Genomic DNA, 288,358 nt, shown 5'->3' with positions numbered 1-288,358 from the left:
TTTTTTGAGTGAGGCAAAAGGGATGAAGATTTTGCTGTGTTTTCAAGACATTTGGTGTCCCCTTATATTTGGTGGCTGTGACTTGCTGATGTTTCTAGGAGAGAATTTAGAAAATGAGATTTTTCTCAACATTTACATTCCAAACGTTCCTTGGAGTCTCTACGTCAGTCAGTGGTCTGTGAGTTCTTTTGCTGAGTCTTTTTGGTGGTTTTTTTTTTCAAGTAACATAGAGTCCCTCATTTTTCTAACTCTTTCCAACCAAGTGTTAAATGTACTAGATAACAGTCCAAATGCTGGGGCTGAGTTTTCCCCCACACCTTTTTTTCAATAAAAATAAAAAGAGCAAAACAATGCCGCTTCTCAAAAAAAAAAAAATCAACAAAAAAAAACAGAAAAGAGAAAAAAAAACCACAAAACCAAACCAAACACCAAACAAAACACCCTTATGGAACCAGCAAGCCAGAACAGAATAAAAACTGTTTTAATTTTGAGGCTTTTTAAAAATCACATAAAATGCAAGATCAGTCCATGTTTTCCTTCTTTTAAGCATCAGACTTTCTGACAGCAGATATTCAGTTGTGTCCCCACTGAAATCACTTGCAGGACCTTAGGGACTGCGGAGAGAGCCAAACCTGCCCCCACATTTGTAACTTGAGGTTCCTTCTAAAAGATAACAATTCTGTCCAGCACCTTCTCTCATCCTGCCAAGGACTCCCTTCACCTGTGTGCACATGCTGACAGGCAGAGATAGAGGGGAACATGCTTTACAAGCATCCAACACAAAAAGGAGTCAAGCATTCCATCTGCTATAAGTACTCCATCCCACCATGAATGCCATTTGTGCATCCACACAGCACCCGCTTTAGGACAAAAAAATATTTGAAGGAAGATGGGCAAAACCCGCTGTTGCTGGGGAGGCTTTTTTTAAAAAAAAAAACTGGCACATCTTTTCTAGCTACTTCAATCCAAGGATTGTTTTTGCCTTTGGAAAACAAATGCCATCATTGCTTGGTGCGGTAAGCTGAGTTTTGTGAAGCAGCACTAAATTCATCCAAAAAAAATCCCTGAAAACCCCCTGAAAACAACAGAACTTGAGGGCTATTTTTGTCTGAAGAAGTACTTTTAAAAGTTGGTCCATTATAGAAATGCATAACATAGTCTTGCATGAGAGATTCATGTATAAGTTGGCTGGCATTTGATGGGGACAAAGAACCCTTTTCCTTCCACAGGTATTCCTCAGAACTCACACAAGCTGAAATTTGGTACATCTCTCCTCTATCTTCAAGTGCAAGTTTCAACCAATTTCTTCTCTTTCCCTTCTCAGATCATTTTAAGAAGATTTGAAATCTTTACATTGTTTAAAATAACAAAGGCCTCTAAGCTCTGAATGTTGCAATGAAATCTTCAGCTTGAACTAATGACAGAAACATTCCAGCCTCTCTTGTGAATCATGAAAATCTGTGTCTGAACATCAGAAGAGAGCAGCAACCCATTCATTCTTGTTCTTTTTCCCTCTACCTTCATCCTACCTTATTTTATTTAAATAGGGTATATCCATAGTAACAAATCAGCATCGTTGTTATTATTATTTTTACTATTTAAACTTGTGCAAACAGGGAAATTCATCAGTTTCTAGGTTCAGTATCAGCCTCTGCAGTTTCATTATTCCTGTTGACAATTACGGATCGCAGAAATGTGGATGCCTGGCCGGGGAGCGCTTGTATATTGCACCCAAATTACACATTCCTGTTCATAAAGAGTGGAGCAAAATATGAATGTTAGCGTCATTGCTCGTGTCTCAGGCAACTACTCACATCTTAATTGAAAATGATCAAGTAGCAGTATTCCCTTTGACAAACAAATGACAATGTCTTGCCACGCTTGCTGAGGACAGAAGAGCAGGAAAGCCAGGGGCACAGCTGGCGTTGGCCAGAGTACACTGAGAGCACACACATGTGCACACACACGCATGCTCCAGCCGTGGATTGTGTTCCCTCCCAGCTCAGTTCCTCCAAGGATGCTGCTGCTGGCTCCAGGATCATGCTTCCCACTCTCCCAGCTGTGATTTCACCTTCTCCCCACGCACCTCGCTTCTGGCTTCTGAGTGTGAGCTGCAGGCCAGTGCCACAAGGACAGGTCAGCCCTTCCCCTCGCCTCCACTGCTGCTTTGAAAGGGAATTTTGGATGATCAGGCCACCTCAGTGCTGGGTGGACCAGAGGTTTGGCAGCACCCTAGCCAAAGGCCACCGAGAAGCAGAGCATGTACAGAGCAGCAAATGAAATCTTCTCTGAGCCAACTGTTCCACCTGGACCCCACTACAAATTACTGTTTTCAATTACCACCTGTGTACTCCTTCCCATGCAACTTATTGATGTAAAATTACAACAACACTGGTATAAATAAGTTATGCTGTGGTTGTAAAATGGAAGAAATTTTGTTGTAGCAATTATGTTCAGCAAGATGACAAAATAAATTTCCAGTGCTGTGCTTGCAGTAACCTGGGGAATTTAAACCTCATAATTTCCATTCATTTCAGATAATTTGGAGTAATTTCTATATGTAATAACTTTGTAATGAAAAACACAGCGGTACTGAAGTGATTTCAACTCTTTTTTTTTTCCTATGGTATACATGGCACAAAATAAATAATAAAAATAATATTTCCTTTTTGTATGTGTTCGGTAATTCTTTCAGCAAAATCATAAACTAATACCAGGACTAAATCTCTGTCCATGAAATGAAAAATAAATTGAGTTAAAGAAAGTGAAAAAGTATGAAAGGCCTTGGATGTTTTATTGTGACTTTATTAAATTGTATCATCTCTATGCTCTATGGTATCCCCAGGGGTTACTGTGCTGGGGAAGGGCAGAGAGCTAGATAGATACATGTCCCTAGATCAAAAGCAGAGATGGTTGGAGGAAATTCATAAAAAAGTGCTTAATTCAACCCCTTAATTTTTAAAATGGAAACTGGAAGTACCAATTTAAAAAAAAAGATGAGAGAGGTGTGGTATGGTACAGGACAAAAAGCACAAATTGCTTTGGGGCACTGATTTTCATTTGTGTATTTGATGGTAAGTTACTTAGAGACTGTAAACATGTGTAATCACAGAATGTGTTCCAATACAGGGGAATAGCATTTAATTAAAGATAAGAAAGAGTGCTGTACATTGCTGAAAAGTTGTATCTGTGTCCTACTTACCACCACAGCACAGGGCTATTATTACACAATAAACAAGAAATCATGTGCTCTGATTTGTAGAAAACAGTGAATTGTTTGGGGGAAATAATAATGCAATACCAATAATCTTACTTTTGCATTTATGTCTCCCATGCATCTCCAGGTAGTTTACAAAGGTGTGTAATGATTGAAATGCTTGTCCTAGTAATAAGAAAAAGGAGGCATAAAAGGTGTTCCTATAACCTTGAAAGGTCACCCAGCCAAGCTGCAGGACTGAACCAAAACTGCAAGATTACCAGGCTGAAAAATGGTTCTCTTAACAGCTAAAACCTACCTTCCAACTGCACCTCTACCTCTCTTTTTAAACCACAGCAATATGAAAATGCCATGTGATTACTCATGAGCTGTACAAGACAAGGGTGAGCTGGAGTAAATTCCCCCAGTGTCATACAGAGATGGTACTCAGGGTTTGCACCTGCACACCCTTGAATTCGCTGGGTGAGTGCTCCATGGTCTGTGCTGTAACCCTGCCTGAAGATAAAATGGAACACAAGAGGACTGAATATTTATGGCAGCCCACTGAAAATGTTGGCTGGAGACACAAGAGCAATTCTGGGTAAGCAAAACTACTGTCTGCTCAGAGGGGAAGAAGGGAGAAGGTTAGAAAAGTCTAGAAAATACTCTGATTTTGAAGGGACAGATAAGCCACAGAAAACAATGCACAAATTCTCAATTTGGACCTTGCCTGATACTGAAACCAATGGTCATTAGGTACCTAAATAATTCTTGAGACTCTATGGCCAATTTGATCGAGTCAGGATTTTTCATCCAGCACTTTATGTCCCTGGTCACCAGGAGATGTGGGTCCAGAGGCCATACTCCAGCAGATACTTTGGACAACTTAGATCTACAACACAAGAGGAGATGTAAAGGAAGCAAAAGTCAGGCACAGTACAACAGCACACAGCAGTTGGCACCAAGGTTTTAAAAATACAGATCCCATCCCCAACCTTCACACTAAAGAAATGGAAATGGAAACAAAGTTCTGAAAGCTAGAAGCAGGTAGAGGTCAACAGCAACATGTAGTGGCAGGGAGCTAAAAAACTCTGATCCCTTCATCAAAAGCAGCCTCAAAAGCAAGGACCAAAATAGAACCCACTTGTGGTCACAAAGTTGAGGGGCTGCATTTGAATAGTGGCTCCCGTGTCTCTGTATCTTTGTGTAATGATGTTGCAGCTACTGAGAAGAGGGAGCTCTGCTGCTGCTCAGAGCCTCCACACCAAAGCCCAGGATTTTTTTGAAATCTATTTTTCAAACATATATGTATATATATATATATATATATATGTGTGTGTGTGTTTCTGTGTATGTATATATATATACATATGCTCATTCTGACTTTTGTGAATTTTCTGATCCCCCTTCAGAATTACAAATAATTGCACTGCCCTCCACTAAATTGCTCAAGAATTCAATAGATACTTTCCCAAGGAATACTTTTTAAGAGAACATGTTAATGCTTATAAGCAAAGCAAATAGTCATGTACTGAAGTACATATCTAAATTCTTCTGAGTCAGGTTAAAACAAATCTTTCCAAATGTCAACACTCTTGCATCTCAACTGCCATTCAAAGCATGACCTCTCCTTAGCCCTTCCTGAAAGACAAGGTGTCATTTATTGAATCTTAGCTGGGACAGTGCACAAGAGGATTCTATTTATTTTACTGAATATATGTAGATGAGATCAGCCTCTAAATTGAGGTTATAAAAAAAAAATCACTCTTTTTTTGTATTAAAATTTTAGTCGAGACATTGAGCTCAAACTAGCTATCCAGAAACAGAAGTATACTGATAGGGGAAAGAGAAGATATGAAGATAAAAGCAGGTGTCATTTTAAGCATATTAGTAAGTCCTCTTGCTTTTCAGATTATTCATGTGTTTGCAGAACCAGGCCCTTAGACTAAAGTACACCCAAGGCCATGTTTGCCTGTATGCACAGTGATGAGCACACTACCAGCGCCTGCCATGCAAAGGAGCACATCGAATAAGAATAAAACTATGCCAACAAAATCCCCCTCACCCCATGCGCAAATTAAATTCATGATGAGCAGGCCTGAGGGAGGGAAGCAGCAGTGGAGGCCTGGCATGCCATGTTAAACTGAATCTCCCTTCTGCCTACTCCTCCACCTCTTTCTTTTCCTCCTCCTCGCCATGTGGCATCCTACTCTCCTGCTGCTTGCCTGCTACGCCTCTGCATCCCCTCCATGAAGCGCCGTACAGGAGCAGGAGCAGGAGCAGCAGCAGGAGCACGCTGCCAGTCCTTGCCTCATCCTCCCCCAGTGTGCCCTCCAGCAGGATCTGCTCACCCCCTCGGGCTCCTGCCCCACCCAGCACCACACACTGCCTGGGGAGCCAGGCACTGCACCCAGCCAGGGCACTGGGCACCTTCTGGGCCCACTGCCCTTGGGGACACAGGTGTCAGGCAGCTGGTAAAGGCTCTGTGCACCCAAAGCCCCCACCAAGGTGGCTGAAGCTGCCTCACCTGCAACACTTCAGGCAGTCCACAACCTTAAAAGAGCTCCATGGGGCCCTCAGACCTGCTGTCCCCTGTCCTTTGCAACAGCTCACTGGGATATTAAACTCCTCTGTAGCTTTTTCAGGATGAAAGCTCACAGACTGACTTTTCAGGATTGGTTTCACTGTGGTTAACACTGAGCTGGTCATTCATGGCCAAGGGTGTTGCTTTATCATTCTCTATCAGAGCCACATAGCTCAGGCAGTGCCTAATGTTGGTGGGTGTTGCTGAACTTTTCCACACTTCCCTTTGACTACAGGGAAAGTCAGAGGAAGAGCCATGGCAGAAGGGGAGATGGGGTGCTCTGGACCATAGGTGCAGGCCAGCAGCACCCGTGACAATACTTTTACCACTGACAAACCAAGCCTTATCTCTGAGCCAAAGTACAGCATGTCTGCTGCTGCAGGCTGGACATTGTTCTGAGGTGACCAACCCATGCAAATCAATTTACAGTTTCAGCATTACACATTCTGATGAAATTATAAGGGTATAAAATATGAATACAGCAAAACCATTGGACCTAGGAGCCTCTGTGTACATCAGCTTTCTACAGACAAAATCTGCAGATACCCTCATGCCTGTACACACAGCCTTCTGGTGTTTGCAGAAGGGCTTTCAAACCCACTGAGGAGGGCTGGGCACGTCTGTGGGTTCTGCAAAGGCAGCTTCTGCCTGTTGGCAGCCACGGCAGGCTAGCACTACTCTTCCCATCTCAAGGCTGGACAGTCTTGCTAGAGATGCAGGGTCTGCCAGCTCAGCCACACACCCTTCCTGACCCAAACTGCTGAGACCTGAGACCTTACAAACTCAGCATAGCAGAGCGTTTGAGATATCTTCATTGTGTGATGTGAACTTGCCCTAGAAGTTGTAGTCACAGCCTTGCTACTGTTTCATTGCTGCCACCTTCAGATATTATTAAGATTTGGAAATTTTTGTGAAAAAAGTTCACAGTAAAAAAAAAAAAAAAAAAAAAAAAAAAAGCTTTTCCCAACTGCAGTGGGGAAAAAAAAAAAAAAAAAAATTGAAGTGTGCCAAAACTCCAAACTGTGCCAATCAAAAGGCTTAGCATTCCAGAGGGGAAAAAAGGACACTTTGCTAAACACAACAAAAGGAACTAAACCAGCAAATGCTTCTTCAGTCACATGCAGAGTGCTCAGTCCTACCTCATGAATCCAGAATGCCTGTGGTTACTGTCTCACTCTTCTCTATCAGCCTGGGCTTCATCTGCTTTTAAAAGCATGAACACTGAAATCATTTCCAGCTGGCCAGCACCCACCAAGGCATCAATCTGCAGAGTTGGGGGTCTCTGGTTGACCAAAATCTTGTCTGCTGGGGCACAGCAATTCCAAGCACTGCAAAAGCCTTATGGGTTGTATGAGAGGTAAAGCCTCAGCCCTTCTTTTCTCACCTTTGAGAGGTCAGTGGATGGGGTTCAGTGCAGGAAACCAGGTGGGAGGCCCAAGGCTGGCCTGGCCCAGCCTGGCACTGACCTAGTTTTGGCTTCCCTGGCCACCTGCCCTGCCTGGTGCTGTGCAAAATGTCTGCTGCTCCCTGATACAGGGCACATGCACTTGTGTGCTGCTGACTACTTCTTGAATGGAGTCCCACATCACAGGCTTATTCCTGTGTGCTTGAGGTCTTAATTTTTATTATGAATATGTTGAAATGTTTGTATTCCCCAGGAGGCTCATTTTGTGGCCATTTGGGACATTTAGTATTCAAATTGCCTGTCTCTGGGACATGTGCAGTTCAAACCTTTCAGCTCTGACCATTGCTCTGCAGTGCCTGGATTAGTTGGTTTGAAGGCTAGAGGCCACTTGCATACTGCAGGCACCAGAACCTCACCCAGGCTTTCCAGCAACCAAACCCACAGCTCCCATCTGAAATGTAGAAAGCTGCCCCATCCTGACTGAAGGACAAGTCCAAAACCACCAGAAGTGAATTATTTCAATGCTGCCCTTGTTAAAAACGAATGCATCTTATTGCCAGCCTGAATTTGTCCACTTTCATCTTCTGATCCATGCTAGGACAGTGAACTGAATCCTTTTCCCAGTACTGGTCATTCCCAATTTCTGGTCATGAAATTCCTGAACTTTGTCATAGACAAATCAGTTGTGGGGCCTCAATAAAAGGTGAAAAATTCAGAATCCAAATAACCTCCTTACCTCTTCTCTAAGCCTTTCTCAGCTCTCACAAAATTACACAAGACTTCCTTTACAGTGCTAAAAAGAAACAAAGCTGGTGTTCTCACCTCACTTGCAGAGCCAAAGAAATCAGTCATCAGGAACCAAAATAGATTTATTGTGCATAAGAAACCTAGAGAGCTTGTTGTATTTATTTAAAAGGACCAGTGAAGGAAAGGCATTCAAAATCCATTGCAGAACCAGAGCTGTGCTGTAGCCAGTCTCCATCAAAGGCAGGTTTACTGAGAAGGATAAAAAGGCTCAACCTCGTCCTCCCTAATTAGCTCTAATCAGTGAGAGATATTCCTGCCACGGGCTAAAGGAATTGCCACATCTCTGCAGAGCCCTCATCTCCTCAGCACTGCTCCCTCCCGTCCTGTTGGTTTCACTGTATTTACCCTTGTCCTCCCTCTCCTTTGGTTATCATCTCCACTCTGTTTCAAACCAGAGATGCCCAGTATTATTCTGTTTTCATTGAAGCAGATATCAACCAAGAACTTGTGTGCTTTGAAGGCTCCTCTGAGGTATTAATTACATTTTTAAGAGATACATGTACCTTTCAAAATCCTGCTGGCCAGAGCATGAGGCTGGGACTCATGAGAGGCAGATGCACTTAGTAACAGCCACTATCAATGTCAGTATTCATTTTAACAAACTTATCTTTTTTCCCCCACTTAAATTCTAGCCTATTAATATTACTTAGAACAGAATGCAGTAATGTCCCTAGTACACAAGACAATTATTTGTGCTAAGCACTTTCTGCACAGGATTGTCTTCTTGGATATTGCTTGTACCTTAACAGCACAAAAAATCTGCAGTTCCCATTGCACAGTATTGTGAAGCAGAACACTTCAAAGAAAATTAAGGCAACTGTATTTTTATCTACAGTTGTTGCACAGATGTCTTATCTCAAGTTGTACTTCAAAAGTTGTATTTACAAAAGAAATACATGTTTAAATATATGTTTTATGCTTTACCTTCTATGTGTTGGAATAAAAATGCACATGTTCAATGAGATTATATTTTAAAGCTAGGTCATTGGTGCTGTCTTATATCTACTGGATACAATGTCTAGCTTAATATCTCTGCCTATTCCTCTCTTGTTATTCCCAAAAATTCTCACACGGTCTTTAGCACAGGTCAGCTGAGTTATTTTGATAGTGAGAGGCAAGCTTCACATAGGTAAGGTTTTGTTACTCATTTTCATTAAAAGAAGGACACAGCTGATTCCTCTGAAATTTCATCTGTCAGCAAGTGATGATTATTGTGTAAGTTATCTTTCTTTTATTGATAATTCCAGCATGTCAGTTACTTTGAAATATATAGATACCTGCATAGGAAGTGTTGGATATTTATACATCCTGATGCCAAACAAAGAGGCAGTCAGTCCCACTGTGACTGCACTTGAGCTCATGTGGATGGAAGTACTTCAGCTGTAGGATGGCACCAGTGGTTTTAGATTTCAAGCCCAATAGTCTGCAAGGAGATGTGTGAAAGCATGTGGCCACATGCCAGATTCTTGGCACAGTAGGCAAACCACAAATTTAGCTAGCTCTTAAAAATACAGGCTGAAGAAATAATTTTTGATGATTATATAAATTAGCAGTGTAAGATCTATTGTAAAGTATATAATGCACTTGGTGAAACAGGAACTTAGAAGCTTTGGACCTGATCCATGTCTATCTGGTACCTTGGGTCCAAAAATGAGTGCCCAAAGCCACCAGATCAGAGTGAAATATTTTATCCACCCTTTACCCTTTGCACACAATGTGCAGGAGCATGCAGTCAGGAGGTCTCTGAGCACAAGGCAGACTGTGTCTGGGCCAGATTCTCTGGGCGATGTTATCTCTTCTGACATGGCACAGGGAGCAGAGCTATGCCCTTTAGTCCTGTTTGAGTCCTGGACGTGGCCCACAGAGACTGTCTGTCTCCTTGAACAAGCAGAGGGTACAGAGGGTTTGTGCTGTGACAGGAGGAAAGCTGTGCACTGCCCCGTGCTCTGCCCTGGGTGGTGATCTTGAATGTCAACTGTTATAAACTCTGAGCAATAACATCTCTTGTTTCACAGATTTATTATCAACAGCCTGTGTTGCCCATTGACCTCTAGGTGGTTTTATTGTACATCACCATGCTGTGGTCACATATCTCTGGGTTACAATGAATTGCTGCTTATCTCTCCTTTCAACGGCATCGCAGCTCCGTGACCCAGCTGGCTCTGGCCTGCCTGTTGGTGCAGGGACAGATGTGGGGCCTGAAGTCTGCTGGCCATGCCCTGGCAGGTGTGTGGACCCCCAAAATCCCTCCTGCTGCTGCAGCCATGCTGTGGATATCTAAAAGGCATTCAGCTTTTTAATTCCTTAGGGGGCTGCAAAATTGAAGCAAATGTTTTGTTTCTTTACCTCTCTTGCATCTTTGCCCTTGCCAGGCATTTTCCTTCCAGCCTCTCTTGTTCACTGCGGAATTCCCACACTGGCCCCCGCTGTCTGTGTTATTGGTAGACTGTTCCCTCCTGCTTGCTGCCTTCCTTTGCTGTATTGGTTTGACCTTTCCCTGGGATAGCTAGCTGTTCCCTTGGTATCTGGAGGTGTTTCTCTAGGGCTAGATCTCCTCTTTTTGTACATTTCTGTGAGAGGGACTCATGTCCTACAGATGATCTTGGTTCCATTTTAGGGAGTGTTTAACAACTCCAGAGTTATAGATTTTGCAGCTCTGTAAGGCAGGTGTCTATCTCAGCTCCTGCTTCTTGAGGTGGGGTAAAAGATACAATATTTCTCCAGAGTTTCATTCTGTCTGCAGGGTCATGATTCTAATCAAACACCTTTATCAGCTATTCCAGTGTTTCAGACATTATTCCTGGCAACAGCATCTCACTTGCTTCTTGTCCTTTAATTCCCAGTGGGACAGTAAAAATCTTTACCTTCATTTTCTCTTCTTTATCTCTCATGGTCAGCTCTGCATACAGACTTGGTTCTGGCTTCCCTGCTATCGTGCAGGTTTGGGGTTCTTTGTCTACCTTCACACCTCGTGTTTGCTCTCTTTCTATCTGTGCTCTATAAACCTGCTTTTTCTTGCTTGCCCTGGGTCGACTGCTTGGGTGCATGTGCCACATGCTGTGTGATCCCAGGAGAGGACTGTAGTACTTCTAGGTGTGGCTTTCTATTAAGACAATTTCTTTGTTTATGCAGATATGCCACAGACATTGGCTTCCTGGTGCTGATAAATGCTCCTGTCCTGCAATTCTTGTCTGCCTGTCCTGTTCCCAGGGTTAGACCAGAATTGTCCAGCCAGCATCCATCACAGTACCCTGAACTGCTGCCGGGTGGGATGGGACATGCAGTAACAGCAACCCATTTGGTCTTTTTCTCTCTTCTTGAGCACAGTAAGGTGTCCAGACCTTTAGCAGCCAGCAGGATACAGCTGGACAGGCATGGTGGGGCTGTCTGTGTGCAATGGGCAGGACTTGTGCAGTCCCACACACATATGCAGGCCTTGAGCTCTATCACACATGGAACAAAACAGATGTGCCACAATTCAACCTAGCCTAAAATGCATGCTAAGAATTACTCCACAAACAAAAACAAAAACAAATAAACCAACCAAACAAAACAAAAGAGCTTAAAATGCTTGTTTCTCTCCTTTTTTTGTCATAAGAGCAGACTGCCTCCAAAATGGAGAAAACATGAAGTGTGCTTAAGAAAGAAGGAAGCTCAGAGAAACAACCCAGGGAAGAATATTGATTTTGCTTTGTTTTGCTGGAAGAAGGATAATAATTCCTTTTTCTTTTGTACTTAGAAAAGGAGAAAACTTTGGTGTTTGCAGTAAATGTTCAGGATCCAAATCTCTCCTTTGATGTAGTTGCTGCTTTCCTTTACTCAGTGCAGCTATCCCAGTATAAGACCAGCAACAGAATAGAGAACCAGAATATGTTGGTCTTTTTTTTTTAATAGGTGAAAAAATAGATGAATGAAAAGCCCTGTTCTCCTGGTGTTAATGGAAGGCTTCTTTGTATTTAGTACTGCGGAGAAAATTTGTCCAAGAGCAATTCAACCAAATGTAAATATTGCCCCCTACTAGTACTGCAAGGATCAATGAGAAGCTGGATTATCTGCCTCTTAAGTGCCATCCTTTATGCTAGATCAATGCTGGGACTGGTTACATGTATGCACCTGATTTTCCAATACCTTTTCTTTAAATTCTTTTTTATATTTCTTTTTTTTTTTTATTTCAATTCAGGGATTGCAATGCGGATGAAAGCTCTCAGGTTGAGGTCTTTGGAAATTGAAGTCACCTGGTTATCAGAAGAAGACACTCTGGTGTGACATTTTCCAATTCCTGAGGTGTTTTGAAGAGACATCCCCCAGGTAGGATCAGTCTGCTGCCCTCTGGTCAGCTGGTCTGACAAAGATACTTGCATGTGTGCAAACTACATGTCTGTACCCCAAGGTTTTCTCACTCAGCTTAATAGGCTGCAGAGCTCATTCCTCACTGCTCATGTAAGCTTAGATCCTCATTGCTGCCTAGGGTTTCTCTATAAGGAAATGGGAATTCATTTTCATTGCATACTCACACATTTTTATTCATTTTCCACAAACATTTATAGAGGAAATGTTTTTGTTTCTTCCATCCAAGAGTGTTCCCAGAAAGTCTTGCAGTATCTACCAAGAAAGTTGGACCCTGATCCAGCAAAGTAATTAAGCATGTGCTTAAAATCACAAACTATTCCTGTGACTGAAGCAGTCTGTCAGAACCAGGACATCTTTCTCCTGTTCTGACTTTTCATTTTGTGATTATAAATTATCAAAGTAAATGAAGACAAGGCAGTGACACAGGGTAGGCTGCAACAAAAGTGCACGAGCATCATCCCATGCAACCAGCCCCAGAGACAGGTAACTGGGGCCTGGAAAGCACATTTGTGCTTTATGTTACTTCCAGATTCAAACTTTTGTGCTCACTTGGGACTGTCCCCCCTTGGCTGGACCAAATCAGCTTTGCCCAAGCCCCCTGCATTTGCCAAGTCCCCTGGCACACCTCCTATGCATGTGCCCACAAGCTCCCTACAACCCCAGAACTTTGCTTGAGGTGTTTCCCACACACAGACCAGGGGGAGATCAGCACCTATTCTTTGGGGAAATTCCTGTGAGATGGAATCCCTGCAGCTCCAGCATGGCCACAGCAACATTTTTGAGCAGCTCAGGATGGAGGTGGTGGTGCCAAAGCTTTTACAGGAAATCTGCGCTACGTGGAGCAAAACTGTTTCAGGACACCCTGAGGAGCCTTAAAGCAATATGACATTTTGTCAAATTTAATCCAATTCCACATATTTTGCCAGTGCTTTCCAAACTTCGTTGTCCTACGAATCTGGCAACTCTTCCTTGTCTGCCCTTACAAAACAGGATCAGCTTTCAAAGAGAAATGTGCCCAAGCAAAATCTGCATCTTCCTTGCCAGCAATTACAGGAACATTTTCCATCTCCTTTGCCTTTCTCTAAGAACCTTCTCCCTCCCATTCAAAATTCACTTTATAGGACTTTCAGTCCTTCACCCTGATCTCCTCCAGGCAGACTTACTAGCTAAGGAATTTCCCAATCTTTCTCTTTGGGAAGCTGAATCTCCTTCTAGAAATTGAATGCACTTTGTAAAAGGAGTTTTTACTTATTGCTGAGAAAAAATATCCATCTTCTGTGATATGGATGAAGAGGTGGTTGCTCTGATTAGGGTAAAAGAAACCAAATAACCCTCATCCAGTCCAATAATAACTGAAAGAGCAGTGGGCTATATATGTACACTCTTACCAATGCATTCAAATCTTGCCATCTGCTGAACAGAACCTGAACTGGCAAGCCATCTTGCCTAAAAGTGCTAAAAATTAAAGAAAATTTTCCTTTGGCTCATGTTGTCCAACTATTTGTCCTGAGAATCTGACAACCAGGGCCAGTGTTCTCACAGTACAGCAGCAACTCAGAAGATTCAGTGAGCTAATACTCTTGTAATAGTTCGTATTTATAGTGCCTTTGCTTGAAGAGGTTTTTTTCCTTCAAAGCCCATTGGTGAAGGGATTAGGTGGGGTGAGGGGAGAGATAACTATCCAAGAAAGTAAGAATATACATCTGTGAGTCATCACTTATCTTAACAGACCAGTCCTGAGAGCAAAGAGTGCTATGGAAATGTCTATTTTAGTCCAATTAAAAAAAAAAAAAAAAAAGTTTGGAGAAGTGAACATTTCTGCACAGATTGTCACTACTTTGTGAATACTCACTGAAAAAGCCATGAATCTGGTACAGCTCTGCTGCAGACAACTTTGGAGGAAAGCTTATTCTCCGGCCGTGAATTATGCACAGATAATTATACTGTTCTTTTTTGGCAGCCCACTCTGTGGTTCCCATCTTGGCACATCATCTCCTGTTCCAAGTCGCACACCCATTAGCTCGAGCCTGAGAGCCCTTCCCCGGGTCACACGCACAACACCCTCTGAAGGAGTGGGACCACGATGACAATTTGTCAGATATGATAACTCACAAATTAGTGCCTCGCATCGCCGTCAACGTTTGGGGTTTCTGATACAGCGCATGTGGAGCTATTCATTAGGCATGTTTGACAGAGGGTGGGAGGGGAGAGGTTGTTTTGTCTTCCTTCACTTTTAATTCTGACAATTGCAAAGACGCTGCAGGCTTCTCAGCTCATAAGCACAGTGCACTATCCTGGCTAAATCCTACTGAGGAGAAGAAATGAGCTCTCTTGGGTGACCACTCCAGCGTGTAGGAGTGAAGCATCCTTTTCATATTCTGTCAGCACTACAGCAAAAGCAAAAATCTTTCAAAACATCCTTCATGTATATATTCAGATTCCTCATACTTTTGTTCCACTTTAGGAACATAAGATCATTGGAGACGTCCTAGTTCTAACAAGTATTGTGGAAATACATTGTCAGAGCCTTTTAAAATGTTCTCTTAGATACCTCATCTTAAGAGGCAGCCCAGCAGCTGTAAGATACTGTAGTCAGCCACAACTGCTACAATTTGCTGCAGCTCAGCCTCCTGGAATAATTCCTGTCAATGAATCATTATGGATTAGGCCATACTTAAAAGGTTAATTTATATACAACTGCTGGAGCTTGTATTGACCCTTCTTACACTGGTCTAAGGCGCTGAATGTTTTATTGCCTCTCTGTATAAACAGAAGTTCCAGATAACTGCATATCCTTGACAAGATGTTCTTAACTCTTTCAGCGATGGGCAGCCTCTGTGAGAAAGCCCTGCTCATGAGGACACCAGGAGTGGTGTGTTTGGGGACACACCAACACCTCCTGCTTGGGGTTACTGGTGTGTTTGCAAGGCACTCCCATTACACCGTGGCACTGCCAGGCTGGGTTTTGTAGTTTTGTGTCCCTGATAAATATATCAGAGGGGAAAGCTGTGCAGAGAGCGCTAAAACCTTTCATTAGAGGAAATGGTGGGATTTGGGGGTATGTTTATTGTTTGTTGCTCTCATTTCAGCCTGGAGGAAGGAGTTGTGTGCCTGGGAGGTTGTCCATTTCTATACAAGTCTACCATGTCTCTAGTGAAAAAATGATTCATGCATACAAACCTCATGTCGCCTGATGCATGCTTAGCCACCCCACAGGTAGGTGTTAGAGCCTTAAGTGTTATTTGTGAGTAACATTAACCAGATGTCCTGGACAGTTCTCCACTCTGTAGCCACAAGACAGTGGATACTGTTCAAGCACCCAAGGTATCCTTTAATTCCCAAACATACCTGGTGCTAGCATGGCTCAGGAAAACAGTAAAAAACTCACTCCCATAAAAGCTCAGCAGTGGCTTAAATGCCTCCAGCTGCTCTGTGCAGTAGAGATGGTGGTTGCAATCCATGATGGCCCAACCATATGTGATGGGAGCACAGGCTGACCTCAACCATCTCCTGTGTGTGCCAGCTGCTGCCCTGCTGCAACCTGACCCTCCGCACAGAAATGCCTGCCAGTGCTGCAGCCAGGACCTCCACCATCCTGAAACCATCACAGCAGAAAAATCAGAGAGACTCCCTAGGCTGCATTCAGCATGGACATTTGGGTTTCCAGATACTACTGGAACCTGCCACCACATCCCAGCTGCAGTTGTAATGACTGAACCACAGTGTGCTACACAGACTGGGCCTCCTCAGCCTACCTTATGTGCCTCTTACCTCTGATTCCATTGTGTTAGAGCTCTCATCCACCATGTGTGCTCTCAGCCATCCCTTACTCAGGCATCTGCTCCCTGCATGTGAAAGCATTCCTCTCTGCTGGCACTCTTGAGGGGCAAAGACACGAGATGCATGTCCTTGTCAAGATTTTCCTAGATGGAGAGACCTAGCCCTTCTGAAGCCATTTCAGCCCATGTTTGCCAGAGAAGTTTCCATCAACTCTTCCTTCTAACATGTGCCATGATTACGATCTACATTTTTTTTTCACAGCTTAGAAATTTTTTGGCAGGAAAAGGCCACCATCTTCTCCTCCCAAAGCAATCCCAGCAATCCCAGTGTGAATACTGTTGCTGCCATGGGTTGAGTGACTACAGCTGGGTGCTGAGGTCCTCAAACTCCTGTAAAACAGATGATTCAGGGCCAGTCCAAGGACTTTGTAAGCCAGCCTATCCATCTCTGCATATCTGGGCACAATGAGCCTGGTATCCTGATGGCCAGGAAATGTTCATGGCCATCTGCAGATACACAGCTCAGAGCTAAAACTGAATGAGTGTTAACATAAGGCACCTTGGGGATACTCAGGTTAAATTGGGCTACTTTATCAGCACTCATAAACCCTACCCTCACACATTTAGCAGTAATCCTCCCTTCTGCCAAGACATTAGATCATTATTCTCCTGGTATGACAAACAGAAGAAAAGCTTTTGTCTCCCCATGTACCCAGAAAGGACAAACACACAGGAGCCTGATGTAAAATACAAAAACCATCCCTCATACAGAGCCTGTTTTCTTATCCTCACAAACAACCTGAAGATATAGAAAAATATTTTTATCATTCCAAAAGAAACATTTTTTTCAAAGTTCCATGCTAGGAACTTTCCCTGCTTCATTTTTTATATTATCAGAGGGCTAAAGGCCCTTTTCTGCCAATGTTGTGTGTCAGTGTCATGTAGTGGAGGACTCTGTTAAACCCAGTACCACACCTCCCTGGCAGATTATCAGTACCTCTTTGCTGCTGTTTGCCCCTGTGTTTCTCCCCTGCAGAGATCCTGTATCTCCCCCAGGCTCAAGGGAAGCTGCAGCCCTGTGCTGTCCCTCCTGGGCTACCCACCCATGCACACAGAGAAATTAAGAAACCTCAGGGACCTTCCAAGGTCCTCAGTTGTAAGGAGGTGGCACACACTTTATAATGAAATGTACATTTAATATCAGAAGTTCCCTTAGATCAGATTAAACCTACCAGCTTGGTTTAGAAATAAATTCAATACCAATCTGGACAACAAAAACAACTCAGTGTGCCCAGGGTGTCCTGTTGTGGTACCTTGCTGTTGTTAGATCCCTAGCAAGACTGGATGGGCTGATGGATGAGATAAGCAAGCCTTGAGATATTTTGTCATGGTAGTGTGCACAAAAGTGCCTCTTGATCCTGTTCCTATTTCTGCATATCCCTCTCTGGGTAGCCGGGTACACAAGCTGACTGTTGGGGTCAGTTTTGCTGCAGGAGGGTTCCCCCACTGTTTGTTGCCACATCCACACCCAGCTCTCGGTTGCCAGAAGCGACTTAGGATGCGGTGAGTTATTTTTGCTGAAATCAGAGGTACTTCTGCTAGGAAGAGAAAATAGATCTAAGTCCTGCCTTACAAAAGCAGATAAGGATCTATCTCCGTTTGAAATTAGAGGCGTTTTAGAAGCCTAAAGCAGGTCATCATTCTCTCATAAAAACTATGTGGAGAGAAGAAAAAGTCTCCTCCCATGTCCCCTGGATAGAGATGCAGCGCAGAAGGGGAGGCTTGCTTTCCTCTTTACCATCCTGACTGAGCTCAAGGCCAGGTTTCCCCTGAGAAGAGGCACAATCCACCGTACTCGGTTTCCACCAGCACGACTCTCTTGCAGAAACCCTTCCACTTGTTGTAGATTATAAAATATTTATTTGCCCAGAGATTTGGGCCTCTCTTCCTTCTTTCACATTAGTGTGCTAATCGCTGGCAGCAGAGTAAGTCTCTCTCCCCCTCATCATGCGCGGGTGCTCTCCTCCTTCACTTCAATGGATATTTATTTTTCATATAAAGTAGACTAACTGGAAAACCAGAGTATCTGATTACCTGGGGGCAGTGCACTGTGCTGAAATGATGTGCAGCAAGCAGGCAAAGAGTTTGAAGGGTGGTCTCTGCTTTCCATTTTAAATGGTGTGGTTGCCATGGGGTAAAACAAGATACCTCTATGGCTCAGCAGCCTTCTTAACCCAAATATATTGGGCATCTAATAGTTTGAAATGTAACTCTGAAAGGACTTCCTTTACTGTAAAGTTTACTCCCTTGGTGGGACTGAAGCCAGTGTCTAATATCAATTTTTTTCCACAAAAATGGCATGGAACTTAAGGATGATAAAAACCCAAAGCCAAATCCAAAGCCTTATCTCTCCTGGCTTAGATAATGCCTCTTTTCTGACAAAAATCTCTTTGTGGGTTATTAAAGGGTATTATTTGAGAATTTCTCTCATTGAATTCTTGAGTCAAAGACCAAAAAAAAAATAATTTAAAAAGTATTCAAAGATCATTCTGAAATCGCTTAGTATTTGTGATCCTGAAAAGAAACAGAAATTTCACTGTATCATGAATTCTGTGTTCTCCTTCCTATCCAATAACCTTCAAAATTCTCACGTGACTACTTACATGAGTGGACAATTACAAATTTAAGCAAGAAGATCAGAATTTTTATCCTAAAAACCTTTTGAACTTTGACAGAGGGCAAGTCCTACCCCTTACCACCCTTTCCCAAAGAAATCAGCCTCTTCAACCACTTTGAAAGTTGGCTGTACCTACAATGTTATTGAGAGCATTTTTCCAACATTGGAAGAAAAATTGTCATGACAACATATTATTAATAACTAAACCTGCTGCTGTTCTTCCTCTGTGGCACTGAAATGCAAGAAAATACTTAAAGCAGGAAAGATAATAATCTGTTTAATAAACATGTTTGATGGTGGAAGACGGAGCTTCTAGATCTTTTCTAGTCAAAGAAGCACCTCATTTGTATTTTAAAAAATGGACAAAAATAAGTTTGGAAAATAAGTTCATTTATTTCTGTCAAGCTTTTTTGTTTCAATATTTGTGAATGGGAGAAGCATATAGTAGAATTTATGTTAATTTTTGCAGTGTGCCTCTGACCGGGACCAGAGTGTTGGTTCATGGGCAGAACAGTGAAGATTGTTTGGCTTGAGCAACAGGATGCTTTGGTGATGAGAATTTCTGGTGTTTTATCCTTCAGTGCCTGGTTCCAACACAGCCTGGTGTGTTACCACCCACCTGTGACAGCTGCTTTCCATAAACCAGTTTATACCTCGGACATGACCAGCTTGTGGGTGGTTCAGCCAAAGCTCCCCAAGCTGGAATGGCTGCAAGGTGCTTCTTTTCAGAGTACACCACCAAAGCCACAGGTGTTAATGGCTGACCACCCATGCAAATCTCCCCTAACCTTGGTCTCTGCACCAGGAAATGCGCTGATGGCCACCTGCAGCTGCACAGGGCACAAGGGCACTGCCTCCTGTGTGACTGTCCCTGCTGGCAGCTCCAGGCTCTGCCCTGCACAGGGCATGAGGGCACTGCCTCCTGTGTGACTGTCCCTGCTGGCTGCAGCAGCCATGTGGGGCTGGCACAGGGCTGCTCCCCACACCAGACACCCTCTCAGAGCAGGACTGAAGCAGGCTGGCAGGGTGTGAGACAGCAGTGTGCACAGATATCTTTCAACCTGCGCCCAGGTTGGTGACTGAATATATGCCCTCGGGTCTACAGAGAGCAATATACAGCCTTTCCTTTAAAAACTATGTTCTATTGGAAAGCGTTTAGTGTAGTACAAAGCCAGTAACTGGGTGTGTCTGTTGAAACTCTGAGTCATTTCTCAAGTCCACTCCAAAGCCAATTTGAGTCCTAACGGGCAAAGGAGCAGTTAAGCAATTACTGCACACTGCAGTCCACACTGCTGATAAAAGACAAGGGCTCAGGTTGTCACAGCTCAGTGTCCATCCCCATTTTTATGTTAATCACCGGGGCTAAGGTTTTAATTCACGTCCTTGTCAATTTTGTTGCAATAGGATGTAAAATAAAATTGGATACAGATTTGTTTCAGTCAATCCAAGTTATAATTATTGGTCAAAAGTCACAATGCCAGACACATTTATTGTTAGTTATCTCAGTAATCTTTAACCTTCCATGGCAAAAGATCTCCAAAGAGAAATAGAAAACAAACAAAGGTTGGGCATTAAAACATGATGACTCAACTGAACCTGCACTAGCCTAAGACTATTTTCTCATCTTTTGTTTTAAATGTCCTTGCAAGATTACAAAGCCAGCTTGGCATCTGTATCAGGACACAAGAGTTGTTAACTTCCTAGTGATCTTGTCCATGGAGCATCTGTGGAAGTGTTAGGTTCTCTGAAATTCATGGGTTTTGGCCAATCAAAACCCAAATCATCCCCTACCACTGTGTGATAACTTCACACATTGCTTAAAACTCTGTGTTGAACTGAAGATGTTCAGTCTGTGCATAAATTCCAGCCTGTTTGTTAGGTGCTGAAAGGGTAGATACTTCAGATACCATGCAAAAAAGCTCTGAAAAAGTGCATATCACTGCACTGAATTCATATGCCACTTGATATTATGTGCACCAGAGCACATAAGGTATGTCCAGAGAGAGATCACTCACCTATTCTTTAAATATGCAAGCAGAATCACGAAATGTCATTGGCACAAACTGCATTAGACAGCTCTCTGCCAGAAAGGCAGATGAGCTTGAGTTTAAGGCTCTGAGGAGACCTGGGTTCAAACCTCAGCACTGACTTTCTGTTTGACCACAGGTCAATTAATTGTGCAGATAATCTTTGTAAAGTGATGCGAGACCTTTTAGTGAGGGATCATGTAAGAGCCAGGTGATACACACTTCCATTAATCTCTGGTGTGTCTAAACAAAATACTGAAAAAAATAGAGCTGTGTGAAAACATGATTTCATTTCACAAAGATTCATTTCAGTTTGGGCTGCTAAGGAATTGCACAACCGTGTTTTGGTTTGCCTTTTGGGGTTTAAAAAATCCAGTGTTTGCTCCAATACTGGCAATCAGGATTACTGAGACACTTCTGAAGATGTTCAAACTCTGATGAACCAAGTCTGTGGCTCACAAATTTGCAGGGAGACAAAATGTGTCTCAGCTGTTGGGATTTTTTGTTGTTGTTTTTGTTATTGTTTTGTTGTTTTGGGGGCTTTGGGGTATTTTTGGGGGTGGCATGTTGTTTGGTTTGTGTTGTTGGGATTTGGTGTTTTTTCTCGGAAAGAATTGTCTACTTTCACCTCGTTTTAAATTGACACCATGAGAGAGAACTTTTGGCAGGTTTTTTAGTCCAAACCTGTGAGTCCTCCTAGCCCCTGAACAGTGTGGAAATAGTTTTAGAAATTCAGGCAGATTAGAGAGAGAAAGAGAGAAAAGGAGCTCACAAGGGAAAGAAAGAGAGAAATTTCTCAAAGGGCTAGCAAATCTCAGCAACCTTTTGACAAACGTGGTCTGAGTTCCAAGCTTGCAATGAAACCTGAAGCCAGGCAAGTTTCTTGTGATTTGGGGCTCTGCTATGAACATTTTGCACAGCTCTAGCTAAAAGGATCTGTCCTGCTGTGCTGCACTCTGTGCCCTGTGTGCAGTGCATTTGTCACTGTGCAGAACAGAGGAGGGGAGTACAGATCAAAGGCATCAGAGAAAGATGGGCTCAGCAGCATTCAAGGATCAAGGTGCCCCTTAAAGTTTTTCTGGTTTTCTATTTGTTGTTAAATATTTCTATTTGGGGGCATATGAGGGGGGAGATGCAGAGAGAACTCTGCAGCCCTCTAGTTCTGTGTGCTGCAGATCATTTCTGCTTGTAGCACACAGCCTTGTCACTTAATGCCTTAGCACCCACATAGAAGCACATTTATGATCTCCATATACATAAAATCAGTCTCATTCCTTTCCAGAAACCCTTGCTTGCTGGAGCAGACCAAGTCTAGAAGCCCACTTCTAAAACAGTGTTTGTGATGCTGCAAAGAAAGGATTTGGATTAATTTCTGTTGCCCTGCTTATGTGCAGAGATCTTCAGGCAATCAGAAACATCACCTGCAAATCTTCCTGACAGTACAATTTTGCCTGTAGCTATGAGGTTCAATCACACACAAGACATCTTCCTTCTAGTCTCACTGCTCTTGGAACAGTGGTGGGCACACTTTCTGTTTGCATTAAGCAAACACACAGACTCAGCATTTGGCATTGTTTGTAAGTCTATCATTACCTTTGTTCATATTGACATCCAAAGCTTCCTCCATGTGTGTGTCTGTGAGCTCAGAGAAGCCTCTCTATCAATCAATCAAACAACCAGGCAATCAATCAACCTACAACTATCTGAAGCTAAATACAACAAGAGAGCATGTCAGGCAGATACCTGGCTTCTAATTAGGGCTAGGTATTATTCTAATTTCTCTGACTTGTTCTGTACTTCATAGGACCTGGGGATGTGTTTTGTCATTAACATGTCAATAAAGCAATACAAATGAGGCTGGAGGGAAATAGCAGCTCCCTGCACCACGGTGTCAGCCCTGGTCTCTGATGCATTCTTCTGCTGGGGGGTGGGAGGGGGAAATGCACTTTCAGACGTAGTTGATCAAAGAAATATCATATACAATAGATTTCCTTCTCTTCACTCCAGTGGCTGGGTGGCCCATTGCGATTGATTGAATTTTATGAATTAAGTGAATGAGTGAACACACAATGACAAGGAGGTTGTGCTACAAAAGCTAGGATGCCAAATTCCACATCCCTTAAGCCAAGGCCGTTTGGGAATAATCCTACTGACAGCAATGGAGTTACACCAGATTCCTTCTGAGGCGGCTTGGATCTGGCCTGCCTTGGTTTTTTTGATTGCTGTAATTTAGTTTAATTATTTATGCTAACCCTTTGTGCCATTCTTTAAATGTGCTATGATATATTTTCTCAAGGTAGAGAAAATTTAGTAATATAGGTCATTACTGCAACATTAACGCTATTAAATCTTTGGAGAGAAGAGATCCCACTGCTGGCAGTGTGAAAGTGATGAGGTATGTAGATTAGCACGGAGTGAGATAAAAATATTCAACTGTAAAAGACGCAGGGGGAAAACAACAATTCTTCTTCACATCTCATGTTATTTGGAAATAGCAAAAGCATCTTATTTCTATTTTCTATAATGTGATATTTGCAAAATAGAAAAGGAAAAAAAGGAGGAAAGTGTAGGGATCCTGGAAATATATGCCTAGGATTAAGAGTATCCATCTCTTTCACAGCCTTAAGAGCATCCAACTCTTTCACAACAACATACTTTCCTTCACCCTTGTAAATTTCTTCACTGCACTCATGACAATGAAAAAAAAGAATATGATAAATAATAGCGTTGATGACTGCAGAGCCTGGATAAGCAGAATTATTGTACTTAGTAAATTATCAATCTCTATTCTTATGTGGTTGCATAATTCAGATAACTTAAAGGAAGAGCTGTTCTGTTCATGAGATTTAAGGATTGTTTAATGCATGAATGAGCTGCTGCCATCTTCTGACTTTTCTGAGTTCTGCAAATTAAAAAAAAAAATTCTACTGTAATCCAGTGCCCTGGGGAAAATACTTGTAGTGTTAGAACTTGGAGGCTCCTAGGGCTCCTTTAATAATTTTTAAATATGATTAAGTGCTTCAGGTAACTTTTACAAACATATGAGGAAAGATTAAAATTGGAGTTTGGATATATCAGTGGATTACCATGAAGAGAAGCAAATGAAAACACTTTGCCTGGAAAATGCTCTTTCTGACAAAGCTAAACTCTAATTTGCTTCTCTACAGCACTATGGACAACTCTATTAAACCACTGGGCACTGTCCATGTGTAAATGGGGTGAAAACATGATTTAACCAGCTGAAGGTGATACTGAGATTAGGATGCATTTGACAGTGCAAGCTCTAAGGGAAGGCTCATAGTTTACCCTATCTAAAAAAGAAGGAGAAAATGAAATGTCTGGCTGAAAAAAAGCCTTGAATTTATGCAATTCAGTTTCAGATTTTTCACATGACTCTTCAGTTTTACAAGAGGCCAAGATGGAATCTCAGTTGTGAGCATCCACAGCCTTGGGGACATTTGAAATGAAGACCTGTATTCTGCAGTTTGAGTCTTTTTGAATATCAGTGCTCTTTCTGCTGTTATTGTTTTGAGGTTTTCTTGATGCAATGTTTGCTCATAGAGGCTGGATATATAATCCTATTCGTTTATCAGCCTCAGGGAAATCCAGGGAGATTCTTTCAAGTTTATTGTGAGAAATAAAGACATTATGGGCTACTTTAAGTGAACTGTGACTACTGCCTGGCATATTAATTGTTTCTGGATTGTCTTCTCCTTCCTTATGGACCCGACTCAGGTAGCATTGCCTGAAGAGAGACTTTGTGCTGAGTCTGAAGACCGGCTATTCACATATTTCAGGAAGAAATATGTGGATATATCTGGGGAGAAAAAAAGGCTTTGAGAAAGAAACTTTAAGTCCACGATAGGTAATTTTTATCTCCTACCTCTCACTTGTGCTCAGCACCAGCCATTCTGAGTGTTTACAGTTTATTTTCAAGATATGTCTGCACTCAGCCTATAGGTCTGGGTATCTGTACACTGATTTTGGTACCTGACAAAGTGAAGCCCTATCAGAGGCTGACATATCAGACAGCCTCTACCATCACACCATCCCACCCTGGCAGTGGAGGCACTCAACCAGGGTGAGCACTTTCTGTGAGCACTCATCCTGCTCTGGGAAAGAGCCCTCTGAAGTTCCCCTGAGTTCAGCATGCATCCAAAAGGGAAATGCTGTAGGTAATTTAATAAACCCAGAAATTCACTGGGACTCTGCCCATAGTCCTGAGGATCAGACTACACAACAAGAATCATAGATTCAAACACTACCTAGTCAGAGAGATTTCCTTTAATTCCCTCTGTTGGATATACTCCTGCCCTCTTTAATTGCTCTGAGGGAAAAGAACAAGTTGACAAAGTATGTTCCGATCTGCAAATCAATAAGAGTCAGAGGGTATAACACATCTCTCTCCCATGTGGTCCTTTCTGCTCCAGCGGCAGCCCAAGTCATGCAGAGGTGACATGGCTTTAGGGGTACTCTCATACCCATCCTGGTGCATGTTCTCAGGTGAGGTGGGTGGAAATGGAAGATTCCCTTTGCCATGTGAAGAGATAGGTAGACCAGGATCCAGAGCAGGTACAGGACAACAAGTACTCAATGCTACCTCTGTCAGGGGAGGGGGAAACCCCAGGTCAGACAGTTCCTCTGAGTGTGGAGCTTCCCACAGTCCCAAGCAGAAGTAGCTCCTTGCTCCAGCAGCATATCAAAGCCCCAAAGCCTCCTGAGATGAATCTCCACACCCAGCAGCATCTGTCCCTGTCAGACCAGACCTGATCCAACACGTCTGTCACCCACTGCACCCTTCAGTCAAAGAAGAGCAAAGCACCCCTCACTGTGCCTTGGTGCAGGAGGCTGGGAGCCCCTGCAGGCTTGGTGACCTGCCCTCACCCTGGCAGCCTGCCCCTTCGTGCCCACACAGTATTTACAGCTCCCCTGTGCCAGCCCCACTGCCAGCTGTGAGAGTGCCAGCATTGCCTGTGGAGAGCCACGAGAGCCTTCTGCCTGTGTGCTGAACCAGGGCTGGCTTATGGAGTATATCTGACATCCAGAGGCCAGCTGTGCTCCATTCCATTCCTAAAATCTCGAGCTGGTGAATGAAATGAATGAAATGCAAGTGCTGCTTTATGAGCCTCTTTTATGTAGTCACCTCAGGCTGCACAGGTGTGCTAGGAGCTGCTGGGATGGGAGCTGTGTGTACGTGGTTAAGCCATGCAGAGACATTTCATCTTGGGAGCACGTGATGAGGAGAGGAGAGCCTGTTCAGAGACACCACCAACCTGGGCCTTGAGGAGGTATAAGGCTGGAATACTGACCACACCTGGCTGTCAAAAATGCTCTCTCCTTAGCCATGGCTAAATTGCAGAGTGGGTAAATATTCTTTAAAAACTCACATTCTTTCTATAGGTTCCAAAAGAAATTAGTGTCTGAGGCTTACTGTGTTAAAGCACTGGCAGCTCTGCCTGAAACACCTGTAGCCAGGAGGGATAGCAGGTAATCAGGACATATATTTATGTCTCAGGGATGCCTGCAGATTTTCTGTGCAGCTTTGCTGCTTGGAACAAAGTCTTCCAAATACTGTAACACATTTCCTAACTGCCTTTGGTTAGGAAAGGTGTTTCCATGATGTTGTAAATCCTAAACCCAAGCATCCTTGAGGAGACTTTTGTGTTATTAGATGATACTGCTAAGGGATGAAAGTGACACCCCCTTTTTTTTTTTCCATATGCTGGTCCCCCCATTCTTCCCCCCTTTTTTTTGCTTTTTTGCTTGATGCAAATTTTTCTCATCTCCCCAGTAGCATGCACAGCTGCTGTCATCTCCACAGCTTGAGAAAGTGTCTTCTTGCTTGATGAGCAAAGATCAAATTTCCCTAAGACCCCCATGAAAATTTGTCTCCACTTGCCTGAGAAATTTATTCTTTATGATACATCCTGCATTCACTGCCTGTGAAAGAAAAAAAAAAATTAGATGGAAAATATGCCAAAAGTTGGTGGGTTTTCCCACCCTCATGCCTATGATCTACAAAATGTTTTGAATCATTCCTTTTGCATTAATATATTGAGCCTTCCTAAAGAAAGCTGGTGAGACCTTCTGGTGATTTGCAGCCCTGGCTTGTGATCATGCAGACTCTGGCCTGTAAAGAGTAAGGAATAGGTGCACAACCTTGTGTGGGAAGAGCTTACTGGGCCTGTTCAGAAGCAGATGCTGCCAAGGAGAGTGCAGTTACAATTCCAACAATTACAAGTTCCAGCTTTGCTTTCCTTGTTCTCATCTCCAAGAGTAATTCTGACACAAGGACAAATTCTTTCCCCCACTGAAGAAAACAAAACTTAAATAGCTCTCAAGTTCATTTGTTGTGCCTTCTTATCAAACTCCCATTCCTGTTCACCCAGAGGAAAAAAAATTAAATTTCTACTTTCTCTTCTAAGAATGGAAAATGGCTGGTCTTTAACCCAAGAGGCAGCTGCTTTCCAAACACAGCAGAGTCACTGCCGCATCTATCTGCAGCTGCTTGTCCTCAGCTTCATGCTCAGGCCATTCTGGGTGCTCAGGGTCCTGTCCATGAGGAGTGGGAGTGAGAAGGGTGACAGGGCTGCTCCACTGCACAAACTCTCTGACCCAGCTCCACGCTGACAGAAGTTCCCTGGGGAGAAAGCTCCCTGCCCCATTGCGTTTGCACATAGAGGGAACACAGACAGAGCATTTTCTTTTAGTGCAGAATTCATTTGGTGACACTTTAGGGATTGCTATGAATAAATGCTAATTCAGAATTGCCAAAATAGTAAAACTGGAAAATGAGGAAACGTTGCACAGCAGGAAATTTTTAAAGTGTTCAATTGCTTATTCTGTTGCCTGAGAAAGTCCTTTACCAAAAGGGAGGTGAACTTACATGTGATTGAATAACCCTGGGTGATGTGTGTGTGTGTATATATATGTGTGTGTGTGTGTATGCTATAAATAAATACCTCAAAGATGAATATGTGTTTCTTTTTCCAGAAGATATTCCACAGTTGATGTCTCTTTTCACAGATCCCACCTACACCATAGTGTCACTCATTTATTTACCTCCATTTGGAATAAATGTACATTCGGAATAAATTCAAACATAACTTGTATTGAAGGTTGTCCAGCAGACACAGACTGAATGTTAGTTGTGATTGTTTTGGTTTAATGACTACAGCTCAATTAGTGTATTAAATGCTGTGCAAAGTAGAAATGAATTCCACACTCTCAAGCACAAAATACTTGACTAGATCTGGCTTGAACCTACGTGGTGCAGATTGGTGTTAGATGAGTGTTGAGTCAAATTTAATTCTTGCCTTTGAAATCCAGAGAAATTCAGGCTTTATACTCTTACTTTCCATGGAAGAATGCAGAAGTGTATTAAGGTTCTGATTAGTATCTCTCATGGACATTTTGTTCTAGAACAAATTGAACCCTCTTTTTACTCAAGGGTTTCTTCCTTGTGCTGCTGGTAAGACAGCAGAGTATTGCATGGTGCCCTGGCAGCAAAGGACCTTCTTGCTCTTGGTGGCCTTGGCCCTGTCTCCCATATTAGCCTCTTTTCAGCCTAGCTTCAGTCTTAAAACAGTAAAATCCAGGGAGCCCAAGGCTCAGAGCTGCCAGCCATTCTTTATCTAGGAGGTTGAAATAATAGTCTGGATTTTTGGGGAGCAGTTTCTTGAGAAAATAGCTGAGGCTTGACATTCCCCTTGAAGTTTGTCCCGCAGAAAACTAAAGATCATGGAAGTCAATATATTTTTGATAATTTCTGCACTGCTGTAGGGTTTCATACCAATTCTGTTGTCTTCTCTGAGCATTTAACTAGACTTAAGATGTATATTATACATTGATATTCAAAGGATGTGTGGGAGACTGTAAGAAACTAAAGTGGTAGCCTTGGACCAGCTACCACTTAGGTATCTGGTCCAAGGACTTGAGGTTCTCTGGCTTTTCCTGGAGTTTCATAGTCCTCTGGGTGGGCAAAGTGACCTATTTACTAATGACTCCAATCGGATTGTGAAAAGACACAATAGGACTAAAATGCTTGGTGTACATGCAAAAAAATGAAGACATTAGAAATTGTTCTCTATGTGCTGTTGAATGACTCCTCCCCCTCACCTTTCAGTGTACAGGGTAGACAGTATCTGTAAGAGAAAGCCAGTGGATAAGGGGTTTTTTTGTTTGTGTTTGCTTTCAAATTACAGTCGGAAATGTTTGTTTAATTAAATCCAAAGAAAAGAAGTTGCATTACTGATTTTCTGTGAGAGGTTTCTGGCCGATGCGAAGGCAGTACAAATCTGTGACCTCTTCAGAGGCTAACTTCAGGCTAACTTCTGTGTTGTCTTCTTATATGGCTGGACAGACACAAGATATGAAATAAATATCAAAAAGGTGTGCAGCTCCAGGTGTTCAGGCAAATAGCAACACAAACCACAGGCTAAAATCAGACTTAAATTCAAGCAAATGTAGCCATGCATTACTGAAACATTCTGCTCTTTCCTGTCTGCCCCATCTTCTGCCACCTACTTTGGCTCTCCCTAAGGGCATCCCCACTCCTTTCCTCACATTGTCTAACTGTCTTTTAACTATTGCTTTCAGAATCTCTCTCCTGATCTTGACCAGTACTGGAGGGACAGAATTATAAGCTGAGTCTCAGTGCTGGAAAATCACCTGAGAAACAACAGGGCTTCTGACAGCATAAAAAGTAGGGAAAAAATTGATATTTTCAGATTAATTTTGCAGTCCCTGTTGTTACAGGCCAAAGCTACTTGGACAGCCCACATAGCCATCTGTGTTTCACACTGCTTACCTGAACTGAACTGTCATTATTTTATTTCAGGCTTATCATTAGCTTTGAACAGAACTTTGTCAGGTCTAGGAAGGGAAGGCAGGGACATAGCTGTTGGCCCAGCCTGTCTTCCAACCACCTTCAACAGAAGGGATGAACCTGTCAGGGGCTGATTTGCCTCAAGGTATCCTGTGGCACTTATTTGTTAGTCCTGTTACCACTGACCCGCTGACAGGGACTCTGGCTCCTGGTTATGGCCATACAGAAACTGTAAATTAGGGGTTGGAGACTCAGAGACAATGATTATTTTGCAAAGAGACAGCTCTCCAAGAATGTGTTTGCACACAAACTTGTGATTTTGCTGTGAAGGCTTTCCTTGCCTGTCATTCCTATAGATGATGAACGCCAGTTGTCAATGAATCTCTCAAAGATCTGAAATTAATCTTTCAGAGACCTGCTCTGAGTTCTGTACTAGAACAGAATTTACAAAGGAATGCATTAGAAGAACTTTCAGCCAGCAGTGGCTTGCAAGGGATCAAGTTTTAAAAGCAAAACTATTGTTTAATGGTGCCAAAATTCATTCATTCCTGCAAAGTCTCAGATCTTCTTCCTGCAGCACATTCATTCTTAAATATCATACTCCATGAATGCAGCCAAATTTGGTATTTACATGACGAGCACTGCAAACCAATACTCCTTAATATAGTTGCAGCCTTGTGATGGGATTATTTCCCTTGTGAAAAAGCAGAATATCAAGTCCATTAAAAGACATGTGAAGTATGGCAGCTACACAGTAGTTTTATAAGACTAAGGGAGAAAATGATGTATTGCTATACTGAGTTGAGGCCTTTTCTAATTTTTGACAGTTTCCAACCTATCTGGTAAAAATCCTCTTTGGTTAGCACCACTGGAGCAAATTCAACTTTCAGCAATGTGGGTGTAGATTTGGAGTAATTCCATTCTGAATGACAGAGGTACTTCAGATGTGCTCTAGTCCCTCTGTTGCATAGATGACATGATGGAGAAAGGCTGAGAGGAATTCAGCTCATGGAATTATAATTAGCAATGACTTGACCATCATATGTGTTTATCCCCAAGGGAATTACAACTGGTGAAGTGAGGGACATATCCTATGAGAAGAAAGACTATTTCAGACTTGTTTTGTAAGAAGCAATCCGAAACAGAGAACAGAAACCTTGGTCAGAAAAGAACAACTCTGTGTCTAGCAGAGGATTATCCACAGGTCCCACTCTGGCTGCTGGGGAACTGGGTCACAGAGACAGAAATTGCTGCAGGGCACTGGGAGGCCACAAGCAGAGGGAGAACCAGACTCTGGCTGGGAGTAGGAGACAGGTGCATGGGCTGTACTGGGAGGAAGCACCAGAAGGTAAAGGAAAGTGTGTACAAAACAACAAGTTGGGCTTTTACACAGCATTGGGCAAACCCTTTGCAGGACAGGAAGGGTGTATGTGTGTGCGGATCAAGAAGTCGCTGTTTCATGCCAAGTTTCAAGCTGCATTAAGTCAAGTTCCTAATCTTCTTCCACCCCACTCCCAAAACAGATTAACAAGAGGGTGATGCAACTTCACACTGGCCATGGCTGGATTCTGCAAGCCCATCCATCACAGCAGCCACTGGCTGCCACTGGAGGCCTCAGAGGCAGCATGACTGTGTTTTAGGGAGGCGAGGAGAGATGCTTATCTGGAAGGGAGCCAAGGGAGCCAAGCCAGCTGCCCCATAGCAGGTGTCCCCATCCTCCCCATTCCTCTCCATGCCTTGTTGTGTATCTGCTTATCAGTCAAGCTGTGATTTTGCCTCTGCAGGCAGAGCTGGAGTGGGATGTTGCTGTATGCCCTCCCCGGCTCCTGGTAGCTGCCTCTCATTACTGCCATGTTGCTAAGGCTTTCGTGACTTTTGTCCAAGCCCAGCAGCTGGATTTTGGCAGCCTTACAGGCACTTCCACTAATGTAACTCAAAGTTACTGTAGGTTTTCTCAGGAGTTTCAGGTTGCTGCCAGACTCTTAGGGATGCTGGCTTTTCCTGGCTCCCCTTCTCCAAGGCTTTAGCTTTAATTCTGGATAGTTTACATCTCTGGAGTCGTTAGCTGTGAGACCTGTGTGCTTCTCCCTGACTATGTATCACTGCAGCACTTCATCAGAGCGAGGCGCAGCGCTGGTGATGTATGACACGGGAGCATCATCAGTCAGCCGGCGCAATAATGATGCATTAGCGTAATATGCCTTCAGGATGGAGTTGTACTGATGATGTATTTTCAAAAAGATGGAGTCCCAGAGAAAAGAAACAGTCTGAAGCTAATTCAGTATGAACATGGCCACCGAGAGCACACAGTGTGCAGATGATTGGGATAAGAAAGATGACTTTACATTACCCTGTCTGACCCTGATCCTTTCTTTTTCTCCTTTAATCTTTCTTCTTTGTCCCCTCCTCACTTCTCTCCTCCACCAGCACTTTTCCCCTCTTACTCTTTGTTCCTTTCTCTTCTTTCCTTTTTTTTTTTTCTGTTTGGGTTTTTTTCACACTGGTGACTCTCATGGCCACTGGCTTTATTCATATATTCCTGTCTCTCACAGTCTGACCTTGTGTCATGCTGTATAACTTAATATTATCCCACTAGAAACTTTTTCCCCTCTCTGAGTGAGATAATATTAAGGTGACCTGAAAGTGCAATAGATAAAAATCTCCAGGCCATCTAGGCAGTGACATTAAAAATCATCACAACCCTTAAGTGATGGAGGGGGTGAAATCTTATGGGATCTTTTCTTGGCAAAGGCAGCAAATGTGGGCTGAGGAGTGGCTACCCCTGGGATTTCTCATAGCCTTCAGCTTCTGGAAGATGAGAAGTGTGTTAACCCATTCACGCAGCTAACAATATTAAAACAACAAACAGCGCTCAATCAAACCCAGATTGTCATCTTTCATTGGATAAAAAGCAACCTTTCTAATAAACATTTCAACTAATAAAGACTACAAAAGTAATTAGACTATTAGCTTGCTAGCCCCTGACACCCAGACAATCATTTGAAAGTAACTTTCCTGCAGTGTTTAGAGCAAGACAATTGAATGACAGGAAGATATTATACCAAGATGAAACATAAATAAAATTGGCTGCAGTCTCGTCTGGAATTCAGGCTATACATGGAACTCAGATAATGCCCTCAGTCTAGTCCTAACATGTTGTTAGCATCCACCTCAAGAATAGATGAATTCTAGGAATTTGATCTTTCAACACTCTCAAATGTATGTTCTGTGAAATAAAGAATTTCGCAATACCTCACAATACCAAAGAATTTTGTAATAAATATTCACCATGGAAAATATAAAAGACTTTTTGTGCTGTTTGCAGTTATTTTCAATTTTTGTTTGTACTGTAACTCTTTATTTATTATCATTGGTTTTTATTTAAAATTACATTATACTCAGAGAGCTCAATCAAGACACAGCAACCCATTGTAAAAGGACCAAGGCACATACACTTAAAAAAGCAGTCCTTGCTGGCCACTTAATCACTACATCCTACACAGTGCAGAATTTATGTTTAGAGTGAGTTAAAAATCCTCTGAAAAATGCAGGGGCTTGTAGCCCTGGTGGTTGAAATCATCTGTTTATTCATGTATAACTCAGGCACATCAGTGTGCCTCAGCACTGAGTTGAACTGACACAACAAGTGTTGATTTTCCATGTCTAGTTTGTGGCCTCACTGTTATAAAAGCTACTAAGCAGGTCAGCTGTGGAGACAGGGAGAAAATGGACTGTATCCCACTCTGCTCATTTCCCATAGCCTGCCATGCTCAGTGCAGTCAGGACCAGGAAGCAGTGACCTGCAAGCTTGATGTAGTTCTGCTCTTGCTGCTCCAAATTCATTTTCTGTTAAATTGTTCAGGAGGGAAACTGTAGTATCTCTGGAACAGATATCTTGCTTTTCATTTACTTCCAGCATGAGCTAATTCATCCTCAGCTCACCCAGATGGAAAACCAGGTCGTTTTATTCCCTTTTTACAGGTAGCGAAATTGAAGCAAATTTAATTGACATATTCTGAGTCATAAAAAGAAGGAAGAGCATGGGTAGCTTAGAAGTAGGAGTCTGCTATTCTAAAGCACCAATTCTGCTTCAGTCCAGGAAAGCCAACTCTGCATTAACTTTTACCTCTTCTGAAATACAACTTCTAAATATCTACTTATCAAGTATCAACATGAATTACATTGCAATTATTTTATGTTCTTTTCCCATAAATTGCCATGAGTCTCTTTACCAGTATTAGGTCAGAAAGGTTTGGTTTGCACAATGAATGCTGCCAGAGAGATGATCTCTGTTGCTCTCTAGCACCAAAGCTTTAATTGGCTGGTGAGATTGATTAACATGTGAAGCAAAGCTAAGGTCTTTAATCAATCTTAGAAGTCATTTATTGAGAGTATATGACAAAACCATAAAGGTTGTTGCAAATGACATATTTTAATATTAAAACCAGAATCTTCTGCCTTTGTAGGGGTTTGAATATGTTTTTCCCCTGTTTATAATAAATTAAGATTAAAATTAAACAGATACAAAATAAAAGGATGATTTGTGAATGTAACTCTCTTTATCACTAGTCAGTAATATCCACAGCACTGGAATTCCTTGCCCCAGAATGCCTCAGAGCCCAGCCCAAGGTTGATTCACCCCAGGTAACACCTGCTATCACACCAAAGTGGTTACTTATCATCATGTCTGATCTTGATGAGAAATTGGAAAACACTATGCACACTATTCACATTTCTCTCTTTGTAGAAGCAAGGTTGAATAAAGCATAGGTGGTTACATGAAATGTCGGTTTCAGTGTATAAAGAAGTCATATGCTGAGGGCTGATCCCCTGCTCTGCAAGGCAGAAGGGAGCATTTATCCTGCATAGATATCAGATTCAGAATGGATCCTCAGGGAAGGTTGGGGGTTGTAAAGATAAACCTGTTCCTAAATCTGAAAGCTCAGCCTGAGACTACACTTCTATGTAAGGAAGGGATATGCCAAGACATTGCATAAGAATCTGACAGCTTGCTAGCTGGATGAAACAGAGAGAGACACCTCTTGGGTGATCTAACATATAGATAGTTATAATTATGTTTTTCTATTTCTATCCACCTGTCTTGAAATTGAGTAACTATGCTGTTAAATTTGGATTGCAATAAAACCAATATCCTTTGCACTTACCTTAACATTTCCCTTATGTTCAAAGTGACTTCAGAGTAACTGAAAGTCACCCCATTGAAGGGACTTGACAAGCCTCAAAGGAGAATCCTGAACCAACATCTAGAACTACCTCATTGGCAGAGCTGTACAAGACTGCTTAGTGATTTGTAGTTTACATCCTCAAGGATGCCCAAAAAGGCATCCATTGCCCCTCTGGGCCAAGGAGTTTCTCCAAAGGATCAGTGCAGAAAGCACTAGCCAGAACAGGAATTTACTGTTAGTTATTATTTTTCCAAATATCACTTTTTCAGGCTTGCTCTGACTTCAGATTTCTTACCACAGAGTTTTTTGTTTGTTCAGCTGCTCTCCAGCTTCTTTTCAGTCACCTCAGGTGAAATGAAAGGCCAGTCACATTCAAGATCAAGCAAAACTGTCATAACAAGGATTTCCAGGGTGGTTCAGAGTAAGCCCGAATTCATCCCCTAATGCAGATAATATGAAACAGGGAGCAGCCAAGTGTGATTTTCACATATCTCACAAAGATAAAGGAATTTAATTCCATGAAATTTTCCATCTACACTGTCAGATGAGGAAAATGAGGCAGAGGGAAATCTTCAATTTTTTCCGCTACCACACCAAACAGCAAAGGAAAATCAATTGTCTGAAATACAATTCAAAAAAATTCACTATAGGACCAACTTCATTTTTTTTTACTGTTGTAATCATTGGCATGTAGAAGCAGCAACACTAAATGCCTGTTCTCAGCACTGAAGCCATGTGCATAAGTGAGGATTTCCATGGGCAATTGAATGATCTGGTACAACAGCAGTTAAGAGAAAAGCTCTGCTGTTGATGGCCAGAAAGACAGTGCTTAGGCCAAGCACTAAGAAAAGTAAAACCCATACATTTTGTTTCTCTGACCAATGTGAAAGCTGAAAAAAAAAAAAAAAAAAGGATGAGAAAGGAGATGTGCAGTTTTGTTTCTAATGATGGAGTCTGTACGACCCTTAATGACCTCCTCCCATCTTCGGGCTCTCAGTGCCCTGAAGAGCAACAGATGCGCAGCTGGTAAGGCTAAATCAGGCCTGACAGCACAGCAAGACGGCTGGGGAAAAGGAGAACACTTTTTTCAGATATTAAGTCTGCTATTCTGCCTTTTATTGTGCAGGAGTGTCCTAATGAGGGAAGCGTGCATATAAAAATTAGAGATGGGAAAGGCTATCAGGTCATCTTGTCCATCGTCCTCCAATGAGAGAGGTTCTGAAAGAAATATAGCATTAATGTGGGGCCAAAGAACAGAAGAAAAATCAGGAATGAGGTGAAATAAGTTCCAAAAGCATTAGTAGCTGTTATAGGTAAAACAAGTTAATAAATAAAATTAAGGCGGATGTGAACATTAATTGGCCATTTAGATGGGTGTGGGTGAAGTTATAAATGACAGACAAGTTCTAATATATCCTGTCCATCTCCACAGTAAAAGCCAAAAGGGTCCTCATTCAATAGGATAATGAGGCAGTCAATGGATGATCCAGCTATTTGACCTGTATTTTTAGTGCATTTAAATAGAATAACTAAAATATGTTAACTACAGCTGATATCCAGAAAGAGTGAGAGAGAGAAAAGGCAAAATGACATGTCTTTGCAGGGAAAAGGGCTGGAAGCATTACTTCAAAGTTCACACTATGTTTAAGGGTGGCAGGAGAGATGGTCGTACCACACAACATACTGCACTCTGAGAACCTCTATCACCACAAAACCCTGGTTGCAAATCTCACCATGGAAGAATTATATCCTAATCTAGTTCATTTTGCCAGTGTTCAATGTAAGCTGTTGCAACCACCTGTCATGAAACAGGGGGTTGATGGTTGTTTTAGTTTAGATGAGTTGTGGGGTCTGTGCTGGAAACATCCTCAACCTCTATGGCAGTGGCTCTGTCATAAGCAGAGAAGAATTTGTGACACCTAGACAGCATTCTACAGATCTGTTCAGCTCTTCTCAAAACCTCTTCTGTACAAAGAACCAAACATAAACCCTAAACTTGGTCATAGCATTGCCTCTACACACATTTTGTGACTGTGGGTGACCCAGCTTTTGTAGACAACTCCCCATCCTCATGGTCTTGGAAATTGTGTGGGGCTCATTTGCAGAGGTGATGCTGCCACAAGCAGATTGAGGGTAACTCCATGATCCCAAAGTGTTCTGCCCCAGCAGCCATCCCTGAATACATTCTCTAAACAGGTGCCGAGACTTCCTTGGCATGCACCATGGAGTCTGAGGAGAGCAGGGCAGGATCCACTCCACTGGCACAACTGGGCTTGAGACAGGAAGGCAAATCTCGTGGTGTGTGAAAACATCATGTTCATTGGAAGCAAACAGCATGGAAACAGTGCTTCTTGTGTGACTGAGGCCAGAAAAAATATGCACATGAAAGAAAGGTGGAGATTGTTGGCCACTAGGAGAGACATATAACAGTTTTGTAATGAAAAAAATTGGTCCTACAGCTTAAGTAGACTGTCTATTCCTTTCTGCATTCAGTCTTCTGGATGATGATTTCTTCTCATTCCAATGTTTAAAAAGGGTTTAGGGGAAAGGAGGGGATTTAATCTCATGACTGACCTTTACAAAGTATTTACATACACAAATATTTAAAACATGCATGGCACCTCTCCTGTTTGCCAATTTGTCTCACTAGGTAAGCCTGTCCTGAAGAGCCATTTGCACACACAGCAGTCCTGATCCCTTCCTCCCTTCCTGTTTCCAGTGGCCTGCCAGCAGGATGTGGGGTCTTCCTGGGACACTGACTTGCCAGGCTGATGGGGTATTGCCACTGTTGGGGCGTCTGAAGGGTGAGGTCAGTGCAGCCCGAGCACTGGGCCTTATTCTCAGGCACTGACCACTTGCGAGCAAGGAGATGGGAATCTCTCCAAAGAAGGAGTTAAGGAAGGTAAATCCCAGGTAATTCCCAAGATGCCAATCTCTATGCATCAGAAGACAAAGATATTAAAAATGCATTGTTTAAGAAAGCAATGAATGCCACGTGCCTACTTCGTGGGGTGTTCCACTCTCCCAGAGGTGGCAGGCGAGGGACCAAAAAGCAATATTCCCAACCTCTTTTTTTCCCAGGGATCCAAGCTACCATATTTCCCACCCTCCTGCAAGGGTTAACAAGAAACCTTTTCCGTGCCCCTGACTTTGCGTCCCCCCCCCTCTCTGTTTTCGTGCTTCCCTTGCCGGATCCATTTGCAAATGATATCACTTGTCTGCATATTGTCACTTGCTGCCTGCCCACCCATTTATCAAGTGTCTGCAGCTCGGCACAGGCTTGCCCTGTCCTGCTTGCTCCATTGTTCGCGCTGACCCAGGGGAAGGCGCGTGTGAGCGGGAGGGGAGCGGGAGCGCTCCCGCAGCCCCGAGCCGGCCGGGCAGAGCGCGGCGGGGCAGCTGGGCAGGGACAATGACACGGCGAGACTGACAGCTCCCCCTCCCCGGCTGGCATTGACAGATGACCTTGCAGGGACAGCAGCCCTGGGCCTCCCCACAGACATTAGCTGATATAATGGGCTAGACTGGACATGCCATCCTGGGAACGTAGGAAGTAGGGAAATCATCCCGGCTTGGTGGAAATAAACTCCGCCGTTTACTTTCACAATAGATTTTCCCTCAAACTCATAAACTTGTTTCTCAGTAACCCTAAAGCAAAATGATCATGGAATTTGAACACAACATTTACCAAGTCCTAATGAATAACATAATTATCACTTTATGCAAATCAAAGCTCATTTGCATATGTGAATATTTAACTATTAAAAACAACGCTTTGATCTTGAATAAAAATATGTATATCACATAATCATAGCCTTATGGAACATGAAAACTATCTTTTTTTCCCTTCTTTTTTTTTTAACTGTACAGTTTTGCTGCGCTTGGGTTTGCTGTTTGAACGTTCTCGGCAGGGACTCCATCTATGGAGCTTCTTCCCCGAGGATGTCCACTGGGGTCTCTCGGTGGCTGTCATCCCAGCTGGGCACATCAGGCCTTTCTCTTCAGGTCACTGAAGCACGGCAGCCTTCCTTCAGTTTGCTTTTTCCTTGCCCGGTAGTGTCCGCTTTGGTGGCAGGAGCAAAGCCCAGCTCTGCAGCCCAGGTGGGCTGAGTGCTCCTGTGTTACACACCACCCAGAGATGCTGCCAAGAGATGGGTACTTTATACATTAATTACAGAGTAAGGGAAAAAGTCAAGCTCTGCTTGCATATTTAAATCAGACCACAGTAATGCAGATTTTTCTCTTAGGGAAAGATTACCAGGGATCACAGAGGAAGCAAGAGTCTTTCACGGGAGATTTCCCCACTGAAAGCTTTGAACCTGGTTCACAGAATAGCCTTGTGAAGGAACACTTGGAGCCAAGGAACTAGAAGCATCCAAGCGCCCAACACCCACAGGTATCCTCTTATAATTGCTAAGAAGCAGCTCTGAAGGTTCAAGCCATGCACTGTGATATGATAAATCTCCTGTTTTTATATACTGGAGCTATTATCAGCTAGCTATTCTCACTAATTGTTGTCCTTTGTCATGTTTCACTAGAAATAAAAATTAGATTTTAAAATAACCCCTTCCACTTTACCAAGGAACTCCTTGTCTGCAAAGTTATTCATAGTTATTAAACTAAATGAACCTATAATGAATAACTGGTCACGTAACATTCCCCTACAGGCTGTCATTGATTATGGCCCCTGAACAACAGTGTTTTCTAGAAATGTGGGTACCTAACTGGGGTGGGTAAGGAATATCAGGCCATTGATTGCCCTGTATTTCTATCCTATGGCTTGATGTGTTTCCCTAGGGATGTGAAAGAGTGGCCCCTCCTGGGTTGATGGAGATATCCCTTCCCTGCTCCCCCATCCCATCATCCCCTCCCAAATCCGGGTTTTTAGTTATAGCCCTGCCCTGCCTGCAGTAATCCTGTGTGCAAAGGGAGCCAGACAGGGACACAAAGCACGTCCTTGACACTAACTTAGTGAGGATGAAGGTGTCCACTTAGGAAAAAAAAAAAAAAATTGGTTCCAGCTCTTAGCTCCAACACCTGCTTGAGTATTCTGCCCTAACAAAGTTTTTGCTGGAGCAAGGCTTGCTACCCTCGTCTCTCTCTTCCAGGTAATATTGCCTGGGATAAAAAGCATTCATGCTCAAATCCTTTTTTTTTTTTTAAATCGAGTATTTGATGAAAACAGTGTCCTTTTGCAGGACTGTCTGAAGGAGACCCTCTTGAGCACATCCTGAGAGTCCCTGGGTTCAAATGCTTTATCATCTCTCCGAAAACCCAACGTGGGTCATTCCCATTCTGGCGGAGCACAGTAACCACTGAGCTGTTGCAAAAACAGGGAGTGGTGACGAAGGAAACAGGTGGTAGCACTTGCACCTCTTCTGATATTTTGTAAGCAAAGGCTGCTGTAAAAATTTAACTCCAGGACTGCTTATAGTGCCATGATTCCCAGTTGGACTTCAGTGACTTTAAAGTCTGCGCTGTTTAGAATTTGAGTGTTGGTTTGAACTTTGCAGTTTGGGCTTCAGTCTAGCAAGTGCATATTTTAAACAAAGAAAACATTTGGCAAATAGTTGATTCTGCATGCAGGCAATGTCCCTCTGCTCCACACAATTTATTTTTACAAGGGTCTAAGGGAGACACATTTCTCTAAAAATAAAAGGCATCCACATGAAGCTGAATTATTCCTTCGCAAACACAAACTGATCTTTGCTTGTTTCCAAGCATTCTATCAAATCATAACAACAAAGCAGCACTGTACTCCTTTAGTTAATGAGCCTGTGGCTGTACCAAAATCTTACCCTTTCCAGCCCTAAACACATGCATTGCTCCTAGAATGCTTTTGTCCATCAGAATGGACATCGTGACCCCCGACCTTTGAAAGGCTACAGCTTATTGATGGCATTTCCTACATGCTGTGTAACATGACAAAGTGCAGCTGATGCAAAAGTAAATTATTAGTGAAGAGTACAATACTAAGGGTCATAATTGGTTTTTTTAAACTATTCAACTTCTCTTTGCAACAAGTACAGGAGGATGATTTTCTTCAAATCACTGAATTCCTCTTAATGTGTATAGCTCAAAGTTTACTGATGTGCAAGAGAGAAACTCCTGTAGAGCTGCTGAAGGGACAAAAGACAACATAATTCACATAGTAGCACTAATTTGGTATTTCTAATAGGTTGCTAAAAATCTTCCAGCATGTGGTGGGATGACCCTGACTGGATGTCAGGTGTCCACCAAAGCCCCTTTGTTACTTCCCTTCTCAGCTTGACAGGGGAGAGAAAATAACAAGGAAAGGCTCATGGGTCAAGATAAGGAGAGGAAGAGCTAATGGGCAGAACAGATTCAACTTGAAAAAATTAATTTCATTTGTCACCAATCAAATAAGATAATGAGAAATAAAATCAAATCTTAAAAAAACACCTCCTCCCCACACCTCCTCCCCACACCTCCCTTCTTCCCAGGTTTAACTTCACTCCCAGATCCTCTCCTTCCTCCCCACCAATGGTGCCAGGGAATGGGGGCAATGGTCAGTTCATCACACATTGGCTTTGCTGTTTCTTTCTTCTCAGAGAGGGACTCCTCACACTCTTCCCTTGTTCCACATGGGGTCTCTGCCAGAGGGGACACAATTCTCCAATCTGAGTACTGCCCAAGGCCTCTCTTCACCAAGTGCCCCAGTGTGGATCACCACCTCGGGGTGCAGTCCTTCAGGAACAGAGCTCTCCACCATGAGTCACCAACAGCATCACAGTTTCTGACAGCAAACTTGCTCCAGCATGGTCTCCTCTCTCCACAAGTCCGCAAGTCCTGTCAGGACCCTGTTCCAGTGCAAGTTTTCCATGGGGTCACAGCCTCCTTTGGGCATCCTCCTGCTCTGTCACTGGGTCCTCCAGGGGCTGCAGGTGATTCTCTGGTCCGCTGTGGAAATCCACATGCTGCAGGGACACAGCTGCTTCACCGTGGACTGCGCCATGGACTGCAGAGGATCTCACCTCTCATACCTTGAATACCACCTCCTCCTCCTCCTGCACAGACCTGGTAGTCTGAAGAGGTTTTCTTCTCACACATTCTTAGTCCTTTCTTCGGCTACAATTGTGCCAGTGCTGCAAATTTTTCCCTTTCTCTTAAAATGTTAACCTCGAGGCATTCACTGCTGCTGATGGGTTCAGCCTTGGCCAGCACTGGGTCCATCCTGCAGCCCACTGGCATTGCCTCCACTTGACACAGAGGGAGCTTCCAGTACCTTCTCACAGAAGCCACCCCTATAGACATCCTTGCTACAGAAAGCTTGCCACACAAACCCAATACAGAGAACATTTTGAACCAGTGACTCTTCTGTTTACTTGCCCAACACAAAGAAGCACCCTGTGCTGTGTGCACAGGATCACTCTGCTGGTTGCTCCTCAGGAGGGCAGCCAGAAATGACCAGCAAAAATTTGTGCTTGAGCATCTTGATTCAAGATTTGTAGAAAATCAGATGAAAGAGGATGTGAATTGAAAGTGTGTTTGTCACTGCCCCCCTTTTTCCCAAGGTATAGAACAATGAGGCCCAGATGTTATGATTGCAGGAATGCTAAAAATTTCATGAGTTATTCTGCAGGCAAGAAAAGCCACAGAAGGTCAGGCCAAACAGGCTTAGGGTTTGTGTGGGGCAGGAGCTGTTCAGAATGAATCTTTTTAATGTGCAGTATCCATTACCAATTGATGTCAGAGATCCTCTTATAGATGGATCATCTAATGTTTTTTCTTAAAAGGCAGAAAAATATCCATGGCAAACCTTCAACACATGTAGTGGGAGGAAAATTCAGAGTTATGGCACAATATCTGTTTTGACCAGCTAGGAATGGCAAGTTCAGGTTTTATTCTGCTGCCCTTTCCTATGAAAGGATTATTACCAGTAAAAAAAAAAAAAAAAAAAAAAAAGAAGAGAGAAAGCTGAAAAAGCTGGAAACCATGCAATGTAAGAAAATTCATCTGAAACTCTCTATTTCTGGATTTTAAGTGAACTAAGCCTGCTTTCATCAGGTAACCTGTTGTCAAGTCTTGAACAGGCTCAGATCTAACAGGGCATAAGTGTAGCATGTGTTGGTCTGTGTTTCCAGGACAGAACCCCAGTTTAAGCAAAGTTCAAGGTCATACACAAGGCAGAACCATGTGGAGAGTTTGCAAACCACCAGCCTCCAGCAGCTCCCAAACACTGCTGGGTTTGCTCAAAATGACACCCAAACTGTGGGCATGCTGCTCTGTCCTGGCTCGAGCAGGAGCAGTGGTTTCTTTGCCAGGAAATTTCCAATATCACAGGGGTTTCCCACATGAGTGAACCTACATGCCAGTGTCTGCAATGGCAGCTGCAGGAGCCTCTGCTGCTCCAGGCCATGTCTGAAACAGAACCCTACCTACAACCTCTACTTCCACCTTTCTTGTGTCCTCCTCAGAAAAGTTTTCTCTCTCTTTCCCCTGATATCCAGAGCAGTTTTGGGGAAATACCAGGCATGCCTGATGGTCTGAGATAAAAATACAAGGGTCAGCAGGACTCTGGCCTCCTCTGGGAGTGGAAACCTGGATGCAGTCCAGGACTTTGAGGGCTCTCCTGCATATCCACCACCCACCTCTGCCTCGGCAATCCCACTCACAATGTGACCACTGACAGCACATCAGCCCCCTGTTCCTGAGGGCAGAAGGTCCATATACCCCAGGAATTTCCTGTGTCCTCCGCTTTAGTGTCAACACAACTGCAAATGTCCCTCCCTTGGAGCAATGCTTCCCCATCCAGAGCTCCCCTTCCCAGGCCATCCTGCCCTGCTTGTTTATCCAGAGTCACTCTCACACTCATATCTCACATTTTACACCACCACCTAGTCAGGAGAAACTACTGACAGAGAAAGATTGACCAAAGAGAAGGAGGAAACTGATGTCTTGCTCCCATTCGAAACAAAAGAGTGCAGGAGCAGAGGGCTTTTGTCTTGGCTGTCTGGGCTTGTACACACATCTGCGTGTATTGGCTTTGCATGGCCAAGCTTTGGTAGTGGGGATGCTACACGGGTGGCTTCTGTGAGAAGCTGCCAGAAGCTTCCTCCATGTCCAGCAGATCCAGTCTCTGGCAGCTCTAAAGATGGACACACTGCTGTTCGAGGCTGGGCCTATTAGAAATGGTGGTAACACTTCTGTGATAACATATTTAGGAAGAAGAAAAAAATTTAAAGATATTGTCGTATTGTAACTGTGACCAGAGGAGAGTGAAACAGGGGAAGGACTCCTCTCCCTGAGCAGCTGCAGAAATAACATGTGATGAACTGACCACAACCCCCATTCCCTGTCTCCCTGGACTGCCAGAGGGGAGGAGGTAGAGTGAGGAAAGAGGTAGGAGTGGGGAGAAGTTGTTTTTAAGGTTTTGTTTTACTTCTCATTATCTTGCTCTGATATTGTTCATAATAAATTCAGTTAATATCTCTAACTTGAGTCTGTTTGGCCCATGGTTGTATTTGGTGAGTGATCTCTGTCCCTATCTCAGCTCATGAACCCATTGTTTTATTTTGTATCCCCTGTCCAGCTGTAGAGAGGCTTTGGTGGGTGTCAGGCATCCAGTCATCATCAACCCACTACACTGACCCATTTGAAACCAGCCTTGACTCCTTTCCTGTGCCACTACTGCAACAAGGCTTGGAAACATTGTTCTGTACACCAGCAAAGCCAGACTCTGAATGAAGAAAGGTGAAGATTCCCCACAACAAACACCCGTCTCTACTTTCAGTACAATCATGTAGCTCCTGCTAATGATGAACATTTCCTGGCCACAGCCTTTGGCAGGACCAAAATCAGGGTTTCATTTACTCACATTTCCTGTGATTTCCCTTTAGTTTGTCCATAATTTCATACAGACATTAAGCTTTTCTTGCTATATATATCTCAAGTAGAAATCCATTCAACCAGAATTCCCTTAATAAAGGTTAAAAGATTTGCAGTGAAGAAATGTCAAAATACAGTAGCTTATAATTGCCCTCAAATATGCAGTTTTATATATTTACTTCATGGAGAGGAACCTTGGCATATATTTAATTAAAGAAATGGAGCCTGCAGGAGGTCTTGGAATGGAGCTCATTGTATTTTGGTTTGGGATGAATTTCACAATCTACTCTATAGTTTTATTAATCTCCCCAAGCATGAAAAAACTCCAGCTATTTATGTAGAAAATGGCAAGGAAATAAAACATAGAAGCCTTTGGAAGTGGTTTTAAGCATAGCAGGAGAAATTACAGTATTTAATGTCACAATCTAGACAATTATTACAGAATAAATGGTTCCTCGCAAGAGAAATAAATTTTGAACCAAGACAGTTAATTGATACTTCAACAAAGAAGATATTTTTATGAAACAGAAATTCTGAAGCAGACTTTTAGCACTTTTATCAATTAACCAACAATAAAGGTTACCATCAGCACCAGGAAAGCCCACAGTTTGATTCCTGTTGACATCATCTTTTTGATTAAAGCTAGAAACGTTAACCTGAAGACCTGCAGAGCAGGAACTGGAGAGGTAAAGCTCTGGTGAGGTTCCTAACACCAGCTACTCCATCCAGGAGAGAGTGTAGAAGAGTTTCACTTAAAATGTTACTTGGTGGTTGTTATAGAGCCACAGCTCAGTGTGGCAGAAAACGGTGCATTGCCAACCAGAACATGACAAGACTTGGAGATAACTTTTTTCCACTTTCTGCAAGAGGTGGAAAACCTGACCTCATGATGGAAGCAAACAAGGGAAATGCACATATGTAATGCCATGTGTGCCAGGTCCAGGGACATCAGTGGTGGGGAGAACTCTGAATCTGAAGACTTGTTCAGGCATGGATGAAATTTAGCATCCTTCTGAAGGGAGTTAACACTTCATCCCGACAAGGATGGGCCTGGGGTCTCTATAGGGTAATCTCTGACAGGAACATGCTGCTTTGAGGCTGATTCTATCCTGAAACAAAGACTAACACTTTCCTTCTCCTCTTTCTTCTTCCTGAAATGTCAAGGCTGGAGGAAAAGTGACCAGAGCAGTGAAAGTAGTGAAATAAAATATTGGAAAATATGACTAATTTATTTGTCAGATAGGCTTTGGTGTCAGAATCACAGATCTAGAAAAGAAACTAACTGTTATTTTTCACTGTTTTATTCCTCCACAATTATACTTTTCTCATAGGAAAGTTAGTGGAGGTTATAGTGTGTGGTAATGGGGATATTTTCCACTGAAGTAAATGTAATTTAAGTGTAACAAGGCAGAATATAAGTTTCCATGGCAAAACAAAGAATTTGAGAAACATCCCATACAAACCCAAATAATTAATTTAGAAGAAAAAAAAACCTTCAAGAAATATATTTATTCAAAAATGTATTTATTTTTTCCTGGCTGATATCTGAAAAACTTTTTGATCTATAAAGCCAGAGTCACTAGTGGGAGTACAATTATCTCTTACCAGTTCCCTGTAAGTCCCACATACACAGCAGAAAGTACAAAGCAGGCTGACTTTAAGAGCACAAGGACCTTAAACATGTCATTTTAGCCAGAGGAAATTCATTACCAAAGATCTGAGACAAAGAGGATCACAAGGCTTGATTAATTGTGTACATGCTCTAGACTACTGCTTTCCTCACTGTCCTACGTGTCCATGGTTCAGGCAAAAGGAGATTTCACACCAAAAGAGGAAAACCACACTGGTTTAATACTTAACTTCCACTTACCCCAGTGTGTTCTGGAATCCTCAGCCCTGGGTTAGAGACACAGGCATCCCAGGATGCCAGGTCTGGTGTAGGGGAGAAAGTAAATCTGATGCCTCAGGATGGGATTAGAGAAGCTGGAGAATAGAAAAAGAAGCTGCCCAGGCTGACAGATAAGAAATGTCCACAAGAGGCCATGTGGTGTGCAGTATTTAGTGGTGAAGCAATTAAGCAGATGCAGTTATAGCTACCACTGGGAGAGAAGGTGGCACCTATCTCCTCTGGGAATCCCGGCTGTAAATCCTTTCTCAGAGATAAGAAAAAATACTGAAAAACAACTAACAGTTATCTTGCCCATATTTTTCCCTTAGCCACATAAGAGGTAGGAAATTGCTTTCAAGCCTTCCTCCTCTCTCCTCGCCCACACATCTGATTAGAAAGCAGATTCAAACCTTGGTCTCCCATTGAGGAGAGTGTCCTCATCACCATGTTCTTAGGTATTTGGGAACTGGACTTCCTTAATAATACTCTGCTGAATCTGATCTAAATAAACACCTGCATTCAATTATAAAACAAACCCGACTCTCTCACCTCCCTCTGTAAGGCTAAAGGATGAGGATACATGCCCAGAATGTAAGACTCAAGTCTAAATCTCTGCTCCCAAGGAGGTGGGCTCAGATGGCTATGAGGTTTGAAAGGCCTGTTTCCCAGAAAACCTTATGGCATTTCCCACTCCACTGTGCATGTTCAGAGTGTGCCAGGAGGTGACATCATGTGTTTTACTGCACCACTGTAATATCAGCTGTACATGAAGTATCTAGCATAGGTGCTCACGTCACTGCTCTATTGGTGCTGTCACTGGATGTCTGATGGATCACATACCTGCCCAGAAAATCTAGCTGGAGCACAGCTCCTCCTCCTGCTTCACTGCAACAGTGAGAGTGTTTGTGCTCCTTGCTCCACAATATGCAGCAGTGCCAGGAAAACATTTTGCCAAGGATAGGAAAAACTGACTGTTCCTCCACCTACTTTCAGTAGCAAGGGGAAGTATAGAGTTCTCTTAAAGAGGAGAAAATGCATGGACACGAAAATAAGGTGGGAGGATAAAACCTGTCTGCATCAGGCATCCTCCTCCCTCCGGTACTACAGATGCCCTATCAAGAGGAAAAGGTTATGTAATGAAAGAAGTCTGCCTACAAAGCCTGCTGCTACAAGAGTTTGCCAAGAAAAGAGACTCTCAAGAGAGTGCCTTACAACAGCCTTAAAGCAAGATACTGCAAGACAGAACCTCAAAGCATGATCTCTGAATACTAACCTAGAATGGGTTAAAAGGGTAGAAAGACCACTGAATCAACCAGAAAAACACATAATGGGCCATCTCATGAGATTCTCACTCACTCATATTACTGCAATTGCAAATAACAATAATAACGTTTATTTTTGGTTGCAGGAGAGTGTGGAGGGCTGAATGACTGGGGTTGGTTGTATTTGTAATTCAGCCAGCAAGAACAGAATTTGAATCCAACAGAAGGATGGACAAATTATCATACCAAACATTTCTGGTAGGCCCATCTAACAATTAATGTTATGTGACCATGTAATAAATGCAATTAATATGACTAATGAACAAAGAGAAATAGTGTTGCTGCCCACTACTTCCATGTTGCCCAGGAAGCTTTGTCTTGCTCTGCATTTGTTTCAATTCTGTTGTTCTTGCAGACAGGACCTGAATATGCATTGTCATGAAGGAAGGTAAATGGAGGCATTTAAATACTTAAGTGCCCAGCAAACCATGAAATAAAATGCTCAGTCCTTGTTTGATTCAAATTTTCATTAACAGCTTGAGATTGCCAGAGACAGATGCCAGGAAGATGATTACTGTTCCCAGAAGTGGCCAGCTTTTGATACTTCACTGATACTTCTGGAACCGTTCATCCTTTGTACATACATGTGTTAAGTATGGGTTTCTCTCTTCCCTGGAGCACTGTGATTCACACAGTAATGGTATTAAGAGATCACAGTGAGATGAGAGCCCACGTGGGTTAGGGACACTTACCCATGTGCTTGTCCTAACTTTCTGAAGAAAAAGTAAGGAGTCCTGTGCCCCTTTACACCCAGAGAGCTGAGGTACAAACAAACATACTTACTCAAGATGCAACAGGCAAATCTGTGGTGGGGCTGGGAACAAAATCCAGATTTCCTGAATCCTCTCCAGTATCTTAACCTCAAAAGCACCCTTTCTCACTAATCAGGTATATCAGACGAGTCATCAGACACCTATATGTACATCTGCTTACCCTGAGATTTGTATACCTCTGTGGTCCTGAAAACGAGTTTGTTCTCTCCTGCCTCACCCACAGAAGTTTGATAGGGTGGTAAAACCAGCTTAAAGACTTCCTTTGTTCTGATGAGCAAACAGCAGCTCTGCTCAAGCCTCTGACCTTGGTCATGAGGACCTGAGAGATGAAATAGCTGCAGGTGGGCTAAATCCACATGGAAACTTCCTCCTGGTTTGGGCCCTGTTAGGTGTCTCCTGGAGTATCGGTGGCTGGATGTGTTGTCTTGATGAAAGCAGTATAGGCAAACCAATGAAAGAGGCTCATCAGCAGCTCTCCAAAACCACCTTACCTTCAAACACAAGGCAGGCAAGCAAGGCATGGTCTGCTAAACAGAGAGTGAACAGATCTCAAAGAGAAGCCAAACAGTGTGGAAGTTGCCAAAAACCACTGCCAGTGTCTGCAGGTGAGGATACTGTTACCTTACCATCAGTACATCCTTCCAGATTAGAAAAGCAGAGTCAAGAGCTACAGAAAATCTCCAGGTGAATTTGTTAACCTTGGCTCCATTACTAAGTCAATCTTCATAAGCAGAATATCTGCCTTTCCATTTCATTTGAAAACAGGTGCTGCAGACCTTGTCTCTAAGTGCAATCAAAGTCTGCTGTGTTGAAAAGAATGTTGACAGAGGTAGCAATAGGTATGACAGGAGCATATGAGACTCCTTAAGCTAATCATTAAAGCCAGGATCAAGAAAGCAAGTGCTTACAGGTGCCTCTGTCAGCCTTGTCAATCCAAGAGAAAATGAGAAGATGGAGGGTGAACTCCTGAAAAAGTAACAGCTGAAAAGTGAGGCTAGTATGATGAGATGGCAAGTCACAAAAAAAAAGGTGATTCAGGCAGTAATATATGCTGGTATTAACTAAAAACACAAAAAGTGCATAAGGAAAATATTGTGAAACTGGCAAAACTGAATAGAATTTAAGAAGAAATCAACAGTTTTGAGAGACTAGTGTATTATCATTGGAAAAACATTTTTACTCTGACTAGAAAAATAAACAGAGGATAAAGTTTTAGAACAGCTGTAGGTGATGTCAAAACTTCTACGGATCTCAGTGGCACCAAGACCTCATAGAAAAAGAAAACACCTCTGCATCAACCAACTAGAAGCCTTGGGTGAGGAGACCCCAAACTGTTCCATTTCACCCCTGTTCCCACCACCCATGGATTTTCTGAGCTCCACATAACAGTGTCATTCCCAAAGACTTGGATAGTGTGTGGATACATCTGCACTGCACATTGTAGTGCTAAATGAGGTAGGTCTAAAAGAACTAGCTTGAGGATGAGAAGCAATCCAAACTGATTAGCGTGGTGTTCTACCCATGCCAATTTATTGCTGTGCTAATGTAGATATATCACTTCTAAGTACCCCTGAACAACACAGCCTTGTGAGATCCGGATCTTCCAAGAGCTCAGATGCGTCAGTAGGTTGAATGACGAAGGCCTGAGACTAACAGGTTGGTTGGAAATGTGAGGTTCACCAAAGGAGGCTATTACTTTGTGCTGCTTTAATGCCTTCTAATTTTTTTAATTAAAGCTCGGTTACAATATCCCGTAGGGAAATATCCCTTACTGGCAAAAAGAGTAGGCCAAGAAACCTCACAAGCTCTCTTCTGGCATTAATGTCTATTACTCTAAGTATCAGTCCAGCCCAAACTTGTAGGAGAATAAAGCTACCACACTCCTACCACAAAAACTATTGTTCTTAGACAGTAATTGATGTTTTTCCGTATACAAGGACCAGATAATCTACTTTCATCCAAAATTACTTCTTTTAGGTTAAGGAGAAACAGCAACAAGAAGAAGAAGGGGGCAGGGGGTGGTGATGATGAGATTAAAATAAAATGCAAGGTCTCCAAGAGAGACCAGTGTGTGTTCACTTCCATGACAGGCTGGAGCAAGCAAGAGGAGCATGGCTGCTCCCTCTGCACACATACAGGATTTCTGTGAAATTCCATGTGTTGCTGACAGGCTTAAATGTTTTCTTTATTACATTGGCCTTTCAGGGCTCTCAGTCATTTGGCTGTGCTTTTATCAAGCCTTGCAAATGGCTGAAGTCCAGTGAGGGAGCAATCAGATGCATCTTTGTACTTGGGATCAAGACAGGAACCCGGCTACAGAAAGGCTGGTTTGGCTTCAGCAGACCGGTGATACTGAGGGTGCTGCCTCCATGGGCACCCTCTGATATGGCTGGGTCTGAGCTTCCCAACGTGACCACGTCCTTGTGCTGCATCATGTTGCACACTGAGAGAGTAAATCATGTGGGGAAGAAAAGAAGCATCTTGTTCATTCTCTCCTCATACCGTCTCAGCAGTGGTCTGTGGCCAGACCCTGTCAGTGTCATTGTAACACAGCACTAGGGACAGCAAACCAGAGAACTAATTTGAGCATGGTAAAACTTTTGCCAGAGTTGGTCTGGGGGTGACCTGGCCCTGGAAAAGGCAGCAGGACAGGGCTGCCTGCAGCTGCTGGATCTCCACTGGAGGGAACAGCAGTGGTGCAAGAAAGAGATTGATCTGTGGGGCTCAGGGCAAGAGCAACATCCTGATTTATAGTTATGTGCTGCATCAGCTAAAGGAGCTGTGGCATTTTCAGTCTGGCTGTGGTCATCAGTTAATTGTCCATGAGAAGGTGGAAAGCATTAAACCTCAGGAAACCTTTGTGTCTGTGAGTGTGAGAGTAAAAGTGTTTTAGGCAGCTAAACTCACCTGCTAAGAATCAATTTTACTTTCTCAGGGGCCCAGCTCTGGTTTCCTCCCCACATGCACATACAGACAAATACATGCACGTAAATACTAAACAAATACATTCACCTTGATAGCATTATTGACTATTCGATATGGTCGGATTGCTGAAGTTAAAAACTCTCCAAAGAAAAGAGTTTGCAGATTTCTGTCAGCCAGAGATCTATTACTCATGCTCAACCATCTGGTATTTAATGAGAATATGACAAGCTGATTGTTATTTTTTTTTCACATGGCAAATTGAAAAATGTGACTTTTTGATCTGTATTTTAATTACACCCCCTCTGATCTCTCTCCCTTGCACTTTCTTAGTAATATGATTTTGGAGAGTAAACACATTCTGACTTTCTCTATTAGCCCTGCCTCTCAAACGGATAAAGAAAATCTCATTTCTTTATGTTTCTCTGATTCACCTGTGTTCGGTGGAGGTTTAAAGAAAATGCTTTTTGTCACATCTAAAGAATCACCAATGGAAGGTGAGACTGCATGACTGCAATCACCCTTGGTACTTCACAGCTTCCTGACCCCCTGCTTTTTCCATGCCATTGCAGCTCTCCCTGGAGGGGAGTTGTTTCATGTTGTATTTCATGTTGCAGGCATTGCTATTATCTAATAAGCTCATAGTTTTGCTCCAATGCCGATAATTAACAACATAATGAAAAAAGAACTAAAACAATTCTGCCATGAGAAGAAGGGGAGATGATACAAGTCCTAGAAATGAGGGTTTCTATCAGATTGACCCCTCTCAGTTCATGACATGTCACTGCCTGCTTAGTTGGGCCTCATGCCTATAGCTGCAACTTCATCTGATTACATATGAAAGCCTGACTTTAAAGGGACTGGACCCAATCACATGACATGTTTTTGTCCAAGTTCCACTATCATGTGACAATCTACAGTAGATTTATGAAATTAAGCACAGATGGCTACTTTGTTTTTGTTCTTTGAACTGACAGCTGCTGGTGTAAAAATAAATTAAATTAAATTTCATATAAGTCAGACTCTGAGGGGGTTTTTTTTGGTTAAATAATCTTTAAGGTCCCCCCCACCCTGCACACACATACATTCATTTTAAGGTTTCACTGGTTCTGTCCTTCACCCCATGATCCTGGCACACCCCCAGGAGCTTTTCCCATCCACCCTGGCAGTGACCTCCCTCCTCATCTGAGCACAAAACCCCTATCCCCAAACAGACACCAAGTGACAGTGGGGACAAAATGTGCCAAGCCTGGCCAGTGGGCATAGCTGAAGTGGAGCCATTTAAAGCCACTTTCCATCAGGAATCTCAGCTAAAAGAAGGGAAAACCCCATGAATCCTCTACCATGCAAGCCTGCGGGAGAGTATTCCTAAGCCCTTAGGAGCTGTCAGCTCTGAAAGGCTGCATCTGCCAACAAAAGTGGGAGGATTGTTAATAACCGAGCTGCTAATAATCCAATATATAGGGAAAACCAAAGGAAGTCACTTCTAGGTAGGGAAAGTAATGGCAGGTGCATAAAAGAAAATCAGATGACTTTTTAAGAAAACAATGTTTCAGGATTAGCCAAAGGGTTCTCCTGTATTCACAAATCTCCATGGAGCACTTTAAAGTCTTCTGTGTTTGTATCATTTAAAGTGCTGCTATTTTAGGTCAGTGTAAATAAGTCATGTGTGCCGTCAGCCTTGTACAAGTGCTTTCTGCTGCTTAATAATACATGTGCTTGTCCATTATAGGGGCTACACGGGTATGTGCTGGGATCTGGAGGCAGTCATGCAAAGATCCTGTCTTTGGCATGGCTGCTTAATGCTCTGAGTTAGGGCATGGGGTGTATGCTTGTGATGACCTAGAGCAGGACAGAGGCTAAACACAGCTCTGATCACAGCGCCCAATAAATAATTCATAAGGAGCTATCTAATGGTATTGCTGCTTTCTTCCCCAGCTATGCCATCAATCCAACACTATTGCCTTTTATTTTATTTATACAGAGATATCAGGGTTCTGCACAGCAGGGGGTTAATTGACCACATCAGAATTCTGCTATTTCAAATGCATTTCAGCAGTTTTCTGGGGTCTGGTGGGTATTTTGGAATTATTATGTCTCAGGTTCCATCATGGAAATGCCTGCCACAAAAGATCTATTCAGATGCAGCATCCTACAGGACACAGCAAGCAGAGCATCTCCAGCCTGACAATCCCTTCAGATACACATCGATGCTGAGCTGCACTCTCACCTATGGCTTGTGCCTCCAACAGGCCTCCACCTCTGTGAAAGGTATTCCAGTCATTGGTCTCAAGTGGGAGCAGGACATTCTGTAGCTGATATGTCCACTGATGAGAGCTGGCAATCTGTGCTCCTGTATTGCTCACTCCTGTGTCCCTGCTCTCTCTGGGTCTCTTTGCCATGTTTGTAATAAATTCATCACTATCACACCGTGTGCTTATCCAGAAGTGAGCACCACAGGTCCTGCTCCCTGTGGCCCTCTAGGCAGGACAGCAGCAAAGACAACTGGCTTCCCTAAGTGCCCCAATGGCACAGCAGCATTGTGCAATAGCCTGAATACAGGACAGAGAGCATGAACTTTCCAGATCTCACTCATCTGGTCATTTTGCAAAGCTGCAGTGAAATGTAGTAGTGATGGTGAAAAAGTAGGCCTGTCCATGATGCATAATTACTGAGTTGGTGCTTAAAAAGCACTCAGGGGTTGGAAGCTGTGAAGTCCTGCTAGGAAGCTGCTGTGGCACATTTTCTTCAGTGCATCTGCATGTTGCTGCATCCAGCCAGGTAGCCATCACCCTGAATTAGAAGTGGGTTCTCTTATTCTGAGCCAGTTGCTTTGTGGGGAGAAAATTAGTTAAAGTGCCTGTTTTTCCTGATGGATATCTGAGAGGATTAATCAGGTGATATTTTTAAAGGATTTTGCCTTGTTCTTATGTGATTTTGCCCCCAGAGAAGTCAAATCAGATTTGCCATTCCTCCAACAGGAGGAAAATCCAACAAATAAAAGAGCAAACTATCATACTGGAAAAGCCAAATCTCCAAGTCTGACTTGCTGGGAGGGAGATGCCAAAATACCTTTACAAATCTGTGCCTCAGTACGAGTGTCAGGTTTGCAAGGTGCAAACACTGTGCTTATGAGAAAGAAATGAAGAGGGTTTTGTTAGCAAAAGCTTCCCCAATCACACCTCCACAGACCTCTGCAGGCTACTGAAACTGAGCACAATGTCTGTGAAATTAAGAGCTGAAGAGTAATTTGGTGAAAGAAAATGGTGAAAAGAAAAAAAAAAAGTAGTTTAAAATGGTCGTTTACTTTCCCCTTCAAATGTTACAGTACTGATTTCTTTGACAGAAAAATTAGTGTGTGTGGTGAGTTATAAGGAGAGGTTTAGAAACAAGATTTTTGATAGAAAACAAAAGCACGTCAGTTAATAAGTATGCAGTAATGCTGAAAAAGCCCCACAATAGCGTTTCTCGTGCATATGTGGGAGTGAGGGATTGTAAGAACAAGTGGTGGCTGCTTGCCTGGGTTTATCAAAGCCCAGTAGGGCACTATCACCTCTTTGTCTTTCCTGGGCTCAGAGTCATCAATCCCTCCTGTTCCTTCCCGAGCTGTGAAAATGTCGAGGGACAAACTCCTCCTCCTTAACAAAGCCCAGCTCCAGGCGAGCACCGTGCAGCTCTCGGGGCCCGGCCGGGTTCCGCCGGCTCCGAGGGACAGAGGGGATGGGCAGAGCTCCGGCTGCGGGACTGCACAGCTCCGGGGCCGGGCTCCCTCCGGGCCGGGCTCCCTCCGGCCTGGGCTCCGAGGGGCCGGGCTCCCTCCGGGCTGAGCTGCCCCAGGATTGGGCTCCCTCGGGCTTGGGCTCCCTCGGGCCTGGGTTCTCTCGGGGCTGGGCTCTCTCGGGGCCGGGCTCCCTCGGGGCTGCGCTCGCTCCGGGCTAGGCTCCCTCAGGCCTGGGCTCCCCCGGGGCTCGCATCCTCCGCAAAGCAAGTAAGGGCAGGCCTGGCCAGGACATCATGGGAAGGAAAGGGACTTGGTGCTGTCTTGGAGCAGGGGCTGGCCCCGTTCCCTTGCTCTGACAGGGCAGTGCTGGAGGCAGCTTTGTTTAATGGCTCAGCTCTTACCTGAAACCACAGCTTCCAAAAAGCCTGGAGCCTTGTGTGCATCTTGTTCCAAAGGGCTCCTGTCCCTTGCTCCCCTTCCCACTACCTCATGCACAGCCACAAACCCCAAAGACCCTTTTTAATAAGGCAACCCTTGGACTGTTTATGCTGTGTGCCTAGCCCCCACACAAAAGCTCTCTGGAGGGATGTGCTGCTGAACTCCAGCTCCCTAGGACAGCTCTGGTGTTCATGGAACCCCCAGGAGCTGCAGATCACCTCAAAGAGAGGAGGATGAAAAGGGCCCTTGATGTCTACTGGAAGCCAGCAGCCCATGGAGAGCCGTGGGTGACTGGGCAAGTCCATCTGCAGAAAGGCACAGCCTGCGGGATGCTCTGGTGGGAGGCAAACAGAGCAGACAGAAGGAATGCAGACAGGGATGGCTGGAGGGGCAGGGAGGAAGCTGGAGGGTGGCTGAGGGCAGGAGGGGAGAGGAAAGGCTGGAGGATGAGGCAGAGAGTGGAGAGGGTGATGAGGTGTGGGATGATGTGGGAGATGCAATGGAAGGCAGAGCTGGCCAAAGCCTCCAGGCTGGAAACCAGGTGAGTGCAGAGGTTCTGCAGGAAGCGGGTGCGGTCACTGCAGCTGCAGCACAGCCGCCTCCCAGGGGTAACAGCACCTACCAGCCAAGGCACTCAGGATCAGTGCAGCCCACGTGTGGAGAGCTGGGCACCACAGGAAGGAGATCACACAAGCATTGCTTCATACAGGAGTGCTGACAAGCTGGAAAAAGAGATTTTATCTTCTTCTGTACCTGATGTGCTGCTGGGACAGCATGAGGAGGTTTTGCTGCTGGAATCACCAGCACAGCAGAGGTCTGAGCTGGGGGCTGAGGGACTCTGGTCCCTGACCACAGTAGGAATGAGCAATGGTTTACAAAGGCACCTGTGCAGGTCTGTGGCCTTCTCCCTGTGGTCAGGTAGGGGCTGTGGGCAGAGCAGTGTTTTCCCAAGTGTGCTCAGCATGAGACAAATATTCCTCTGTCATTTTATTGCAAAAGTGATTCTACCAAAAACATCCAGTTCAGGAAGTGATTTCATGAGGAAACAGAGACAAGTATCCAAACCAGGCAAAACTCCAGAGCAGTAGTACAGGATCAAGCACAGGATTTTCCCCAGCTTGATATTATTACTGTGCTTGTAATTAAAAGCCTTTTTTCTTCTGATTGCAAAGATAACCTCCTAAGTGTTGCCAACCATAATCCAAATCAGTTTCATATATTTGAGCCTGCATATACCATGAAATGACAAATACCTCTGAGAAATAGACACCATTCTATTGGTGTCAACAAAGCATCATTGCTAGTGGCGCCCATTCATTGTTTGAGTGTTCAGCTTATGTTTTCTCTTTGCTGCTGCTGGACATACCTTCAGACACCAGTGGTAACCTTTTCAGGGTGGTGCTGGCATTGCCAGGAGACCTAACAAGCCTTAGATATGTTATATCATTTGAGATTATTTTTAAGGGAGAGAGAAAAGGAGATTCATCTTCCTCTGTAAATTTTTCTTATTAAAATTTCAAAATCCAACTTTTCTTCCTGCATCACCTTCATTGTTCAGATGAACAATGTCCTCTCCTCCAAAGCAGACTATAGCCTACAGAATCTCCCTCTTTCAACAAGTACTGATATATATTCCTACAGCTTAAGAAGAAGCAGAAAATATTTACAAAGTGAGTCTTTCTATAATGACATGTAAGGAACAAGGTGGGTTAAATAACTCTTGAAGTGCCTTAAAAGGATGAGGCCATGCCATACTTTCTTCCAAAGGCACAAAGTACGACACTGTACCTGCCATGTTGAACATGACCCATCACCCGTTTTTGGGAAAAGAGCCACATCCCTGTTTATTGCCTTCAGTATTTCTAAGGAGAGCAGGCAGAAACCCACTCTGAGGGGCCCATCAGTAACCACACAAGCAGAGCTGGAGGAGAGAAACATGGTGGGAGGCTCAACAACAGCCAGGACTGGCCCACATCTTTACTCCTGCCCCTGTGCATGGTCTTGCTCTCTGTCAGCTCTTGTTTCCTCCTCTTGTGCCAACCAGCTCCAGGGGAATAGGTCAACCCAATTTCCTAGGACAGAGACATAGATTTCTCCTTCTGCTGCCTATGGGAGTTGTCATCCTTCCTGCACAGGAAAAATACAGTGAATGGAAGAGGCTCAAATCCCATGCAGATTTAGAAAAGAGCTAGTTTCTCATCCAGGAGAGCAGAATGCCAGCCCCATTGTCTCTGATAGCAACCCCAGCTGAAGAAAGCAGAACCTGCAATGCTGTCACAGATTTCACTGCCTTCAACACCTACTGATAAGCCATTAAAAGCTACTTGGAATATATCAAACTAAGAAATAGCCCTAGATTGGCTCATGGTTTCAATACACATTAAGAATTTATGCCTGTCAGCCCAAAGTTTGTAGTAAGAGATGTTTCTTAGTGACCTGGGAGTAGGTATGTAAATAGTGAATTAGCAAAATGTCCGGATGACACAGAATTTTTTAGGTTATTCAAGACTATGGGGAGCTACGACATGTTCCAGAAAGACTTGACCAGACAGCATGATGGAAGATGAAATTCAGTGTAGACATGTGCAAGCTAATGCACACTGCAGGAAATAATTTAAGCTTTCATACATGCCAAGGGACTGTGAATTAGTGATGAGAGGCATTATGGTGGACACACAATGCCTTCAGTGAAGCTAGTTGCACAAAGTACAGCCCAGGTCAGCAAAGGAATGAGGGGAAATTCAGATATCTAAAGGTGAGTGGGGTGAGACTTACATGGCAGAAACCTTCTGGGTCAGGCTGGAATATAATTTAAAGGTACCTGTGAATGAGGCAGCTCTGGAATCAATTCTCTCATTTTGCCTCAGCCAGGTCTTTTGGGGCTCTCATGTCTTACACTCTGAGAAGGTCAGAATAGTTGTCAAGCCTTGTAAAAGACCTGGACCTCACTGAATTCTTTTTCCATCCATGAAGTCCTTGAAAAATGATAGATATCCTGACAAAGGTTCAAACCTGGCAATTAAATTCCCATGAGCTGGAATTAGAAAAGGTGTCCCACTTACATGAATAGATTGCATAAATTGTATTTGGAGGTAGTTTCAACAAGGCAGGTTCCCTGTGAATGAGCCAAATGCACATTTAACATAAGGCACTATTGCACTATTACCAAAACTGAACCCCTCCTGGAGTGGGAAAGGGAAGACCCTTTTTTGTTTGTTGTTTTTCTTTTCCTTTGAAACAAAGGGCATAAAACAATATCTGGGAATGAAAGCCCTATAAATTAATTTATATTATAATTTCTGCAATGCCTTTGTATATAAATGAAAGTTAAGTACATAATTTATGGAGGGTGGTATATGTGAATTGGAGAAATTCAAACCCCCTCAAACACACTCACTCAGGCATGATGTGTAGCACACTAACACTCTTAGGCAGTGTGCAGATTGCAATGGTAAAAAAAAAATCACTCTAATACTGTGTGTTACAATAATAAATGCAGGAATTAGAGGGTTTTACCTCTCTGTAAATAAATTATGCATATGTAGTTTTAAATTAGCCAAATTAAATGATTAAAGACACTCCATTCCTTCATAAACTTGTCTCAGGAGTAAGGAATGCAACATACAAGCAGAGGTCTCTGGTTCCTCTGAGCCTCACTGTTTCATTTGAAGCAATCGTAGATGCACTTTCCTTCCCTCACAGCTTTGCAAGGACAGAAGGGGTTTTATTTTTCTTCAGCTAATTATTTTCAGATAAAAGCCAGTGCTGTGATTAGAAGCACTAGTTGTGTTTGCATTGGGATGCTTCTGGGGTGGAGAACCACCCTGGCCTCTCAGAAATCATCCTGCCCACAATGACTGGTTCCAACATTTCTGCCCCTGGTTTTAACCAAGGTTTTTAAATACCCACCTCTCTTCATGACTGGGCTGGCAGTGGAAGTGAACACCACTCCTGAAACGCAGGTCCACAGTGCCTTCTCTGCACAGAGTGCTGTTGTGCCAGCCTGTCAGGGGGCTATGATTTGCTGTGGCTCTGGGACTCACAGGTGGCTACAAACATCACTGCCCATTTTCCTTGGGAGAGAGTTTAGGCCATATCTCAGCAGATGCATTTCTCACTCATTCCATGAACTGGCACTGCAGCCTTAAGCCAAAACTCACAAGAAACTTGTGAGAGATTTCAGGACTGTTTCTTTCCCAGTGTTACCAGTACTGTCTTACCCCATATTACCAAACAAGGCTTGACTCTACTACATCCTAGATACCAAATTAGTTCAGTTTTTCTGGGGAAAGTTTGGACAGTATCTGTCACTCTCAAAGCATTTAGCTCAAAATATCATTTTATAGGTGGAGAAGCCAGCACAGGAAAAGAGAGCACCTTTCTTGAGGTCACAGAGTAGAGGAGTGGAAGAGCTGAGATACTTGATTATCACTGTGGGTCCTGCCCTTGGCCAGTACCACCTCCACTCACCATGGCAATTTCATCAGCTGAACCACTACAAGATATTGTTTCAGCATCACTCAGCACCTCTCGAGCAGCCTGGACCCTGGATACCTCAGGTATTTACAGATGTTAAAACTTTCCAGGGCTGTATAACCAAAAAGGTTTACTGAAATCTGCATGTTAAAACAAAAAAACAAACAAAAAAAAAATCAAACAGGGATATCCACCTAATATAGATTTCAACTGGATGTTACATGTATCTGCTAGGGAGGAACACTCAAGCTTGTCACTCTCTGTAAAAATGTGTATTTTAGTGGAATTCTCTCCCCATAAATCAGCTGAAATGCTGATGCTCAATGCAGTGTGAAAGCAGAAGGAGTTTAAGAGTTTAAGTGAAGGCAGTGTGGGCATGGCACAGTTCACAGAGCATTTCTCCTTTAATTCCACCTGTAAGTACAGTGTGCTGATACATGCATTCATTCACTGCATTTTGACCGTATTTTCTCTTCTTGCTATGAAACCAACCTCAGGCTTAACATGTAGCATGTAAGACAAGAGATGTCTCAAAACATTCTTGGTGTTTTGGAGAAGACCCCCATTTCCAACAGCAGAAGAAGTTGACTGTTCACATCCACTGCAATAGGGTTTTGGGAAGCAAATCCTAGGTACAGGCAGTGGGATCAGGAACACAACAGACTTTAAACTGCAACTTTATGAGTTTATGAATGGGATTATAAATAAATATGAAAAGCAGAATCTTCAGAATCAGATTTACTAATCCGGAGGTTCCTGGGCATTCTTGGTAAAGTAAGCATGCCATCCATCTTGGAAATTAGGGTAGCTGTTCCAAGGTAACCACATACTAAGGTTTCTATGATTCAGACACAAGGTAGTTACAATGGGCTCCAGAATTTGGTTTGTGCTTTGGAGGAAAGTAGGGAGAAATTTTAATCTCACAGTGCCAATATTGATTCTGTATGAACCTAGCCAAATAAGGATCAAACTGCTTCCAAGTTTTTTTTTAATGCTATATAGATGTTATTGAGAGAAACACTACAAGTTTCTGATACAAATACATACTCATGGTGAAATGGAGATTATTAGCTCATAATGTTTATAGCATGAGCCCGAGATTTTAGATATAAATGGGGCAAATACACTGAAAAGACTTGTGGTCTTTTGTTTAGAAATCTTTTATTTTCAGAGTTTTACACCTCTCACTGGCCAGCTTGCCATTGGGATTTGGAAGAGTGACAGTGACCAACAATGACAGACCATGAGGCTATGAGCTCTTTGGAATTTGGTTCTAGTGTGACAGGTTGCCAGCTTGCCATGGCCTCCAGCAACAGTTCAATACAAATAACCAGTGCTACATTTTCTTTCCCCACCTGTTTGCAAAACTTTACCACTACGTGTTTTCAACCTCACAAGAAGCTGCTACAAGCTGGCATCTATGTGTGCACACCAAAATGTGTATCACATGTCTATGAAAACTGGGAAATGCTTCACACTTTTAAATCACTAAGGTTCTTGGGTTTGTGTTTGGATTCTGTGTGGGATATGTGTGAAGGACGTATGTGAAGGACAGAGACTATGGCATCTGTGAGGGCAGGTACACAGTGGGGTTGCTGGATGAAAATGCAGGAGGAATTGAGAAAAAATTGTCTGAACTACAGAGGACATGAAAATCTTGGCTCAGGATGGAGAGAGGTGGCAGGGTGCACCTCTGCTGCTCATGTGTGTCATTTGGCAGTATCACTCAGATCAGATCCTGCTCTTTCTTACATAACTTCAGGTCACTCATGACCATTGCCTTTTCTGCAAGTGAACTTCAATGCACAGCCCACAGAGACACCATCTCTGGGGCTGCACCAGAGCCAGCATGACCAGCAGGGAGTGAGGTGACTCTCCTGGACTCTGCTCTCAGGAGACCCCTCCTGGAGTGCTGCTTCCAGCCCTGGGGCCACAATACTGCAAGGATGTGGACCTGTTGGAGTGAATTCAGAGGAGGCCCACAGAGATGATTAAAGGGATGGAGTCCCTCCTTGATGAGGAAAGAATGAGTGAACTGGGGCTGTTTAGCCTGGAGAAGAGAAAGCTCCAGGGAAATCTTACTGATTTCCCCTCTACAGGTGCTTGTACCCCTTCAGATACTGAGAGACCTCTCAGTATCTGAAGGGGTACAAGCACCTGTAGAGGGACTATTTACAAGGACAAGGGAAAATGGTGTGATGAAAAAGTATAGGTTTAGATTAGATATTAGGAATAAATTCTTTACTGTGAGGGTGTTGAGGCACTGGCACAGGTTGCCCAGAGAAGCTGTGGGTGCCCATCCCTGGAAGTGTTCAAGGCCAAGTTGGATGCATCTTTCAGCAGCATGGTCTAGTAGAAGGTGTCCCTGTCCACGGCAGCTGGTTGGAACAAGAGGATCTTTAAGGTCCCTTACAACCCAAACCATTCTATGATTTATGATTGTGAAGGCTTGCACAGATCCTGGTAAGAAATTCTACAGCTCTGACACAGTTTGTGAATGTCTCTGGCCTGACACTGCCTGAGCATTTCTTTTGGATCATTCCTGGAGATGCCTACCTCAAGAATTGCCTGGTGCAGATGATCCCTGGTTTTCCTTATAATTGGTTGTACAAACTATCTTCTGAGCATGAAGATATTTAACAAGAGCCAAAACCACTCATTCTGTGCAGTCCTTGTCCTGTACAGTAAGAGAAAGTACCTGGAGAGACAAGTTTTTGATGCAACCCACTATTGGGAAAACTGAATTTGGAGCTGAACTTCACAAAGTAATGTTCAGTTGTTTTTCTGAAATTATGACTAAATGTGAAAAGTGTGGAGTTTAGCAATCTCTGTTCCAAGAAAATGTACTGGAGAACATGTCCCTATTTTTATCTATGCAAGTAAAAATATTCTAGGAGACATTAAACTTGACTATAGAATTTCTGGTACGATCATGGCATGCAGCACACGAACTTCAGGAGATTTAAAAAACCACTAACACTGGACTTAAAAAAATAAGAAAATTAATCTTAAAAAAATAAAAATTTAGGAAGATATAACACTTCAGACATTATAAGTTAAGATAATCACAAAGCTCTTACATTTGTGTCCAAAATACTTGTTAAATGTAACAAGGATCATGTAACCTGAGAACTTTTTAATGCACTTGAATTCAAAGCCAGATATCAGGAAACCAGAATACAGGCTGCACCTGTGAACTGTGGAAATTGTATCATCAATAGCAGTGATTGAAATTATGAGCGTGGAACTCAATGAAAGTGCCAAGGAGCATTAAGACAAAGTGGACTACTGAAGGACTTTGACCATGCAAAATGGCAATCCAAAGGAGAAATACCACCATAAACAGCTTTGGTGTTAATGAGCAACCATATATAATCCAGTGGAAGAATCTTTGAGGAGTATGGAAAAATTAGAGGAACAAAGAGGGGAGATCCTAAAATCACTTTCAGGCTGGAGGAAATGTACAACAAGAGGCCTTCTGTGCCTCTCTCATCAAAAGAAGAAGCCTGGGAGGTAAACTTGACTATTTCATACAAGTATATGCACAGAGGGAAATTTCCAGGGACTAGAGAGAGAGTTTTTGCATCCAGCAAAACAAAGCAGTACAAAATCTACCATTAGGACCTGAAGCAATAGGAAAATTTTGTTTTTGAAAGTGTGAGTCATCAAATATTGAAACAAGCTGCCAAGAATAGCAACAGAATCTCCATTTCCCCCTATCTTTGTATCAACACTGGATGCCTTTGTCTTGGACAAGTGCACATTATGGACATATACCAGGTAACTGGAGTCAGGGCCAGTGTTCTAGTGAACCCTTCCTGCCTCAAGGTATAAATCTAGAGTTGGTGTGGTTATTCCTAGTGCATTCTGGAAAGGATATAATAGTGTCTGTTAATGCTTCAGGGCTTTCATCAATCTTTTTGTAAAGGATCAGGATAAGGATCTTCAAGGAAACAGTTTCCCAAATCTACAGATTCCTGAGCTACTTGTTCTACATTTTCACTAGGAATCAGTAGTGTACACTCTGTGTCCTTGTGCTTCATTTGTCATTTTCATGGTCTTTTTGGCTACATGAAGCATTTAGACCGTTTAACCCTAGACATGTCCCTAGCTGACAGCAGCTTACTGGGTTATATCTAGAAGACTTCTCACTCCGACAATATTATCCAAGATTCACAGCTTATTTCTGTAGGTGTTCCTTTGCAGTCCAGGGTTAGCTAATGAATACCTTGATTACAGCATTCATAAGAGATGATTTACATTTTTTCATTAAAAATGTCACTGGAAGTCCAGTCTTCCCATGCTAAAATATTTGAAGCCACTGCCAACATCATACATGTTGATATTAATTAGAGTGGAGGATGACAGCACTTAAAAAATGACCTTTAACAAGTGCTTGTTCTTTAGTTAGACTAGGTCATTACTAGAGATTACCAAGCATTTTCAATAAAACTGGAATCTCTGACTCCTCTTCAGCTTTAAATTTGAACAATGAAAATTAGTGGAGACTCTTCATCTACCACTGCCCCCAGCCTGTCCCACCACAACAGACAGCTGGTGATTCCTGTGTATCACCTGCTCTGAGCAGCAGGAAAAGGAAAGTGGTGAGCTTCATTCTCTCCCTTACAAGCAGATCCTTTCCTTTGCTGCACAGAATCAGGCTCAAGAAGATGGAGGACAGCCATCCCCAGCACAGTTCCTTTTATCATCCACACAGAACTTGTGGAAAAGGGAAGTAAAGTGGGTTTGCAGTCTGTGGTGACACAGGTAGCAGCCATGTCCAAAATACGGGCAGAGCAGACTTTAAGGAGCTGCAGGTTCATCCTAGTTTCTTCTTCTAGGTGCTTTCCACCTTACAACACTGGAGTTTCAGAGCATGTCACTGGAAAAAATCCATTTAGAGACGCTCTTTGTGCTCATACTTCAGTCACACCAGGTCCCATGGAGCTGAGGACAAAGCTGCAACACACCATGCAGAAAAAGGGCAATGAGGGCAGTCACTCTGTTCCAGCAGTTCTGGACAAGATGGGGTGAGCAGAACAAAAATCTCCCACCCAGCCTCTCTGTTCAGAGAGCAGGGCTTCCCACCATGCTCCACAGCTAGCAGGCCCCATCAAATCCTGCAACTTGCTCCTTTCTGTGTGAGCCATTAAATGAAGGTTCTGGGCATAAACCATGCTGAGAAATTATGCTGCAGTTTAAGAGAGTCAGAACAGAAGGCCTGCTTAGGAAGCAGTTTGAAATTATTGAAAGTAGCACTTCACATTTCCACAGCAGAAGCCTTTATAGGCTGGAAGTCTCAAACCTTGATCACTTCCAATTGAAGCACTTATAAAAAATGTGCACTGCTGGAATATTTTAAATGACTGTGTGCAGTGTGTACTGACTGAACATTAGGGGCTTCAATTAAATAACAGTTCAGAACATAATGAACTGAAAAATTTCACACTCTCTAAAGTGAGATAAGTATGAAGTGAAGAAGAGAGAATTAAGAAATAGTGCTCTGAAAGTGGCACCAGCTAGTGCCTGATGAGACTCAGGCAGAAACACAACAGAACAGTTTGTGAATTAGGGTGTTGTTTTTTGGGGGTTGTTGTTTGGTTTTTTTTTTTCCAAATCCCTCAGAGAGTACGGGAAATGGCCAGGTCCTTTTTTTTAACAATGGGTAACTTTAACTTTGTAATTGTGCTGAAATTGGGGATGCACATACCCTGTGAGCTTGGCTCAGTCATGTCTGAAGTTAGGCACTTCTGGAGGCACAGTTTGTCAGCTGCTTCCTGCTGTGGGATCAGTGGATAATCTGGAGCACAGGTCCAAGGTTCTGGCCTGATATTTTGCTAACACCAAGTCTTTCTTGCAGTTCTTGCATTTACTAATGAAGTAATGTTCTCCTATGACTCCTCTGACCAGACACACAGAGTACATTTGAAAATGCTCATATGCAGCTATGGAGAATGGTGCAGCAAAGACTTGTCCATGCTGTCCATTCCCTCTGAATGTCAATTAGAGGAGAAAAGGGATGAGCAAAGGTAGAGATCTGCACCACAGCATGAGGCACTTGCTCCAGAACACTGCAGAATGCTTTACAAAAGGGAAAACTGACACTCAGAGTGCCAACACACTGCATTTTGGTAACTGCTGACTTCAAACTAGGGCTATTCTCCCTTTGTTCCATGGCTGCCTTGTTAGCTTTGGAGGCAAATCCCTTTACAGACTTCCATGATCTCTAAAGCACACTTATTTGGTTTGAAATGGAACAAAATGAGAGCTCATTGCAGTAAGTACCGTATTTATCCTGTTACCAGGAAGGGCACGGGTGTCTTTAGAGATCTTGCAAATACGAAAGATGTTTAAAAAAACCAACAAATGTAAAAACCAGGAAAATTGACACACTTCAGATGTTTAGGCTTATTAGGTTTAACATTTCTATGTTTGAGGTTTTAACTGACTCATTACTATTTTTCTGTGTGTATTATTTCATAGCAACCTTTCAAACAACTTGGTGGCACCTGCTCTAGGCACATCCTCCTTCATTTTTTTAAACTGGTGAGCTCCTACAGTCAAATCCCAGCTGACCAAAGCAGCTGTACGCTCTAGGAGCCCAAGAAGACTGAAGATGATGGACAGCCATATCAACCTCTACCAAAGCTGATGTATCACTTACACACTGCATTTGACTTGAAACTCTTGAAACTAGACCAGAAAGGACCAAAAGCTGAAAAGTAAGTCAATCTTATTTAGTGGCTACTTTAAGTCATGGAGAGTTAAACTCAGTTTGCCAGCAAGTGTTCATGGGGATATTAATAATCAGGTGGGAGTCAGGAGCCTGCATGTATTCCAGTTTACCTGACATAAACCCAGCATATGAAAAAATTGAACAGACTACAAAACCCATTTATAAGCATATGTTGTAAGCCTAATGATTTAGGAGTTCTATAAAAATTGTAAGTGTGCTCTGATCTTCAAAAAAAGGTTGTCAAATAAAATAAAATAGGAGGGAAACTTATGCACATTTCCTCAAGCTCCATATTGTCAAACTGATGAGTCTGTTATCAAAGACTTGTGTTTTGAGGAATGTAGGAAATCCAGCCCAGACCACTGAACTTTCATTCTGTTATGCATAGAAAAAGCATCAAAAGCAATGCAAAAACCTTGCTCCTTAGACAACCACATAATTATTTGCCCATGGAATAAGTTTCTACCTTTCCCCCTCAATTCAAATCTGCTTGTAATCTTAGAACTGAGGGCCAATTGTCATCCTAATTTTGCCTATTTCCTTTTACAGAAATCTGAAGCATTGAGACCAGTGCCTAGCTTTTTCAGACTCCTCCTGAGTGGTAGGTTTCTTGTTTTGTTTGCCATAGCATGAAGTGTCAGTGGTTAACTATATTTTGTCGGGTCAGTCTGATGCTCTCTGCCTTTCAGACTCCCTTTGGTTCTCCTCAGTAAAGGAGGATGAATGGGACTGCAGCTGGACCAAACAGCAACTTTACAATTCAGCTTCAAGGTTGTTCTTCAATTTGCAGCAAAGTGCGTTCTTGACCACTTGCACCAGAGGACAAAAAGCTGTTAAGATATTGAGCTCTTCAAATCTTTGACTTCAAGATTTCAAAGAAAAGGGTTGAAGTCATAGAATCATACAAGCTTATACTCTTCAAAGGTCATTTCAAACCCAAAGCAGGGTTTAAATTTTAAGTTGCTTTTATGAACAAGGCATGGATTTCTTTTGACTCTCATGACTGACCATGAACTCTGTTTTGGCCTGTCTCCACATGCATTTTCTGCTAGCAACATATCTAATACATAGCTAATGAAGCAGGTTTGTCCCTAAAGCAGGGCACTACCTGACTAGTGATATTAATGGGATTCAGCAATCTCTGACCTTTCCAAAATTTTGCTAGATTTGAAGATGACCACTTAACACTTGACACATAAGTAACATATGAAATGCTTGAACAACATGTAGGGAAATGCAGACATCATGTCACTGCCCAGTTGGTTTTTTTTCTTTAACAAATCAGCCTTGAAATATCAAAATAGGATGTTTTGACAGATCAAATGTTTTCAGTTTTTTACATGAGGAATTTCACCCTTTCCTGCAGATTTGTGCAGTTTAGACTAACACACCCCTAAGAGAACATTTTTGTCAGTAAACCAACCAGCTATGCCTTTCCCTAAATATCTTTTCTTACTTCATTTATCTGTATCACAACTAGCCATTACCTTAAAGAGTCTTTAGAGGTTCTCTCATTTAGAGGCTTCACCTTGAGTTCACTGTCTGTATTTGACTCTTTGTATCTTCTTGGAAATGGGATGTTTCTGAGTGTTTTCCAAGTTAGTACTTTGTTTGCATTTGCCACCACTGACCAAGCTCAGGAAGATGCCAGACCAGAACAGGTAAAATTACACCTGTGGATCCCAGTCAGTCCTTGGGGGAGGCTTAGAACTGCTGTCACAGCAATACTTTCTTCCCTCAATCCATAGCTAGGGAGAAAAAATCCCAACAATTAATGATCTTCTGTTCATAAAGAGGAACTGCTTATTTTAGTAAACATTTGTTCTAAACAAGAACCAGGCACATCTCTTTTCCTCTTTCTAGAAACAATCTTTTAGTTTGTTCACAAAACTATTTCAGATGAACTTAGAAACGTAACCTGCTCTTGTGACCAAAACTAGAGATTCAGGCTCTGCCACCCTATTGCAGCCCCTTCTTCATGTCAGAAAACATAATAATGCTTCTTCATCTCAGAAAAATACTGCAAAAATTCAGCTTTGTGAGTGCTGCAAGGCATTTAGAAACCATTGGGAGAAAACGTGCCATGAAAGTGAATGTCTTCACTGCAGGATGCAAATATATGTTAAGCAATAAAATTCTACTTCCTAAATAGGCTTGTCTTGCTTTGATATTCAAGGATATGAAAAAAAGACATACATACTTCTCATTTAATCCTGCCAAGATACAAAACTTGCCTATTTTTATACAGTTGCCCAATATGGATAACAAAAATAGCTTTCTTAATAAAGAGAAAGAAAATACTAGCTAATTTCTCTTGCCGCAAAGCAGGAGAGGTCCACCTCAAGACTGCACATCATTTTAGGCTGAAATTCTACCTGTTGAACTTAATTTTGGTGAGGAAAAATGCTGCTGCTTCTGAAAACTCAGCTGAAGAGTCCTGTCAGAGGATATCACTACTCCCAAAAGTAAAATCTGAAGAAAAGATTAATATGCTTTGCTCAGAGTAAGCTCGATAACTACCATTGTGCTGTGTATTTGCTTCTCGCAGCAGACGATATTTGATCACTTGAAATGATTACTTAGCTTTAGCTGAGAATGTTTTGAATCAAGTGGCTCTAAATCATCTGTCCCACAAGTATTGCTACCAGCTAGTGAGCGTTTAGACAGCATTAGCACAGGTTAATAACACCTCTCAAAGGGAGAAAGGGCAGGGAGCACCTCAAGAGTGTGTGTGCGTGTGTAAAAAACCTCTGGGGACAAGGCAAGAGTTTTTGAGGCAGCAGCTAGACCTCTCCTGTGAAAAATAAGCCACATCATGCCAAACTGTGTTGCATTTTAAAATCAAAAGGCACACTCTGTTTCCAGGGGGAAATAATTTCATCTAATCCTGAGCGATGACATCCGAATATGAATGTTGTGCAATTACATTGGTGCACATGTTAATGGTGCTGGACAGTTTGTATCCCTGTACTTGAAGTGAGCCTGTTCAGCAGCACAGGACTGAGAATTTGTGAAAATTATATCACCATTACTTAGGTTTGGGTAGTAGTACTTGCACTACTTAATGAAAAAAATTATACAGGAAACACTATTATTTTCACTACACAGCAGCTTATCATTTGAAAGATTTGTGTGTCATTCCTGCATTGAAGTGTTTACCATTGACCTATAAACTGCTGCTGTGATATTCCAGGAGGACTCACTGTCTTAGTCAATACATAAAAACTTCAAAAATGAATGTGAAAAACAGGTTTTCAAACATCACTCAGTGCTGACAAACTACTAAAGGTACAGTGATTTTATTAACACAGCAAATGACTACTTCTGATTTGTCTGCATACATTTCTTCAATGGATGATACAGTTTAAAATTAATAAATATGCTTTTTGATAGATACTTTTCAGAATTTTTAAGTGATAGCTTAAGAGACACAACATGCCAATGTACCCTTTAAGAATTGATGCCACTAGGCAGAACCAAGGGCTTCTTTTTACCTAATCTTGTGTTTCCTTAAAACCAGGATTATTAAGGAATGCAGTATAACTAGGTTTTGGTCACCTGAAAACACCACCACCACTTCCTTACTCACTTTGCTTGTTTATACCTTTTAGCTGTGGTTTGATGCTGCTTTACAGCTGTGGGAAAAATCACATGTGTACGTGGAAAAAATTAAAGGGACAAATTATGGATTTGCATATTAGAAGCTTAGGTAGAGTAAGTCAACAGGGATGTATGCAGAAATTACTTTAAACACTCACTGTGATGTACACTTTTCTATTTCATTTACCTGTAGTTTGATCTGTGCTACTCCTTTTATTTCAAATCCATAGCAGCTCTGGTCCTTTTGTTACTAACCATTCAATAGTATCTTGACAGCAGAACTACATCTTCGTTCTCATTTAATAACTATTTATCATTCTGTATCTGCCCATTTTCAAGAAGGAATAAAGTTAAGTGTTCCAGAAATTGGAAAAAATTGAAACTTGACCTTTATTAAGTGGGTTAATTGTCACAATCTCAGCATGTACAAAATTAATGACCAAAAAGTGGAACTTCAGAGTTTCAGAAGACTAGGTTAATGTCCAAAAAAGCCTAAACTCTGACCTTCTTGACATATGCCAAAAGAAACAGCCACCCTAATAAATTACTACCTGTGTGCAATTATAATAAACCATTTCTAGCATCCAATCACTTGAATTAATTGCTGCAAGGCAGTGGGACTTATAGATATTCGAGGCAATCTAAAAATTCCTTTGCAGTTCATAGGAGGCTGTTTGTGCATGCCTGTTTCAGCATGGAAATTCAGTTTTAAAGCACATTATTCATACCTTTGGAGCACAAATCTGTGTACAAGCCCACTTAGTAGTGCTGAAATTAGGAGCCGTGGCTGAGGTATTAACATTACTGAAAGCGGTGAACCAGTGTGGAATACAGCAAAGGGAATGGAATTTCCCTTAAACCCATATCATAAAGCAGTTGCTGGATGCAGGACACCTACACAGTTTCCAAAATTCAGCCTTACACAGGAGGAACAGGCAACTTCTGTGAATACAACAAACCGCAGCACATTTACATCAAAGAGCATTTGCAAAAAGCAAGCTCAAAGAGAGAAATTAATGCTCCATTTGCATGGGTCCAAGGTAGCAGTACATGAAATCTACTGACTTCCACAGCACCATGTCAAACACTGCTGAACTGGCCAAGAGGACAGCCCACACTTCTCCAGAGATAGAAAAGCATCTAGGGCACAGGCAGGTTGCCCCAGCTGAACACAAAGCAAGAGGGAACCTGGTCAGAACCAGGTGTAAGTGAAACAAGGCTGCAAGCTGGAATGAAGCTGCTCTTGGTGTTTGCCATGCATGGGATGTTACAGAGAAATTTGCTTTTTGCCCCTGTTAATCCTATTCAAAGGACAACTGACTTGTGCATTCAGGGCTAGCAAGTTAGTAAATTTTTTAAAAACAGCAAACTTACATAAAATGCCACTGTTTAAGTTCAGTTATCTACTTCTGATGGTGTTTGAATCTGTGCTTAAGTAATGGCGACTCAGTTCTGAAACCAACATTACTGACATGTAAGATTCTATCCCCTATACTCCTACAGATTTTAAGCACCTTTCTGAAGAAGCAAAGTCAAGTCTCAGCATCTGCAGCCATTCACATCTGCTCTTCACTGCCAGTTCAACACAACTCTTTGTGATCCATGTGTGTTTGTGATCCATAGTGAAGCCCTTGCCTAATTGTGAAATTTCACAGTAATTACAGAACTAATTGGAGATGATTTTGAACACGCACTGAAATAATTCCTGAACTTCCTGTTCTTCAGAACAGCAACCTCTGCCTCCCTGGCAGGGGACAAACTGGTAGCTAAACAAACCAGCTGTTTTTCACTTGTCCAGCTCCTCTTTTCCACTTAGGAAAGGACACCTCCTCAGTTTCTTCCCCTACCTAGCTTAATCTTCCATGATTACAAATTACACCAGATCCAAAAACCAGGACCATTTGCGGTTTGCTTTTTTCTTAATTATGGACTGAGAGGGTTTTTTTTTTAATTTAACTGAAAAATCCTCCACATGGTTTCCAAACTTGTGGCATTTTTTAGGAAATAGATGTAGAACCCAGGAAATGCTAAGAAAGCTCTCCTAACCGTGAGTCACCAATTTATGTGCTGTACTTTGCACAGCATGCAGTGCATGCAAAGAAGGAAACTCGATATAAACTATTAAATATAGATGGTAATTACGTGAAAATCATGTGGTCATATCTGACTTCAACGAGGATCAGTTAAAAGTCTTCTAGAGGAAAAGGGACGGGTATTGCTTCATCAGATAAATTTGGGAGGGCAATGTTTTTACTGAAAACTCCTGTTTAGAACAGAGTATAAGAAATACCTAGACTGAATTTCAGAAAAGATTTTGGGAGCACCTTTCTTTTGTCTGATTGAAATACTTCAAATGATGTTTCATAATTACTTCATGTGCCTTTCTATACAACTAGGGAGGGAGAGAGAAGGGGCAGCAGTAGATACTGCATACTGGTTTCAAACGTGTGAACTAGAGGAGATTTTGTAAACTAAATCTTCCAGAATACCATTGAATCATGCGAGTTTCATGACTCCATGATGATCATTTCTCCCTAAAGGCAAATCAGCCTCAAGAAGGCATCTACTGTTGGGTTGCACAGATTTTCTGTACATACCACCTTATAATGATGTCTGAGGCAAAGAATAAATATTCTAGCCAAGAACAAAAACCATCCCACCTCCCCAGCCAGAAGGCTCTCATTTCTCCTTCACTCATGACAGCACTTAAGCTACAGTTGCATTTACACTTTAAAAACATTTTTCAGGCTGGCAGTTGTTGCTCAATTTTGTATATTTGACTTTATCAAGAGGGAAATATGGACATCACCTCGTGGCACGGACCCAAACTAGTTACAGGTTGTTAGGGAAATGATTCATCAGTAGGTAGGTTCATGTAAAATTCAAAAGGCTTTTTTTCCCCTGTTTTGCTTTTGGAGAACAGTCCGAGAAATGCAAGTGATGTCTTTCTTACAGGAATACTTTAGATAGCTAAACAGAAGCAAGATTTGGCATTTAGCCTGGGATTAGTGTGAACAGCCTCTTAACCAAACATTATGAAGAAAGTTAACTTTAAAATGCTTTGAAAGGTCTGTTTTCATGACAGATGGTAATAAGGGCTCATCAGTGCCAATTTTTTTTGTTTTCACCTCAGTTTTCAAAAGCTTAAGTTTTAGGTTAGTGCTTCTGAAGAAACCATTACATGCATAGAGGAAAAATGCAAATTACAAAATTAGATTACTCACTATTTTTATTGTGTGTAACATATTTTTCTAAATAACACTAACAGATGAAGAGTAAGAATTTGACCATGCACTCAGTAGAACACTTTCCCTTTCTTTTACTTGAATCCTTTTTTGGTTGTTTTTCCCCAGCTATTTGTCCTTTCATCTTCATCTGTACACCTGGACAGATATTCCTCTCCCCACAGACCCCAAAAGATACAGCAGTCAGTATCAGGTAGAGGTTTTGTTTGTATATTACACTCACTAGTGAAGACATGGTAGAACTATATTTTATTCAAGAAAACCCACACATTCTGTCCTGTGGTGACCACAGGCTTTGCTAAGCCATAGATATTAGCAAATACTGGAACAAAACACAGTGTATTAGATTGAATCAAAGCATTTAAATTCTGAATTACAGTTATAATTTTCAGGGAAGGCTAGTTTCAGAATTGCATCATAGTATCTAGTACAATGTTGTGCAATGTAAGTGGCAGAAACAGAAGTGGAGTATTGGTCCTAATAAAAACCAAAACGTAATGACTCTTGTATGACATTTAAATTGTCAAGACAACAATTCCATGACATTCTACCAAAGGCAGCATATAGTTACAAAAATACTGGTCCAGCATCTTGTTAGTGATGAAGCAATATCCAAGGTGCAATGGCAACATGCCATTCTTTGTGAAATACTTTTTAAAAAACTATTTTTTTCTATTTTCCCCACACTGATGCTAGCTGAACACCAGAACTTCTATGACAACCTGAAAGAAGGTCACTATTTAAATGTGTATTGCACCAAAGATTGATGCAAAACCACATGTTCCAGGTTGCAGTATGAAAGAAGCAAAGGTTAAAAAAACTACAAATGTGCCAGAAGACGATTTACTGCAACTGATCTTCGATGAGCAGTTTGCAACCTCTATTGAGTTTTAAACAACTGTCCAAGTTTTCCATTCTATCCATCATCATGAACTTAAGGATACAAAAGTAAAAGACAAAGTCCTTAATATTGAGAATGGATTGAAACCACTTTATACTCCTCTGAATTGATCCACAAAATAAAAATATTCTGCCCTCCTCTCCTCCTAATAGGCTGGTAATTTCAAAGTCAAGCCATGGAATTAGCCTTGTTCTGATATTGCACAGTGCTAGGACTGTATGGTTTCCATCCAGAAGTTCAAACATGGACTATGACAGTGACCAAAACTGCTGGTGACAGTAGACCTGCTTAAGTTGTGGCGGTATCGCAAGAAATGTGCATCAGATGAAGACAATCTAAATGGCAAAAACCACTGCAGACTTGGCTGTGGTTTGGACTTGGGCCAAAAATACATAAACCTGATTGCCATTTCCTTTGAGAAAGCAGGATCAATTAATATCTTAACCAAAAGACAAAGCTGAGTGAGATCAGGTAACCATGTGAATTCAATGCTACATTCAACAAGACAGAAATGAAGGAGTAGTAGACAAGAACATTATTAATATTTTCCTTTTAATAATGGTTTAGTCAAAAGTGTAGCTTTGAAAATCTCTAGCTCATTGTGAAAACCTGAAGAAGCTGGGAAGTGACCTCACTTTGATCAGTTTAAAGCTGTGGCTTGGCCTATCTGCTTGCAAAATCTCCAGTAGCTCTGCCAACATTGTAAATAAAAACTGCCTGGAAATAAAAAGTAGTCAGCCTTTAAAAGTTCACGAATGTTGTATTGTAGCAGCCTAACTCTGACTGAAGAAGAAAGATATTTTATGCAGTAAACAAAAGACAAAGTAAACTGAAATCTTCAGAGATCACTTTAAGTGTATACAATTTGGATTCTCATTGACATTTAAAACTACCAATCATAAGGTTGCCACCTTACCTTTTTCTGGACTGGCACACCTGATTTTAAACAGGTTTTCCTCCAGTCTCCCAAGTTTCTGATCCTCTCATTCAGTTTTCTGCTGTATTGCTCCCCTACCTTCATGCTGAATACCGAGTCAGTCCTGCCTTCTGCTTTTCTTGGCAGGAGGCAGAGCAAGCTTTTAATTTCGGTAGTCAGAGTGACAGAACAACAAACGCACAGCAGATAGAAAAGCTCAATTCTTCCCCAGGAAGAAAATACATTTGGTTCAACAAAGGGCTGCAAAATCTTCCAAAGGCACCTCTTTCCCCAGTTTTTGCCTGAAAGCAAGATGGCAATCTTAATTGAAAAGGGATGCTAAATCTTTTAAATAACTTAAAATTTCATTTTTATATAAAGCAGCAAAACCATTTTTCTCTGCAGAAAGAGAAATGTTAACAAAGGAACACACCAACATAAATGCACTGTTGATAAACTTCAGCTAGTTTAATTTCACAAGAAAGTAAAATTTTAGGACTATTCTTTAACCTCATCAGTACTTTCTGAAGAAGATTCTTTGGCATCTTCAGTCCCTCTGTTGCTTTTCTCTTTACTAAGATTTTCACTTTCTGATTTGGTCCCATTAAATAAAGAGTTTTCACCATTTACAAACCCATTCTCTGTGACTTCAGCATCAATGGCTTCATCAATCTTTAAGTCCCCTTGCTCTTCCACATCTTCTAGGTTTCTCAAGACAATAGGGAGTCTAGAGTCTGCCACAGTGTTCTCCAACAAGGCAATATGGCCCTTGTCATACTTGGGCAGCGGAGCTCCGTCTGCCATTTGTTTGCTGTAATACTCCCTGCTGGCAGCTGCGCTCTTCACCGCCTTCTCCAGGATCTCCTTCTCACCCAAGCGCAGTTTGATGGCCATTGTCGCATGTGGGGTGAGGTCATGGCTCTCCAGGAAGGACTTATCCACCTGGTGGGAAAGAAAAATCAGGTCTGCTACTGACACCTCACACAACCAAACAGCCCCTCCCTCACCTCATCTCTTTCTCTGAGCATGTAGAGCCAAAGGGACATGAGGGGGTCTGCAAGGAGTCCCAGTGAAATTTGTCATGAAATCATAAAAAGCCCAAAATTTCTGCACATAAATCAGTCTGCATGGCAAGCAAAGTCAGGTTACTTCACAAATACATGCAACATGTAGGTTCACTTATACATTTGTAATAGGAGCACATTGCTTTGCAGTCTGGAGAATGCAACTAACAGACAACAAGTTGAAACTGATTCTCCATCTTATTTGCAGAGAAAAAAGCAAGTAGTCTCTACTTGGAAAATCAAAGGAAAAATACATTAACAAAATTACATTAACAAAATTTCCTTTTTTGCAATCTTATTTGATTTTCCTTAGATAATGCAAAACTGTTTCTGCACTTAAAAAGTACAGAATGAATTATGTACTAACATTCAGATTGAAGTTTGCAAAGACAAGATGGAGGACAAAATATCTTTTCCTACAATCACAATGCACAGAAGAACTCAGACTTTTAAATTACACATAATGATGATTTTACCTCCACAGTTGTTTTATAGGTTTTCAAAAGAAGGGATGCTCTGGCTTCCAGGAATGTCCAAAGTTTAACTTCATTGTCCCAGCTAACAGGAAAGTCAGAGTTCCCCAGAGTGAAGATTTTGCCAATCGCGTGCTCACCTATCAAGTGCTCCTTCAGCTCTTCTGCAATAAGTATAAAACCAATCTGTTAAAAAACAACCTCATCATTCACTTTGTCAGTTGACAAACTGTAGAAAGATTTATTTTCAATCGTATATCTTTGAGCAGCTAGCAAAAAATAACCCTCTCCTCAAATAAGAATTATCAGATATGCTGCTTTTTTCCTAGGATTTGCCTCAAAGAGACAACTGCAAATCTTCAGGTCAGCAGCAAATGGGCCTTCTCTCCACCTGGAAATGAAGATACTTTAGATATCACAGCCTCTCATCATACACAGCGCAAATCTCTGTCAGTGAAACAGAATGTTTTGTAAAGTAATTCATAAATGAAAGGGAGTAAATTTGTAAAGAGTGCAATGAACTTTTTGAGAATAAAAGGAACACACCAAAGAGTGTGGAATAACAATGGAATTCTTTTTCCTATTGTTTTGATAATCTTTTTCAGTAGCAGAAACTTCCTACAGGTGTTCAGAAAAGACATCCATCAAAACTCAAGAGCAGAAAATATTTAATGAGTTCCTTGATATTACACAAATTTCATATAAGTTTTAATTAATAAATTTGACTACTGCAAAACTGTTATGACAAACTTCACCAAGAGCTTGCATGTTTAAGAAAACTGTTTCTCAATAAACAGTTTTCTTAAACACTATTTAAGACATATAAATAAAGTGAGCACAATCATATCCCAAGAAATGCAATTAAAGCATTCACTAGCTATATTTTCCTCTCCAAGTCAAAATTCACTCCCTCATCAGCATCCTAAAATTATCTTCCATTGAATTTACTTCCCAGAAGTATGAGGCAATTGCAAGAGATGGATGTAGGTCCCTTCCAACTGAACTGTTCCAGTATATTCTAATTTCTTAGTAAGTTCTAAGAGATGGATGACAAGAGGAAGTGAAGGCATGACACTAAGTTACATTGTTTTTATTAAAGAAAGCAAAGAGACCACATGCAGAAACTCAACTACTTCAGTATTCCTGCTGGCACAAAAAATCCACATCATCTACACAGCATTCCTTACTGCAAGGGAGTTCTCTCACTGTCATGACAAACTGTCACATCCATAACCTTCAAAACTGCATCTAACCAACAAGGAGCTATTATGAGCATTTAATGAGAAGTTTCACATGCACAAATAAGGTGAATATTTATTAAATGTACACATATTTTGCCCCACAAATAAAAGTAACAGAAGAGAAACTCTAGAAAAACAGTCTGCAAATACAGAAATTTTAGGTTACCAATTACAAAAATATTGAATATTTAGTTCAAAAATTAATAAAATATTGAAAATACTGAACTTTGAAATGTCTCTTCCATATTTTCTCTATAGTATAGAATATTCCAGTTTCATACATAAATTATTCCAGTGGTGATGACTAAAATGCTGTGATTTTAAGCATGTAAACCCCTAGGTCTTGCAGGATCTTGTTCTGCAAACTATTTTGAAACCTAAGAACTAGAGATCCAACTCCAAAGCTCACTCATTCACAAGAGTCTGGGAGATTAAAAGAAATAAAAAAATTGTATCATCTCATACTTTCCGAGTTACTGAAATATTCCCTCAGATGACATGGACAAAATTGGGGTTCTCAGTAGCTTATAGATCCCTTTTTAACTTCTCAACTTTTCTGATCATCTATCTTAATGTTTTATATAAATGTCTATCCCATTCCTACATTAACAAAAAAAAAAAAAAATCAAAAATCCCCCCAACAAGACAAACATAAATTAGGTTATCTTCATAAAATATCCTACCTTCACTCATACAAAACACTCGAAGGAAAGCCAAAAGCTGGGCAGAGATTGCAGGCTCAGTGGAGTGCAAGGCAAAAACACTTGAACTAATAAAAGAAACAATCAAATAACAACAGTAAATACAAGTCCAATTGTCATACCTTCTAACTTATTTTAACATAAAAGACCATAAAGTATACAACAAATGTACTGCTACAAAAGTAACTTAAAAATCATTAGGCAATATTAGCTCAAATGGAAAAGCTTCCCTAACTTGTATCTGAAAAGAATGATTATCTCTACAATTTTACACTTAAAATTATTTTATACAGCTTTCATAATAAATTCATGAAGATGCAATGTTTCATGTCTGCTGCTCCTAATAGTACCCTCTGGACTGAAACGACTAAAGGAAAATGCTGTGATTCACATATTGAGCACTGTACTATGTCTACAAGGGATAGGAAAGAAAGTAAAGCCACAGATTGCTTCAAATTAATCCTTGCTCTGTTTTTGTTCAAATGGTTATTAAAGCAAAGGCTTTTCTCCTTATATATGGTTCAAATTAGATGATAATATAGTTCAGAGAACTTCTGTAAATATTATTACAATAACTTTAATTTGCTATACAAACAGGAGAAATATAACACCTAAGAAAATTATCACAAAAGAGCTCCATATATGCTTTACTGGACACTCTAGACCTTGGAAATGTTTTGAAAAAGCCATGGCATTGTGTTTTACTTACGTTGGGATACCAGCACGAGCTAAGACCTCTGCCTTCATAGCATACAGCCTGTCACTTTTACTCACGCCAAGCTTTATTTTCACTCTGTCATGTGAATTATTATCAAAGAAAAAACCACTGTGGATCACAAATTCAGCGTTTGACCGAGTGCCATAAAAAATGTAAATCTAGAAGGATGAAAAGAGAAGTGAAGGGACAGGAAAAAAGCTTAAGATCAGCTCACAAAATTGACATAATTTGAAAGTTATTTTCTAGAAGAGTTTCACTATTCTGAGTACAATGTATATTTGGTTATATGAAGAAACATGCTTTGTTTTCTGGTATTGACTCAAATGCTGTATACAATATGGCAATTACACTTTAGAGGTAGATGTAAACATATACATGTATAACAGAGACTTTGAAAGGCAAGAAGAAATTCTTATTCTGTACTTTAAAAAAAAATGTTCCGGTTTTTCACACTGAAATGAAGTACCAGCATACAGAAATAAGCTTTCAAAGGTTTATTAAAGGCTAAAAAAATCAGAGACAAGGAGGGCCCATTAAAAGAAATGGTGTTTCTGGAATCATTTTCCCCAACCAAATGTCCACTCAAAACTATACTGCTGATAGATCAACTTTGCTTTCATTTAAATGTTACCTTAAGATATGGATATACCACAGTACATCATACAGAGAGATCTGAGCTGTGTTCAGCCAGTATTTATTTTTGTTTTACTCTGAACTCTTTTCTATAAAACATATAGTTACTTTAATTCACATATAAAAAGAAGTTCCTAAATATAACCTGCAGAATAGATTTAACTCAGGGCTAGGCAGTATGAAATTCATGGGACTAGAGGTCAGAGTAGCAATTGTATTCTCCCACATCAAGAGGATATTTTCCCATTTGTGTTTGATAACAAAATTGTCAGTCAGAAAAAGAAGTCCCAGCAGTTACAGAATTCCCTTCAGAACCTCAGGGTACAGCAGTGCTCTGGATGCCTGCAAGCTTCCATTCCTCTCTGGCTGACAGAGAAAGACACAGTGCTCTCTAAAGGGCTCAGTAACAGCAATGATGCCATTTACTTTCTCTGTTTTCAATTTTGTGTAAGAGCTGTTTATCCTAAGCACTAAATGCTAAAGTATGATATTGAATTATACTGAACATTATACTGTAACACACTCATCTGATGAACATGTGACCTGACCAGGTGTATTCAGGCAGTGGGTGAGGAGAGAGTTGCTCACCCTCTCAAGTTTTAAAACTACTGTGATACATCTCATATTAAACTAAAAGTCACATACCTGTATAGATTACACAGTATGCTCTTACACCCCAAGACTGTTTTACAAAAAATCCAATTAAACAGAGTGAGAATTGCTTTATTTCAGGCCAGTGTTTGACAGACTCTGTGGACCTCTGCTGCCTAACATTTTTTAGTAGTAAAAGCATGGATCATACACTCCTTCTGCTAAAACTGTAAGAAATGACATCTGCATGGTATATTAAAGGACTGAAGCATTATATAATTACAGTGCTTTAAAGATGTCACTAACAGTTAAAGTTTGCACAGAAATTCTGATAAATAGCAGACAAAGTGAAACTACTAAAATAAAATTGAAATATAGGAACCCTCTATAATTGAAATGGAGAGAGCAGCCAGAACAGCTATATGACACATCCATTGCCAGCTGTGGAAAATTATAAATTGGATCACTTCTGGAAAAACTGTGGGCCCCTTTTAACTCATCACACCACAATTGGAAAAAACAGAAAATATTTGACTACCATAACAAATTCTGAGAGCAAAAATATACAATCACTAAACCTCAGCATAGCAATAAGGATAAATACACTTTTGGAAAGATGTATTCAATAAAGAAAAAATGCCAGACACTTCTTTGTTACAAAAAGGTAAGATACAAAAGAAAAATTAAAATCACAATATTATAAATAGTAAGACTGGCAAAATAACAGAGTAAAAGTAAAAACTCAGAGGCTGAGTTACAAAACATTTCAGGATGTTTCATGGACAAAGGCTTTGTCTGGCCATGCTGACTGCACAGGCAGCAGTCAGAGAAGGAGTGCTGCTCCACTTGAGGGTTTAGGCTGGCAGCTGACCCAGCACAGGGGCTTCCTGCACTCCTGGAACCACTGTCTGCAGTGCATCCCTAGTTTGGACACATTCAGTTTTGGTTTCGAGCAGTTCTGATCAAAATACTGCATTCTGAACTGTTCCATGCATCTTTGCAAGACTCTCCTGCTGTCTCAGCATGAAGAGGTAAATGCATGCATGCCTGTGAGAAAGGGACACAGGATGTTTTTAGGTCCTTTCTCATTTCCACTAAGCATTGCAATGACAACAGCGTGGGTTAAAATGACTGGCAACTGTACTGCATTTCACTTCTTTTAAGTGAATTAAGACTAACAAGAAACATAAGCCAACAAACACCATTGTTAAAAAAGACTCTAAAATCCCTTACTACAGACAAATCTAAAAATTATTTATCTTTGGTCTTTTGGATAGGGCCTTTTACTAAGCTCCTCCAGAATTCCTAACTTGGTGGCTGTGTATGTTCACTCACCATGATTAAAAATTTCAACTAGTTCTTTAAAACACAAGGAATAAAACTCTCCTACAGTCGGGGTCTACCAAGTCATAGAAAATATTTAGTTTAGTATTTAGTTTGGTACCATTTTCACTCAAAATTAGCTCAGCATAATAAATTTCAAATGCAGCAGGGTTTAATCCACACCACTACATCATTAAAATTTTCTAGGGAGTCACCAAGTGTTCACAGAACTTAATGGACCAACAATAATGTAGACATCTCTTCACACTACCTGTTCTCCAGCCTTGAAATCTTGAAGTGCTACACATTCACACCGGTCATCTTCCAAATTGTAGCCTGTAGTGATCTATCCAGGAAAAGAGTGACAAAAGCACCTTTAGCATTTTATATTTCTCTCTCCCACCACTGACAAATTTCCCTATTGGAAATAAATATTAACAATAGGAATTGCACACATTTCTTTCTCAGCACAACAGAATATAGCTGATAGTGATTGCTTTACGATTCCTGAGCAATCTCTTTTTTTTAAAAAAAGTCTCTGCATTACAGTAATCTAATGGAGGAAATAACCTACCTGAAGTGAACAGAAGGCTCTGAGGAAGGTACCCTCCACAGAGCACAGACAAAGTACCATGCTAAAGCTGGCAGCTTGTTATAAAGTTCTGGAGATTTCAGTCACTCCCATGAGGCCCAAGGGAGCAAGGCACTGACAGCTCTATATGCTGTGCTTTATCCTTCAACTGCCAACACATTTTTGATCTCTCAATGAAAAAGGATTAGATAACTGTGGATCTTTAGGGGATACAATCTTCAGAGAATTATAATTTACTTGAAAATAATCCCTTTATCTAAAAGTTAAGTAATACTCTTAAAATGCTAAAAGGATTTTTGAGATGGTAGCTGGCAATGGAAGAGGATAAACTCTCTTGACAAACCTGCACTTCCCCCAAAATAATTACTAAACTGTAAAGGGGTCACACTAACAAGTAAAGCTATCCTAAAAATGTAATATTTTTTATTAAGCGATGAACAGCATGTTCTTGAATAGTATGACCAGAGATGCAGCCACAGGATGGAACATAAGCTGCTGAAAAATTAGAAAGCAACTTTTATGGTAGGTAGTCTGAGTTCAGTACTGACAGAGGTAACTTATGGAAAAATATGCTCTGAGCCTGGGGAAAAACCTAGAAGAAGCCAGCAATTCTCTCTCAGCCTTCAAAAATGAAAACATACTTTTTTGTAAGCTGACTGACATGAGTTGCAGTATAGCCCGATTCCCATCTTGGATGCAGCTTGTCCGAAGACAGAACTCCTCAGATTATTTCAAAAGCTTGGTTGATGGCTCACACATTAATAGTTTTGCACTGCTTGCATCATTAAATGTGCATTTGTCAGATGAAACAGTGCTTTCAAATGGAGCAAATCCAAAATGTCAGCCCCAAGCACGGGCAGCCCAGCCCTGCAGACGCTTGCAGAAAGCTCCCTGTGCAGATGCCTCGCTGCAGGTCTGTTAAATGGGTTTGTGGAGATCAGTAAAGAACACAAGAGTCATGCAATACAGCCCACTGAGAAACACAGGCTGCACCACTTGAACACAGAAATTCCTGTGCAGTCTCTAATTTGGACTGCACAATTTTAATTAAGATTTTCGGTTTAGAAAGTTATCCTACCCTGAATTGCAGGTTACAAATTCAAGAGGATAGCAAATCTACCTTCTACAAATCAGTCATCTTCTGAAAAACTGTACTTTTCATCCAAACAAGAAAGTTTTGACCTGTCCTGAAATTTTCTTAAGTGTGTAAACTCAGTGAAATAGCTCTGAATGTGAAAAGTCCACCCCAATCCTTTGAAATGCTGGTGGAACAGAAGGCTTTCACAGACTAGGGAAATTCCATTATTTTAAGAGGAGGATTCTGTCAGTTTAAGCATGCCTCACTGGAGTACTGATCTTTCTTTTAAATTTTTAGTTTTGCTTTAAAAAAAAAAAACCCAAAACAGCACACAAAACCCAGCAGCACTTCTGAAAGACTTTTCTATAAAGCATAATGGAGTGCTAGACTCCTATTTCCTCTTTCTTTTAATAGCAGTCACGTAAGAGAATTAACAGGGTGTTTACTTCTCTTCCCACATGATAGCTGACAAATTGCATCCCTTCAGTTTTATTTCTGAAGCAGACTGATACATGAATTTCAAGTTGTGTATAAAGCATGCAATAGTCTGCCTGGTCAGTGATTAAGGATGGACCCAGCCCAACAGGCAGAATGTAGCTTATTCAAAGCTCTGTCAGAACTGGTAATCAACCTCTGACTGTCAAAATACAATCCCACTAAAGAATAACAATGAGAAATGCATGAAGACAACCATTTTGAAATAGTTCTTAGAGGCAGGTTGATCTAATTAATAGTGTCAGAGGCAAGAAAAAGCTGGATGGACCTAGCTCCAGTTCAAATCCAAAGAGCATTTTATTATCTAGCTCATGGAAAGGGGCCCTGTGGAATAAAGCAAGAACAAGGACATGTATGGTAGCTGATTGATTTGGGAGGTATTTCAGCACTACATTTGGAATAAACTACACAGGGTGCATTCAATGTCACCTTTTGTTTCTTACTTTCCTGCAATGAATAACAGCTCCCTTCATGTATTTTACAGGGATTGTGCTGTGATGAGAGCAGAGCCCATCCTCACCTCACTCTACAATAATATAAACTATGATATAGGCAGCCTACAGTTATCTTAGCAGTCACTCCCCATTTCTAATGGTAAAAGGCAACTAGCACACAACAGAAATAGCTTCAGTAGCTTTTCTTAGCCCATTACCAATACTACAGTTTTCTATCCTTCCTGAATTTATATCCATTTAAATTATTTTCCCTAGAAATATTAAATAAATGACTGAAATCTTTACATATATACAAAGCATTTAAGTTCAGCACAACCTCCTTTGCCCTTTAGGATATATTTCAGCATAAAAAAATGTTTCAAATCCTGATATACTACTGCATTAGGAGGTTTGGCTCCAGAGGCTGGCTCCGAATCAAACCCACTCTTAAAGAGCATAATAAAAATAAAAATTACTTTATCAATTTAAATAGAAGTTTGAATGAGTAAAACAACATAAATAGCTGCTCTTTTAATATATGCTTAAATTTTCCCTCACAGAACCTTGATTCTCTTCCTCTTTACTCTAATCCCAACTTTGAAGGCATTCATTAAGAGTTGTCTAATGAATACAGACAAGTCTCTGCAAAAGCATCTGAAAGAGATGCCCAGCAGGAAAAGGGTACAGGAAGTACTGACGCTTGCAGCTATGACTTATATTACAAAATTACACATTTCTGAATTTTAAGCAATTTTCTTTATACTGAAGACTCTCATATGAACTTTATTGCTGTATCAAAGCTGTGAGATTGCATAACAAATCAGCAAAGGCAAGAATCACTGTTAAAGAACAACATGTAATCACCTTGCAATAAGGAAGAATAAATAAATAAATAATAAACCCCAAACACTTGCACCTTTGTAGCCTAGCATACCATGCTGTAATTGATACAGTCATAGTAACACTAAATTAGCTAAATGTCAAGTGAAAAACAACTTGCTTTACAGTTTGTTCATTTAAAACAGACTTTTTTTTGCACCAACGGCACTAACACATACTGCTGTCCTAACACTCAGGTCAAGCCTCCCACAAGAGAAACAGATCACTTCAATAGGATGGTTATATCCAGTGCTTACAATAAATAATATCTACTGGAAACACAAGTAGGGGGTATGACTTTTAAAGTGTGCACGAGCATGACTAAACAACATTGATAAACCAGCCTCTCTGGGTTTCCATTTCCTCATCTCAGCATTAACTAGTCTGTTAATGAAATCAGGAATCATCCCCTGAACTAGCGCACGTAAGCCAAAATGTCAGCAGGTCTGACTTTCTATATACATATGTCACCTTTTAAATGTTTAATATGCCCTAAAGTAGTATTTTTGCATTTTGTTTCTTTGATGTAGTAACAGATGTACTGTTTTTGTTGAACTAGGCTTTGTTCTTGTTGTTGCTGTCTCTGTATCAAGGCTCTTTGGGCACGGTTAGGAGAGCAGGCAGTATTTCTTAGTTGCAAATCTCTTACCCACTTTCCCTAGTGGTAGCTACAAGAGGCAACATCCATCAGTGCCTGCTTTCTGTTCTCAGAACAATTCTGTCCTGTGCTGTGCATCTTCTTCAGCCCACCAGAAACAAAGCTCCATGTCAGGAGACAATGCAGACTTGCCTGGACATGTCATGTAAATGAAAACTTTTTAAAGTACATTATATGCACATAAGACATAAATTTACACAAGCATCAAATCTATTGTAAAGTTTTCTCTAGATGAAGAAAGCTCTGCCTGAAAAGCTATTATAAGATATTTGAGAAACTGACAAACCTTTCTTTCAGATATTAGTTTTTTTAGCATTTCTTGGGAAGATAACATACCTGTGTTAAGAAGCATAACAGAAAGTGCTACTGAACTGTTGTATAGCAGTTGAACTGTTGTATAGCAGTTGAAAGACTTAATACTTAAGCTTTAAAGTCTTTCAGCAACACTGAAGAAATCCTTACCAGTCCATTAGTATGATTACACATGTCCCATAAAGGTATTAGAGCCAGTGTAACTCTGGAACCATCTTCTGTTGGAATCTGGTTCTGCCGTGTCATAACAGAGGAAACTGCCCATCTGCAAAAGGCAAAACCATGAGCTGGTCAATGTTCAAAGCATTAAAAAACAATTGCCCATATCCCACCTGAAGCAATCATTCAGACTGGGAGTTTCCAAACTTAGTTTCCTTCAAGATCACACTGACTGTAGGAATAGTAGAAGGCAATATCACTTGCAGGAAAAGCAGCAGCTCCCAGGTTTCCAAGACAGGCACACAGAACAAAAACCAAACCAGGATTGAGATCCTTCTTCTCTTTGCAGAGAATCTTCACACCTTCCACTGGCTGCATCCTCAGCCAGGATCCACTCCCTATGTCAGCTTCTGCTTCCCAGCCCTTCACCACATGTTCCTCACACCACACATCCCAAACCCAGGGTCACCTGCTCCTGCAGCTTCTCCTGCTGGGCAGCAGGAGCTCTCATCTGTGCACAAACTCCTGTAAGAGCCAGGGTGTGTTTTCCCCCTCACTCTCTAAAAAGCTTATGGACTGCATGGACTGGAAACCAGTGCAACCACCTGACATATGCACAATCTTTTGGCAAGTTTTCCTCTTCAATCTGCAAGATTTTGGCTTAGGTCAGTATTGCTAAATTTTTTGCTCAATAGTATTGAGAGGGAAAAAAGCCACAACATTCCAAACAGATATCCAGGTAAAAACCATAAAGGGAGTATTATGCTATTCTTTAGCACATGGACATCCTTCAAAACCTTCCTAAGTCAGGTTAAGTACACAAAATGCAAGCTACCTTTTCAAACATAAAAATCTCTAGAAAAGCTTAGGATTTCAGTACTTTCTAGAATTTCAATTTTTATTTTATACCTGAAAAAAATTAATATTAACCACCAGTGGAAAAAAGTATCTTAGTCTCACCATGTTCCGGCCTTACTACATATATGTGTTGTGAGGTTTTTTGAGGGAAAAAAAGATGCCACCAGGAGAAGGTCAAAAATAATTTTAATTCCCACGGACTCCACCACTAACATGTACTTAATATACAGAATAAGACTTGTGAAGGATTTCTTCAGAAGAACTAGATTGGTAAGAAAGACAGTGGCAAACTGAAATCAACCTAATGTCTAAAAAGAAAGTTAAAGTTAAATTGTAGATAATTCTCATATACAAACACTGCTTGAAACACAGTAACAATATGCTTCATGTTAATTGTTGCAATTTGCCTGTAAAATTTTAGAACACCTCACTTGTAAATTGGTGTGTTCCTCCCTTTAAGTGAAGGAGGCATGCTTCAGAAATCCCACTTTCATAGCCTTACCCACAAGTACAACTAGGCTAGAAAATCCCTTATGAATGCCTTTTATTCATGCTATTTTAATCATTTAACAGAATTAAAGCTCTCATTATCTTAATTATTATTCTTTTAATCTTAGTTCTGTCACCCCTTATAGCACCTCTAAGTGACACTCATGCTTCATGTGTACAACTTCCATTCTCCAGCTCCCCTGTTCAACAGCAGCAGCTCGAGATATTAACTTTTGCTAATGTGTGCTGGTAGAGCCTTTTATGAAAAAAAAAGAAATTAAAAAAATTTCCCCAAACCCTAAAACTCCTGCCACATCAACTGAATTATTTTCTTAAGAAACAAGGAATTAACCTTAGTAATCTGACTATGTGTGCCAGTGGGATAAAGTAACTGCTTATAATGAATGACTATTCCTTTGTAACAATTAAAATCTGCATATTTATTTCACTTTCTTTTTCATTAATAAAGTGTATTAGTATCAAATTCTACAATTAACGTTTCAGTAACAATAGGGCTTTCCCACCAATTAAGACTTCCAGGGCCCCATATTTTACCCTAGTAAAAACAGAAAAGAAACAAAGAAAAAAAATTAAAAGACAGACCAACCTGTAGTCGTCATAAGTGAAAGAATCCTTTAAGGGCAGTTTGCTGGCATTAGGATGGGTCTGCAAAATGTAAGTTGCATAAAAAGGTGAAAAGAGGAAGAAAAGAGAAATCAGAAATCAGTCAGCAGAATTTCATTATTTAGCTGCCTAACAGATCCTAACAAGAGCCAAATGAAGCAGGAGGCGTCCAGCCGCGCTACAGAGGGATCATCATGCTATTATGCTCTCATACATCACTGTCAACTTAATTTGTTGTGCCCAGCAGCCGCCATAAATCTGTTTCTTCATATTTCAAGGCTGGAACCCACAGACATTGTACAAAAATAAAAAAATTTTAAGGTGGACTGAGTATGTGAAGGTAAAACACAATCCAGCCCTCGATGCACAGTGGGAGAAAGAAATCAGACAATAAGTGTGCATTAGCTTTCACCAACTTCCACATTTTCCTCTCCTCTGTGTTATCAGTGAGGTATTTCACAAATGCAAGAAATATTATACAAGATTTTCAATTCTTCCTTGATACCTGTAACAGTATTATTCAGTAAAAGTTGCACTACACCTCTGAAACAAAAGCAGATTAAAATATTTAAATAGCTTTGGTGACAAACACTGATTAGGCACTATCTACATTAACCCATCTACACACGCTGCTAAAAGTGGAGCTGTGTCATTTGAGAACGTGTAACGCAGTTCTCATTAACAAGCAAACATTTAATTTCTAAAAGCTTTAAGAAGCTCTGATATCCGTTATTTTTCTGACTAATTAACTTATTTAAAGTCTCGAAAATACAGGTAGCTTTAAGCCCACATTCACACATTTTCTTTAGAACTTTGTTCCAATTCACAAATGGAAAGCCACAGCAGCATAAATTTTAATCTTCAGGTTCAATTAGGTCTCTGAGACGAATTGAAGCAAATGATCAAACGGTTATTTCAGAAGATACAAATGATTTTTTGCATAGCTCTATCTTTGCGACGCTTTTAATGCATGAAGCTCCATGTAGTACGCAGTTTTTTACTCTTGATGCATTAGCATCACAAGTGCGTGGTAATTTATCATTTCTCACTGTAATGTACTTGCTGGCACTGTGTGCAGGACAGTAGGGGATGAGGTAAAAGTGGCTCAAACCGTAAATCAATTAGAAAACAAAAGCTTGTGCTCAGCGCGCAATTTTAGGCAAATTATATATTACAAAAGACTGCCAATTGGGTGTGAGGTCCCAGGTGGCAGCTCTCCCTCAGCCCCTCGGTTAACCCTTCCGATGGGCTTTCTCCGGAACACGACCGAAGTTAACAATTCCAGCGCCTCCTGTCCCTCCCCTCACTTTTAATTTTTTTTTCTTTGTACAGCACTCTACGTTTCCATATGACTTTCACTCACATCGATAGCACGGTCATTGTGTAATAAATCCCTTCGAATTTAATTGTAGCAACACATGGTACAGTTGTTTCTTCTCACAAAAACATTCAGCACTAATCCAGGACCGAGACAAAGCCAAGAGATCTCAGGAGGCACCTTCGCTGCCGGACAGTCCAGACCCGAGTCCAGAAACGAACACAGAAACTCAGCCTTCAGCTGGAATTAATTACTACTAACAAAACCCTCCCTATAGTTTTCATTCATGACAATCTAATTCAACTCTTATTGTTAGTGTCAGTGATGTATTTTGCAGCAGCTTGATGAATTAAGCGGGGAAAGACAGCACCAACACTGCGAGTATGAGCCCCTCAGTTTCCCTTTCCAGCACGGCCGCGTTTCCCTCCGGCCCGTGGCGATCGGTGTGAGGAGCGGGGTTTCATTGTGCGCCTCAAGTTTACATCCGGCACTCCGCCTGCAGTGCCCGGAGCCCCGCGGGTGCCGCTGCCCCGGCCCCGGCCGTACCCGGCCGCTCGGCCCCGCCGCCCCCGGGCCGGGCCCTCACACCGCGGGCCGCGCGGGCCGGCACTGCCCCCTGCCGGCGCCGCCGCGCACTGCTCCGCTCCGCCCGGCGGGGCCAGGACACCCACAGGCCGAGCGGCACCGCGCACTGCTCCGAGGGGCCAGGGCACCCCACAGGCCGAGCAGCACCGCGCACTGCTCCGAGGGGCCAGGGCACCCCACAGGCCGAGCGGCATCGCGCACTGCTCCGCTCCGAGGGGCCAGGGCAGCCCACAGGCCGAGCGCCGCCGGCACCCCCAGAGCCCGCGCCGCACCGCGCACCTGCAGTGTGGACAAGCGCCCCGCCGAGCAGGGTCGAACCTGTCCATCCCAGGAGAAAGGTCCCGGGAACGCAAACACCCCTGCATGTCCTCTCTGTTCTCTCCTGCCCCCAAAACAGCAGGATTTAGCAGAACATGCTGTTTTTCCAAGGGTAAGAATGACTATGGCCATAATGCACTGGAAGTGAAAAGGCATCACAGACACTGCAGGGGCTCAACAGCCAAAAAGCGACGGCTACAGCCCCTGGGTGCCGTTCCAGCACACACCCCGTTCCAGGAGCACCAGCCCACAGCCTCAACCCCAACTTGGAGCAAACAACTGTAGGATGCAAGATCTATACACGTTGCCATTGTCCTCTCTGTAGGAAACATGTATTAGACCAGTGGATTGCAGGAAGATCAATTGTTCACTTCACACAAGCAGCCCCCTTGTAAGAGCCAACCTGAACACCCAACCCATGGGCAAAGACCCTGGATGCTGCCAAATGCTCTGTCATCCTTCTGGTTTGTAAATCTGTGAAACTTTGGGATGGCCCCTATGTGGACACCATCCAGATGTAACTCACATAAACACACTAGTAAATTACAATAAAGGACAAAATATATGGTCTAAAAGACACAGAGCAGAATAAAAATCCCAGCATATGTAATTACCATATTTATAACATCCTGTGGTACAATATTCTAGTAGCTCTTTTAAAGTTAAGATACGTCAGCATATTTGATCATGTTAGATTTCTGATTTGGTCTATTTTACTATGTAACTTAAAAACCCTATAGATTACAAGAATCTGAAGACACACAAAAAAGAACAATATTCTGATTAAGAATTTGATTTAGTATGCAGCTTCTCTTTATAGTCCCTTGGTAAAAATGAAATCTCCCTAACAAACACTTAATAAAACCTGTCAATATATCTAGAAAGAAAAATGACACAAATGCATTAAGTATTAAATACCCTTGAAAAAAGTCACATATTCCATGAATTTTTGATGTACTATCTTGACATTAATGTAAAACCTTGATATTTATAATTGACAGATATTTAATAAAGTATAGAAGATGACTGCTGCATAGCATGCAAATTGCTCAGACTGCTCAAAAAAGATACAGACATATTTAAACTAAACAAACACTTAATATGTAAAAAAAAAAAAAAATCAGATCTAGCTTTTACAGGTTCATGCAGCTAGGTCTCTACAGATTAGCTTTCAAATGTGACATTATCCACTACATGAACCCTAATTTTAACTTACCAAGTCTGTATGAAGTAGTTTCAGAAAGTTGGGAGGGAAAGCTTTAAATAAAAAATGGGAACATGAAAATGTGAATATATTCATTTAGATGCAGGTCCTGACATTCTACTGAAAGAGTTATTATAAAGAACAAATACCATTTATTTCGTTACCCTTTCTGTGAAAATATTGTCAGAGCTGGCAATCAGGGTGATGACCACTGCAAAAACAAATAGTGGCATGCTGAATTTCATTTTCCTCCTGATGCTGCTATTCCTAAAAAAAAAAAATGAATAAAAAATGCTTTTTCCCCTTCAGTGTTCCAAGCCTTCTTTGAGACATTTGGAGGATATCTCAAAATAACCAGAAATATTAAAAAGTAACAGTGATTGCTGCCAGATTGTCTGCAGCCACTGTGGAAAGAGACAGACTGTTATTCTAGTCACCTAAAACACTATCAGACTAGAAGCCAGTTACTCAGTATGGCAATCAGAGAAAGGGGGGTGGGGGGGAGAGAAAAAAAAAAAAAAAAGAAAAAAAAGGACACTTCCAAACATATTTTCTCTTTCTGTGAAGCAGCAATATCCAGCGGTTCACATCTCATGTTTAATGCTTCACAAACCAGCAACACTCCTGATGTGCCACAGGGGCCTCTGTGTTATTAATTTCTCCATCAAACTTTTGGATGGACATCACAAGGTAATGATTCTCAAGTTGCAGAAAGTAGATGCTAAAGCACTCCCACTTTGAGGGCTTGTTTCATTTCAATGGCATGAAGGCTGCAGTGTAGAATAGTGGGTGCCCTTCCAGCTAAGAAGCCATCACAGCCTTCACTCTGCTTTCCAGCCTAGGGGCATTCACCTCCTGTCAGAGTGGCCAGACTTCTGCAGACAGTAACCCTTTTCCCTATTCAATCACAAAATGCTACAGCTCATTTATCAGAGTTCCTAATCTTGATGGAGAATTTCCATTAAAATTGGCTTAACATTTGCTTGTTTACCAAGTGATGCAAAGAACAAGTCCAATTACTATAACACACAATACAATGTCTGAGTAGAAGGAAAAATTAAAGTTTACTTAGTGTTAAATTTGTGTTCACATCTACGCTACTAGATGCCTCAAAAAGAGCTGATGTATTTTTATGTGAAGTCATATTGCCCAGTGTATTCCTCTGTGCTATTAACCCTTGTATAATCCAAGTAAGAAAAAATTATTTTAATCATTAGATGTGATCAAAGTTAATTGTCTTTTAAAAGACACCATCTCTAAGCTGAGATAAACTGATCATTGGACTCATCTACTACTCCACTGTAATATATAGCCAGAAAAAGGTTTTTAAAAAATCCTCATTTTTGTTGGTTCCCTGAGTTTGTAGACAAAGAGATTGTTGGACTTTGGTGACAACTATTTCAAGTATTCACCAGTCCAAGGCAAAGTTGTGGGCAATCACTGCATTGATATCACTAAATCAGATTTCAATAATCTCAGAAATCTCTTGTATCCCCATTGAAGTGGAGATAACTCCACTTTACCCTAGGAAATGATCATAGTTGTGTTAAAAGTATACTGAGGCTACCACTGCACTCCCTTCACAGCCCCCAAAACACTAAGGGTGCTTGAAACAGTTAAAGCCAAAACCACTTTAAGTTTCCACCTTGTTAACTTTCATTCCTTTGAACATAAACCCAAAGGGTTAGTTGCTTTTGACCAAACAATTTTTTCTTCCTCTTCTTTGCAGATTCTTCCCTCTTTCCACTGTACTCATTAACATGGGGAGATTTCGTTATGAGCCTTGGTGGATGCTACTTGATGGTTTCAGGCCAATGTGTAGGTGTACAAAAACACAAACACACACACATTCAGGGCCAGAAGCAGGAAGATCTGTCAGCATTTGCTGGTTACTGTCCCTTTCCCAGCTCTGGAAATCCTTTGAAGCAGCAGCCTTGAAGAGAAACTCCTCTCTGTGGAGCTGCTGAGGCTTTAACTGCCCTAAAGCTAAGTAAAATAAAGAATTCAGAATGGAGGATCCTAGTGATCTAGGGAAACAAGAATTCGCTTTTTCCATTGGACATATGCTGCCTAACCTAATGAGGGAAGCCAGTTTACTGTATAGGACAGGAGACAAAGCCAAAGATTATTTTACTTTGTAACAACAATTTATAACTACAGAAGCATGCTATAGAATTTTCAAACAGGCCAATTCATAAAGTGCTAGGAATAATGTTCCCATACTCATGCCATTATATGATTTTCCTAACAGAAAAAAAGATAGTTCTACTTTGCAAAACCTAATAGAATGAATCTTAATATAAAAAAGGTACTACAGGATTGAAACTTCTTAAATCTAAATAATATTCTTGCTTAATTCTCTATGTCAGCAATTTTTATTTACTTTCAGCCAATATACACAAGAAAGCACTGTTCCAGACTATAAGGGGATTCACACAGCGGAAGCAAAGTGGAATGACTCCTTCTGGTGCAATGGAATTTAACTGTGCAGTCCCTTTTTCTGTACCTTCTACCTGCAAAATTGTTCTTTGTTAATGAGACAGCAGTGGCACAACAGACAACTCAAATCATTAACTATTAACTCAAGGGTCTGAAGGACTGACAACCCACTTCACATACAATGTGGATATTACTGTTTGGTAGACAGATACACAGAAACAACTCTGAACTGACTGAAATGAGTACCCCACCTCCAATCCTGTGCCATCTCCTTTTTTAAATAGAGGCAAGACAGCCATGGACTCCTTAACATCCACTTCTTGATTACTCCATTTCAGAATACTACTTATTCTGTATGTGTGTACATATACATACACAATTCTGAAATATTAATCTTTCCCAAAACAGAAGACACTCAGACACAGCATTTAAATAAGTGACCAAGTTCTCTATACCACTTTTTGTCCTTTCACAAAATCACTTAGAGCTGAGTGCAGTCCCATTAAGGGCTGAAATGGGAGAAGCTGGGCTGAAGTAAGAGAAACTATGTTTTGTAATGAGACAGCCTCCTGAGTCCTTCCCAAAGCAGTTCACGTGACAGAAGGACACATGAGCTCCACTATTTCCTGTAGTAAATCTCCTTGCAAAGTTTGAGTTGACTATTCATGTTGAGCCTTAGATTTATTTACAGGTTCATTCTGCAGTGTTTCATTCACACAGATACAGTAAGATAGCTACAAAACCCTGCTTCCTTGCAGGGGTCTGTGTTTGTATATCATGACACATCTTTTCCTCTATAGGCTCCTCCTGAGGTACAAATTTTACCTTGAGCATTTTTCATTTCAGGAAACATTTTACCTTGTTAATTTCAGGAGCTGGACTTTGATGATCCTTGTGGGTTCCCTCCAACTCTGGACACTTTATGATTCTGTTTAGTGCAACGCCCAGGAACTACGTTCATGCACAAATCCATCCCACAACTCTACTATTAGTGAACTCCACTATTTTGTGAATCACAAGCCACAAATAAAATGCTGTGATGGAAGCCCTGAAGTGAACTGCTTTGAAAGGACAGAAATGGTGTTTCCAATTCACAACCACTTCTCAACAAAAGAGTTTGCTAACAAGCATCAATATTATGCACTATAGTCAAGTTTTGTTACCTGTGATTCTATTACTCAAGTTTTCCAACAAATCCTATCAGGAGCCACTTAGGTGGAAGTCTGGATCACGATCACCTCATAACCAAGCTCCCACAGGCCGTGGTAAGTCCTGGAATGACAGGTACTGGGGCTACAGCGACACACACATCCAAAACTAAAAACCTACCATTTCCTCTTCAACCCGCATTCAAACAACAGTACAAGAAAATAAACTTTGGTTTACTTAGCAACATATCAATGTCCTACTGTGTGGAGTATTAGCATTGGGTCTGACTGAAGAGGATAATCTACTTTGTAATTTAGTTAAATTACTAATTTTAACAAAGATAAGTACCCTGTATAATTTTGCAGTGCTTAAAGAATATATCCTTTGAGTATTCCGCTCTAAGAAGCATCAGCTTGTTATAATATTTTAAATTTATGGAACATTTGTAACTGCTGTTATATCAGGAAAAATATTAAATCTGCACAATAAGTACAAACTTTATATGAGAAAGTATACTTGTAAGTGCATGATGATCTCCTGATGTCTGCTGAGGCACTCACTTCCACAAAAGACACAGACAATATCCGTGGGGATAGACTCAAATGTCCCACAAAGTGCAACTCAGTTTAAAAAAAGGCTACTAACAGAAAAGCAAACAAAAAACTGTCTCCACTCTATTGGCTGTAAAAAGAGATGCTTATCTGCATTCTCAACTAGGAGATTGGTTGAGAACACCATCTTCAAAAAAATGCCTTAAAAGCCCATACTACTAACTAAGAGAATGTATTATTCCTCCCAAATGTGGTTTAAACTAAGCAGAAACAAATTTTGTTTTGCATGGCACATACGCTTTGAAGTACATCTCTGCTTCTCCAGAGGAAAGCAGGCGTTTAGGCCACTGCAGCAGAATCCATTCAGAATATAAAATAAATTAAAACCTGCTGATTAGGAGATCTTAACAATGTCTGTACAATGAAAGATAACATCCATATCCAAAATGAAAGATATGTTTTATCCTGTCTGTCCTCCAACTTTGAATCATTTTGACTCTAAGAAATAGCAGACACCAAGCAGGATGTGCCTGTATTCCGATCTAGGCCAGCATGGTCCAACTGGTGCCCATCGTCTGAATCTGGACCACAGGATGCCTCCATATGGCCTGCCACCTTTCCCTTGGAGGAGATAGGGAACAGCTGCTTGAGGAGCAAACGCTGCCTGAACAGCCCAACACCTCCTCCTGTGTCCGGCTGGCTCCAAGCCCAGAGCTGTCGCCGTGTTCCCGGGGAAGGCAAGGAAGGAACGGGGGAAGAAGGCAGCAGAACCTCCCACCCACGCAAGGACTCGAGCTCTTCATCTGCCTGCCTCGGACAGACTCAGCCCAGCAAAGCCTGGAGCTGCTTCTGCCATGGAGAGGGGCAGCCACAGGAATGGCCCCACAAAGCCCCAGGATCTGCTGTTCCTGTCATCATGGCCGGGGGTGGGATATACCAGAAGTGACACAAAAATCAGGAATTTGGCACACATTTGCAAAGTCTAAACCACCTTACAGTAGCTACACTAAGTGGTACAGTACAAGCATACTGTCAATCTTCAATCTGCTGCCAGCAAAACAGATTAATACAATATTTTGGCCTTCACAGAGAGGAAAAACACAGAAAAGCATAAATATATTTCATTATTAACTGCCTATTTATTTATTATTGATCAAGAAGAACAACTTGGGCATTGAAACACAGACAAAGCAAATTATATAGCAACACTATTTTTACCTTTGCAACTGCCCACTCAATGTAATTTTAAATCTCTCCTTAAGGTGACATGCATAGTAGACAAGTAACAAAAAGGGAAAGATTTTACAGGGTTTACAACTGTGCCATCTTTCTTCCACTCATTTTTCACAGTGTCGCTGACATAATTTCTGAAAAAAAGCTATTTGACTGGTATGCCAATGAGTATAAATCAAGCAGGGAGGAAAACTGAAAATTCTGAAGACCTACCTGGTACAGAAACAAAACTGAATTTCTGTTTCAAATACATCTGCTTTTGACTGCATTTTGGTTGATCTCTTTGGAAGCATTAAAATATTCTCTATTACTCTATTAGTATCCGCTTAAAAATTATTACTCTATTATTATCAACTTAAAAATAATAAAATTTTCTGATTACTTCAATAGGGTGTTTTAAAAGACAGTATACTTGTCTGCATTCAACTCAAGTAACATTTAGCACACAAAAGTTAAATGGTGGTATCTTCAAGCTGAGTACAGAGAGACACCAGATGTTCTACTTCACGCTGACCTGGAAAATCATATGCTTATTGGAATAGGATAGATTAAAAACAACACAGAAAAATAATGTAAGAGCAGCATAAGTCACATTGAAAGTATCATCACAACTTCAAAAATTGGTGTAAAAATTATGCTAGAGATGTGAAATCTCATCTAATATACCCAATATTGAAGTCACACACAGTACCAGATTTTAAAGATGCTATGATGAAATCTAGAACTCGATGTGGTAGACATCCAAACTAAAATGACATTCCAGTCCCCAACAGCTAATGACTGAATTTTAGAATTTCATTCACGCTAAATCAATTAGTCAAATTTTATATGAATATATGAAATTTAGTATCTGATCAAAAGGGATTACAGCCTCCAGGAAATTAAGTTCTCCGTCCAGTACTGCACACAAACAGATAAAAACATCTTTGGATAGATTACTGCAAAGCTTGTATTCACAACAGGACTACAACAACACTTTCACAGTGTCCAGATGTCAATACACCCTAGTCAGAAAACTGTTTGACAGTGTTCCTGTGAAATGCTGGAAGCAAATCAGACTACAGATAATACCTAAAAATTGTAACAACTTCTACCAAATTCTATTTTAAAAAAATATTTAAAAGAGTGTGACTCATGGGGCAGCTTCTGTCTCGAGTAAGAGGAGCTTGACAGAAGGAAAAGAAAGCAAGTATTTGCTCATTAACTTTGCAAAGAAACATAAAAGTGAGTCAAAGTATGTAAGTTTACTTGCTAAAATGTTACTTAAATGGATGACTTTGCCTTCTTCATTCAGTAAGAATTTTAGAATTAAACTGATCTCTCTTGTACTGGGGAGCCCGGTGCTGGACACAGTACTCTGGGTGTGGCATCACCAGTGCTGAGCAGAGGAGAAGGATCACCTCTCTCAACATGCTGCCAGCAATCAAATGCAGCAAGGATGCCATTAGCCCTTTGGCTGCAAGGACACATTGCTGGCTCATACTCAGCTTGTCCCTCAACATAATAATGGGATCATTTCACTCCAAGCGCAGAACTTTGCACTTCTTGCTAAATATCCATTAGCAGCCCATTTCTCCAGCCTGTCAAAGTCCCACTGGATGGCGCCTTACCAGAAACTGAAGTGAGGATAACAGGCTTGTAGTTCCCTGGAATGATCTTTCTATCCTGAGGATAGGAGTGAGTTTGCTTTCTTCCAATCCTCAGGAAAGTCTCCCAGTCATCATGGGAAGATGATTGGGAAATCATCGCTCAAAGATCACTGAGAGTCATCAAATTTGCTTTGAAAGGACCTCTAAGGGTCACCTAGTCCAACTCCTTGCTGTGATGAACAGGAACATCTTCAACTGGATCATGGTTGCTCAGAGCCCCATCCAACCTGACCTGGAATGTTTCCAGGAATAGGGCATCAACAACCTCTCTGAGCAACCTGTGACAGTGTTCCACCTCTATTTTTGTAAAAAATACCTTCCTTAGACCTAGTCTAAATCAACCCTCATTTTAAAACCATTACCCTTGGTCCTTGCAACAAGCCCTGCTAAAACGTTGGTCACCGTCTTTTTCACCCCTTTTAACTATGGAAAGGCTGCTTTAAGACCTCCCTTTTTTTTTCTCCAGGATGAACAAGGCCAGCTCTTTCAGCATTTCCTCACATGAGAGATGCTTCAGCCCTCTGATTATTTCTGTGGCTATCCTCTGGAATCTCTCCATGTCCTTCCTGTGCTGGGGACCCCAGAGCTGGGTGCAGTACTCCAGGTGGGATCTCACCAGAGCAGAGGGATTGAATTCCCTCTCTCAACCTGCTGGCCACCCTGCTTTTGATGCAGCCCAGGGTACAACTGGCTTTCTGAGCTGCAAGCACACATGGCTGGCTCCTTCACCAGCACTCCCAAAGTCCATCTTTGCAGGGCTGCTCTTAATCCCTTCAGCCCACAGCTGTATTGATAGCATGAGTTGCCCCAACACAGGTGCAGCACCTTGCACTTTCCCCTGGTGAACTTCACGAGGTTCCCAATAGCCCATTTCTCAAGCTTGTCCAGGCACATCTAGATGGCATTCTGGTACTTGCAACTCTTGAAGGCCAGTCTTACCAGTAAAGGAAGGCATTTGGTACTCCCATTTTACATGTTCTATGTCACAGTCCCCTGCTCCATCCAGCAGCAGGCCCACATTTCCTCTGGTCACCTATGTACATACAGAAACCCTCTTGATCACCTATGAAATCTCTTGTAACATGCAATTCCTACTGGGCTTTAGGTTTCTTAACCACATCCCTGGATGATTGGCCAATATCTCCATATTCCTTACAAGTTACCTGTCCCTGCTTTCACCTTCCTATGCCTGCTTTTCATGTCTGAGTTTTTGCCAGGAGTTCCTTGCTGATTCATGAAGGTCTCCTAGCACTTTTGCCTGACTTCTTGCTTTTGGGATGAACTGCTCCTGAACTTAGAGGAGGTGCTCTATCTATACTAACCATGTTTTCTTTCTTGGATCCTTCTGCTCTCCAAAGCCTTATCCCATGGGACTCTTCCAAGCAGGTCCATGAAGTAGCCAATACTGCTCTCCTGAAGTCCAGCATCGTGACCTTTCTGTTTGCTCCTCTCAGGATCCTGAAATCCACCACCTCATGGTCACTACAGCCAAGGCTGTCTTCAACCTCTGCATCTCTAACAAACCCTTCTTTGTTTGTAAGTATGAGGTCCCTGAATGCAAGCAGCACCTCTCCTCATTGACCCCTCCACTGCTTGGCTGAGGAAGCTCTCCACAAACCTCCTGGACTGCTCATGCCCTGCTGTGCTGTTCCTTTAACAGATACTGGAGTGAGGTCCCCACTGAGGACCAGGCTCTGCAAATGTGAGGCTGTTTTTAGCTATCTGTAGAAGTCCTCATTCACTTCTTTCTTCCTCCTGATTAGGCCTTATAGCAGAGGCCCACTGAACTGTCAACAATATTGGCTGAGGTTCAGGTCTTTTGTTTTTTTTATTCCAGACTGATAACTTGCTCTTCAGGAAAAAAAATGTGGTCCCTCAGTGGTCCAAAGACTACAGGCTGAAAACACTGTGTACATCAATGCCAAACTGTCATTCTGGACAGTCCCACAAAACTGGTGTTTTTTGCAGCACATGAGAAACAGCTTCGTAGAGATACTACTTACTTACAGAGTGTCACTGAATGCATACAGCCATGGCAAAAGCTATGGTTAGCTAATGGTCTGCTGGTTTTGGACTTACCACTTCAAATATTTTTAAAGGCAACTAAAGTTATTATAAAATTGTCTTTTATTTAGGCAGGTAGTAGCAGCCTTTACTGCAGCTGGGGGAAAGATACAACACTGCTTTCCAACTCATCATGTTCAAAATGTAAATAGTTTGGACCCTTCCACCTTCTCTAAGTGCATTCCTTGTCTTCATATCTTGTTTTGATTCACAAAAACTTCTCTGTAACTGACTACAAACAGGCATAGAGATGCACCTGAAAATTAAACACAAAGACCACTGCATATTCTTTTAAAAAAGCTTCAAACTTGGCTGTATTTTCTTTAGGAATATGATCTAACTGTGATTGTCTGTAAACTATATGGCTCCCTCTTGTGTCTATCTTACCACATTTCAGTGGACAAAAAATTTTTAACGTTAAGCCATAAATATGTGGGCTTTGTTCACCCTTCTGCAGGCATGCGGTGCTCATAAATGTTAAGGAAGTCACAGGCATACCTTCCTTTCTCTTCTCCTGAGAAGGCAAAACCCCGCAGCTTACAGAATTTCTCTTTGGAACAAACTATAAAAAAATCTTGCAAACTACAAGTCTGCAGCAATGAAAATAATCTTTTGAGCATTCCCTGTATTTTGATACCAATGCAGAGGCCAAATGCACCACTGAAGTACATCTGCAACAACTTTTAACTATTTTTTAGTTATCAAATTACATATGTTTAGAGAGGTGTCAGTGTGGTTTATAGAGCCTGGCTAACATGCTCAAGAGTTTATTTTTGTCTGCTCAACATCCCACCTGTTTCTGCTTATCAAACCAGACTAGAGTTTAGCTTGCAACAGCTGTGAAATTCATAAATCTGCCCATTCTTCATGTGTAGCCAGACTAAGCACTTGGAGAACGAGTCAGAACTGCAGCACTCACCCTTCATGGAGAAGCTAAGGAAATAAAACAGAGCAGCACTTCTCAAACCATGTTTGAAACTGCTCACCATCAGAAGCCAAATTATTTTATAAGCAGTCTAGCAATCCTATTTGGAAAGAAAAAGAAGCATTTGAAGACAGGACCTGTTAACCCTTTTATTCCTCCCACCATTAGAAATATTTTGTAGACTAAAAATATTGCAGTTAGAATATTTTGTCTGCACAAAGTAGTTCCTTTTTTTAGTATCTTCAATTAGCAAAAAACCCCAGCTTCTATTTCAGGATGCTGCTAGCATTACTTCCCACAGTAGAACAACTATCAATAAAGTAAACATAGTTTTAAGATTTTTGTATTATAAAAAATGTATCTGTGCTTAAAAATATATACTTTAAAAGGTATTTCTATTTAAAAAAAATTAGTCTGCATATTGAAAGCAATATGAAAATCCTGGTCACACAGGACAGCTTTCATTTAAACACTTCTACTAAAGCAGTAGTAATACTGAATGAAATGATTTTATATGAAAATCGAAAATACCCTCATTTAATCAAGCTTGCAGAGTACACTGCCTTTCATAGACAAGTGGGTTTGCTTTGCTTTTTTCATTTATATGAAAAATTTCTCTTTCGCTGTTTCTTCCCTTTTCCATCTGCTCATGAATTACCCTTAGCATTAGTATTTTGTGGGTCAATTTTGTTCAAAACATGATATGAGTACATGCAAGCTGATACTAAAATTAATTTCAGCTTTTATGAATAAGGAAAAATGGTACTGTTTTAGGGAAGAAAGAGACTTCTATTTTTTCCTCTATGAACTCCTTTCCTCCACCATTTAATAAATTACAGGCTCTTATTTTTGAGAGCAGAAGCAGAAATCAAAAATTTAAACTTTTCCATAAGTTTTCATCAAAAACATTAATAATAGCTGCCCAATACATACAGTTGGCATTCCTGGAGCCAACTGAGTTCATTTGATTTTCTAATGTGAACAGCACTATTTGCTGAATAGTAGTGAAGAAACATTCAGCTGAAATTGTGGTTACATGGCAGTGCAGTAGTAAGGCACCAAATAACCAGGGCCCACTTAAAATTTAACTAAATACTTATTACCTCTCATTCTGCACAGTAAAGTAAATAAAGCAAATGAATCCTACCTGATCTACCTTCATCTCATGTTCAACAATGTGAAACAATAGCTATAGAACAAGATATGTAACAAGAACACAAGGCAAGCAATAAAAGCATTTGTCAGGAGAACAAAAAAAAAATTGATCTCATTTTCTGACCATTCTGCATTTCAGAGTTTTTTTAAAACTAATGTTGCAGCCACACAACCTCTCCCATAATAGTACTGGTGCAGGATTAGTGAAAATGAAGGAACTGGTCAGTGATAGTTCAGCTGACTCAGTTCTGAAAAGAGCTGCAAGAGCAAGAATAGCAGCTAGAAGAATTGGATAATGTTACACAGTATTCCACTAATAACTTGTTAAAACCAGAAGACCCTTTTAGGGTGAAAAAAATGTTCTAAGGCCCAACATTTAGAAGCTCTGTTTGATCAGGCAGCATATTTTGAGAAACTAAGTGAAGGCTGGAAGACCAAGTGTGGACTGGCAGTCCAGGAGAGGCCACAGCAAGAAAAAAAGTTGCCTGAACTATTGTTTCCTCTACTGACACCTGGAAGGAAGAATTCAGTTCCCTTCCAATATCCCTTCCACTATTTCTAGCTTATTCCTTGTGCATCTGATGTGGTTTTCACCAGTCCTTTTCAATTACCTCAATTTTCAAAACGCATCCCTCTGCTCCTTATACTCCATAAACTGAATTTGTGTTCGAAACATATTCAGTTCTTGAAACACCAAACAGCTACACAAAATAATGTAACTTTTGTTAAATTAAAACAGTTGACAGAACAGCTTTGGAACTCTGATAACACTAAAGGAGAACAGAATTGCCTTGTGTCTTCTGACCTCTCTCACGGCCAAACAAAATGTCTCTAGGTCACACATTTGTGGAGATTCAGTACACAGAGCCATACATTGTTTATACAGATTGTGCCACAAAAAGCTTTGAATATCTGGACATTGAGCACTACCTTGAGAACAACACATCAACATTCACTACAACATTATATCCAGATATCAGTCAGACTAACAGAGTTCTGTCAGAAACTTGGTTTAAATCATCACTTCAGAACACAATGAAAAGTTCACCCATCTCAAGCCTCTCCATACCCTAACTGTTACCAGATGGGTTTATCTTTGTATTTGAAAGCAATTAAAAATAATTACACTAAACAGAACTGAAAACAACAGTTAATCCAGTTCATTGGAAATACAACATATGCAATGGTTTTATTCTGTCAATTAACAATTATAATTTTACTTTAAGTGTAAATTACACAGTTTTCAAAGAATCATACAAGCATGCACAGGTTGCAGATCTCTGCAGGTCATATAGAAAAGTTTGCAACCCACAAACTTCTAGAGACTGGCTAACAATAGCAAGATGAAAGCAGTGACTGGATCATTCCTAATCTCCTTTTCCCCAAAACAAACAAATCCAGATCCCTTGGTCTCCCATACAGATAAAGGGCTCAAGCAAATTACATCTTAATAGTCCTCCCCTGGTCTCAGTCCAGTTTATCAACAAGTTTCCAGTTTGTCAATGTGTCTATTGCACTGGTAGGCCCAAAATTGTACAGTATTCCAGATGAAGCCTCAGTCATTTTTAAACAAAGGGCAATAATCACTTCTCTCAACCACCTAAATACTTTTTTATACATCTATAACCCTACAGAACTGCAAAATTTCAACAGCAGTTTAAAAAAAAACAGCAGGAAATTGCTTTAATGATTCAGACTTTCAAGGGCAATATACTTGTACTATTATTCAGCATCACTGCTTTCACAGCTTCCACAATAAGGATCATGAGAACTACATGTATATACTATATTTAAGATTCTTACCTGAATAACTTTGTAGAAATAGGCATATTGTCGAGCTGTATTTTTATATTGGCTAAAAACATCATGTATGGCCTGAGTTGATTGAAGATGCTGTACTTCATCTTCTTCAAAATAGAGAGGAGTATCATATTCACTGGGGAGAGTCTGGATGTAGGGCAGCCAGAAAGAGTTGGGATTGGCTCGCTCACAAAGGAGATGGAATGCCAATGTTATATTGCCCATGGCTTGAAGAATTCGATCTTGAGAATACAGAGATCCTGAATCAACCAAGAAAGGCAAGGAACTAAATTGGTTCTCCATGGAAAATATCATTCTAGATTTACTTTAAATTAACATGATTAAATAACAGATAAGCACTCAACAAAAAGAAAAAGCTTTTCAGGTTTCTAAAATATTTAGCCTACATTTATTATACTGCAAGATTTTTGACACAGCAAATGCCTCGTGTACAACTGCATTACAAAACTAGAACAATATTCTCAATACCTCAGAACATTTTATCTCCAAGTACTATACAAGCTACATAATACATGTTCAAAATAACACAAACACTTGTGGAAGATATCCAGTGCACTCAGCCAGAAACTAACCGGGAAATTAAATTCTTTCCACTGACACTTCAAGTTTCTAAGTATTCCCAACCTGATGGTTGGCATGATAAGCAAGCCCTGTAATAAAGAAGATCAGCTAAAAAAAGAAAGTCTCCTACTGAAACATCCCATAAATATTAATTTCTTTCTTAAGAACTTCCTTGAGCTCTTACCTAAAACTGAATTTTTAGCTGACTCAACCGTCATCAACAGTTTTCTAGGAACCCACAGAAACAATTCTTCAGCCTACAGAAAGGAAAGAAATGCAATAGAGGGTCAGCCAGCATTTATATTGTATGCCAAGTGTCTCAAATATACACCAACTTTAAATTACAAGTTGTTCACATTATTTTTTTAAATCAAAATTATTCTGAATCAAAATTCTTCCTTCTCTTCCACTGCAAATTCAACAAACAACCTGTGTTTCACATTGTGGTAAGCAGTGTTTCAATCTGCATTACACAAAACTTTAAAACAGGCACTCAGATACAAAATAAAGCCCTCCCATTTTGGAACTGCTAAATGTACAGCACAAACTTAAAGCTATCAGACACATTATCTTCCTAATAATTACATATCCCATATTTTCTCACAGTAGAGTTTTTTCATATTGGCTGTTTTTATTCTAGCAGAACTGATCAGGATTTTTATCAATGTATTAACTGTGTGCTAATGAAGCTCTCAAATGATTATATAGGGCTCATTTTCTAACAGTCATTCTACAACGGCTGATTGGTCTTCAAACCTGTTTCCCAGCTAAAAATGGGAATGGAAAGACACAATTTTAAATGCTTAGCTTTTAACAGTTACCTAACTCTGTGTGTGTCTATACTCCTTATCTGATGATAAAAAAAAATCCTTTAAAATTATCATAATATCATCATTTGGGGATTGTTTCATTTTCACTGGAAAATAGGTATTTCAAACACTTCTTTCTGAGACAAAAAGACCAATTCTTTAAAAGAAGGAACATGAATGAAGAAGAGAAGAGGCTAAATAGGTATTGCAAATATTCTTTTTCAGACAAAAAAAACTTGTTCAGTTCTTTAAAAGGGACATGAAAGAAGAGACTAAATAGTTAGAAAACATGGAATAAAGGGATACATCAGTGTAAAAGACTGATTAAAAATTCACAGTACTATCAGTAGTCATCAAAACCAATATTTTATCAATAATGTTATTCTCAAGTGCAGTGTTTCAGAACAGCATAAGCAGGTAAAAGGGGGAAAAGGGTGAGCATTTCAGAGCTCTGCAGATACCAAACACAATTTTCTAATCTAAGTCAAATGTTCACATGCTCACCTTTATCTCTCTTGTTGCTTTCAAGCCAAATCCCTCCTCTTCAAAGTTAGCTATTTCAAAACCCTCTGTGGATGCTCCATTTTCAGTTGCCCACTTTATCAATTCAGGGAAATAGTCATCTCTTTTTCCATCAAAGACAACAGACAAACCTATATACACAATTTATTGAAAAACAAATGCAGAAATAAGAGGATCCAGAAAGATAAAAGAGCTCAGTATAGAAGCCCATGTTAAAAGCTATCTGCTATCTCACAGCAGTGCTACTTTGAAGAAACTGAGTCAGAACTGGTCTCTGTTAAGTATTACTCAATATTATATAAATGTCATACCCAATTTTCATCAAATTCATTATTGTGCCAAAATGGCTTACCAGTCATGTTAAAAATGCAACTGCCCAAACTGAGCAGTAATGAAATATGAAACTCTCCTCTTCTTTCCCTTTTAATAAAAGCCAAAATATTTCCAATCTTAATATCAATGATAAATGCAATCACCACAACATGTTGATACAGACAAGGAAGAATTTGAGAGGCAAGCTGCAATTTCATTAATTCAGCACTGCAACTGATGATAAACAGATCTTGAGTTCCTTCTTTCACATATAAGACAGTTAGCCTTTTCCTGTAGCATATGGATCTACTAAAATATCTAAGGATAGATCTAAGGATAGATCTAAACTATCTAAGGATCACCCTCCTGACATCACAGAGCTCATCCAAACTTTTACACTTTAATTCTCCAACAGCATGTGGTCCACCAGTGGAATCACAAGCCTCATTCATTTCCTCAGCTTTCTTCTACTGTGAATGCATTTGAATCTCTCTGTAATAGTTCCTGGCTATTCTCAGCCAGCTCCTTTTGTACCTCTTTGCCTCTGTGTGTTCTCTTCAACCCAAACTTAGATAACATTAAATGAGTACAAAGAACCCCAAAATGCTCAGGCCATTTTATGAGTGACAAAATGTTATCAGCAAGATGCTTTACATCCAAAGATATTTTGGCTAAGCACAGAGAACAAAACACATTTTGAGATCAAAATTATTTTAGGCAAGTAGCATTAGTGTATTTAAAATATCCCCCTCCTGCCTCCAAATTTTGCATTTCAAGGCCCAGAACCAAACAAATCTGTAGTTAACTTAAAAATGCAAGCATCATTTAAAACATTTATCTTTGATGATGCAGTATAAAAATTTATTAAGCATTTGCAAAGTATTTTTTTAATATAATGCCCTCACAAACATAGTAAAGCTACTTGCATAGTTTCTACAGAACTTGGTAGGTATTTACACTGTCCAAGATTTTGCTCTTGTGATTTCCAACTTTTGCTACTGCCTAAGACTACTGGAAGCTTTGAACATCCAGTTTGTACTTGGGACCATTCTTTAAGCATCTCTAAAATTCTACTTCTGTTTCTCATATACAATGTGGACCAATACTTCCCAATTTTTTCCAAATTAAAGAGAAGATCACCTCCTTTAAGTCATAAGCACCACTGGGAAATAAAAAGTTTCTACATGAAACAAAATAAAGCTGTTCTGATGAAAATCTATATTGAAAATTAGCTTTATTTAAGATTTTGCTAATTAGTCAAACAAGGAAAATTTTAAAAATTTAAAAAATTAGTTTTCAAATTAAGAGTTTTCTATACTGAAGATCATTCTAGTTCATCCTGCAACCCCATGTTCTAGTAAAGAAAAGCACAAAGTATAACATTTTTGGCAATATATATTAATTATATATTATTAGATCTAAACCCTTTACTGAGTTAGAAGACTCTGTAGATGAACTACTATGTTCTATTAAAAATAGTCTTGAAAGACATCATACCTTTGCTGCTCACTATGTATGTAAAAATGTTACATGCAAAGACACTTGTATGTCAATAGCAGTGTGGTTAGTAGGTTTTGTATCTTCCAAGGAAAAAACTATGCCCTATTAACATGATACTGTTACACTAATTCTACCATCTCTGCCAGCAGCATCTTCCCTGTGGATAGTTTAATCTTTCTGGTGCAGAAGAAAGATTCAGAGAGGCCAACCCCAGTGCTAACTCTGCTCTTATTAACCTGAATTATGACTTACTTTAACAATTATATTACATCATAAAAACCTGCACATGTACAGTAAGTTTATACCAAGTCATGGCACAGTTAAAAATGAATCAAGTTCACATCTACATCACTACAGAATGCAGTCACTGAAAGAGCATCATTTATTCTTCCATACAGCCTCTACCAAAAACTGATGTTGAGAGGTGTGTTAAGTCCTTTCATGGAGTCAGATCTCCTTGCATCAGTCAAAATATATTAAAAACAGGTGTAAAAGGGAAATTAAGTATTTGCTTTATCAAGTAACACCATGAACTAGTCAAGCTCCATCTATATGTAGTCTGGCTTTCTTGCTATAACTGTATAAATATCAGAGAAGGAAGAATTGTTTAGGACTTTTTCAGGTACATCCAGCTCAAATCTATTAATTGCAAGTTATTTCTCAGTCATTAAAATATATCTGTCATAAAAGAAGTTACTTTTACTAAAATTATATGAAAAAGATTTTTTAGAGTATGCCTCCAAACATAAAAAATTAATATAAAAAAGTATTATCAACAGCAAGAGGTTACATACCATAATAGAAGAAAACTGGTCTAGTATGAAAAAAAAGCATACCTTAAACTTTGGAAAACTGGTAATAAAATTCCTCATGAACTGTGATATTACAATAATTTCTTTATTTTGATTATGTGCGTCATTTAGAGCAGAGAGACTTATTAGCTGCTGCATTTATTTTGTGACTTTTGTCATCACTTGATGTCCTGATGTCGTCTTGCTGAAACTGTTTCAACATTCAGTAAAGCCTTAATGTAAAACAGTTACAAATTTAACTTTAGAATCTTCAGATTTATAGAGGCAGAGCAGCAGACCATGCCACAAGGAACCAAGGCAGCCAATTATTCTCTAAGGATTGTTACTTCTAGTCCTTCAGATGGTGATGAGAAAACAATTTCAAGCTCCTTTTTCTACTTTTCAGACAAAATTCTCACAGGATCATTTGTTTGTCATAATCATTCAGAATTCTGAGTATTAAAATGGTTAATGCCAGTGTTGAAGCCCACCTGAACATTTCAGAAACACTGCAAGTGTTTCACATTTACCTTTCTGCTTTTTGCGGATTTTCTCCACAAGCGAACGGATCTGGACATATTCCTCCCATTCCTTACCAGGACCTGGGGGAGGACTGCTGCATTCTGGAAATGAAAATATTTTATTTAATTAAGTACATTTTGAAAATATATATATATATATGTATGTATATATATATATATATGTAAATTAATTACATATATATATGTGTGTGTAATTAATTTAGACTTTTGAAATCTTAACACTATAACTTATCTTATTTTTAATATTCCTTCAGATATAAGAAATAGCAAATGTCTAAAGAGCTGGCAAGAAAAAAAAGTAAACAACCAGGCCATTAAGTAAATAATATCTCAGATAAGACAAACAACAAAAAAAGTGTCTGTTTTCAATAATTCAAGCAAAGCACTCTGTTTACATTACCCTGCTTGCCATCACTCTTGCTGTAATGAAAGCAGATAATAATAGCACAGAGAATACCTTAAATAATTGAGAAATTTGTTGGTACATACATTTGACCTGCCTAGTCATTACTGTTTTCATAGATGCACAAGTACTGCAGGGACAAGTAAAGGAACACAAAGCCATGCTTCAGCTTTAGATTACATCCACAGTGTCTCTGCCAATATTCTAAATGTCAGTGTGTGGATTTCTTGATCTAAGCCATGTAAATCCAAGTGGACAGCTGAAGATTACCTTGCTCAAGTGATTTGAAAAATCTTAGCATAGAATAAAATATGGAAGCTTGACAAAAAGAACAGCTGATACTTGTCTTTGCTTAGCAAATTAGATCCACATTTTATTTTTGGTAGCAAAGCAGAGGCCAATTGTAGCATAAGCATCAAATTGCTTTGCCAACTCCTTGTCTCCTCCTCATGAGCAATGCTAGGAAAAATTTTAATTTTTCTAAGGCAACACTTAGATGTGTCCAGAATATGAAAGTCTGGAGTTGTGTTTCAAAAAGAACTGTTACCACAGCACAGTTACTAATGACAGTAGAAAGAGTCAATAGTATTTTAGCATCATTGTATGAAATTATGCTCTGCTTTTCATATTTACTAGAAATAATGGATGAGTTCCAAGTTCCTCAACAAGTGAAACAATCTTTGGTATATACACAAGATCTAAGCACTACGAAAAGTTTCCAAACAACAACAACAACAAATTTATCTAAGCAACAAAAATATCTGTGCAGTTGAACTGAATTGTATTACTGATTCCCACAGTTAATTTCCCTACTCTAGTATCAGTTCAAAGTACTGTTCAAGTGATGAATGGAAACAGGGTAATTTTTCAAGGTTACAAGAAAAACATTTTTGACAAAGCTTCAATGCCAAGTTATCTGGTTGTTTAAAAATCTAATCTCACCCAGTATTTATGCTTGTATTCAGATGAAAAGCCAAACGTTGCCACAAATATGGTCTGTCCAATAAATACCCATTTAAATAAGCCAATGGTGGCATATATTAACAGAAGTAGTTTAGTATGTATCTCAAAGCACCTTAAGCACTCTGAAATAGCAAGCTTGGTCATTTACAACAGAAAAAATACAACTCACTAGCTTCTGCAAGAAAATGTTTTGGTGTGGTTTGAAAAGCATCCCTTTTCCCAGAGAGGCATAAAAACAAAACTTACTTTGCAATAATTCACTAATTAGATTCAACATTTCCTTTGGAGATACTGTCGCTGTGGCTCCTGTACCTGACTTCTGAGTTTTTACTCGGCTTTTCTTCCCCATCTTCCAACTAAAACAGATTAAGAAGCACACTGTCACCAATTACAATGAAACAAAATATGATAAGTATGAATGAACAAGATCTTCTTTCACTAGTCACATGAAAAAGAAAAGAATGAAAATTATTTCTCACACATATATATGTGCAAGTATATGTGCATGGCCTGAACATAAGAGCTATACAGTGCAATCTGAAGTAGTATTTCATGTAGTTGCATATTAATTACTTCAGGGTAATTAGAAACTAGAAATCTTAGAGACAAAAAGAAAAATTATTCTAATCACATGCAAATTCATTAGTTGTGAACAAATATTATGGATTCCAAAGTATTCAGGCTATAGAAAACCAGGTTATTTTATCTCATCAGCTGCATGGCCAATAGCAGCTGAATTAGTATTTTGACTGTATGTTACATAGTAATTCAAAATGAATTGAAAATTAAGTATTCAATTTCAAATAAAATCAAAATACCATCTGTATGTCTTTGCTGCAGCTTCTTCTAATTCAAGGCAACTAGTTAAAGAAAACTTATTTTCAGTTCCCAAAGTAAATGAAACATCATCTTAGGCTGGTATTCCAATATTCAGTGCCCCTTGTCCTCCTGCAGGACTTAAATCACACAACACCTCCTGGAACAGCATTGTAGTAAGGTGTGAAATATCCAGGGAATTTCTCACATGCACTGGGAGCAATGTCTGATGCTGGCACTGAAGAGGCTTCTAGAGGAAGGGCTGAGCAGGATCTGGTACTCATGAATAAGGAAGAACTGCTTACACATGAGACAGCCAACTGCCTCGGATGCAGTAATTGTGAAATCGTAGCGAAGTCTTGAGAAAAGAAAGGAAGGAAAAAAGCAGGCTAAAGGCTCTGGACTCACTGCAGCTGGGGCTTGCTCAGGGAATGGTAAGCAGAATGACTTGGGAGGCTACAAATGAGTCCATGACAGCCAGTCATCTTCCTGGACTCTCTTCTCTGAGCACCAAAGAGCAGGAGGCCAGCTGACTGTGCACAGGACTCCTCACTGACAGAGCTCAAATGAAACAGAGGTAAACTGGAACTGGGGACAGCCAGATGGAGGAGAATACAGATGCACTATCTGGGCAAGCAGAGCATGAAAGAGGGAGGCCAAAGCTTGTTTGGAGCCAATATTGAGGATAAATGTGAAAGGCAAGAAGAAAAGCTTTCACCATGAGCAAAAAACACTCTGGGGAAAGTGTAATTCAGCTGCTAAATCAGGAAGCTACCTAGTGATAAAAGGTACAGAAAAAGTTGAGACACCCGACACTTTGGGCATGGTCTTTACCACTAAGTGCTGCTATCAGGTTTACCATATTTCTGCATTTAGCAAAACTTGAGGGAGAGGAGCAACCAAATCAAAAAGCTATCTAGGTAAGCTGGACCTATGCAAGTACCTAGGATCTGATGGGAAACATCCAAAGTACTAAAAAAGTTAGCTGATGTCTCTGGAAGGCTGCTGGCTACCATCTTAGAAAAGTCATGGTAATTGCTCATGACAGGAAACTGGTAACTTAAAATCAAACAAACAAAATCCAACTGAAAGGCAAGGTGAAGGCAGCAGAGAGTAAAGGATCCAGAGAACTAGAAATCAGTGAGTTTCACCTCACATGCTGTACCAAATGTAGAATGAGTTCTAAAAGGAAGTTATTTCCAGGCATGATGGACATAAATGTGACTGGAATAAGAAAACAGACTTCTAAAGGCAAACCCTGCACTGCCTTAAGCAGAAGAGCAAGTGGCTTCATGGACTAGGGAGAATTGGTGGTTGCCAGTGCTTTGACATATGCAAGGTTTTTAACATTATCTTCCATAGCACCTCAATTGTCAAACTGAGGAGACATGGACTGAATAGGCAGGCAAATAATTCCTTGAATTATGAAGTTCAAGGAGTTTTGGTCCATAATCCTTTATGCCCACAGATTAGGTGCAGTATTTCTCAGTAGACAATACCAGCCAATAATCACCAGATTTGGATGCTAGAACAGAAAGGATCCTCACACATTTACAGACAATATAAAATGGGGAAAGCAGTCAACATGCTGAAGGGCAGGAGCAGCATTCAGAAGGATCCCAACTAACTGGAGGCAGAAGCCAGAAGTGACTTTAAGTTATACAAAGATAAAGTATCCTGCATTTGGGAAGGAAAATACCATCATAGCTGCAGACTGGACCAGCAGCAGCTCTGTAGAAAAGGATTTGGAGACTCTAGGAGACAGCAAGTTCAACAAAGGCAGCACCCACAAACCAGTGAAAACTAACTGCAGTTTGAGCTGCATAAGCAAGAACACAAACAGCAGGTCAGGAGAAGCAATTATTCCCCTCAGCTTGCAGTGGTGAGGCCACATGCCCAGTGCTGCAGCTCTGGGCCCCACACAGCAGGAGGTGCTGGCAAACTGAAGCACATCCAGAGGAAGGCCACTAAAAGGGCTAACACGTAAGATGAAAGAAACATTTGTGCAGTCTAGAGATGAAAGAGAGTCCACTACTGCCTTCATCTATGTGATAGGGAATTATGCAAAGGTGAAGGCAGATTCTTATTGGAAAACACAGCAAAAACTCAAGAGACAACAGACACACCATGTCTCAAAGGAAATTCCACATAGCCATAAGGAAACTCCTCACCCTGAGGATGGATGGTTGAGCACTGAACAGGATGGAGATTTAACAGCATCTCCAAGCAACCTTGGAGAATTTAAAAATTTGACTTGGCAAGGCCCTAAGCAACCTGATTTAACTTTGAAGCTAAAGCAAAAAATGGAGCCTCTCAATCTCCAGATCTAGTTTTCTTCCTTACAATTCCACATGTTATTGCAACTGAAGTCTTCACATCTACTAGTAGTCTGTACAGTAAATAATATCTTCCTGTACAGCACAGAAGATTCTATGTCCAGTTACTTTGCAGTGAGATGGGAGAGAGACAGTCATGTTCACAACTTCAGACATCTCAAATATTTCAAACATCAGCCTAAATCATCAAGATCACCACAGCCACAGCAGCCTAAAGTTACAACACATTGCACAGTAACATCCATAAAATGCAAGTCACTGTACAGAAACAGTACTTTAGGCTCCAGGTGTTCTGAACATTCTGTATATATAAAAGAAATAACTTTATCCTTGGTCACTGTAGTTAGCTGACCCAAAATTACATGTTTCCTCTCATATGCTACCAAAAAGTTTTGCTCTTTGGCAACTGGTATTAACACTGCAATGTACTGACCAGCTGCTGAAAATTCTAGTAAGAAAGGTATATAATCTGGCTGCTTTCCTTTTCCATTAAGATTAGAGAGAACAAGAAGCTACCAAACCCAAGGTTTATTTTAAATAGTAACTTTGAATGATCAGGGAGCAAGCTAAGTTAACACTGGTAACTTATTAACTCAAAATTAAAGGAGCTCAAAACGGACTGAAAAGCAACACCTCATAAAAGGGAAGTAAGGCAAAACTATAAGGTGTTTTCCAAAGGGAAGGCAAAGAATCTGAGTCTTTCATTTTCTGACATTAAACATAGAGCAAGAACAAAACTAGCTCTGAGTACACACAAACTGGGAAGTCCTGGAGCATATCCACATCCCCTGATTTTAGCACTCTCTGACAGATAGATGTCAGAGGCTCAAACAACCCACCTGTGCTGCTTCATTTTATCAGTCCCCCCCGAGCTACATTACTTACTTTCCCAATAGAGTTTCTACCATGAAAAGCCCACACATGCAGCTGGTAAGGAGAGATGCCACAGATTCAATGTGAGAACCGCTGTCTGATCATGTCTCTTGATGTTTGTGAGTGAACACTGGACATCCCCTTGAAAGGTGCTGCTCTACCACAAACAGTTACATTTGATATGAGACTTCTTAATATTTTTCAGCACAGATGAAGGGGGCAGTAATGCTCATTATGCAATCCATGTTGAATTTATAATAGTGCTCACTGGAAATAAGATCCATATGAAAGGTCAACCTGCCATAATGCAGTGTGAGACAAAAATAAAGAATACCAAGAAAAAATTAACTTAGAGTTTATTTTCATGGTATTCCCATTATACAGTCCTTCCTTCTGGTTTGTTTTTTTCTTTACCCCCCTGGAGTTTTTTCATGGTACATCTTTCACAAAGACTTTATTTGCACATCACCTGTTGCATGTTCCACTCTCCTATATGTCATCCTGCTACATTTCTTTTAGACTCTTCAGCTCTTGAGAAAAATCAAGTCACATGGGTCTGTAATGGATCCAATAGCAGGACTGTAGATGGAGTCCAAAATTTTAAGAGCAAGAACAGTACAGTTCTGTCTTGATTCATACAAATGTTTTCTACATTCCCTCTAAGCACAAGTCCCTGCATCTTTAGAATCATCAGAAAATTACTCATACACTGTATATTTCATTATAAAAGTTTGAAATGATAACCTATAGTTTATATCAAGATATTCATAAGTATTAAGATATGCATGTTGAAAAAAAATGAAATTATTTTGAAGGATTTTGTTTTCTCATTTCCAAGAATAAAGCAAGCTAACTGATCAATAAACTGGGGAAAAACAATCTTAGCAAATGTTCTGTATAAACAACTGCCAATATACTGCATGCTTTTTTCTTTCCATTATTATTTTAAAGTTGTATTGAGAGGAATAATCTGCTTGAAATATAAACATCCATCAGTAAATTTATGAGAAGAAAAAAACCAAAGAAAACTGTGCACATTTTACAAATGGAGACATGAAAAGTGCCACTGTGGATTCAGAAAAACAACACAGCAATACATAAAGCTGTTCAAATATGGTACACAGTCAGCATCAATTTTTGAATTTTTCCTTGTATGAAACACGTTAGTAGCAATAATCCATTATTCCAATGAAAGTATTGGCAAGAATTATGTCTAAAGATAAAGCTGATTTCAGAGGATGTGACCTTCAGCTTCCCAAATAAAATGAAAAGGAAAATTTGAACAATGCTTTGTATTTATAGTGCTACCCTAGATGAATATTGTTTCAGAGACCAACACCAGAAATCTAGCTGAAATCTGTTCTACACAAGTAAGAAATTCAAGGCTAACAGAAGATATGTCTCAGCTACTACTGATGTTCAAATAACACTCAGCAAACATACCATAGGAAAAAACAAGCTCATTGAACACAACTCATAAGATTGATGGCACCATAATCAGAAATGCATTTTTTCAGTATACTGCTACCAGTATATGAATATGAAATAAGATCTGTATCTCTGCTCTCTCCTTTGATACATGCATCCTGTCTAACTATTGCTTCTTAGCCATCAGAATTTCTACAGAGAAAATATTCTGCATGCATGATTAAATCAGCAAGTCTCTCTCTTACACACACAAAAAAAAAGCAAAACCATCAGACTGACATCTTGGGATATCTGGTTAAGGAAGTATTTCCTTTTAAGGAATCATCTACCTTGATCAAAACTGTACTTTTGTATCCAATTCCCAATCAGAAAAACAGGTTTCTACTTCCTACATACTCATCTTCATTCACTGCTCAGTTACATGAAACAGATATAACTATTTAAACCTAATGCATTTGACAGCTGTATTGTTTAGCAAGAGCCATAATTTGAAAGGATTTGCTGCTATACACAGCTGTCTACAAAATGAATTCCAAATACCAGCACTGTGAAGTCTATGTATCATTAAAAAGTCACACATTATATCGTATGAAATAAAGAATTTAAAAATAGATTATGAATGTTTTTTCAAAACTTCTGAAATCTAACAGAACACTTCATCCAATTTCTTGGTTGGGAAAAAGTTTAGTTAAGGAGTGCTCTGCTGTATTTAACCAGCAAATGATGATTATAATGATAGCAGAAGACCCAATATGGAGAAAGTAAGTGTGCTTCCTTTGTGAAACTACCTTTGTAATTCAGGTCATGAAACAGATTATAGAGTTAAATTTCAATTCAATTTTTAAAAAAGTCCTAGAATTCCATGACATATTTGTAACTTCAGGGGGGAGAAAAACCCAGTATATTTTTTATTTTAAATAAAATTTCAGACAAGAAGTTGGGTTTTTTTTCTGCAAGTGACTAAAAATATTGTTTAGAAAGAAATAATGAACCCTCTTTTTGACACAGCAATGAAAGGAAGGGGTGTTTGGCAGTACCTGAATGACAGCAGAAAAAGCAATAAACACATATAAAAGATATATATATATATATATATATATATTAAAAAATATAGCAGTACTACATGTGGTGAAGCAAAACAAAAAATCCTTCAGATGAATCACAAACTTTATGGATGTCTGAAGAAGTAGCACACATTTCAGTGGAAAAGCAATTTGGAGGGTTTTTTTCTTTTTGAGTTTGGCTTTCTGGCTGTATTCTGGTGAATAGCTTTTAAGTACTATGCCATGTTTTCTTTCAAATGAACGTTGCTGAAAATTCCTGAAAGCATTTTCCAAAGAGCGAGTACACTGACAGCAATGATGAATAAGCTTAGTAATACAGAACACAGCCACATTTCCAAATATAGTGTATCAGCTGGCTTGACAAAGAGAATCATGCCAAAACTGGCAGCGAGGGATGTAAATGATCCATCTCCCTAATACTGCTATCAAAGAGCAGTATTGGGTCAGACTTTGAACTGGTTTCCACATCACACACAAAAACAATATTTTAATGAGCTGTAAAATACACTTCCTTTTGACTTACAGCTTTAAAAAGTGATCATGTTTACCTAACAGCTTTAGAAGGTAACCATGAGAAGCCCACACAAAACCCCAGAAGTATTAAAGAACTGCACAAAGTGAATGCTTTTTTGTTGTTTTATTTAAAAAATAACCAGGACTGCTTTAGTATTCTATTTAAGAAACCTAATACTTCTGGTATAAGAGAGTTTGACTTCATCACAGGACCACATTTTGTTATGGAAGCAATGCCAAGCTTGCATGATAAAACACAGATCTTTCCAAATAATAGGTCAGAAAAAAACTTCAATTTAATCATTAACAAACCCCTCAGTTCACTGTAGTGCTACATAGAGCTGCAGTCAGATTTGATAGGAAAAAAAATTAAAAGCTCTGTCACTGACCACTGTAAAGACACCTACCTCTCCCTCTCTCTAACTGGGTAAAAATGCAAATTGCAACCTTTGTTACAAAACTGTGAATATGATCACTGAGCTAAGTAAACACTATGTTAATTTTTAACTGTGCTGGACTTAAAAAATTTATCCTACATGATGCAGACCACATGAAATCTGATTTCTTCTGGATGTGTATCTCACTTTCTTTTCCAGTAGCCTCAGAATCCCTGCTATGCTCTGTCACCCTCCTCATCTCCTCTGGGATTCAGAATAGCTTCAGCTACTACTTTTACTTTACAGAGCAGTAAACCAGGTACCCAAAAATTTGCCAGACTTTACATATCAACCAAGTTAAGAATTCCCACAGCAATAGTTATCGCTCCAAGTTCAACTTTGCTTCAAGGACTCAGTACATTTTACTTCAGTATCTTAACATTGCATCTTCTCTAATTCAGATCCTTGCAGATATTAATTACATTATGTTCTCATTATTACATAATAGTTACCCCTCCATGCATCTACTTGGCATACACAGGCACAGATGGCAGAGGGGTGCAGATCTAGAATCTGTATTAGAAGGATACATATGGGTAAACAAGGGCAGACAAGGAGAAGACAAGGGAATTCTCAAGCCATGCAAAGGGCAAGGAGAGGTGAGTATTGTAGGTGGCTGTGGGATACATTCCTTGGCTGCATCAAAAGGGAGGACAGATGAGTGGGATGCACACAAATGAGGCTTGCAACTTCTGTTCCTAGCTTGACTGCCTAGCCTAAGTCCTTTACCCCTCTGCTTCAGAGAGGGAAGTGTATCATCTCTTACATCAACATATGTTAAGAAGCCAGGGTCTTAAAGGACAAACTTAATGCTCATAGGCAACTGACAGGAGCTCTCCAATCTGTATGTAGGAGAACACAATTTTACACTTGATATGACCAGTTCTACGCAGAATGTGATCTTTTGCTTCCACTGATCAAGTTTGGTTTTTTTCTCCTAAACCTGAATCTTATGACTGTGGCTAAAAAGATGAATACATTTCATAGCAAATAGATGAAATCAAGAAGTGTAAGAACAGTGTGGGTGGAGGAAGAGATCTGTGATCTTTAAGAAAAATTCAGCTTATACATTTACAATGAACGCTATGTTTTCTTCTGAAAACCACCTACATCATGTCACTTGGAAACCACATTAACATTCTCATCACTCCTAAGGTATTAATCTAAATGCTCCCACTAAATAAATGACTAATTAGTTACTGATTCAATCCCTTTCCCCCCAGCTCTTTCATCTTTGATGTACTCCACCCCTTCTCCTCTTGCTATTAATTCTCCTCTCCTATGACCGGCTTTTCCTTTTTCTTCCACTTCCTCTACAAACCTGTCCCAAAATCTGTTCTAAATACAAATATCATTGCAATTCACTGTCTGTGTATTTTCTTTCTCCAGCATGTCTCAGTTCTTCTGTTTAAGTTGCAAGCTCTTTTGGAAGTTGGACCTTCTGTGATGGTATAGAGGAATAATAACAAATTAATTTTTTTTTTAAACAGGATCTAAAGTATTTCTGTAACACTGATGACAACGCTGATAAAAATGATCTAAAGAAAGCACTAATAAGATTAATAATAGAAAACCCCATATTTTTTCCACTTATGACTGCATTTCACTTAAAATACAATGTGAATTTCTGTTTCCCTTAGCCATAATCCACACAATTTCCTTGAAGAGCTACCTTTGATGCATGTGCTCCTCGTGACAAGATACTGTATTTATAATCAGTCCAATGCACAACACAACTAACAGAGAGTGCCCTAGGATCTTCTGCTCTCCCAAAACAACTTGCACCCCTCAAATGCAGCTCCTTCTTGCTAGTTAATCTGAACACTCTATTCTATATAAAATATAGGCCAGCTGATTAGGCTTTCCATTTGAATATCAAGTCAAGAAAGCCATCTCCAGCAGCAAGCCACAGCCCCAGATACTCACGTTCTGCAGGAAGAGAGACATCCTGGAACACACTTATATTGGTTACATGCTACAGGTTTTTTTAAATTCCATTTTATGAGGTTCTGCTTACCATTGCCCCCTCCCTTTCTAGTGTCTGCTTCCTGGACTCAAGACCACCCAAAGCCACAGACCTTCCTCCAAAATCTTCTAAGTGATTAAAAAGCACTTACTACACTCCCTCATACCTTCCCATCTACAAAGGACTGCACTGAACAGCTTCCACCATCTCCTGGAGGAATAGTGAGAAGTTGCCCTGCTCTGTTTCTTTGTGAAGGCTACTGTTTTCATCCTTACCACAGTCTCCTTTATTTTTCTTCTCCCCTCACCTCTTTTACCAGAGGAAAAGCAACAGTGACAGCAGTCAAGAGCAGGCTACTTAGAGACCTACAGGAAAAGCAGGACAGAGGGATTTTCCTGGATATGTTCACGCTGCTTCTTGCAGCCCAAGCTGCAATGTAGTAAGCTTCCCTTCCCTGTGAAATTATCCAGGGCAGCTTCTCCTACCTCATAGACAAACTCACATTTATTTTCTTTTCAAAGACCTGATTTAACTGCATGATCTATTTGCAATAGGACTCTGAAGATTTCATTGCTCAGGTAAAGCAAATTAAATAGGTTGTCACCATCATTTCTTAAAAAGAACAGTATTCCTGAGAAAAAGTCTTTGAAAGCCTCAAGTCTTTTGATTCAGTTATTTCCTTCTCATAGCTTTTCTCATCTCTCTCACTTAGCAGATGGGTTTTATTCCCTTCAGGAGACAGGTAGCATTTCCCTCTGTCTGCCCTCTCTGGGATACTTGCTTCTCACAAGCATTTTTTTTCTTTGAGAAATCTACCACACCAGTGGTTGCAAGCTTTGCTGTTCTCTAAAGAAGACACAGTACCATATGAAAAGTACGATCATCTAAATAAATTTAACTGATTAAGAATAAATTTTAACCCCAATGGGGACAAAATAAAGACTGATACAGAAAATGTCTCTCTAGCCTTCACTAATGAAAAGAACTTACTGGCAAAAAAATTACTAGAAATGTATGTCCATGTTTTTATGTTTCCAAATGAAGGCATTCTCTTCCTACAGGATGGGTTTGAGTACAATTACATTATATGTATGCCATTGCTTTAAAAACAGTTAACATCAACTAAGTAAACAAAAAAAAAGTTAGATAGCATTTTTGCTTTCATACTTATTCAGAAAAGTCCAGTTCTTGCGAAGCATCTGTTTTCCAGCTAGACCATCTTTTTACTGAACTCTTTGTAAGGGCTGTTTACTAAGGCATAAGACAGTCACATGACTAACATATGCTCCAATAAACCCAGATGCAAAATTCTGATTGTTTGTGAGAAGACTACTTACATGCTTTGTCCAGGAAGAGCTGTTTGCTATGACAGTGTTATCCCAGAAGAAACACCCTCAACACATAAATGAAACTTTAAAAAAGTTTAGTCTACAAAACAAGTAAGATAAGTTGTTGTATAGATCGAGCCTCCCAGTGCTTACATAAGAAAATTTCCCAAATGGCAAAACCATAAATACAGAAATGTTAATATGGACCAAAATATTTATTAGCCAGTATGTAATAGAAAGTTACTTTGATTTTACCTGTTATCCTGTGCACATACATGCTACACAATGCTTAAGTAAAAGTGTTCATATGCTAAGACATGAACTAGTAATTATGTGCTACCTTTGCTGTACTTAAATGGCTTTGTAAAGATCTGAATATTCCACAATTTTCAAAACTAGATCCTGTGATGGCTTAACACAATCTGTTCTACTTGCCATTGCAATGTGCCAACAAGGCTCAAAATCACTTCAGTATGTCACTTCAGACAGCAACTCCTTGGCCATGCTGGCACATTTACCAAGCAACTCCATGGAAATCTCAATATTAATGATGACTAATGAGACCAAAAATCTGCCATCACCATTTCCTGTATTTTGCTTAGTCAGACTACTTTGCAAAAGTAGAAAAAATTAGTTACATTGATAACTATGAAGGGACAAGTTCAAATTAGGCAATACTATGTTAATAGAGGTGCAACAAAACACTGTAACACTCAATACATTGCTCCAGAGTGAGCAGCTAAGAGCAGAAGTTCTGTCCCAGTCCAAGACAGCTGATGTGCTTTGAAATTCTGGCAAGGTCTTGCATGCAATTAGGACTGTAGAATGATGCTATCTAAGCATTATATTTCCACAGCAATTGTCTTTTAACCCAAAATGTGGATGTCATATAGCTCTGTCTTGGTTACTAAGAATCATAGTAATTTCAATCACCAAAAAAGAGGCAGCACCTATATAAATGGGGGAAAGAACTACTAATAAAAATTTAACCTATTCCTCCATTTGTGTTAGTGAAAAAAAAGTGTGGGTGGACACAATCCACTTTTTTTTCCAAATTCTCTAGAATGCACAGAAAAGACTGATGCATATTGATACATATAACTACATATTTACTGTGACTTTCTTCATGTAACTGCTAGAGTAGAAGGAAAGGAGCCTAGCTGAATAGCAAAAAAAAATCTTGGGTATCACTGTGTAAATTTTTTTAAGTCCTTTTTAAATTGCATTATAGTCAACAGCATCAATAACACATAACTAGGCAATAACATATATTCCAATTAACTGAATTGTCTCAAAGGAAGAGATTTAAAGCTAAAGACACTTAATGCCAAGGACTACTGTTTAATTGCAACAATAATTCCACATAAGTGGAATGCCCTCAAGCAACCTAGTAGCAATTGGGCCCACAATTATTGCTGCACACTGAAAAATTCTCCTCTCAGTTCAGCTTGGTTTTTGCTTTAACACCTTTGCCTACCCTCTGCTTTCTACACCTACTGCAACTCCAGTATGATTTACTATTGCCTCCCACACTGCTCCCTTCCAATTAGATAATTATGTAGGGCCATGGTAATGACAAACCACAGCTCCAGTCCCAGCATGGGCAGCACATCCTAGAAAGGGATGGCCACAGCCATGACCCTTCCCATGTAACTTCATGTTGAAGTTACTCGTCCAAGCAGCCAGCTGATGCAGATGTAACCATACACAGATACATCACCTGCATTTCACTGAAAAGAGCTTACTGCCCACAGAATCCTTCCAATATGTTCAAAAAGTTACAAAAAACCTCTTGCAAACCACTCTAATGAAAGGCAGGAAGGAAAGATGATATCCAGAGCAGAAAACAAGTTTCACAAGCTTCAAGACTTGTTCTAGGCTATGTGGCAACACACACAATTCTTGCCCTCAAAAAGAGTTTCATTATACATTCATGTCTTGTACCGACTGAAATTGGCTGAATGTTTCAATACTGCTGCTGGAAACAAAAAACTACTTAAGTATCTATATTTGGACACTGAATTGACACTACCCAGCATGCACAATTAAACTGTGCTTGAAATTATAAATATCTGAATTCAGCTACAGTTTCAAGTTGCTTCCTGGAATACCCTGTCCTTAAAGAAGGGATTCTAAGCAGTTTTAAAGTAACTGCTGTATTTTTTCCAGCTAAGAGTATGAAGCACAGCTGCTCTATCAAGCTTCTGAAGCAGATTAATTCCTTAAAGATGTAGTCAGAGGTGGTACTGGTGGCACTTCATCCTGACCAGGAGAGATTGGGATCACTATCAGACCACAAGAAACAAAACAAGGTCCAGAAATGTTTATTGAATTCTCAGAGCTTCCAAGCAGCCAGGAACCACAGCAGAAACTAGAGTGAACAACAAAAAGACAAGTTTGGAAAAATCCATTGGGTATTTGTGTACCTCTTCTCAGGCTTTCCAAGATGTGGGAATAGTTATGCCAGTTAATAGGCTTGCTGTTAAATTATGCTGTGTGCCTTGTGCACTTCTGAAAGACACCTGACACATCATGCTGGTATAGGATCAGGGTTGCATGGAGGCAAAAAGTCCAGAGTGGCACTGCACCTCCATGAGAATGTGCTGCTCTTTCAGCCACACAGAGGGTACACCTGGCCTGCCCTCCTGCTCTGGGCTCAGGGCAACATCAGCTCATGGAACACCTGTATATAAAAATCTATCACTGCTCATTTGTGGAAATAATGAATGAGCATTACTGTCATTCATTCCATGTGAAGTTGGAGGAGAGTCATACAATGGCTGCCAATGTATAAACTGGAGCAGTGCACAGATTTACTGCAATGCAATTGATAAGAAATAATCTGGGGATTCTCCTTAATGGCTTGAAAGAAACATTTTACCATTTTACATTTATTACAGAGCTGCTTCTTTTTCTGGCAAACCCTTACAGAAGAGATCACAGCCCTCAAGCCCAGTTATGATTACACTTCAATTCACTGCAATTTTAGTGTCCTCAAACCACCCGGGGCAGACCAAGCACTCTGCATTTGTAAATCCCAAAAGACAGTTGGGTGAGGAACTTCTGACAACATTTAAGAGCTATGCACATTGAAAAAAAAAGTTAAGAAGTTTCTGCTATGAATGCCTGAAAAGTGATGTAACTGAGGGCTGAACAACTGTCAGAAAGTCTTCCAAACCCATTTGCCTTAAGCCCACTCCCTAGCTAGGGGTTAAAATGGAGATTATTCCAGTAGGTGTCTAGAAGTTTTAGGAAAAAAACTGGAAGTTTTCAGATTTTTTTATTCTAGACCTTGAAAATGAAGCAGCATATTCTCTCAAGCCCCTTCACACCTCCTGGCATTCACAGTTGGCAACTTGAGACCTTACAGTCTCTTCCATGTTTACTCAAACCCTGCAGTGGTTTGAAATAAAGCAGCTTTTAACATACACATTTACTGGGCTCTAAGGAACAAGAAAGGCACAGCAGTATTAAGTGTTACCTAGCTTCATCCCTGAGCTTTCAGATGTTTGATAAAATAATAAACAAAATGCATACAGACTATAAGGTCCAGTAAAGGTGCCATAATCTTCTCAGAATATTAATCCTCACCATTTAGAAGAATGATAGGAGAACTGCTAGGCAGCAGTTGTTTTTCTGGTATGCTCACAGGTGACAACACAAGGCAAAACCGAAATATTTTAAACATTTATTTTAGCACACATTACAGAGTAAGCACATTGCTCACTCCAGTTCTAAAATATCTAGGAAGGCCATATAACTTTCTGAACAAAGGTCTCCTCTCTGTATTAAGGCAGAAGGATTGACCAGCATGTTTTCACAAGGTAACTGCCTCTAGTATCCTAATAAACTGTTAACATGTCTGCTGAGAATCTGTTTTCCTGCCCTGGCTTAATCAGCCTATCCCTCTGACCCCCAGCCTGCATTGAATCACAGAGTAGGGCTGACCAGACCCTACAAGCAGTGTTTCAAAATGTTCAGATGAAGAGCTGAAAAGATTTCTGTAGTCTTTCTACAAATCTCTAGAAAGCCTGAGCCTGTCTTGCCTCTGATCCCTCCAAACTGAGATTTCAATGTTTTTATTTCTAAGTACCTTCCTTGCTAGTTTCCTGGGCCTATCTCACTTCTGCACAGGCAGCAAAGATTATCCACTTGTGCCAGATTCCAGCAGCCTGGACTTTCAATGGTCCCAGGTCCCTGCAGACCCCTCATCTTCCATCTCATCTGAGACCTGCATGGTTCCTGTGTTGCAGCAAGAATCCAGCTCCAGCAGCAGCCTCAGGGCCTGCTGTCATTGTCACAGCCCCAGCCCCATCTCCCCCACCAGCAACACCACCAGCTCTCCTTTGGCCATAAAGGACCACAAAGGGACTTTGTGTTAACAAGTCACACCTGCAACACTTGCAAGAGGATACTTATATCCATCAGCCCAAAAAGAAAATTTGTTCCTACTGAATATAATCTCAAACAAGGGAAAAACCAGCAGCATGACTCCAGAAAAGACTGGCTGTCAGCGTTAGGATTCCCAGTTCTTGTAGCTGGGTTTCCTGCTACCACAAATAGAACTGTTATCTACAAGTCAGGCAAATTTGTTAATAGACAGAGATGACTTTTACTCAGACCAGGCAATCCTTCCTGAGAGACACAAAGGACAGAACTGAATACAAACACCATGGCTATTGTAGCAAAGCTGCACCTGATATCTTGCTGCAGGTGACACTGGTGAATCTCCATCCACCAGAGAAAAATCCATTTTGGGAGCAGCAGCACTTTCCAAACCTAGAGCAGCCATGCCCTAGGCCTTAGGACAATGCTTCATGTAGGGTCAGGACAGAAGTCTGCAGAAATGTGCTCAAACCAGCTTTGTGTTATTAACCTGATCTGGCATCTGAGAGCTTTCTAGAAAAGCCACAACTTTAACTTTACAAAAGGTAAAATATTCCCCAAAGTTGCACAGAATTTTGCTGTCCTGGACAGTAAAACCCCAGTATGACAAATAAAACCAGCATCATTGCACTAACTTCCCATTTTCAAAGTAGGCATACACCATGCCTTTAAGACTGTAATCACTGTTTACTAGAGTTTGCAAAGTTTTTGGCTGTTCATATCATTATATGAAACTCTACACTATACCTCCAAACCACTTAGAGATCAACTCTTAGACATCACAGAATATAGCAAGTAATTTTTAATCAGTCTATTCATTTTTTTCTTCAAACTCAAAGTGCAACAGGTCAGGGTTTTTTTATATTCAGGCATGGATTCAAAGACTCAGAAAGCCAGAGAAACAGGTTGTAGAAGCCAGGCATCCTACAGTGACAGAAGGAAATCATAATGTTATCTGTCATTGTCTTGAAAACAGGAATTCTTTTTTCAAATAGGGAATTGACAAATGCAAAAATTGTAATTTCATGAGCCCTTACAGAGCTCACTGTTCCCAAGCATCAGCTGGGAACAAATAACTGCTTGAATGCTGACTTTTGGAAATAGGGGCAGAGAACAGATACAATCTGAATCTGACAACCACATGAAAACCCAACAGTCATTTTCTGCAACTCCAAGTTTTACAGTTCTATTAGTGTACTCACTGTATCAGCACACAGAGCTTCTCAAATTGGTCTGACAACATCCATTTTCCTTGCTCCTGACTGACAGAATCAGGTGCAGCATACCCCAGAGGGAATGGATGCTTCTCTATTTTAAGTAAAGTTAATATATTAATATGCTCTCAGTGCAACTCTGCTTAGCAAAGGGGAAGATTACACGTTGTAGGTGGTCATCCAAAGTAACCAGCCAACCCTCATTACTTTCTGCAAGCCCAAAAATACTATCCCAGCACACAAAGTTCCTTAAGCAAAGAAATTCATCCATACACAGCTCAGCTTCCTGCTGAGATCCACTTCATTTGAAAATGGCAGTTTCCAAAGAAAGGATTATCAAGGCCTATCCAGTTGCAAGACCATCAATACATATATATATATATATATAAAAGACATACTAGGAATATCCAAAGACAGGCAGTTACCCTCCAAAGCGAGCAGCAGAAGTTATAGAATGGCTGCTGGTTTCTGGTTTACAGAGGTTGGAGCTGGAGTTCCACAACAAGACTGCTGCAATGTGTCAGTCACCAGTTTCCTGAATCCCAGCAGCTCTAGCCTTGCCACCTGGAAGCTCACAGACCACCCAGACGCCACAGCCTGTGTAAGGCAGTGGAGACTAACCCAGAAGGCTGTGAGCCTATTTTGAAAAGTCAGTTTTGTTTATGTGAAAAACTAAACCCTGGACAAATGGTCACAGACTTTTAGATACAGGCCAGTAGCTATTTCTGAGTAACATATTCAACAAGAAACTATGCAGATGCATTAAAGAAATGCTTTTGTATCTAGGGATCAATTGACAAAACTGAATAAATAAACCTGTAAATAGATGCAGGGAAAACCAGGTAAGTCTGGAAGATCAGAACATTTTTTACCACCTGTTTTGAAGAAGCAAGAAAACCAACTTTATGAACACTGATATCAACCTCTGTCCCACTCTATCAAAAGAATAGAAGAGCACAGTGGTGACAATTCATCATATCTCAGTGAAAGTCTGGGAAAACAAATGCTGAAACCAGAATAAGGAATAGTGACTACCACTGCAGTAAAACAGAACCATTTTAACAATCCCTGGAATGCTGTCTGTACAGCAGGTATCAAAAATGTAACAAAAGTATCTATATGCTTAACATCTTCTACTTTTGAAAATGATAAATTATATTCTGTTGTATTTAGGGGAAAATACAAGTAACCTTGCATGCTAAAACAAATCTTATACAGCTGCCTGGAACTAGAGATTTGATGCACAAGGTGTTTGTTAACTCAGGCATCTGCTCATGGTTTCACAAAATACACTCTAGAGGCCTACTACTTCCACTTCTAAGAGTACACAATTGAAAACTGCAGGATGGAAATAAAGCTATTCTGCTACTACTCCATCATTATAAAGATCTTTATAAAGAGGTGAACTTTCAACCATCACTTCTTCCAAGCTCAGGAATGCTCCACCTCCATGTGCAGGATGTTAAGTGAAAATGACAGGTCTGCATCAATTGACAAGACTCTCCTGACAAAACTCAAACAAAGAAACAGAAGAGGTGAAATCATGGCCAGCCTACTCAGCAAAAATCAAGGTATTGTTTGAGCATGCCAGGAAAGTTGAAACCCATTTGAGTTGAATCTGGCAAGGGACAAAGTACAAGAAAGACAAGAAGGTCCTGAGATTTGATGGATCTCTGGTGAAATAGGATCAGGAATACAAACATTTAAACAAATTTTAAAAAAAGTCACAGTGAAAGTGACCATTGGAGACTGACTGTTCAACCTCCCTGCTCACCCAGTGCCACCTGGAGCCAGCTGCCCAGGACCACATCCAGACAGCTTTTAAATACCTCAAAGAATGAAGACTCAGTCTCTAAACTGTGCTCAGTCACCTTCACTCTGAGAAAGTATTTCCTGATGCTCAGAGAGAACATCCTCTGTTGCCTCTTACTTCTTGTCACTGGGCACCCCTGAAAAAACCTGGCCCTCATTCTTTGCACCCTCCCTTCAGGTATTTGTACACACTGAGGAGATCCTGCCTTCTTTTCTCCAGGCCAAGCAGTCCCAACTCTCCCAGCCTTTCTTCATGTGAGCAAAGTCCCTTAATCATCTCAGTGGCCCCTCCTCAGTAACTCCACCTCTCACACTGGGGGCTCAGAGCTGAACATTGCACTCCAGATGTGGCCTCAGGGCTGAGGGGAGGGAAGCTGTTGAAGCAAATAACCTTGCTGGGAGAGCAGTGGATGCTGCACATCTCTGCATTGAGAAGGCTTTCAACATCATCTACCACCACATACTCACACAAGCTGATGAACTACCAACTAAAGTAGTGGACAGTGAGGTGGAGTGAAAACTGGCTGCACTGCTGGATTGAAGAGGCTGTGGTGAATGGCAGGAGGTTCACCTGGAGACCAGTCACACCAGCATAGCCCAGGGATTAGTACTGGAACTAACACTGATTATCATCCTCACTGATGACTTGAGCAGTGGGACAAAGCAGACATACGGTTCCACAAATTATATAATTGCAGATATCAGTTCATTTGAATCACCTAGAGGCAAACCTGTAAAAAGAGATCTTTCAGAAGTCCTTGTCAGAAATATTTAAATGCAGAAGTTGTTAAATGCAAAATCTCCTTCTCTCAGTTCTTGAAGTTATTATGTGGCTACATCTATAAACTGTCATCAAATAAAGATAACCAAGCACCTCCAACAGTGGCCACAAAGACAACTCCCACAGGACCTGTAAGGGCTGTAAGGGCAGGAAACACCTGCAACTCATGCTTGGCTGGCACCAACCCCTTCCCACAAAGTAACTCATCCTCCATTAGCTTGGCATGGGAATGGGCACACCAGGCAAGACCCAGCATACAGGAAGTTCTGAACCAGCAATTCAGGTCCTGTGGAAGCAGAAATCCACACACCACATCCTCTTCCTACTCTGCTGAAACATTACTTGAAAACTTTGGGCACCAGTGCTATAAAGCATTAAATACAAAGCAAAATTAACTAAGAAATACAGGCAGCATTTGTAATGTAAGAGGCTTAGTTTTATTAAGATGATCCCATAATTATTTATTATATTCTAAAATACATACAAACATATAAAAAAGACAATCTACAGACTGATCTGCATGCAAAAGGCTGGAATTAGATAGCTAACACAGGAGCCCCAAAGATTGACTCCCCTCCTTTCAGTGCAGGTTTTCACACTCTGAACAGAAACAATAACAAAGGAACTGAATAGAACTGACAGACTTTACACTCTATCTTCAATTACAAAAACAATTTTGGCTTACATTAAAACACTAGTTTAAAACCATATGTTCAAACACTGCTGTAGGCACTTATAGGACAGGTTAGCCAATTCCTTCAGAGATATTGGGAATATACCCAAGAATAAAATAAACCAACTAATCTGTCATCCCCCAGTCCACAACACATTTTAACATCAGGCTCAGAAAATCCTTCTGAAAAGTAAAATGATATCTCTTAAGTTACAAGTTACATTGTATTTTGATTCCTAATAGGATATTAGCAGCTACATTCTCACAACCATGTATTTTCCTTTATTTCTGCTTTATGTATTATAGGTACATCTGGCCAATTTCAGAGCCTGTAAACACCAGTGCTGGAGATAAAACTGATCTCAAGCCCAGTCATTCACACCTCTGCATGATGCAGCCCAGGTCAGATACACAGGTGGAAGCCTCCTGCAGTGACAGGTCTGCTGCTCTGGCCTGGTCACAGAACCCAGAACTGAAATGAAAGAATACAGCTCTAATTCTTCCTTATTTCAAAGAAAGAAAAAGGAGTAACAGACTACCTGAACAGGACGGGAAGTGGTAAAGGAAGGGCAGGGATACATGGAGCAACTGGAATAGTCATTTGTTAGAAGAGATGCAATCAAGAGGCAATGTAGGGCAGAGCAGCTAAAAACAGAAAAAGGGAGCAAGGAAGGTTAAAGCAGAGTAAGGGCAAGACCAAAAATGCAAAGCAATGTTAAAATACACTTGGGCATGAAGTCACCTCTTAACTGCTACAAACACAAGCCTAGCTCCAAATGCACAAGACTAAGGCCAGACAACACTGATGGGCCCTTTTTAGGGAGAATGAAGAACTCCAGCTGTACTTTTAGTTTTGAGAGGCTCTTTCTTATATTTTACATAACAGTCTAAGTTAAAAACATTATTAGTCATCTAAAGCCACACCTAGGAAGCTGAAGTGTCTCTAACAAGTTCTCTGGCAAAGGATGGTCAGAATCAAATAATTCCCTTTACTATAAAAAGCTTTACCACCACAGGTGTGTCAACCATGAGCACAAGCATAAAGTATTTGGAAAAAAGACTGAACCACTGCTGTATGCACTGCATCCATCTACTCTGCAAAGAACAAACTGCTAATCCCACTCCAGTGTAAGGTTAAGGAAAGGATGATGGTGATTAGTGGCGACTGTGATATTGGGAAGAAGCCAATCTATCACGAATAATATCAAAAGAAGCTCCTAAAATTAGCTAAACATTTGGCTGATACACTTACAAAAAACACCAACTACCACAAATGTAGCTAATTGTCAGGAATCAAATTCCAAATGACATTTATTCTTACAATTAGAATCCAAGAAAACATGTCTTGACAGTATTCTGATTACAGATGCTTGAGGTAGTACTAATCTACTGAAAAAAGGAAGTCCTGTCATTTTGACATTATCTCCCTCCCCACCCAGCTGAACCTAGCTAGATACTAAGCACAAGACTGCCTCATGCATTAAATATAAACTTCTGGTAAGAAATTATTAATTTGAAGGTAGCACAAAATGCTGAAAGGCAAAAAAAAAAAAGTCCAGATCCAACAGAACAGCTCAAAAAAAGTATGTACTTCTTAATTCACTTTTATCAGGTTGCTAACTTGCAACTATTACATTATTTACTACAGGTTGGTCCCCATACCTCTTGGCCTCCCATTAAAGCTTTCTTAAGCAGACAGAGTGCTTCTTACTATCAACACCTGACTGATCTTTCTAGGGAAGATAGTTTACTATCTATCCACAGAAAACAAGCTCTTAACTCCCCTACCTCTTTCTTAAATCAGATCCTCAGACAGATATTTGACCAGAAAAGAAAAAATACTTACTCTTTAAAGAAAAGAAACTGATAAACTCTACCAATTTACCAGCCCACTTTGTAATTTTATTTCTTAGCTTTAATTTTGTTCCTCCTGAAGACACCCACAAACTTTTTTCCCTAATTCCTTTAGAGCAGAATTAATTAAAACCCCTTATGTACTGTCTTTATCTGCATGTTCCTAAATAATGTTCTTGATTTAGAAAATATTAACCTCACTTTACATAATATAACTCCTAATTGAGAATAAAGCAAGCCACCCTGACTTCAACCATCACTAGGGCAGACTTAACAGAACCACCCAGGCTTCCAAAAGGTTAAGCCACAGGCATCATGAGGTCTTATGCACTGAGCACTATGCCACCCCACTAGAAAAGATACAGATCCCTTAAAACCTCCAGTATCCTTAAAGTGCCTTTGTTTTTTCCAAAGAGCAACCACTGAAATACTCACTTGCTGAGAACTACACAATTTATCCCATTAACTACATAACCAGCACCACTATGACGAAGTATTACACAGATAGACATGTCCAAGTAGGTTTATTACAATGAAAACATCATCAAGATGTACACTTTTCCATACAGAGAGGCATAATGCAGTCTATTTTTAATTTCTGTACCATACTGAAATCAGAATTCTATTTCAAGGCACATCTGATTTCAGCAGCAGATCAGGCCATCTCTGGAAATAGTGATATACAGATTACAAATGATTTTGGGGCTTGCGGCATTTCTTCCCCCAACAGCCTAAATCTATTTCTCAGCACACAATGTCAAGAATGTGTTTTCAACTCTACTGCAATATATACTTCAATCCCTACTAAACATAACTGAAAACTTTACTCAGGCACAAGCCAGCAGGCTTGAATCTCTACCATATTAAGTTACTTAATTGAGCAAAAATATCAGGAAGCCACCCCCGCCTTTGAGCCCATCGTGCCTTTCCTTCCCACAACTTGTACACTGGCTTACTATTTTGTACCAGGAACCTGATAGTGGACATACAGAATGCCACAGCTGTTTTTTACTCACCGACAAAATACTTATGTTTCACTTGACAGTCATGGGATTACAGCAACTGAAGGCAGAAAACACTTGCGAGACATTAAGCTAACATTGTAGCAATTTCCAAAGAACAAAGCTGTCACTTGAATAGACAGGTGCCTACATTACATGCTCTTAGAAGGGACAAAAACAATCTACTTTCAGCTTCATCTCAGGAGCAAGCTTATGTTCCAAGGAGAAGTCCATCCAGAAGAGCAGATACCAAGCTTGGGGCAAGAGCAGCTTAGAACCATGAGGGACAACTTCCAAAAGGAAGAACTGAGCCTATTCTGATAGCTGAATGTAGGCTAAAAAACTGCATGCCAAATTCAAAATTTAAGAACTGAAGGCAAAGCACAACCTCAGCTCAAGCAACTCTAATCAAGTGTTGCTGGGTGAGGAAGAGGAAGGGTTCATGGGACAGGCAGCTGCTGTAGCGATAGGGGAAGGCTGAAATAGCGAGGCTGCTTCAGGAGCAACACCCCTGTCAATAAACAGTTTACGATTTATTCTAATTTTAACTCCCCCTCCCTTTTTTTTCCTCCAAAGATTTAACTGCTCTGCTGAAGCAGAGGGGCTGAGATAGGAAAGAAAACAGAGCACTCTTCTCCAGCCAGAGGAGGGCTCTGAGGAGCCGCACACCCGCAGAGCCGCCCCCGAGCTCTGGGCACGGGAGGCTCCACGGCAAACTGAACTAGGAGCAGGGAGCATTCACACCGTATCAAACATACTTAAAAAAAAAATCAAAACAAAAAATAATCACATGATGAGGAAAGCAGTTTTAAGCCATTTGCTTTACTCTCGTTTCGATCAGCCTCTCGAGGGGGGATGGGGCAAGGGAGAACGCCAGTGCCGCCGCCTCGCTCCGCACAAACCCGCGCAGGCCGGGCTGGAGCGAACCCGCCCACGGCGGACCCGGGGGACGCGCCGGCCCCTCCGGCCGGGCAGCGGGACAGGGACAGGCCGGGCCGAGCCGCGACCGAGGCTGCGGCTCCCGGGGGAAGGAGGCCCGGCCCAGCCCGCACCGGCCACGCGGGGGAAGGCAGGGGCGGCGAGGCCCGCGGAGCGCGCCCCGGGGCGGCGGGAGCGGGTGTCCGGAAAGAGCGGCGCCTCCCGCGGGGAAGGCGGCGGCGGAGCGGGGCGAGCCCACGCCGCGCGGAGGGGTGCGAGGAAGGGCCCGCGGCACGCCGGGGCGAGCGGCGGCGGCAGGGGAGGGGGCGCGGGCAGGCCCCGCCTTACCTCCGGCAGCGGCCGCTCCTGCCTGGCCCGAGGGAGCGGCGCACCCGAGCCCGCGCCGGACGCCGCTGCCCGCCGAGGGGAGGCGGCCGCTCCGCCCGGCCCCGCCCCCTCCTGCGCCCCCTGCCGCCATTGGCCGAGCTGCCGCCCGCCGGAAGGCCCCGCCCCTCCCGCGCCCTTGGCGGCCAATCCTTCGCGGCCGGGCTCAGAAAGGGCACGGCAGCGCGCCCATTGGCTGTCATTCAGTCCCCATTGGCCCGCCTCCAGATTTCTATTGGTCTCTGAGACTCGCAATCTTCCTCCTTAGCGTTCCGATTGGTTCTCTCACAGGGTACGGCGGCCCGTCGGTCTCCTGCCGCGGCTCGGCAGCCGCTGACGAAGCTGGGATTGGGCGGGAGGCAGAGGGGGCGCTGCCGCTTCCCATTGGCGGCGCCTCCGTCCTCGCGCGCTACGCCCTGGCGACGTGATGACGCAGCGCGCGGCCTGGCCTGGCTCCCAAGATGGCGGCGCGCAGGGCGCGGAGGCCGCGCTGTCGCTGAGAGGCCCCGCGCTCTGGTGCCGCTCCCGCTCCCCGCGAGCCCTGTGAGTGCGCGGGGCCCGCCCGGGCTGCCCGCCGGCGACCGCCGCCGCCTGGGGACGGGGGGAACGGAGCGGGGAGGCCGGGGTGGGGAGCGAGCGCCTCCCCGGGCACCGGCAGCCCCGTGCAGGGCGGGCGGGGGGGTTTGAGGGGCGGTGTGAGCATCCCCGGCCCGGCTCGGGCTGCAGGGGCGGAGCCGCGGTCCGTGCGTTCGGCTCAGGTAAGGTATGGAAAAGCCGCGATCTAACTCTGGAACTCTCTTCCACTTCACTGGGGTGCGTAAAAAGGCAGGGAAAACTTAATATTGTCGGGCGTTGCGGTGTGGATTGGGACGTTTGAGATGGTTCTTTGAAGATGTTTGCGGGTGATGATTTTAATTCCTGGTTCCGTATTCGGAAACGCGTTCGCTCCTTTATAGAAACAGATCGTGTCGCTTCAGGCGCTTTTAGTGTTACTTGAGTTTCAAGCGCTTTAGAAATTAGAAAGCAAAATATCTCGTAAGGAAGAAGAATCGTTACAGTTATAAAAAATCGCATCTTTCTAGTAAATGTGATGGAAATGTGCAGTCGTGGCCTGGCGCGCTTTTGTTAATTCTGGAAATAGTTTTTAGTTGCCATTTACTTTTTCTTGTGGCAGAATTTAGATCTGTCTGTGACCGATACCACGAGTTGTGAAGGTGATTCCAAAACCTCCGTGAGGCAAAGACAGTTTCCTTTATTCTGAAAAAGAGAAACTTTTTGAAGGTGAGCGAGGTGCTAATGGTAGGCATCGTTCTGTGGCTGTTCGCGTGATCTTCCTTCCGTTTTCGGAAGGGAAACGTCTCGAAAAGTAATAGCTGATTTTAAGAGTTTTAAATTTTGGGTCTTCCTGTGAGTGTCTTGCTTAGAGCGGATATATTGCATCATATGTTAATGACTGTTATGCAAACCTTTGCAGGTGACTGTAGTAATCTGTGAGTAGTATCTGTAGCTGGTTGAATTGGAGTAAGAGCAGGTTTGTCCCTGAAAGAAAGAAAGGCAGCGAGTGCTCACTGTTTAAGCTGAGGCATGGCTGAATGTCTGTCATAATTCAAACACCAGAAAGGTGCCTGCAGATCTTGGTGATCTGCATCTGTGTGCACAGAGTGCTGGTAAACACAGGCATGTAGGAGACCCTTGGGGTGTGTTTGGTTGCCTTCTTTGGGGGATGGTTTAGATGCTGCCTTACTCTGTAAACTCACATTGGTTGTCTCAATTTTGGTATGTGAAAGAACACTGATACATTTTTTCTTTAAGTAATGCAAGTGCAGATCACTTTACAAAGCTTCTGCCAAGTGGTTGCTGCTTGGGGTATCCCTGGGAGCAGGCAGGTATTTAAGGCTCACCTCACCAGGGCCTTTCCTGGTTACCAAAGGTCAGCTAATCCCCCTAACTTGCCAAATCTCCCTACAGCCATCACTGAACTGCTTTTTCCTAGTTTTATTGAAAAGTAGATGGAAGTTGTTCTACTAAGAAATAGCAAATATTGTTGGAGACGTATTCTTGAAGTTTCCTTATTAAAAAACCTATGGCTTTTTCTTTGATTGTATTTGCAATATATGGCAAGGATAAAGGCAAAGTTCTTTATTCCTTGTCTTTGAGCATAGGAAAAAGTTCTTTCCAACAGGCAAGGCTAAGCACTATTCTTCTTTACTCCTCTTTGAGCAGGAACTGGAGAAGACAGTTCTCTCTATTTTTAAAGAATTCCTTTTTCTTTTCTTCAAGGTCCTGAAGTGACTCTCTGAAGACTTCATTTTTGAAAATTTAAACAACAAAGACAATTCTGTTTTAATAAATGAAGGAGAATAAAGAAAATTCCAGCCCTTCTGTAAACTTGGCAAACCTGGACCATACAAAGCCATGCTGGTACTGGGATAAGAAAGATTTGGCACACACACCATCCCAGCTTGAAGGGCTTGATCCAGCTACGGAGGCACGATACCGCAGGGAAGGGGCCAGATTCATTTTCGACGTGGGAACACGTTTAGGGCTGTATCCTTTACACCCCTGTTGGTGTGACATGTCTTTATGAATAGTGAGATTTCAGAATGAAATATACAACAAATGTGATATACTCAGCTGTTCAGATGTTTAATTGCTAATCAAAAATATATTTGTGTTGAAGTGCCTTTTGATGTAGTGTGTTCCTATCCTTTCTATCCAAGGTTCCAATTTGGAAGTAAGATGATACAAACTTTCCAATTAAGAGTAACTTCTGTGAGTTATGAAACTCTGTTTCAGTATGTGAATCTACATGACTTCTCAAATTTTGAATTTTTCCCCCAGCTTGCTAGATTGTGCCTTTGAGGCTTCTAACCTCTGCCTCCGCAGTTTTGGTCCTTGGTGGCTGTTTTTTTGTTTCATTGGTTTGGGATTTACAACTGTGTGTAAGTTCTCCAGACTGTCCCACTCCCTCTTAGACAGCCACTTAAATTTTCTGCTTCCTATATTCCTGTGCTCCTTTAATCTCCTTAGTTGTTTCTTTAATAAGGCATGGTGAAGACAAAATTTTTACCTGTCTTGAAGAGTACAGAGCATGTTCAGATTTTATTTGCATTTGTAGGTGTGAGTAGTAACTTTCCTCCATGCCAGCACTTGAATGTGAAGTGATAATTGTTCTGTTCCTTGGTGTGCTCACTGCTGGATGTGACCTTCTCTGAGGCAGGTATGGTGAAACCCAGGGGTGACCTTATGTGCATCCTCTTGGAAATACAGTCAGGACTTTGCACACCTTCAGCAAATACTTTAGATATCAGCTGCATCTGGGCCTGATCACAGTGTTTACACAGCTTTAAAGGCTTTTGTGGCCTTTTTTTTTCCTAAAGCTCCTGTTTTACTTGCAGTGTTTTCTGACTGGTCACTGAACAACCAATTACTTGAAGTGCTTGATAAAGCATAATCCATTGTGCATGTTTGGTTTTAAATTTGTTTTGTGTTCTGTTTGAAAGTCCTTAATCTGCACCACAGACATTATGACACTCTAGCAACCGGAATAATTTATTTCCATCGGTTTTATATGTTTCATTCCTTCAAACAGTTCCCAAGATATGTAAGTATTTAGAATATTGATGACTTAATTTAATGATTGCACTAGGCAAGGACTATTTGAAATGGTGATTAGTCACTTGGGTACTACTCCTGCTATTCACTACAGAAAGATGGAAAATTGGCATTTTTTCTTTTAATTATTACAGCTTAAAGTTTGTTGTTCTTTCCTGTTTGCACATTTCTGTTTATGTTCAGAAATGTATTGACATTGCAGTTATGACTTGCTGATATTGTCCTTTAGGAGTAGCAGCTGTAGTGCTGGCACTTCTGTATTAGCTGAAAGAAAAAAAGAAGTGTATAATACAGTTTTAAAACTGCTTGACAGACAGCATTGAATTGGGACGAATTGCGCTTTGGGTTTCTGACCTTGAAATGAAGTTGTATAAAATAGACAGTCCTCCAAATTCTGTGTATTTCCTCTGAAAAAATAAAAGTTTAACACTATATTAAAATAGAAATTAGTATGCTCATTAAGTCTTTCCTGGGAGACCTCTACAGTACTGTTAATGGAAACTGACAGTGCTTTTATAATGCTACACTGTATTGCATATCTACATGCAGACCACTTTGTGAAAGTGCTTGCCTTTTTTTAGGTGACAGGAGCCTGCTGTCTCTTCCTAGCAGGAAAGGTTGAAGAAACACCCAAGAAATGTAAAGACATAATTAAAACAGCTCGTAGCTTGCTAAATGATGTACAGTTTGGGCAGTTTGGAGATGACCCAAAGGTAAAAATACTCATGTTGAAATTGATTTCATCCTGTTGTACTGTAGTAAAGTGACACACACTCAATAGAGCATTGACTGATTTTCAGTTGTTCTAAATTACATTAGATGTTCAGCATGCATTTATTGCTCTTCTGGGTAATGTGGTTGGTAGCTATGAAAGAAATTCTCCCTAATAAAAGTAGCTTTGGGAGCTTACTAATAATTGTTTTCATTAAAAGTTTGCATTTTATTTCATGTAAATTCTGATATTATTTTGCAAATGAAAGTAAATTTGAGTAATTTCAGCCAGAGCAAGAAATGTTACCAGGACATAAATCATCTGAATGGGATTTTAGGAAGTAGTTAATAGTGAATCTTAAATAGGAGAACTAGATCTGGAAAGCATTGAGAAGTTTCTTGTTTACAGCATTGACTTAGCAAAACTATGCTTCTCTTAAAATTTGTTTATTTTAAATAGCAGAAGGACTTGAAACTTCTGAGTAAAATGTAGCAGAGCTTATATTTTTGTTGTGATTGTGCATCTGGCAATTTCATGCTGTGTCTAGTTCAGTTCATTCTTCTGCAGAGGATTTTAAACATCACATCCCCTGTCCTCACTCAAATAAATGTGAAGAAAAGGTACCTGAGTTTAAAATAATATTGTAATTTGGAGAGCTTTCTGTTCTCCTTGGAGACAAACATGGCTGCCTGGAGGTGCTGGAAGTCATGGCCTGTACTAGCATAAAGTATTTTTGAATGAAAGAAGAAATAATACTGTGGTTACCTTGTAACTCTCTATAGGAAGAAGTGATGGTACTTGAAAGAATCTTACTACAAACGATAAAGTTTGATTTGCAAGTGGAACATCCATACCAATTTCTTCTCAAGTATGCCAAACAACTCAAAGGTAAAATATTGGCAGGGTGAGCAATGCCTGTTATTGATTTCCAAAAACTAATGTATTAACAGTGCAAGAATATTCTACTTCCAGCTATTTATCCCTCCTAATTTTATGTCCCAATTTTTTCTGGTTGTTTTTTAGGAGACAAAAATAAAATTCAGAAACTGGTTCAAATGGCATGGACATTTGTCAATGACAGGTAAGATACACCTAGGAAACATTCTGAAAGTGAAATGGTTACTGTTGCTTCCATTGTTCTGGTATTGGATATTTTTTTGACAAATATTCCATTTTTTTTTCTGCTTGTTACATGTTTTCTTGGTCATGTTCCTCAGTTTTTCTTTCCATCATTATCGTGATAGTTCCATTGAGCACAGAATCTGGAATGAGTATGAAGTAGACCAGTAAGATCTCTGCAATGTTGTGACACTAATTTAGTGCTGCATTAAAAAGAAACTTACTGTTTGAAATGGCCAGATCAAATTCTTAATTTCCAGAATACAAACCAGCTTCTTGCCAAATCTGTGATATATTGTACATTCTGAAAAAAATAAGTCACTTCTGAATTCCTTCAATATATTTTTAATGTGAGATTTTGGTAATAATGAAATAACCATTGAATTCACTGAGGAATACAGTTTTTAGCTCTGGATTTACAATTTCTTGAATAATGAACTTGTAAAAATGACATCAGTTAATGGGAGTGCATGTAAAAGCATTTCTCATGTGATATTGGAGAAAAACCAAAACAACTTGACCCACTTTAGTCTTGTTCAGGGGGATTCTACAGAGCTGGGCAAGTTAATTTATTAAGGACTTGAGTATTACTTTTTGTTTCCATAGTAAACCTTTCAGAAAATGTGTAAGTGGTCTGACTGTCCAGAAACTGTGAATACATGGCTTTCAGTCATGCCTACAGCAGTAGAACATAATAAAAAAGAGGTGTATTTTTAATCATATGCCTGATTTGCATTAGCCCTGTGTGGGTTCAGATTTTGTAAACTCTCCAAATTATTTTGACCAAAATTAATGGGGATCTCAAGAGGTGTTTACTTCAGCTGCTGTCAGTCTTACAGGTAGAATAAAATTATGGCATAACTGTCACTGTTAAGCCTGACAAAGTACTGTAACTTATCAATCAAAATTTGGACACCATTGTACTTGGAATTAGATGGTGTTTAATATTTAAAAACCTAACAATTAAAATGCACTTCAGGAAAACACTTGCATGAAGTTGGAGGGGTTGTTTCAAGTCATGCATAATAATTACCTCTGTTCTGAGGAGCCTATGTTGTGCTTAGTTAATAAGCACCATGTTAGAAGTTTACTTTGGTTTTGGATCCTGGGAAAATAATTCTGTGCTTTGCACTGCAGGCCCATAGAATAAAGGGTTGTGTTCTTACACAGCCACAGTGAATTCATGGAAATTCAGCTGGCTGGCTGGATTTAAAATTCTGTAAACAGATTATGTGCTACAGAATCTATGGAGAAAATAGAGAAAAAATATTTCATAATTTAAAATTAATATCAAGAAATAGGAATTGATTATGACAGAAACTTAGTTAATACCAACAATAACATCAGTTGTTTTAGCATTAGCTTTAACAAAGGCTGTTCAAGAGATAACCTTTTATATGTTGATCTAAAACTTGTGTTGTGCTTGACAAGCTGCTTTACAAATTCTTGTTGGCTGTTCTGTGGGTTTTGGGTTTTTTTTAGTATTTGTGTACATTTTATTGACAGGCATTTTAGAAGCTCTAAAATCTGATGTGGGACCTGATTTCATAACAATGGTAGTCCAGAAATTGATTTTGTAAACTCTTTTGTTTAACAAGGCTCTTAATTAAAATTGCCTGAGAAGTTAGAATTGTGGTGGGACTTTATACCCTGTTAATTATATCTGCTGTACATTAAAGTGCATTTGGACAATCAGGTAATCTGCAGGGTTGTGTTTTGCCTGGTTTATTTTCTGCTGCAGCCTCTGCACTACGCTGTCCCTGCAGTGGGAGCCTGAGATCATTGCTGTTGCAGTCATGTACTTAGCAGGCCGATTGTGTAAGTTTGAAATACAGGAATGGACATCCAAACCAATGTACAGGCGGTGGTGGGAGCAGTTTGTCCAAGATGTTCCTGTTGATGTCTTGGAAGGTATGAAAACCATTTCCCACAATATTTCTTGTAACTGTGTGGCCTAGGTCATAAGTAAATGCAAGTAGCCTTTTAGGTTGCAATCAAAATAACCTTGTGTCGAGTATATAACTCAGGTTGTATGTGTTGTGCCTTAATCAGGTTTTAAATAGAAATAGCTTAGAAGTATATTTAATCATCATGATTAATCTTTTGTTCAATGCTTGCTTTACAGTTTGCTTAGTTTATAACACATCTAATTAGCCAGAATTGTCATGATGTGTTTTCTATTTTTTAAATTATTATCTACTCCCCATTTTAAATAAGTATTTCTACAAACACTGGAACTAATGGAGCCTGATTTCCAGCAGTTTTCCCATTGATAATTGTTCTCTTTGACCAAATTATGCTAGGATAGAAGGTTTTTTGTCATGTACCATGAATTAAGATTAAGGGGGACCTTCAGCTCCTAACATGTTGGAAGAAGAATTTAATGCTAGTCCTTTGCTTAGTTTCCTAAAACTTTTTTGACTGGCCTAACAAGAGATGTATGTTTTAACATATAATCTTCCATGTGCTTTCTTGCTGTATTACTGTCCTGGGAGAGTGGTTACCTGGCTCTCCAGGCACACAGTAATGACATACAGTATGTTGTTACCAAGACACTGTATTCTTCTTCTGAAAGGTGTGCATATACATGTACACATTGCTCAGGATAGGCAGAAGAAACTCAGAAATGCAAGTATAAGTTGAAAATTAATCTGCTTTTAAAAAGTTATTTCATTCATTATTATGATGAGTAATATTTGCAATTAATTTTTTCCAAAGTTGATGTCCAGTAAAAATCAGAGTACATAATTGTGTTAAATATACACTTGTACATTATAAGGTTGTAATACTTTGGAATTTTCTTTCTTTATTATTAAGATATCTGCCATCAGATCCTGGATCTATACTCACAAGGAAAACAGCAAATGCCTCATCATACTCCTCATCAGCTGCAGCAGCCACCATCTCTTCAGTCTACACCCCAGGCACCTACAGTACAGCAGTCCCAGCAGTCCCAGAGTTCAGAGCAATCCCAGACCCAGCAGCAAAAAGAGTCTCAGCAGTCAGCACAGCAACAGCAGCAGCAGCAGCAAACACAAGCACAGCAATCTAAAAAGCCCTCTCCCCAGTCAAGCCCTCCCAGGCAGATTAAAAGACCAGCAGTAAGTTGAACTTTAACTTGCAATTTATTTTCAGGCTGATCTGGTGCCCATTTGATTTAAAGGCAACAGTGTGCAGAAGACTTGTGTTTGCTTTAAGAATGAGCCTTGTAATTAATTTTATGTAGTTGATTTTCCTTGTTTATGTGGCAGCTTTGTTAATGCCAAACAGCCTTTACAATTCTGACATGTGACATTCTTACTCCACTTGAGCCAAAAGCCATGGAGAGGCTTTGCAGTCAATGTGAGCTGTTCAGGTTCTCAGTGCTTGTGGTTCTGGGCTATCAAACTTCACTGTGTTCTTTATTAAGCAGGTTTAATTTAGGGAGGGTTTCTTGTGCTGCACCTGAATGTAGAGATCTGCACAATTCTGATGAAGACATTATTTGACTCTGATTACTAATATTAAGAGCATAGTGACTTCTAAAGTTATGTCAAAATTCTTGAAAGAAAAGTATTTTAAAATAATCCTTTAACAGTCACAGCCTATATATCATCAGATTTTATAGCCTCACTTTGTCCATAATATCAGATCATAATTGAAAATAAGAAGCTACATTAGCAGTTGGATAGTGTCACAAGTAGTCTGAGCACTTTTTAACAGCCATCAAGTTCAAATGAAGCTTTCAGATTTTAATGTATATTTCTGTTTTGTTTTTTGGTTTTTTTTTTCCACTTGTAAGTTTAAAAAAGTCTTACCCAAGTCTTCTTTTGTGTGTACTTAGCAACAGGAGTGTTTTCAGAAGTACAGTCTTTGGAACAAGTCCATTTAGGTTGTAAATTTTGTTCTGACCTTTTGCTCTAGCTTGCAATGAATGTGTGCCCGAACTAGAGAACAGATATCAGAGAAAAAAACCCAAAACAACAACAACAAAAAAATCTAGGAGTAAGTAGCAAATATTGGAATGAAATGGAATTGGAAAAGTGCAGCATCTTCCTGATGGCAGACTCCCAAAAAAGACAAAAATACAATTCTGTAAAACCTTGGTCTTGTAAGTGCAGCATAGAGCTTACTAGAGGAAAAGACCTGCTCTGAATTTTTTTGGTTGTTGCACTGAACTTTAGCATTGTTCAGGATAGAAAGGTGATAGTATTATTAATTAGCTTATAAAGTGTGAGAGTTCTTTATAGGTATTATGTATTTCTTCTACTTTTTGCTTCATACTTTTTATGCTATCAGCACAAATTCTGTTTGAATTGTCAGACCTGTGGGATCTCTTACTATTTTTCTTCAACAAAAATGCCTGGGACAGTTTGGCACATCAGAAACTTGTTAATAACAATTTTGGTTTTTTTATGTGTTGTTACAAATGCTTGCTCACTCCTGTAATTCAGGATCATTCAGGATCTACCATTACAGTACTATTATATTAATGAAGTACCTCATAGAAAAAAGTGATGCTTTTGCATGGATAGTATCTGTTGTTCTTAAACACTCACCTCTGGTCAAGCCATCAGTGAAACTTATCTTTTCCTGAAATTAGTTTGAGGTCCATCACCTAATAATCAAGGAAAAAATAGTAGATACACTGTAAACAGCCACAACAAATAAAAAGCAAAGGGTGTTTCAAAACTCCAAGGAGTTTTGTAGGAATACACCACAAGCAGCATCAATTTGAGAAAATTAAATTTGATGATTCAGAATTGTTCTTTATCCAGAAAGCAGTTTGGGAGAATAAGATGTATGGTGTTTGAAAGATTTACTTGGTGCTTCTGGAATGTTCTTGAGTTAGATATACTATAAACCTTACTTAAAATCTTTGCCTGCTTCTATAAATAGGGCTTTGCATGACTTCTCCTTTGGTCTGTGCAGAACAGAAATACACTTTGTTCCTGGGGCCAGATTTTCAATTTACATGAACTCTTCTAACTCCCATTACCTTCTGCTGAGCCAAGATGCTTTCAGGCAGCTGAGGCATTGGCCCATGACTTACAGACCCATATCAGATGTCTAAAGCATCTGCACATCCTCTACATCTCTAGTGGTGAAGAATGCTTGAATTTTCAGTTAATTTCACTAAAAACATACTGGTGAATCATTAGATGTAAATAGTATTTTCATTCGGATTAAACTAGAAATTGTTTGGGGACAATTTTATTGCTCATAGAAACAGCAGTAAAGGAGCAGTTCCTTTGTGTAGATTCAGCTGAAGGTATTAAATATCCACCAGCCTGACAGTAGATAATGTTGATAATTTGTTATTGTTTATTGTGACCCTCAGGTGTTCTGGCTGGGGCAGTATAATCTACAGTGCAGTGGAATGACCAAATAAATGCTCATCTCTATTTTAGCAGCTGTTGTTGTTGGAGAATTGTGGCTGCTTGATTCTTTTTTTTTCTTTAGCATAAATGCAGTTTAAATTGATGTTTGTTTTTTCTCTCATGAGTTATTTTGCTCGTTTCTTGTTCTACTCTAATGGTGTACCTTGATGTTGTTTTTTTTAATATTGCTCTATATTAACAAATGCACAGTAATTGAATTGCTTCTCACCCGAAGTGATCAACTGACTTCACAAAATAAGTGATTTTTGGAAAAGATCCAACAAATAGTGATTTGCTTCTATTTGAAAGTGCAGGGAGAGCTGATGCAGTTTTACAGGCATGGAATTTAGTGCTAGAAAGTCAAGAAAAGACCATCCAAGTAAAATGAAGGCAGCAGATGAGTCCATGAGAGTCACTAAGAGAAAACTGTGTGTGTTTGAAGTGGTAAGATAAAAGATTGTCCTTAAAAAGCAGGAAAGCAGCTGGATGGTGTCTGGAAAATTGAAATGACTATCAAAGGAATACAAGAATGAGGTTGCCTCAAGCAGGCAAAAATTAGACACCAAAAATTTTGAGAATACCCATAAGAATTAAGGAAAAGTACTGTTCAAGTTGGATTGAAGAGTGCTGTGGAAAGTGAAATGAAGGAAACAGAACAATTTGTGCAGGTAAAGCTACTAGAGGTAAACAGTCCCTTAAAAACCATTTTCATTGAAAAGACAGAGAAGCTATGTACTGTACCCTGCTGACCTTCCTCATTCAATCTAAATATAGTTGTACTTAAAATTTCAGTGAAGTTCTCTGCTTTTCTCAGAAACTAACAAGTAGTCATCTCAGTGGGACTATGTAATCTGGGGAAGATTTTTTTATTTTGTGGTTGTTTCATAAAACTGCAGTGAAAGAACAACCAACCAAACCAATAAAAAACCCAACCAAAAACTTGTGATTGGAAGGATGATGTGAGGGTTTGTGGGTTTTGTTCAGTGTGCATACATTTTTTTCCTGGCATAACATTTGGATTTTATACAATGCTTTCCATCTGAAGGCTTCTGAAATGTTTTATGCTGTGCAACACTTTCACTGCCCTCCTGTACTGGTAAATAAAGCATAAGAGCCTGAAGTGATTTTGGCAAAGGCTGAGTGACAGGTCAAGGCAGAATTGGGAACAGAGGCCAAGCCTCTTGTTTTCAGCTCAGTGAGCAGTGAACCGGACCATGACGTGTGTGCAGTGGATGATAAATACATGAAATGAGATGTAATACTCAGCAGTGGGAACAGCAGGAGATGCTGCATATAAAATACCTGCTATTTTTCCAGTCTTTTCATTCTGCTGGTTAAACTGGGCTTTCCCAGTGTGATTTGAACTTTGTTCGTCGTGCATTTGTCGTAAGAAACTATAGAAGCATTAGGTTGGGAAAGATCTTAAAGATCATCAACTCCAGTCATTAATGCAGCACTGTCAAGTCTACCCCTAAACCATGTCCCCAAGGGCCACATCTACACATCTTTTGAATGCCTGCAGGGATGGTGATTGAACCACTTCTGTGGGCAGCCTGTTCCAATGCCTGACCACCCTTTCCATGAAGAAATTTTACCTCATATCCAATCTAAACCTCCCTTGACACAACTTGAGGCTAATTCTTCTGGTCCTGTCACTTGTTACCTGGGAGAAAAGATTGACTGCAATGATGTTATTCTTATCCTTTTTTTCTTTTTTTTTTCAAACAGGCTGTATCTCCAAAAGAAGAAACAAAGGCAGCAGGTAAATATTAATATTCTATTCATGTTGCTTCCATTTTACTGCTTAAACCAGAATAAGTAATTTGCTGACATGCACTTAGTTTGTCTGCTTACAGGCTTGGCAATTCTAAACTATTTTTGATCCTGATAATGTACCTTAAATATATACAATAACTGTTTTTAAAATGTTCCTAACTACAAAACTTAAAATAAATTGAGTATAACTGTGCCCAAAGAGTTCCTTAATAAAGTCAATTCAGTAGAAATCTTGCTAAACTAGTCAACTCTCAATGTATAACTCCATGGATCATTTGGGAATAGCTCCTCAGCAAGCTGTGAGGCCCTGAGGTGACTGAAGGTACCATGTCATTAAATAGCTGCACTAAGAGTTAGTGGTTGGTAATCAGTGATGTTCGTAGTTGGTTGTTGGCATGGCTGCCACTGAAAGGCACTTTGTGTCAATAGATAGTGTAGTGAAAGAAATGTATACCACTGCAGTGATCATACCTGGTTATTTTGTTTATTTGGGGGTTTTTCTTCACTTTACTGATTTGGAACAAAGTAGTTCAGGAACCTAGGATGTACTTCTTTAGGAAACCTGGCATTTATTCCCCTGTAGCTCTGCAGATAGATTCCAGACAGCTGGAATCTCTTCTCCCTCCTCTCCCTGTCCAATCACTCTTTTGTTTGTTTCATGACACACATTTCCCTAGCTGAGCAAAGGTCAGCTTCTTCTGAGAGCTGTTCCAACTATTTACAAGTTAAAGTTTTGGGCTAGAAAGCATACACTTGCTCATCTTCACTTTGACATGCTGTTCTTGGGAGTTTGTCTCTAGTTACAAAGTCACTTGAACTTGTAGGCATATGTTCTTTTGGAAGACTTGTGTGTGGTACTTGATGCCACTTTATTTATGCAAAAGTGTTGATTTTAGTTTTCTTTATTAAGCATACCTATTAAATAGGATTTCCACTGTACTTTTGCATAGTGTAATGTGATATGATAATCATTATCATGAGAGCAGAGTTGGAATTTGGAAAATATTGCAAAGCAATAACCAATCACAAATTAATGTTTTTTAGAACCACCGCCACCATCTAAAATTCCTAAAATTGAAACTTCACATCCACCAATACCTCCTGCACATCCACCTCCAGGTAAGCTTTTATTTTCTTAAAAACATTTATTCTTATTAACCTCCTTGTTTTTCATTCAGGTGGGGGCAGGAGTTTGTTGGTTTGATTAATCTGCTTGACAAGTAAAAATACAAGGTTGATAAGCTCTAGAGGGAATTTCATCATAGTGGCACAGGCTTTTCCAGACAGAAGTAAAAAACTTTCAATGGAAACAAGACTATACTAGGTGGATAAAGGCAAAACAAAGCTGCAACAGTTAAAGGCCTAGAAGATGAAAACTAATTGTTACTAGCAGGCTAAAAGGGACTTCTTGATTTCAAAAGGATGATAGATGCCACACTGGATTACTAGAGCAGCCTTCAGCTGTCCTGTAGAAGTTTTCCATGTTATATCTGTCATACAGGAATTCTGCAGGTGTGCAACTTCCAAACAATAATACAAAAAATACCAAAAAAAAAAACCCCACCACAGAGGGATGCTTTCTTTGCTGTACCTCAAAAGAGGATCTTTTCCTGCCAGGGAACACTAATACTGCACATATGCTGTATGTTTGCAAAATAAACTGTACTGTTGTAAAAAAGTGCTTCCAGCACCCTGATGCATTAGCTGTCTTCCAGTGACCCTTAAATATGACATAAATATTTCACTGCCCATAGTCCATAATGTAACTGTAAGATGGCAGTTTCTAAAGAGAACTAGGAGAGAGAAAAGCAGTGCTCTGAAATATAGTAGGACAATTTGTCTCATTTGTTTAAATTCTAATTAAGAATGAAGGTTTTCTGAATACCATGGTCATTATTCCTTCAGTTGTTAAATCTTGAATGCACATCTTGCATCCAGAATGGTTCTGAAAATGAGCAAATGAGGAAATTATTGTCTGCTACAATTTAGGAGCTGAAGTCACTGAAATCAGGAGTACCACAGGCAGCATGCCCGCCTTGTGTGATTTAATTATGTGGCTTTCCTAGGGAGCATTTTTGCTGTTAAAATCCTACTTAGGCAGGTAATGGATTTATTTCCCTTGTTACCTGAAATTTTCCTCTTTGTTTATACAAAGATGTAATTGTACAAGCACTGAAACATAATCAAAATAAAAAGCAGCTCTGTGGAAAAGTCAGGTGAAAACAAAGAATGCATCTTGACCAAGTGAACTAGGAGGAGGATTTATCTCCAATTCTGTTTAACAGTGACAGTGTAGTATGCCACTAGAAATGACAGTCCTGCATGTGTTTCTAAATAGCTTTTCTTACTGAACAATGTTGTAGATGCTCATATATACAAGCAAGATGTCCCAAACTCTTTTTTGTTGCTTGTTCTAATAATCTCTCTGACCATGCAGAGAGGTTGCTATTAGGTTAACCATCCTAGTGGTATTACTTACTTTACAATGTCTGCATCAAGAGGGGCAAACAAACAATTCTTATTTAAAGAGAAGACTGCTTAAAGCATGTTCGTTCCAGAAGAGGCTAATTATAATTCTTTAAACGCTGACATTTTCATGAACTTCACCAGAGTGTCAGATACTAAGTTCACTGAAATTAATCAGTGGGCAAAGCTGATCAGATTTCATGTCCTTCTTACTTACCCTTTGGTTTTCTTTTTCTCTTTCTTTGGTAAACAGGTTTAGAACTGAGCGTTAAAGACTTGAGACTTTGGCCTGTGTTCTCAAATAAAGTTTCCCAATATGGGAGGCAGGTGAAGTGCAGAGGGTAATCCCAGGCCACCTCCTGCACTACCAAAGAGGTAGAAAGGAGGCCTGAACTAAAGGTGTAAGCCCTGAACTAAAGATTTTGGTATCACAAATCCTATGACTTTTTAATCCACTAGTTGTGATTCCATCCATCCAGTCTGTTAATTCTGCTGATTGTACAACAATTGTAAAAAATAGTAATAAGAAAGATGAATATAACTTTTAGAATGGGAAAAGCTGACCTTGAAGCTTTGATAGGCAGCTTAGTTGGTTTTTAGTGACCTGAGATGGTCTGACTGGATACCATATGGCATTCAGAGACTCAGAACATTGAGTTCTCTTTTGCTAATTTACTGGAGGAAAAATACAAAGTATTCAGAAGCTGTTCTTGCCAGTATCCTTCAAAAAAACAAATTAAATTTTCTTTTCCAGAGCGCAAGCCTCCTTTGACAACAGCGGTTTCAATGGGAGAACCAGAGCAATCTACTACTGTGGACTCAGTAGATGTGCCAAAGGTCCAGATTCCTCCTCCCGCCCATCCTGCCCCAGTACATCAACCTCCCCCTCTGCCACATCGCCCCCCACCCCCACCCCCCACCAGTTACATTACAGGGATGTCTACTACAAATTCCTACATGTCAGGAGAGGGTTACCAGAGTCTGCAGTCAATGATGAAGACAGAAGGACCAACATACGGAGCTTTACCACCGGCCTATGGACCACCAGCTCATCTACCATATCATCCTCATGTCTACCCCCCCAACCCTCCACCACCAGTTCCACCTCCACCCCCTGCTTCTTTCCCCCCACCCAATATTCCACCTCCTACTCCTGGATATCCTCCTCCGCCTACATACAACCCTAATTTCCCACCTCCAAGACTGCCTCCAACTCATGCAGTGCCACCTCATCCACCTCCAGGGCTGGGCATGCCACCAGCTAGTTACCCCCCTCCTACTGTTCCCCCAGGGGGACAGCCACCTGTACCACCTCCAATTCCACCACCTGGTATGCCACCTGTAGCAGGACTTGGACGTGCTACCTGGATGAGATAGCATGAGGTCATTTGCACGAATATACCTTTATGTTGATTAGGCAGGAGTAGATAGCCAAAACCTACATTGTAAAGATGAAGAGGAGGGTAATCTGTATAATTTAGATGAAGAAATGAGATTAAATGAAAATTTAGCTGATCTGTTTGCAGTATGGTTTATGGTGAGTTATATAGGCTTCTAGATTTTAATCAGCTTTGCAGTATCTATTCTAACTTTATACATTTGACTTAAGTTTAAATTGTCTTGACTTATTCCAGCACTGGATTACTTTGTACTAGCAAAACCAGCCATATTGGCTCAATTATATCAGTAAGAAGAAAATTTCCTTCTAGAAATCAGTGCCTATTTTTAAGTATCAAAATAGCCAGATACTATGATATTTGATCTATAATAAGAAACTTCATTTTTAATAGTAAGTAAACCAACACGATGTCAAGCATAAAAGCTGCTTTATTTAAGAGAGATTCTGAATGCTAGCTGACTGGAATAATTTTGAGGTGTTTGCCTTGCTGATAGTTTTGGTTTGGAATGTACTGGTATCTTAAAATATTGTATGTTTACACCTATTTGCAAATTCCTGTACATAATATATATATTTTCTAAGTGTGAAAGTCTGAATGTAACAGCCTACTGTGATGTACATCATAGTTATAAATGGGACTACTTTGTTCACTCTACCCAAATAAAATTGGTTCTGAATTTAGTGGATTTCCAGGTTTTTCATATTAGTTCAGAGGTCATAACTATGTTTACTCCAAGATGCTTACTCCAAGGTATTTCAACAGTGGTCTCCCAAATCTTACTCATCAGTTTATTTAAAAAGAATGTATTTTATTTTATTCAGCTAGAAGTATACACTATCACAATCAATCTCTTACTTCATTTTTACTAAAATATTTCAAAAGAATGTTTTACACACATTATCAAAAAAAACTGTACTATTACTTTCCTTCCCCAAAAAAGCCAGAGTGGTTCAATAATAGGTAAAAACGCGTGCTAAGGTCTAAAGAATTTTGCTATATACACAACAGCAGGTGCTAACTTTTCCAGTTCTTTGTAAATCATATACAGAAAATATAGCAGGGCTGTAAGATCACAGGTTTAACAGAAATCAAACTTTAAACTGATTTCTAAAGCAGCACAAATAGACTTTCCCCACATTATGAAAAATATACAATTTTATCACTTTACAGTCATGCACTTTGAAAAAGATCAGTAGTACTCTTCCCCCCCAGCTTCTAGAAAGATAAAAGGTCACTTTAACACTGATTTCATTTAATATCTAATATTTGGATAAAAATGTGCCATTCTCAAACAAGGTTGTGCTCAGCAGTCTTATCAAGGTGCGAAGAGCCAACTGAAGCTGGTTACACTGCAGCATTTCAGGAACTGGTAGGGAAACACTGCTTACTCCAGTCACTCCAACAAAAGTCAAGGATGTGATTTTACTTTCCTTAAGCAAGCAAAGTCCATTTGTAAACAGTGAATGCTTTCTTTGCCAGAGGATTGCAGAACCCAGGGCTTCAATCTTGAAGAAATTATGTTGGGCTATTGCCCCAAATATATGAATTTAATGGCCACTATTGCAAGGGATGCTCCCCTCCAACTTCATGTACAAAACTCCTCAGGTAGTTTTCACTGAATACTGAGCGCATAGGTAAGTGAATTTAAATATGCATATAAAATTTCTATTTAGACAGCTGAAAATTCAGCACCCAAGTCATCCTGTAAAGTCATTGAGCATCATTTCACCCCAGGAAGACATTTTATAGCTCAAATGGAATAAGTGTGAAGATTGGCAAGCCTAAAAATCTCTAAACAGTAACACTGCAAGGTACAGCACTGCCATGTTCTTCTGCAAAATCAGTGATGTGCATCTTACATTGAAGATGATAAATAAAATCTTTAAAAGGGCAGTACCCTATGGGTATAAAGTTTGTTCAGCTGAACTGCTGGCTACCCTACAAAGTGGCTTTTCAGGATTTGCAGGGCTAATTGAACTCAACTGCAGCACTGTTTCCCTTGTAGGTGAGATCTGCAGGTGGAACAAAACAAGCTTTGCTTGAAGTCAATGAATAGATTTTGAGAGGGATTTGAGAGCAGGGAATATTTGAAGGTGAATTACATAGTGGTGAGACTAGCAACCTGATGAGTATAGCTCTTGTCTAGTGAGAGGACCTGCTAAAAGCCTCATATACCCCTTAAATAGCAAGCACGTCATGAACGCAGTTAACTCTCTCCAAGTGCTGGCAACGCTTGTGTTGCTTTAGTTTAAATTCACTGACACAAATCAACCTTGTTTCAAATATACTTCAACTCTGCTTAATCCAGCAATCAGATGCCACCAAAGTTAAAATGGGCTTTCAAGCAGATAGACTAAAGTAACCCTCATTTTGGCTTCAGATGTTAAGGAATAATGATGCTCTGCTTTACATCACCTTTTCTGTCACAGAAATCTCAATGTATAAATTGTACAGGAGGAAGACAAATAATCACCAAGCAATGGTGACTAGAAACTGGAGGTCAAAATAAAAAGCAAGGAGGAGGAAATCCAGAATCCTCTAAAGATGCTTAAAGGAGACAGTCAGACTCTAGAATGGATTTTTCCAGACTCCATGGGATGTAAATACTATTAGACTGAGAGCAATCTAGCTGAGTGTTCACTGACTGAGCAGTAGTAGGAAATAATCTACTGGTGGGTGTGTGAGTGAGAGTATGCACTTGTGTTTTGGGGGTGGTTCTTGGTTATTTTTAAATAACCTACTCAACTGTTACATTTATATTTCTGCAATGAATAATGAAGTGGTGCTTACTCTTACCGGTTATTTTGTATTCTGGTTGTATTCCTTCTCTATTTTTTTATTGGTTACAGGTTTCAGCTCTGACACTGCAAATTCTTCAGTGAGGCAGCTGTAGTTTATTGTACACCGCGGGACCAATTACCTTTCATAATTCATAATAAACCACATAGGTTCCTTGGTATTGTATCAGTGCTCCATGTAATACAATACCACAAGTCAAGAACTCAACTGGTAGAGCAAATTAATTTAGAGGAAGAACCTGTCCTAATACAGCTGTCTGTAGCTCTGACTGATTCTTGTAGGGAATAAAAAGAAATTAATGGTGTTTGAGGTCATTACATCCTATAACTAATCACTAAAATCAATGCAACTTTTGAAGAGGAGGCTTTGATCTTTTCACATGCCTGTCTTTAAAATTATTTTACACCAATGAGTTGTAATAATGAAGCCCCGCTTCCTTGGACTATTGGGAAAGAACATCTAATGAAATACAGGGACAGCTGCTGTGACAACTTGGAAAAGGAGGGAGTCAAATTCTTACAACTACACAGGCAGCTACTCCACAATAGCAAAATGTAAGTCCCATTGTTTTATATACAACCATTTGAAGAAGCAAAACCCACTTGTTTTGGTTCATTAATAAAAATAAAGCTTGAATGGCAGGAAGTAGTCTCACCTGACAGCCTGCATTTATGGAGTTTTTATTCAGCTCTGCAAGGTTGTTGTTTGGTTACTTTACACAGGAACCATTATAGGTGAGGGATCCAGCAAGGACATTAAAAAAACCCACCCCAAATCTTCCTATGTGAAAGATGAGCTGCTTTTGAAGATCCTGTAAAAGCCATAAGCACTGTCAGGATAGCAGTTTCTGCTGAATTATTTCATAGTGAAAGCTTTACAAGAAAAGTGTTGCCATTTGGTAGGGAATACTGTTGTGTGGCTAAGTGACTTCATTCACATTACATCTGTAGAAATCTTGTGTCATTTGATCATGAAAAATTGTTCATTACCACCTGACATGGAGTCTTAGCCTTTATGAACACTTGTGTGACGAGTACCACCATACAATGTCGGGCAGTACAAGTGTTTTTAGCTTGCCACTCAGTATTTTACACAGAGCCTTGTGGAAACAGTTGCATGTCATTCTTCAAAACAAGGACCTCCAAAAAAAGTGTTAGCAGCTCATGAATTTGGCAGGCAGTAAGCCAAGGAATTTGAATTGCATTTTCCTTGGCTGCCTGGAGCCACTACCTGGCTACAAACCACAGACAAGCAGGTGGACAGGAGCAATACAAACGGTGACTTCTCCGCTGGTTAAGGGTTCTTCTTGTTCCTCTTAGAAATTCTCTTGAGTTAGTTAATTCTACAAACAGACCATTACAACAAAGCAGGTTTGAACTACAATAAAAATGATGCAAGTCTGGCATTATTGGATGGTTACCCGGTGAACAGTAGCTCCAGAGCACCACAGCCTGGAAATCAGGCCTTTAGCTGCCATATTTACACTATTGTTACAAAAAAAAAAAAAAAAATTGGGAAAAAAAAAAAGAAACAAAGAAACCCTGAAAAACTTCAACCCCAACTCCCAAAGAACAGGCAGCCAGAAACACTGAGCTCTGCCTCTTTAGTCTTCACAGAATCCATCCCTTCCAGTTGCCAGGATGGTGTTCCTACAAGGGACCCTTGAACTGGTTTCCTGACAGATGTTGCCTGATGGAGGGTTTGGAGCTCGCAGCATCACCCAGCTTTCGCCAGACAACCTGCAAGAAAAAATAAAGGGTTTGGGAAGAGAAAGACAGGAATTAAAATTAAAAAAAAGTCCAACAGCAAAACCACTGAGGAATAGCAATATTGTTTTAATTGCAGTCTGAAAGCCAAAACCAGCCCTTTCCTAGAGCTGGGCTGCAGTTCTCAGCAGGGACACTGGATGGCATCTTTGCACCAGTTTCCAAGGAAAGAAACCATTGATGCATTTTTCTAATTAGTCCCTCTTGAAATTAGAACCGTTTTTGCCTGGGGTAATAGTATAAAACAAATACACTAGATTCAGAACATAAGTTCAACGGTAGGTCAACCCTGCCATGCTTACAGAAAAGATGCTACCATGAACAGAAAAGATAATGAAAAAGATAATGATTAAAATTATATATACATGACTTTCTAAAAACATACATTTTATCACTCTAGGGCCACAATTTAAACAAAAAATAAACTGCACAAAACTTTATAGCTGCCTTGAATCTACATGGAATGAATATTTAAAGAGAAAACAGCTGATGATAGACAAATAGAGATGAGTCAGTTTGGGAGGATGAAGTTACAGTATTTTACCTTTCCCCCAGCATAGCTACAAGGGAAATTAAGCAGACAAAATATCCTAAAAAGGAGGCTTTAATTTACTCTTTGCTTTACTTATAGGAGATGCTCACATTGATTCAGCTCGACAAGGGGCACTTGTGTTCACACCTCCTTTTTAGGGTTAAGGTGGGTTTCAGGATTTAAACAGAGCATCAGGCCTCTCTCAACTGCTGGAAGGCACTAAATGATGCCACCTGGGCCCACCTCTTATGTGGACCTCAAAAAAAGGAGGCTCATAGGCATTCTCCTCCCTACTCTGGGCAATTGAACAGCACATCCCCAACTGCAGGGGACAGGGGGCTCAGGCTGTGTTCCAGCAGAAATCTCAAACTTTGTGTTCAAAGCCAGAGCATGACCAAGGTGCTCTGAGGCTGGAGGCAATGCCATGGCAGCAGCCACAGCAGGGCACAGCACTCACCATACGGGACGTGGCCAGCTCAGTTAACAGTGTGGTTGCCCACATCAGCAGAGTTAAAGCATCCCACACATCATGATGCTGTTCAATAGCTCCAGACAAGATTCTCCCTCTGACATTACCACATGGTTTGGAATCAAACCTGTTCAAGCTGTACAGCTTCAAACAAGGCAAGCACTTGTTGCTTAACCCAAAGTGAGTCCTTAAGGGCACAGTTGGAGACAATTGCCAACAGGGCTCTCCTAGGCAGGGAGGCAGCAAAGTGGGAACTATCTATTGAGCAAAGGCTGCTCTGTGCAGTGAACAAGGCACTCAGATTACCCAAAACTGGTCAGCAGAGCATACACTCTTCCCTTGTGCCTATGGGCCTCACAAGGCTTACATGCAACAGACCCCTATTCCTCCATACTTTTAAGACCACAAAAGGAAGCCCAAGAGCTGCTGGGAGGAGTTCTTACATTGCACATTTCACGAACAATTGCCTTCTCCTTTTCACTTAGGTCTTCTTCATAGTTGTCTTGCATTTGCCTGTCCAAATTTTCATGGACCTCAAGGACCTAGAAAAAAACAGCATTACAAAACCATTATGATCCTCAAACAGTTATTTGTGTCCCTAAGAACATAATTAACAAGTATTTAAATTGGCAGGATTCACAAAGCCTCAAGACAAGCAAAGACAAATGTGACGTCAAGCTGGGCATCTCTGTCCTCCCTGTCCCCCAGCCATGTCCTGCCTCTGTCCCACCACCTTCATGGAGTGGCTGCTGCCAGTCCTGGGGACCCTTGGCAGCAGGTGGCTTGTGCCCACAAGTGCCTCTCTCCCAGGAAGGCTGCTGGCAGTCCCCACTTCCAGGCAGCACCCCAACAAGCATGATGCTGTCCCTCACCATGTGCTGCCCACACCCCAAACCTCCAGAGCAGCTCAAGTGGGAGCCAGCCCTGCCCTGCCACACCCCACTGTCCTGGCCATCCCCACAGAGCTCCTTCAGGGAGAATGTGGCCAGCTGGTCCCTGGATCACAAAAGGAGACTTTAGCCTGGGGCTAAAGGCAGTCTTCATTTCCAGCTGGAAACACTGACCCCGGGGATGCCCTCTGTCACACTCACATGCATTCCTACAGCTCCTCCAGACAGGCACATCCCACAAGGTGGGCACAGCACAGGAGCCCCCAGGTTTTATTCTTCCCTCCGTGCTGATTTACACACTCATGACACACTCCTCACCCAGGGCTTCACCACTGCTGAGCCAGGTGGTCAGCTCAGTGTGCAGGGCAGAGATCCTGCAATCACTCATCATCAAACAGCACATGGTCTCGTTCACCACGGTGTATCCGCACAAAGAGAAAGGTGTACAAGGTGTAGTTGTGTGAATAAATATTCCTACACACCCCAGGGAGGTACAGAGCCATGCTAGGATAGGTTTTCAGCCTTTGCTGAAGGATGAACAGCACTGGCTGCTCCACAAAATGGGATACCAGGGAAGATTATCCCCAGGTCTGCCTCAGCACAGCAATCCTGCTGCACTCCAAATGAGTTACAAACAAAAATAGGTCATTCTCCTAGGGCCTGCAGCCTACTTGGGACCAGTCTCTGCATAGACAGGAATTATCCACATCCATTCTAAGAGAGGAAGGGCAAGAGGGATGCAAAAAGCATGTACGTGCTGACAAAGAGAGCATCTATTTTCTGCTAAAGAGGAGGGAATTAATTATTGATCCAGCTGGACTCACACATTGAACTTGCCTGTCTGGAGCCTGTGTGCTTGCAGAGCTGGCTGCACAGCCTGCAGGAGCACAGCCTGGCAGGGAGCACTGGGCTGCCTGCCTGGCAGCCAAACACTGCCTGTGGCCACAGGGCAAGAGTCAAGGAAACCACGGGGTGGGTTGGTTAAAGATCTCATCAGCCCCAGCCTCTGCTCCCCACAGCCATCCATCCTGCAGGCACAGGAGTCTCAGAGGACTAAAATAAACTGTTTTTCTACAACTTGTGCTCAAACTAAACCCACATTCCCTAGCCCAGGAGGTGTGAAAAGGTGGCACAGCATACTATTTCCTTCAGTGGAAATGTCTTTTAATAGTGCTACCCAGCCAGAGCTGGAGCCGAAAGATGATCAGATGGAAGTTATGTTTGTATTTCATTTCTGAATCTCATTTACCCTGGAAATCATCCTGCTTCCCAGGCTCAACCCATGTCTGGCTAGGCACTTTGTAAAGATGTGTTAGCATCTTGGGTATGGGAAAATGGGATTCATAGTGATAAAATGCAACAGCCCATCCAGGAAAGGCATGTTGGCAGAAAATACTCTCTGAAGAGTGGAATAACCTCCTGAAGAAAGACAGGAAGGCCTTTCCTTAGTGCTGACCCAGCCCCAGCTATTCTCAGACCCTGCCAGATGCCTCCTCAGCTGTTTAGAAGGAGCAGGTTAATGTTCTTCCAGTTACAGCACTGGGGAATACAAACATGCCTCCACATCAGCTATCTCTGATCAGTAAAGTTCAAGGACTGTGCACTCAGTGTGGGTCTAGGAAACTGGGGTGTGTCCTCCTGTGCTTTCTGCCACCCCTCAGCCCAGGAGCCTGAAGGAAACACACAAAGTACCCCAGGCTCTAAGGGGCTCATGCCATCCCCTGCTTTTTGCTTTTCATCACGCTGCACTGACAGCACTGGGTCCTTTGCTGATACAGCAGCCCTTGGTGATCTCCCTTTGTGATCTCCCTGGGTAAAATGCCAGCAGTGAGAGCAGCCTGCATGGGGCTGGACTGGGAAATGCTGCTCTCCTGCACAGGGAAGTTACTCCCCAAAAACAACTCTCACCTTGCTCTCAGTGGGCATGCTGGCTTTTCTGGCATTTTCCCTGCTGATACATAAACTGAGGAACACCTCAAGTGTTCTTTGAGACCACACTGATGTCTGTGAGCCAGGCAGTGTCACCTCAAAGTCACCTGATGCCACATCCCTTCTGACTTGCTGTACTGACCCCATATGGCCAAATATATTTCAAAAACAAATATTCACTCTAAAAATCACCACTAAAGAGTCTGAATGGCAGTAGTAAAACTTTGGAAGGGAACCTGAAAATTGAGGTATTCGTTTCTGCAACACAAAACACGCTGAGATTGAGGGATACTTCCCAAATTGTGCAAACCTCACTAATTTTGTTGCTTTGTAAGTCAACTGGACACAGCACTGGGAAACATCCTGCTTCAGCAAGGGAACAGTCCCTATGCCCTGCTAGGATTTTTCCCTAGTTTTGGAAGGCCAAATCCTGTCTTGTCCACAATTAGTGGGAGTGATGATCACCTGCTGGATAGCTCAGTGTGCATGGAAGAGGTCCAGGCTGCTGCTGTGGGGGCAGCTGGGCTATGGGCTAAATGTCATTTTTCTACATTTGTCTCCTCATCACCTCCCCACGTCTTTAGCAGGTTTGCTCAGCTCCTAAGAAAAGTGCTTTGATGTTCAGTGAGATACTGAGCTGTAGCATATGTACCTTTTATTCTTGTTAGCAAAAACAGCTGTTAGGAGTGCCAACCTGTCATCTTGCTCCTTATTTAGTAGGTGCAAACAAACAAAACTATTTCAGAAGGAAAAATAAAGAAAGTCCTAAACATGCTCAAGGAAGAACCTGTGCTAAATTGCAGGCAGTACTTCAGCCACACAGGTAGAATTTAGCTGGTAGAAAATCCCAAGGAAAAAGCCCAGGGGATATTATGTATGTGGGGGCAGACAGAGGCCCTGCAGATCCATGTGGAGTGGACAATCCCTCAGTGGCTTTTCCTTGGGCACAGAGTCACATCTTTGCAGCCTCACAACTGGTGTTCCACAAGACAAGTGGAGCAGAACTGAATAGAATCATGGAATAATAGAATGGTTTGGCATGGATGCCATCCATTAGGGCAGGCTGCTCAGAGCCCCAGCCAGCCTGGCCTTGGACACTTCCAGGGATGGAGCCTCCACAGCTTCTCTGGGCAACCTGTGCCAGAGCCTCACCACTCTCACAGTAAAGAATTCCTTCCCTACAGATAATCTAAACCTGCCTTCTTTCAGTTTAAAACCATTGCCTTTCTGTTTAAAGCCATTGCCTCTTGTCCTGTCACTATGTGACATAAACATTCCTCTCCCTCTTTCTTATGAGCCCCTTTTACAGGACTGGAAGGTGCTACAAGGTGCCTCTGGAGCCTTCTCTTTTCCAGGATGAACAACCCCAACACTCCCAGCCTTTCTTCACAGGAGAGGTGCTCCATCCCCTTGATAATTTTCACAGCCTTTCAACCTCTCCTTGCCTTTTCTTGCAGCAAGGAGCTGGCTTGCTGAGCCATAAGCACTCCCTTTCTCAACCAAGCAGCGCCTCTTCCAATATCTGCTGTGGTACAGCCAAAGCACAAAGTCTCATTTGTAAGCTGCTCTCTTCTCCAGAGAGAGCCATGATCTGTGCCACAGGAGGTGAGGTAAGGCAGCAGCTGCATCCAGCTTCCCACATGCAGGGGCTGCCACTGGAAAAGCTGCCCAGTTCTGCAGGGGGCAAATAACACCTATCCATCTGCTACAGCATGGCATGGCCAAAAACAGGTCTGCAGCTGGAGACCAGCACCTACCAACTATTTCACTGTGCCACAAGGGAGAGGAGAGATTGAGACCATGACCAGATTCCTCAGGCTTTCATTTTCCAGATGATCCTTGGAAATGGGCCACAGGATGGAAAAACAGGCACCTCCTCATCCCTCCATGCCACGCTGACCTACAGGAGAATTTCCTCCTCACCTCAGATGTGAGAACATTTTTAACCTCAAGTGAGTGAGCAGAAAACATCAGGGGGGACCATTTATGCCCCATGAGATGTGACTGCTGTGTCACCTGCTCCCTGACTCGAGCCATGGCAGCTTCCAGGGTTTTGGAGACAGACAAATGCACCTCACCAGCCAAACTAAGAAGTCACAGAGGAGAATTTCTTGTTAATTTCTTCTAGCCCTTCCTAGGAATCCACAAAGCTCTGAAGCAGAGGGATTACTAATATGTGCAAACAACCATCCAAGTTCCTTTCAATTCCTTTAAATGAATAATTGCACCAGACTTTCCAAACTTAATTTCCAGTTTCCGTGAATCTTCCTTATTAATTTTCAATCCTTTTCATATGGTTATCAAATCATATCTTAAAACCATTTATGTTTCTTGCCCTTAGTGAGAAATTCAGTCCTGCAATTCCTAAAGCAAATAGGAAACTAATTGCTCCCCAGAATATGATCATAATCAATTTAGAAGTATTTGATCTTATAATTTAAAAACACTACCAGCTCTGCTTAATACTGTCCCTCACCAGCACCTTGCCAAAAGCAATGAAGAGAGGAGCAGAAAGGTATGAACTCCACAGACTGGGAAGAAAAAGCCAACAGCTGTAGTCTGGACTGCAACAGAGCTTTGATGATCAAATGCAATCAAAGACAAATCAATACAAAGTGAGAGAAAAACAAAGGTTCACATAGGTTTGCAACATTCTGCAAGGCAACAGTTCAGCAGATCCATCTGTATGTATATATATATAAATATATGTATATATCTATATGCACAGAGGAGAAATGTCACCCACAAGCACATTGCAGCATAGTACAGGATGGAGCTTTCTCATAGCACAGAGCCACTCACAACAAGCAAAGAAGAAACTTGTTGGAAAACACAGGACAAATATATGGCAGCAAGTGAACTGCCACTTGTGTGGTCAGCTCCTTTGGGAAGAAGCAAAAACTGTGCTAAAGGTATTTCTTAATCCTTGGCCATGCTGGATATCCTCCTCTTAAGGAGTTATACAATCAATCAATAGGAGTTATACAATTTGGATGTATAAAGTCTCAAGAAAGCTGAAAAATCAAGATTTTCAATTTGAAGGATCATTTATAATTTAAATTCTAATTAGATCCAAATGAAATCAAACTTGTCTTGACTTTAGTAACTACTTGAGAAATAGTGGCATTAATTCAAATCCTCCTGGGATCTGGCAACTGCCCAGAGGAACCAATATCCTTGCCAGCCTCACTACTACTGCTTCTCCTGACATTTGTTGGTTTTACCATCACAATATCTGTCCTGGAGCCAAGAGACCCTAGACAGGCATGATATACTAAGATAGAAACACTAAAAATTATAAAATTTAGGAATTTGTGGATCACAACCACAAGCAAATCTGTGCCATTTATGTGTCAGATGTGGAAAGGTACAAAGCAAAGAGCTTTGTAAGCATCTGTCTCCAGGTCTAAGATCATCCAAGCTGGTGATGCCACTGCTGGACCTTTTTTCCAGCTAGGACCATAGGGATCTGAGCTCCAGAGCAGCCATCCAGGAATTCTCCTTTGAGTTGATGTAATCTCTTTAACCCTGTACAAAATGCTTCAGCAAATCCAAATCTATAAATCACTACATTTCAACCAAAGACTAATTGAGTTAAGGGACTTCCCAGCCATCCCTATTGCACCTTGTAAAGAATTTTTGCTTTAGAAAGAAGCACAGAAGTATCTTGCTTAACTAGTTAAACATGTAGCACTGGGGATTTACACTTTTTCTGCTAATGGATGGTCACTAGAACCTGAAAGCTGCTGTAAAATCACAAGTTTCCTCCTTTAACTCAGCTACCAGTCTCCCATGGTCCCATTGTCAATGGTCCTGACTTAATCCCTACTTATGATGCACATCCTACACTGTTTGTTGTATATTTTCATAAAATAAAATCTTTCTCCTTTGAAGACTGCTGAAGGATTTTCAATAACAAAACACATGAGGAAATGCAGTTTTTGTGCCCCTTTTTAAACCAGCATTTCAGTCACCCAGCAGCCCAGTTTACACAAGACTGATGAACACAAAGGGCAACCAACACCTTCAGCATCAGCAGCTTTTATTGGAGGTTTCCAACCCCCAAAAAATAGCTGTGCATAATCTTGCTTCGCTCTGCAACTATTTTAAGAATCAATGCTTATTCATCACGATAGAGGTGCTGGTTACCAACATCCTGGCTGTGCATTAACTTTCTGTGCTCAGCTGTTCCCACAAGCAGGGGCAATGCCCAGCTCTGACACCCCAGTGCCCCACACAGCCTTACCTTCATAGCATGCACCACAGCCTCTGGCTTCTGCCCCACAGGGACATACCCTGCTGCAGGGGAAGGTGCAAGGTCAGATGCCATGCGAGCTGGTCCCTGTGGAAATCACATAAGATATGCGTTAACTCCCCTTTGGGGGACTTAAGTAAGGATAAATAAAAGATTCAGAAAATTTGACCACTAGCTTGTCTCAAATTTAATCCCCTCAGCCACCTTCAGAGACAAAAGACATCACTAATCCTTCCTCACAAGTCACTTGATTTGACACCATTTCAGTACCAGCACTCAGCCTAGATGTGTTCAGGCAGGAGATCACCCTGGTTTAAATCTAAATTGATTCAAGAAACATTTTTTTGATCATTTAGGATAGCTTTCCACAAGGACAAGATCAAACAGTACTCATCCTTCTAAACATGGGAGCAATGCAAACAAGATGATTTTCCAGCATCAAACAGTCATTTCTAAGAAGCTGTGCTCATGAAAGAAACAGTTGGCATAACTTCATTGCTTCTCTGGCAGTGCTTTCACATTGACATCAAGTACCCATCTTCAGCTACAGAGAAAATTGTGAAAGCAACCTTAAAACAAGCAGATGTCCAAACCTAATGTTGGCTGGGTTTGTTTCCAACATGCTGGCCAGTCCTCCTGCATGAAGGATTCCAGTGGGAAAGATGCCGAAATTACATTTTACAAAAGATTTCTACTGTCCAAGCAGCCTTGTAAGCATTTTTCATAGGGCTTGCCTTTTTCTACAGGCATCCAGCTTGAATTATGAGAGACACAATATCTTTATTCAGTGAGATGCACCCTGCCTGTCCTAATATTTTCACATTGCTTTGTAACTCCAGGAGAAATCAACAATGAAATCATTGACCAAACTTGTATTTAGCCTTCACATCCTTTAGGAAACACAAAGAATTATTATACTTGGGGGCCTCTGAAAGCAAATTGGGATGGCAGAGCAGCATGTACACCCTCACAGGAATGCTTTCACACACAACACACGAGGCACTCCATTCACCTCTTCCCTGGCTTAAAAACACAGCATTTTTATGCTTTCTCTCATCACTCTGCCTTCCATGCCAAGGCCAGCAAGTTAGTTGTGCCAGAAGAATCACAGAATAATAGAAATACAGAATGGTTTGGGTTGGAAGATCCTCTAGTTCCAAGCCCCTGACATGGGCAGGGAACCTTCCACTAAATTGGGTTGCTTGAAGTACTACCCAGCCTGGCCTTGAGCACTTCCAGGGATGGAGCATCCACAGCTTCTCTGGGCAACCTGTGCCAGGGCCTCACCACTTTTACAGCAAAGGAGAACCAATGGAGGGGCACTCTCTCAGCTCTCATTCTTCCAAATGTTTTAAGTTGTAGGAGCCTTTTTACTCCTAAAAGCATTTGTGGCATGTTAAAAAGGAAAAGTTGGGCTAATCCATTAGGCTACAGACAAAAAGCACAGAGCTTTTCAAGCCCTGGCCACTGATCTGCGCCTCACCCATGCCATGACCAACAGCCATTCACTCATAACAGCAACCTTCATGAACTGAGTTACAGGTGATACACAAAGGTCCTTTGCAGAGGGGTGGCATCACAGAAAAGGAAAGTTAGACTTACTAACCCCACAGAAATTCTCCAAGGTTATTTAACAGCCTGAAAAAGCAGAGGCACTCACAGGATGGGCATGGTTCTGGACCTGGGGGCAGAGTGTTACAGCTTGGCCACCTGGGGACACATCCTCAGCCACCCCATCCATAACATCAGAGAGAAAAGCCAGAGGCTGAGGGGAGCACTAGGGACTGGATCCAGCCAGTCTACAGCTGCAAAATGGGGCACAAATTTCTCACAGGGTCGGTAAATGCAACAGAGTCCTTCCAGAATCAGCTTCCCACAGAGGCCAGAGACACCAATGCACTCATAATTACTCTGGCTTCATCATGAAAGATGCCTTCTTTCCATAAATGAGCAGCTCCATGACAAAAGAAAGAAGAATATTCAGGAGTTTGTGGTCATACTTGATATGGATCTTCTCCCATGGCCCTCTTCAGAACTAGCACAGGAAATGCCAAACAAAGGTCTAACATATAACATCTCTTTGGAGCTGGGAGTAATATAACAAAGTTAAAAGGAATTCTGCTGGATATTGCTGCTGACATTTTAAATGCAGTTTCCTGGCCAAACTAGAGTAGATCACGAGGTCTCCCATATGAAAGACAGCAGCAGCTTCTCCTCACATAACTGAAGGCACTAATGAGCTACAAAGCACTTCCATGATCACAATCACTCTCAAAATTATTACAGAATACAAATGAAACAAAAATGATTACAGAGAAATGTTTTTTCTAAAGAGCTTGATCATACTTAACCAATCACCATACTGACAAGACAAAAGCATTCTTGCAAACACAGTGATACACTGGATATATTATATCACACAAAAAGCATTCACAGGGTCACCTTCCTTCTCAGACAAAGGCACTCAACTGAGTGGCCCCTGAACATAGGTAAAGAAGAAGGGAAAAATAACTTTAAAGAATGAGAAATGCAGCAAAAGAGGCAGACCCAAAATTTGCAGCCAAAGTCAAAGCGGCAGACTGCTTCACTTCTAAAATAGGCATGATCCTTGATCCTCAGTTTGGAAGTCAAAAGCCCTAGCCAGCAGAAAGAGATCTCCACATTGCTGAGTGCCATCATCAGCAATGGTGAGTGAACCATGGCCATGCCACTGAGCCATTGCCCCAGGCCACAGAGACCTCCCCACCATGCCAGGCTGGTGCTACAAATGGTCAAACACACCTGTGAAGAAGGTGGAGGAGCAAGCAAGGATCTCACCAGCATCCCCAGTCTTTGGGGGTGCAATATTTGGCAGCAATGCAGTCTCTGCAGCTTTGGGATGCACCCAGTGAAATACACACATGGCTAAGGGTGGCTTCATGTTCATCACTGCAGGCAGAGCTTCTTGTGCAGCTGCACCCCCAGGGAAGGCTCTTCCCAGACACACAGACAGTCAGCATTCTTAAAGGGGTTGGTGCTTCATTCCCACTGATTTCATGTGGTTCACAAAAAAGAAAAAAAGCTTCAGCCAAACTCCTATCAGCTTCCTGCACAGAGGCACACATAAAGGAGGCCAGAACTGCAGTCAGCAAGGAAAGAAGTGACAACATATCCAGCAGGATGCATGGCCAGCCTTTGGAGGATGGAGGAGAGGAAAATGGGCAGAGTTCACCAACAGTGTTAGCTGAAGAGGAGGAAATGGAAGGAATTGGAGAAAAGGTCAAGGTTGCTATATTGGAAAACTGCCAACAGTGGGAGGAGGGAGGGAATGGGAAGGAAGAGGAGGATGTGTATTTTACCCAGCAGGAAATCCATTGAGGTGAAATGCAGAGGAGAGGGAACCAGAGATTTGAGACAGGAGGTTGGAAGTAGGGCAGGCAAAATCTCAAGAAGTCAGTGTTAAAGCAGTAAGTAAAACTGCACAGATGGAGGAGATTCCTCATGCCTAGAACAGATGCATTTGGAAACTGTAGGCAAGAATTCCCACAGCTGCACCCCAGCACTCCAACTCAGCTAATCTGAGGACCCCCACCACTGCAGAAACCCATGCCCTTCCTGTTCCCTACAGCTGACATTTCCACAGGCACAGGAACACCACTGACTCAGCACCCTGGCAGACAATAATAGCAAGGTTAATCTGGTTACATCCTAAGAAGCAGAAATTGTCCATATAGGCAAAAAGCAACATGGTGTGTTCTGAGGCAAGTGTCACTCTCAGTTTCCTCTCCCCGTCTGCTTTTGTCGAGCATGCAGTCTCTGTATTAGATGCACATATGGCTTTTCCACTTGCCAGGTTTTTATAGTGCTTGGTAGTTCAGAGGTGGTTTACTCTCCACCCTCAGACACGTGGCTGAGGCATTATGTAATTATATAAATGAATGGTGCTACAAGACTGCTCAGAAGTCACCAAAAATGCCATTAAAATTTATAATAGAGATGTTGAGAAACAGCATACCACTTCCAGCTGCATCCACAGCCAGTCACCCCAGCAGAGGAAGAGCTGCCCAGCAGTGAGATTACCTAATTAAGGCAATGCCCAATTAAGGAGAGGGCTATAGGTTATGTCTCTGAGTGTCCAGATGCTTGCAGGAAGCACCCTTCTTCCCTATGCACGGGGTTTATCAACCACTGCACCTCTGAGACCCAAAGGCAGCTCTCCTTAAGAAGCAAAAGTCCCAGGGAACCAGAGGCTGTGGAGTTGTGTGTGACCCATCCTAAGCTTCCTCAGCCAGTTGGTGCTTTTGCTTCACCTTAAACCACTGTGGCTGCTCAGAACTCTGAGATTGCTGTGGCATGGATCTCTGATGAGCTCAGCCCTGGACAGAACAGCTCTGTCTCAGCTGCCAGGATGGCTCTGGGACTGCAGTGTCCTGAAAGGGTCCTGATGAGAGTCTCAGCACCCCTCAAGGGAGGGCAGTGCCAAGTACCCCCATATCCAGGCCCTTTTCCACAGGGAAAACCACAGCAAGAGCTATTCCTCTGCTGCCTCTGTGCAGACAGCAGTACTGAAGCACCACTGAACACATTTCCCTAACAGCCCTCACTTGCTCCTCCATTTCAAGCAGATGAGTGTTGAATATTTGTTGGTATCAGTGATGGGACCAATGCACTTCCGAGAGCTTAGTGCTCCCAACAGTCTCCTCCCCATCCCACCCAACCCACACCATGCACACCAAAACCACAAATCCACCAGAGAAGCTCAATTCCATCTGAGACCCTCCCAGAAACCTCTCCCTGGAGCTGGCAGGGCTTGTCTCCAAGGCTGTATGGAGAGTCACAATCCAGCTGTACAATTGACTAAGAGAAGAGAGAGAAACTCTGCAGTCTCTCATGCCAGAGCACCCTTGAAGCAACATGTTACACACAGAGGATAAGTTCCCCAATTCTCTGTTGCTAGAATGACACTGACACCCTCCAAACCAAAGCAAAAAACAAAGCAAATCAAAGTAGCCCCATTCAATGCCCCAGACAAAAACCATCAGCAAAGCAATAGTGCCAATGTGAGAGAGAAAATCCCCAGAGCACAAACAGTGCCAATGATCCTTTTCAATCTGACACCAGAAAAATGAAGAGCAGAGGCCTCAACTTGCAGCTGCTGGCCAACATCTGCTGCTGTGTGTCACACCACAATGTCATTATCAGGCTCTAAGACCAAGTCTCCTAATGAGTCCTTGTGGCTCTGTGTGGCTGCATGGGATGTGCTCCAGCACAGATGCTGACATGCCCTGCCATACTCCAATTCCTGTGTACCAATACTCCATTCCTGTGCACTTGGAGGACCAAAATTAACAAGACTCTCTGCAATAGGGCACACTGAGAAATCCCAAAAATGACACACCTCCACAGAGGTAAAGTAAGGCTTAAAACATGAACATCTCCTTATAACAGGGTAAATGCTTTGGAACCCAGGAAGAAAAAAGCCTAACTGGGCATGACAGGTGTCTGCTCTTTTAGAGGTTCTGGATCAGAAATTAAAAAAAAAAAAGAAAAAAGAAATTGTGATAAACAATTTCTCCTTGATTCCTCCAGGGATCTGAAAAGACATGAGACCTTGGGCCTGCCATCAGTTTTCAATCTCTTTTTGCTCAATTACATTCTGTCTTTTAATGACACCCTTTCCTACATCACTGCCAAGAGAGCTATTCCTGATCTGCAGAAAGACTGCAAAAGACTAAGTTTCAAAACCCAAAAGAGAGCATCATGCTGGTTTTACTTCAGCCAGTAGGCACAACCTAGGCACTGGGGATGCCTCAGACCAATATGGAACATATGAGCAAATATTGATGCTTCTGAACCTCACATCTTCCCCTTGTCTTCTATTAATTTTTGTCTCCCATTTCAAAAAACAAGCATTTAGAATTCAAACCCGATTATATAAGCCACATTTTTCTAATGGCATACCTCAGACAGCATTAAAGCTAAATGGAGTCATATCAGACACCGTGAAGTTTTTATTGCCAAGACAGAACACAGAAAATTACATTACACCAGGCACTGTCAGACAGCTCACCATAAAATTCCCAAGCATGTCTATTTATCTCACAGTGGTTTTGTCTGCAACCTGCTTACCCAGATTTGAATTGTACTTGGACCCTTCCTTAGCACCTGTCACCATCCAGGTGTTTTAAATAAACAAAAAAATAAATGAAGGTGTCAATGCTACTCTGCAAATTAGGAAGTGTTAAGAGACAAGCAGGAGGCAGTAACATGCAGTAACAGTTCTAGGGAAGTGGGTGGCAGGGCCAGGACCATGGAAAGGTGCCATGGCTGGCACCCCAGCCCTGCTGTGCTGACAGAACAGGGGCCCTGCACATTTTTGTTGTGAATGGCACATGTGGCTACAGGTTAAAGGGAGTGCCTGGAGCAGCTCCAGCCAGGCAGTGCTGGGGCAGATGAGGGAAAATCAGCATCCAAACCGAGGACTGAGAGCACAAGGGCACCCTGGCACGGGAGAAGGGAAGGCAGGGAATGCACCAAAGCCCTGCAGCACAGTGTCCCCATCACGAGAGCGCACAGGCAGCGCCAAGCGCAGCACTGGGTTCACATGGACTGATGGTCCATTCAGAGTGAGAAATCTCCCTTCACACAAAGATGAGGGGCATTCCTGGGTGATCACACACAAAAAAATCTCCTGTTACCACCAGCCTGAGAAATCCCCTCATCGTTCTGCATCCCGGGCCACATTTCCCTTCCTGTGCTCCCTGCCCTGCAGCTGCACAGGGGTTAATGGCTGAAACAAAGCACCGGGCATGGCGAGACTCCCGGCTGACATTCCACCCTCCCTTCCTGCAAAGTCCCTTCCCTCCCTGCCCAAGGCAGCTCTGCCATTGCCACCACGTGTGGTGCTCCTGAGGGAGCCCAGCTCCTCCCAGGGCCCTGCAGGGACAGGGTTACCTGGTGGAACTCTGGCAGCATCCCCAGGTCTCCTGGCTGGCTACAACCTTTCCTGGAGGTACAAAGAAGTGACAGTGCCAGCTCCTCTGCAGACCACACCTTTTTGCCACCCTACTGCAGATGATGCCAGACCTCTGATATCTGAGCATGGGACATCCTGACAGGAGCCAGGGAGCATCCCTGTGGGTCCTGTCTGCCCGGCAGATGATCCAGAGCACTGATGGTGTTTGGCTGTGGTTACTCCATGCCTATTGTACAGAAATCCTGCCAGCACTCAGCTCAAACCCAACCTCCAGCTCCTTCTGGGACACTTAAATGGCTGCACAGTCCCAAAGACAGGGTGGGCTGCCCTCAGCTGCAAGCACCTGACAGCCTGGCACCACGAGGATTCCTAGACAGACCCAGCTCTCCAGCACAACACAGGTCCCTGACAGGCAGTGAGTTCAGAGCCATCAGTACCCTGTATTAGCATCTTCCTTATCAAATCAAGGGACTTTATTGCAGATGATAATCTCTTCTGGCATTACTTAATTTGCTGCCTTTAATCACAGAGAGCAGCTGGTCATGTAAACATTCAAATCCATGAATTAACTGCTGGATCCACACGGGAGCCAGACAGAGCCCGTCTGTGTGTCCTCCTGCACCTTCATGGTGCCCCCAGCAGGCATGGATGTCTACTTAAGTAATAACAAGGACTTACATGGCACTTTCTGATTATTAAAGAAGCAATTTAACTCTTTCATTGCTTTCTCAGCAAACATCACAAAGAATGGCTCCTCTCCCTGGCAGGCTGGCTGCACAGGCTGTGCTGGGGCACCCAAGGGAAGGGAAGATTTCAGAGACTGCCCCGAACAGAAAAACAAAGTCAGGACATTGTTTGCAATGGATGTCATTACAAACAGGAAGGGTGTCTTTTCTCAGCCCTGAGCTGATGGAAGCTCCAGACTCGGGAGGCTCCTCGGAGCACGCAGAGCCGGTGAGTCACACACAGCTCCTCCGGCTGGGGTGAGGGCAGCGCTCGCTCTGTGGGCAGCAGCGGGGATGGAGCACGCTGGTAAAATCACAGAATCACCCCCAACAGCTCCAGCTGCCCCTTCGGACTGTGAAACCCCCACCAGCACATGTGCAGAGCAGCTCCAGCCCGTGGTTACCTGACAGGAGCGAACAGAACCCAGACAGAGCCAGCCCAGCCGAGTGCACTAACCCCGACTGACTCACAGGGGCACTGTCAGCGTGAGCAACCCCAGAGGCACTTCTGATAAAGGGACACCAAGCACATTTGTTTGCAGAAGGAAACGGTGGCATTCTTAAGACTTTCATGATTTTGAAGCAAACCTGATTTGGGGATGATGCAGGTGAAAGCCTCTGAGTGGTGGAGGATGCATGCAGACACAGGAGGGTGCACATCTGTGCACATCTGCATGGCCCATTTGAGCCTGGCACCCTTCCAGACCTCTGGCAGAGCAAGGGTCCCTTGTGCTCCTGCCTCTCCCCTGAGCCACTGCCAGCCCCACACAAGGGTACATCAAAAATGATCATGAGAACCCACAGCAGATCAGATTTTTCTTGCTTCCTGTGGTTACCTGTAAGGGTGGATTATGGGCATGGCCTCTCAATGCCTTTTTTGCTCATCAAAACCCCCAACTCTGTCACTGCCCAACTTTATGCTGGTCACCTACCATGGGAAAAAAAACCACCCACTGCTCAGAGCCTCTACAATAGCAGCACATGAAGGGCACCTGCTTTCAAAAATGGATTGGTTTCTTCTCAGCTCCTGAAGCTTCACCATAGCACTCCATAAATCCTGACAAACCTTTCATTTTCCTTTTTCATCCACAGCTACTGTTTGCAGCAGCAAATCAGGCACCTTGAATTCCTCTTTTTGCCTGCTCAGTAACATCCTGGTGGTAGCAGTGAAGCCAGTGGGAAGGAGCTGCCTTCTTGTCATGCTTCTCTCAATCATTGCTTCCCCCTGCCTAAAAAGGTACCATGGCCACCACTGACGTGGGAAGGTGAGAAATCAGCCTGAAGTCATCCTCTGACACACACTAGCTGAGCTCAGCTCACCTGACAGTGACAGGGGATGGGTGCAGGGATGGGAGAAGGCAGGGGACCATCAGGAACTGCACAGGAGGGACTTCTGAAGTAACAGAAGGGGCTGGAGGCACTTTGAGAGGCCACAACGAGATGCTGAAGATGTAAATGCAGTTCTGGGGATGCCAGAGGCACTGGGCAGCCAGAGATCCCCCTGCCCAGGGGTTCATGTAGCACTGTGAGGGCTGGGGGTTCCTTGCTGGCAGTGGGGGGGTTGCCATGCTCTGCTGAGACACCCTGGGGCCCTGTGCAGGGGCAATCAATGCTCCAAGGGTTCCCCTGACTCTCCTGGGTGCATCTTCAGGACATCACAATGAGAACAGTGTGGTGATCTTTAGCGATTTCAAGCTTGATTTGAAAAGTCAAGTTGACTTTAAGAAGCTGATCCAGCTCTTCTCCCTGAGAGGAATAGATTTATTCCCGTGCAGGCTGAGGAGGGACTACAAGATTTGCCCTGTGAGACCCCAGACAAGAAGCTTTGTCCTTCCTCTGCAGGGAGCGGAGGGAGAGATACTTTTCTTCTGCCTTTGCCCATGTACTGAGCAGGATGGAGACCACTGTTTTTCCAGCCAAAAGGGAGAGCCAGGACTGCCGTTGGGGTTTAGCTGCTATGTTTCCCTCACATCACCCCTCCCACCACTGCTCTCACAGGCTCAGCAGACAGCCAGAGCTTCAGCCAAGGACTCATCATCCCTTCCCACTCCATCTAATGGCTTCTCTTTACACCTACAGACCACAAACATTTGGGCTTGTTGTTGTAATAGCAAGTGTGCCATCTGGCAAAACAAAATCCACTTCCCCTGAGCATCTCTGCAAGGCAGAGGTACAGAATGTGGCTCCTTGTGGCAATCAAGGCAAGGGGCTGGTGCTGCCAGAGGTGTCTCCAGGCTTTGCATCCTTCAAGAAGTGGGCACTGGAGAAAAATACAGTCAGAAACAGCGTCAGGAAGCCAGACCTCTAAGCTGAGTGCCCTCCACTACATAACCACACTACTATGAATTTTCCTATGGACCTGATTGGGTTTGGAACAGATTTAGAAGGGAAAAAGAAATTGTGTCGCTCCAGAATGATCTGTAGTCTACACAGACTCCTGAGAGAAGCAGCTTTGAATACTCTAACGGAAATCTCACTTTTATCTGGAGATGCTTATTGTTGTCCTCAGGGACCTGTATAAAAGCTGGGTATTTGTTGTCATTATAGTGCAAGAGTGCTATTGTCACTATATTGCAAAGGTTCCATATTGCTGGAGTTTCATACCTCCTTGATGTTTCTTGTGGGCAGCTGCTCCAGGCACTGACTCTTCCTTGTCCTCACAGCAGCCAACTGATTCCAGCTCCCTCAACCAACCAATCCACTCTTTTATAACACGCTTCTGATTGGCTACAGCTGCAGCCTGTTAACATCAGGCCTGCTCCTAATCCTTAATAATTAACCCAGCTGCAACTCTTTAGGGGGTAAGATTACATTCTATACTACCTTATATTCTATCCCCCTACAGGTATTGGCATCATCAGCATTGTCTTCTCAAAAAGACAGAGCTTGTCTGAGCTCTCACAGAGTGTATGTGCAGGTACTTTCCGCAGGATTCCCAGTTCCAGACCCAGGATGGGCTCCAGCCACAGCACCAGCAGACACATCCTGCACCCAGATGGGGAACCACAAGGAGCTCCAGCTCCTCAGCAAGGGAACACTACAAATTTGGTACAAAAACTGAAGGAAAGGGAAGGTGAGGATTGTTCTAACCTAACCTGTCACGCACACCCACACACCTACAAACACACACTCACATGTTCACCAAAAGGTGGCCAGGGTCCCTGTGTGTGCCACAGAAAATAAGGGACACCCACTAGCAAGCCCTAATGACAGCCTTAGCATCCCTCCTCACTGACAGCAAAGAAATGGGTTCTGGGACACATTTTTCACATGCCTTAGGAGTCAGTGGTGATTACAGGCTGACCTTTATCTCAGCATCTTGCTTACCCTCCAAAAACCCTAGGAAAGCTGCTGCCTGTTGCCTCCTTTCCATCACTTTGGTCATCTTATCTATTCCTTCCTCTTGGAACCACAGCAAGAAAAATTGTGGTGTGACACTGCTCCTGTTATCAGGGAACCAGCCCTCTGCTGGTGAGCCATCTGTGCTGTGGCCTTATCACAGCCCAGACCTCCCAGTCCTGACACAAACCACACATCCTGGCGTGTTTACCCAATTCTTTGCTGCCAGTCACGTCTGTGGCCATCAGCAGGGCCAAAGCATCCCCTCCTCTAGAATTCCTGCTGCTGCTTTCACACACACTTTCCCACACACACTCCATGCACACCACCCTCAGTATTTCCATTGAGTTACTCCCACCAAAGGCAGGATTCCCATTATAAATCACACGAACACTGCTAGCAGATTTTAAGCCCAAGCCAGCCAGGCTAGCTCTGACAGCTAGCAACAAGCTGGTTCATGTTTAATGGTGTTCTTTGCCAGTGTGGATAAATGGCTCCTCCAGGCAGCTGGTTTCTGAGCTTCTCAAGGTGATGATACCACCACAGGAGCATCAGCAGCCCTCAGGTCACCTTCTCATGCCTGGGCACTGAGATGGGCCTGTGGGCAGCAGGCAGGTACAGGGAAAGGAAAGTCTGCAGGGAACATGTGTCCACATGGCACCCATGAAGAGCCAAAGAGAGAGGTGCAAGCTCTGGGCTATACCTCAGCCCTCCAGCTGTGCTGCAGGGGGGTCTGGGATGTCCCCCTGGGTGTGAGAGAAGTGAGCAGGCAGCCCTGTGGGGTTTGGCTGCCAGCTGCAGTGAAACCATGACACCCAGATGCCAGGTGGGCCACAGAGTCCCTCACAGGTACCTCAAAGACAGCTCTCAAAGACAGCTCTGATGCCTGGGGCAGCAGCTCACAGGAGACTGAGCAGCTCTGGAGGCTCTGGCAATGGGAAAAATGGAGCCAGCCTATCCAGCCTCATCCCAGAGAAATGGCAGATCCCATTAGGAGCTTGTTGCTGCCTCCTCTCATGAGTCCAAGCCAGAGGAAATCACTCTCACCTCCCAAAGGACACAGTACTCTGGTACTCCATGAAATGGCACTGGGTAGCAGTTCCTAGAGCTGGAAAGATTGACTCTTTGCTATCAGTTCACCCTAACAATATATCACACCTTCCCCTGCAACGGAAGGGTCTTGTAGGCCAGACAAACCCCAAGGATTGCTGCTCCTGGATATTTGGTAACGCTGCAGACTACAGAGCAAATCTGTAATTATCTGTGTGTGTGAAGCCCAATGCACAGAGCACAACTGTGAGAGACTTCTGCTTCTGCATCCTGAGGGTGCACTGGTGTCCCTGATCCAGGACACACCAGGAATACCCACCTGTGTCCTAAACTGGGCTATGTCAGAGTCTGGAGATCTGGGGTGATGCCTGCTCCTTACCTGTGTGACAGTGACAGGGATGAGCTGGGAACTTCCCAAAGAGTTACATGGGCAGTGCTGATGATGGAACCCTGAATGGATGGGGCAGCTTTGAAGCTGACACCAACTGCCCATCACTCACCCACAGGAAGCTTGTGCAGGCACAAAGAAGAATGATTTCTCACAAACTCATGCCTGCTTTCTGTTAAAAAAAGCCACAGAGAAACCCAGGTACACCTAAATATCTACTTGTTTAAAAAACCCACAGAGAAACTCAGCTATATTTAAATATCCACTTCTGGTCATGCTCAAGGCATTCAAAGACATTTTCATGAATCTGTGGTCATTATCCTCGTCACAAAAACAGTGTATCACATCAAGCCACAAACCAAAGGGATTTTGTTAGAAATAAATAAATAAATGGCTACATAAGTATCTCAGACAAGCTAGATTTGGATCCAAAGCAGGTTTTGTTTTTTCTCTATTGACTTCCCACAAAGAAGGCAGAACACAGCTAGGGTGACAGATGAAAGTGAATGCCACACAGCACCCAGGACTCTCCATAAATGCCAGGTGCCATCTCTTCCTTGAGGAAGGAGAGAAAACAGGGACAAGTGGCCAGGAAGGGCTCCAGCAGGCAGAACCATCTGCCACCAGCCCTCACACAGCCCCAGTGAGCTGCAGGGGCCAATGCTCAAGCAGAAAACTCTCCTGCCAGCTCCCATCCCAGCACAGCCCCTCTGCAGAGAGCTGCTGGATGTATACCAGGCTGGCTGACAAGATACATGTAAAATCATGAGTAGTAAATGTAAAATCCTTGGGGCAACCAGCACAGGCTGACTGAGCATCACCAACCTGGAACAAAGCTGGGGATCAAGAGCCTGAGCACCAGGGAAGCAAAGCAAAATCTCCAAAATTGTAAGGCTGGCACAGCCAGACAAGCATCTCCAGGTTCAAGTCTCTCTGCACTCCCTATAAAGTGTCCTATCTTTACACATGGGGCATAAAGTCACAAAAGTGAATATTCACCTGGACAGCTTTATCCCTCTTTTTTTAGCTTGAAGCATCTCTATCCATCTTGCCAGTTAGCAGGGATAGGAAGGGGATATGCTTCCATACTTGAGTTTCATTTATGCAAACCTTATTAAATTATCACTGTGCCCTTCTTTACAACTGTAAGAGATAGACTAAATCTACAGAATGACTTTTTCCCAGTCAAGCAGCCAACACATGACTGGTCCTACAGGAGCTGCAGCCCTGCTGTCCAGGGTTCCAGACATGGAGCAGGGAGGCTCTCCAGCTCTGCTGCCATCAGGATTTTTTCTCACACTCATAACACTCACAGCCCACTCCCACCAGGAACTCTGAGTGTTTCTACACTCTTCCTCTAATCTGGAAAACAGCATCACCACCCAAACCTAGAGGCCCAAGCAGTGAGGGAAACATCTGGAAGGCAAACAGCTGGCAGGGCTCCTCAGCCATGCCTGCACAGCAGCACAGATTCCACCTTATCCAAGAGGCTTTAGTCAAAGCTCTTCTGTGGTTTGGGAAGCAATGCAGGCAAATCTTAGGAAACCCAGACCTCATTTGTGATACAGAAAAACCTAAGAACTTACTCATAAACAACCCTGTCCATGCACTGCCAGACACCTGGCAAGCTTCACCCACAACCAACTTTTTTACTGCAGGCACAGGGCATTTACCAAGGTGTAACAAGCATCACCCCAGCTTTAAAAGACTCACAACAGTGACTGTCAGTTGACTGAAAACCCACTCTGGGAAGCTGATGAACTAAATTCAGGCAAAGATTAATGTTCCAGGGGCTCCAAATCCTCCCAAGGTTTTTGTTGCATGTTTGCAACTCCAGGTTCAGGGTGAGCAATCCCTTGTGAGAGCTCCCCTGTAATTGGATGTATCCCAGCCTGGCTGACAAGATTAACAAAAAATCATGAGTAACAGCACTCCTTGGGGCAACCAGCAGCTGCAGGGGGGGAAACCCAAAATGTCTCTTACATTCTGCAGGGCGTCCTGGTACTGTGGCAGTGAGGAGAGCTGGGACTCAGAGTGGTACGGGGACAATCCTTTCCTCAGGGTCCGCAGGTCCCCCGTGCTGGACTGCTGCAAAAACAACAGAAAACAGGAAATGTTAATGGGAGGAAAGAAAGCTGGGCCCCTCCTGATGTCCTGGCTTTTGCCATGACCACATCTGTCCCCTCTTTCCTTCTCCCTGCACCAACAGTGACAGTGAACACTGGAATAAAGTGCTTTTTCCATTCCAGTCCCAGAGAAAACACCTGCAAGCAGTTGGAGGTGAACTGGTCAAGGTCTGCCACATTAAGTGATACAGCAGGAAGGCATTTTTGTTTTACCTAAGTTCCTACATGCTCAATAAAAAAACATTTGCTAAGAAGCACATAAAAATAAATTTTTTTTAGTCTTGTGCAGATTAATCAAAATCTGCAAAAAATCCAGATTTTTTGCAGATTTTTCAAAAAATTAAAAAAAAATTGTTAATTGTGAAGATTAAATCAAAATCTGCAAAAAATCCACAAACCCCAAACAAACAAACCAACCAACCAAAAAAACCCACACCAGGAGACACTTTCTAGATTAAGGCTTTGTAAACAGTGCTACTGTCATTCACCTAAGCTTGCAAAATGTGTGTTGACAAGAACAGTTTCTTATTTGGTTACAAATTTGCTTGCACCCACAGGTCTTAAACACCGTCAGATAAATGAAGGTGGTTAATATGACCCTAAAAACCAGATAAATGCAACCAATAGTCTGCACTCACAGGGGAAGGAGCACTGGGTGTTAGGAGTACTGAATAATCACCTTGGGACAAAATTTCTGCCTTGTGTGTTTAACTCTCTGTGATCTTGAAATATAAAGAATGAGAAGTGTTTCTCATTTATAGAAGTGCACCCAGAAAAAGCCAATACACAAGCAGCCAAAATCAAAGGTCTGGGAGAAGATTCTATCTTTATCACCAATAAACATCTCATTAATTTTTCCTATTTTTAGGAGTATCAAGCAGTGCACTGTCCTCTATATTAAAGTATAAAAATCATGACCTTTCAGATTTTTATGCTCTATTAAGACTTTCAACTGCCATTTGCTACAGAAATTATGTTTTCTACTTCAAAAGAACCAAAGAAAAATCATTGGAGCAATAAAATTTAACAAGAAATCTCATAAATCATATCAATTGTATGTAAAAACCCCACAGTAACCCAAAGGCCTGAACATAACAGGGACTTCGGAGACTGTTGTCATGCACAGATCTCTGGAAACATCAGAAGTTCATTTCCATTTCCTGCTCAAAGAGAAGAATTAATGCCCTCTGAGTGGATACATTATTTTCTGTCAGTGTCATATATATTTTCTTGTAGCTACACGGCCTGTTTTAGCTGATATTCAACTTTGGTTTTATTTCAAAATGCTGTTTTCTTAGCTTAAAACTTCTACAGTTACCCAGTGCTTTCACAACCATTCTGGAGGCCTCACCCTATCAACTTTCCTTTTATAAGCTGTGAAGAGAAGGGCAGTTCTCAAGAAAGCCATAATGAGAAATGGATGCCAGTCCCGTGTGACCCAATCTGCTGGGAGCTGCTGTGTCTCACATGGAGTCAAGTGGTACAGAATGAGTTCAGCATATCAGATATCTGGGATTCCCCTGAATTTATGAAGAGAGAAGATGTGGCCTGTATTTCTTTCACATTTCACAACAGAGAGTCAGAGAGAGAGAGATCTGAAGGAGATAACTCCTTCTGAAGCTGAAAAGTGACTGCAGCAAAACTGAGTTTCCACTATTCCTGGGAGGTATATATTTCAAAGAAAGGTTAGCAGGTCACAATTGAGGATGATAAGAAGACTCTTGGTTTACTGCAGTGTCCCAGGCATGTGATGTCTCTTGGTGGTTATCCTGACAGGATTTCACCTTGGCTGGTCGTGCTCCCACATCCCTGCTGTGTGCAACCCCTTCTCCCCTCCGGTGTGTGGGGACACAGCAACCTCCTGGAGAGCTCCTGGCACTGCCCTGGGCTGCCAGTTGGGAGCTCAGGCACTCTGCCCTGACACCTGGGATGAAGGGGCACATGTGTGGCCAAGGGAAAAGCAGAACAAAACAGCAGAACCAAAATGTGAGGTTGTATCTTTGTGCTGGAGAACCCAGGGGTTGCAGATCCCCTCAAATCTCTGCTCCAGAAGAGTGTGTGGCCTCAGCAGTTTACAGGCCATGGGTTACTCAGACTTTTGCAAACCACACTGAGACCTGCAGGATGCCACACAATTGTGGGGTACCATAAATATGTAAACAGGCCTGAGAAAGAGAGGTTTGCTGGACATTTCCATCCCTGAAACTTGCTGTCTTGCCCCCAAATCTGAATGGGTTGGTCTACATTGGATTCCCCACATGATGGTGTTTCATCACATTACAGCTTGTCCTCACAGAAAGTCAAAATGCTTTGCCCAACTAAGGAAGGGAGACAACCAAACCAAGTCCAGACAGCACCCAGTATCACACTGCTGTCACTTAAACCACACTAGTTTAAATTGATTTAATTAACTGCCCTATGCTCCTGCCTGGAGAAAAAGTCTGCCTTAATTTCAATTTGGCTTAAATTGGTTGAAATTGTGTTGGTAAATACACAGATACAGTCAAAACTCTGCTCTAACAAGTGTTTATAATGGATTAGTTCTATTGCTTTTTTTAAAGCAAATCCCATTTAAGATTTCACTAGTGTGTGACAAAACTATTGTTAGGTTGTTTCAGTGGCAGCTGATTATGAATCTGACCTAATGCATTCAATTTGATGGAAAGATTCCCACTGAGTTCAATGAACATCAAAACAAGCTCTTAATTAAAGAACAGAAAGGAAAAAGAGAAAAAAAATAGGACAAGAAAAAGAAAAGACATCTAAGAAATAAAAACACTGAGCAGAGACCTCTCCAGAAGAGGAACAAGGTGTTTGGAGCAGAGTGGGTTTGCTAGTGCAAAAAGAGTCTTCACCTGACATTGCTTATAAGACATCCCTGTCAGAGATGGGCAGAGTAAACTTTTTCCTCCCACTGTCTGTCATAAAGCCTCTTCCATGAGCCCTCCACTCAATGCAATTTTCCTCCTATATTTTCTAGAAGTTATTTGGGAATGTATCTCACTTTATTGCTTGTGGTTTTTCACAACAGGCTACCAATCACAGCTCTGCACTATTTATCTTCCCTGTACTAAAGGGAAATGTATGGTTTTTCACCATAGAAGGAAAACTGCTTTTTTTCTCTTTTTAAAATTAAAATGATGCAGTGACACATATTCAACAGACCTCCCTAAACATTTGCACATTCCTTGGGCTTTGCTATCAGTGTTAGAGCTAACCAGGGAAAGAAAGTGAATCCCTCATTAAAAAGCAATATGACTAATGATGCATCAGAATGAGTAGCCATTACTCCACTTAAACCTAAATTAAAAATCCTGGTATTTGCATTGTCAATTCACTCACAAAATGAAATCTCTTATTACCTTACCCAATTTTCATTACTGAGATGTAAGTAGATCCCAAATTGCTTTTCTAGTCAGAAAGACATTTTAAAAGTAGAATCCCTGATCATCTCTGTTCCATCATCATTGCTGGAGATTATCTCAACTAAAGGGCAACATATCTATAATAAATTATCCTTCAGGTAAAATCACTTCACATTTCTGGAGTTTCAAGAAATTTATCAGCAAAATCATTTTCACCTGAACTAAAACTCTGTGGGAGCATGCAGTCCCAGCTGAACTTTTATTGGAAATGTTTTCTGAGCTGAGGAGCAGAGAGAAGGAGGGACACAGCAAAAGAGACCAAAGGAGAGCTCAGGAGACTCAAACCCCCAGCAAACACCAACAACTGGCCACTGACTGCTCCAAGAGTGGCTCTTGCTGTCAATATTTTTCAAACCCTAGTTTCATCCACAGTTCAAAGAAGAAAAAAAAAAATAAGAAAAAGAAAAAGCAAGCATGTCCTGACTTTCACAGGGGTACAAAAGTGCAAGACCTGCCCTTGGTCCAGCTCAGCACTTCCTGATGAGCACAGGGACAAGCCTGCAGAGCCAGCACCTTCACGTGGCAGCACAAACCTGTGCCCCACACTGCCAGCACTGACACCCCACTGCCAGCATTCCAACACAATCACTCCTCAGCACTCACAAAATATGACAAAACATTTATGGATAAATTTTTCAACTGGGCAGGACTTCACAGCGACCCAGAAGATGCCACTGGACCAAAGCCCAAGACTTTGCCAGCCTGTTATGAAACAAATGGACACAGGCCTGTCCCTCCCACCAGGGAAGGGAGTTTGGTCAATTCCTACCAGTGAGAAAAGAGTAAGTCCAACAAACCAAGTTTTTTTGTAAAAATAGACTGCAAAACCAACTTTTTTTCTCTGTAGAAAACAAGCAATTTGATGGGTGGAAAGGGATATTTTCCCATAACAAATAATGTATAATTTAAAATGCTTGAGATAGAAATTAAAGTCTTGGTGCTTACCAAAGACTAAAATTACATTAAAAAAGAAAAAAAAAAAGGCAAAACAAAACAATGAAAAAACAGCAAACACTTGTTCCTATCAAAGCTTTCTACCCTGCTAGCAAAGAGAAGAAATGGTGGCCTCTGACTTTTTGACCTGCTGTGCTGAGTGATTCAATTGAAAAATAACACAAATAACACAAGAAGATGGATGGTGTTTGTGGTATTTTAAGGTCAAAGTGCTACAAAGAAACATTTATTTTCCTCTTCGTTTCTGTCCAGTAAAGTCAGATCAGTGCTGTGGCCGTGTTGGACCAACTGTGAAGATAAAGTGTTGAAAACTTAGAGACAAGTCAGACAAATTATCTTTTCTGCTACCCTTCAGTGTTACTTCTGCTAGAAGGGAGAATAAAGAAGACAAATATTTGATTCTGAAATACTTTGATGCAACAAAATGGACTGTTCTTAACATAAATTAAATACAGAAAGACAGAAATTTACTTGACAGAAAGTTCTCAGTATTTATGAGAGATTAGCAAAAAATGATTTTAATTAGAATTATGTTCTGAAATGACCGTGGAAAATTAAAAAGCAGCACTGTCAGCTCCCAGTAATTCATGAATTAGCATTCAAAACAGGGTTGTTACATAAGTAGCCTTTAATTGAAAACACTTTTTTCTCCTTTCAGATAAATTCTTACAGATGAAGGCTGAAAACAGATTTTAAGAAGTATTTAATCATAAATGATCAGTTTGACCCTGTGCCCTGGGGAAATATTAAAGCCTTCACAAAGGGTCACAGCTTCCCCTCTCCCCACGGGCTGTGGGGTCATTGGGGAGCAATCTGGGTGTCTAAACAGGGGCATCCAGTGCCTGAGCATCCCTGGAGCCTTGGCAGAAGTGCTAAAGAGCTGCTGGAAGCAAAGAGCATCCTCCTGCAGGCAGGGGCAAGGAGGGACAGCCTGCAGGCACCTGAGGACCACAGCTCTCCCCACCCCTTTGTAACTCATTTCTAACCCCCTGCACTGTGAAAACTTTCTCTCCTGGTTCACAAGTGATTTTTAAAAACACACAACAAAGCTCCAAACTGAAGGCCCTGAGCCCCTTTTTATTTACCTCTGGGGAGCATAAAGGGATGGCAAAATGTGTCCAGAACACAGAGAATCAAGCATACATGAGTCACTGGCAGCAGACTTCCCAAAGGACTGTCATTTCCAAGGGTTTATAATAATCAGCCTCATTTTCCCACAATGCAGACCCACTTGCACTAAGCTCAGGAGACAGCGGATTATACACCGCACCACTTAAATGTATTAATATTATATCTGCTTTCAACACAACTTTAGAAGAAATTATGTAACAGCATGAAATGCAAATAGATGGAAAGGAATACTGCAAGGAACTCAATATTGACAAGAGAACATGCCCTTATTGACACTAGCTCAGAAGATTTTCTTTGGACAAATTGTTATGCCACACCATCACCCAGCCCTGTGACACACAAGCAATTTCCATTTTTCAGTGGCTACCTCCCCTTTTACAAAGCACAGAATTTCCTTCAGCCATGATTTAAAAACATCAGAGTGAACTTGGTCCTCAGCAACAGGGCAAGGGCATCACACCCTGACCATGTAAGCCCATAACGATCTTGGCTTATGATTTGGATAATTCTCTACATGGGAAAAAAAGCCAATATTAAAAAAAAATTGCTCTTACTTCAGATTTTTGTTTCATCCATAAATCTTGGATGTTAGATGGAAAACTCTGTTGAGACTTTGGCTTTTGATTATATACATTTGTGAAGAGCTAAAAAAATGCAGAAGGTTTTATTTCAGTGTCAGGCTGCCTTCATCTTTATGGACTCTTGCACTGCCCATTACCTGGATTACTTGTCTGTCACTGTAATATAAATTCTTAACCTACTAGCAACAACACTCTAAACCATAATTGTTCCAGTAATTGAAACTGCCTCAATTTTGACACTCAAACACCCATTGTTTGCAACTGAGTAATTAAATGGAAGATTTAGCTCAAGACCTTTTTCTGTTATTTCCTGTAGCAATTTAGCTGAAAGTGCACACTTCACATAGGCAAATGGCATTGATTTGAACTTGGCCAAAACACAGATATCACTAACCAATGTCTCTTGCACAGGTACAGGGCAGAAATAAAAATAAATTAGTGGCATATTTAATACATTCAGATGATTAAAAAATGGAAATCACCAACATTAGCAAGTGAAAGAATGAGCAATCAGAGCCCTAAACAATCAGCAGCAGCACTAAAGGCAGCCCCCCAGTTCCAAAAAGCTGCTTGTGGATGCATTAGCTCTCTCTGCCTTACTGAAATTCCTTGGGAAGCTGTTGCACTCAGCCAGCTAGATGGGAACAGAACATTATACAAGTGGAAACCTAACAGAAATAAACTTTAAAATAAAGTTATTTTATTATCTTTAAAAAAACCATAAGTGTACCACAGGTGACCAAAGGTCTTATATGCAGGTGTCAATATTGAGTTACTTGGCAAGATAACATCATTAGCTGAACTTCAACCCCTTTCCCTATATTCATGAATGAAGCCTTGCAGAACCCATCTGCACAAACACTAATACCTGACTATCCAGATTCAGAGCATGGTGATCCCCCCAAACAGTTGGTAAAGCTTGACCACCTTACTCTTCTTCTCAGCTACCACACTTGAGCACACCTGCAGAGGGCAAAGGCACTATCAGAGCACACAGCCCTGTTGTTGTGGTGTTGTGAGGGTCCCCAGGATGGGGTGAGAGATGAGAATCTGACTCCAAGTTCTTAGAAGGCTGATTTATTATTTTATGATATTATATTATATTATATTAATTATATACTAAAACTATACTAAACTATACAGAAAAGAGCCGTCAGAAGGCTGGACAAGAATGATGATAAAAACCCGTGACTGACCAGAGAGTCCAACACAGCTGGACTGGGATTGGTCCTTAATTAAAAACAATTCACATGGAACCAATCAAAGATGCACTGTTGGTGACCAACCTGCAGGCCACATTCCAAGCAATCAGATAATTATTGTTTACATTTCTTTTCTGAGGCTTCTCAGCTTCTCAGGAGAAAAATCCTGGCAAAGGGATTTTTCGGAAAATATCATGGTGACTCCCTGTAACAAGGAGCTGGCCCAAGGCAGAGCAGTGACATTTTACTGAGCTAAAGCAAAGCAGAAACACATCTCAAACAACACACAGGTGGTGCAAAGCACCTGCCTTGCCCAGCTCTCTCAGGGGTATCAGGGCAATGGGCCCTGCTCCTCAGCACCAGGAGGGATTGGCCCTGTCAGGCAGCCTTGTGCCCCAGAGAGCATCCCCTGCCACACACCCCTGCACAAACATTTCCCCCTTATCTCATTAGTCCATGTTTTAGTGTCTCACGCACCAGGAATCTGAGGGATGGGCAATTTCACTGTGAGAAGCTAGCAAATAATTGAATTAAGCTTCAGTAATTGCAGTTATCACTACAAGACATATTCAGGCAAAAGTAAGCTCAGCATAGCACATATCTGACTTTAAGTACATGTGAGAAGTCCCATTAGCTTCAGCAGCATTTATCAGGCAAGTTGGAAATCATACACATGAAAGTGCAATAAAAAACCAACAGTTTTGATTTTGAAAGAACTCTGCAAATATGGAAAAAAATTAAGGTATGAGATTAAAACTATTTAACATCTTCCATGTCATGCAATAATATGAGCTTTCTGTAACAGGAGAGATTAAATTCCTTCACACTGGTTCATATCTCTGTTGTACATGTAACACATCTGGGGATCACTTGAACTGGTGACAAAGGCATTAGGGGATAAGGGTCTGTCAAACACCCACTCTCTTGATTCCCTTTTCAGTATTCAGCCAGGAGGTCACAAGCACAGCCTCAGCCAGCTTCATCAGTAAATCCATTTTTAGCAGTCCATGTAGAATTAGAAATGCATTTGGGCATTGTGCCATGGCTGGATCTTGGCCATTCCCAAATGTAACACAGGGGTGAGGATCCCCACTTGTGCCTAGGCTCTGACTTCCCCCTCACATCATGATGTGGGTTCACAAAACCAGAGGGGCAACCAGATTTCACCTGGCTGCATTGGTGACAGCTGGAATTCTCTGTTGTTGGGGCAGCTAACAACTTTGGGAAAGGCAGGAGACAGTCAGTAAGAGGCTTAGCAGATTCTACCATGTAAAATTACTCTTGGAAAAAGAGTTTTATTAGCATCTCAGTGGGGTACAGGATATAAAAGCAGTGCAGATTTCAAACCTCTCCATTCTCTGTAGCAACTGAGGTAGGGAACTTAAGTACACTGCTAATATTCAAGAATGTCTGCATTTTTGTCCTCTTGTTTGAGATCTGCAGAGAAAGATCAAGCCCATAACTCACAGGAGACTCAAATAATCAGTTCAAACCAAATTGCAGTATATAATTATAATCACACAACTGGCAAGCTTTGCTCAGGAGGATATATGAGCTGGCAGGGCTGAGAGATCCAAGTACCACAGCCTATAACCCAAACAGAAATGCAGCTCAATAGTTAACAAAGACAAATGCAGCTACAGCCACTGGCATTTGGTGCAGCCCAAGTCTGGTCTGTGGCTTGCAGGGCTGGAGTTTCAGAGTCACAGATTAATAGAGCCCATCATGGCTCATTAGAACCAAAATCAGCATCTTTACTGGGGTGCCAGCAGAGAAACTACAGAATGCTGCCCCAGCCCCTCCAGGGAAGCAGATGTTGATATGGATGTAGGATCAAGCACAGCTCTGGACCATCCCCCAGAGTCTCCTTTCATTTTCTCCTGTCAGCAGCACTCCAGGCAAGGAGGCTACAGGGAACCACTGTCGCCCCTCCAAAATCACACCACAGCAACGCTGCTGGGCTGCCCTCAGGGCAACCCCCACATCCCATGAAACAACAGAGCTGGGAATGAGATAAATAAAGACCTGAACCTCTGCTGATAAAGCAGCAAAGGTCCCTTGGCAGGATTCAGCTCATGCTGGGCACCCAAGTCCCTCCCCGCTGGAGGAACTCCCATGTTCCAAGCTCTTTGCTGAACCAGAACTCAAGCAGCCAGAGAGAATCAATTATTGCCAGTCTCAATTTTTTTGAGATAATCTGAAAATTCTTTAAAAGTCTCTTATAAAGATTTCAATTTGCATTGTTGACTTCAAGAAAAAAACAAAACTGAAAGTCTTGTCATAAACTCACAGTTTTGAGTAAAGAGGCTTTTTTTGTTAAAGCAATGAACGATTAACATCCTTCCCATTGTTGCCCAAGTAGTTTTCATATGTCAGACTCTCAATCTTTCTTGATCTGGGCTTGAATTTGGCATTTTACTCATTGTAAAAATCTGTTTTAAAGCCTCTGCAGTTATTGCATAGTTTCCCCTCAAGACATTTTTCAGTACTTCTCAGATGGACGGATCACTGAGACTCTGTGTACTTTGAACTTCTCCACATGTATCAAAGACACAAAAAGCTGCTTCTTCATAGCCTGATCTAACTGCAATTAGGAGCTTTTTCCCTGGCCCTGTCCTCATACAGAGATAAAAAGTGGAATTTAGTGAAATTATTACAAAGCTGGTTAAGCACAGGATATGACTAATCCTGTATTTCACAGCTGGAGGTTAAACTGAGCCTCATTAAACCCAATGTTCTTGCTTACCCACAACAGAAACAAATGGGGCATGACAGAGCTTTGCATGTGTGCATCTCTCTCACACACACTCTAACACTGAAATTCAGCTCCAGTCCTTCCAAAATTTGAAGTTGCAAGAAATTATATGATGGTCTCAAATTTGTAAGAGTGAATCAACCCAGCATGTCTCTTTCTATCTGTTAGTTGATTTCTGGATCCAGATCTTTTGACTTATATTTCCTAGGTTTTTAGGGAACTCTATTTACATTCTCATAAAATCCCTGGATGCCACAGGTGACAACCCCCAGAAGACAGAGTACCCAGATTTCATTGCAAGTTGCAAAAGTGCATTTCTGTCACTGATCATGCACTTTAGAAGTATATAAATGCACTTCTAAATATTTATTTAGAGAATAATTATTTTGGTAGGGAGCAGCTCAAGTCTCTCATGTCCAAAGTAAACTGAAGGAACTCCACTATCTTAGAGGGCTTAAAGGTATTTTGAACTGCTCCTATAAAAGTGTACATTTCTTATCTGGGGAAGAAAAACATTTCAACAAGTACATATTGTTACTTACATCTCAAGTCAGCTTATTGGATAGCAAATTGATCAGATCAGTCTTCTTATTGCAATTCATAGAAGAAGTGAAATGGAACACACTTGGACATTTGTAGGGGGATAGAATATAAGAAAATAAAGGTAGTATAGAATGTAATCTTACCCCTAAGAAGTTGCAGCTGGGCTAATTATTAGAGATTAAGAGCAGGCCTGACTTTAACAGGCCACAGCTGCCGCCAATAAGAAGAGTGTTATAAAAGAGTGGGTTGGTTGGTTGAGGGGAATTGGAGTCAGTTGGCTGCTGTGAGAAGAAGGAGGAGCCAGTGCTCTGAGGAGCTGCCTACAAGAAACAGCAAGGGGGTATGAAACACTTGCAATAAGGGAACAACAACACAGAACATTTGCAATATAATGACAACAGACATTGATTGGCTTTGCATCCTATGTTGGATTTTTTTTTAAGATTCTGCTTCCACAACTAAGGAAGCAACATTTGAGGGATTCTGTTATCATATTTTGCATTTGCACATGTAAGCAATGCAGTGTTCTCTCAAAACTATATCAAAGTTTTGGTCTCAAGAGAGAAGGTCTCTGAAAATCTTTCTTCAAGAGTTGTACTCCAAAATGCATGGAGTCCTGTAGGAATTCTCACTGTTGACTTGAAAGGAATATTTGGATGTGACCCCAAATATGAATCTCCTTTGTCATTACTTAAAATTAATATGCAGCTAAACATTGAAACACTGTCTAAAAATGGTAATAGAGTAACTGAGGGCAAATCCCCTTCAGTATTCTGAATTTAAATGGAGAGCAACTGCCTGGAAAAGTTTCATGTCTGAGTTGCTCTGTATTACCAAAAAAAAAAATTCTATTTCCCTTGTGAGGCCTTAAATTAAAGCAATTATACTTATCCTCCTCACACACAAACAATAGGCAGGCTTTGGGGAAATCAGACAGGTTTGTAATTTTGTTCCTGTCGTGGTGAGCGTGTGCAGTGCTCCTGGCACAAGCCGTGGCCTCAGACAAACCTCCAGAGCCAATTCACAGAGAGGCCCCAATGCTGAGACCTTACAGCACCTCTGAGAGCCAGAGGCAACTCTGCAAGCAGGAACTCTTAATGGCAGACTTGGCACAGAAGCGGCTGATAATAAAATAAGAGGGGAAATTGCACTCTGACTCTGCTGAAGCCAGCCAGCACATTGTGGGCAATTTCTTTTTCTCCTCGGGAAGAGATCAGGCTCTCCACTGAATGGCATTTACATCTTTGTTCTTTGCAGCGCAAACGATTGTCAGGCTCCTTTTGGCCCTGGGGTCCAGATTTTCCCCCTTGTTTTCAGAAGGATATGCTGGAAACTGCCTGCTGAGTGCATGGTTGTGCCAAGATCCCATTGGCCCAAGAACTGTGGCAGCTGCAGATGCTGGGACCATGGAAGTTTCTTGCTCAAACACCTCAGCCCTGTTTCAACAGCAGTGTTCAGGCATTGCCTGCTATCCAATGAGTTATTAATAGCTACTATTCCTACTATTAAATTAGTTAATATTTTATTGACTCATTTAGCTGCAGCCTTTTAATTCAGGGAAAGCATGCAGTTTCTTAAAAGTGAGACTAAGAACAGTTTTCGAGAACTTGTAGAGATGCTCTAAAGATCTTCAAGGAAACTCTAAATCCCAGCCACTTCACTGCTGTGAAGTGCTGCTACTAAAGTCTATTTGGCAATTTTAATTATATACTCATAAATCTCAAGGGCTGTCACTCCCTAGAGAAGAATTTTTTGTTTCTGCTCTGCACCAGGGATTTGTGAAAGGGGCACCAGGACTTCACTGCCAAATGTCCAGTTACTTAGAGCATCACCTGCCCAATTCACCTGCTTTCTCTAAAGCTGGGCTTTTTGAAACAAAGGTGTGTAATGTGCCCTGAGCATCCCTGAATAGAAAAATGCCTCTGGCATTCCTGCTCTCAAGGGACAAGGCAGACACAGCTCAGCAGAGACTACAAACCAAAAGGAGCCCTGACAGCCAGCCCATGGTGCACAGTACTTGGTTACAAAAGGAGAGAAAAGTGATGAGTCCACACAGCCTATAAACTCCAGTTTTAGCTAGAAGTGCTCCATCTTTGTGTGTGTACAGAATGAGCTGAAAATGCAAAATAATGTGAAAGAATGGCCAGAAGTTTGTTACCCTTATTACCCCTATAATGTGGGCACTAGTTATGAAACTACCCAGAACTGACCTTTGGAGCTCCCAAATGTCGTAAGTACAGATCTCTCTAACCTTAAGGGGAAAGTGTGCAATTAAAAATTCATTTTTGTTCAAGGGGCAGCATGAAGTAGCTTAAGGGGTTTATTTTGTGCTTGGACACTTCCAGCTTAGAGAAATGGAAAGCAAATATGGTCTCCCACCTCAGGGATTGTAGCTTAGCAATATGGAAGGTACCCTTGCCTGGTCAACCAAACACCACTAAAGAAAGGTTAACATCAGCTCTGCTGGGCATTTCCCTCAGAGACACAGAGGAATATCAGGACTTCACCCACGTGATGGTGCACAGACCAAATGCATGCACTTAGCAGAGATCAGTGCAAGTCTTCCCTGGAGAATGTGAGGCTACAGAAGTGATGCCCGTGAAGTTCTCTGAAACCAACACCCAACATTTCTCAGAGATTTCATTGCTCTTCTTCACACTGCAAAACTAAAACCTCCAGAAACCAGCTGCACCTGTGAGAAAGGTTCACACCATCCCCACCAGGCTTTGTGGGGTCTTTGCCACTGTGGCCACACCACAGACACCTACCAGCACTGGAGAGCAGGACTGAGTGGCCTTTTCTGGTAGTGGCATTTGCTACAACCTCTTCCCCAGACAATATAAACCAGGGCACCAAAAGTTGTGGGAGACTTTGCCAGCACAGTGATGCCAGCCAAGAGCATGACCTTCTAGCTGACATGGTCACACCAACAAAGCATCACAGCATAAACTGTGTCAAAAAAACTAAAAACTGGAGTTTTCTCCTCAGAGAAAGGAAAATGGAGAGAGTGATGAATACTGATGGGTTAGCAATGTCAGAAACATATCATTTTCCAACTGGAAATACAGATCATACATTTCCCTAGAAAACAAAAGTCAAAACAACAACAATAAAACCCCACATATATGGCTATCATAGCAACACCCATATCTCCCTTTGCTTTCCTCCCACTGCAGTGTGGCTTGTGAGATGGTATTTCTTGACCTCTAAGAGTAAGAAAAGCTCTCTCCATTAACCTGTTCAAATAAGTCACTGGAAAAACAGAAGTGTGAATCCCAGCACACCTGTACTGCAGGTGACATGTACAATGCAGAGCAGCTGCCAGGCATGGGCTGGGGAGCTTTTGCCTGTCCCACTGGGGCTTTCTTCTAAAGTGCTTATAGAGAAAGGAGATGTGGGAAGCAGGAGAAAAGGTGCAAGCTTGAGATCCCCTGCAACATCTGGATTCCAGAAGGGGCTACAAAGGCACCACTTCTCAGCATACCTTCACTCCAGAGATGCTGGAGAAGATAAAGCAACAAATCTCACTCAGGATGCAGCAGCCAGCAAAAAGGTATTGTGTCACTAGCCACTGGAATATAAATCCATCCATAAAGCTTGCAAATATCCTTTGCAACCCAGCCTTCTCAGGTTTCTCTGGATGAAGCACTATTTCAGCTCTATGTTTAGCAGTTGGAAGGAAGCCAGGAAGACTTCCATAACCACCCTGATTTGTTAATCCCTTAATGCACAGGCACTGTTTGTTACTTAGGACGTCAGGTTTCATCACCCCTCAGCACACTGGTGATAGAACTTCTTGACACCAGGCTGCAAATATTATTGCAAAGTCAATACTCCCAGGGAGAAAGCCAAGCCGAGCTGAAATGTGACTTTGGTGTTGACAAGCCAGTTTGGCACTGCAGAGTTCAAACAGCCAGGATCACCTGGCAACTTTGAAAACAGGAGAAAGTTTGCCAGGATCCTTTTTGAGTAGAGTCTTATCCCAAAATCCACATGGTAACAAGCCAAACACTTCCCAGTCAGACAAAGCAAGTAAAAACACAGTAAGTGGATTATGCTTTCTGGGAAAGTGCTGGGAACTATATGTACTATATGCATGTGAGCCTGTGTCTGTACAGATTTTCCTAATCTTTCTCATTAAAAGAGAAAAAATCCAGATGTGGGTGTGTAGCATGACAGACTGGAGGTGATGCAGCTCGGTATTCCCAGGGAGTTCAGCCAGCCCATGGCAGCTTCAACAGTCCTGCTGCCCTAAGGACAGCTGAGTTCCTGCTTATAATAAAAAAAGTTATTTCCTGAATGGGATCTAAATGAAGTTGTGTCCTGGTGTTTTTGGAGAGCCATTGAGACATCACACAGGGGCTGCACAGCACATCAGAGCCAGGCCAGGCGGGCATCAGTGCCTGCTGCCACTGGGGATGTGACTGGCCTTGATGTGACTGGCCTTCTCCAGAACACAGTGCTATTTAAAGGTAATTTCCCTCCCTCCTGGACTCCAATATTTGTAATAACACAGCCCAAAAGGTGATGACACCTGAGGACAGTGGAGGAAAAGGCACAGCCCTCACAACCAGGGCAGCATGAAGGTGAAGGGCTGATGGGCCTGAAGCAGCCCTGCACAACCCAAAATTAACTGGGTTTCATCCTCCCAAAGCAATAAGCCCATGCAGCTATGCAGACCCTGTTCATTTTCACCATTAATTACCAACTTCTTCCTGACCTCCCAAGGCAGATGTGACAGAGTAAAGTGCTTGGCTGTGGCAGGACAAAGCCAGGCCAAGGGCACACTGAGCCCATCCCTGGATCCATGCACATCCCATCTGCCTGTCAATAGCTCCAATTAAAGCCACCAGACACCAGCTCAGTCACTGTTTGGGAGAAAGACAGGGGGACTTAAAATCAAATTAGCAATCAATTAATACATGAAGCAACTACAAAGCTGGTGAGTTGAGCACCCTTTGGGGTTTAACCCTTTGGTGCCCTCTGAGTTTTTTTCACGGCTAGTAATGCCAATGAGTATGCTGGGAGAAAGGAGTAATCTTTAAAAAAGCTCAGAGTCAGGTAAAAATATGTATTAAAAAAAAAAAACATTTGACAAAATTGTTATTAAAATTTCAGTACACATAGAGCTCTCTCTTATTTTTGTGTGTTTATTTTAAATAAGCACATTTTAAAAATGTGACCCTGGAACAGCCTATTCTCTGAATGGTGAAATTCAAAGAACAGCACAACATAAACTGGCAAAAAAGCACTTAAAAAAATATTATCAGGGCTTTTCCATTTCCAGCCCTTATAATTGGGAAGAATCTGGAACAAAATTACTGTGAAACCTAGTGCTTAAAATAAGAAGCAAAGTGTAGGAAAAAAATCTTTACAAATCACAGGAAGGTAGAACATAAAAGCAGTGAAAGGATGCAAAGAACAGGTAAAAAAAGGATCATTTTTCCAATGGTTTAAATAGACAGTGCCTTATTAAATGCAGCAGAGCTGCCCCTGTTTACACCAACTGCTGTTTCACAGGGGATCCAGAGGACATATCAGGCAGAATGGCTGTTTTCTTCTCACTGCTTGACATTGCTATATAAAGACAGGTAAGCAGCATGAGTGATCAAAAGCACAGTGGCACGTGGAGTAGACTTTGAAAGGGAGATGCAAGCAAAAAGTGCCCCTTTAGAGAGTCTGTTCAGATTTAAGTAAGATCTCAAATAAAAGCTGGGAGCCTGCACCACACACAACTATTCCCAAGGCTGTCCTTTGACAACAGTCTCCTCTTTCAACAAGATAAAAGTCAATGTAAATGGGCAAGGAAGGCAAAATCAAGGTCAGCAAGGACAGGCAGAGCTGGACTCTCATGGCATCCCCAGGAGCAGAGGTGGGTCAAGGAGCTCTGCAGGGGGGCATCAATGCATCTCTGAAACACAGACATTCACAGAGGATTCACTTTTTTCCCCTATATTTTTTTAATTTTAACAAAAGGAGATCAAATTCTATCTATTTTTTAATTTTAACAAAAGGAGAACACAATTCTATCTATGAATTGTGTTCTTCCTGCACAGGATGTTTACCAAAAGCCAGTGTGCATTAACATGGGCAGACACAACCATATGGAAACAGGAGAACTGGGCCACACTAGTATCTATAAGGCAATAAAACCTACCTGGGAAAGGAGCTTGTTGTCATCCTCCAGCAGCTTCACTTTTGTTTCAAGTTGCCTGATATAGTTGGAAGATGAATCTTTAGGAAAAGAGAAAAAAAAAACCACATTTAAGTTTCTTGTGGTACAGGCAAGTTTTGTGTCACAAGCAACAGATTTTCCCACTCTGTAGAAAAAAGTTTGGGAATGACTTGATGAATAAAATCCTATGTGCGTAGGGAGATGAGGGACTCCATCAAAGCTTTTTTTCATTAAAAAGCTGAGATTTAGCAACAGCAATATCTTCTGTGGATCTGCATCAATACCAGTTTGAGAGGTGGGTGATACAGAAGGAAAGTGAAGTTGAAACCCTGTGTTTTGTATTTTCATAAAAGTAATTTCCTAGTTTTGAAAGCTATTCCCATTCATCTAGACTGCACCAAACTACTCCACAGCAGAACAAGATGCTTCCTTTTAGGTTTGAATAAACAACCCCTCCAGACACGTGCCTTTTTCTTTCAAAAAACAACTGAGAAACTCACAAAACCAAGCTGTTGGCACAGCTCTAAGAGGAGGTCAGTGCCACAGCTCCCAGTGCTGTAAAAGGGAGAGAAGTGTATTCAGCAGGGCCACAGAGCTGCAGCATGCACACAGCCTGACACACACAGCAAGTGCCTGCCCAGGACATCTGTTTTTTCCAGTGGAAGCACGTGACACTAACCAGAAAAACAGCAGGACAATAAAACAGGGAATACCCTCACATAAAATGGTAATATTCAACCTGAAGGAATGCAATGGCCAGTTTAGCACTGCAGCAGCACCAGACAGGGTGGCCTGGCACAGCAAAGTCACTGGAGAGCTCTGTGGGTGGCTGAGTGCTCTCCAAAGCATCTGGCTTTTGTTTTGAACCATGCCTAGAAGAAACACATCTGAAAATTTCACGCGGAAGAAAATAAAGGACACTGGGACAAGCTTTTCTCCATTCTCATTACAGCTTGATGAGTTCCTCCCATACAATTGTATCTTTGCAAAATTTCTCCTCCACTTGTAATTTGAGTAGCAGAGGCCATTAGCTGTCACAGCAGGAGGAAAAGTTTTGAAACATAAATATATTAAAAACTCCAAACATTTTCCACACTGCTAAAGGGGCTCTGATAAGTGCAAAATTATAACTTCCCTCATCTCATTTATTATGGTGTGAGTGCAGAAGCCACTGCTCCATCCCAGGTCTTCCTGCTGAGCATGAATGGGCAAGGACCCAGCGCTGACACAAGGCCCCAGTGCCAGTGGGGTGTGCTGCTGTGGCACCAGCACCTTTTGGGATCAGCCTCCCATGGAAAGCAGGAACCTCTGGGTATAGCTCTGGCACAGGAACACTCAGTAGGCACAGGGGTGAGGTTTGTGATGCTGTGGCACCAGCAGCTTTTGGGATCAGCCCCTCATAGAGAGCAGGAACCTCTGGCTGCAGCTCTGGCACAGGAACACTCAGTAGGCACAGGGGTGAGGTTTAGGCTGGCTCTGTGCTGAACAGCTCCTCTGTGGCTGCCAAAGGCTCTCAGCTCTAAGGCTGAATGCTCCTCTGGCCCCTCAGCAGAAGGGCCAGCAGGGGAGCCACAGCTAATCACTGACACTGCCTTGGCCACTCAAGGGAAAAACTGGAACATGCTCAAAGAAGTGCCAACAGACCAGTGCCAAAGCACACAAAGGAACAGCAGGATGGATCTGAGTCAAGTGCCCATCTAAAGTACACTCTCAGAGGAAAAATGCTCAGTTTTTGGACTGGATTATGCTTTGTTCAAACCCAGGAAATCCAAACAAGTCCTCATGAGAAAGGTTAAGAAGACACTGTAGGGAGCTATGTAAGTTCAGTGAACAGCTTAAGTGGTGACAAGGTTCACAGCAACACCAGCTTGAGCTGCAGGGAGCACAAACTCAGCCCAACAACCACCCCAACATGGGGGAGTCTCCAGGTCAGAGGAGAGAGCAAACCAAGCACTTACAGAATCAATCTAAAGCTCTTTTCCTGTGAAGACCTCTGCACCACAGCATTATCCATGCACATCTAAGGGTGGTGAGCAGAATGCTGCTGCAGATTGGTGCTGAATGCAACAAGATTTCAGGATCAGCTTGAAGAACCTGCTGCATTAGTAATGAACCTGTCCTCCAGCAGGGTGCAAGGAGAGTTTGAGATTGTCAAAGCCAGGAGGACCATGGATTCTTTGGTCTGACCTCCTCTGTGCCCCAGGCCATCACACTTTGTTAACTTACCCCTAATATCAGTACAACAATACCCATTTGGCTAAACAGCTCCAAAACCAGTTTCCATCTCTGTCTGAAGACAACCAGAAACTACTGGCTGTGTGCTGAATAAAACAGCTTTCACTGGCAGATCTGGTCAGATAAGGTGTCCCTCCCACCTGCATTCCAGCTCCACCAGTACCCTCATTGTGCCAGCAGCTACAAGGAATTTAAGTTAGTTGGATGAAGGGTAACACAAGCTGCCATGTTCACGCCCTGAATGCTACCAGGACTGACTGCCTAGCTGATGAAAAAAATAGACCATGACTGCCAAAGAAAAGGAAATAGAGAGTTATTTCCTCTCTGTGGTTTCATATCCCTTATCAAAAAAAAGGATATTCCTTGGGAAGGCAAACCCTGCATACTCAAGAGCCAATGCACACCACTGGCTCTGAAAGCCTGACCTGAGAACTGCTAGAATTCTTCAGACACCACTGATCAAACCCAAATCATGTTTGATGTCTGACCTCAGCCAGAAAGCATCCTATGAAAACATAAAATATACGCAGTAAAAAATAGGGAAAAACCCAAATGAGTGCTCAGAGCACATCCCAGTCTTTGCTATGCCCTCAGAGAGGAATCACCTCCATCTCCTGGACCTGCCTGTGTTGAGGCAGGTGCCAGATGAACCATTTGCATCTTGATCTCAGTTCTAAAAAAACTCAAAACTCTCACAACAGCAGGCAGTAACACTGCCAGGCTAAGCAGTGAAACTCCAGGCTAGGTCTCACCCATGTTATATCAAGAAACACATTCCCAACATTTTTCTGCCTCTGACCTTTCTCTTATCAGTGAGTTTCCATCCTCTCCTGCCTCCCTCAGAGCCAGGAGACAAGGACAGCCTCACTGACCATCCAGGACATGCAGCAGAGCTGGATCACTGACTGATCAGACCCTCACATCCCTTTTCATTAGAAATCAAAGAAATGGTCCTCACTGCTGTGCCAAAGCTGTGAGCAGGGCTCCACCTTCACCAGCCCCAAAGCATCCTCCTCAGTGGCTGCAGCAGCTTCCAGACTCATGCCCTGGAGCAGTGTAACCCTGCACAGCCACCCAGCCACACCTCATGGCACTGACTTTGAGTCCACTCACACCTGATGGTGCCCTGCTGGTGGCCAGACCAGCATGGTGGGCAAGGATAACCTTTCTGGCACTGTGCTGCCTGGGATGCCACTGGGGCCAACATCCTCCCCTAGTTACCCCTTGGGGCCATGAGAAGCAGCTGCACGAGCAGTGGGTGCCTCAGTGGGCCAGATGGCACCAGAGGGAAGGAAATTTCCCATCACAACATTTCACATCCCACTCAGCAGCCTCCCTCCCTGTGGCAGCCATCACACAGCAGAGGAAGCTGGGGAGAGGCTGAACGTGCCCTGCCAGGCTGCTGCCCACGACAGGGAAAACTGCAATCCCCATCAGCCATCCTCACTTGCACCATGTAAATTCTGCAAGCTAAATTGTTCACAGAGCTGAGAAACCTCAAGTCCTGTTCCTTTACAAAGCCTTGGGAAAAATAATTGGATGTAGAGCTCCCCACACTATGTCCACGAGCTGCACTCCAGCTCAGGAAGGAGCATTACTGTTATTATCCACCCTCCTCAAGATTTACTGCTCTAAAAAACATACTCCATCTGGAATGGGATGTAATTCAGCTTGGGTGTAATCTAGCTGAGTAACTTTTCTCCACACAGATAAACCACTTAATACTCATTACAGCTAAATGCAGGCAAGACAAATCAGTCTACCTTGTTTTAACTCAATGGTCTCTTGGAGAGCAGGGAACTGCCTGGCTCCTCAAGCTTTGTAAAAACATAAATTAGAAATTGTTTTTACAAACAGAACAATCTTGCATCCTGCAGAGCACAGAACAGCATAATTTTAAAAGACACTTGTAGCCTTTCTAATTCTCATCTGAGATTTCAGAGGAATCTGGCAGAGGGGTAAATATGATAAATTACACATTTATTTTGACAGCAGCAAAATAAATGGTTTCATTTCCTTGCATGCCACTTTTCCAACCACAGTAATGCAGAGCAGAGGTTTGTGTGGTAGCTGCAAGGTTGAGATTGAGACACTTTTATTTAAGACCTTCTCATAATGAGGTGCTAGCACCTAAATGAATATAAGGAAAAACTACCCTTTACTTAGGGCAGCTCACACCAGAGATGTCAAAAAAGGTTAATGTAGGTGTCTGTGAGATGAGAAAATTGTTGAGAGCCCTTTGATGGTACTCATTCCCAGCAGGACAGTCCTTACACCCAGCCTGGGCAATAGCAAACAAAAGGACACAAGCAGACTTGAACTAACAGAGCTTTAGTTCTCTTCCACAGCACCCCACTGAGGTTTGATTTGTCCCTTTGTCTCAGGATCTCTGCCTGCTCAGAGTGACCCCTGAGATAAGTTAGAAAGTCTCTTTTCCCAGCCCGTTGCTCGAAGAAAGAGTGAGGGCTCTTCATTTCTCGGTCTCAGGGTTGTTTATTGTCTCTTATCTATAAGATTCTTTCTCCTGTCCTGCTGAGGTCCACTCAGCCAGACAGTCCAGGCACTCTGGCTGCCCTCGGGGCAGTGTTATGTTTTTATACTAAAAGCTATGTATACAATGTTTACAATTACTTTCCAATACCCATCCCCTATGTTAGACAGTGAGCTTCTACGCTAAACCAATCTCTAAGTGCCAACATCACAGCAGAAGATGGAGGCCAAGAGAAGAAGGAGAAAGGCTGGACATGCCCAGATCCCTCCATCTTGCCCCCTGAACGCCCATTCTAGAAAACCCCCCAATCTACTTTTTCACCCCATGATAAATTCACTATCATTCTACTCAACTGTCATGACCTGCAGATCTTCATTTAAGGTTGGTAACTTGCTCCATGGGTCATAATCAAAACCACAGGGGCACCTTGGGCTCTGTGCCAGGGTCTCTGAGCCCCCTGGCAGGGATCTGGGCTGCTCAGGACAGCCAGAGGGATGTTCTGGGTTCCAACACTTGATTTGCCTTTTTGCTGGAAAGCACAGGTTACACAGAGCCCAGCTGGAGTGCTGGCTGGCAGGCCAGGGCATGGTGCCCCACTGCAGCTCTGTCCCCACATGCAGCTCAGAGGTGCCCCACACACCCAGCAGCCAGGCTGGACACCCTCTGCTTCCATGCACTTCTTCCCCAGGAGCTCCTCTAACTAAGCTTGATTCATGACAGCAAAGCACAGCTACATGTTGTCAATGTCCTGCAAACAAGGCTCCTCCTATCCTCATAAAAGGCAGCATCCCTAAAGGATTCTCCCAGACCACAGAGGAAAGGCACACGAAGGAATGATGCTCTGCCAGCTGCCTTCTTTGCATGATAGAATGCTGACATTTTCTCTTCCTCTCCTTCCATCAAAGATCATCTCATAAGAAGGCCTTCACCTGTGCTCAATAAAACACTTTGCTGTTTGTTGGCAGTTTCATTATCACATCTCTGCTCTTCCCTACTATATTTCATATTCGCAGTGCTCTACTGGTCTTGCTTCTTGACACACACAAGCAGGCTGAAAAATGGCCAGTGGTTACATCTTGTAAAGAAGATGATTTATTAAAGCAACAGCACTCTTTCAGAGCACTTGGAAAGCAGATGAAACTCACACATCTTGAATATTGTCATTAAGGGAAACTATTGGGAGAGATGGACAAATACACCACCTTTGCTTTTCCTAGGCAGCTCCCATCTTTCTGTCCCTACCAGAAAACCCCAGTCCCAATGTCCTGTTTCAGACTGGTATGCAAGGCAAGATTTCACAACAGGCTGAAGTCAGTGGATGGCTCAAATGCGAGCAGGGGCACCACAAAGCCAAAGCTGAGTTCCTGCAGTTTCACAGGTGCTGCCCTCTGCTATGGCACCACCAGAGGTTTCAGGGAATGCTCTTTGGTTGGCCATGGTGCAGAATCTCAGAATAACCTGTGTGGAAGGGACCTTGAACAGTCACCTAGTACAGCCCTGCAGCAAGCAGGGACATCCTCAACTAGATCAGGCTGCCCAGAGCCTCATCCACCTGTCCTTGAATGTTTCCAAGGATGTTCTCTGGGACAACCTGTGACAGCATTTCACCATTCTAATTGTACAAACTTCTTTCTTTATACCTAACCTAAGCCTGACCTCTGTCAGTCCAAAGCCATTAACCCATCTCCTTATCACTATATACCCCTGTAGAAAGTTCCTCTCTAGCTCTTTCATAGCCCCCTTTGGGGACTGAAGAGCTGCTCTAAGACTCCTTGGAAGCCTTCTCTTTTCCAGGCTGAACAACCCCAACTCTCTCAGCTTCTCCTCAGAGGAGAGGTGTTCCAGCTCCCTGATCATCCTCACATCTTCGTGATCATCATGTCCAAAATATCATACTCTGCTAATTCCAAATCCCATGCCTTTCCAGCAGCATCTTAGTCACAATTTGGGGTCTCCCTTGAGATGTGGTAAGAGAACATACAACAACAAGGTCTATGGTAAATAGAAGCTCCCAGTGTTTTGTACCTCTGTAAGATATTCGGCAAGCAAACCACACCAACCTGCTCTAGCTCTTGTCCCACCACCTCATTCACTGTGTGTTGTGCAGGGAGAAGTTTCCTCTGCACTCTGTCAGCCACTGTTAGAGGTGGCAGGAATGCAATCACAGAAAGAGAACTAAGGCCAAATCTTAAATATTTCCATAGCTGAGGGGCAGCACATCTACTGAACAGACACTGCCTCAGACTACACTAAATAAATAAAAGGCCCATCTGTAGCATCCAAAGCCACCCACAATAACATTTGTCTGAATGAGCCTGGTAGGATGAGGTCTCATTTTCAAGGTGCAGGTGACAGCTCAGGCATAGCTAAGGTACTCAAACACCACTCAAAACAGCAGAGAAGGGTGCAGCCAGTCCAATCACAAATAACAAAGAAATATGGTCTCAGAATAACACGCATTTTAACTCTAACAAGACTGGCTATGCATAGGAAACATGGCTGCGTGCAGCTCTGGCAGGATGGAACATATGCTGCTGCAGCTATTTAATTAACATTTCATAGCAAGCCTCTAACTACGAGCTCTGAAGGTTTCCAAGACTGCATGTTCCTGACTCAGTTTCAGTTCATTAGACCTCTCAGGGTGCTCAGCAGCCTCAAGCTGGTCTGCAAGAGTCTGGTAAGGTCTCTCCTGACCCTGGTTGTTACAGCTCACTACTGTGACTCCCAGCCATGACATCATCTCTGCACACAGCAAAATATCTGCCCACAATGACTCCCAACAGTTGAGGAGCTCCTGAAATCAGGATTTCACTAGGAGGTGGCTGATAGGGAAGGAGCAGTGTGTCCATGTGCTGCAGCATGGTGGTTGCCAGTTTCCCCTTCCTTGCTTGGGTGATGTGGACATGACAATTTCTGTGGGGGCTGTCCCTCTATCACAGCACAGAACAGCAGCCACCACTGGAGAACATCTGCATCCGAGGTCTAACCCTCACAACCATGAAAAACCTGCCAAACAGGAACGTGGTAAAACTCCTCCCAGTCCTGTCATCTGAAACCACACCTTCCCCCTCCTGAGGGACAACCAGGAGCTGCTCTTCTGCTGCTGGCAGTGGGCAGGGACCCCAGTGCTGCTCCCCAGCGCTCTCCTGAAGCCTGCATGCAGAGGACAGCACCTTCACCAGGCTTCTCCTGTGTGACAGACTGCCTCAGCCCTGGCACCAGTCACTGCCGCCCAGCCAGGCTTCCTGGGGAGATCCTTCCTGCTGTTCCCCCAGAAATTCTGAAGGTAAACAGCCAAGGAAAAAAGGTGTTTGCTTTACAAGTTGTGTTTAATGCCTGACTGTGGGTATCACCCCGAGAAAAATCAGTGTGAGTTTCTGATGGTTCAGCCTCAGACTAAGCCTTCAGTCAAGAGTGAATAGACTGTAATTAGATGAAATAAGCAAACACAGTGATAGAAATATTAATTTCCAAGACACGCACAGCCAGACAGCCTTGACTGGTGTACATGTAACAGAGAAAAGCTGATTTGCATCCCCTGCAGTGCTCTCCCTCCCTGTACATGGAAGCCTGCCCTGTCTGAGAAAGCAGGTGCTCTCCAGATCAATCCCAGGTGCTGTAATACCTGAAACACCCATCACAGCCCACTGACACCAGGCAGAATTCAGGGTCTCCTTGGCCTCTTTAAGAAGCCATTTGCTGTGCAACCACTAGATGTACACAATAGTTTCTGCCTGAATGCAGAAAGGACAATTCTAAGGAAAGTATAACAATGTTCAGGTTTCAAATGGATCAGAGTGATCCTGTCTTCCAGACACTGTGGGGCAAGAATTTCTACACTAGAGCTTACCAGATGATATGAAGGAGACAAAAGAAGATAAAGAAATTGAAAGAAAGACAGAGGAGGACCAGACCGACTACTGGACGTGATGCTGCACTCATGAAAACTTCCAAGAGAGGACAAGATGAGTAACACCAATAAACTAGAGGCTCTTTGAGGGCCTCATGCCTTAGTTAACACAGCTTCACTCTAAAAGCTTTGCTTCCCATGTCAGAGCTGCCCTGTAGCAGTGCAGGATCTTCTGCTGTCACCAATCCAGCAGAATAAAGCCGTAGCCCACTGACCAGTGCCAAAGAAGTGACTTAGGAGATCATCATAATCTTCCTTATCCTGTACCTCTCTGCTACAGCCACAGATGGACATGGGCTCATCTACCACAGTATGGCCTGAGCAGGACCTTCCAAGAGAGTCTAATTTTAGAAACTGAGAGATAAATCCTCTGCTTTTGATAGACCCTTGGATTGTTCCTCCTTGGTACAACAAACTCCTTGAACCACATGAAGGAATGGCCAAACTTGGCTCAATGTTTGGGTCCAGCTGGGTCGCACTCTCCTGGGGGGAAAACAGAGGTGAACAGAAAGTTGTGTCACCAGTGCTTGTTAGAGGAGAGAAGCTGCAAGTCACTCACTGCTAATGGGATTCTGCAGCTTTAATGATTATGAAAAGGTTAAAATGACCTGCCAGGCACCCTCAGCTGTTTAAGCCTCTTTTCCTTCCTCGTGCTGCTTTAATCTTGATAGCACAATCACGTGACCAGGTCAGAAAAAGCCCCAAAGCCGATTAGTGTCTTTCCACTGGCTACAAAGGACTCAACATTTGGGGTAGTGTGGATCTTTCAGCAAGAGTGGCCCATTTTGCTCCACAATCTCCTTTTGGGGGCACTGATGAACACTGCAGCCTCTAGAAGCCAGCAAGAGAGCATGGTCCCAGGGGAAATTCCCTGAAACCTATGGGACAGTCTGTACTCAATTCTGTTTGTATCAATCCAGTTACTCAATTCCCCTCTGCCACTGCCAAAACCCAACCCTTCCTGCCTGACTTTGGGTACTGCTGAGGTAGCTGCTCTCCCTGTCTCTACAGCATCAACCAAAGGCTCAGTCCATCCCACTGCCAGCATGCCACACTCACAGCCTCTGCCAAGGTCACCCAAACCTTCATGGCAGCATCCTTTGATTCCTCATTCAGCACACAGCAGTCCTGAGAAAAAGGATCTTGGAGACTGTTGCAACTTGTAAACTGCGCACGAACCAGTTGTTAGGCTGAAAACAATATCTGAGATCGTATCATGATGCAGAAACAAGAGACCTGTATGTAAACAAGGGAAATAATCCTCCCTTACCAGTGCTATTAAAGATCTCAGATACAGATCTGTGTCCACTTTTAGGCATCACGCTTCAAGACTCATGCAGACTATTTGGAAAAAATTCAGGAGAGAAATAAGGAGGATCAGAGTGTGGAAAGTAGAGTCTAGCAGGAGAGCTTGAAGGAATCCAGCTTGCTTAGCCTTGGGAAGAAAAGACCAAACATAGATAAAGTAAACGACTCAAACATGTAAATGATTGCCAGAAGAATTAAAAAGTGAATAAACTGTACTCCATCTCCATCCAGGAAGAGCAAGGTCTCTAATATCAGCAATATTTAAGGGTAGAAGAGGTTGCCTTGGGAGGCAGTGGAATTGCCATTGATGATGACTTTCACAAGCAGGTTAAGCAAACATCTGTCAGGAGCAGTTTAGATAGAGCCGAGTCTGACCTGGGGCAAAGGGATTGCTTAGGTGAAACTGAGAGCCCTTCAACCCTGTTTTCCATGTCTACCCTGTGCAATATCACATAAGGAAAAACTGTGGATGTTTCACTTTAATTCCAGAAAGCAACATCATGAGTTACTTGAAGGCAAAAAATGAAATCCCTCTGTTGTCTTGTCAGATTCAGCAATCTGAAACCATCCATGACTTTTGGTTCCATCACCTGCAGAAAGTCTCACCTAATTGTAGAGTGGCTGGTAAAGGAGAAAAGAGGGCTGGAAAGACTGTGGAGAGAAGAACAAGTGCTGGGGTAGGGCTCTCTGACACTACTGGGATGTTTGCAATAAAAAAAGTTATATTAGAAACAGATGGCTGTGTAAAATACAGACAGAGGTTTCAAAAGTACTTCCCCACCAAAAAAGAGGGTTTTTATCTTTAAGAGTTATCCAGCTTTTCCACATAAATTCACAGTCCTAAATCACAGAAGGCCAACGTGCACAAGGCTTGGTATGACTATAGTAACAACATATGGTCTCTAGCTGAAGGAGCTTAAAAAAGAGGCTGCTCAGTGTATGTAGGCAAGCTGGAGAATGCCAGGAAACCACGTGGGTGAGGAAGCAGCCTCAGAAGCACTGACAGTCCAACTGTGGTCAAGGCTTGGAGGCACCCTGTCAGAGGAAAGGGCTGGAGAGGGTGACAGCAGTCTTTGTCTATGAATCTTTGGGCAGCACAAGTGAATGTGATTTGAAAATTGATGTGGGAAATGGAGACTGGGTTGTTTTAAGCTATTTTAATAACCCAGAAACCCCACCATAAGTTGCTAACTTCCCCAAAACAACCACGTGGTCTTTTCAGACTGGAACGTAGCTAGCAGAAGCCCAAATCCTCTTGGGTTCATGCCAAAAGAACTTCAAACAAAAAAGAATTGCAAATGAAAGTCAAGCTGGGTTCAGAGTCCTCTGCCACCCTGTCACAGTCAGAAAGCTCTGGAAATAAGGCCTATCTCAAATGTTTGCATGCACAGCTGTCCTGCTAAATTATCTCTCACAAATCCACTGAAATGAGCACAAGTGCTTCCAGAATCTCCTCCCTGGTCCCCAGTTTGCACTATTGCTGCTCCATTTCTCAGCAAGGAGAAAAAGAGCGAGCATCCACAATGAGCATTTTTCTCTTTCATCTCATCACACTAATCAAAATTGCACAGGATGTTTGCCCCCAGATCAGATCCCACCCAAACACACGCAGATTTCATCCCACCCTTGGAGGATTGGTGGGATTGTTGCAGTTCCAAAAGCTTCCCCAGATTTGACCAGACCTTTGCTGAAATGTCTCCATTTTCATGGCAAACTTCAAACTATCCATGGTTCAAAACCCAGTGAGAAAGACACGAGGTTAATCCAAAGGCTTGTGAAAGAACAGTTGTAAATGAGCTTTGCTTTGGCATTTTTGGTTTCTTTGAATCCTTTAACACGTTCTCCTGGATAGATTAACATTACCTCCTAGGTAAGAAACACTTCCAAGTTTTGGATGGCTGTAAATCTTCTATTCAATGCTGTACATACAAATGGAACAGTAGATTTTATGCAGAAATTCCCACTGCCAGGAATTCTGCTTAGAAACTGATAGCACAAAGCAGTCCAGCTGCAGAAGGGCTCTCTTAGTTTACAAAACTATTTCCTAAGCAACCTGTGAGGGGAAAGGCAGATTACCAGATTAATTGATGGGGGTTATTTTGTTAAAAGGGTAAACAAAATCTCAAATAGTTGCAGAAGTTTCCCTTTGCAAACATCAAGTTGAAAGTTTTGCAGGCTCTAAAAATGCATTTTGGGTTGTAAATCTGCTCCCCCCTTTTGCTTGGGAAGATTCTTCTGGACAATAAATGCACTGAGCCTAGGAGAGGGCTGCATAATTATCCACTCCACACAATGGAAGCCAGCCTTTCCAATACAGTCCTCAACCGTCAGGAATCCAAGCTGCGTGATAATTAAAACTCAAAAAATCTTCTTCCATCCAGACAGAAATTCAACTTTCATTTCCACTCCTCAAATAACCCCACCATGTCCAGGAAGCTCCCTATTAAATTAAAAAAAAATCTCATAGATTCAAATGATGCCCTTCTGAGTACTGACAGGAAAAATTTAATTGGCAGTGAGGAAAAACTAATGATTAGGTTAATGAAAAATAGGCTGTATTGACTCAGGCCACTCGACCATTCTGATGAGGGTAAACAGCCCCCCTTCCTCTTCCCTGCTCCCCTCGCCTTTGTCTGCAGGGAGGGCAGGGCTGAGAGCAGGAACCATTCAAAGTTGGGAAAAGGCTGGAGTCAGATCAAAGTCCTTCCACCCAGGGCCCCACAGGAGCCCAGAGCTTGCTGAATGGTCTCCATGTGCCCATGAATTCATTATCCCCCCCCTCACAGGCTGCCCTACATCTCCTCTTTAACCTCAGCACTGTCTGCCCCCAGCTCTCTCCCTGAGCCTAAAGAAGTGCAAGGTAGAAAAGGTGCAAATGCTTTTTGCAGCAAAAAGCATTTACCCAGTTGTAACTGGCATTTTTGCACAGGATGCAACAAACCTCATTCCCACCTGGGGGCTGGCAGGGAGGGCTCTTGGCCAAGAGGCCAGGGAGATGCCTCATTTCACAGTGCCACACCTGGGGTGAGGGCTGGCTGGGAAACTTTAGGTAAAGCAGCTTTTGGTAGGAAAACACTATTTTATCAAAAGAGCTTTTTTCTTTTTCATTATCCCACATACTCAGTTTCAAGCAATTTTTAGCTCTGGACGAAATTTCTAGTCAGGCCCTCAGAGAGAAAGGGGAGAAATCCTAAAATAGCTGTGAGTCCATCACCAGGAAACGTCTAAATCCCTGCACACTAAGCTCTTCTGGAGTTGGGGATTGTACATGAACGTGTCAAAGACACAAATTTCTGTGGCCAGGGATATGGAGCTTTGCTAAACTGCAGGCAGAAGCCCCACACCCAGTCCTACTTGCCAAAAATAACTGCAATTGTAGAGTCAGTGACTCCTACCAGCAAGGATGGGCACCTGGGAAGACTCCAGTGTTCACCTACAGCTCAGTTTGGGATTTCTCTGTGTGCTTTGCAGTTTGCTGGCTTAATGTGCTGGCCTCTCCCTGAGACCCAGTGTTTTGGGAAGAAATACTCTGCTGCAGAGCAGAAGAGACTGTTCCCCTGTGATCTGGGGTTTTTCTGAGGAATTTATTTTCTCTTCCCCTGCCCAGTTCCTCCTTCCCATCCAGCAGCAGAAACCCCCTCAGCTTCACGCTCTCCTACTGCAGCCTATAGTTAAACATTACATATTACAGTTGTCTTCTAACTTAACTGGTTTGTGATAAACACAATCCAGTGGTGGTGTGAGATCATGAGATGAAGGTGTGCTTCATCCTAAACATCTTCAGGGACTCACTACAGTCAGGACAAACAGCCACACATAAAAAATGATAAAGTATGCACACTTTATTCACTGTACTTCAGTGTCAAGCTGGAAGATGGCATGGATCCAATCCCCGCCAGCTTTCACCTGAGAAAACTTCAACCAAAAAACCACAAACAACTGTGCCACAGAGGAGCCCCTTTATGCCATCAAATTACACAAAGAGAGCAGAGACTGTTGCCTATGTTCTCACCTGAGGGTAGAGGGAAATTCCTTGTTTTGGTAAACAGCAATGCCCCTACTCCTACCTGCAGCCCTTTCCTGGCGTGGGAGTCAGCAAGAGGAAATTAAACAGGAGAAGGGCTGTCAAGTGGAATGTGTTGGCTATGCCAAAACAGCATGGGCTCTGTCAGGACCAGCTGGGAACAGCAGTGGGCCAACCAAAAATATGCTATAACCCAGAACTGAGCAGAACAAGAACTCCAGATACCTAAGCAAGTGACACAGGGTATGGCTTAAGAATCCAAATACTGCAAATGTATAATTCATGCCTGGAAAGAAAGGCTAGACAATGCATACCTAAGAATTTCATAATGCACAGTGTCTGATGGGAGTAGAAACAAGGTGGAGGCACAGATTACAGTGTATCACTGGGCTGGATTGAAACAATGAGACAAGGGAACAAAACCTGTTTTAAAACAAGTTAATAGTACAGTGCTACTGAAATAACAATAGGAGAAGCAGCAAGTCTATCCTCAGATAAGTTTCCCTAATAATTGTAACTCACTCTTGTCCTCACTACCACCCTGAGCCAAGAGTTTCAGGGAAGTACACTACAAATCTGACTGATCTGTGCCAAAACTGGCCCCTTACAGGGGATGCTGAGCAACCCTGGCTGTCAGGGCAGCTGTCCTGGCAGCACCCCACAGGAAAAATCCCTGGGGATGACAGCAAACCAGGGAACTGAACCATCCATCACCTGCCCTGGGGTAGCCAAGGAGAGCCCAAGCTCTCATTTGGCCCCTGGGGATAATAAAATCAGTCCCACAGTGAATCAGAGTGCAGGAAAAGACCTCCTGATCCTCCAAGGGCTCACACAACTTTGCAAAGGCCTGTGCAAACCTTTGCCACGTTTGTCTGAGGCTGCATGCAGAAACTAAAACTATGCAACACTGCCAGCTTTCCCTGTTATTTATTAACCAGTTTATTGCCCCTCTCTCCAGCCCTTGGGCCTGGCTGCTGAGGGCTCCCTGCCAGGCAGGCTGACATGGCTCTCCTAGGCCAGGCAGCCTTTGACATGTGCTTTCTTGGGCCAAGGCAGCCTTCATGGCTCACTGTCAGCCCCACCACACAGCAGCACACAGGATCCACCTCTGCCTGCTGGCTTTCAAGTGCATGTTCTGTGGTGGGTTCATTTTCTAGGGGTGTATGCTGCACAGAGATGGGAAACAAATCATTCACCCAAAGATAAAGGGTGTTTCATTGGTTCAGGCACAAGGACAGTGATGTAAAAATACATGGATGGTCAAAGTAACACCATTCATAAAAGCATAAATATGTTTCAGGTCATCTAGCACAGAGGTTCCCAAATTATTTGTTTGCCAGTTACTCCCACTCCTGAGAAATATGTTCTGTGCCCTCCCTCTTACAAGCCAGGCATTACATAGAAATAGCATTTTGAAAGACCAAAAAAATTAGGGGGTGCTGTTTTAGCACCAGGACAAGTCCCAGCTGCTGGCTTACTGGTAACATCCTGCTTTGGAAGACAGTAGCCCAACCTGAACCTCAGCTGAAGACCCTGCAGCCCCCCGATCCCTCCTAGAAATGCACTGTCCCTGGGGAGCAGTCACATCTCCCTGGAGCCCCTGAAGTCACTGATAACATCCATCTCCTCCCCACAGACAGATTTTTCTCAGATTGTCATTTAAGCACAACCCAGGTAGGTAAGTGCCCATTGCTTCCCTTGAGAAGCTATGCTGCAGCCTAATAGCTTTCACCTTGAGGAAACATTTCCTGACAACTTTCTCCTTCACCTAATTTCATCCTATTAATCCTGGTTATACAGGCTGGAGTCACCCCACACCACACCTCCCCCACCTTGCAGACACAGGGCTTGGTGAGTGCATCCCTGCTGAGGCTGCTTGCTCCCACTGCTGCCAGAAAAGTGGAGACCCAACCTGACACTCCCTCACTGCCAACTGAACCTCGGCAGGCATGTGAGAAATGCCTGGGAAGTTGCCTGCATGGGAGGATTTGTTCTTCCCCCTCCTCCCCGTGGCTGCCAAACACCCTCTGAATGTGGTTTTAAGTGACAGGTTGCCCCTGCCTTTCTCTAGGAAGTGCTTTGCAATGCCAATCTCCATCCCATGAAGGCACAGCCTGCACAGCACTATTTGTGTTGACCAACAGGAATTTAATCAGCCAACAATAATAAAGTGGGTAATACTCAATTGTACGGAGCCGCCAGTCAGATGAAAGGATTTACAAAGGCTGGATTGATCTCCAAGCCCTGGCAGCTTTCCCACGGTCCCCTTCTAATCTGTGGAGCCAGAGAGAATGCATGAAAACTCCAAAATCTGCGTTTTCCTGCAGGGTGGGTTAAGTTCAAGTAAGTCAAGCACATATGTGTATTTTTTTTCATGTCCCCCTGTTCTGAGGTAGGCTCTTCCCTCACCCTAAAGGAGCATCCTGCCACAGCAAAGCCCCTTGGAGACAGGCATCTTATGTAACCAGTAATGCCATAAGCACTACAATGTCTTTAGCGACAAAAAGGCTCAACAGACTCAGACCAACTGCAGCCAATTCACTGCTGAGAGCTAAAGAGAAGAAAATCCGTCAGCACAAGCAGCCTTGCTTGAGCAGATAGGAATTTTCCAGCAGGTATGGGAACACCAAAAAACATTGGCAGAATGGTGTTTGCTTACTTGGGGGAAGAAGGGAAACCAAGGAAATGCTCTAGGGCATCTTTTGGCTGTAAAAAGATGCCTGAGAGTATGAGCTCTCAGAGGTATTTGCATGTGCCCCCGTGGCCCTGGAATCCACAGGCTGCTGGAATCCTCACCTTCCTTCTGCAGAACCTGCCCACACTTCCAGCAGGGAGCCCTGCAGGACAGGGTGAGATGAGGGTGACAGCACTGTGGGAGCTAACCCATCTGGGGTGACACTGGTCACCTCTGTGCAAGCCAACACGACAGAGGGAGGAGAGGCTAATTCAGGCATGCCACCCCCTGCACCAGACATGGTCCATCAGCACTGTGGGTCTCCTCTCCCAGCCCCTCAGTGGCTCCCCCTGAAACACAGACACTAGCACATGGCTGAGCAGCCCCAGACCATGCAGCCCAGAGCACTCAGTGCCTTTGGAAATGAGCTATGGCTCACATCACCCAGACAGCCACAGCACAGCTCCCCACTGACCAGGTGAGCATCTGGGCTTTGGGCCTGAGCTGCAGGAATTGAGAGCAGCTGTAATACTGCCAGTGCTGGCTGCATAGGGGCCACCAAACCCAAAGGTAACACTCTTGGACTGGGAAAACCTTGAGCTGCAAACCACTGGTGACAGAGAGCATCACAGGGAAACCCATCACCATACGTGGTCATCACTTTGCCCCGGTTCTTATTCCCCTGAGCACTACTGGAGACAGGACATGAGGCCAGGGGGATCCTCAGTCTGACCCAAAGCAGCCATTGTCACAGTTTCCAGGCTATTTTCACCTCTGCTTATCACAGAGGTGGTAAGGTTCAGAGGCACTGCAGTGGAGGAAAGGACCACAGCATCAGGGTATCCATTGCTCTGCCCCACATGCAGCCAGCTATAACCACACTCACCCACACACCATGAGATGGGGGCAGAATTAAAAGGAAAAGAGAAATTAAACAAACATGTAGAAGTACCCAAGCAGGGGAGACAACACAGCAAACAGCAGCATCAGCCAGCAGCACAGGCAGACAGACTGGCAGTGGCTGCTTTCCAGGGGTCAGTTCCAATATCTGATTCATCCACATTCCTATCAACTGTCATAGCAGAGGATCTAATGAAAGACACCTTAAAAGCCCACCAGAATAATAATTTTACAATCAATTGATGAAGAACAAGAAGGTGTGGGAGGGCCTTGCAAGCAGAGATGCCTCCCCTGGCTAGGAATCAACTGCATGAGCAAGCTAAGAGCCTATAGTATGGGCACTGGCTCTGCTTTATGGCCAGACGTGGTTTGTGGTAGGAAGAAATCAGGGACAGAAATTTCCTGTAGTGGGAGGAGGTTTGGGCAGAGGTTTGGCAGCTTTCATCCTTGAAGCCAAGGTTGTGTTTGGTAGGTCAAGTCCTCTGTCTACAGAGGTATTCACCACAAACAAACATCTCTACACAGTTGTGAGCAATCTCCATTTCCATCCCCTTATTCTTTAGTCCTGAGGAGAGACCAAAAAGGCCAGCCTGGGAGTCACACCTCCATCCCACTCTGGCCAGCCCACAGCACCTCCAGCAGCTGGCTCCAGGGAACAAACACACACACATGCACCCAGCAGCTCCCTCCCCTCCAATCCACACTAATCTGTACAGGGTCTGTGCTGCAGAAGATAACTCAGAGGCGATGGCAAGCTCCTGAACACATCAGCAATTAAATGTACATCACTGCCTGGCTGCCCCGTATCCTTGGGGCAGGAGGGACTGTCAGCATCCTAAAGTCATGATTTACAGAGGTAATAATCACAGCATCAGACTCATTACATGCCAACTTTTGGGAAATTAGGTGATAGATATTATTCATTAAGTTGCTACATGATGCCCATATCCATCCATCTGTTACAGCTGAGCTAACATTTTGGTTCGGAGCATGCACGCTAATGGCTTCTTTAGGAGGGAAGCAGGTGCTGTCCTGAAAGGCAGTGAGGAAAAAAGAGGAAGGCTGCAACTGGATATAAATAATTTAACAAAAAAAAAAAAATTAAATTAAACAGAGACCTCTGAGACTTCTCAGACCTTGGAGGCTCCATGAGCACCCAAGAGCAGGACACACAGGCCAAAGCAGAGCAATACACAAGACACGACATGATGCTCAAAAACGTCATGCATGAGGCAAAAGCTTCATTCCCGGTAAGCTCTGCCCAGCCAGCTGCACATGTCACAGAGCAGATTCATTTTGGGTTGCTTTGTCAGGCTACTCCATCACCCTGAGCTGTGCGAGAGGCTCCAAGGAGCTGTCTGGACTTTGCCCAGCGCAGTGTCCGGGCTGTGGGCTGCTGCTCCCCTTGCAGCAACCAGAATGGGACTGCTTGGGGTTATGTTTGCAAAGGCTCATCCACACCTCAACCTCAGAGTCCAGGGGTCCTCCACCCATCCCTGGCTGCTACCAAGAGCCAAGACCTGCTTTTGACAACCTCAGAAGAATGGAGATATGTGTCCTCAGTCCCTACATCTGTGTAAACACGCAAGAGACTGAAGGAGGAACGTGGTGGAGATCTGGCTGTCACCCAGAGCTGGGACAAAACACACACACAAAGAGTGCCCGTCCCAGAAGAGACATGGGACTCCCAAACTTCTCTGTTTGTCCCCCAAAACTACTTATCACCCAATTTTGCCTCAACAAAAACTGAGATGAGAATTTTCAGAGAACTCATTTTCAGAATGATTCACTCTCAAACAGAGGAATGAAAGGATTCCTCTAAAGCACTTTTTGGCTTTTTTATCTTTTTAGGGAAGGCTGTGTTCACAAGCACAAAACCCAGACAGTAAGGGCTGAGACCTCAGCCAGGCACTCTCCTGCATTGCTCAGATACCCACTCTCAAGTATTAGTCATCATTAGTTAAAAAATACAAATGGTTTCCCAGGAAATTGCTTGCCAGAAGGAGAAGAAAAGCAAGTCCTGATGGTGCTGCAGTAGCCAGTGCCAGCCTTTGACATGATGGCACTGCAAGCCCCTGACAGAGGCAGAAACAGAAAGAGCTTCATGCCCATCAAGCCACAGAATGCCCACAGGCTCAAATTTATCTTTTCTAACCCTACTCGACCCTTTTAACAAACACTTCCTCAAGCAAAATGCATTAAGAGGTATCACAAGAATAAAAACATTCCTACTTACTCCCTCAATGCATAAAAGGGCTGGTTTTGGTCACAGAAGATACCAGAGCTGCCTAGGGACCTCAGATCTGGGGAATCCTGTAACAGTGACTGCAAAAAGGGCAAGAATTGGAGTGTGGAGGAGGCAGGGAGCCAAGGACCTAGGACCTGGAAAGCCTACATTCTGCTTAAAAGCTTGCCACTAACAATGGGCAAAGCCTCAGCCTTTGTGCCCACCCGAGCACAGGCAGCTGCCTAAAGGGGCAGCGCTTCCCAGTGCCATCCTGGGATGACCTGGTGACGCAGAGCATCCCTGTCTGGGGCTGGCACCAGGCATGGGGACGTGCAGCTGGGCATGGGCAGCCAGCACCAGCCCTTGGCAGCTGCCCAGCACGAGGTCAGTGGAAGCTGCCTGTGAAACCACACGCCTGGTGCTTCATCACTGAAGCAGAGCTAATGGTTCCCCACTGCTTCTTCCCCTCCACAGCGCAGGATACTCGGCTGAGCGGAATGGAAAGGGCACTGTGGTGTTCCACAGCACAATTCAGGCAGGGAAGCATCCCAGCCACACTGGGTAGCAAACCTGCTGTCCCTGCAGCATTAACAAATCTGGGACTTCCAGTGTGCTTCACAGTACTTACAGCACTTTGCACGCAGCTCAGTGAAGTTCTGAATACCAGTCTGGCATTCCCAGGCTCCAGTGGTGCTGTACAACTTCCCCACCCCAAGTTCTGACCTGGGCCTCCCCATCAAGACACAAAATCTGAATAAATTTCATACCAGCTAAGCAAAACTTCCAGCAGAGCTAAGTGCTAAACCCTGGCTGAACAGCTCAGTAACCTGAGGAATGATAAAAAGCCATTGCCTAGAGTCAATCATACTTCCATATGCCTTTGTGGATCACAGTTGTGCATCACAAGCCTTCAGCACAGCCATGAGCAGCATCTTTTCCTTGCCTACCCCTAAGCCCCACACCTCAGGCAGCAGGTTTTCTCCTCCCTGCCCCTCCTCCCCTGCCTGGCACAGCCCACAGGGCAGGGCCATGTCCTGCTCACAGGCAGCAGTGCTGAGCACAGAGCTGCCAGGCACAGCAGCACCCTGCACACCACAGGGGCCACACTACATTTTTGTGAGCCTAGGCTGCCCCAAATATGTTTCTCTATAAATGTACCAACCAAGTGGGAATTTTAAGGTGTCCTTGACTGTGTTCATAGAGGTCTTCTTCTAAAGTAATGCATTAGCACAGGTTCCCAGGTGGGAGCTGAAGGGCTCACTTTGCAAGGCTGCCTGTGACATTCACAGCATATATCATGAGGTGGGATGTTGCTGTTAGGATGAAAGCAACATCATGATATCAGAACCCAGGATTCACACCGACAGACTTGTGTTCCTCCAGGACTCAGCAGCATTTGCCTGGGGCAATAATATGGCAGGAAAGGCAAAATGTTCAGCAACTGAAAGAGATGGAAATACGAACACAGACTAAATCTGAAGACATTCACAATAGAAAGGAAAGTACGAGATTCAGGAATATAATTTGCCTTGCAATAAAATCAGCAGGAACAAAAATTTCAGAAGGCAGTCGGCGTGAAGTGTGAGTGCTCACTATGGCACAAGACCACATTCACCAACCCCAAACATCCCTTGTGATCTCCTGTCTCCTTATACTGGTGCATTTTGGATATATCCATCACCACATGTCACACACAGCATCAATGCAAGATTAATCTAAGGGGCTGGGCATACTCACTCTACTTTGGAGATCAGAAAATACTGTGTGTTTTGGACACTAGAGCATTTCTCCCTTGTGATAGTAAATCTGGTATAATTAGGTACAGCATAATTAAAAATAGATTTCACAGAAATTAATTTGCAAACACAAAGATTCCAGGAGCAAATTCAGTCCTGTTTTAATCCTTCTGGAGTCATCTGAAATGACCTCAGGGATGAATTTGGCCAACTTGAATACCCATGTCTCATTATTACCAGATGAGCTGTGTACCTACAAAGGGGTAATGGGTCTTTTGGACAAGCATGATGACATACAGAGATGAGGGATGTCCAGGCTGGAGGCAATGGATAAAGTGCCTCTTGGCTTAGGATTCTCTAGCACTCATCTGCTGATTTCACTGCTGTTTTTGCTTAGCCAAAAAAAAATCATTTCGGCTTTTCTTCAAAATAACACAAGTAACATGCTCTCCTTCAGGTCACTGCCACAGTATAGCAAGCACTGGGTGGCCCTTGGGAATATGAGCTTTCAGACAGATTAATGCAGCTTGACTGAAGAAGTGAAGATGACAGACACTACTTAACAGACTCCAAGTTGGGCTCATCCTTGAACTGAATTTTCTTCACAATCTCACGATTCCTCAATTGGAAAAGTCAGTCCTCATATAATGAAGTGTGAATACTTCTGCTCTGGGTAATTACTTTTGATTTAGGCAGTGGACAAAGGGCAAAGATTTGCTTTTTGGGTTCTTTTTTTGCTTTTACTGGCATTGTTTTAAATACTGAAATACAGAGACACCAGAACCACAGGTTCAGTGACAATAACTTAAAAAGCACAACAACCAAATATTTTACAAATACTCTCATGGTTCCATGAAACAACTGTCTTGTTAAGGTACTATACACTTACTAAATGGATTTTCAATCACCAGAAAAGCCACAGGGCCTTGAGTACACAAGGCCCTTGGAAAGTTTATCACAGGGAGTTTACCACAGCTACAGGGTCATCCTTGACTTTTTAAAATCTTCTGTGAATCAGAAAGAATGATACTAAAATGATGCACACATGTCTGGCCCATAAAGGACATCACCAAGGACAAGAAGAACAGATACAAAATTGAACTCTTCACCCTCCCCCTAGGCCCACAAACTGCCAGTGTGCCTGTTGCACAAGAGCACAAAACATTTTATTACCTGCAGACCATGGGTGTGCTGGGTGTCCCCCAGGTCCAGGGCACAGGGAGAGGCAGCTGCCAGGCTCTTCCAGGCAGCCCTGCTGTGCCCCTGCCACCGTGGGGACATGTGTGTCACCACTGGCCCATGGGGACCACAGCCCCTGCTCTCATTTCAGCTCCAACAGCCTTGCTGGCATCTGGGGATGGATCTGCTGTGCAGGCAGCCAGCAGCAGAGCCCCAGCACAGCAAACCCCTGGTGAGATCTGCCAGGAGGGAGTGACAGCACAAGGACACAGCTGGGAGTGGCATCTCCGCTGGAGGGGCAGGAGCAGCACAATGCACAGGCAGGATGGCAGCACAAGGCATGGGCAGGATGGCAGTGAAGAGGTAGGACAGCAGCTGGAGGGGCAGGATGGCAGCACAAGGCATGGGCAGGATGGCAGCTGGAGGGGCAGGAGCAGCACAATGCATGGGCACAGTGGAGGGGCAGGATGGCAGCTGGAGGGGCAGAAGCAGCACAATGCATGGGCACAGTGGAGGGGCAGGATGGCAGCTGGAGGGGCAGAAGCAGCACAATGCATGGGCAGGATGACAGTGGAGGGGCAGGATGGCAGCTGGAGGGGCAGAGCAGCACAATGCATGGGCACAGGGGAGGGGCAGGATGGCAGCTGGAGGGGCAGGAGCAGCACAATGCATGGGCACAGTGGAGGGGCAGGATGGCAGCTGGAGGGGCAGGAGCAGCACAATGCATGGGCACAGTGGAGGGGCAGGATGGCAGCTGGAGGGGCAGAAGCAGCACAATGCATGGGCAGGATCACAGCTGGAGGGGCAGAAGCACAAGGCATGGGCAGGATGACAGTGGAGGGGCAGGAGCAGCACAAGGCACGGGCAGGATGACAGTGGAGGGGCAGGAGCAGCACAAGGCACGGGCAGGGTCACAGCTGGAGGGGCAGGCACAGCCAGCACTCAGAGCAGCCCTGCGTGCTGTGCTGACCCAGGTGCATGTCGAGCCCATTTTGTGTCGTCCTTTGCCCCTGGAGAACAGGGATCTGTCCAAAACCCGGTCAAAAATGCTGCACTCTGAAAACCTTGTCTGATTCATCCATCTCTCCCCCCAGGAGCAGAGCTCCAGCCACCTCTAGCTGCCAATGATAACAAAGTTGAAAAAGGGATGTTATATTGTGCACCCAGCTATAAGAGAAAATCCCACTTTTATCTTGGCAAAACAACTTTCCCTTTCTACTGCTGGCAGAAGGAAAAACTGTCCCCACCTATCTCCATTGCATAACACAGCTGCAGCCTCTAAAGCAATGTTTACCTGAGGTAAAGATATTGGGCAAACAATTTGTGCCAGGTTTCCAGACTGCAAAGGGATGCAGCACTTGGAATTCAAGAAAACAACAACAGCACCAGGTATCAGCCAGATCCAGAGATCACCAGCTTGGAAAAGCATCCTTCTGGGGGGACAACAGACATTAGAGGCCAATTCAAAGTCAGCAATGGGGAGATAGGCAGGACAAGATAGTCAGGCTTTTCCAGCACTGGGAGGTGTGATCCCAGAGCTTGGCTTTTTCCCTGCCATCACAGCCCCTGAGGGACACCAAACCTGCCCTGCAGCCCCTGCCCTGCACCTCCCAGCCCCAATGCCCCCTGCTCAGCCCCTCCTGCATGGTGACCCAGGGTTTCACCTGTTCAGCACCCAGCGCTCAGTTCACAGACACCAATATGAAAACAGTGGGAGCACTGAGCCCCAGTGGATTGAATCCACCACTCCTTGCTCACACAACGTGCCCACACAGCAATGGGAAAATTCATGCCTGGTGCTCCTAAGAGCAGGAATCTTAGCAAATATTGCTGCTCATTAAAAGTAAAAAACAACAAAAAACCCAACAAACCAAATCCAAGACTCTTTGCAAGGCTAAAAGGAAAAAAAAAGGTCCTGCAGTCTTGGGAAATGTCTTTCCCATTGGCTTCTCCTGCTTCTCCTTAAGGATTTGGTTTAGGCTTGTGGGAACTTAACACAATAGAAACTCACCCATAATTTGCATGCCTCAAACAGCAGGGAGATATCACGAGATCTGGTAGTCCTGAGATTCTTTTTCCTCTGGCAAAATTTATTCCAGAATTCACTTGAAGAAAAGTTCACACATCATTACAACTAAAGTGTATTCAGCCAGTGAGTGAAGAAAGGGCACAAGATGACACATTATCCTGTGGTTTTGTTATACAAGCTTTGCTCCCTTACCTCATTTGCAAAATTAGGGTTGGTCATAATCCTTCCATCAGTCTTTCCTGAAAATTAGCAAGGGCCCAAACCAGATTTTCCAATTAAAAAAAATCTTCCCACACTTTTAAGAGATGTGAAAATGGATTTGCCAAATATTTCATTTGAAGGAGCTTTCTGAAGTACCAGCTTGGCATCTGAATGCTAAAATGCTTCTTTGCAAGTGACCTGGCTCTAGTGAATATTCCTCAGAAACACACACACCCCCAGTGATCCCCTCTTTCACCCATTCATCTGAGAAGGAACAAAAGGCAATGTGAGCCACAAGGTAGAGAAAGATTAAAACCTTGAAATTATATGCTTAAAAATAGTATTATTTAAGAATACTGCTTATTTTCCTGTAAATGCTCAGGTGCAATGAATAAAAGTAAGATGCAAGGACTCAGAAGCCTGCAAATGCCTTGGTGATGGGCACCTCCAGTACATTCTACCTGCCCATTTTCCTCCTGAGCTTGGTAAAGTCAGACCAAAGAAGTCCTCCAAGTGAGATGCTGAAACCCCCTTTGAGCCACTCACTTCTGTGCAGGAACCCACATGGGACAAGCTGGTGCTTCTGCTTCTGCAGGGAGGACAGAGGCTCTGAGCACTCAGAAAGCAAACAAAAGAGCTGTGGAGAGAGGTAAGGGAGCAGGGTCTCCTTCTGCAGGACTGGAGGAGAGACAGCCCCTGTGCCTTGCCTAAAGCTGGGGACCAGGCACTCCGCCCTTCAGCCCACCCAAACCCACCCGTGGGTGCAACCCTCAGGAGCTGTGTCCTCCTGGCTCCTGAGGCAATATTCATTATTTGCAAAGCAGTGGCCTACCTGAGCATGTCAGCCTGGCTGTGACAGCAGCACCCAGACAAGGCTGCCCAAAGAGCCCAGAATTCAGCTGAACGTGCTGAATGGAACAAACCCTGCTATCCCCATCATGCCAATGGCACCCCAGACACAGAGAAGCCAGGTGACTTGCTTAAGGTTACACCAGCAGTCTGTGGCCAATCCCAGTGCCAGGAGGCCAAATCCACTGCCCTAACCACACACCAGCTCCTCTCTTTCATGTGGTGACCAGGCAGGAGTGAAGAGCTGCAGATGTTTCTCAAGGCAAAGCCACATCCTTGAGCCCTCCCTTGGCACACTCCTGCAGCAGCCAGCAGCTTTGAGAGCAGCACTGAAGCCCTATGCAGCAACTGGAGATCAGGGCTCATATTTCTCCCCTTGGCCCCTGCCCCATGCCAGCCTCTCCACCACCTCCCCTCCTTTACCTTCACTCTGCAAACTGGAAGTCTGCAGTTGCCATAACACTGTTGCCAAGGAAATACAACAATATGCTTATCAATAAAAAGTGTTGGGTGTGCACAGAGAAACCAGTTAAATTAGCTGGGCCTGGAGCCACTCCTCCTGCTCTCCAGCTGTCCTAACCCACCTGTGACCTCCTCTGTGGCTTTAGACATTTGCACATGCATAAGCAGAGACACAAAAACTTATTGGCCTGTGGAGCTTCCTTTTCCTTCAGTCCAGCACTGCAGCAAACTGACCTGAGAGGCTGCATGGTCTCCAGACCCAAGGGAACCTCCTCTGATCTCATGGACAGCCCTGCAATGAGCAGCATGTTGGAGAAAAGATGTCCTGAGGCCCTTTCCAGCCTGAACTACCCTCTGACTGCTGCTGGTCATTGTTCTAACCCCAATTGCTCCCTCACTGGCACAAAATGTCACTCCCAACAGGCAGCAGCACTGATGGGATCTGAGTGTCTCAGTTCCCATTTGACCACCCCATGGGGAGCAGCCCCTTTCTTTGCTGCAGCATCCACAAACATGGGGATGTCACTATCCATGCTTACAGCTCTTGATCCTGCAAGAATTGATAGAACTTGGTACAGAAGAGCCAGACTTTGTAAATCCTTGTTAAGAGAAAGAAGCCAGGGTGATTCATAGGGATGAGGCTGGGTACAGCTGACCCAAAGCTAGGGAACAAAGGCTAGAACCTTGGTGCTAATACTGGAAATTAGGAGCCAAATCAGATTCCTGGAAATCCACCACTGAGGATTACCCAGACAAAGGAGGAGGATTCCCAAACCCACAGCAAATAGGAAATTCCAATATTGAATAAAGAAATACTAAAAAATGAAATAATGACAAAATAAATTTGAATGTTTGAAGAAAAAGATTTTTTAAACCTACACATATAATCAGGCCAGTAAAAAGGCTGTTGCCAGTGTTACAATCTAAAAGAAAAAATGAAAACATGTTTCTAAAACTACTCCCCTGCTCCAGAATAATCGCCAAGAGAATCTTATTCTCTAATATTGGGCAGAAAAAAATCTGACCAGCAGTGCTTACCATCCTCTGAACTTTTCCCACCTACTCTCTTCTCTTTTAAGGCTTGGATGTTTTAAGAGACCTTACCTGGACCTCAGGATTTCCCCATACTTTGTTAAACAAAACTTTAAAACCAGGCTACCTGAGTGCTCACATTCTTCCCAACAAGTTCACACACCCCTTCAAAATCAGAAAGAGGAAATAACCTAACTTGATAAACAGGCTGAGATTTATTTAATTTTAATCATTAAAAATGACAGTGTTAATTTCAGGGCCTTCAATAATTCAGCTTAATTACCCAGGAGACAAAACTGTCAGACCAAACCCTGTAAAATATCTATAAACAAAACAAAACATAGCAGCAGCAGGCAGAATGACTGACTGTATTACTCTATCCCCCAATCACAGACCATGCTGCCAGGGGCTGGCATGGCTGCAGGTAACACGAGTGATGCTGAGCGTTCCGGGAGAGAACAAAGCTCCCGCCATGTGCAGTCACAAGTGGGTGACAGCATCCCTTTCTTCCACTCAGCTGGGCTTTTTGAAGCCGTACCCCTCATCCCCTCCAAATCCTTTTGTTCAGCGAACGAGGCGCCCTGCACAGATGGCAGTGACTTGTGAGACAATCCGTCCTGATCATTGTGCACCCTGGCTGGGAGCAGAGCGCACGGAGCCGGGCACCACAAAGCACCCACCCTGCAAGGGGCATCTGCAGGGAGGCAAGGGTGGGCTGGGGGGAAAGAACCGTGCCCTAAAAGAAAAGCTGAGGCACCAAAAAGAGCTGAATCGGTCATGACAGCGACACAACAGGCATCTCTGCTCTGCCTTGCACGGGAAAGCTCTCAGCACAAAGGAGCGCTTCCCGTTATTTATCCCAACCAGCGCCTCCCTCCGCGCCAGTCGCAGCCCACCCGTCTCCCCTGCACGCTCCTCCTGCTCCCACTGAAAACAGACCCCTCCATTTCACCTCGCAATTTGTTTCTTCTCCACAGCATATTTCAGCGGGGAGGGGAAACAGGTAGGAGTGCCCAGGAGGCAGGACCCCGAAGAAATCTCTGTCAGCTTCTTGTCACCAGACCGTTCCTCAGAAAAATAAATGCCAAGTTAAATTCCATAAACCGCCATAACCAGCACAAATGCGGATTCCTGCAAACAGAAATACCATCAAAAAGGTCACATCGGTAGCAAGTGTGACCTGTGCTCGGAGCCAGGCAGAGCCCTGCCCTCCTGCATCTGGAGGAGGAGGACATCAAATGCTGCATCTCCATTTAGAAACAAAAAAGGAAACCTATGCCTTTTAGTGAAGCAACTGTTGTGGAATTTGGTAAATGGATAAAATGTTCAGGATCTACTAGCATGACTATAAACACAAAAAAAAAAAAAAAAAAAGAAAGGAAAAGCCTGAGGCAAGACTAATATTAATACCCAGTCATGTCACTCTCAATTAAGTTCATATCTAATGAGCCCATTTTCTCCTTGCACTGTCCACTGATGCTGTAAGCAATGTCCAATGAAAAGCATAAAATGCTGCTTCTGGAAAGCAATGATCTGTACTGGTGAATTTGGAACCGACCAATTATGAACTTTATTTTTAATGGAACGAGCAGGGTTTCTACCAACTGTAGTCATCAATGCCAGAAAATGTCTGTGTCCACAAAATGTCCAGACACACTTCTCTCAGACTGCAACCACTATTGCTATCGATTTCCTTTTACCATTATCTTTGTAAAGATATATATATAAAATGTAAATAAATCTCCTGTGCACCCCAGCTGTCAGCCACTCTCACTCAGCACTGCATTTGTTTTGGGAACGCCTGTTTCCCAGGAACAGCAACTGTTTTTTAGATTAGACAAAATCTGAAACTCAGCAAAACCTATCCAAGAAGCACACTTCACCATTAGGCAGAACGCAATTTAACCATGCTGCCCTAAAATCAACTTTGTAGCATTCATACACGGAAAATCTTACATCATCCTCCAAAAGCACTTATCTGTTGCCTGCAGAAGGTGTGGCAGGGAGAACCAGGAGCAACGCTGGGCAGATCTGGAGCGAGTAGAGCAGGATAGTGCTGCGGCCAAGGGAACAAGTCCTGACACACAACCACCCCTGGAGGAGGTTACGTGATGCCCAGATCCTCCGCTACAGCCTCCATTCCCACAGGCACCCATCCATCCCTGGGTTGCACTCCATGACAAGGTACAGGCACACCCTCCAAATCATTTTAATGAAAACTGGTTGAAGGGAGAAAGTTTACCTGCTCCCCAATCTAGCTCGCTTTATAAAATTAATCTTTGGATTGACTACATTAATGTAATCCGTATTAGCCTGCATGGCTGGAGGCTCATGGAGGCTTTGTGAGGCTCTGAAGTACATGGAAGCGCAGCTGCTTTGCTCCAGAAGGGAAGAGACACCTCTCCTCATCACGATGCCCTCAGCACATGATTCTCCCTCCATCCTCTTTTCCCAGGAAGAGATCACTTAATCCCAATGATCACACAGTGTGTGCTTGGCTGATTCTCATCCCCTCCCAGGGAGCTCTGGAGCATACAACCATGTCTAAGAAGCTCTCTACCTCAATTCTGAGTTGATAAGAAGAGAAATAAACAGGATCACCTTCCAGTATGGATATGATGCTGGTCTACCCTTCTCAGCCAGGGAGAGCACACTATGAATGGGCCCAAAAATCCAGGTCAAAAGCCATTTTAGCCAGTCAGAGGCACACTCAGGTAGGCACAGCAACAACCTGAGAGCAAGTTTTGAAGCCAGGTGCAGGCCTGTCCTTTGCAGATGTATCAACAGTTGTGCCTGCACTGTTGGCCCAGCTCACCCCACAGTTTTGTTCTGCCTTCATCCAGCGCTTCATCAGTAACATCTCATCTTCTGTCCAAACCCAACAAACAAACAACTGCAGGCCAGAATAGTAATCCCAGTGGGATGCTGGATAGACTAGGAAGACTGTGTTGATCTTCCAGCCTCCTTTCTTTGCACTGCCAGAATTTTCTCACTGCTTTCTCCCTGTTTGAGGTAACAGGTGTTTCAAGGAGCAGAGGAAGAAACATGCAGTACAGTCCACTTCTCAAAGATTTAAGAACACAGGTTGAATTCTCCATGAAGGTTTCCCTTAAAACCTTTAGCAAGAAAACACCACTTCTTTTTCCCCTCAGATAGGACCTATACTTGCAAGAAAATAAAATCTCTCCCTTGGGGTGGGAGAAGGGGGAGAAGAAATACTCTGAGCCAGTTCAACCTCAAAGAAACAATGCTGTTGTTTTAAAATTACCCATCCTTCTGAAGTCAGCCAGTCAGAAGTGATTCTTTCCAAACCTATCTGCTTTGTTTTTTTATCACTGCTTTAGCACAGTTTTACAGGAGAGGGAGGACATACAAGAAAAGCGAGTATGTTCAGGAGGTATTTGAGTCCTGCATGACCCCCACATTCACACACTGCAATCTGATACAATCATTTTATTACTGCCTCAGCTCTGCTAAATCCAATTTATCCACCAGGCCATAAATCTTGCTGTGTATAGCAGCAGAGCCTTGGTTTCAAGCCCTGAGAGATGTTTCACCAAGTAATGAGTGTCCCAAGCAGGTTACTGTTTAACCTGCCGAGTGGCAGCGGAACAAACGGCATGTCAGCGTGTGCAGCTCCAAATGGCAGCACAGCAGATGATCGGGACCCAAATGTTTTGCAAATACAGAGGAAGAAAAAGAAAAATATTTGTATTCAGCAGCTCCACCAAGTCTGTACAAACACTCCAAGGTCGGATCCACATGTGGACTGCTGAATGATCAGTCATGTGTTATGAAATTCTCCCTCCAAAACCCTCAAGTTTTAAGTGCGTCTGGCAGAGACAAAAGACCTGGTAGGAAATCAAATCTGTTTCACAGGGTAATTATCTTCCATCTTTTACAACTGTTGCCAGAAATGGTGGGGAAAAAAAGGGGGAAATTAGGATTATCTACTCCAAATGCTGCGAGAAGAGCCCTGTGTCCTCTTACCCCATGGCCATGCCTGGCAGCCTCACAAGGCTGAGAGCTTGCACAACTCCAGGCTGGCACCCAGCCCACTAGTTCAGGGAGGGGAAAGCAAGGAAGCAGCATCCATCAACAAGCAGAGAGAAAAATGCACAGGGGTGTGATCCTAAGCTCTGGGAAAAAGGCTGGAGGGCTCCTTTAATCATTCCTTTGCCACAGGTAATGCCAGTTGGGACATGGGCTTGGTGCCTGCTTTGGGCAAGCAGCTTGGCTGCAAGGTACCTGTTGGCCATGTTTTGGGAGCTTGCTTTGTTTTATCCTTTATTCCAAGTGTCAATGTAGGAGTTGGCTTGACTTTAATGCTGGAATTCCTGGACCAGGACAAGCAGACTGGTGGCAAGGAAGGAGAAACTGGTAAGCAACCAGTTTTGCCACTGAAGAAGATATGCTGGACCCTCTCCTGTCACCCTGTAAGGTCTGTTTAGAGGCCAAGCATAAACTGCAATTCCAAGGCAGAGGAGGTCCCTCAACCCATATCACACTAAGGAAATAAGGATGATCCCTTGGTTTGATTTCATTGCACAAGGTATTCCCCCTGCCCCCACTCCAACAGTTTCTTATGGAATCAGCAGAAACTCTAGGAGCAAAGAAACAAAATTAATTCCTAAAGCAATGGCAACCTGCCAATTTTTTAAAGAGTCAAATCTTGAGTGGCTCTCTGGAAACTCAGGCAGCTCGCTGCATGAGCTAAAGGGAAAAACTAATACTCCACTCCCTTTCCTCAGCCTTCTCTTTTTCATGTATTTCTGCTTGATACAAAAGTCAGTAACAATCTAAACAGAAGACGGGACTACAAAAGGAAGGGCCTGCTCATGGATACTTCTGAGACCCAGTAACCCTGTCTAGAAACTCAGCCCAGGCTGCAAACTCTGCTGGGGCTGTTGGGCATGTGGGAAGCTCAAAGGCACCAGCCCCTGTGCCAAGGTGGTTTCTCCCTCTCTGAGGGCAGGCCAGGAGGCATGTGAGCCTTTCTCAAGGGCTTTATTACTCCCCACAGAGATGGGCACTCTGAGCTCCTGGTGACCAGCAGTTGGCCTGTACCAGCTCCTCCCTCTCTGCTTAGCATCGCCCTCACACAGCCAGCTGGTTTGGGGCATAACACTTCAAAAAAGGAAGCACATTGATTTGACAGTCCACTGGGGAACAAGACTTCTCTGCAGCCTAGAAAACATGACCTACAAAGGATGACTGAAGGAACTAGGTTGTTTAGTCTAGTGAAGACTGAGAATAGACACGATAACTATATCTGAAATACATGACAAGTAGGTGGAAAGAATAACCTGTTCTCCTTTCCCACAGCAGACTGGACATGGCAAAACCAGACCTAAACTGCAGTGATAAAGATTTAGGTTAAAGGTTACAAAAATCCTTCCAGTTGGGTATGACAGTGCCACACTGGAAGCCACTGCCTGCTGAGGTTATGGAGTTGCCATCTGTGGAGGTTTTAAGACCAGGCTATAAAAACATCTGCTTAGATATGAGGTGGTCTTGCCTTAGGGCAGAGAGATGAGCTAAATGACCCCTGAAAGACTCGCATCCTGTTGCTGCTTAATCCATTAGTAACAGTTCACAAGTCAATATCACAGTTTTCAAATCAATTGGTTCATTTGAGGCCTGTTATTGATGTCTGCATATTTTGTGCTAAGCCCAGTCCCTCCAGGACTACTGCTCTGTCTGAGGCTGGTCCCAGACCCTACCAACAAAGCAGGCAAACACACGAGCATATCTGCTTTGCACACTCTATTCCATGAAGTGGAGGAGGTCCAAAGCAGCTGGCCTTCCTCACAAGGACAGGATTTCCAAATTATGCTGGAGCTAACAGAGGATCACATAAAACTGTGAAGTGCAACCAGTGCTCTCCTGAACTGGTGTCCCAGTGACCAACACAGCCCCAAGCTGCGCACACAAATAGAGAGGTTTTGAAAATGATCTTAAAACCCCCATGAACATTTTTGTTGCTAGCTACAGAAGTCTGCAAGCTGGCTTCTGTAATCACAAGGAGTGTGTTCTGTCTCTTGGTACACACACATACCACAGATACATAAGACATATAACAAGAAACCATCAGGGGGAAAAAACAGTGTCTAAGCAGACATCAAAAATGCATTAACCTTCTGAACCCAGCTCTCCTGTGACACCCATCTGCCTTAGTTTCACCTCTGAGCAGAAAGTCTCCAGTTCAACCTGTGCACAAGAGGAGAGCTGAGCCTTTTCCACCTCCCTACACCAAAAACCAGACATCAACAGGAAGGTCCAACCTGGACCTGGTTAAAGACAGAGGTGGGCCACTCTTCTCTTCCCACCACAGTGCAGCCAAGATGCCCCTCAGCATTTCAGCTGAAGTGCTGGCTTCCTTTCCAGCTCCCTCTCCCTGAGGGCATCGTTTCTTCCTTCCAAGGCATGACAAGGGACACCTTGCATTAGGGAACACACATTTTTGCAGCCAAGGGGACAACTCAGGTTAACAAACTGAACAACCTCTTCCTCAAAACTCTCATTTCAGAATGTTTGTGGCAACCCCAAACACACAAGCACCTCAATGGTACAGAAACAAGTGTAAACAAGCCATTGGCTTTTATGCACCACCAGAAATCAGGTACTGTGTAGACTGATAAAGGTCTGGCTTTAACAAGGGGCATAAGGAGACATATTTAGCATCTTCTTTTAATCCTTCTAAATTGCAAGCAGTTTTTCAGCTATATTAATTCTTTGAAGTGAGTGGTTCTCCACTAATCATCCTGGTTTATGTTTACATTATGAGGTGTAATGATGCATCTCAGGAATGTTATGGTATTAGTTAAATTAACTAAGACAACTCTGCCTGCAAACTGATGAATTTTAATGTGTCAACATCAGATACGAAAACGCAGTTGTGTGGGTCTCCAGATTCACATGACCATATGGTTCAGAATTCTAATTAATTCCTTTGGATTTCATTTCACATAACTTACAGCTACATTAATTCAATATTTTTTTTCAGAATTTCGGAGAAACATATATTTTGCCAAGCTGTGACTTTTCAGCTCACAGTAAGTGTTAAGTGTAAGAAAAACCTTTCATTTCCCCTTTCCCTGATAACCTTGTCTTTCCTCCCTGCGGGCTGGCATTCTTCCCAAACCAGAGGTCAGGTGGAGCTGTTCTGCCCCAAACAGACTGTGAAGACCCACTTTGCAAAAGCCATAAAGGTTCATTACTAAAAACAAACTCGTTTTCAAATTGTTATGTGCTGTGGGCAATCAATCAGACAAACTCTCCGGGAGGAAATGCAATCCAGGCTTCTGAAGCACAGTGATTGTGACAAGTAGGGATAGCACAGACCCTGGAGCCAGGCACTGCTATCATCACTGCAGACCATCACAGTCATATGAGCATTGACAGAAGATTTCCAGCTCCGTGGGGCGTTGCACAGTGCATGGGTTTGCAAGTTCCAGTTTGGGGACAGTGGTATTTTCTCTTCTTTATCTGACCCCGTTTCTTAATGATCCACATTCAAGATCTCCCTCTAGGCAACAAAGAACATTTACTTGTGCTTCTCATTAGTTAAACCAAATCTGAATAAAATGAAAGCAAAAAGCACACTCATCCCAGAGCTCAAAACAGATCTGGTCAGACACACAGGCCATCCACTGTTACTTTAGAAGAAAATATTTCAGCACAGAAACTAATAATCCTTGAGACCTCCATTGTGTGAATGGAGCAACTACACTGTAACTGTGGTTTTCTGAAAAGTGCATTGCTTTCAAACGCCAGGTACACTGACAACAGCTCTCAGTAGCCTTGCAAGACCCCCACGAGTGACCCTGAGCGTGGCAGGCACCGGTTCATGCTCAGCAGGAGAAGGCTGAGATCTGCATGCACATCTTGGCACGGCTACCTTCAGGCAGGAATTTTCTGATACACTTACACATTCTCACAGCATGGCACGAAAGGATGGGCATGAGAGGTTTAAAGATTTAAGATGTTTCTCTCCCTTCAGGAGAGTAACTACAGGCACTATCAATTTAACAGCTCAGCTCTGCAAGAACTGAACACACTCAGCTCCCATCTACACTGCCCAGCGGGGAAGGTTTTAACGCGTCAGATGATGTTTGTGCCATTTCTGAAAGGGTCAAGAGGACCCAAGCCTGGGATTGCCAGAGCTGCAATTTCCTTACTTCTGAGAGTTGCTAGGGAAAATCTGAGCACAAAACCCCAATGTAAGTGCAGAATTACTGGTTGCAGTCCCCAGGGTGGTGTTACAGAAGCGCTGCTAGGGGCTGGGTGATACAACACACAGTGACAATGGGTCCCTGCTGCCTCCAGTCTCTGAATAAAAACACTCTGGAGCAGTATTTTTGCTGCTGCAAGGGCCAATCCCTCCTTTAAGTCTGAGACTGGACATTAGCCAACCAATAGAGCAAATAATTCACCAAAACAATCAACATCATTATCAATGAGCATTTAAGTACTCAACTCAATTTTCCTTCAAGGGGTATGAGGCACTTCGACATTGCTGAGAATTTGGGCTACAGACCTATCCTCCTGAAATCATGTTACTTCCACACTTGCATAAGAGGTGTAAGAAAACATCACAAAGCAGCAGGGCAAAGGGCCATTTCAGCTAAGGCAGAAATACAACCAGAATCCAGCAACTTTTGCCTTTCCCATTCTCTCAAAGAGACTACAACCACATCAACGCAAGCCACCAGCCTCTCCATTCCTCTGCCCAAGTGGGAGAAGCTCACCTTTACCTGGCCTGGACCAGCTCTAGCATCAACTGCCCTTGGCCACCCTGTTCAGCAAAAGAAGTGGGTGAGAGAAGAGAGCCTTGTCCCACAGCTGAAGGACATCACCAGGGACTGGGAGTGCTGCTGGTCCTTAGGCTCCTCTTGTCACAGCACATGTCACAGCTGAGATGGCCACAATACACAGAATATCACCAAATACTTTCAGAAGGCTTTCAGCATCTGCCCATACAGAGTAACACCATACCACATCAGAAGGTGACACCTGCCCATATAGAATAACATCACATCACTTCAGAGGGCTGCAAGCATCTGCTCTTTCATGTTTGCAGCAAGAGTGCAAGAACAACCTTTCATTCCTTTATACCCCTTTATACAAGCATTGCACCTGTGTGCCCTTTGGTGACTGGTCAGTGCCCCTGGCACTCCAGGGCTCATCACCTTCAACACTGTTCACCTGCCCTGCACAGCTGTAGCCCATTGGGGATGAGGCTCAGCTGCAGCTCCACTCCAAATTACAAAGAGCGTGTATCTACACCCTCTTAGCCCCCTCCTCAAATCCATTTCCAGATCTGGCACCTTGCTACTGGGGGGAGGCAGGTAGCCTGACTTCAGCAAAGTAAATTAATAGATCTGTTGAGTTTAAAGCGTTCAAACTTCCTCTTTCCACCCCAAAGAGTTAAAAGAAAGGGACATCTTTGGGCTTGTTTTGAAGTTCCAATTCATATTAAATGGCAGTCCTACAGGGAGGGAACAATAGTGGGAAACAAAACCCCAGAGGTATTGAAAAGAGCATTTCTGAAGTGAAGCAGCTACACAGTTTCATCTCATGAACCTCTATAAAAAGATGTAACTAATGCACAAGAATCCATCTCTGCAAATGCTGCGTGACAAGCAGTCAGACAGAGCGGATGAGCATTTACCTAACAACAAAAACCCCAGGAAAAATTGGGGAAAAAAACCAGATTGCAATCCTAATCCTGCTAGCAATCTTTCCCTTAAATATTATTATGTAGTTGTTATTTGCATTATAAGCCTAGTCACAGACAGACAAGTCTTGTCTGAGCTGCTGTTCAGACACCAAATAAAGTCAAGTTTTTCATCCCCAAGTGACTGGAGAGATCACAGCTAAAGCAGGGACACACAGGGGACTGTGGCAGCCATTGCAAGGGAAGGGCTGCCTCTTTGTTTCTGCTCAGAGAATAATTGCAACAAGTGCATGAGATCCTGCAGTGGTGCCCACTGAGGTAGAGCAGCCCCACCTCAGGCTGTGATAATCCACCCCACCTTCCCCAGGCACATACCAGGGACCTGCCTGTGATCTCCTTTGGACCACTGAATTGTTATTTCTCCTGGGGAAGTGCTTAAAGACTCCTAAAGTGCTTACAGCCCCATTACCCCAGGCACCATCAAAGCAGGGAGCCCAAGGTCAGTTCTAACCACAGAGACAGGTGAGATTGAACACATTGACCACAACAGTTTCCAAAGCCTCAGGTGGTTCCCACAAAACCTTCAACTCAGCCTGAGAACAGCTGGTGGATGACAACTCACCCTACACAACTCAGTAAGAGAGGATGGCTTCTGAATTTCTCTAAGAAAAGAGAGAGGGGGAAAAAGTGATTCCCTTACCAATTGGAAACTTGTTCTAAGTGGCTGTTAAAGAAGAGTCTGTTCATGTTCCACATTTGTGGGAAAGCAATATAGTTTTGTGACAAGAGATTTCTTTCTTAAGGCCCTTGGGCTTTTGTATTGAAGTTTTTCACCCCATGGTGGGACAGTGGCAGTGAAGCAGAACATCACAGACAAACAAGGATGCGATGTGCTGAAATGCTGCCCTCAGATGAAAGAGTTGTGTTGTATCCATATTGTTGTTATCCTATTTCTAGAGTCCCATACCTTCTGAGTGGTTTTCTCACACACAGCTCTTCACGGCAGCATTGTTCCTGCTTCTTCGTCAGGGCTCCTCCAAAGCTCTCCCTGCCCAGCCAGCCCACCCCCTTTTATCCCAGTTATCTTCATTAGCCACAGCTGCTGCCCAATTAAGGACATCACAGCTGCAGCCCACTTACAACTAGGATTGGGGCAAGGCCACTTATACAATACATATATTTTACTAGGACTCCTACTATAGAGTTGGATATTCTTAAATTGTGATAATGAAATGCTGCTTATTAAAGCATGGAGAGTAATATCCTGTGAAAACACAAAGTTTTATTCAAATCCCAGAGCAATCCATAAGCCTGATGCTAGCAGCCACTCTCATATAAATCACTGACTAGGTTTTGATAGCAATCTCATTAGCTATTGTACCAGGAGTTCAAGTACACATTGATGAGTGCTGCAGAGCACTACCTGTCTTCCCACATCTTTTCAAATAGGTGGAACAGGCAAAAATAAATCTTCTGTAGGCTTTGAAAAGAACAAGATGCTTCAGAAAAGGCTTCTCATCTCTATTTTTTTCAAACACAAGTGAAAGAAAAGATCCACTGAAGTCTCTACTCTTTCACTAGGAGATCACAGCTGTATCACTGGTCTATTCTAGTGCTCAGCAAAGGGTCCTTTCTCAGACTACACCCCTGCTGATGCAAGGGGAGTTAGGGGGCTGGACCCTGACCTGGGAGATCACCCACTGCCTCCAAGGCAGATGGATCCTGCAGTGCACTGCAGGCACAGATAGCACAGCTGCCTGTGAGAGAGGGTCTGCACCCCCTGTGCTCCAGGAAAGCCATGTCTGACCATGCCTTTGCCTTGCAATTATTTCTTAGACCCTGTCTATATTTTCCATCTCTTCTAGACTTTGCTGATGTTCTTCCTCCTTCACATCTTCATTTCTTGCTGCTTCTCCGCCTTCTTTTGCTGCTGTTTTATGCTTTACTTTCATTTCAAGAATATGTATTTAAACAAACAAGATCCCAAATGCCTATTGCTCCCTTTATAACAAAATACAGGTTTCTGCCCCAGCAGCTTGATTGCTGGCTCCGGCCAAAGAAAGTTAAGAGTTTATCCAGGCAACTTGTGCCTGGCAGATCAGTGGTGACACTAATGAAGGTCCCACTCTGCAGGGAACAGCAGCTTCTTCCACCAGGCCAACCATCGCCAAAATGGCACTTTTCTGCCCAAAGCCTCGTCTGAACACACAAAAGTCACATCACCCATCACCACAACAATGCCAGTGCAGCCAAGAAGAAACAGCCCCTTCCATCCTTGCTCTGATGCCATCACAGTGGGGCACACACGTGTTCAGCACCTCCAGCACGCTCCCTCCCCCAAGAAGTGATGTACAGCACGTTCCCGCAGTGAGGCTGTGCTCAGACAGGAGGAACTGCACAGCACAGAGCAAACAAACACCAGAAGCAGGCACCAGACCCACAGACCTGGGGATGTACTGCAGCAATGACACACCCTGGGAGGCTCCCATTCCTGCACCTCCCAATCCTGGAAGCATGTGAGAACAGAGCAGGACAAGCACCATGTGCTCTTCCTCCCTCCCAGCACTGCACTCACCCCCAGCTCTCCTTTCAGACAGGAACCACAAAAAGAGGCTGAAAAACATCAAAAAAGCCACAGCTGAAGGGTGAGGATTGGCTGGAGACTTTTTTGGAGGAGTTCAGCTCTTTTGAGGGAAGGATGATTTGTTTTAAATACAAATAAATAAATAAGCCAAATTTTTAATTTTAATTTCATCAGATCAGCTCTGGGACTTTAATTGTACCTGTTTTGGCAGCGTGACTGGGCACTTGAAACCAGCAGTGATAATAGCCCAGTTTCCCACCAGCAGCAGCAGACAATGTGCTATTTCATGTGCTATTGCATGTGCTATTTCATTGCTATTTCATTGCTATTGCATGTGCTATCTCATGTTCTATTACATGTGCTATTTCATTGCTATTTCATGTACTATTCCATTGCTCTTTCATATGCTATTCCATGTACTATTTCATTGCTATCTCTCATGTGCTATCTCTCATGTGCTATCTCTCATGTGCTGTTTCATGTGCTATCTCATGTAGAGACATTAAGCAGATTAGCAGCAAAACGTTTGAACCCATTTTGCTGGCTTGGCTCCGGGGAAGGCTCAGGCTGTGGGAGCAGCTCCAGGCTGGCCCCACAAGTCCAACTTCAGAGCCCAGCAGGTGCTGAAGTCCATCCCAGAGCAGGTCACAGGCACATTCTGGCAGCTCTGCAGAGTGATCAGCTTGCAATCCCAGCTCAAGGGATGGCAATTCAGAGCTTGAAAGCCACCTCGATATACATCAAGCTCTGAGGCATACAAACAGGATCATGCCACCAAAAATTTCAATGCAGCCATTGGAAACCCAAGTGTGGGTAACCCCACTACCCCCAAAAAGGACCATTAACACCTCCATCTGCACAACAGGGAACTGCTGTTATCTATTGCTGCCAGTGGGATCAGTCCTGCACAAAACCTGGAGAAAGACAGGGTGCCTGATTCAAGTAGCCAACAAGCCCACTGCTGCCTAAAAAAGCAGCTTTGTGCTTTCATGAAGTACTGCAGCCCCCCAGACAGCTCGAGGAGGAATGGAGAAATAAAAACATCCCTTATCACTCAGGATGCTTTAGCAGAGATTAAATAAATCAGATGTGTTTCAAGGCAGGAACCCAGGCTGGCAGGGGAATCTGTGAGAGCATTCCTGACAAGCTGGGAGGTTATGGACAGTCCAAGGGGTCACTCTTCATTTCCTTCATTACAGGGGAGAAAAATCTTGCATTTTTTTTCTGTTGTCATCCAAGGCCACGATATTGCAAGAGATTAGAACCACTGAAATACTTTTTTCCTATCTTCTGCCTGGAACTGAGCAGCCCAGGATGGACTCCTTGACTCAAATATCTGTTTTTCCAGGCCTCATGTCTGTTTTGCAAAACTCTCAGCGCAGAATTAAGGCTCTTTATTGCCCAAAGCACAGATTGCCTAATCAAAGCACAGGCTAACCATCCTCAAAGGCACTGTGCTCAAGACAGCTCCAGAAGCAGCCCTAAACTCAGCAATAAAATAATCAGAGGCCTCTTTCCAGGCCCGAGTACCAAGCATGAGAGGAAGCAGAGGGTCAGGCAGTGGGGAGGAGGTGAGCCAGGTCAGTCTCCCCCAAACCAGGCTGTCTGGGGAGCAGTTCTGCTCCAAAACAACTGCCCCAATCCACTTGCTCCTGGCAGCCTTGCTCCACACTTTAAACTTCTGCATTCCTCCACAGACCGCTGTTCCTTGCAGCTTCTCCCTCACCCTGCCCCAGTCTCTTCCACAAAGAAAACAGAATCAGACAGTGCTGTGCTATGGTGAAGAAGTATAAATGGATATGAAAAGTTTGGCTGGAAAGGCCAACATTTGGAGACTTCTTCCCTGTAGCATTCCCAGATGCAGAGCATCATTTCCAGTTTCCAGCTCTGACACTTACTCAGTTCCTGCATCTCCATCTCATCCAGCAGTTCCAATGGCCAGGCCACAGTAGAAAGCCAGCTCAGGCAAGAGCCAGCTTTCCTGAGCTTGCAGCAATGAGGGGTTTATGGGTCCAAACACCCCAGATGTGACTGCCTGGCTTGGCTGCAAATCAACCTTTCTGTGTTGGATGGACTTTCCAGCAGAACAAGCTTGGTTTTCCTTTGGGTGCTTTTGCAGTCCCATGGCCAAGCTTAGCAGAGAATTACATCTCCAGCAGCATTTCCATGAACCAGTTGTCTCAGCAGCAGCTGCACAAAGCCTTAAAGCACAACTGGAAAGCAGTATCTTGGCACTTGACTTGTGGCTTCCTAGAAAAGCTTCCCTTTTCACCTCCTTCACCACAGGAAAACCTCGCTTGTCACCTCTTAAAATAGCAGAAGCTGCAAGTGAGAGATCCCTGAAGGAAATAAAGCCAACATCCATTCCAAATATAGCTTAAAGAATTGGTCACACCAGGACTTTCTCAAGTGTCTTTACTGAGGACTTCTCTGAGGATCTCCAACAAGGACTTTTCCAAGTATCCCCAACAGAGGCACTTCCAAACATCCTCACCAATGACCCTTCCAAGGATTCCCACCAGCAGTGAGGGGCTGAAGCAGGCCAGCAGCAGCCTGCCCTACCTAAAATTGAGCACCCCAGCAGCAGAGGAGCTGCTGTGTGTCAGCTTGCAGCAGGGCAGGCTCCCCTGGTCACCACCAGGAAACAGGAGATCAGCTGGCAGGGTTCAGGCTGCTGTCACTTATTTCCACATAAAGACTGCTGAAATGCAAAGGCTTGTAACCACCTCTCTGCTGATCATTTGGCAATAGGATAAATACACTGGTGAATACAGAGGGAAAGCAAATAGAAGGACTTGTCACTGCATCGTCACTCATCCTTTTTTGAAGTGGCATATCTGGATTCACAACTCTGCAGCTGGGAATGACACCCATACAGGATGGCTCTGGTGCAGACTGTACAAACAAGGAAATTTGTAATGAAAAGTAAAAAGTTCTTCCCTAAGAACTCCAGCATTCAGGAAGGTCCCATAGCACCACACAAATGCTTCAGAGCACTTCTCTCTCCCTTGAACACCACACAGCAAGAAATCAAGAATTTATTTTACCCTTGATGGCAAACAAACAATGTACCTCCCTATTTTTAGTTGTGACCTCGGATACTCAATGACTTCAAAGCATATGCTTAATTCACACACATGCGAGCAAGAAAAATTACTCATAGGCAAAGAATAACAAATGTTTGACATTTAAATGAGACTTATTTGTAAGACTAGTTAACATTTGTATTAATTAAGGCATACTCGATGAAAGATTGTTCTGTGTCACTCATCCTAGTATAGGTGAAGATTGTTGTCTATCTCAGAAAAAAACCCCATGGAAATTATGTGTAATTACCTGCCTGTACTTTCCACATGAGTATCATTAAAGACAGAATTTTAATGCAATATTCTAATTGAATACCTCACAAAAAAGTCAAATCATGAATGTCATCAAGATCACAGGCCTTGGTGCACAGAAACAAAATAGATCTAAAAATTATCTGTATGGATGGATTGACAACACTCTACTCCTTAAAAAAAATCTATCAGTTTATCACATTTTTGGGAATGTTTGTGCCTGCCCAGATCTAAATTGATCACACAGACACCTGGATTGGTGCTTTCACCTTCTGGAACAGAAACAGCAGTAATAAGGCAGGGACACAAATGGCAGAGGGTGAGCTTTGGCCTGGCATCTGCACCAGGGAAAGAAAACTGAATCAACCAACATTCCCTCACCAAGAAAGGGCATTTTTTTCTGGGTCTCCAGTTTCCAGCAGAAGGAGATGATCCTAATAAAAACAAGAGGGAATGGTCTCAAGTTGCTCCAGGAGGGGTTTATTCTGGCTTTTAGGAAAGCCTTCTTCACCTAAAGGGTTGCCCAGCATTGGAACATGCTGCCTAGGGAAGTGATGGAGGTATTTAATCGAGGTGCAAATGAGGCATTTAGGAGCATGAGTTAGTGACAGACTTGGCAGTGCTAGGTGAAGGACTGGTCTCAGTCATTTTTAGGGTCTTTTCCAACCTAAATATTTCTACAATACGATAAAAATTAAACAAACAACATTAAAAAAACAACATTACTGTCAGTTTTGTATCTGTGAGATCATCACTGGACCATGCCCACCAAAGAAGACAGGACTGAGGTCCTTGGAGAGCAGGCAATGCCACACGCTATTCTTTGGAAAGGCATCTTCAACACTCAGACCACTTCCCTTCCAGAAACCTAAACTTTCCTAAAGAGAAGAGCTTCTACCAGCACAAATAAATAAATAACAATGTGGCTGCAATCACCTCAGCTTTTAATTAAACTGCAACTGAACAAACAGCCTGAGAGCCGCTGTGACATAACCTGCTCCTGCTGCTGCCCTTTTGGCTTTGTGCTCCCAGGGTCAGATTCTCAGTATATCCTTGCCCACAGCCCTGCCTTTCCTTTGAAGCTGCACAAGCCCTGGTTTTGTTGGGGTTTTTTTGGAGGTTTGTTTTTGCCATAAGGGCAACATCACGCCTGGCACACACCCGGCTGCAGGCGGGGATTTCCTCACCCTCCCCGGGACTGGAGAGGTGTTCACAGGTGGAAACAGCTCCCAGGAGCTTAGGAAAAAAGGCAGAAAGCTTAAAAAAGATACTATATTTATCTCACAAGTTGCTTCCTACAATCAGTCATTATCTTCTAGGAGAGACCTAACCTAATATTTCTAACAATCATAAATGGATCTATGGCCTGGTAGCACACAATCATCTCGAGCACAGTCCCAATTTGCCTCTGCCCCGCTCCCTGCTCTGACTTTGTCAAACCCACCTCTTGCCTCTAGAAAAGAAAAACTCACAAAAATAACCACCACACCTTTGTAGCCTTATCTTTTAATACAACACAGCACACTGTGTTTTATTTTAACAGCTCAAGTTTTCAAGGTTTTCCACCCTGGATTGCATTATCAGATCTCCATCAACCCAGCACTGATAGAAAAAAACAGTACTATTGAAATGCAAGTACTTTATAGTGACTGTGCATTGTTCATAAGAGATCAGGGATAGCTTTTCCTTTCAAAAAAAACCAACCAACCCTAAGATACCAGGCATCATTTTCACTTCTTCATTAAGCCAAGGATCTGTTAAAGTGCAGATTTCCCCCCTGTGCCAATAACACCTGGCAGTACATAACACACCAAGCATTTTTACTGTAATGACACTTCCATTGAAATTCATGCAGGCACTTGACTACACTTCCAGAGAGGTGGAATATTATTCAGTGAGGGAACACAGATACGCTGGGAGGTGAGAAGGGGTAGAAGGAAAATTGCAGGCAATTAGTCTTTTCTTGACCTAACTGTAATTTGTGAATTTGTAGAAGTTCTCTTCTGAAATGTTGGTTAATCTGATCCAAGAATAACTCAGAAAGTGTCTGTCACGTTCCTGCCCTCACAAACACAGACCAGCACACTCACACGAGTCAAAGCCATAGGAAAAGCAATGCCAGTCCCCTCTGTTCCCTGCATTCTCCCCCAGCGAGGGCAGTCCCCTCCCACAGCACTGGGGAATCCTGGGCTCCCCTCTGCAACCTGATCGAGGGCTGATGCACTCAGCAAAGGAACAAGGGAGGAGACTTCAAGTGACTAACAATACTCTTCAAAGAGAAAAAATATTTTCCCATGGTTTAAAATTACCATCTGAACCTCAGCAGAAAAGCGATAGTGGTGCTATAGCCAGAGGGATGGGATAGCATTATCCCATCCCCTGTCAAATGGGAATGTGAACTGCAGCCCCACCACAGGTAATCCACATTCTCAAAATGTACTGCTGACCTACATGCCCAGGTGCCCCATCACACAGGTGGTCTGTTTCTTCACGAGATTGCAACTGGGATTTCTTTGCTTTCATGCCTTCTCTGCTTTAGAGGCCACCACACACATGAAATGGGGAGAGAGGGGCTGGGGGTGGTCAGGTGAAGCCTGCAGAAAGGGTAAGAAGTTCCTATGACAAGATAAACAGTGATCACTTCCCAACAGCTTAGACACAGGATACCACTTCTCGTGCAAATGTATTTACACTTAAATAATACATCTCTGTGACTAAAGGCAAGGGCTAATCAAAAGCTGCCATTTCAGCTGTGCACTGCAAAAGTAAACCACCTCAAAAAGTGAAATGCTAGAGGAAAGAGAGTAATATGCTTTTGATTTATAGGTAACTTTTAAAATTAGTGGTGGGGGAGCTCTCCCAGTAGCACTGGAGAAGGTCTCTGTTTATTTGAGGAGCTCAGAGGAGCACAGCACAGCAGAGACTCCTGTTCAGCCCCACAGCCCACATGGAGCCCAATCTACTCTATCAGTATTTATTTACCTTTACATACAAAAGGAAGGCTATCCAAACAAAAGTTGAGAGTGTCCAGCAGATAATTAGGTACGCTAATGCACAAATCTATTTAGATAAGAGTGAGCATATTGGTACAATCAAAAGGCAGGTCACAGTTTATAATCCATTCTCTGTATAAACAAGCTCCAGCAGTGCCCCTTTAGGGGTAACACCCTTTCCCTCCTGAAACCCTTACCAGTGCAGGATTTTGGCAGTGCATGGGCAAGGACACTGCATTTGGGCTGCTGAATGCACATCCCAGCAGTGGCTGAACAGCTCTGAGTTTTCACTCCTCACTGCGTCCTCCTGGGTGTTCAAGGCCCTGGAGCCCCAGCCACAGGCCATCCATGGAGCATCCTCATGGAGCTGCCACTGCTGGAAGCAGGCAGGAGGGCACCAGCAGGCATCATGGAGTCCAAGCCACTTTTGGCTCAACTGTTCTAATGAAATCACAGCTTATCTATTTTATTGTTCTCTGTATACCTGCTCTGTTTTCCTGTACATAAATTATTCTTCACTTCCTTCCTGAAAGAGCTATTATTTAACAGCATAGCTGGCATTAACTATTGTATCACATTCCCCAGAGATGCATTAGAGCAATGATAGAGTGCAACACCAACACAAAAACACATGCACAAACACTCCCTGAACTAAACCCTTCTAAAGCAGCCCTTTCAAACAGAAAAGGCAATATAAATAGAAGAGATCACAAGCCTAACCAGGCCATAGTACAGTGCGGACAGATTGCTTCTTCCCCTTTACAAAATTAAAATACATGGGCTATAATTAATTTTTGTTCTGCTTGTTCTGGACATAGCTAACCCTGAATGGTCAAAGAGGAGCATTGCTTGGATTTCTCCACAATTATCAAGGGGTCAGACAAGGCTTGCTTTGGATTCTCTCTGTCTCTTGAAGTCTGTTTTTATTTAATCATAATTCAAATTATCTGAAGCACAGAAACAGAGAAACCCACTAGACTTAGGCTTGAAAACTGTCCTTCCTAGTACCCCAAGGTAGAGGTATTTTTTGCACACAGAAAGTCAACCAAAATAATAATTCCAAACCCTGGCTGACCTGAAGCAATACACCAGCCATACAACACACATAAAATGGATGTTTTATTTTACAGACATCCTTTTTCAGATTCCAATCTCATTTCTGCCAAAGCAGCTTTCAGTGGATGATTCCTCCACCCTAAGAAAGTTAAACCAACTTCAAATACCTACACGAAACCACTGGTCTCTAATTAGGAATTCTACTGAATTAGTATTATAATGAGCCCCAGAAAGCTGCCTATAGGCATGGATTTATCTAACCAAGGCCACACTGTCTGGAGATTAGCAAACAAAGCACTTCCCAACCCCACAGTGCTGGGAGCCCCCACGGCCGTGGGTGGCTGAGGGCTGGCAGCAGAGGATGCAGCACCTCTGGCTCCCAGAAAGGAGCTGCCAGCAGGTGCTGAGGAGCCTGCTGCCCACCAAACCTCCTCCCAGCACATGAAGATTTGCTCACTGGACCAATACAAGCTGTTCTCTCAAGTGTCTTGCTTCTGCTGTCCTTACCACCAAGGAAGTGGGTGGGAAGAAGTCACACCACCACCTTCTAAGACAGCAAACAAGGAGTTCCCCTTTTCTGAGGTAGAAGGGTTTAGGCTTCTCTTAAGGTTTTAGGAGCAATCCTGCTCTGATTAGCTCCATCAGAAGCTATGGCATAGGAAGTGTCTACAGCAGCACTAACACTGCTCTGGAGTGAAGCATGCAAGCAGTAAACAAAAACAGACATACAAACCCAACATTTGCATCTGTCCAGGAAACCTTCACACAGATCACCCATCACAGGCAAGCCACGAAGTTGTGGGCTGAGCAACTTCACTTCAGCTCCTGCTTCACCTTCTCCAAGCACCTCCAGAACACAGCAAAAACCTATCCTGAGGGAAGGTGATGCATGAAACACAAGGGTGGTGGAGCATTATCCACTTTTCACTTGTGGGTAAGATGCCCAAATGGCCTGGACAGGCCACTTGGCACCAGATATTTAGTCTGTATCATTTGCTATTCACAGATTTTGACTTCACAAAATCAAGTCCAGTCCAACATTTAAAGCAACTGAAATTTCTCTTGATTCACATTTTTTTGAACAGAGAAGACTAGTTAATGCATAGAAAGGGAAGTCAGTAGCTCCTCTCCTAAACTCTGGAGGCAAAGGTCCAACAGCTAGCCCTGGCTAGGTGATAGAAGGGAAAACAGTGCAAAGCCACAGGGAAGTTGACACAGAAGCCCAGCAAAGTGCTCTCCCAGGGACAGGGATGCCAACCTGGGACCTGCCAAGGTCTCACCTACAGCCAGGCCTTGGCCAAGTCACTTCCCAGTCCTGAACAGACCATTGGAGAATTTAACATCTCCAAATTCCCCCATAACAAACTAAAAAATTTAACATCACAAAGACAAGATTTTGGTTTCTCCAGAATCTCTAATTTCTGTGGCCTGCCACCGCTTGGGGGTAAATGTTAGCCCAGTGATACTTCTCTTACAGCAAATGGGGCTTCTCAGGCCTTTTCAGTCTCAAATACAGAGCTAGGTGTTCCAAAATACAAGTCAAAACACAGGAAGGGCTAAGAGAAAAACTAGAGAAGCAGGAATCCCAAATGGGTTTTGCCTGGAGGCAAGGGGCAAAAACAGTGAGATGTAGTAACTTTAACAACTTAATTTATAAGATTAAAAAGAAATAGGTCATCCTGTCACTACAGAGATTGGGTGGGATTAGCTTAATACCCGTTTGCCCAAATAAAGGTCAAAACCAGCTCCTCTGAACAACAAAGTTTGGAGGATTTGGGTATTAGCAAGCTAGTTTCTTGGATCATATTTGTGTACTTGTCTAGATGGGTCTGAAGAAAAAGAGATGCCATCCAAAAAAGTCCAGAACAAGGCAGTTTGCAGTGGCTCTGAGAGGCAGATTTTCAAGCCACAGATTAAAATGTTAGGGCTGCATGGGCTTGTCTGGATTTGCAGAGTGAATCTGCCAAGCATTTCAATGCATATATTTGTAGCACAGCCCAAGATCTGCACACAATCCAACTGGAGGCTCCCACATTGTGCTTAAAGGATGGCACCAAGCAGCAGGTCTCTGCAGCATGCCATGAGGCCAAAGCTCCCCAAAGAGCAGACCCTGGAGGAAATCCAATAACAGAGCATACCACAGCATCATACTTGCTGTGCTGTCTTAGCCCCTGGCCTATGGTGATTCATCTTTGCCTGCAACCTCTGACATTTTCCACCACCATTCATGCAGACACGTTACCAGGATTCAGTCACAGACTAATACATTCAGCATGGATCAATCACCACAGGCCAAACCCACCTAAGACATTATCCTGGATCACAGGAAAGAGAGCCCAGTCTAAAAAGATGACAAAAAAACTCAGAATAGTGCCAGGAACAGCCTCAGATGCGAAAACTGAAATGCGAAAGAGTTTGTTTCCCTCTTAAATATTCTACAAGTCACTTTAAGCTATAGCCTGCACCTTCATTTTCATCTGAAAGGAGTAATCCTTGGTCAATGTGAATATTCGTGATCAGCTGTAGCAAATGTTAAGCTGGGTTTGAAGTCACCAATTGTTTGACTCTGCCCTCAATTCACATTTCTGTGGCTGCCTCCCTGCCCCAGCATCCCCCTCAGCAGGGGCTGATCAGAACCTGCCCAGGTCACCCAGAAACTCCCTCTCAGCAGGGCTGATCAGAACATGCCCCAAACCCCTCAGAAACTCCCTCTCAGCCCGGGCTGGATCAGAACCTCCCCCAAACCCAGATCTGTCACAAACTCCCTCTCAGCAGGGCTGATCAGAACCTGCCCCAGGTCACCCAGAAACTCCCTCTCAGCAGGGCTGATCAGAACCTGCCCCAGACCCAGGTTACCCAAATTCCCTCTCAGCAGGGCTGATCAGAACCTGCCCCAGGCCCCCCAAACTCCCTCTCTCGCTCTCTGCAGTCCCCGCAGCTCCCCAGGCCTGAGCAGGCCTCGGGCTGCATCAGCATCCCTGCCTTCAATGCCTGGAATTAGACTCTGCAGATTAGGCAACGTGCTGAGGCTTATCTCTGGCTCTAATCACTAATAAAGTTGCAACCTGGTGCATTTGCACTGTATTAGGTCTCACTCAAGCACACGGACTCCAGAGGTCATCTGCCTGCCCCAGTCACCGCCAGGTTTGATGCAGCAGGTCCCGGTGGGTCCCTCGGAATGGCCACCACCACCACCAGCAATCCAATCCAATCCAATCCAATTAGGGGCACAATGGTCCCAGTCCGGAGAGGCTCCCGGGCCCCCAAACCCTCCCGCCCCGGCGCCCTCAGCACAATGCCGGCTTTTGTCTCAGCCCCGCCATTGTTCGGGATTCTCTCGCATCCCTGGACACAGGATAAAGAGCCGTGCTCTTTATGAGAGATGTTTATGAATGAGGTCTCAGAGCAGAGGGGTGCAGCAACACAGGGCTTGACCATGGACAAAAAGGGTCACGGTTTCTAAAAGGCGCGTTGAAGAGAAATCATTAAAGATGCAATATGCAATAGCCAGGAATGAAAAGTTGCAGGCAAACAGAAAATAAGAAGTAACGTTCCAGTCCTTTCAAAGCCAAGGAAAGTTTTGCCACAGACCTCAGTGTAGTCTAGGTGTCTCACAAAATATCTGCACTAAATAAAATACCCAGCGTTTCCCATTGTTTTAGGGCACAGTTTTGAAAAGATTTTACCTCGCGTTGATTTCCAAAGCAGGAAAAAAATTATTTTGATTTCATGTTTTCTGATTAAAAATGTAGCAGATAATGGCAGTAAACAGTAAAATATGGGCCAAAGAAACTAGGTGAAAAATATCAGCTAATAAAAATCTAAATCACCCTTCTAGTGTCAGAGAAAATTCTGTGATCTTGAGCTGGTGTAATGAATATGCTACACTAAATCCATCAAGAGGAAAGACCTACGCCTCTTTGTAACCTGCAGGAGTTACAAAGGTCTTCACAGTTAACAACGTATAAGACCAGGTCAGTTCTGCAGCACAAATCTGTGGGAGTTCAGGCAAAGTTGAGCAAATCTTCTCAAACACCTTCAGCATGACAGCTCCATGAGTCTTGCTAACAGCCAAAATCCACCATCCCTCACACATCCAGGCCTACCAGAGACAAAGCCACCCTCAAACCCCATCCATCACACAGCAAAGCGCCTCTTTGTGAGGCTCTGCTGAGCAGAGGAAGATAGAAATTTTGTGAAACCTTTCTGGACTTTAGAGAGTAGAGGCAGACATGTAATTGCATTCAATGAAACATCATATGGTAATGAGCAGCAATGGAATAGCCAAGTATAAATCTCCCATTCAGTAGAGTGTCACATGTATAAATCTATTTACCAAGCATTACTCTGTAGCTCCTACCATAATAAATCTTCAGGAGAATGGCTTGTGCACCACTAACAGAGCAGGAGTTTGGAAAAACAGGCAGACTATTCTTCATAAGGAGTACTGATAACCAGCCAACCTGTTTGTTAAAAAGATTATATTAATTGTGCTCTACTTATTTGGTGTGCTTGTTTGGGTGCTTGGGAGGCCAAAGTCGATTTCTTTTTTTTAATACAAAAACATCAATACACATAGACTGTAGTACTAAGTCAAGTGGTACAAAAAAAAAAAAGGGGTACTAAGACAAAATCCAGAGCTAATGTCCCCTCACTCAAAGAACCACAAAGGCTCTTTTGATTTTAGAAGATGTACCACACTGCAATTCATAGGATAATGGAATTACCAAATCATTTTAGTTAGAAAAGATCCCTGAATACCATTGAGTCCAACCATTAACCCAGTACTGCCAAGTCCACAACTAAACCATGTCCCACAGTGCCACATCCAAACATCTTTTAAACATCTCCAGGGATGCTGCCTCCACCACTTCCCTGGGCAGCCTGTTCCAATGCCTTACAATGCTTTTGCTGAAGAAATTTCTCCTAATATCAAACTCAACCTCTCCTGGTACAACTTGAGCTAATTTCTTCTTTTCCTATTGCTTGTTATCTGGGAGAAGTGACCAGCCTTCACCTTGTTCCAACTCCCCTTCAGGTAGCTGTAAAGAGCAGGAAGGAGCTGAGCCTCCTTTTCCACAGGTCCCTCAACTACCCCTCATCAGACTGAGTGGTGTTCTGGCCTAGTTTCTGCTCAATGTAAATGTTTTATGTAGGTTAATCCCAGATAAATAACTGTTTTCTTGCATTATCTAGATCTTCCACTACACATTATGGGATGTATTAGAAAGATTAAGCACTGCATAGTCAACTAGAGCCTCCCTACAGGATGCTCCTGCCCCCAGCTCTGCAAGGATGCCACATCACACACTGAAATAGCCCTCTATCTGCATGACTTGCCAAAACCTCTTGCTAATCACCTGAGGTTTCTATTTGTAGCCATGTGCAAACAGTTTCAGGAAAGCTTTTGTTCTGTGCTGAGGAGCTAAGGCTAAGCTGTGTTCCAGAAGTAACCAGATAAGGAAAAAGTCACATGCCAATATAGCATTTCATATACCAGAATCAGACAGAAATCCAGTCATAAGGAAGAGGCAACTGCTTTAATGGCACTTGATTCAGTGATACACGGGTCTGAAGTGCAGCAACACACTGAACACAGTTTCACAAAAGAAAGACGTGAACCTGTTTGTCCATGTTTGGAGCAGGTCCAAAAGAGAGGTACAGAAATGATCAGAGGGTTGAAACAGCTCTCCAAGAGAAAAAGCTGAGAGAGTTGGGTTTGTTTAGCCTGGAAAAGAAAAGGCTGCTGGGAGACCTCAATGTGGCCCTCAGTACTTAAAGGGAGGTTATAAGATAGATGGGGACAAATTCTTTATTAGGGCCTTTTCGGATAGAACACGGATAATGATTATAAACTAAAAGCAGGTAGATTTAGATTAAATCTAAGAAAGGTATTTTTTACAATGAGGGTGGCAAAGCACTGCCACAGGTTGCCCAGAGAGGTGGTGGACGCCCACCCCTTGAAACACTCAAGGTTAGTTTGGATGGAGCTTTGAGAAACCTGATCAGGTTGAAGTTGTCCCTGCTCATTGCAGGGGGGTTGGACTGGATGATCTCTAAAGGTCCCTTCCAACCAGACTATTTTATCATTCTATCAGACCAGAAATGCTGCTAATTCTAACCACCACATCATGGAGATCACCATCTCCACATCTAGAACTCTATAGACTCTTTGCTGGGATCTTCACTGGTCTCCAGTCCATGAAGAAGCTGTGAGATTTGGAAGCAGTTTTTCAGGTTAGGGATGTGAAAGCACTGTGTGAAATGCCTGCTTGCATATGTTTATCCTACAGCTAAAGAGGGACTTATCCCTCTAGAACTGTCTTTGCAGCATGTGTCACCAAACACTAAATTCACACCAAAACATTTACAAAATTTATCTACAATCCACATGGTGCTCATGTTGCAGAATATCCTACTACATGAATCTGTAGAAATAATGCAGACATTCTGGGATGAACATCTGAGAAAGCTGCTAAGGAAAGATCTGAGTGTGCCCACTGCAGTGTCTGATCCCACCTACTTTGCAAGGCGTTTTTCACAGGCATCACTCTCGCTGCCCTTTGACATGGGCAATTATCTGCTCCCAATCCTCCTGACCTCACATTCCTTACCCACCTGCAACTCCCACGTAAAGATAACAGAAGTTTGCATTCACATTAACTAAGTCTCTTTGTTCTGGGCAAGGAAACAATATTCATAATGCCCAATCTGATTTCATTCCAGCAGAGGATTAATTTCAATCTCTGCTGCTGTAGAACAAGGCGGCAAGCACGAAATTATCATCAAATAATTACAATGCTTTAGCTTTACAAAGGACACTCAGAGGTTTGCAAAAAACCCCAACCTTTTTTCTGGAATGAATCTGCAGTAAATTTCTGAGCATGCCTCAGACACACTTAGGAAGCCTAGAGAGTCCTGCAGACCCAGGACTGAGGGTCAGCAGATGAAAGCTCTGCTGCATGTTCTTTGCATACTTAGGCTAGTCAACATCCAAACTGCAAAAAAGGGAAATAATGCTTCTTCTCAGGCTTATAAATATGCTATGAGGCCAAACTCATTAGCGTTTACAAAGCACTCCTAGACTCCTTGTCTGGAAGGAGTTATACAACCATAAAGTATTATTCATGCTGTTCTAAGGCAGAAAAGTAGGTATTACTGCAAATCCAGCAGTAGCTCTTCATGCACCATTAAGGTTTACTACACTGTCTTAATCTAATCATCAGCACTTCAGAACCCAGATCTGTCATTCGAAACATCCAGATCAGAATTCATCACTGAATAACCAACTGGGTCAACAACATACAGCACAGGACACACATACCCTTTTTAACCCACATCACACATCTACAGCTGAACCATTTGTATTTTCAAAACCTCAACATTATTGGTTTTCCTGCCATATTGCATTATGTCTACTCAGGATTTTAACAAGTTCAAAACTCAGATTCTAGATCTGTTGGCACATTTTTAAAAGGCTGATATGGGAAGGAGTGCAAAGTTCAGGTCCACACCTCTTCCAGCATTTATCAAGGAAACTGGTTCCTTCAGGCAACTTTTTCTGCCCATTATTATTCTGAGATCTCCCTTGCTTGTAATTCTGAAAATGTATTCATAACTAGTGGTACACTTGCTTTTGACTTGCTGATCAAAATACAATCTTCATAGCTCCAGGCACCATCATCAACGCTGAGCTGGAGGGAGTTCAATCCAGTTCAACAAAATCAGCTGTTATTTTTAACAGCTAGCTCCCAAACCACATCTTTGCAGTGATTTACTCCATCCCCTCGTTCAGCTGCTGCCACATCCCCTTGTGGTGGTCTCCAAGCCCATCCTGAGCTAGGCAGGCAGCTCTTGCTGCCCATTCCTCACACACTGAGAGCATCTTCTCCCCCCAGCACAGCACAAGGGCTGCATTAGAGCTTCATCTGAGCTTGATGAAAGTTCTGCCCCCAACTGCCCTCTTGCTCCCTACCCTCCCACAGCAGCTCCAGAAGTCAGCACCTCCATGGCTCCCTAAGCCAGGACACACTCCATGCAGCCCAGCCCTTCCCTCCAGCTCTACAGATGTTGTTTTCAACAGAAGAAACCTGTCCCTTTGTGCATGACACAGTTTTGGTTTAAATTCACACATGAAATCTCTCCTGCGAAAAAAAATATTAAATTAAAATATGGCCAACCTTGAACATAACAGAGTCAGGGAGTATTACTCTTTATATAGCATTCCTTTTACAGGGGCAGTTCCAAGGCTATCCCAAAAATATTATCTTTCCTTCACTTCACACTGCCAACTAGAAGAAAAAATTAAAAAGGACAATCCCATAATTTTTATCCAAATAAGGCAGAATGAAGCACAGGAGAGCAGATCTTCCATTGAAAACCTTCTCTGTCCAACCTGGCCAAGATGAAAACAAGAAGAAAAAAAAAAATAGAGGCCTTTCCAACAACTGCATCAGCTGCTGTTTATGTGATCCATCTCTCATCTTGCAGGTCTCTGAGCAAACTTGTCTCCAGAGCTGTGGGATCAGAAAACTTGTTTGACCTATGCTGCTATGGACAGAGGGCATTTACAGCTCTGGAGCAAAGCTTTCTCAAGAACACAGCCCCATGGCCAAGAAAATCAGCTAGTCACCTCAGCCACTTGCAAGAATGAAGCCTGCATCTCTCTCAGAATACTCAATACTTGAAAATGCTGAGCACCTGTGCTTTGATCAGAAGATGCCCTTCAATATCCCTGGTGGACCCACAAAGACAAGCATGCTCTGGATCACTTGGCACTGTGAGAGCTCTGGACCTGCTGCTACAGGGCCAAAGCAGGACTGTGACCTGCTCATGCCACCTCTACCAACACTCCTGCCCTGGGCTCTCACTTGTGTGAGGCAGCAGATGCTACTGAGATACAAAATGCTCCCTTGTTTCTTGGAAAAAAAAAACAAATAACACAACAACAAAACACACAGAAGTGGATAAAAACATTACTTATAAGCACAGATTAAACAACATTGATGTTTAGAGGGTTGTGTTTTTAAAGAACAAATTTCCAGAGGAAGTTAATTATGTTCCTAGGGTTAACAAAAGGATTTGCGTGATCCAGTTTCTCTTCCTTACTATGCTGCAAGAGAGGGATGTGACTGAATACACTTCACTTAACCCCATGGGATCTACACCCATCATTTTGAAAATTAGAGAGCATTCATTTGGGATGATCCTTTCTCTCCCCCTCTCTGCTGTTTAGCTTTACATAGAGAAAATAATTAGCGTATAAGACAAACAACAAATAGGAATAAAATTAGTCCTTTCAAACTGAGATGTTGTTTAACTTAACTAATTGAAAAGAGAGAAAGCAAAATTGTGTGGCTAGTGGCAAAGTCATAAAGTGTCACTTTTCTGAGGTTCATACACCAGTAATCATCTTTTATACAAAGAACAGTGACTCATAAATCTGGTTTTTCATAAAAAATTTGCACAAAAAAGTCTGAAACAAAAGATGTCCCCTCCCCTTTTTTTCTTGGTCAACTAGAAGCAGAAGCATGGTCTTTATGAGCTGTGGGAGTGGAAAGTCATTAAGGCTTCAATTCCAAATGAAAATTAAGGCTTTTAACTTCCCATACTACTCATACTGACAACCTTTCATACATAATTGCCTAGGAAGAGTTACTGTGGTCTTGTCACCCTCCTAAGGCGTCAGTGATACGCTGACAAATAGATCCTCCCTCCCAATTCCACCACGCAAATGGAAATAAAAGCCCATGTGGTTAAGAAACTCTGAGTTCACACCCAAGAATGACTTTGATGACTTTTCAGTCAGGACTCATTAGGAGTTACCAAATTACCAGCATCAGAAATAAAGCAATCAAGGGATCAGGTAAGAATTTAACTGGAAAGAGGAAGAGTGCCTTCAGCAATTACAGCTGTGACATGGGGAGCAACGTGACAAGCAGGACCCTTCTGCTTCACAGCTGTGATTCTTCACCCCAGTCAAAACTGTACTAGGCTGACAGATAAACATTTTAAATACACATTTCAAATACACATATATGGATAGCATGATATTCAGCTGGGCAACCTAGATGGGATGAGATGAAATAACAACAAATGTTGTGTCCACTCTCTGAAAGGTATCAAGGTAGCCTGTGTCTGTGACAGCAGCAGCATCTTTCTGTACTTGTCTGTGTTTGTGGAGAGGCAAACCCTGCTTTTTATCTAATTTTGCTTGTCTTCTCATTTGAGAGAATTATTATTTGACAAGTTTCTGGTTTTTTATGGTGGTGAGAGACTGACCCACTTCATCATCTTGTTCCAAGAAGTATTTACAACACAGAGGGAAGCAACTGAACATGTAAAGTGCTTTTATCCCAGTAAAACTGAAACAGGATTTGAAGCAACTCCAAAACTGGGAATTAGAAATGTGTGGAGTTACTCTAAAGATGTCTCCTTCCTTGCTAGGTCAGTAAAACTCAAAACCTGTTTGTTATCACTGGTGTCATAGCAATGGTCAGAGGCCCCATTTGAGGTAAGGGTCTAATTCTGTTGAGCACCACAATAAACTTGGGGAAGACAAAGGAAATATATTATCCTGGTTGTATAAAAGGAGAACCACAAATCACAGAAGTTAGCTAAAAGACTACACCAGAAAGCCATGTAACAATGACACAGCACTCCAAATGTGAATCCCAGCCCAGTGCTCTAACTTGCAGAACCATCCATCCTTTTGTTATTTTAAAGCTTACATCTAATACAATAGAGTCTTAACTGATGTCATAAAAAGAGGACTGCATTTTGTTACAAGAGGTCAGGAGACAAGCATGGGAGAGACTTTCAGCTTAATTGCTCAGAATCCAGGAAGCAAAGAGCTGCACCAAAACTCGAAAAGAACTTTCAGAGGATGGTTGAACACAGTCATACACGTGCAGATACACCCACATGGCCTGGAGGACAGAGCTGCAGAAACCATTATTGCTCCTGAGGTGGAAAATGCAGCCACTCCACAAGAGAAGATCTCCACAAACAAGGCATACATTATCATGCTTCAAGACATCAAAGAGGAACAAACACACAGGCTTTAAAAATTGATTCCTATTTTTAAAAGGTGTTAAAAGGATGGAAAAGGAAAACCCTCTAAATGTTGGCAGAACTGAAAGATGGAAAAGCTGCTGCACCAACTGAAATACTCAGCCTCAAAAATAAGCCTCACAGAGAAATGAATGAATAACTGAACTAAAGCAGGCAAGTGCAGAGGTATTTGTAACAGCAAAGGACAGTTGTATCAGCAGTTTGACCAGGAGTGAATGATTGACTCACTCCCATGCTGGGTTTCAGCTGCAATCAGGAAAATGAACAAGGGAACATTTTATCAGTTTTTCACAACGTGCCATCCCTGTGCAATGCATGAACTGCTGGTGGAGATCATATAACCTGTAACCATGTATCACATTCAACAGCAAACAAGCTTTTAACTCACTGGAAAGGGATTAAAAGCTCTGTAGATCCAAAGCATAGATCAACGTTATATTCAGCTGCTGGGAAATAGATAAATATGAGACTGTAAATCCCAGTAAGGGAGATAGGAAAAGGAAACCAAGAAGACAAAAGAATACTGTGCATCACAATAGCCCTTTAAGATTGTACATTAAAATAAGACTTTCTTAACACCTTTGTTATGAGCTGGAAAAGATTCAGCATCGACCAAAAATAGTTATTTTTAATTACTGATACTCCATTAGCATCTGATGATGTTACTCTACTGCATAAAAGTAGACTTTCATGTAGACTGTCCTGGAATCTATTCCATTAGATCCTATTAAAAAGAAAAATGAGGGGGAAACAGTGAAAACATCAACATGAAAATGGTAAATTCCTGTATGTATATAACCAGCAGTAGTCCTCTGGCAACACAAAAATCAAGCAGAACATTGCCTAAACCGGACAGATTACTTCCCTTGTTGGAGATTAAAGACACTCTGGATTTCCTTTGAAAAAAATACCAAAGCAAGTGTAAAGAGTCCAAGTCTCAATTTCATTCAAGTCCAACAGTGTCCCACAGTAACTTCACCAGCCACTGAGATGTGTCACAGCACTGAACAGTCCATGGCCTCATAAAAAGTCACAGCCAGGAGCAAAGTGTCACACAAGTGGCATTTAAAGGATAAGGCATCATCAATAAGTGTCATAGAGTGAGAGAAATGTACCTTAGCAAGTAAAAAACTGCAGATGAAAGATAGATGCCAGTCCTCCAGAGACTGCTTAGCACTTAATCAAAAGTCAGAAACCAGGAATCTTGCATTTATGATGCACAGCAACCTGTCTTCAGATGATCCAGAGATGATGGAAGATGTGGGAAAGAACAAACAAAATCGAGTCAGTCCCACTAGATCAGAGACTGACAGCAAGCCTCTTCCTGCTATTTCCATAGAAATATTACACTTTGGGGACTGGAAATGCTCTCTTTTCTCTTCTTTTCTAAAACAATGGTTTGGTTTTGCTGTTCTACTTTGAGTAATCCTTTTGCCTGCTCCTTTCATCTTCATGGATCTTCTACAGATCAAGGACAGAGAGGCAGCCAGGGGGTTCTCATTGTCCTGGGAATGCAGGGACAGGTCAGACACAGCCATCAAACCGTCAGGCACAGGCACCCCTAGAGATGGTTTGATCTTACTGTCCTGGAGATGGTTTGAAAGAGCAGCTAAGTATCTCCTCCTGCTTCCCAGCCTGGGCCCTACCCCATCCATTTGCTCCCCACACTTCATCTCTCACCTTGCACAGACATTCCAGTGCAGCTGACCTTCCTGTGCATGAATGAAACCCCAGCAGCAGAGGAGTTTGGGCTGAAATGGGGGGAAGGCAGAATGCATGCAGTCCTGAGTGTCACTGCACAGAGCTCGGGGATGGAGCAAAGTCTGAAGGGCTTTTCAGAGCACTCCAGCTTTGATTGAACTAATTCTGCCAGCGAGCCAGCATTGACACAACCGCAGCAGACAGCTAGCGTGTCACCCTGCCACTGCAGCGTGCAGCTGGCCACAGCCCTGCTGCCACAAGCCCGACACTCACCCACGGTGCTCCCTCTGCTGCAGACAGCCCTCCCACCCCGGGCAAACAGGAGACATCCCGTCCTACAAGCCCTAGGAGAGCCCCAGCAGACAATGAGATAACTCACATCACATTTAGGATGGCTTCAATCTCGTGGCAAGATCCGTGAAGTCTCAAAGCCAGTCAAAACTAACCTGTAATCTACTTCACAAGTGCTTTAGGTCCCAAAGACCCCTTACAGAAGAAGCTCTGAGCAAGGTGAACACATGGCACCACCATCTTGGAGACATAAGGCAGAACAAGCAATGAGTTCCCTGAGAGAAGCAAAAAGCAAGAAACAATTTAAGGGAAGGAAGACTATATATACCTGTATGTTCAGGGGCCAAAGTAACCTGGCATAAATGGTCTTGACCCAGACATGAGTCACTAGAAAAGTGTTCAAAATAACCTGACCAGCAGCCTTCAATTGCCATGGTGATAAATGTTTCCTAATGCCTAAGAGCAGCTGAGTCCTGAACCCCATGCACCTTGTTCACTAACAAAAGCTTTCATTTTACTGGGAAAAAAAAAATCACGACCAAATTGTGGCCATTTTAAGCCCTCTTCAGATCAAGGGCCAATTTACACACCCCGGTTTCAATGGGGAGCACTGTGCTCACATCACCGCTAATTCAGGAGATGGAGCTGGCTTGCTTTTTGCTTCACAATTCAGTAGGCAAGGGGAAGATAGATTCTCTGAGACAGTGTTACTTTTTCTGCCAGGAGTTATCTATTTGCAGAAGTGGGTCAACTTTCTCTTGGTGGACATGTTCGTGTGCAAGTGCCTCGCAGCGCCGCTCTGCCCGCCCCGCGCGCACAGGAACCTCTGCACATAACTATTTATGGCAGCCAAGTGTTTCATGAATTGCAGCAAGTTAACCACAAGGGGATGATGACATTTGGCGACAGGGCAGGATGAATTCTGGCTGGCAGACAAAAAGTCAGGTTAAAAATACAGAATGAAGAAGCAAACCCAGCCAGTTGCAGCTAATTCGCAGGAAAACTGGATGTGCAGCCTCCAAACCGTCCCTGTTCCAGGCAAGCAGGGCTGTGTGTTTTGCAGTGGGATGCATTAAGGCCTGCCTCTGAGTGTGGAAAGAACATCAGCCTTCTGGGTTCAAGCATTTTAGCTGAATTTTAAATGAGCTTAGATGTTTCTCATTAGCCTCACTCCTATGAGTGATGTATACCAGATGTTTTTGCCACTTTAAGCACCTCACCCCATCTCACCTACCATCAGCTGTTGTCCATTTTTCTGTTCCCAGAGCATCTCCAAAATGCAGCCCCAGTAGAGAAGGATGCTACAAGGGGACAATGTCAGCAGACCCTGCCATGGGAATGTCTGTGTGAGATGCAAGGCCACAGCCATGCTGTGGGGCAGATAAAAAGTCCAACACCTCCCAGGGCAGGCCCACAGCACTCCCAAGGTTGCATGGATGCAGGCACCCTTGTCCCCTTTAGCTTTCAGATGCAATGCTCTGTCAGTGTTAGTATTCGTGTCTCTCCTCTCCACACACACATCAGGTGTAACACCTGCCAGGGCTGCATTTTGGGTTCCCAGCCTGCCACTTCATTAGATCACCATTTAATTCGATCCTCAGCTTTATTTGATGAAATGTCTCCAGAGGACCAAATCATTTACATGTAACCAGCACAGGCTACTTCCCTTATTCTGACTGCTTTCAATGAAAGTAAGTGGATAATTCCATCAAAGGCCCATAGAAAATTGTCTTTTAATCAATACAAGGTTTTTTCCTTCAACAGGACAGCTGAGAATAAGATATCTCTATATAATACGCAAGAGGAAAACAAAATTAGAACACATTACCATGGAGAATATATTTCCAGATATGGCCCAATTTTAATTTAAGCATCCTGAGCCATGTTTTCAGAGACACCAGCTACCCTGAGGCTTGGGAGCCAAGCAGGCTGGCACACAGGCAGTGCCCCAGCAGAAAGCAGGAGTGGACAATGACAAAGGTGCCTCAAATGAAGCACTCCATGGAAATCCTTTGAATGAGCGGCCAATGGCTGCTGGCTACAAAAACTCAAGTTGAACCCTTCATATCTGAGACCTCAGCACTGATAAACCAACTAGCAGAACACATTGAACTTACAGCAGAGATGGAAACAGGTGTTTCTCCTGAGGTCTTACCCCTATCTAGTGTACCAACCCAGAGCTGATTTCCTGCCTTAATCACAAGGAGTCTGTCTGTAACAGCCTACAGCACCAAAAATACCAACATGTTAAAAACAGCAGTATAAAAAAAACAACATTAAAGCCATTTTCATAGGATGAAAAGTGCTCTTGATATAAGAAAGAAAATAATTGGTCACGTAACCAAACCTGTGTTTAATCTTGGCAGGAGCCACTGAGTTCTGAGAGGTCTCCAGAACAGAGAACAGGACTTTCTCTGACCTGGCCTGCCCACACAGTGAGGGACTGTAAGGGGGTGGTATCTGAATGCTGCTGAGAAAGGCAATTTCCTCTCTTTCACCAGAGCTAGGACAGGAGCACTGCAAAAGTGGACAATGGTCACCACAAGAGCTGCAACAGGGCTGATCTCATCTGGCTTTAGATGGCTGCATATGAATGAGCTGACCAGGCATCAGCAGAGGGAAAGAGCACAACCAGCACACAGTTCTGCTGTCTTTGATGCAGACACGGTTCACATAAATCATCACACCACAGTGCCTCTCTCCACACGGCCAATAAAGGATGTCCAAGGGAATGCAGATGTTACAGCCTATATTGGAGATATCTCAAATTAAATGGGATGAACCTCATCTTTCGCTTCTGCCCCTGCATATTCTTGTCTCAAAGGCCTCATTAATATGCCATCATAAATAATAAATATATTGATTATTAATACACTAATAAAACCAAGTCTTTTGGCCTTAAGAGTGTCCAAAGAAGGGCAGCTGCATTACCAATCAATACCAACCCACAGAGAGCAGCTATTTCTCTCTGCCACCATTTTAACTGCAATATATTGTACCCTCTAGGTAAATATGTGGACATCTACAAGTGGGAATCAATACAACTCGAGATCTTCCCACCCCCTCACCCAGAGAGAGCATTCTTCTTTCACTGGAGAAGACAGCAACAAGAGGCCATGGATTAATATCTCTGCTACTACAGGCTCTCTGCTGTACCCACAGCTTCTTTCTGGGCCTCCCTGACCACTTTGTAATTGTTGATGTTTTCAACAATTTACAAAAACAAAACATCAAAATTAACACTTCACCCAACTGGAATAAAGCCAGAGACACTGGAAAACACCCAGTCCATTTTGGGAACCTAAAGCAAAAAACAGTTTCAGTGGAAGGTGAGGTTCTATGACAACTTCAGTTGATGGGAGTGAACTAAAACTAAAGCCTGAATGCTTTCCCTGCATGCACAGGGTTCTGTCCCGGGCACATTGCTAGTTGAGCCTGTATGCCTCCAGGCTGGAGATGGATGAACAGTTGTCCCAGTGAGATCTAGATAAGGCCAACACCGGTGGAAGCCCTTGCCCTGGCCTCAGGGAACTCTGAGTCATCCTCCCAATGTTCCCACATACCTCACAGTCCAGGAATATATCCTGTGGGAATAAACCTGAGGGGTGTTTCTTCCCCCAGGTCATGTTAATATCAATATCACAAAATGTACCCGACTTTTTTTTTTTTTAATTCTCTTTTTCAAACCTAATTTCAAGCAGCTGCTTCAACAGAGCTGTCTGAAGCTGGATGGGCAGAAAGATTGTGTGTGCACACAGAGATCCACACCATGCATAAAAAGGAAAGCCAAAGCACTCACAAGCACACACAGTGACTGTGCCTCAATTTCTGCCCTGGATCTGGGTAGGTTTAGAACTGTGACACATCCTTACAGAGGCACCTGGCCAGTTTCCATCACACAGTTTGGGGTGCCCCTGTCCCACAGCCCAGGTCCCTGTGCACAGAGATTGACCAAACCTCTCACTCTCCCAACAAACAGGATTACATATCTTCTAATATTAGCCATTCTCACACTATGTTATAATTATTATCTTCCATGAGTGAATAATTAATCCTCAGCTTCTGAAAGACAACTTGCAGAAGTAAATAGACTTCAGAAAAGTGAAGCAAAGCTAGATGACCAGTTGGGTTGGGGGTGTTTTTTTACACTTACACCATTTATTCTTACAAATCTAGAGTTCATCACCTCACAATGGGGTGGGTCACTGGGGCCAATAAATCAAGCCCTGGTTCAACAACTCACTTCCAAGGATCGCTGAACAGAAAATGGGAAACATTTAACCCATCTTTGCTCACTAAGATTCTACTAAAAATCTACCTTCCTGCAAGTGTTTTAACAGCCACAATACTCCTGATTCCTTCAGAAAAGTACTTAACAAGTGAAGCTCAATAGATACCATTAGCAGGGGCAGTAGAGTTCTGCATTTTCCAACTCCCAATTTCAGGACTTTCCAGCTTTTCCATAAGCAAAAATATGCCAGCAAGCAGCTCAGAAGTAGCAACCTTGCTCCCACCACTTGTCCAAAGCTTCTGCCGAGTTCTTACTAGAGATGCTAAATTCTGCACTGCATCCCTTTCAGCCACCTCCTCTCCTTAAGAAAGCACACAGGGCTGCTCATTTCAGTATCAGCTGAGCTGGCCGGGCAGTCCCTGGTTCCCCCCCTGCTCAGTTCTCCAGTGCTTTAAAGACATGAGACAACACCAAGCTTACTACCAAAAAATGCAAGGCCATGCGCTCTCTTTCCTCTGCCTTCCTTCTGTTTTATTCCTGAGGAAAATAAAGCTCACCAAGAGGACAGCACAAAAAGGCTGAGCTCTCGGCTGCACGCAGGAAGGCAGGGACAGGAGCAGGGACAGGAGCAGGGACAGCAGACACGGCTCGTTGCTCACTGCGGGGCTGCTCCGTGACAGCTCCACCGCCCACCTGACTCACTGGAGTGGTTTTTCATGTTCACCTGCTCCTGCCCTGCTCCTCTACACCGTCACAGGCTTAACAGAATTGCTGCTGGTCCCAGGCAAACACTCCCAGACTTCTTGCTGTCAGTCAAACAGAGGGGCCTGATAAGCCCTGCATTTGCATATGTATTGAGAGGCATTTCCAAAGGCACAGCCAGGGAAATGGCCTTGCTGAATACCGATGCTATCTGAGAATGACAACTATTCAAGTCATTTTACAGCTTCACTACCTAAGTGGAGAGATCAGGCTTGTCTACATCTTTACAAGGATTATTAGCTTTAAAAATGCCGATCATCTCCGTTGCACCCTCAGAAATGATGGTTGGTTCGCAGGAAAGAGCTTCAATTCTTCCCACAGAGACCACCTTCCATAGGCACCCCAGAACCAGAAGTCACCAAAACCTAAAGGTTTTAATGAAATGCTCAAGCCCATAGCCATCCTTCCCACAGAGGAAATGAGAAGGGGTGTGCATGGAAGCATTGTGTGAGATGGTCACCCTCCCCTTCCCACTCTTACCCTACGGCAGGACATGAGACTCGGCTCCCAGTCCCGTCCAAAAGATGCTGCTGGGCACATTCCCATACACAGCACAATGAGGACCGAGCTCTGAAACAGAGGTTTCCCTTTTTGAGCTGACAAGGGTGACTATGAATCCCAGGTGAAGCATCCCACTGTGCTGTCACCCCGGATTGAAGCGACAGCTCTAAGGAATTGGTTATGTTTTGTGTACTCAAGAGCCCTGAGTTAACAGAAGAATTCAACTGGCTTTGTCCCGTTCTGCTACCAGCACCTAAAAGGGACACGGTCTAAGGTTCACAAACCAGAGCTGTGAAACCCTTGTGTTCCATAACAGTAACAGCACAGTCAATACCTGTCATGTGCTCTTTCAAGCCTCTGTGGAGAGCAGTGCTTTATGAAAATAAAGTCAAGTCACGTCAAGAGCAGAAGCTATCTGCAGATTTACAAAGCAGATACTTCTGATTTACACAGCTCTACGAGAGAGAGATTAAAAAATTCCACACCAAACATTTAAAGATGTTTGCTGTGCCATGCACCATCTGGTGACTGGATCATCCTTGAAAACAGCAATCCGTGACTACTGGGCAAGGTGGCCAGAACATCTCCAGCCGTGAGCTGACACACACTGGGGCAGCAGGACTGCAAACAGCACGTTCATGGATGAACACTTGTGAAACGAGTTGATCAATCCTCCATGCCCTCAGGTCTTGGGACATAAAGACTTGCCACAAATCACCAGAAATAAAAAAAAAAAAAAACACCAAAAGCTCTGGGAGCTGAAAGCATGGTTATCTGGTAAGCACATCCACTGCTGACATCAATCAGAGCCAACTTCTGGGGCTCCATCCCCCTCTATGTGCTTATAGGTGGGTAAAGGACACCCCACAAAGAAAATAGCCCTCTTTGGTGGGAAAAGAGGATTAAGAACATTAAAAGTAGTCTTATATATAAGAAGTTTTTAGATTGCTGCCTGGTCTGATTCCTACTGAATCCTCTTGACAACACATTCTAAAAGTCATGTATTTGGTCTTGTTGGTTTTAAAAGATTTTTTTTTTATCTCCATTTTACAGATATTTCAATGTTATGTCAATGCCCGATCACTTAGACAACAGGAGAAACTTTGCTTGGATGTGAGCTGCCAGAGGAGGCTTGGCATGATTCCGTTGTGGAGCTTGTTTCTAACTTCAATGACTAGCCTGAACAAAATCGTGAGCACAGCGTCCCTTCGAGAGCAATCTCTTCCCTACAAACAAAACTCCTCTTTCTGAAGTGGAGACAGGGGAAAGCCGAGATGCCCCTCTCCAAAACTGCAGAGCACTCCACAGCCAGCCTGCCCTGAGAGCCTGTGGAGCTAACAGGTGATGCTCTGTGGGACAAACCTGAACTTTCATCAGATGCCTCCAAAATCTCATCCCATCATTATCAATCTTATCAAACGAGCACATAAACAAGCCAAACATAAACTAAAACATTTAAAGGGGGAGAGAAAGAGGTGGAAGAGTGGGAACACAATCAGTGTTTATTTAACCCCGAAAACTCAGGCTGATTTTTGTCAAAACAGAAACCCAAAACAAACAAACAAAACCAAACACCAACCCTGCTGGAGATAAAAGAGGCTCCAACCCTGAGCCCAGGACCTCGATAACGCAGTGAACGCACTGATAACGCACACCCCGCACACAGGTGCCCCTCCCGGCTCCCGGGGCTGCTGTGCCAAGGAGGTCACAAGGATGGGCAGGGTTGGGAATGGCCAGGACCCCACGGGGAGCGGCGCGGGGCAGGGAGGGCAGGGCAGGGGCTCGCTCACCATTGAGGCCGTTCGGGATGCTCCGGTGGTGAAGGGGAGCCGACAGGTCATCCATAGACCTCCGCATGGTCCCGGCCTTGCTGTCGCCGGCCTTGTGGTGGTGGAGGTGGTGGTGATGGTGGTCGGGGCTGCCCGCGCTGCCCGTGCTAGAGGTGCTGCTCCCGTCCCCCACGTCCCTGGTGGCCGAGCCGCCGTTCAGGTTGGTCAGGCTGGCCTGGCTGTCGATGGAGCTCCGCGAGCCGGCCCCGCTCCGCTCCTCGTCCAGCATCAGCACCATCTCCTTCAGCTCCACGTTCTCTCGCAGGAGGGTCTCCTGCCTGGCCTCCAGGTCCTTCAGCTTCTGCTGGTACATGCCCACCTCCTTCCACATCACGCTGGCCGTGTGCCTCCCGAAGCGCTGCCATTCCCTTGACAGCTTCTTGCCTTTTTGCCGGTCGTCGTCCAAGAAGCAGCAGAGCTCCCGCAGCTCCTGGTTATCGTCTTGCAACTTCTGGTTCACCTCCTTCAGCCCGCGGATCTCGTGCAGGTGGAGCTGCAGCCGCCGGTTCACGTCTTTCATCAAGTTGCCGTGTTCCACCATTAAGTTCATCTTTTCATTCTCCACTTTCCTCAGTCTTTTCACCAGCTCTTCCTTGCTCCATCTCAGCATCTCCTCTTCCGTAATTTTGCTCAGGTCTTCTTTAGACCCTTCCATGGAATTTTTTGCCATCATCTGTGCCTAGGCTGTGTTCGCTCTCACAGGATAACAAATGGTTCGTGTTATTCGGATTATTTTGTTCGCCTGATTTCCTATAACTAAAAATCACTGCAGCATCTCGGGGAAGAAATATTATAGTTCTCCGTTGAGCGTTGGACAAGGAAGAAGAGCAACGCCGGACTGGAAATTCGGCTCCCCCACAGACCCCATAATAATAATAATAATAATAATAAAAAGAAAACACAAACCAAAGGGGGAGGAGGGGGGGGATGAAATAAAAAAAGGCGCCCCCCCTGCCCCGGAGGCTGGGGGCGACACGGAGCCGGGAGCCAAGCGCTGCACGCTCGGAGCGAAGCCTTCGCAGGGATCGGCCAACTTACCCCGGGCAAAACAACTACGCGGCGGCCGCCCCCCCGCTCCCGGGCGCTCCGTCCACTTGTCCTCCCGCCCGCCCGCCGCCCGCCGCCGCCCGCCGGGGCACCGCGCTCCGTGCCCGCCGCCGCTGCCGCCGCTGAGCCTCCGCAGCCCCGCGGCGCCGTGGGGCCGAGCCCGGCGCGGTGGTGGCGGCCGATGCCGGTGCGGCGCTGCCGAGGAGCGGTGGGGGAGCCGGCGCCTTCCCGGAACGGCTCAGCCCTCGGGAGGGAGGGAGCGACCGAGGGAGGGAACGAGCGAGGGAGGGAACGAGCGAGGGAGGGAGGAGGGGGCGGCAGCGCCGCGGCTTGGTCCCACCTCCTGCCAGGCAGGGCGGCGCGGCCCTGCCCCAGCGAGCCCAGCGGCGCGCAGGCAGAGGCGGCTGCTGGCAGCGGAGCCGAGCCGAGCCAAGCCGAGCCGAGCCGCCCCTTGGCTGTCGGGCTGGGCGCTGGCCGGGCCCGGTGCGCCGCGCCCGCCCCGGCTCGGGTTACGGAGCCGCGGCCGCCGCAGCCAATGCGGGCCCGCCTGGCGCCTTCGAACGGCAGGTACAAAGGGACGGGGCCGCTCCCTCGCTCCCTCCCTGCGCCCGCCCTCCGCCCGCCCCGCCGTGCCCTGCCGTGCCCTGCCTCACCGCTGCCCCCCCGGGGCTGTCACCCCGCTTTTTGCCTCTTTTTCTTTTCTTTATTTTTTTTTTTCAGATGGGTTTCCTCGGTTTTTCTCAAAGAAAAGGTACCGGGGAGAGCACCATCCCGGGAAAGGGTGGGGTTGGACAGGCAGGAAAACGCGCCTGCCGGGCGGCCCGGGGAAGCGGCGCCGAAATGGCCCCGGTCGGTCCCGCTCTGCCCAGGCGCGGGGAGGGACCCGAGCCACGGGCGGCCGCCTTGGGATGCGAGCGGAGCGGGATCTCCCGGAGCATCTCCGCCCCTGCCGAGGGCTTTGTCAGCCGCGGCTCTCTGCCCTGCTCCCCCTGGGGTGGCCGCCTTTGTCCGCGGGTCCCTCCTGCCTCGGCAGGTTGATGGCTCCAGCATCCCTGCCACCTCTCTACTCCTGGGAACGGCACATCCCTTTATACCTCAGCGGTGCGGGAGGAAACGGCCCTGAAGTCGCAGACATCGCTTGTTCTTGGGTAAAATCGTCACAGGTTCTGGTCGTCCTTACTGTCAGGAGGCTGGGGTTGCAGCCCCAATCTCTGCACACATCGGACAGAACCAAGTAAAGGGCATGGAAAGTTCATAAAGTGAATTTCCTAGGCAACATGTGGATAGATTTCCTTTATCTTTGCATCACATTCCCTGAGTTTCAGTCTAATGCACTTCTCCTTGGGCTATGATATCTCTCTGTGGACTGGTTTTTGACCAGTCTCATGCTGTTAAAACGAAAGGTACACCAGGACACAGCATGAGTATCGTTAAAAAGCCCCAGGGAATTGCCAGCTTTGTGTTCCTTAGGAACCTGAGTAAATGGTTTGACTCCCAGGGTTAATCCAGTGCAACATCAGGTTTCTGACCACACTGGAAAGCTGGTCAAGACACCCTCGAGCTATAAAGAGACATCAAATCCCATGCCAGAGCGTGGGATGTAGAGCATATGGCCTGTGCATGGAGGGAACATGGGAACAGAGAGGGATGGAGGATTGCAACTTCTGCCTTTTGATGTTATCCTTCTCAGCCTCAGTAAAGCTGCAGTTTCTTCCTGTTTTTCTGCACAGGTCTATGCTGCTGGGTTTCTGAGCCCAGATATACCCTTGGCAAACAAGACAACTGCCTGCTCCCTACTAAAGCAGAACAGCAGACCCTCCCTGCATCTGGGGGAGCCCACCCCCTCCGTGGGCAATGTTGTCCCTGTCCTCCTAAAGAAGCTTTTTATCCCATTATTATCAAAAGGGTAAGAGGAGCTTAGGACAGAGCACGGACACAAATCTTTGTGTGGGATTTGCAGGTGGATTCTTGGTAGCACACAGCACAGCACACAGGAGATCTGAAGAGGACAATTCTCCCTGGCACAAACCCACACCAGGGTAGCTCCCTAGAGAGGAGAGGATCCCACTGTACAGCCAGTGGTGAGGCCTGTGTGCTGCTTTCAAGGGGGATGGCTCTGAGCAGGTGAAACAGGCACCACCCAGGACCAGAGCTGTGCTCTGACCCGGGTTCCACCTTGGTGACAGTTCTCCAGAAGGTGCAGTCCTGGCTGTGGCAGGTTTTCCTGAGGTTGCCCCCTCAGTTAGCCCTTAGGACATGGAAGCAGCAGGTGTCTGTGCTGAGAGGTCACTGTTCCTGGGGTCTGGGCAGACAGGCCATGGCCAGCGTGACATGCATCATGCCATGTCCCACCTCTGCTTCTCACCACCCCAAGCCACAGCTCATGGCTGCATTGTGTCCAGAAGGCACCCAGGCATTTTTTTGAGCCAAGCCTTTCATTTACAAGGTTTTAATCATATCCTTCCCCACAGGAAGAGGAAAGTGCTTCTCCCAGACCCTCCCATGCTGATCTGACTAGCAGGTCCCTGGCCAGTGGCCGGGGGAAGGAGGAGCAGAGCAGGGGATGTTGCAGAGCGATTGTTCATCATTGACCAAAGTCAAAAAGAGAGAAGCCTCTGGCAGCTGTCACAGACACAGGTGAAGCTGCACTGTGGCAGTGCCTGGCCTGGGCAGTTTATTGCTGGACTGTCCTGATGTTTGCTCCATCCCTTTCCCAATAAAAGCTGTCTTTCCTAGTCCTAGGTGAAACCTTTCAAAGTTTGAGTGTTATTGATGTTTCTGCAGAAACAGAGCTCAGCAGACAGGGGGGTTCCTCAGAGGAAGTGAGGAGATTATTCATATCCACAGAGGAAGTCCCTGTGATGATTAAGACTTGCTTTCAGTACTCAGTGGGTATGTTTGTGCTTTTGGAAATGTTAACACCACAGATCCACCCTGATGCCATCCGCAAGGGCTTGCTGTCAGTGCTGCCATTCTGGTGCCCAGGTGGCTGCTGAGGGATGGTGACTTGCTGTGCTTGGGCATCCAGAGGCCTGTGTGCTCAGGAGATGGCATTGAAGCTGCCAGGTGTCCAGATGGCAAATGGTGTGAGTGGCTGTGACCTGAATAAAGAGGACACTGTGCATCATCACCTGTACTGCTTCCTCATCTTCCCTTCAAGGTGGGCCTTGCTGTCCAGTAGAGGAAAATCCTCTAATTTTGGAAAGGCAAGGCAGCAGTGCTGGGGGAGAGGTATCAGAAAGTGTCTGTGGCCCAGGTGATCTGTGGGCACAGTGGAACCAAGGGCTGGGTGTAGATAAGTCTTTAAATACTTTGATAGCTTGGAGGGAAAGGACTAGGTCAGTGCACAGTTTTATGGTCAATTACAAACCCTGTGTTGCAAAGCATACTTTAATCAACACAAATAACACATAATGTTGGGGTATTTTTGATGGGTTCATAGTTTTAGTAAAAAAACCCTATTTTCCAGTGTTGTTCAGAAGGCACTGTGATTTCCTTGTGCATTTTAGATGAAGTGTAGAAGGAGTTGATAAACAACACACTATGGATTCCCTCTTGTTACATCTGGCCATGGGGCCTTCTGCCAGCTGCCAGTGAAAAACACTTTTAATATGCATGTTATCTTAAGCTTTTGATGCTCATGTAAGACAGCATCAAAGCCTATCCCTCACACAGAATCAGATGGGCATTTCCACCCTGTTCAGTCAGGGATGAAATTTTAAAGCCAATTGTAGCAATATAAGAATTGTAGGAAAAAATGCCAACAAAACAACTACCAGAAACCTACTGGGTAAAAATGCTCTTGATGTTAACTCCTGAACTCAGCAGGTGATGCAAGAAATGAATTTGGTCCCTGATAGAACACAGCGATACACAGCCTCATTGAAGTCTTACCAAAGCATTCCCTCTACAGGGATACGTCAGTATTACAGAGGACATAGCTCAGAGCTGTGTTGCTGCTTCCCTCCCTTCCCCGGACAGGGTGGCTCTTCCAAAGCCCCCTCTGGGCTGTGGGAGCGGGCACAGGGGCAGGATTAATCCCAGTGAGACTCTCCCAGAGCTTGGTTTTCTGAGGCAGCCTGAGGAACACACACTGTGCCTGTGCATCCAGTTTATATGCACCGAAGACCTATCAAAGAACACATCCTCCATTAATCATTTACATGGGATATACCCTCTGTGGCACTGATGTTTTCCCATAAATCAGCACCAAGGCCTAATCCTTGATTAATGTTTTGAAATCCAGCACCCAGATTGCAACAATGGGAGCTCTCTTTGTGAGACAAAGCTGCGTGATAACAAAAACTGAGCAATGCTCCAAACTCTGCTATCAAGATAGGAACCTCCCTTCCAGCCTGATTAAGCACTGTTTTCAGCCAGAACACTTTTCCAAGAAGCAACGACCTGAAGACCTGTCTCGTGTCATTCTTCCTGCTTTTCCCAGATCAGCAGAGCCATCCTGTGAGAAGCCTTTGTGCCTCCATTTGCCCATCTGGCTGAGCAATGAGGAAAATGCAGTCTCTTGGAAGATTATGCAGCACTTCTAAATGTTGGCTTCTGGCAATAAAACTGGGCCATCCAGTTCATTCTCTCTCCTTATGAAAATAGTATGTTTTACTGGAGGTTTTCATCTTGTGTCCACAAAGCCTTCTTATTTTGTGCCCTGAAACTGCTAGTAAAATTTTCCAATGCACTAACTCGTTTGAAGGGCTTCAGGATATTCCAAGAAGGATTAGGGTTGTGACCAGCAAACTCTTTGCCTTGCCAGAAAAACAGGTCCTCCAAAAGGCATGAACATTGCACAAAGAGCAGCATCCAAACTGAAGACCAGTGGAGATGAGGAGCTGTTCCTTGAAGTAAAGCATGGAAGGTGTGTATTCTCCACACATGTGCCTCAAATGCTGTTTTCCAGTCCATTTCAAAGTGTCCTGCAGTCATCCAAGAGGTGCACATTCACATGTTGGGTCCAGATCTCTGGGTGCAGGCACCCTTGCAGGGCTGGAGCAATACCAAGTCAGATCTCTTGCAGTTTCAGCTGCAGAGTAGGCATACATGGCATGTTTGAGCCAAATAGAAAAAAAAACATAAAAATCGCCTCACCCACATTGTTTACTACCACTTCATTCTTGTGGAAGTTTATAACTAAATATGGAGTCTTTTTCCTCATCCCTAGTCTGTACATTGGGAAAGGACTGGAAGCTAAATCCTAAGGAGTAGTCAATGCTGCTCCTACCTGGGAGCTGCAGGTGACTGACACATACAAAACACATAAGTAACAACTAGAGCAGAAGTTTCACTAATTTAGGGCATGGTGGGGATCCAGCTTCCTTGTGAAGTCAGAAGGCTACATACAATCCATTCAATATCTGAGTAATTTTTTGAAGTACTAAGAAAAATCTCCCAACTCCACTTATAAGATTTGAATCATCAGGGTTGCCAAATGCCTGTGAGCTGAAGCCATGTGCTGGGGAGCTGTCACATCCTCCACCATCATCCACACAAACAGAAGAGACACTGAGATTTTGGATCCAAGTGTGTGTCAGGAAAATAATTTGACAGAACTTATTCTGAATAGGTAAGAAATCAATCAGTAGCAGGAATAGAAAGACAGGCAGACTGGATCCAAGTGCTAGCCCCTGTACTGTCTCTGCCAGTGGCAAATACCAGATGCTGATGAGAATACTGTGAAAAACCTGCCCATAGGGTGAGTTTCCTCCTCTCTGCCATTTGGTATCTCTTGGCTTCTTCCCAGCAGCATTAAGGTTTACATCCCCTCCAAAAATATTTACCATTCTATTCAACATGGGAAGAAGGCCAGAAATGCTTGATATATCTTTGCCTTTTTAAATACCTCTTTTGTAAATACCTACAACAAATGCTGCAACAAAGAGATGGGAGAAATGGAAGGTAAGAATTTACATCTGCCTTGGCATCACTAAACCTCAGTTGCCCTGACCCTAGCATCCACACACTGACAAGGCACAGGAAACTCCAGGAATTTAGATCTCTATCATTTAAGCCACTGGTAATTTAAACCCTGGTTTTGCCAATACTATATTCACATCACATGCATATTTTTTTTTCTCTTGTCTCCTCTATCCTTGTTTCTTTTACAGCTCTAACAACCCCTCGGTTTTGGGGAGGCAGAGTGAATGTTCTTCCATGCTTGGCAATGAATTTATAACAGTTTGAACTGAATTGTCTTTGACAACATTGGTTTAAAAACAGGAGAAAAAAAAAACAATGCAAGGATAGAAAAATTATCAGCACTTTTCCCAGGGACTGTTCAGTTTCATGGCAAGTGTTTGTAGCCCAATCAGCCTCTGAACTTGACAGGTTTGCCCTGAACAGTCTGTAGGGGATGGAGCTGCCCCTGGGCTATTCTGGGCTCCTCCACTCCACATGCACCCTCCTTTTCCCAGCACAGCTCTGTGCTCGGGCTCAGCCCTGCTGCCTACAGCACAGACACCTCACTGCTCAGCACAGGAGCCCATTGGTATTGGCAGCATGGGGTCAGTGCAACCTGAGGAACTCTGCAGCAGACAAATAGGCAATGTTACACTATCCCCCATCTTCATTACACTCTGATTTCTCATTCCTGAACGACTAAATGACCTTTTAGATGTATTGATGCACCAGGGAGTTGCAAATATCTGCTTTTATACTATAAGCAGGGCCTGTTGGTACCCTTCACTCAGTGTTAAAGAGTATTCACTCAGTGTTAAAGAGTATTTTCTGCTTGCAAGACAACAATGCTGCTGAGGACCTAATTTTGCCTTTTATAGTTCAGTGAAGCCACTGGGATTTTATAGCAGATAAGAGAGGAGAGTCCTGCCCTAAAATGCTGACACCACTTCTATATATCATAGAGATATCTGAATAATTCATAGTGTCAAGCAGCACAACTTAAAGGAACAGTGGCTTAAGTGACAGCATCCAGTTTTAGTGCATGCTGCACAAAAATTAATACTCCCCAAATTCCTTTCTTACACAAAATCCATTATCAGTCTTTCCAAGGAAGAACTGCAGCAGTGTTACATGAAGTGGGGTGTTACACAAAACCTGGGGATTTCTTTGTGATTTGTCACATCACCCATTACCTTTGCCTTGTGTGGTATTTGAAATGGAATGAAATAAAATTTGGCCTGGATTGGGAAAAGGGAGAACAAAAAGTGCCCTTCCCTTGGGCTCATCCTGGTGCAGAGATGTTGCAGACCCCAGGTTGCTGTCAGAGGTCTCCAGGATCACTTTCTGCTCCTTATAGCAGCTGCCTTTCAAAACAATTTAACAAAAGCAAAGGCTGGAGGTCAGGTGTGTATGCTGCTGGTTCATCAGGGATCTGGGAATTCTGAGGATGTTTTGGACTGAAGCCAGAGTCATGTTTTTCCAAAAGACCCTTACCATCACACTGAACTGAGTGAGGGAAAGCCCTCCAGGAAATCACACTTCCAATTCTGATTTAAAAGTAGCACTCCCAGCTTGTCTCTCCTTGCCTGTGTGAATGTAAAAAATCCTCTGGAGGTTGCAATCTGTTTTCTACTCTGTTTTTCTCAGGCCATAGTTCAGACTGGTGACCCTTGCTGGGGCTGATATTTCAGGCTGGGTGCTGGGCAGGTGTTGTGGTGTTGTGAGGGTCCCCAGGATGAGGTGAGAGATGAGAATTTGACTCCTTGTTCTCAGAAGGTTGATATATTATATTATATTATATTATATTATATTATATTATATTATATTATATTATATATTAATTATATTATATTATATTATATTATATTATATTATATTATATTATATTATATTATATTATATTATATTAATTACTGTACTAAAGAATAGAAGCAAGGATACATCAGAAAGCTAGACAAGGATGAATAATAAAAACCCGTGATGGACTCAGAGAGTCTGACACATGGCTGTGATTGGCCATTAATTAAAAACAATTCACATGCTAGATAAACAGTTCTCCAAATCACATCCCAAAGCAGAAAACAGGGAGAAGCTGAAGCTTCCCAGCTTCCCAGGAGAAGAAATCCTGGCAAAGGGATTTTTCATAAAATATCATGGTGTCAGGCAGGGGATGCCTTGAGAGCACTGACCCCTTGCCAGCTCTCTGCTGCGGGGCTGGGTACGACATAATGTGCTCTGCAAATGTGAACCAGGCAGGAAGGGGATGTCATTATGGAACTTCTAACAGGTGATCTCCACACATATAGTAGGAGTCCTAGTAAAATATCTGTAGTGTATATTGAATATCTGTATATAGGCCTTGCCCTGATAAGCCCTGGTTGTTTTTGATGGGCTGCAGCTGTAGCTAATGAAGATAACTGGGATAAAAGGGGGTGTGCTTGGCCAGTCAGGGAGAGCCTGGAAGGAGCCTTGACTAAGAAGCAGGGATAAGCAGAAGTCTGTGCTGTGAAACACTGCCCCCAAGAAGTATTGCTGAGGAGGTACGAGACTTTAGAAATATGAAATACAACATGATAACAACACACACACCTTTTGGTGTGGCTGAAATCCCCTTCCTGGCCTGGGTGACCACAGCAGGTCCTGGAGGCAGGTCACTCTTGTGCCCCATGTGCTGCCACTGCCAACAGGGTCACCATCACCATCTGAATACAGAGAGGATGCAGGACACCTCTATCCACCCACGGAAGCCATGGGGAGCTCCAGGTGCTGTGGGGTGATCAGATTGCCAGGGCGAGGTGAGCCACCTTTTCAGCATGGCCCTGGCTGTGATCACATCCCCTGTACTCTGTCCCCGGTGGGATGAAGGCTTTCCCACGGCTCGGTGGGTCCCAGCAGCGCTGGTCCGGCTGGGGCTGTTCCCTGCAGCAAGCAGGTCGCTGTGCCTTTGTATCCCCGCTCATTCTCTGCCCCTGGCGTAGTTTACCCCCGCCCCTCTCGGCCGCCCCCTCCTTGTCCCTGGAATCGCTGTTGCCGCAGAAGTGAAACTCTGAAAGTGAGGAATTAATTGCCTCAGGGCTCTGATCATTTTTAGCGGCGCGGAGATAATCTGTCAGACACAGGAACCATTCTAGGGCTGAGCAGCCAGAGAAGCAAAGATCCCCATATTTATAATCTTATTTTTAGTCTCTTCATTTCCAGAGCAAACTCAAGAATTTACGTTTTGGGTACAACTCGAGCTTTGTTTTGCAGATACTACTTTTCAGCCATGAAGTACATTGATTTTGATAGTGTGCAGGATGTACCAGGCTTAATTGATCAGTTCTGCTTGCACATTTGAGCTTATTTGTTGTACTCCCTGCTTTGCCTTCATTAGAAGTGAATGTAACGCTCAAGAAAGTTCCCAGAATCGACAACTCCGGAAAGCAAAGTTCCAGCTGAACAGAGCCAATCAAAGAAATTTATCACACTCATTGCTCCCTGCAGATCAACCCCTGTCCCTGAGGTCAGCCTCAGTGCTGGGATCACCAACAGCATCAGCCATGAGGACCTGGCCTGTGGGTGGGGATGCTCTGCTCTGGGTGCCTGCCTGTTAAAATGTGCAGTGGACTGAACAGCCCTCCTGGTGCTCCCAGAGTGGCTCTCTGATCCTGGGCTGGCCTTCTGGAGGCTTGGGAGCAGAAAGTATGGCAGGGTTGTGGCAAATGATCCAGTGCAACAAGGGAGCAGCACGCATTACCACCAGCAGAAGGTTGTACCCATAAAGTTTCCAAAGCTGCCCATAAAGCTTCCAAAGCTTTACCTTAACTCCTTTCTACCTTCTTTCAGTAAGTCTATCTCTGGGCTAGGAATAGTCCCACACAGTGAATTTCTCTGTGCCAAGGAAAAGAGTTGTTACTGCTATACATGGTACTTCTGCTTTGTTTGCAGCTGAGGCACCTGCAGTGAACAGTGAAGGAGAGAAAAGAGGTTTTTATGTTGCCTGGACTGGGAGGTGTATTTCCACACAAACCCTGTGCAAGTAATGAAAAGAGAGAGGGAATAAAAGAGGTGGAAGCTTCCTTGGCAGGCAATGTGTCTAGGTTAGACCTAACTCCTCAGGGAGCAATAAAAGTGTCCCCCAGGAGCCATCCCTGTGCCTAGGGAGCAGTGATCAGGCTCCTGATCCTGCTGTACATGGGACAGCCCCTTTGGCCCCCTGGGATCTGCTCAGCCCCTCAAGCCTGTCTGCTGCCATCACCACCCCCAGAACTGCATCAGTGTGAGAGAGATCTGTGATGGTAAAAGAACTCCACCTCCCTTTCCTATCCCTGATCACTCAGCACATCATCATCTTGCATGGTTTGCTGTACAGAAGAGTTGCTCTTGCACAGGTTATCCTGAGCAGAGAATTCCTAGATTGAAGTCTGGCATCCTTGAGAGGTCTGCTGATCAGAGAGGGAGCCTTTCTGCAGTCACTGTTACCCTGCATGGCCTGGGGTCTGCAACTGGGGGCCACAGAAGTGGTTGTTGTACAAACTGTATAATAATAAAAATAACAACAACACTAATACTAATAATACTAGCATGCAGAGGATTTGAGAGACATGCTAACTCTCTTCTTACTTCACCACCTTTACTTTAAACCTTGAGCAAAGGTCTCTCCTCCCTGCAGGGGGCTGGGGCAAGGTGGGCTGTGGGAGGCACAGGTCACTGCTGCCATCCCTTCCCCTTCCTGCACACAGCAATGCTTTTGTTCTTCTCTTCACTTACCTGACCTGACAGACTGGAAAAGCTGCCGTGGGGCTTGGGAGGGGACCCTGCCCACTGTGGAGCACAGCCCTGCTGGAAACAGCATTCCTACCAGAGCAGGAGCTGTTCATTTCCACAGGCAGAGCTCAGCACTGCCAGGTTGAATGCAGGGGGAAGGGAAAGAGGGAGATGCAGGAGTTGTTTTTGCCTGTAGTGTCTGCAGGTAACATTTTATTGCCATTTCTATCCCAGAAGCATGTTGTTTTGGAGCTTGTAGATACAGTCTGGGTAGTGCTCACTACTGAATACTATCTGGATCAGACTCCTGATAAATTGAAGCCAAAATGTGTTTGGCTGCTGATATTTTCATGTATATCCTTAGAGGAAGATTATTTTGCAGCCCCTGTATTTATCAGGTATGTTAGACAGGTAAGCCTACTCATTTCATTTTCACTGGGTGAGCTGAACCTTCTCTTAGGGTGAATGGGAGCAGCTCAGCTAACTTAAATGGATTTTATACCTGTCTATAATTTGGCACCCCTTCCTTTGTCCCCCCAGCTATTTTAGGAGGCCACACAGAGTGCTCTTAATAATAATATAATGAAAACCTTTAGCTTGGAAGTACAGTGGGCACTGGGAGGAAAAGGGATGTGGGAGTGGAGGAGCCAAGATGGGATGGACCCTGCAGTAGCTCCCTGTCAGCTGGCACCCTGAGACAGAGCTTTCTGGGTCAGGAGGGAGCTTTTAGGTGCTGGACAGATGTACCTTTGCAAACTTCTTCCTTTAAATGCAAGATTCTGACATTAATGCAATAGACAGCTGCTGGGAAAGAGGGGTCTGGCTCCAGGGAGAGGCAGTAATGAGACAGGAGGCCTTTGTCTCTGAGTTACTGGTTCAAACCAGGCCAGATAGGAGTGACTGGAGTCATTACTGCCTGACAGCTGCTAAATAGTTGGTGTCAGTAGGGCTGCTGTCCTTGGTCAACTTTCTCATTAACAGGTGTCCCCACCTCAGCACCTCAAAGACAAACCAATTATCAGCCTCATCCCTGGCAGGGCCTCATCCCTCCCTGGGCATGGGACAGGAATTACTCACTCACCAGAATGAGCTTGGAAATGTGCTCCCAGCCCGGAGTGGGGGGTGCTGATGGGGGAAATGTCTCTGCTATACTGCCCCCTCCCTTCACTGCCCCTGGGGTAAGAGAAGGGTTAAGCCTTTAGAGACACCAAGCCTTGCTGTTCCAATAATTTCACACACTCCTGCTCTTTACTGTGGTAGTGCTGAAGTGCTAATCTTCTTCTTAAATCTTAGGGAAATTGTTCCTGCCCTTCAGAGACCCATGCAAGGCAAGAGATGGCAGATCTGTATCTACAGCAGCCAAACCAAGAGAATGCAAACTAAGGAGGTATTTTTTTTATCACATAATTAAGCTGCTCTAAATCTTAAGCTAATAGTTTCATTGAAAAAAATAAAGAAACCCAATGCAACACCAAAAGTTTAAAAATCTCGGAAGTGCAACTTTTATATATTTGTATTTGACAACTGAAATACAAAAGTCTTGGAACAGTAAGAAATGCAACTATGGCCTTAACATACTTCAAATACTCTTTTGGCTAAGTAAAAATAGGACTTGCTTTCACTTACAGTATGATCAGTCTTACATGAATCTTAAATTCATAAGAGAAAAAGTGAAATTAGTTTGCAGTTGATAAATGATATCATATATTTTTAAAATAAAAATCATTATGGTAACCAATTATATCATTATTTAGTACAAAGCTTGTGATGAGAAGGCAATCTGTTGCCTGAGTGAGCTTAATATTTCCTCTTCTCAGACTCCATCCTACAATCCTTAACTCTTGCTGTGAACCTAAAACACAGCAGTTGAAAAAATGGACAGCTAATGAAAGCTGTTGCCTGTCCACATGCTGCTTCATTAGCAGAATCACCAAATGAGATCCAGGCCTCAGATCAGTCACTGTCTTTCACCTGTCACAGACCAGAGGTCAAACCTTGCTGAAGAACCACAGGAAAGAGTCTCCCTGGCAGCAGGAACCTTATGAGTGAGACATAAAATCTCCTGGCCCTGAGCTGAGCAAAACCTCCATCATAGAAGTCCATCATATCCATCATATAAGAGCAGCCTAGATGGACCAAGTGGGCATTGTGGATCCCTTCAAACTGAAATATTCTATTCTATCACAATTTGCACACACCTGTAACAGTGGTAGCTCATGTCCAAAGCGGGAATAATGTTGAACAGCTCAAAAGCACTTTTAAAATAAATAGGGGAGACAACTTATTTCTGCTACAGAAAAATCAAAGAGGAGTTAAAATAGAGTGACCATTTATAAAGCCTTTTTTTTTTTCTAAATTCTTAGTGAAAATTAAATCAGGACTCTTGTTCTCTTGTTTTAAATCACTGACTATAATTAATCACCACTAAGAAGGGTGGTTTCCATGTAACTGGGTTGACCAAAAAAAGCTGAAGTCTCTGTGAAAATGAGGGGGGAAAGGGAAATAGAATAGGATAGAAGAGAGTGTCTGTGTTACCTGAGGCATTGGGGGAGAGCCACACTGAAGCTTGCTTTGCAAAATAGGCTCTGAGAATGAAATCTTGAAGGACAGATCAGCCTCAGGTGCTAGGAGCAGGAGATCCCATCTCCCTCATCCTCCTCACTGCTCCGGCTCTGTCCACAGCCAGGTTTGGGCAAACAAGCTCTCACCTCAACTGGGGACTAATGGGAAAGTTTCCAGTTTGGGTTCCTTTCTTTTGCACTCCTTCTGAAGGTGATGCTTTCAGGCACGTTATCATTTTCCTGTAGCTTTGGCAACACAGCAGTTAGCATGATCATAATATCATTATTACTGTGTGAGAATAGGAAATCAGCCATGAGTATGATGAGCAGTTATCAGTGTCCAGCTGATTGTGTTATAACAATGCCACAAAAAGGGAAAAACTCATTTGACTTTTTTCAAAGTGGTTTATTTAGTATAATTTAAATTCTTTTTTTTGTAGCCTTAAAAGAAAGATTCAGTTTTTATAGATATCTTCTTTTGTGTTCAGAAATGCACAGAATCATTTCTAATACATTTCTCATTTTTTACAACCTCCCCCCACATTGCTAATTGGGTGATCAGATAAGATTCTTATTCACATTGAAACAACTATAAAAACAATTTATTTACAACTGCAATGGTACTAAAATTAAACTCAAGTGTGAGAGCTGCTTCTTGCTGAAGGTCTCTGAATGTCCTTCGAGTTTATAATAAGTTCTCATGGGACACATGAATTCATGCCCTTAATCCATTCTGACTTTAAAAGTCCAGCTTCTTTTATGAAATGTCTCATTATACAAGCTCTTGCTTCAGCAAATGCACTTCCACCACTTTTCTCTGAAGTCTGTTTAATACAACACCTTCTGAATTATTTAATGGGCAAATATATGGATTAAATAAAGCAAACACATCTACTAGAGCTTCTATATATCTGACAAACTTTTGGCCAAAGCTTTGAGACATTCAACAGCTGTCATATAAAATCTCTAAGCCTCAGACCAGGTCAGCATTGTGGTTTCTGTGACACAGCTCAGCCCTTCCAGAAGTTGTGGTACAGGTCCTAAAGGGTCTTTTCCCACTCTGAAAAAATGACAAATCCCAGAAAAGTAGCAAGTCAGGGATCTGACCATCTTGAAAACTCACAATAGAATCCATCAGAGCTGCTTTTCCCCTGCCCCAGTGATAAGGATAAGGCCAGGTAGGTTCAGGTCACGTCCACCCATTCCCCTGCTCTGTTGCTCCCCAGTCTCTGCTGTGTGATTTTCACCTCCAGCCACAGCTTTTTTCCTATGGCTTACATTTTGTTCAGTGCTCTGAAATTCAATTCCAGATTACATTTCCATGTTTTGGAGTGATATATAGTCCATGGTGAATGTTTACCCGTGTACATGTAAGCCAGTCTGGAGTCTGCCTCTGATTAATTTGGATTTAAATCTGCATTTCATTTCTCCTGACCTTTGAAATCTCCCTCATGGCTACTCATCAGGAAACCTTGATATGATAAATTAGAAATTCTTTTAGATCTTGGATCAGACTGGAATAATAATCACACCACTTCCCAAATGCCAGTTTCAGGATTTGTTAGTCTGTTTCCAGAAACTGTGAATCCTTTAAGTCAAAAGAGTTGCAGATATTAAACTGGAAACATTTCTACGTGTGAATTTCAGAGCAGAAAAACATTGCCTTCCCTTCCCATGGCTCTTTCAGACATTTAAACCAGACATTTTGACCACAGTTTTAGATTATTAGTGAACCTTTTCTACACTGTTCTGACCCCAAGGCTTCTTCACATGCCCTGATTAGTTTTATTCATAGCTGAAACTGTGAAACAAAACCAGAAATCAGATGCATCTGTTAAAGCTAAGAAATTGAACTGCTGTTTTATTATTTGTAGCAATTTAGGTGCAAATAAAGAAGGTGTGGAAGTCTAAAAAAGATGGGCACAGAGCAGCCAGGAGGTTTGGGGCCCTGTGGCAGCAGAACAATGAAGACTGAAGGGAGTGGAGAGTACCCAGGAGGCACATGGGTGGCACATGGCTTTTAAATTATCTCTTTTCCTTAGCAAAGGGATGTGCTGTTTACAGCCTGTAGTTGACCACCACCAGCCATAAGGCAAAGTTGCTAAATGGACAGAGGCAGTGGAAAAAAAAATTGCACAATTGTAATATCTCACTAATTCCATTCACTGGAATAATTTGTAATAATTATCTGTAATTAGTCCATCAATGAAAAAAGAATCTTAGTGCCCCAGCAAAGGAAGCCAAAGAATTGCTTTCAGTCCCAAGGACCTCACCATCCAAACCACTGTGCTGTGTTTTAGAGCTCTGGCTTATGAGCTGTCTCTAAACACCATTTGAATGATACACCCTGACTGCATTATCCATGATCTTTTCCTTTTCTAGTGGGTTATTTTAAAGCTTTTCACATGGAAGCTTGGATGACAAAGTATCCTGGCTAAAATCCTGGTCCAAATGAAGTCAAGGACTGAGCTGCCATTGACTTATTGTCAGAATCTGCAGAAAACAGGTCTGATTTCTCGCATATGTATTTATACTGGAATTTTGATTCTTGTTTGGTGTCAAAATAATGGAATTATACCTGTGTTAAACAAGATGTTGGCAGTCCTTCAAGTGAGTATACAGGAGTCAGAAAATAATTTCCCCTCTAAATGCCGGGAAACAAATTTTCATAAACGTACTTCATAAAGGAACTCAGTCTAGTTTCAGCAAGTCATGGACCCTTCCTTAATGAACCATATGACACAATTAAATCTTATCACATAGCAGACGAGGTCAGTTCCAAAATTTAACTTTATAATACTAAGTACATGCAATTAGCTTCTTAGAAATTCAGCATTCTTGGTCTGATTTGCCAGTTAACTTTACATCTTTACAAAGATATCTCAAATCCAACACTCCAGAATAATGCAAATAATAAGAGTGGCTTAATTTGGGAGTTATTAGAAAAGTAACTTCACTTGATCTTTGCAGCAAAGTACTTGCCCACTGCTTTTGCAGCAGAAGGTTGCTCCTCCTGACACTTATTGTAATATTTTACTTTAAGGTTTTTAACAGTCAATTATTTGACCTGAGCAATTCCAGCCCCACCAAATACAGTGAAAAGTCTGGCTTGAAAGCAAGGTTTGCATCTTAGAGCTCAGTAGGAATTTTGCAATAAATGTCATGGGTTGGCACTTAAAGGAAAGACAGTGTAAGAATACATTGTGTTTACACTGCAAAATTATCCTGATATAAAAATCATACTTTCAAGCATTTTTATAAATTTTTAATCCTTATAGTCTATTTTCCTTTCCTTTCCTTTCCTTTCCTTTCCTTTCCTTTCCTTTCCTTTCCTTTCCTTTCCTTTCCTTTCCTTTCCTTTCCTTTCCTTTCCTTTCCTTTCCTTTCCTTTCCTTTCCTTTCCTTTCCTTTCCTTTCCTTTCCTTTCCTTTCCTTTCCTTTCCTTTCCTTTCCTTTCCTTTCCTTTCCTTTCCTTTCCTTTCCTTTCCTTTCCTTTCCTTTCCTTTCCTTTCCTTTCCTTTCCTTTCCTTTCCTCTTTAATCTTTTCAGTGATGTACTGGATTCCTGTACCTTGCTGATATCCAGGACAGGACAGAATTGTGATGAGGTGGCACTGGATTGGGTGCATTTTATGCCAAAATCCTAGTCCTGGAGATTTCTGGTCAGCAGTTACAAATGTCATAGAAATATCACAGAACTGCTGAGTGCATCAAAACTGTGTATGTTGTATGGTTTAAATTCAATCCATGGGGCTGTGAAATGTTTGAAATGGCCCCAGGTGATGTGAAAACTTAACCCTGGCGAGGTGCAGAGCTCGTGTGACCCAGTTTCAAAGGCTGGGTGCTGCCACAGGCTGGGAGGAGACTGGCAGAGCCTCCTTTTGCTCAAGCCCAGAAGAATTGCCTTTGCATGGGAGGGGTTGCTTGCACATATAGGAGAGCTCAGATGAATAATCCAGAAGGATGTGGCATTAATAGGGGGAAATAGGATGTCAGGGAGGGATGGAGCATGCGTTCGTGTGTGTGTGCCCCTGCGCGGGAGGGAGAGGGCTGGCTGCTCCTGCAGTTTTGAAGCATTTCTCTAATAGCAACAGACAGATAGCCCAAGCATATATTACTGCTCCTCTGCTTTGCTGCTCATTGCCCAGACAATCTGGTGATAAGCATGGAAAAATGCCCAGGGAGAGAAAGGCAGGAAAAACCTCAGTGTCCTTTCCTACGTTCACATCTCTTCTGCAATATTAGCCAAAGCAGACAGATGCCCAGACATCATCCTGTATCAGCCCACCCAGAGATCTCAAAGAAAAAAAAACAGGAGTAATTGTGAGGCACGAGGATGTTTTGTTTTGCATGGAGTGTATCTCCATTAGGATGGTAACCATTTTAAAGTCTGGAAGAATTTTGCACTCACTAAGCTGATTTTACAAGCAAAGAGAAGTGCTTGTCAGCAAAGGTTAATGTATCTGTCACTGCAGGAGAGCCCTGTGGGTAGAAAGCCTCATCTGGCTGTTTTTTAAAGGGCAAGAGTCATCACTGTGAAGGAGGAATTTTTCCATTTCTAGGAACCTTTCGCATCATTGTAGTGAACTGCTGCATCAGTTACCCCTTCTATACAGTTTCTCTGTTTTTATGATTATCAATATTTGTGTCTATTGTATATATTTTAAAGTCTTATAAGATGTTCTTTTCCAAAATTAATAAGTCTTTATTTGAGAAGATGAAAAGAGAACTTGTGTGTTTTTATGGCTTGCATTGGTACAATACTAGGGTATTGTGAAGAATAAAAATCTGTCTCCCCTTTTTCTTGATGGAAAGAGAGGAAAGAGGAGATTGAGCACTGAAATTAGTCTACATACTCCAACCTCCTGCCTGGGTATCCTGAACACCTTTAATTCATGGTGGTCTCATCATAAGGGAATTGAACCCAAGTCTCCAGCATGGCTACCTGCTTAATGCTGGGTGAGCTCAACTCTCCTTAAACTATCAAAGGTGAGATCTGTACAGTTATGGGCTAAATACTCCTAATTCATGTACTGTACTTTCAACAGAAAGATATTTGGCCACATCAGGCTGACCATGGAGGGTCTCACACTGGAGGCACCCCGACCCTGTGGTCAGCTTCCATTTACACCTTCAGGATGTCACTGGCACAGCCAGGGGACACACACACTCCATGTAACAGCAAAAAGCCAGGAATGGTCCTGGGACTCCCAAAGAGCAGATGGCTTTATTTCCCCCTGGTCACCAGGAGATGGAGTCATGCCACATGAAGCATCAGTACAGGCAATGCTTTGCCTCACAGGGAGGACCTTTAGTTGAGATATTCAGGGAATTTTCTCTTGGAGCTTACAAATAAGGGAGCTGGCAATGCTGAGTGCTTGGATGCAGAGGCATGGAGGGGAAGAAGGCTAAGTGTGGGCTTTCCCTTGTGAGGACAGTGCTGTGAACAAACCAGTTTCCCAAGCTGATAGGGGCTAATAGAGATGCCATTGGGTACAGCTCACATAGCAGCAATTTGTGTGGTAACAACCCTTAGGTGTTACTGAGCTAGATTTGAAACAAAGATTGAGGTGAAAACCTGGATTTGGATCCACCATACACATGTAGCATAAAGAATAGAGAAAAGTACTAACCCAGATCCATCCCATTGTCTCTGCCATGTCAGACACAGGAAATATCCATATGGTAGCAGGCTATGCATTGGACACCACAATTTTAGTGAGAATCTGTTGACAGCAGAGTTGGTACCCTGGCAGAGCTTCATGCATGAAAGCTCAGAGCACCTGCAAGATTTGCATTATCCCAAGAGCTCAGCTGTCTCCTCCAGTGGAGTCCAAAGGCAATCCATCCAGGAGCACCTCAATGCCTTCCTTGGGCTTTGAGTGACCCTGAAAAGCACCTTCTCTGCTCCTCAATCCACAGCTTTAGGAGCAGTAAAGAGCTGTGAGGCCCTGGGAAGCTGCTCTCCGTCAAGGGATAAATGGTGGTTATTTCATGGAGCACTGCCTGGGTTGCATTAAACAGAGTCAGCATTCAGAAACAGCATGGGATCCTCCTTAGCTGATGAATAGCCAAAGCACCAGGAGCATTTTTCACTGCTGATGCTTGCTCAGAGGGGATTTCCTTCTGCTCCTGACCCAGATGTTGATACAGTGAGCAGGGCTCTGCTCAATCTAGCTTGGATTACTGCAGGATGCCCCAAGGGCATCCAGAAATAGCAATGCTCTGTGATCTCCAGTGACCTCCCAGTTATCTCTGTGTGACAATCAGGCTGTTAATTTTGACATATATTAGCTGTAGTTAGTTCAAGCCCTCCTTATCTGACCTCCCCCTTGCTGGACCGCTGGGGCTGTGGGAGGTGATCAGACCATCATTTCCCAGATATGACCTGTTCAGGGCTTGTGACAGGTCACTGACAGGGAAAACCCCTTTACTCCTGAGCTCTGCTCCTTCCTGCCTGCAACAGCCAGAGCTGACAACTCCTGACACCCATCAGGTCCCCACTGAAAATGCTGCAGCCAATGCTGAGGCCAGGGAAGAGCCAAGAGCAGAAACTCTTTTAAACCCATGTACTCCTACAGCAACAGATACTATTGCTCATGAATTAAACATCAAATAAATACAGCTCTAATTTGCAGTAATTTCCAGCAGATCTTATAAAACTCTGCAAAAATAAAAATTCTGCACAACACCTAGAGTTTGTGCCTGGTGATGTGGCTGTGCCTCTTTGGCTTTCACAGCTATGTTCTGCAAAGCTTTTAAAGTGCCACATCTACTTTTGAGCATTTTGAACTATGTCAGGTTGACTCATAAATCATAACTGATATACAGACTATGAGACATTTTGCTTATGGCAAAATAACTCTAAGTGTCTGAAAATGCCATTCTTTCAAAACTTAGGAATTAATTCCATTATTTAGGTCAATAGGACTTTGGAGCTGGAAGTGCAAAAGTCTAGAGGCACATAGAGACAGTGGAAATGCCAAAGATGTTGAAGCACACCAGACACTGAGCCTGTGTGGACAGCAGTAGCAGGCAGGCACCTAACCCACTTGGATTTGTAAAAGGCCATCATGAACCTCCTCCAGAATTAGGCTGTGAGAGAATTTAGTAGTCTGCAGTACTGTTGCTGCATTACAGCCTTTTCTGTGGGGCAGAACAGCAGCAGGAAGGGAAGCAATCAGAACCCGCTCAGAATCTCCCTCAAGTTTCCAGGTGCTGCCCCTAGAGCAGTTTTGGTTGCAATGTTCCCAGACCACTGCAGCATTTGCTGTTACCAAACGAGGTGCTTGAAGATACCCTACAGTGGCAGATACCCCACAGCAGTTTGGGGACAAAGCCTCCTCAGCTCTGGGGAGGGAAATGATCACATATTTCTTCTCAGCCTTGCCCAGAGAATGTGAAAGGAAAGGCACCAAGTCACTGATGGAAGACCATGGTTGTCTTGGCCCTTAAATGCAATATTACTGTAAACAAAGTGAAAATTTGCATATTCTCTTAACAGAGAAAGTTGTTTGAGTATTTCATGAAGACACTGGATTTGATTGGAATCCAGTAGCAGTGTGTTTACCAGATGCCTGCTGGCACTGGGGAAGATATTCAAGGGATGTAACCACCCAAGAGTTGTCAGATTGGTCCAGGATTCTCCAGGTATCCTAAAGTATGCATAGTCTGCAAAGCCATGATCCCTGTTCCTCCAGAAAAGAGCCCACTAGAATATCCACATGGACTTTTGCAATTTCCTTTTTTTTGCCTTTCCTATTTTGTCCTTCCTGAAAATTTGTTTGGCCTCTAGGTATGTTTTTTATGAAATACATGTCTGAGGGCTTGGTTGAACTGTCAGTGTTATACACCTCATTTCCCAGAAAGATTTCAGAAATACTAAATTTGTAATATCTCTGGGTTTAGACCAGCGTCCATTCTTTGCTGCATAACCTGATTACTTTGGGGAAGAATCCTTCAAGTTTCAGCTGGCTTTTATTGGCTATGACTTGTATTTTCAACCATTAGAAAATATCTGAGCAAGCTGTTTATTAGCTTTTTGTCCTTCAACAGGGGTGGTGTAATAGCAGCATTGGCGGCTGCTAGCTTTCTTCCAACAAAGTAACATTTTTGTGGTTCTTAATCAAAAAAACCTTATTCTCTCCAAACTAGAGATGGAACTGAATGATCCTGGGACAAATGCCTGGATCCAAATGGGATTTTTTCCTTTTGAGTATGAGCTCAAGCTATGATTAATCACCTTTTCTTTCAGTGGAATACACTAGCTTCTGTAAGTGAGCTTTTTCACCTCACAGAGGGAAATGAAAAAGCGGGGTATTTTATTATGCCTTGGATCACTGATGAGGAAAGGCTCATTTGTGCAATTCACTGAGCAAGTCTTTTGGTCTATTTCTTGTTAAAGACAAATTATATGGTTATATGTTAAGTTACAACACAAAATATTCAGATGTTACATAAAATCAATACAACACTTTCTGAAAAGAAATATACATTTTAATGTCTTTATTTCTCTTGTGACCAAAATAAAAAGATCCATGTACTATAAAACAGAGAGAAGCCATTCAAGGGTTGTTACTTATTGTTCTATTGCTGTTACCGCAGGGAAAATAGTAGTAATTTAAAAAAATCATTTCTGCATGATCTGCTTTTGTGTGAACTGATAAGAAAATATGTTCTTTCTGCACATGCAACACATAAGGAATGTTTACTGCCCATATGGTCTCTTGAGGACTCTGACATTAGAATTTCTATGGTAGCAAGTTGAGAGCAAAAAAAGCAATTATCTGAGCGCTGTGAATGCAGTAAAACTGTGGTGTTTTCATCCTGCCTGTGCATAAAATGAACATAAGAAGGACAGGAAGAGCATTTAGCAATGTGTCACCTGTATGGGAATCCTGGATATTATACACTGTGGTTGAGCTCTGCTGATTTACATCCTCTGCAGGGTTGCCTCACTGCTTTGTACAAAAATCTGCCATGACACATGACACAGAGCCCAGAAACGTGCACCAAAGGCTACTGCTGAAGGTGCTTCATCACAGCACGATTAAAGGATGTGATGGACTCACATTGTTCCATTAGAATGAGAAATTAGGTCTTTGATGCTGCAGCAGTTCGTTTCATTCCACATCTGAGTCATCCCAGCATGCCAGGACGCAGTGGGAATTCTGCTCATGGAGCTCTGTGCCAGTGTTCCTGATCCAGCACACAGAGCTGCCTGCACTGGGCTGGCTCCCCAGGATTCCAGCATTAAACACTGCCCCAATATCAAAATGGATTGCTGGGCCTGTCACTGCCTGTGTGACTTCAGCTACTTGTGTTCCCTGGAAAATCACCTTGAACAGAAGATGCCCATTTGCTTTTGACTGTGCTGTAAAACTCTTCTTTCGTCTTTCCTCAGGTTTAATATATTTTTTCAATTGTTTGTGTAGAATAGTAAGAGCTGTGTGAAAGAGCAGTCTCCATGCCAGTGGATCACAGACTGCCTAGCATGGGTTCTGTTCTGTTCAGGTCTTAACTCACCTGCATTGTGGGTTTGTGTGCACAGGAACACACACATTTTCCTTTATTTTATTCTCATAATAACAATCTGTCCTCAGTATCTGCACCAGTCAGGAAAATAGAACACTGAGAAGACAAAAGAGGAGCAGAAGGGTTTTGTGATCAGATGAGCACTGAGAAAGCAAAGCCTAATTTCCTTTGAGAAGAGCCATAACCCTGTATTTAATTCCTGACTGTTAAATTTTTAGAGATGGTGTTCACAGCTGACTTGGGTATGAGCAGTGTGTCCTTTGGCCATTAAACCTCAGAGCATTAAGCTCCCCTTAAGGATGGACTTCTAGACACAGGGTCTAATATTGGTCATTTGATCAAATAACTGCAATTTTTTTTACATTTTTAATTAATGTGCTCACATTCACTCATTCATGCCCACAGTCCCATGAACACTACCAAATTCTAATGTATGCAGGAAGAGAAAAAATCTGGATGTTGCACATTCAAGGAGCTCAATCTGAGGTACATAAGGAAGTTTTTTTGAGCTGCAGGGTACCTACAACTATCAGTTGCTTCAATGGTCACTAAAGATTTCAGGTTTCATACACCAAAACAAACAACATTTTTTAAATATAGTTTTTTTTGTGCCTTAATGTTGTGTTGTTTGCAAGCACAAACAACTTTTTCACACCTGCCTTCTTCAATTTCATCCATCAATAAAAATTCTAATTTTGAGGATTAATTAAATTTGACTTTAATTAATTAAAGTCAAAAACTTCAGTGTAAAAAAATCAAAACTTCAAAGTAAAAAAATCCAATATCTTAACTAAAATATAAATTAAAAAGCCACCAAAAATAAAATAAAAGAAAAAAGGACTTGTTTCCAATAGCTGATATACAGCACAAAATATTTAATTGATTGATTCAGGCCACCAGGCACAAGAATGACTATTCAAATTAACCAAATTAAAAATGAGGCATTTTAATACAAAACCTTCTGAGTACAAAATTCTCAAACTACCACATGATCTTGGAAAATACTGCTTAAATCAAACTTCATCCCCATTCTGTGACTGCTGCACAGATGCATGTTATTGCCCCTGGGTAGGAACAAGGGCAACTTCAAATTTAGCATGTCAGGTCAAGGGTAACAGCTCCCCTTCTGAGCTTAGTCTCTAGCAATGGCTCAGCAGAGAACTCATAAAAAAAGAAAAAAAGGTGGTTAAAATATAAATAAACAACACCTTGAGAGCTTGCCATGGGGTGGATGAGCATTCACTGCCCTCATTCCATGAATGGGAGAATCCAGGCAGAAGCACAGTG

The 288,358-nt window shown here is 42.9% G+C and overlaps 3 protein-coding genes and 1 long non-coding RNA gene across 5 annotated transcripts; 1 reads left to right on the top strand and 3 right to left on the bottom strand.

Moving 5' to 3' along the window:
• Window positions 1–76,078: 76,078 nt before the first annotated feature.
• Window positions 76,079–135,607, bottom strand: SETD3 (SET domain containing 3, actin N3(tau)-histidine methyltransferase). Its single transcript, XM_064714557.1, has 13 exons — window positions 135,510–135,607; window positions 112,008–112,117; window positions 110,384–110,476; window positions 107,233–107,381; window positions 106,104–106,176; window positions 105,341–105,597; window positions 88,931–88,989; window positions 86,968–87,082; window positions 82,641–82,715; window positions 79,814–79,980; window positions 79,087–79,172; window positions 77,166–77,326; window positions 76,079–76,567 (listed from the first exon to the last, which is right to left on the bottom strand). The coding sequence occupies exons 2-13, from the start codon at window positions 112,108–112,110 to the stop codon at window positions 76,124–76,126; spliced, it is 1,782 nt and encodes a 593-aa protein (XP_064570627.1). The 5' UTR covers window positions 112,111–112,117; window positions 135,510–135,607; the 3' UTR covers window positions 76,079–76,123.
• A 259-nt stretch (window positions 135,608–135,866) lies between these two features.
• CCNK (cyclin K) lies at window positions 135,867–152,678 on the top strand. Of its 2 annotated transcripts, XM_064714786.1 has the most exons (12): window positions 135,867–136,088; window positions 136,720–136,826; window positions 137,826–138,092; window positions 139,068–139,149; window positions 139,742–139,873; window positions 140,655–140,760; window positions 140,896–140,953; window positions 142,733–142,902; window positions 143,809–144,092; window positions 148,080–148,113; window positions 149,172–149,246; window positions 151,348–152,678. In XM_064714786.1, the coding sequence occupies exons 3-12, from the start codon at window positions 137,896–137,898 to the stop codon at window positions 151,968–151,970; spliced, it is 1,761 nt and encodes a 586-aa protein (XP_064570856.1). In that variant the 5' UTR covers window positions 135,867–136,088; window positions 136,720–136,826; window positions 137,826–137,895; the 3' UTR covers window positions 151,971–152,678. The 2 variants fall into 2 exon arrangements, with proteins under 2 accessions (XP_064570856.1, XP_064570855.1); XM_064714785.1 differs by lacking the exon at window positions 136,720–136,826.
• Window positions 152,679–152,809: 131 nt separating this feature from the next.
• CCDC85C (coiled-coil domain containing 85C) lies at window positions 152,810–264,353 on the bottom strand. Its single transcript, XM_064714592.1, has 6 exons — window positions 263,239–264,353; window positions 195,965–196,041; window positions 179,074–179,178; window positions 164,625–164,720; window positions 158,003–158,101; window positions 152,810–156,531 (listed from the first exon to the last, which is right to left on the bottom strand). Exons 1-6 carry the CDS (start codon window positions 263,948–263,950, stop codon window positions 156,442–156,444), a joined length of 1,179 nt encoding a protein of 392 aa, XP_064570662.1. The 5' UTR covers window positions 263,951–264,353; the 3' UTR covers window positions 152,810–156,441.
• On the bottom strand, window positions 221,389–233,940 carry LOC135448508 (uncharacterized). Its single transcript, XR_010440477.1, has 3 exons — window positions 233,886–233,940; window positions 222,442–222,499; window positions 221,389–221,533 (listed from the first exon to the last, which is right to left on the bottom strand). It is a non-coding gene; the product is annotated as an uncharacterized LOC135448508 (long non-coding RNA).
• Window positions 264,354–288,358: the final 24,005 nt, after the last annotated feature.

Source organism: Zonotrichia leucophrys, chromosome 5 (genome assembly GCF_028769735.1).
Source record: "Zonotrichia leucophrys gambelii isolate GWCS_2022_RI chromosome 5, RI_Zleu_2.0, whole genome shotgun sequence".
Classification (NCBI taxonomy): domain Eukaryota; kingdom Metazoa; phylum Chordata; class Aves; order Passeriformes; family Passerellidae; genus Zonotrichia; species Zonotrichia leucophrys.
This window is presented reverse-complemented; position numbering and strand designations above follow the sequence as displayed.

Bases quoted from the DNA above. Each gene is read 5' to 3' on its own strand.
- SETD3 (XM_064714557.1), bottom strand. From the start codon at position 112,110: ATGGGGAAGAAAAGCCGAGTAAAAACTCAGAAGTCAGGTACAGGAGCC. The intron at 88,990-105,340 runs GTAAGAATCTTA...TACATTTTGCAG, and splicing joins ATTTCTACAAAGTTATTCAG to ACCCATCCTAATGCCAGCAA. The intron at 79,173-79,813 runs GTAAGTAAAACA...TTCTTTTATTAG, and splicing joins GCTCGTGCTGGTATCCCAAC to TTCAAGTGTTTTTGCCTTGC.
- CCNK (XM_064714785.1), top strand. From the start codon at position 137,896: ATGAAGGAGAATAAAGAAAATTCCAGCCCTTCTGTAAACTTGGCAAAC. The intron at 140,954-142,732 runs GTAAGATACACC...TTTCTGCTGCAG, and splicing joins TGGACATTTGTCAATGACAG to CCTCTGCACTACGCTGTCCC. The intron at 149,247-151,347 runs GTAAGCTTTTAT...TTTCTTTTCCAG, and splicing joins TCCTGCACATCCACCTCCAG to AGCGCAAGCCTCCTTTGACA.
- CCDC85C (XM_064714592.1), bottom strand. From the start codon at position 263,950: ATGATGGCAAAAAATTCCATGGAAGGGTCTAAAGAAGACCTGAGCAAA. The intron at 179,179-195,964 runs GTAGGTTTTATT...TTGTTTTTGCAG, and splicing joins ACAACAAGCTCCTTTCCCAG to CAGTCCAGCACGGGGGACCT. The intron at 164,721-179,073 runs GTAAGAGACATT...TGATTTCCACAG, and splicing joins ACCAGGACGCCCTGCAGAAT to GGACCAGCTCGCATGGCATC.